At 38.0% G+C, this 280,860-nt stretch overlaps 3 protein-coding genes and 3 long non-coding RNA genes across 8 annotated transcripts; 4 read left to right on the top strand and 2 right to left on the bottom strand.

The window, feature by feature from the left end:
* The first annotated feature begins 392 nt into the window (after positions 1-392).
* Positions 393-10,340, top strand: cep15 (centrosomal protein 15). Of its 3 annotated transcripts, XR_003935385.1 has the most exons (5): positions 393-499; positions 2,131-2,254; positions 3,326-3,394; positions 4,197-4,428; positions 9,888-10,340. XR_003935385.1 is itself a non-coding variant. In XM_030133653.1 (4 exons), exons 1-4 carry the CDS (start codon positions 447-449, stop codon positions 4,368-4,370), a joined length of 420 nt encoding a protein of 139 aa, XP_029989513.1. In that variant the 5' UTR covers positions 393-446; the 3' UTR covers positions 4,371-4,688. The 3 variants fall into 3 exon arrangements, 2 of the variants coding, with proteins under 2 accessions (XP_029989513.1, XP_029989515.1); XM_030133653.1 differs by lacking the exon at positions 9,888-10,340 and having other exon boundaries at positions 4,197-4,688; XM_030133655.1 differs by lacking the exon at positions 9,888-10,340 and having other exon boundaries at positions 398-499; positions 2,136-2,254; positions 4,197-4,688.
* A 16,040-nt stretch (positions 10,341-26,380) lies between these two features.
* Positions 26,381-31,674, bottom strand: fezf2 (FEZ family zinc finger 2). The gene is made up of 4 exons (XM_030133647.1): positions 30,440-31,674; positions 29,829-29,963; positions 29,620-29,752; positions 26,381-27,414 (listed from the first exon to the last, which is right to left on the bottom strand). Exons 1-4 carry the CDS (start codon positions 31,289-31,291, stop codon positions 27,164-27,166), a joined length of 1,371 nt encoding a protein of 456 aa, XP_029989507.1. The 5' UTR covers positions 31,292-31,674; the 3' UTR covers positions 26,381-27,163.
* A 7,413-nt stretch (positions 31,675-39,087) lies between these two features.
* Positions 39,088-51,893, top strand: LOC115419048 (uncharacterized). The gene is made up of 4 exons (XR_003935390.1): positions 39,088-39,227; positions 39,524-39,617; positions 39,747-39,801; positions 51,781-51,893. It is a non-coding gene; the product is annotated as an uncharacterized LOC115419048 (long non-coding RNA).
* Positions 51,894-57,411: 5,518 nt separating this feature from the next.
* On the bottom strand, positions 57,412-272,898 carry cadpsa (Ca2+-dependent activator protein for secretion a). Its single transcript, XM_030133642.1, has 33 exons — positions 272,328-272,898; positions 224,693-224,806; positions 221,717-222,049; positions 192,047-192,127; positions 190,766-191,002; positions 188,727-188,848; positions 187,686-187,797; positions 187,464-187,603; positions 182,957-183,023; positions 166,446-166,554; positions 164,397-164,609; positions 164,045-164,056; positions 159,132-159,268; positions 158,065-158,252; positions 157,212-157,379; positions 147,137-147,238; positions 146,999-147,062; positions 146,018-146,141; positions 139,797-139,823; positions 136,709-136,815; positions 127,788-127,796; positions 121,628-121,784; positions 116,290-116,431; positions 111,783-111,908; positions 107,524-107,679; positions 105,452-105,599; positions 103,728-103,742; positions 101,274-101,348; positions 101,039-101,122; positions 100,194-100,226; positions 98,288-98,395; positions 59,596-59,700; positions 57,412-58,407 (listed from the first exon to the last, which is right to left on the bottom strand). The coding sequence occupies exons 1-33, from the start codon at positions 272,733-272,735 to the stop codon at positions 58,243-58,245; spliced, it is 4,188 nt and encodes a 1,395-aa protein (XP_029989502.1). The 5' UTR covers positions 272,736-272,898; the 3' UTR covers positions 57,412-58,242.
* Positions 80,389-88,304, top strand: LOC115419050 (uncharacterized). Its single transcript, XR_003935392.1, has 3 exons — positions 80,389-80,413; positions 84,308-84,312; positions 88,226-88,304. It is a non-coding gene; the product is annotated as an uncharacterized LOC115419050 (long non-coding RNA).
* LOC115419049 (uncharacterized) lies at positions 161,406-175,296 on the top strand. The gene is made up of 3 exons (XR_003935391.1): positions 161,406-161,528; positions 163,338-163,339; positions 175,284-175,296. It is a non-coding gene; the product is annotated as an uncharacterized LOC115419049 (long non-coding RNA).
* Positions 272,899-280,860: the final 7,962 nt, after the last annotated feature.

Here is a 280,860-nt window from a genome sequence, read left to right as displayed (position 1 = left end):
CTGTTTGTAGAAATCCAACATGTAAATAAATGATAAAAACATACCTGGTCCTACAGTTGTAGAAGTGAGACTATAATAACAGTGACCCCATGAGTCTGAAGCCCTTTATAAAATAATAAGAAGAAGAATAGGTGACAAAGTCGATAAAGAACGTAAAAAGAAAGACTTTTATAACCAGGTGTTTTCGTTAAGAGAATATTAACTCTGGTCCACTCGTAGTTCACCATTTTTTTTTCATTTTTTCTTTTTTCTTTTTTATTTATTTATTTATTTTTACTAAAAACAGCTGATTTATATAAGACATACGACAACATATTAGAGCCCTTAGCTCGCTCACACCGGATCTTCACATTTATTTTCTGTCCAAACTTCCGGTTGTTTGTGTGAAACTTTGTAGCTTGACGCCACATCTCTGAGACGGAAGAAAAGCAGCACAGTCAGTCCAAATGTCCAAGTCTGCGTCCGAAGAGATGGAATTAATCGAGAAACACGAGGAAATGTGAGTCTGTTTTCTGGGACTTGGTAAAGTATTACCGGGTTGGGTTTTCTAACGGGGTCAGATGAAGGGTTAGCTCAAAGTTAGCTTGTTTTAACTAGTTACCTTAGTTCCTACTGTCCCTACGCTAACTAGTACGCAGACTGACTGGATACAATCCACATTAATATCATTTTAAACCTGTACGAGCTCCTGTCATTGACATTTTACGCTTGGTTTCCTTTTAATACATTCAATACCAGCGGCATTAGTTTAAGGATAAAGTCCCCTACACTCAGCAGCTTTTAATTTGGAGGAGATGTAAATCGACTTCCGGTTGATGACGGCGGTTTAGCTAGATATATGTGGGGTTTAACGGACATCTGTGTGTTAAAATATGTATAATAACCAGCAAACTTATTGTATAAGGCGTGAAATTACCAATGAGTGAAGTATTGTTTTATTTGCACATTGACTTAAACCTTCTCAGACTCGACTTCTCTGTAAGTTATCAGAGATTTTAGCTGTTTAGGTTCTCTTTATATAATTTGTGCAGGTTTTAACATGTTTTAAGGTTCTCTGCAAAAAGGAGACTTCAGCCCTTCTCCGTTTACATGTTAATTCATTTCTAGCTTTTTTCGGGTTTCTATGTAAAATGTACAGACTTTTCAGGGGTTTTTTTTTGGTTGTTTATGAGTTGTAACGTTGACAAATGTTGTCATTTTTTCCTGTGGAGTTCTTCAAAATAAGAGCCCACAGACTCAGATCAGGCAGTAACAGCCTGTTTCATTAAATTGTCACTAGTAACACTAGTACACATTTCAGTAAGAGCTAAACTTAGTTTATTTTATTTCAGTAAACACATCAGAGACAAAAAAAAAAAAAAAAAAAAAAAAAAAAGAATCTTGTAAGATTTCAGGATGTTTGCTAAATCCAAGGCAAATAACGTACAGTAATAATTGTTGGAAACAATTAAAAAGGGCCTCGTTTGTATTTATGTTGTGAAGTAAAACACTAACATTTCAGTATATGCTTAATCTTTACTTTTATTTTGATGTTGATTTTGTCACTGAATCTCTTTTAAATACAGTTAGCACAAAGAACAGTCTTAAAACATGGCTTTGTGTTGTCTTCATCTGAGTAAAAACTAATATTCCACAAATTTTTTTCTGTAAATAAAATGAATAAAATTATGCCTAAATCACAAAGTCAGAGACTTTTTCATCTTGTTTTGTCTTTTTACACATTTTTAAAACCCAAAATAAGTTCTTTAAAAACATAAATCACAGCTTCAGTTTTGACTCAGGATTAGGATCAGCCTTTAAACTTCAGAAAAAAATTTATTTGACATTTATTGTGATAATTCTTGATAATGAGTGATATGGAAATGATTGTCATAACAGATTCTGAGCTGTTGTATATTAAATAAAAAAGGAACTAATGCTCAGTTGTAATTTTGGTTCAAAATGATTTTGACAAAGTCTTCAAACGTTATAAATGCTTTCATTCTCGTCTCCTTCGTTTGCTGATGCATCCTGTCTGTATCCGGTTCACAGACTCATAGATAAGGTTCTAAACTGTGGTCTGTGTGAGTTCATACTGGTTTTACTGGTGCAGGATGTGGCTGAGCGCCCGTCTCATCTTCTCTGGGTCAGTTTAGGGAGGAGGTCATTGGTGCTACAGCAGATGGACCAACGCTACCATCAGATCAAAGTCCAGAAGAAACAGCGTCTGAAGGAGCGAGAGGACGCTCGGATCAGGAACGACGCACTGATGCAGGTGAGGAAGGAGACGATGAAGCCTGGTTCTGGTTCTGGTTCTGGTTCTCAGAGTCAGGGATCCTTCAGTAACATCCATGAGCTGACGTAAATCACTGTTTAATTATGGTTTGATTAATTATGGTTTGATCAATTATAATATGAATAATCTGATCTAGTAGGATCTCCTACATATGGTTATCCTCACATCGTAATTATCTAACTCATACACAAATGGACAAAAGTATGTGGACTTGTTGAATTCAGGTGTGTCTTTTCTAACAGGGGTCTGGGATACAAAACAGTATCAAACAAAACAACAATAAAACAAGATCAAACAGAGAGGGCTCAGGGTCTGTCACTGGTAGCAGGGTTTTTATTACCTCGCCCCCCGAAGGGGAGGCAAGGGGTATTGTTTTTGGTTTGTTTGTTTGTTTGTTTGTTTGTTTGTTAACACTCTAGCAGCAACTGTTGGTTGAATTCATACCAAATTGGGTTTATAGATTCCCAGTGGCCCAGAATAGATCTGATTACATTTTGGGAAAAGGAGGTCAAAGTTGAAATTTTTTATGAATTTTTAAAATCTTTTTTTTTTCTTTCTCCCATTTACTTATAATGGGCGAAATTTTAAATGTCTATAAAACATACATTTTCTTTCAATTTACTACAAACTTGGCACATATTTAGAGGCAATTGATATGCTGACATCAGCACATGCATACACATGATGACATCAGCTGTTTATAATGTGATGATTTTTAGTGGATGGGTCAGAATTTAAAAAAAAATCATACAAAAATGAACAATTTTTGAATTCTGACCTAAAACAAATTGTAAAAAAAATAATATGACTTTTAATAACATCCAAAGTAGGGTGTGCATAATATACTCACCTGGATACTGGAGGGTTACAGCTCTACTCAGACGCTGAATGATGTTGGATATTATCTAGTTTCTTAACGTCTCTGTGTTGGTTCTTATTCCTGCAGCCGTTTCACGACATAAACCTGAAATAGACATAAGAACATCCGACCAGTGGGAGTAAATCAACAAACTGTTGTTTATTTAGACTTATTTATCACTATGTTTTTAGCACTTACAGAAGCTGGAAGCTGGTCTGAGAGCAGGTCGACTGCCTGATCCGACTCTACAGGCTCTGGAGGTAAAAGACGGTTCAGAACTGAAACCTGTGCTGATCCAAACCACTCTGTGTATGTCGCAGTTTGTAATTTTGGTTTTGAAATTAAAACATGAAAAACAGAAAACAACTTGCATTTCATTTTAAAATTGGTAAATGTTATGAACCCTCTGGAGTCTTACAGTATTTTGGCTGTTTTTGAAGACTTTACGTCTCCAATGTGCTCCAATAAAGCAGCATTTTTCAGACGCACAAAACAAAATCCAACTACACTCACACTAATTATGCACTCAAAAAACACTAAATACATTTTAAAAAATTCAATGAAAAACAGAAAACGGCCTGTATTACTTTTTTCTTTTTAAAGTCAGTGAACAAAAAACAAAGTACAGGTTGTTTTCTGTTTTTCATTTTTAAATTTCAAAATGGAAATTGGAAACCGCAACGTACACGAACCCAAAACCAGCACCAACACTGACACTGACACCCACAGATGATCCGGTTTTATTGGCTCGTGGATTCCAGATGATGTTTCCTTTAATCACCAGTGACATAAACATGATCATCTTTTATTATCAGGTTTTTCTTTTATTTATACAAATCAACAGGAAACAGAGAAAAGTCAAGTTATTTTCACATCAATAAAAGATGAACCTGAATCCACTCCAACTAATAAACAAATAACTGTTTTTAATGATACTGTTTAATATAGTGTTGACATTTATCATTTAGTCTCTGAATACAATTTATATCCTAGGGTCTGAACTGGGTTGTAGTCTTAGAGTCTGACCCAGGTGGTAATTGTAGGCCTGCTGTTCTGTTCCAGACCCGGTACTGGGCCTCTGTGGAGGAGTCCGTTCCAGCCTGGGAGCTCTTCCTCCAGGGTAAAGGTCCTCATCCCATCGACAGTCCTGGTTCTGGACCTGGGGGGGTCAAGCAGGCCCCCAGTAAAGACCATGGTCGGCCTCCTCGGCCCAGACCTGGCCCAGTCCGACGCTGATGCTGCCACTGTTACACCTTTCAAACTGGTCTGGGTCTGTCCACCAGAACCAGAGAAGGTGAGCTGTAGACTTTGACCTCTGACCTGCTAACTCATACTGAACACTGGTTTTTACTACAGACTTGAACGCATCATCTTTATGAAGCGTCTGCTGTCTCCTTCACGTGTACGCTTCCATGTGTTTCCATCATGTGACATGACATCGGAACCAGAAACCTGGATCAGACATAAACATGTAACATCCTGGTTTCTCCAGAACAGAACCAGGATCAGACCTTATCTGGGTTTCTGAAATCAGGACACATTCACATGTGGAAACAAATTGTGGGATTTTTCAGAGACGTTTGATAGTTCATCCATGTTCTGCTTTAAACCGCGATGACATCACTTGGATGTAAAGACAGCGTGGGTGAGTGCAAGAACCATTTATGTCCATGTTTTTATCCATTCAACCTTCATCCAGGGTCACAGGTGTGTTCTTCTGCTTCTGTTAAATGATATTAAACTGCTGTTGATGTTAAACTGGGACATGAGCAGGACTGGAACAGAACACTTCACAGATTTTATAATCATTGATTTACATAATAAACATTCATCTATATCACGGGTATCAAACATGCGGCCCATGGGCCAAAAGCGTCCCTCCAAGGGTTCCAATCTGACACATGGGATGAATTTACAAAGTATAAAATTATACTGAAGATATGAACAATAAAAGATGTTAAAATCAATTTGGTTTAGGTTCCACGTTCAGACCAATATTATCTCAAGTCAAATAATAACATAATAACCTATATATAGTGACAACTCCAAATTTTCCTCACGGTTTAATGCGAAAAAATTACATTTCATCATGAAAGTATTTACATTTAAAAACTATCTTTTCACAACAAATAATATTGTTGAAATTGCACTTACTTCACATTGTATGTGGTTTTTCATATTATTATTATGTAAATTTACTTGATTCACCCTAAAACACAGAGAAAAATGTTGCTAATTATTCATAGGTTATGATGTTATTAATTGACTTGAGATCATATTGGTCTGAATGTGGAACCTGAACTAAAATGTTCGATTTGTGATGGTTCTAATGGTTGTAGTTCAGCCCTTTAGACGCTGGTTTAATATTTAACTGTTCCAGTGTTTGTCCAGTGATCAGAACTCTAATAATGAGCCAACGCCATGTGGGATTTTATATTTATTAAGAGTTCAACTTTTCCAGTGGGACGGTTCAAAGTCCCTGTGTGTGGATGTTCATATCAGACCAGCTGTACCGCTGTGTGTCTGACCACCTGGGGGCGCCAGTGTTAAACATTAGAGTCACAGATGAACATGTCTGAGTCTGAACCCTGAACAGTTTAACGTCACATCTTATTCTTCAGTAGAAACCGTGATAAACAACAGAAATACACTTTACATTTACACAGTTTGACTCTTTCTCAGCAGATTCTTTATGTTTTAGATGATTTTGTTCCATTTTCCAGCTGATCTGTGACCTAAATTTAAAACCATATCATTTACTCTGTAATTCCAACCAGCTCTAATTAAAGTTCAATCACATTTTCAGTCATGTTAATACTGTCTATTAATCGGATTTCTTCAGTGGTTCAGTGAACATTACAATACACTATGATGCATAAATACATAAAGATGTTAATACTAAGACTGTGTTCAGGCAGTGAAATACTTTGATATTAGTACAAATACTTTGACATAAACACCAGCTTCTGGCTGATTTCTTTGTTTTTTGAAACAAATCCCTTTTTTAACAAAAACAAAAATTACAAATGGAGTAAAACAGTTTTCTTTTCAGCTCTTTAGCTCCTTCATTCATTTAACCCTCTGGTGTCCGACCCACAGACGTCCCTCTAATCACCTAAAGCACATATGCTCAGCATCATAGTAATGTCAAAATGTTTTTCATCCAGTTTTTTTTTTTACTTTAATATTTTTTTGTATTTCATCAACTTGAGCTGTAAACAAAAATACTAAATGCTCAATAACTGTCATATTTTTTACCCATTAAATGACATATTTTAATGGGAACAAACCAAATTTTTGATGCAAAAAAGAAAATCCATATTCTACATAAAAATTGGATTTTTTTATTTATTTATTTTTTTCATCCTGTCATATGTCAATTATTAGCACCAACACTGGTTAATGTTCATTATTGTTTTTTGTGCTAGGTCAAATGTTATATGCTAAAATGTGTGCTTTTTGCACTCACTTGGAAGAAGGGTGTTAGTGAAGGAATTTCACCCATAAAGACCCAGAGCTACTTTTGTGGCGGGTCCAAAATAGTTTTTTCTCTATATTTTATTTAACTTTTCTTAATTGATAGATCACCATTTACTCTAATATTATCCTCTGCATTTGTGGTCTTTCAGTGAAAGTCATGTATTTTCCTGTATTTATTTTACTGATCATGTAGATGTTCAGAAAAGCTCAGGTTAAAGTTGAGGAATATTATATCAGAAATAGAGAAAAGTCAAGAAAAATGACTTTTTCAGCAAAGTATATCAATAACTGAATGTAAACATCAGTGTGTCCACCCACTGTCATTGATCCAACTCCATGGGTTTTACTGGTGAATCAATGTTGTAGAAGACTATGGTGTTTCCACGGTAACTATGGAGCCTCTGAATGTCCAAATGGGTCATATCTGATGACAATGAAAAAATGACAAACTGCATTTTACACCAATTATTGACATGGATTGTTAGGATTAGTGGATCAGAAGTTATTAAACATGTAGATCAGTCGATGCTTTTCGTCACCAGTGGATGTTTGGGTCTTTATGGGTTAACATTATTTATAATGTGATGATTTTAGTGGATGGGTCAGAATTTAAAAAAAAAAATCATAGAAAAATGAACAACTTTTAAATACTGACCTAAAACAAATTGTGAAAAATAATATGACCTTTAATAACTTGAAGTGCAAAGCGTGCATAATATGTTCACCTGGATACCAGGGGGTTAAAACAGTTTCAGAATAAACAGTAAACATGTTTACATGACCTGTGTTTGATTCCTGACATAATGTGATTAATAATCTGTAAAAACCTTCTACATTCATTGATGAGATTTATTCCTGGTCTTTATTCAGAATCATCTTCATCCTGTTACTTTTTCCACTTTAAAACCTCTGAAGTGCATTTGAAAATGATCATTTTAACAAACACTTTATTGGTTTTTATATTATGTGGGCTTTTTTTATTTTTTTACTTGTTGGATTTTATTTCCACCTAAACAATCATCACTAACACTGTTTTCTAAAGACGATCGCAGAGATTTATGGGAATAAACACGACAAAACTAATAAAATAGGCTGATTCCTTAAAATGCTGATGTTTAACATGAGTCCCAGGTTTATATTTAAGGGTTTTGATAGTCACTGCTCTGGTCCAAAGGGTCTTATTTTATATTTATTATTAAGTAGAGATGCTGAAATTACAGTTTTTTTCATGTAGTAGAAGAAAAGATGTATTTAAAAAAAAAAAAAAAAAGACTAATCAAACTTCTGAATTCAAGTAAAGTAGCACATACTCTGAAATGTATTAATATTAAAACCATAATTCCTGCATTCCATGTTAAGTATTTATGTAATAGTTGATTTAAAATAAGTATTAAACCACAAAATTAATAAACAGGTGTGTTTTTATTCTGTTAAATCACGGTTTAATCTTCATGTAGTTTTGTTTTTCTATTTTATTCTGATGTGTTTGTCTTTTATTTTTATTGTTTTATCTGTTTTGGTTAAAATCAGCTTTATGTTGTGAAGATGAAAAATAGAAAAAATAGAAAAGTTCATATGAATTCAACTAAAATGAACCTGTTTTCAAATGTGAAGACAAATGTTCAGATATTGGAAATGAAAGGCAGCGGAAAGACAGAAAAGTAGATACTCAGGAAAAATAAGGAAGTGCAGGATTGAGTCGGTCTGGGACCTGGTCTGGGATCTGGGACCTGGTCTGGTCTTGAGGAACCTGTGGATGTTCAGGTCCTGGACTTTTTCAGCTGCTGTTTTCAGTTTGAGTCTGTGTGACCTGGTCGTTGTCCAGGTCTGGGTCTTGTCCAGCTGTGATAATGGTCTAGGTCAGGTCATGGTCTGGGTCTGGTCCAGTCTTGGTCTGGGACCTTGTCTGTTCTGTGGTGTGGTCTGGAGTCTGTTCAGGTCCAGTTGTGACCCTGGTCTTTGTCAGGTCCTGTTTTCAGTCGTAGTCTTTGTGATCTGGTCGTGGTCTGGGTCTGGTCCAGTCATGGTCTGGGACCTGGTTTGGGGGGTGTTCAGGTCCAGCTGTGACCCTGGTCTGGGTCCGATCCTGGTTTCAGACTGATGTGCTCTGACTGGCTCCATTCAGGGGGTCAAAGGTCACCTCAACAGCCCCCGGTGTGTGGACTTCAGGGGGTAATGATGTGGACTCGGGCCCCATCCTCCTCCTCACTTCCAGGGTGGATGAAGACCCTCCTCTGCCCCCGTTCCCTGTTACCTCGTCGGTCCGTCCCCCCCCCCCTTAACCTCTAATGGTGTGTGATCAGACCTGTGCCGTCCTGACGCGGAGTGGCGTCTTGACAAACGCAGTCATCCGGACGCTGTGGTTGAAGGGGCTGGTGGTTGGCAGCTGCCCCGGCTCCTCAGCTGGGGCCCCGGCGCTGTGGCCCCCAGGCAGGGTGGAGGGGGTGGTTGTGGGGGGGGTAACTACCCACCGGCCACCAGTGACTGACGGACTGGACCGAGCAGGACGGGGGTTAGCACTGAGAGGTCAAGGACAGGATTTAAGGAGAGGAATGGTGGGGGGATTAGGGCGGTGCACCCAATCATGGGTGACAGGACCAGCCGGGTAGGAGTTAGGGGGAGTTGTGGGGATGGGTTTGGGGGGGTGGGGGTGGGGGGGCAGATGAAGATGCAATGTAGCAAATTATCTAAAAGGGTTTTGAAGAGCACGATCTGGAGCCCTTCCAAATGACTAGCCCTGCATCATGGACCCTAATGGTCGACCCCCCCACAACCCCCCCAAGGCGCTGGACTGGAGTCAGCGCCGCTGCTGTCACTGACCAGACCTCAGCTCACCCTGCCAGCCTCTGACGGCGGCGGCGGCCCGACCCTCCTCTGTCTGCTGGCATGGTGTGGACTTCAGTAGGATTATGCAACGTTCAGGCCATTGATGCCATGGAGACGCTGCAGATAATTGGCTGAGCCGGAGCCGCGCAAATGGTTAAGTGTCGACTCCAGTTGATTGGATAATGGGTAATTGCACGCTGCATTTCATTCAGTGATATGCTGCGGGTGTAGCAGGGGCGAGGAAGTGAAGTGAAGGGGAGGGGAAAAGAATGGAGCAGGGAAAATATTTTGGCGTGCGGCGTTTTCGCAGCCTGTTATTTCACACTTCGACTCGGTTGCATTTGTTTGGGTCTGGAGCCTGGAGAGTTCTCAGATTCAACTGCCATCCACATTTCAATTGCAAATCACCTCATGTTTTATTGTTCCATTTTTCATTTTGTGCCTCAGTGTGAGAACGTCCGTGAAGGAGGCTCCAAGCAGAGACCCACCAAACTGTTTATTTCACCCACGACTCCAACAAAACCTGGACCGCAACGGCAGCTGGTCCCAACATCTGGACCCTCTGAAGGCCCCAACATCCACCAGGTTCAAGGGTCACAGTTACAGCCACGGCTTTAATATGCATCACTTTGAGCAGGTCCAATCCACCATCTTTACCCAGTTTTAGACCAGTTTATCCCCCTGGTATCGGATCCATAGAGGTCCTTTAACCACCTAAAGCCCATAATACGCATATGAGTCGTACTAATGTCAAAATGTTTTTCATAGTTTGTTCTTTAACTTTTTTTTTTTTTTTTACTTTTTTTTGTATTTCATCAACTTGACTCATAAACAAAAATACCAAATAATCATTAAGTGTCATATTTTAACCCTTTAAATGCCTTGTTTGTGATGTAAATAAACCATGTTTTTTTATGCAAAAAACAAACTTTTTCCCCCAATATTCTACATAAAAATTGGATTAGTTATTTTTGATTTTTTCATCCTGTCATGTCAGGGATCAACACCAACATTGGTTAATATTCATTATAATTTTTGTGCTAGGTCAAATGTTATAATGCTAAAATGTGTCAGTGTGCATTTTGTACTCACTTGGTAGAAGGATGTTAGTGTAGGAATTTAACATTGTTTACGATGGAATGATTTTAGTGGATGGATCAGAATTTTAAAAGTCCTAATGAAACAAATGATGACCAAAATGAACAACTTTTGAATTCTGACCTAAAACAAATTGTGAAAAATAACATGACCTTTAATAACATGAAGTACAAAGTGTGCCTAAGATGCTCACCTGGATACTGGAAGGTTAAGACTTGGATATCCAAATATATTTGACCACTTTTATCTTGTCTTTCACCCATTCATGTGTTCTTTCCTCATTCAGACTTGGCTTAATGCATCCAAAACGGAATTAAGATATTTAATTATATATTTATTTTATTATGTTTGAGCATTGTCTGTACGTTAAAGTGTTTGGAAACCTAAACACAACAATAACCGTCTGTCTATTTCAGGGTCTTATGTACATAATAGTAAAAATCAGGAAGTATTGAAGATGAGGCTTTAATCCAAATTCTAAATATTGTTACATTTGTAAACTTTCTGATATTGTGTTAGATTTGGGCGCAAGTATATTTTGCATTTAGGCCTAAAGTCACTAGTAGCTAGCTAGCTATCTGTGTAGCTGTTTAGCTCCGCCTCCCTGTCCCTGGCTGCACGTCAGCAGTGATTTAGAACATAACCACTGTGAAACAATCAGAACATAATGATTTATTTCTCTGAGGTCACAGCTCTGTTCTGGCTAACACTGCTAACTCTTAATTTATTTCACTTTATTCGACCATCGCAGGTAACATGACCACAATGGTGGAAAAACAACAGGGACTAGGAATCATTTATTTTCTACCTTTGCACCAAAACAGTTTCGGTCATTGTAAACATCAGTGTTTATTCTTAAACATGTTGTTTGTGTTGGAATGAGCGTTTGTCCCTCAGTCCACCAGAGGGCGCCGCTTTGCATTAACAAACTGGACAAATACTATGAAGAAGAAGACGGTCCATTATAAACATATTGATGACAGAGGAGGTTTTATTACCTCCGCCAAGGAGGTTATGTTTTTGCCAGGGTTTGTCTGTCTGTTTGTCTGTCCGTTAGTGTGCAACATAACTCCAAAAGTTATGGACAGATTTTTATGAAATTTTCAGGGTTTGTTGGAAATGGGATAAGGAAGAAATGATTAAATTTTGGTGGTGATCGGGGGTGGGGGGGCCACTGATCAGCCTTGGCGGAGGTCTGCGCTCTCCGAGTGCTTCTAGTTATTGTTGATGTTGAAGGGTTCATTGTGGTACATGTCATTAGTTTCTCTTTGAAAAGTTCCAACATTTCTGTAAATTTCTGGCTTCAAATGTCAACACTGCCCTCTGTGATTGTCAGTGGTACTGCAACATGGTGCAGAAAAACTGTTTATCATTATGAAAAGGTGTGAAAAGGTGTATGTAAAGGTTTATTTTAACATATTTGTGTATATTCTAATGAACGATCAGGATTAATCAATCAATCAAATACTATTTATATAGCATCCCATCATCAGTGAACATTAAACAGATGTTTGTTTATTTAACATGCATGTGACCTGCAGCAACCGATCAGTGGATTAAACAGTCGATACGTCATGTTTCGTGCTAATGTGTTCGAAGATGATCATGGTGATTAAGAGGCGTTTGCTGACCTGGGGGTCTGGGGGCGGAGCCTGTTGGGGCTTGGTTGTATCTGTGGTGATGGTGGGATGTCACCACCACTTAGAGCATCATCTGCAGCTCTTTGTTCCTTCACTCAGCGCTGACTGTTGTCATGTTGTCTCATTAACTACACAGCTTTGTGTCGTCCGCTAAGACGAACCAACATTGGCCTTAAGGTGGCTCCCCTAGACCCCCCTGGACCCCCTGGATCCCCCTGGATCCCCCTGGATCCCCATGACCCCAGACCACATCCACACACCTCATTCACTCCTTCTGTAAAACATTCAAACCAAGGCAGCTCCAGGAGCCCATGTGAAAATACTGTTCAACTTAAATATACTTGAGCTCCATTTTTTTTTTTTTTTTTTTTTTTAATTCCTGGTAGCGCCGTCCCAGTGGGGGGATTGGTCTCACTGAATTCCACTTCACTCACTGTATTGATTGTGCTTCCACGGATGTCTTTCTGCCACCGCCTGGTAAAGTTGGAATATGCGGTGCTATTCATATCGACTGGTGGACTAAGTGGGCATCTTAAAGCACACGTATGAAATGTGTGTTTGTGTACTTACGCCTTTTGTTAATATTGATCTTTCCTCTGCACGGATCCACATATGAAGCAGCAGCTCGTATCTGCCTCTTAATGAAGTCCTTCATTGGACTGTAATCAGTTTAGCATCACAGACACCAGTCAAACCAACGCATAAATTGGTTTTTGACAGAAGAAAAAAACCCACGTTTTCCTCTGTTTGAGCTGTAACAATAGAAGCAGCTTTAACTCAGTGTATATTCACTATTTTTATTCATGCTTTATTCATAAAAATAAAATTAGATACATTATGTGAATATGACATTAATATTCATACATGTTATGATTATGAAAAAGAAGTGGAACGTTTAGTGGATTTAATGGGATGTAATTACAGAAGTGGATTATAATATTTCTAATTATGTTTTTATTACAGTATAATTATGTACAAAAATTAACCTTATTATGTTTTTGTTCTTGTGCAATGACTGTTTTATGTCTACACATGGAACAGGTCATTTCCACAGTCCATAGGTCATTTGTTGTTTAGAAAACCTTTATTTAATTCTAGGTACAGACCAGCATGTTTCGACTCATGGCTTCATCGGGGAATATAGAACTAACTGTATTTAAATAAAATTTAAAAAGCATGAAAACAAGTGGTGCCAGGCATAACAAACCCTGCCCCTTGCATGTATTTCACCCATTATAAGTAAATGGGGGAGGGGGGATTTAAAAATTTCATAAAAAATGTAAACTTTGACCTACTTTTCCCAAAATGTAATGACATCTATTCTGGGTCACTGGCAATCTATAAGCCCAATTTGATATGAATTCAACCAATAGCTTTGCTGCTAGAGTGTTAACAAATAAACAAACTGAACCAAAAACAATGGGCGGGGTAAAAATACACAGAAATAACCAGTCGGCCATGTTTCTAGACGAGCTTCTGTTTCATATCTGGTGAAATTGGTGTTAATGTCCTTTAAAATCCCCTGTTACGATGTTATTATCATGAGTGTGGATCCGACTCATCTGCCATGTTTCAGTGGATGTGAATGAAACAGGATTCAGTTGATTGTAATTTGCAGTTTCGCCACTAGATATCACTAAATGTCACACACCTGAACCTGTAAAAATGAACACAGAAACTTCCCTCATTAATTTCTGCTGCTATTTAACCATAGCAGTTGTTTCTGTTTGATTTACTCATTTTAACATTGAATCAATTAAATCACTGAAAGTTAATACATAACACAAATACTTAATAACTGTCATAATTTAACCCTTTAAATGACATATTTCTAATGTAAACAAATCAATATTTTTTGATGCAAAACATACAAAAAAATTTTTTTCTTCAATTTTCTGCATAATAATTGTAGTAGTTACTTTTTGGGGTTTTTTTTTTTCATCCTGGCATGTGTCAGTGATTGACACCAACATTGGTTAATATACATTATTATTTTTTGTGCTAAGTCAAATGTTAAATGCTAAATGTGTCAGTGTGCATTTTGTACTCACTTGGTAGAGGGGTGTTAATGTAGGAATTTAACATCATTTACAATGTGATGATTTTGGTGGATGGGTCACAATTTAAGAAATCATGCAGAAATTACCAACTTTTGAATTCTGACCAAAAAAAAAACAAAAAAGAGAAAAATAATATGATTTTTTTGTGTGTGTATAAGATGCTCACTCACATACCAGGAGGTTAATGTCACCTCTTGTTCAGATATTATTCTAATATCTAAAATCAACCACAAAAATGACTGTGTTCACATGTTAAGATAATGTACGTGATTGAAAAGCTCTGTGAGCCTGTAGAACTCTGTAAAATGGATATAAATGTATGTTCAAATTTAGTTTTGGTTAAAATATGTTGAGTCTATAGTCTAGATCAGTGACACTCCAAGTGTGGTCCACGAGAGGATGTCATAAAAATGTCAGATTTATTTCAGTGTTTCTCAAATCCCCATCATCTAACTTCCAAAACAAAGTTACGAGTACAGATAATTGTTTTCTAAATTAAAAGTGAGTCAAATGTAGCTTAAGTAAGCCTAAGAGTCAAGTTTTATTGAATTGTCTATGCAAACCCACGTTTTGCGTCACCGTCTCTATAGTTAGTTTACCTAGGTTGCCTATTGTCATATCAAAGACCTCTTGTAACTTTGTTAATTGTGGTAGAAATGAAGTAGAATAGCTAACTGATAAGAAACGAAGAGTGAAATGAAAAAAGGAAGAGGGATTTGAATAGTTCTAAAATATGACAATGGATCGGTGACTGAAGAGAAAAGCTGGAGAAATGACAACCAATGTTAGCAACAAGGTGCAAAGACATTCTGTTAGCATCGAGCTGTTAGCACCATTTGTAATATACTGCAGACTTCATTTGTAATATACAAAATATAATAATATTCTAATATAGGCTATTTAAAAAGTTTTTTTTTTTAGGATGGGAGTGGGAAACTTCCAGCTGGTTTGGTGGTCCGTGATTTTTTTTTTTTTAAATGATAAAGTGGTCCTTGGTGTGAAAAAGTTTGAGAACCCTTGGTCTAGATGAACTATTGCATCTTCAGACTGATCTCAGGAAATCGCGTTGTATGTCATGCCACTTCTTAGGGCATTTGGCGTGCTGTATGTACGCATTTTCATCCTTGCATGTGTTATTCAACGCCATTTGATTGCGTGTCAATTTACGCCAAGATCTCTGGTTTACATATAACCGCTATAACCGCTAATCGTATGGTATTTGACATGGTGTGAACATATACTCGGAAAGCTTATAATGCGTACAGATAACACGGCAATTAAAAGTGGCATGTATATTTACGCAATTTATGATATCATGTTGTCATGTTTGTCTGGTGACTGGACTAACCTGATTCCAGACGCTGAATGTATGGATCAGTTCTCCACCATCTTGTTCCATTTCCATGTCCATTCAGTCTTTGGGAGTTTTTTAATTGACCGTTCTGTCGTTAACACTCTGGTCTGAAGTGAAGGCGTGGAAGTCGTTTCCCAACAGGACCAGGTCAGGTCAGAGGGATTTGTCCTGACCTGGTCCTGCTGTGTTACCGGACATCCCCAAACCCACAGATCCCCCCCGACCCCCAAGAGCAGCCAGAGCGTGATGAACCCACCACCCATTAATGTGTGTGTAATGAGCCAGTGGCAGATTTCCATATTCTGTCTCTTCTGTTTGTTTGTCTGTTTGTTTCTCACACAGCAGATGGGATTGACCGATCATCACATCTCTACATATTTGTGTTGGATGTGATCAGCCACTTCTGTTCCCGTCACCTCCAATATAATAATTGTAATAGGCCATGTTTACACTCCGAAGCTTTGGCCCAGATCCATGTTCACATTTTCAGTTCAGTCCTGACGACGAGATCTGTAATTAACCCATTAAGACGCAGAGCTACTTTTGTTTTAGTTCCCAGATTAAATTTTCTCTCTATTTAACCTTTCTTGGGTGATTTATATCCATTTACTATAATATTATTCTCTGTATTTTGCGGTTTTCACAGTGAATCATGTATTTCTGTATATTTAATTTAACTGTTCATGAAAACTCAGAGTAAATTCAAAGTTTGTTGTATCAAAACAGAAAACTGAAGAAAAAGTGACTTTTTCATCAAAGATATCAACTGAACATAAAAAGAGTCTCCGATTTCTGTCATTGATCAAATTACATGGGTTTATTATTTTTTCTACATTTTTTGTTCAGTTTGTGGCTTATTTTGCTCTTGAGCCTTCTTATTCTCTTGGTTTATTATTCATTTTTGTTCATCTTATTGATCTCTTTGGCTGTTTTTGTTCATCTTGTTGCTTATATTTTGCTGTTTTACTTTATTTTAGTAAATGTTTTGCTTATTTTTTCCCACATTATTATTTTGTAGGGTTTTTTTTTTTTTATTAATTTTGGTTAATTTATTTATTAATATATATAAAACCTAGTGTCTCCATCCATTGTCATTCATCCAACTCCATGGGTTTTACTGGTGAATCAGTATTGTAGAAGATGACAGTGTTTCCACGGTAACTACGGAGCCTCTGAGCATCCAAATGGACCATATCTGATGATCATGAAAAGATGACAAACTGCCTTTTACATCACGCATTTACATGGATTGATAGGATTAGTGGATCAACAGGGATCAAACAGTTTAGATCGGTAGATAGTTTTGATTGCTGGTCGATATATGGGTTAACCAATCAGTCAAATATGAGTCAGATTCGATCCATATCTGTTGAAGAAACAGGTTTGGATCATATGTTTCGTGTTACTATGACATTGTTCTTGTGTCTGTTTTCAACCTTGAGGAAAAATGGGAGTTAGGGTTAATATTCTGGAAATAGTTATTGATTTATATCAATCTGGAAGTGAATTAATGAGCGATTAGTAAGATGCCGTTCATACACACCAGATAAATGTGAAAGAGTTAAAGCAGGGATGAACCGATACCAACATCAGTGTTACTTCCTGTTTCCTTATTCAGTTTTTTGTTTTTTATCCGATTAAATTCAATTAAATCTACTGATCTAAAATGTTCAATAAATGTGATATAACCACTGTGAAACAACCAAAAAAATATTTATTATTTCTATAATTTCATAGCTGACGTTTCAGTCTCTTCTACCTTCAGTGTTTTACAGTTTACTTGAGTGGAGCCAGGTTTATTAAAGGATAAATACAAAGATTAAATACCTGTTGATCCACTGAACCTATCAGTACATTTAAATAATAATTAGTGTCAAATGTCAGTTTGTTGGAATTGTAATCTGTGTGCTTTGTGTTTCCACTTCAAAAATATGTGAAATGTCTTCATAACAATGTGAGTCTCCACCTCCGGTCCAGTAGGTGGCGGTAAAAAGAAGTTTAAGGCCAAACAAGTGCGATGATGCCATAAACTGCGACTGACATAACACGCCAGGATGGACGACCCTGCTGGTGTTCTTTTGTTCTTTGTGTTTTACAACATTGCAAATAAAACCATGTGATCTGCAGATGCCACTGGATTAAATATGGAGAGTGAACGGAAGTATGCAGCACTTACAGTGTGTTTCACCAATCAGCATTCGTCAGCACAAAGCCCCACCCCTCAAGAATTCTGGGTAATCTGAAAAGTCCCACCATCCTGCAGGAACTAATATTTTGATGAAATCTGGACAAAAAAGATGAAAGTGCATCCTTAGTACAATCCTTCTTTACTCTAATGAATAAATACCGAGATGGATGTAGATAGTGGAGCAGTAGGGTCACATCTGACTGAATCTGACCCCAGATCAGAATCTACAGCTGTCGATCACATATTTAACCCCAGACTGTCTGAAAATGTCTACTGAAACCTCCACAGACGGCAGTATATTTATTTATTTAACCTTTATTTGACCAGGAACCAGTTCTTCTGACCAATGATAATCTGAGGTATGTCTTGTGTTATTCATCTCCTTAATTTAAGACCTACATCATCTACTGATTTAAAATGTTCAATAAGTGTAACATAACTGCTGTGAACAAAAAATAATCAACTACTTCTGTGATTTCATAGCCTGAATTTCAGTCTCTTCTACCTTCAGTGTTTTTCAGTTTACTTAAGTGGTGTCAGGTTTATTAACCCTTTAACCCCTATCATGTCTGTGGTTAGCGTTCTGAACGTATGATTTATTTTGAATATTCAAAAAAATTCAACCGTTTGCTCAAGAGGAAAACTTTCAAGACACATTGAGAGAACAGACTTCTTTAACAGTTTCCTTGTGTTTTTTTGTTTTTACTGTTGTTTCCAGTGTTGTGATGATTTTCCTTTATTTTTTTTTACTTTGCTATTGCCAGACTTTCACCCTTGTAACTGCTTTTTGGAGTTCAACCAGGTGTCAAAAAGCAGCATTCATTTATATATATTAAAAAAAAGCAGCCCAAAACACAAACTACTGGGCCCAAATTCAAGCTATTTAGTAAAAAACTGTCAAACTTTGTCTTATTTTCCTTCAGACAGCCTTGAATTACTCAACGTTCACAACAGTTTTGTGGAAGTTCTAACTGCGGTAGGTGTGAATTTGTCGGTACTTCTGTAAAGATGTGTGAAATGCTCTCCTCAGTCCACACTGTTAGGAGAATCCTCAGACCTGGTTTGGTCTGAAGAGGCCGAGGTTCCCCTCAGCTCCTCGCCCTAGAGTGTTCTGATAGATGGAGGTCAGGGAGTGAAGAGTGACAACAGATCTGCGCTGAGAGCTCCTTCCCTGCTCCATTCCCATCAGCCCATGCAGCCCTTTCCCCTCCCAGCCACAAAGCTCCTTCCCTGGGCCGCCATGCCCTTGACATGCCAAGGCGGGCGGGATGCAGGAACATCCCAGGGACAAGCGGCTCGTTCTGTCTTTAAGACGTTCTGATGGGGTTTTGGTGGAGAAAGGCTCAGGGTTGACTTTGTAAAAGAATCTAAATGAGGTGCGAGTGAATGCGGCGGCTGTTCCATTTTAATCGCTGTGTTCGGCGTCTTCGTCTTGAGTGCCTCATTTCCATGCATCACACACCAGATTCCTCGGCGCTCCACATAATCGCCGATGGTTTCCAGCCAGAGCGGGGGTCGGACGGTGGCTGACGGTGTTTTCTGCAGCGTACATGGACTGCGCGCTTGGTGTTGATCAGAAATGCAACATGATTTCATTCCTGTGTTTTCAACAGAACATGTGAACGTCTCCAGGGCCTATTGTAGTCGATCTGAGCTCCGTCCTTTCAGTCGCTTCTCATTTAAAGCAGGAATAGAGCCAAAGAGTGAAGAGAAGCCACTGCTCATTAACCCCTCAGTACTTTACAATGAGTCCTGCAGGCTCATTGTGCCAAAGGGCCAGTGCTTCCCTAACGAGGCCTGGGGGGGGGTTGGGGGGGGGGGCAGGGGTGTCGGACCGGCCTCTAAGAATCACAAGCTCAATATTTGCTTTTGAGTGGCAACAACTCACTACACTCAGACTCACCGAGAAAAGGAAAGGAATACGTTTGGAAAACACATCGAAGCCTATTCTTCGATGGAACATAGAGTTTGTGCTGAGAGTTGGTCGTTTTCTGCCGTTATGACTCTTATTTCTACGCTAACAGTAGATGTAGAGAAGCAGAGGACTAACAAGAAAGACGAAAACTGAGGAAGTGATTGAAAAAGTTACTACATCAGTCATTCCTAAATATTTGGAGGTCATGAATGTTTCTCCAGAACCAAACTTTACAAAAATCCATCCTGAATCTTCTGTAAATATCTGCATTTTCACTGTTTCATCATCAAATCAGTGAAGTAACATCCAAACGTCAACCACAGAAACAGGTGATTCTAATGTTGACGAGTAATGTTTCCTACACGTGGATCAATGACCAACACAAACTAAAACATAAAACACATCTTTTTCTTCCATCGTTTTCATCTTCAGTCTTTAACGTTGTTTAGTCCAGCAGCTTATGTTGGTTCATCTGGTCACGTCTTTTATGTTTTTACCTCATTTCATCTCTTACGTAGTTTGGATCTAGTTGTGTCTTCTGTGGTTTCACATGGTGGTTGACATCCCGAATTCAGAAAATCAGTGATATTGTGTGGTTAAAGGTTCCGGTCAGGTTTAATAGCTCCGGTCTAATTTAATGGTTACATTTTGGTTTAATGGTTCCGGTCTGGTTAAATGGTTCCGGTCTGGTTCAACAGTTCCAGTCATTTTTAACAGTTATGGTCTGGTTCAACGGTTCTGGGCATGTTTAATAGTTACAGTCTATTTTAATGGTTCCGGTCTGGTTTAATGGGTCTGTTCTGGTTTGACAGTTCCAGTCTTGTTTAACAGTTCGAGTTGGGTTTAACAGTTCTGGTCTACTTTAACGGTTTTGATCTGGTTTAAGGTTCTGGTTTGGTTTAATGCTTCCGGTCTACTTTAATGGTTCCAGTCTGGTTTAACGGTTCCGGTCTGGTTTAATGGTTCTGTTCTGGTTTAAGGTTCCGGTTTGGTTTGGTTTAACGGTTCCGGTCTACTTTAATGGCTCCAGTCTGGTTTAACAGTTCCGGCCTGGTTTAATGGTTCTGTTCTGGTTTAAGGTTCCGGTTTGGTTTGGTTTAACGGTTCCGGTCTACTTTAATGGTTCCAGTCTGGTTTAACAGTTCCGGCCTGGTTTAATGGTTCTGTTCTGGTTTAAGGTTCCGGTTTGGTTTGGTTTAACGGTTCCGGTCTACTTTAATGGCTCCAGTCTGGTTTAACAGTTCCGGCCTGGTTTAATGGTTCTGTTCTGGTTTAAGGTTCTGGTTTGGTTTAACGGTTCCGGTCTACTTTAATGGTTCCAGTCTAGTTTAACAGTTCCAGTCTGGAATAATGGTTCTGTTCTGGTTTAAGGTTCCAGTCGGGTTTTCCGGTTCTGGTCTGCTTTAACAGTTCCAGTCTGGTATAATGGTTCTGTTCTGGTTTAAGGTTCCAGTCTGGTTTTCCAGTTCTGGTCTACTTGAACAGTTCCATTCTGGTTTAACAGTTCTGGTCTGGTTTTCCGGTTCTGGTCTGGTTCAATGGTTCCGGTCCTCTCTGCAGGTGTGTACTCTTTACATTTATGGATTTTCATGCTGATGCTTCAACAGTTTTACACCAAACTCAGACTTTATTCTCTTGTATAATTATCTATAAACAGTCAGACATCACATGAGTAAATACTGGAGTCATTCATGGGTGTAATTACGTGCTGGGGTTTCATGTCGTCATGCCTGTTGGGTTTCAGTTACTTGTTGACAAAGAACTGACCCTGAATGTTTCAGTGGAGTTTCTTTAACTTTTATTGAATTTCTCTCCTGTGAAATTTGGTTAATGTGTTTTTTGTGTCCATTGTTCCAACAGAAGTCCTCATTGTTTGGATCCTGTGTTTGTGTCCAACCTGTAGTAGGTGATGCTCTCAGATGTTGTGGGAACCTCCATCACCCCCAAACCCCCCCCCCCCCTCTCTCTCCATCTTCATCTAAACACTGAGAGCTGCTAACGCGGGGACGCTTTAATTGGAATTTCATGTGGGCTAAACTGAGGGGAAACTGATGTAAGTTAACATTTGGTAGACTTAATTGGTCCTTTTCACTGGCAGCTCCTCGACGGGTCCTTGTGATGCTTCCCGCTAATCTCCATTTACCATCAATTCAGCATCCGCACAAAACCTCCGCTTTTCTTCTCTTCCTGTCTCAGACCTGCTCCTTTGTCGCCCGTAAATTGCCTGAATCCCCGGTGAGGGGGCCGGGGGGGGGGGTGAGGGTTTAGGGGTGGAGAGTGTGTGTGTGTGTGTGTGTGTGTTGGGGGGGGGGGGGGGGGGCAGAGAAAGAGATGTCCTCATGTTGGTGACAGCTGATTACCGCGCGCGCCCCCGCCCCTCACTCTAATCCCCTCCGCCGTGAACGCGCCTTCGTTAAAGCCCCCGCTCGTCAATTAACGTGTTTGTGGATGTGGAGGCCGTTGCTCAGATGCTGCAGAGCTGGAGAAAAGGCCAACATCTGACCAACAGCCACAGCCACTGGTGTCCGGGCCATCTGAGGGTTCTGTCTGGGTTTGGTCCCATCCATAAACTGAGCCTGTCAGCCTGTTGAACCCAAAATATGGATTGGACTTCCTTTGTCTCTGCGCACTTTGATTACATTTACATTAGATGGAACTTTATTACCCTACCCCCAAAGGGGAGGCAAGGGCTATTGTTATTAGGTACAGTTTTGTTTGTTTGTTAACACTAGCAGCAAAACTATTGTTTGAAGAATACCAAATTGGGTTTATAGATTGCCAGTGACCAGTGATCTGATTACATTTTGGGAAAAGTAGGTCCAAGTTCCAATTTTTTTTTAAATAAATTTTTGAAGTATTTTTCTCCCCATTTATTTACAATGGGTGATATTTTAAATGTCTGTAGCACCAAAAGTATTGGTTGAATTCATACCAAATTGAGTTTATAGATTGCCAGTGACCCTGAAGCGATCTAATTACATTTTGGGAAAGGCAGGTCAAAGTTCCAGATTTTTATAATTTGTTTTTAAATGTGTGTGTTTCGTGTGTGTCCCGTCCCCCCGTTCCCACCCACCCCCCCACCCCCCATCTACTTAAAATGGGATAATTTACATATGTCTATAAAAACATCAGTTCAGTTTCAATTTACTTTAAACTAGACACATATATAGAGGGAACTGCTGACATCAGCACATGCATAGACATGATGACATCAACCGAATCGATGCCAAAATAAGCTACAAAACTTTGGAGGGGTGGGGTTTGTTGTGCCTGGCACCACTGGTTAAATTATTTTTATGTTTAAATTAGGTTCCAGTAGCAGCACAACAGGGTATGTACACATATACACAAATAAAATGGTAACCATATCTATAAGCACAGTCGTGAAAAACAGGCAACTGCACATTAGAAATAGTACAAATAAATAATAAAAGTAGTCGTAGTAATAATGATAATAAGAAGTGGTACCAGGCACAACAAACCCTGCCCCTCACATGTATTTCGCCCATTATAAGTAAATGGGAAGATTTAAAAAAATAAAAAAATAAATCATAAAAATTTTAACTTTGACCTGCCTTACAAAAACTTTAATAACATCTATTTTGTGTCACTGACAATCTATAAACCCAATTTGGTATGAATTGAACCAGCACTTTTGCTGCTAAAGTGTTTACAAACAAAGAAATAAACCAAACCAAAAACAATACCCCTTTCCTCTCCTTTGGGGGCTGGGGTATTAACAATAGCTAGCACATTGACCCGTGGGGATCCACAGGTTCTAGATGTGGTAGTTTTTATGCCAGTGGTTCTCAACCGTTTTTGGCTCATGACCCCATTTTAACTTCACAAATTTATGGCAACCCCAGATATTCAAAATGGAGACTTTTTTTTTTTTTTTTTGCTAAAATTAGTTTGATTTTGATCATGCAATAGTTGGCTATACTATGTTGCAAATAAATGTTAATTTTGGTTGACATTTAGTCTATATATTATTATGGACAGAGGCCAAAAAGCCAGGTGTAGATTACTGCACAAAGTGAGAATTTGATTTTCCTCGGTCAGGATATGTACAGTCAGTCCAGCTTAGATTTACAAGGCTGACAATTAATTCTGAACAAACAATAACTCAAACTATGAATTATGAAAGAGCTGCAGCATCTGAAACCGACCACAATGAACATTTGAAAGATAAACAGAACCACAGTGCTTCAGTTTCAGCTTCAGAGTTTGTCATGTCTTTTATGGATTGTGATTGTCTCTGTCAACTCACCATATATTTTTTATTAGTAAGTTTTAATTTTTATTTTTATCAATTACTAGAAATTTCAGGCGACCCCACATGAGGTCCTGACCCCCAGGCTGAAGAACACAGTTTTCCGCTGTTGCGTATTTGTGCATGCAGTACCACATTTGTCCAGCAGTCGCCACCAAAGCACTCTGGCCATAGCGATATGATTGTAAGGCTATTGTATGACAAAATTATTAATATCTCCCAAAATATTGGTCCTATCAACTTGTCATTTTTGCTAGTCTATTCCTTGACCAAAAATACATGAGTATGTCAAATTGCAGCAGTCAACTCTTTCTGGAATATGTGTGAGTCCTGAGACTCACACACACACGCAGAGGCCTTGACTTTTATAATATAGATGAATAAATACGTTTACGACTTCAGCAGTTGTAGCCTTTTGCATTGTCGACCCAAATTTTACAGTCATGTCCAGAGGTTAAATGCTGTATTTTGTGGTTAAAAGCCTTGTCTTGTCCTGTCTGTCCCTAGTGATTCATCACCATTTAGGCCTATTCTAATATTATCCTCTGTATTTTGCTTTTTTTTTTCTGTGAAAATCAAGTATTATTCTATATTTAATTCACTAATAATCATGTACTTTACTTATCAAGCTGATATTAAAGTTGAGGGTTATTAGATCAAAAACAGCAGAAGCTGAAGAAAAAGTGTCTTTTTCAGTCCAATCTCTCCTTAACTGAACATAAACCCAGTGTATCCATCCACTGGCATTGATCCAACTCCAGGGGTTTTACTGGTGAATCAGTGTTGTAGAAGATGACAGTGTTTCCACATTCACTATAGCCTCTGAGCGTCCAAATGGGTCATATCTGATGGCCATGAAAAGATGAATAACATAATATTAATATAATGAAAATGACAGATAGTTTAATCCAGTTTTTTCAGTCTGTCAGTGTCAGTAGAGGTTGGAACCAGTGGTGTACCTCAGGGGTCTGAACTGGGTTTTCTGACTTTGTGGCTCAAAAGAGAATGATCACTACTGGATGTACTCAGATTTATTTGATGTTCACTTCTGATTCATTTATTTATTCAACACTTTCAATACTCTGGTTTTAGAGGTGTATCTCAGTAAGACGTGATGTTTGGATCACGGATGGTATCAGACTGATGGTCTTTCTCCTGTTCCATCATCCCTTTAACCCTGTATGCGGTGGGGGTCTGGTACGGTCCTGGTCCCTAACATGTTCAGGTCTTTTAACTGGAGCTCCAGAACCGCGGCCCACACTCCCTCAGGTTGCTCCATTAAAGTTGATAAGTCGGTGCGTTTTCCTCCGTGCGTGCATGCGCGTCTGCTCTGGTTCGTCTGGTGCGCCCGGCCCCGCCAGGCTGCGCTCCGCGTCGGCCTGGGCCGGAGGGGCTCGGCGCTAATTGGCTGTTAATAGAAAGAGCGCCATTTGGGAGCACGGATCTGCCGCTGCTGTGAATGTGCGCAGGGATAATATTGTTCCAGGAGCCGTGCGGAGAATAACTGGAGCTCCATTAACGGCGGAGGCCCAGATGAGGAGCTGCGGCCTGAGTGCTCCATTATCTCCTGTTCTGATGAGCGGCTCCGGATGCGAGCAGACCCCCCCCTCCGGCAGCACCGCCGCCCCCCGAGGCCGGTTAGCTGCTTAATGTAATTCTCTTTCAAGGGCCCATGTTATCTCTGATCATTTGCGCATTTACGCAGAGTCAAGTGTAAATGTTGGATTATTAAGATCGTGTCTGTCAATAAATGGTGAAGCAGAGTGGCTGCCCCCCCCCCCCCCCCTTCACACTCCCAAATCTAAAAAAAAAAATAATAACAGACACCACCACCCCCACCTCGCCCAAGTGAAAAAAAAAAAAAAAAAACCCAACCCAGATACAACAATGACCCACATGCGCAGAAACACCTTGATCATCTGAGGCCTTTAAGGTCAAACCAGTTCATATCAGTGATCAATACACTACAGACTGATCAGAAACCAATTAAAGGTCCAGCACCAGAACACCAGACCCACATACAGGTCACTAAAATAAAAACATGACAACAAATGAAACCACATCTGCTGAGTTTGTCTAAAACGCTCTGGTTTCTATTATAAATGGTTTTTTTTATGTCCAGGATTTCTGTATAAAATGTGTTTAATATCATTTATCTATTGTCTTCTTTGACCTGTTAGTGAATGCATTATGTAAAAAGACAGATTTTTAAAAATATATATTTTTACCTAGAAATTAATCTGTACTTCATTTAAAATCCTGTTTTTGCCCATTCTTCCTTTAAATTTTTCTGTATTCGTTTCTATCATTTATTCTTTTCTTTACATTTGTTTTGTTTTTTTTTTTCATTATCAGCAGATGTTTTCTTTTCTAATCTCCGTCATGTTTTCTCAGAAACATAATCAGACCAAACATGATCAAACTGATTTTATTTTGAAATTCCTTCAAAAAATGGAAACTTGTGTCTCAAACATTCATTTTCCTTATAAGTTATAACTTATTTATTCACATTAACGTTTTCATCTGTGAAATACACAACATGGAGAAGTTCATTAAATAACACTTTGTATTTCATATCCTATTATTTACACAGTCTGTCTCAAGAGGAACCGGAAGAAGTTCTACAGAATCTGGTCCTGGGTTGGACCAGGACCGGTCTGAGCTCTGAGTCTCTGCAGGATGTCCTGAAGGGGGTCGGTTCAAGTCTGTCCTTGAGTCTGGGTCCAATGAAGGACCTACTCCAGTCTAGGTCCAGCTGTCTGAGGTGCATGTCCTTGGGTCTGCAGGTCTCTGAGGTGCATGTCTTCAGGTCTGCAGGTCTCTGAGGTCCAGGTCCTCAGGTCTGCAGGTCTCCAAGGTCCAGGTCCTCAGGTCTGCAGGTCTTTGAGGTCCAGGTTCTCGAGTCTGCAGGTCTCTGAGGTCCAGGTTTTCGGGTCTAAAGGTTTCTGATGTCCAGGTTCTTGGGTCTGCAGGTCTCTGAGGTCCAGGTCCTCAGGTCTGCAGGTCTTTTAGGTCCAGGTCCTCGGGTCTAAAGGTCTCTGATGTCCAGGTTCTTGGGTCTGCAGGTCTCTGAGGTCTAGGTCCTCAAATCTGCAGGTCTCTGTAGGTCTCTGAGATCCAGGTCTTCAGCTCTGCAGGTCTCTGGTGGTCTCTGCAGGTCTTGGCGGTCTCTGCAGGTCCAGACGGTCCAGGTCTTCAGCTCTGGTGGTCTCTGGTGGTCTCTGTGGTGGCGCTGAAGCCATTGTCGTGCAGTTTGCGTATGTGTTTCTTCAGGTCGAAGTTGCGGCAGAAGCCTTTCCCACAGGTGTTACAGGTGAAGGGCTTCTTGTCGTTGTGCGTGTGCATGTGGAAGGTCAGGTTATAAACCTGGTGGAACGCCTTATTACAGATGGAACACTTGTACTGCTTCTCTCCGCTGTGCGTCAGCTTGTGGTTCTTGTAGTTTCCTGAAAAAAACAAAACAGAAACATCCGGAACAGTTGAACATGGTTTAATTCAATATGGGTCCTAATTGATTATTTCTTTGATTAATCAATTGTTTTAGAAACAGAGGAGATTCTTTCTTGGTCTGAGCTTCATCTCATAATAACAACAAGTGAAGAAAACCGGAGAAGATTCACATTTAAGAGGATAAAAAAAAATCCTCAAATTAAGATAAAAATTTAATAATTGACGACTAATCGATTAATTGCTGCAGTTCTAGATGAAATCTGATATAATCCTAATTTTCACTATTAATTCATTTTAAAATTTTGTCTTTGGTTTTAAAATGTCAGATTATATATATATATATATATATGTGTGTGTGTGTGTGTGTGTGTGTGTATATATATATATATATATATATATATATATATATATATATATATATATGACAAAACATGAGATCAGTTTTTTCTGAGATGAAACTATAAAATATTCAAGAAACTGGAACTTTTTTAGACTCCATGTGATTAATTGATTATGACAATAATTAAATGGATTTTTTTTCTGCTGCTCTGCATCTGATCAGAGCTGAAATTATTTTCATCATTAATTAATTAATTAATAAATAAAACATTTGAAAAGGATGAAAAAAACAAAGTATGTAAAACAATAAATTATCATAATTATTTAACTGATAAATAGAATAATTCAGTTATTAAGATTCACTAAAACATGAACATTTGTCCAATTTTCAGACCAAAAAAGGTATGTTTTCCCCATTTTGAATGTAGTGGGGTTGTTTTTTTTTTGTTTTGTTTGTTTGTTTTTGTTTTTTTATTAATCTGTTCGTTGTTCAAACAGTAAAACCAGACAAACAGAAGCTGAATTCCTCCTGAAACTGGACTGAATTAAAGCTGAACTTTAACGCGTTAAATGCATTAAAATAATGTTCAAAGTCCATTAAACGTCTGTTGTTATTTCGCGGGTGTTCGCAGGTTTTGACCGCAGTCTGTGGATCTACGGAGGCCTCTTCCTCCTCTTCCTCCTCCTCTTCCTCCGTGACCAGTCTTCATTAATCAGCCTTTTATGAGTCGGAGTCAAGAAGTTGTCAAACTCTGTCAGAATCAAGTCCAACAAAAAAGGAGGAGAAATAAAAGCCTTCGGGTTCGTCCGGGGCGGTCCGGGGTCCGGGGTCTGGAACAGCTGACCCAGAGCAAATTCAGCCCGACTCCGACCAGAATTAGTCCGAGAGGTGTCACGTCCTATTTCCACTGCGCGCCTCACGCTCCTCGGTGGCCCAGCAATTATCCCCGTCCGATACGAGGATGAGGAGGATGAAGATGAGTATGAAGATGAGGATGAGGATGAGGAGGAGCCGCAGCATATGGCGCAGATGAACCGCGGTCCCTTCAGCAGCTGCGGATTCCTTCACAGCGACCGCGCGTCTCCGTGCGTCTGGACGCAGCTCTAGAGGAATCCACGGATGAGTGAAGGCCCGGACCATCTTCATCATCATCATCCTCATCTGTTCATATCCAGACCCAGATCAACAGAGAAACCACTCCGACCGGAGCCTCGGCCCAGTTCGGACCCAGCGTTTCTGCGCAAAGTCTCCCATTTTAGCGCAGATGTTTGAACGCACGCGGTGACGGCGAAGGAAAAGCGGAATTTAAATGTTCAAATTCAGTCACAAACACAAACAATCTGTTTATAGTTGTTTAAAAAAAGAAAAGAAAAAGTGACATTTAATCTGTTCCAGTTCAGTAAATTCAGTCATTTTCAATATAAATGAATCATTAATATTAATTATTTTTTTCATGCCATTAATCTATGTTATTGGAAAAATGACATTTTTGTTGTCATTAATTTAATTTAATTTCAGGTGATTTTTATTCCTCATTTACACAAGAATAAACCAAGTATGGACTTTTCTCTAGTTTCATTGATGAATAATATATAATAATAATATTAATAACCGAGCTGTAAAAGGCCTGATGTTAAAAAAAATAAAGTTAATTAAATTATCACATAAAATAATAAATGAGGATCAGGTGAATTAATGAAACTTTAGGATGAAAAGACATTTTAATAGTAAATATGAAGGTCGGAATTACACCTCCCGTGGGTCGTGGGTTATTCTGTTTTTCTTGACAGTTTTTCATGTGAACTCATTAAATCTCTATCTGAGACCAGACCCAGATCCGGACCCTGGAGGTAGTTCTTACCTTTCTGGTGGAATCCTTTCCCGCAAAACTCGCAGACGAACGGCTTGTATCCTGCGTGGATCCGGACGTGCGTGTTGAGCGTGGAGCTTCTGTTGAACGCCTTCCCGCACTGGTTGCATTTATGAGGCTTTTCCTGAATCAACGAAGAAGAAAAATGAGTGGAAGTTTTCCGGATGAACCGGACTGGGGTCCATGGATGCGCGTCTCACCTGCGTGTGGATGATCTTGTGTCTGCACAGTGTACTGGCCTGGCGGAAGCCTTTCCCGCACACTTTACACACGAAGGGCCGCGCGCCCGTGTGCACCGGCATGTGTCTGGTCAGGTTATAATGAGCGTTAAAAACCTGCGGAGGGAACGGACACAAACACACCAACACACACAGAGGATTAAACAGACATTGAGTCTCAGCATCTGGATTCATCTGAACATTTATTTAAACATTTGTTTGAATAAAAAATACTCAGAAAATCCACGTCTTTTTTATTTTTGCGCATTAATGTTTTCTTTTCCCAAACTGCTGCCAAAGTCTATTATTTCAACCTGAGTGAAATAAATAAAAAATACTTAATTTTTCTACTTAAATAGAATAAATCTCCGGGTCTGTGGATTCAGTAGAAGTGGATTTATTTATTGAACATGTGCGTAAAACGTGTCCGTGTTTTTCTAAGTTTTAGTCTCAGATTCTCTTCAGGTTTTCGATCTGTAAAACTTTCTGAACCTGCTCTGAGTCATTTTTTCATTGAAAATATTTTTCATTCGTTTTTTTTTTTTCTTTTTAATTTTTTCTTTTTCTTTTTTTTTTTTTTTTTTTTTTTTTACCTTTCCACACACTTCACACGTAAAGTTTTTGGGTTTTCCGTCCGCACCTCCGCCGCCTCCTCCGCCGCCGCTCATCTTTCCGTGCGCTTTGACGCTGCTCTTCTCTGCGCTCAGGCCGTGGTTCTCCTTCACTATCTGGTCCAACTGACCCGGCAGATGTTCCTTGTGCGGGTACTGGGGTGTGGGCAGCTTGTCGGCGGCGGCGGCGGCCCCCACCACCACCCCGGCAGCGGCGGCGGCGGCGGCGGCCAGCTTGGCGTTCTCCAGCAGCAGCAGTCTGTGGTGCGCCGCCGACAGGGAGGCCTGCGTCTGCGCGCTGGACGAGAACCAGTGTCCGGCGGCCAGCTGCAGCGAGTCCGAGTGCTGGTAGGCCGAGTCCAGGTAGTTCAGGTAGTACAAGGACCCGCCGCCGCCGCCACCGCCGTTGCCCGGCACCGACACGGCCTGGTGGATGACCTGCGGTTTGACCACCCCGCCCCGGCCCCCGGAGGTCAGCAGCGGCTGCTTCAGGAGGCCCGGCTCCGCTTTACCTCCACCGCACACACCGCAGCTCCCTTTGGCGCACGGCGCGGCTGCGGACCCGCAAAAAGTGCCCCTGAAACTGGCTCTCCACAACTCCGAGTAGTTCATGAGCGCCTTGGCCTGGAAGTCGTAGCTGAAGGGCTGCAGTGGGATCATGCAGGGGATCGGGGCGCACAGTCCCAGCAGCTTCTTGCCCTCTTCGGTCCCTTTGGGCTCCGAGCTCTTGGACATGATCCGGTCTATGGAGAAGGCCAGGGTCTTGGGCGCCGCGGCGGACGGCCCCGTCCTTCCGCAGGACATGACGGTCTCCAGGGAGGCGGAGGTGGCCATGGTGCGGCGGTCCGGTGCAGGTGCGGGTGCGGGTGCGTGTGCAGGTGGACTGGATGTGAGCAGCTCCGGTGTGAGTCCGAGCCGCTCCGTCAGCTCCCGGCCCCCGCGCCTCCTTTCAGTGTGCGGAGCTTCCAGCGGAACAGACAGGAGGACACATCAGTTTAATAAGCACCTTACTGTCACAGTGTCACGCATTTGCATTCGAATGGCCGCGCCCCCCCCCACAACAAAAGCATCCAGGGGTGATGGATTAATGCTCATTAACTAGTGCACACAGAATTACCAGGACATTACAGAGCCGAGAGGAGGAGAAGGAGAAGGAGGAGAAGGAGGAGAGGAGTGACAGACGCAGGAGTTCACAGGAGGAAGTTGTGTGGGTGCAGTTGGAGTTTTACCTCTTTAATGGTCAGAGGGTGGAGGAGGCACCGAGTCACGTGGTGCAGAGCCCGCCCCTCCGCGCGCCGGAGTGGGTGGGTGGATGGATGGATGGATGGATGGATGGATGGATGGATGGATGGATGATGGATGGATGGAGTTGAACTTTTAGACTCAGTATAAACTGTTCATTCTATTACGTGTTGAAATAAACATACATTCAATAAACTCCTGGTTCAGGTTAAAATTTATGTCGTTTTCATCTTTTTTTTTTTTTTTTTTTTTTTTTTTTTTTTACGTCTTTAACACATTGTTTTTCTCTGCATCCTTTTAGTCTGTTAAATTTTATATTCTTATATCTTGTTACAAATTTTCAACACCTTTTACGTCATTTTCATTTTCCTTCATTTTCTGATGCTTTTATGTTTTAACGTCTTTAACATAATTTCTGTATTTTTCATCTTTTTTCCTTTCCCGTTTTTAAGTCTTCTTTTTACATCTTACTATGACTTTTCTGTTACATCTTTTGTATCATTTTCATCTCTTTATTCCTTTTAATTTTCCTCATTTGTTATCAAAACTTTTCTATCTTGTTTCATCTTTTGCATCATGTTCTTTTTACACTATTTCCATCTGATTCCATTTCCTTCTGTTGTTCATTAATGTAAATGTTAAATATTGTGATGATGCAAAATAAAATCATCAGAATTTTATTTCACCTCAGACTCATTAAAACTAAAACTTGCTTTAAAAAATATTGTATGAATTATATTCTATAAAAATGATGTTCTAAAAATAATAATATCATCAATGATCACATGTACATATTTGTGTTATAAATCTGTGTAAAAGGAATAATAAACTGAAGAGAAATCCAACATGGAAACACTGAGGTGGGTTTTGGTTCTGGTTTGGGTTTCTGGTTTTGGGTTCTGGTTTTGGTCCTGGTTTTGGTTTCTGATTTTGGTTTCTGGTTCTGGTCTTGGTTTTGTTTTCTGGTTCTGGCTCTGATTCTGGTCCTGGTTTTGCTTTCTGGTTCTGGTCTCTGGTTTTGATCCTGGTTCTGGCTCGGGTTTTGGTCCTGGTTCTGGTTTTGGGTTTTGGTTTCTGGTTGTACTTTTTGGTTCTGGCTTTGCTCTCTGGTTCTGGTCACTGGTTTTGATCCTGGTTCTGGCTCTGGTTTTGGTCCTAGTTTTGGTTTCTGTTTCTGGTTTTGGTCCTGGTTTTGGTTTCTGGTTCTAGTTTTTGGTTCTGGCTTTGCTTTTTAGTTCTGATCTCTGGTTTTGCTCCTGGTTTCTGGTTCTAGTTTCTGGTTCTGGCTCTGGTTTTGGTTCTGGTTTGGTTTCTGGTTCTGGTCCTGATTTTGGTTTCTGGTTCTAGTCTTTGGTTCTGGCTTTGCTTTCTGGTTCTGATCTCTGGTTTTGATCCTGGTTCTAGCTCTGGTTCTGGTTTTGGTTTCTCGTTCTTGTTTTTGGTTCTGGCTTTGCTCTCTGGTTCTGGTCTCTTATTTTCTTATTCTTTGCAGAAATTGGACCAGGTCCAGTTTCCACCTGTTTTAGAAACTGAAAAAAAAAAAAAAAAAGAACCAGAAAGAGGATGAAGAGGAGGGGGAGGTTCTATCCTTTTCTCCTCTAAAACTCCACATGAACCTGGTTTTTGTTTATCTTCTCGGATCGAGACTCGGATTAAAGTCAGAGAAGAAGAAAAGGCTGATCCTGGACTCGGACCAATCAGCCGACAGCATTCCTCCTCTGAAGAAGTGGGCGGGGTTTACAGATCCACATGAGCATCCGCATCTTTTCATGGTCCGCGGGCCTTTTTTTTAACCTCTGAGAGGAAGAAGAGTTCAGACAGCGGGTCACGGGGTCGGTTCTTTGGACCAGCCACAGCTCGGCATGGGTACGCATGCACTAATGTTCAATTAAACGGGTAATTAAATGCGCAAAAGAGCAAAAAGGCGCAGAAAAAACCCCACAAATGTCAGAGGATGCTCAATAATTCACCAAATTCCTCCAAATTATAAAGATATTTAAAGATATGTAATGAAGCATTTGTTGGTTTTTCCCATTTTTTATTCTGTTTGTTGCGATGAAACATCTGTAATTAAATCTCATTCAGTCTTTAATAAAATCCACATGTAAACAGTGAACACATCCAGTGACATTAGTAATGTCACTGAATTCCATTAAATCTGACTAAAACCACAACAAAAACTACATCTGATAATATGTCAAACAGGATAATTAATGTTAATTAAATGGAAAAAGTCACATTTTTATTGAACAGCTGTGACATGAATACATTAAATATTAAATATGAACGACAAAGAACAGAGACAAACAGAAACATCTGGAACATAAAGACAGAACAACGCCCTTTAAAGGGTTCGAACCGTTTAAACAGAGGAAATAAAATACAAATAAAAACAGTCCAAGCATCAACATGTTGACAGTGAATAAAAACATATTAAACTGAAACTAATCAAACACTACGGACCGGTCCGCCCTGGACCTGGACCCTGAACCCAGACCACGACCCAGACCAAGGTCCAACCTGAACCCAGACCATGAACACAGACCCTGGACCTGGACCCTGAACCCAGACCGTGACCCAGACCAAGGTCCACCCTGAACCCAGACCCAGAACCCAGACCCTGAACCCAGCCCCAGGTCCACCTTAAACCCAGATAATGAACCCAGACCATGAACACAGACCCTGAACCCAGACCCAGGTCTGCCCTGAACCCAGGCCGTGAACCGAGACCCAGGTCCACCATGAACCCAGACCCTGAACCCAGACCATGAACACAGACCCTGAATCCAGACCCAGGTCCACCCTGAACCCAGACCAAGGTCCAACCTGAACCCAGACCATGAACTCAGACCATGAACAAAGACCCAGGTCCACCCTGAACCCAGACCCTGAACTCAGACCTTGAACCCAGATCAGGTTCCACCTCAGACCCATGTCTACCTCTGACCCAGGTCCACCTCAGACCCACATCCACCTCAGACCCAAGTCCACCTCAGACCCGGGTCCTGTCCTCTGCTGGTCCTGTTATCCTCCAGCGGCTGCTGCTGTGGTGTGTTTTGTTTCCTCTCTGTTGGAGCTTTAACTCCTCCACTCAAATGGAAATGACTCTAATACTCTGATGTGACTTTATTCAGATACAACGGCCTCGTCCACACAGTAAACATTGATCCTTTTGCTGAAACCCAGGTTCCTCCATTCACCCGACGGCGATTAACAGCATTGATTTAAGGGGCTGATGGTGGTGGTGGTCTGGAGCCGAGGGGGGTCAGAGGGGCTGGCCTTTACCACCACTACCAGGGTTAACTTAACCAGGTTCACTGTTAACCAGGTTAACTCCTAACCAGGTTAACTGTTAACTGGCCCCTGTAGTCCAGTCTTCATTCTAGCCCTCACATGTTCTTTCCTGTTTGGTTCATGTCAGTGGACGTTTTGCTCATAAATGTCCATCCATCCATTATCTGCTGTTTATTATGCTGGTCACGGGGGTAACAGTCTAAGCAGGGATGCCCAGACTTCCCTCTCCCCAGACACCTCCTCCAGCTCTTCTGGGGGGACCCCGAGGCATTTCCAGGCCAGCTGAGAGACATAGTCTCTCCAGCATGTCCTAGGTCTTCTCTGAGGTCTCCTCCCAGCAGGACATGCCAGGAACACCTCCCCAGGGAGGCGTCCAGGAGGCATTCAAAACAGATGCCCGAGCCACCTCAGCTGGCCCCTCTCGATGTGGAGGAGCAGCGGCTCTACTCCAAGCTCCTCCCTGGTGACCGAGCTCCTCACCCTATCCCTAAGGGTGTGCCCAGCCACCCTACGGAGGAACTAATTTCAACCGCTTGTATCCAGGATCTTGTCCTTTCGGTCCTGACCCAAAGCTCATGACCATAGGTGAGAGTAGGAACGGAGATTGACCAGTAAATCGAGAGTGTTGCCTCTCGGCTCAGCTCCTTCTTCACTAAAACCGACTGATACAACGACTGCATCACTGCAGACGCTGCACCATTCCATCTGTCAATCTCATGCTCCATCCTTCCCTCACTCGTGAACAAGACCCCAAGATACTTAAACTCCTCCACTTGGGGCAAAGACCCAGAGAGGGCAACCACCTTTTTCCAGTCGAGAACCATGGCCTCGGATTTGGAGGTGCTGATCCTCATCCCACTCGCTTCACACTCGGCTGCAAACCGCCCTAGTGCATGCTGAAGGTCCAGGTTCGATGAGGCCAACAGGACAACGTCATCTGCAAAAAGCAGAGATGAAATCCTGTGGTCCCCAAACTGGACCCCTCCAGCCCCTGGCTGCGCCCAGAAATTCTGCCCATAAAAATTATGAACAGAACCGGTGACAAAGGGCAGCCCTGCCGGAGTCCAACATGCACCTGGAACAGGTCTGACTTACTGCCAGCAATGCAAACCAGGCTCCTGCTTCAGTCATACAAGGACCAGACTCCCCTTAGAAGAGGGTCCCAGACCCCATACTCCCGAAGCACCCCCCCACAGGATACCACGAGGGACCCGGTCGAACGCCTTCTCCAAATCCACAAAACACATGTGGACTGGTTGGGCAAACTCCCATGAACCCTCGAGCACCCGATGGAGGGTATAGAGCTGGTCCAGTGTTACGCAACCGGGACGAAAACCGCATTGTTCCTCCTGGATCCAAGGTTCGACTATTGGTCGGATCCTCTTCTCTAGTACCGTGGAATAGACTTTCCCTGGGAGGCTGAGGAGTGTGATCCCCTGTAGTTGGAGCACATCCTCCGGTTCCAGGAGAGCTTCTCATAAATGTCTTTTCTGTCTAATTTCTCCTCATGGTTTTTCTACATTAGTCCAGACCTTCTGAACCCAGACCAGGATATGAGATGTTTTACTGTCTGGGTTCATATTACAGTAAAGATCTGAACACAACATAAAGGTTTTGTTCAATACATGAATAGTATTTGTCATAGTTTGTTCTTTTTATCAGACTTAACGACATACAAAAGTATGCAGTGAGTTTTAAATGTTTCATTGTTTTCTGTTTTATTTTAATAGAGACTGAAAAATAGGTTTTATACCCATTACATCCATGTAACAACATAGATAGATAGATAGATAGATAGATAGATAGATAGATAGATAGATAGATAGATAGATAGATAGATAGATAGATAGATAGATAGATAGATAGATAGATAGATAGATAGATAGATAGATAGATAGATAGATAGATAGATAGATGCTCCTTAAATACAAGACAAACTGCATTTTTATAATAATGTCAAACAAACCTGACTGGGATTTATGTTCATCTTCCTCCTTCAGATGTAAAATCATCTACAGACACATTAGTGTGGATCAGAACCACATGGGCCACATGGACCACCAGAACTACTAGAACCACATGGACCTCGTGGACCACATGGACCACCTGAACCACATGGGCCACCCAAACCACCAGAACCTCAAGGACCACCAGAACCACATGTGCCATCTGAACCACATTGACCACATAAACCAGCAGAACCATCTGATCCACCAGAATCTCCAGAACCACCTGATCCACATGGACCCGGTCTCCGGTGTCCATCCTTGTCCAGCCTCGGCCTCAGATCCAGTTTCCGTAGAACCCGACCTCCGGCGTCTCCAGCTGATGCGGTACCAGTCTGATCACATGACCATCTGTATCCTCACACGTCTGCAAACAGGAAATCACAGACAGTTGTCCTCACACTCTCCTCCTGTGGTGACATGTTTCACTGACGTTAAACCTGAGGAAATGAGACCAGAACGTGTGACGAGGAGGGAATTCTCCCACGGAATGTGTTCATTTCATATCAGCCGTCGTACGTCGGATTCCACCTTAAGAATGGTAACACCTTAAGGATGTGAGGAGGATGTAGAACTGAACCTGCATCAACATCTTCAAACTGTTTGACAACATGATCTCTGAAGTATCGGATTTATTTAATTACCCGTATCCGCCCACAGAGACTCACACTAATCACCCAAAGTGCGTAATCTGCACAGTTACTGGAGAAATGTCAGTTTGGTTTTAAGGTTTTTACATTTTTTTGGAATTTCATCAACTTGAGCCATAAACAAAAAATACCAAATACTCTATAACTGTCATATTTTTAACCCTTGAAATGTCATGTTTGTATTTGAAAAAACCCTATTTTTTTAATGCAAAAAACACAAATTTCTTTTTTCCTTTTTTTCAATATTCTACATATAAACTGCATTAGGTTTTTTTTTTTTTAATTTTATTTTTTCATCCTGACATATGTCAGTGACTAACACCAATATTGGGTAATATACGTGGGAGTTATTTTCATCACCACTGTTGATCAACATCTCAGGTAGGAAACGTTCTGATAAAGGAAACAGATTAAAGTTTCACGTTAGTGACAGATGTTTGATTATGTGTTTTTATTGTCTTTATAGACCAATTCGGTGTCAGTAAACAGTGATGACGTATTTTGTGGGCGGGGCCTAACTGGTGGCAGAAAGTGACAGTTGTGGTGTCAACAGTACATGGAAGCTGGTGTCAGGAGCGTGAAAATCAGAAGAGAAACAGAGTAATGGAAGATACAGATGCCTTCTCCAATTATTTTAATGGTCTGTTAACCAGAGACAAGGTGTCTTCCAAAGGTAAGTTGACCGTTAGCAGAAGGGTGAGCTTTCCTTATCCATACTCACTGTTGGATCAGTGGGCGGAGCCAACCAAATGGCCCAAGCTACAGTGGACGGATATCTGTTTATATCTGGCTGAAAAACCCAGTGTTTACATTTAAGAAAAGCTCAAGACAAACAAATCCCTCCATGTCTAGAACTTTGTTGCCCCAAATATTTCCAGGGCGGCCATGGTTCAGGAGGTAGAGTGGGTCATTCAATAACCAAAGGGATGACGGTTCAAATCCCTCTCTGTCCTAGTGCTGTTGTGTCCTTAGGCAAGACACTTCACCCACCTTCCCTCCAGCTAAAGACACTGGTGTATGAATGCGTGTGAATGTTTGGTGGTGGTGGGAGGGGCCGTTGGTGCAGATTGGCATCCACAATTCCATCAGCCTGCCCCAGGGCATCTGTGGATACATATGTAGTTTACCAGCACCAGAGTGAGAATGTAAGAGTGGATGAATAATAGATCCATTGTGCATGCTTTGAGTATGTATTAATAGAGAAACGCGAGACAAATCTAATCCATTATTATTATTTTAAGGGTAGGAATACCGTGGTAGCTCGCACAGTTAACAGGAGAAAAATCACACATGCAGCCATGGCAACGTTGGACGAGAACTCTGTGAGCCTGTGTCCCTTTTTATGAGTGAACATCCTGTTTGACCCTTTAGTTTAAGGCACAAAGAACACACAACAGGTTGGAATATTGAACAAACGCTGTACTTTGTGTTCATGTCCAGGATATTGAATACCCAAATTTGTCTAATGGGGATTATGAAGACCAACGTACTGCCTAGTCAGCAACAAGGACATAAAATGCAGGTTTACAAAACGTGGACCAACTCTGTCCTGACAGCCAACTGCACTTGCATGGTTGGGTAAGTGTTGTTTCATGTACATACTGATGTGAAATGGACACTGCAGTGCCCAGAGTTCCAGATGATTCCATCTGTCCAATCCGTCTGTTTAATGGCTTCAACCATAAGTGTCTACAGTTTCACTCAAAGGGTGTCTTCAACCACAGTATTTGATAAAAGTGAAGGTTGCTTTTTTTTTTAGCATTTCTACTCTGACAACCTACAGCACAACAAGGCATTCCCCCCCCTCTTTTCTCTCTATTCTCTCCAATCTCTCCATTTATCTCCATTGATATACAGTGTTTTTCTGCCACCAGATTGTGTGTGGAACTGCGGTGAAGTAGACGGTGACGTCGACTCTGAAGTGGTCTATACTCAGAGTCAATAACCGGGACACATCTGCCAACGAATGTGAGTTTATTGGAGTAATTTGATATAACAATTAAAGTAAGTACACAAGTAAATATATTGTATAAAATACATCTATTCTTTTAGATGTTTTCTGCAAAAAAATTACTTTTTGGTTGGTCTGTCCCACAGCTGTGGACCCAGAGCTCAGAAGTATGAGGAGTACCTGAATGCAGCGTGGTCTGAGGTAGGACTGGTTTCCTGTCATTGTGACAATAACATGAATGACCTTTGACCCCTAATGTGTACAACAATGAGCAGCCCAGCCCAGATTAGATTAGATTAGATTAGATTAGATTTAACTTTATTGCTTCCTCAGGAAATTGAGATTCCAATAATATCACACTGAAATGTTAAAGAAAAATTTTAATAACAATAACTATAAAAACAGTGGTGAAAAAAAGTCATTTGCACAGTTAGAAAGTATGAGTGGATACAACAAATAACAAAGTAGTCATAATAATACATATTAATAAAAGTAATTTTTGATATATATACACACACACACATACATGTATATACATATATATATATATATATATATATATATATATATATATATATATATATATATATATATATATATATATATATTTGTTTAATTATCACAGGATAAAAGTCATAATGAAGTGATTACAGTAACAGTAGTTGTAACAACAATATCTATATTATAAAAGCCAAGTGGCCTCTTTGTGTGTGTGTGAGTGTGTGTGTGTGTATGTTTCTCGGTATTCACACAAAATCCGTACAGAGCTGACTGCTGCAGTTTGACACACTTATGCATTTTTGGTCAAGGAACAGACTAGCGAGAACAGCAAGTTGATAGGGCCAATATTTTGGGAGATATTATTAATTTGGAATACAATAGCCTTACACGTACAAATACACAACAGCGTAAAAACTGCCACATGTAGAACACCGCTAGTATAAGTAATAAGAACTATAAGTATATACTTAATGATAATAATGATAGTAATAATAATATGCAATAAGACAAATAAATTGAATACATTTAAATGGAAAATCGCAACAAAGAAACACTGTTTATCTTAAACATCCCAGTCCCTCAGAGTAAAGTGGTTTGTAAAGTACAGATTCAGTCACTTTAACACAACTCATCAATGTTCCATCACAATCCAACTAATTCTAACGACTACAGGTGCAAAAATATTTTAACAGTTCGTCACATCACAGAGCTGGTCTTCCTGCTTCACAGTAAACAGTTAACACTCCACGTCCACCCGTCTGGGTCATCCCACTGTGTTTCTGTTGTGGAGGAACAAAGTTAGCGGCGTGGCCGATGGAAGGCGTCGCGTCGAGGCGATGTGTGGCGACTGTTTGACTGGACTCCTGCGTGAGTCCTTTTGTCAGCCCCAGTTTCTGTCCTCAAGCACCGTGGACGTTTTTTTCCAGCCTGTCATGTCTTCTTCACCTGGCGTCCTGCTCACCCCCCTCCACACACACACACACACACACACCCCCACCTTCTGCTGCCATGTGGCCTGTCACACGCCTCGCCACTGCCACCGTCACGCCACAAAACTGCCTCCTTCGACTGAAAGGAAACACTGAGTGACGGAGGAGTTTTATGTGCAATTCAGCAACATAGAAGTGGAAGAAAAAAAGTACAGAAATGGAGTAAAGATCAGCGTGGTGTGTTCAGGGACGTCACCTTAACCCAGGACTACTTCCACTGTCCATCCACTGTCACTGATCCAACTACATCAGTTTATTATTTTCTTCAATTTCACTCATTTTGTGTCATATTTTGTTGTTTTTGCTTATGTTTTTGAAAATTTTTTGTTGCTTTTATTTATTTTAATTATTACTTTGGCTGTTGTTCATTTTCTTCTCCATGTTATTTATTATTTTGTTAATTTTCTTACTTGTTTTTGTTAATTTTTATAAATTTTACTTCCTTTTTGGTTCATTTTGTTGCCTATTTTATAATTTCTTTCTTCACTTTTTTTTCAGTTTGTGGCTTATTTTCTTCATGTTACTTATTACTTATTACTTTGAGATTCTGCTGAATGAAATGTGCTTTTTAAATGCAATTTATTATTATTATTATATTATTATTATTATTATTATTATTATTATTATTATTATTATTATTATTATTATTATTATTATTATCATTATTAATTTTGTTGATTAATTTTTAATTTTTTTCCCCTTTTAATCAGTGCTTTGGGTGTCTTAGTTAATTTTGTTGCTTATTTTATTCTTTTGACTTCATTTTGGCTTATTATTTTCTTCTTTTTTCACATTATTTCTTATTTTATGTTTTTTTAAAATTGTAATTAATTTTTGTTCATTTCATTTCACATATATAAACCCGGTGTGTCCATCCCCTGTCATTGATCCAACTCCACGGGTTTTACTGGTGAATCAGTGTTGTCGAAGATGACGATGTTACCACGGTAACTACAGAGCCTCTGAGTGTTCTTTTTTAATTATTGACAGGTATTGATAAGTTTACTGGATCAGAGATCTTTGTGGTAAAACATGGTCGTTTGTGTTGATTTCATTTGGTTACAGGACTATGAAAAAACTTTGCTTGTGTGATGAATTGTGTTTTATTATCACCACTACAGTTTAGTTTCGTGGGGCCAGTTGATCATGTACAAATATACCTTGTAGCTGTTTGTTTTTTCTACTCCTATAATGTGGCATCTCATGTAGATGCTTATTTTAACAGTGGCTAAAGTAACACTGTGTTTTACAATGTTGACATACTGCGTCAGCTGATAGTTTACATTATAGCTCTTTTAGCTTAGGTCTGTTAGCTTAGCTCGGTTAGCTTTGTTCTTTTAGGTTAGGTCTGTTAGTGTAGGCCTGTTTTAGATGGAAAACAGCCACAGTAAAACCACTAAAGATCTGTTTGAATCCATTAAACAAGGTCAGAACCATCACAGTTTTGTCTGAATTGTGGATCAACAAAAGGCAACTTAGCAATGATAAGAACATCCCATAATAACGTTCTACGTTCATAAGCCTCCATTCTGCACATTTACAGCTCAGTCCAGTGGAGAAAACAATGACTCTAGTTTTATCACTTCTTTTCTTAGACTTTATTCTTCGTGTCATAACATCACAACTTTTAATTCTTATAACTAACAGTAATTTCAGGTTCTTTTTGATCATTTTATAAATAGAAATGAAGGACTTTTTAGTCACCATCGTAGGATAGCATGGACGTTCACCACTAGATGCCACTAAATACCACTTGTTAAATCGTAGAACGTAGTGTTGAAATGTTGTGGCAGGAAGGGCAGGTTTCTGTCGCAGACCAGGACCTCCCTTCAGACCCAGTGTCCTTTTGCTCGGCATCATGGGAAACGCAGATAGACTTCCACAGCTGGTTCCCAGGATTCCCCCCTGTGGGCGAACGTAGCAGCCAAATGACCTCACGTTCCAGAAATGTCGTCAAAACACAGAAACAGTGGCTGTGTTTTCAGTGGGTTGTTGAGTGGTGATAACACAGGTCGGTTCAATAAAGCAACCACTTGAGCAACCTGCGCCTCCGCTCACTTCAGGCCTCTATTTCCTCAGCAGAATGTCAGCACACATTTTCAACAACCCCCCCGCTTTAACATTCATCCCCTCGGCCACTTTTACGCTCCAGCCCCTTTTTCTTCTTCCAATCATCCCTGTGCTTGTCTATTTTTGGGCCCCTCTCCTTCACTGGGGGCTGGAGGAGAGGCCCACAGCTCGGTAGGTTCAAGGGGTGGGTGGTTTAGGGGGGGTGTGTGTGGGGGGGTGCTTTGATGCCCCCCGCCTCCTTGAGTGCTGATGTGGAGTTGAATGCATCACAAAGACAAAGAACTGAACATCCAAACCTGATGACTGTAAAGGTGGAAACGTCAAAAACATGTTTATTGGATTTGAAGGTTGTCCACCATGTCCACAGATTGGACAACAAACTATGGACAATATTATCCACCATGTCCACAGGTTGGACAACTATGGACAGTACCAGATGTTGGTCATGGTTGGAGTTGGTGCGTTGTTCCTACATATTTGGTCAAATGAAGGTCAGATGGACAGACTTTTGTCTCATGGTGTTTGTTGGACCCTGTGGAGCAGAAACGTCTCCGACAGACGTCTTCATTTGTCAGAATCAGTGATGGATGAATGTGAATGTGACGCTGAGGGCGTTCGGTCCTCGTTTGATTTTGACCCGTTTCATTCCATTTGTGCATCAGTGGAGGGTTTGTATGTCGCTGGGTACAGGTGTGTGTAGGTGTGTGTTTGTCTGTGTGGTTGTGTGTCTGTCGGTATGGTTGTGTTGCAGCCAGCGGTCGTGCGGTGAGTCAGTGTCGTTGCTCAGCAGTCCCAGGGCAGTGTCCGTCCACCGCCGTAAACCTGGGACAAGTCACAAAAACACATTCCTGAATATTAAAGTCCAAACCTGCCGCTGTTTGTCAGAAGACAGGAAGATGATTCAGCCTGTCCTCGTCCATTTAGGTCCAAAACCCGAACCTCCACCGGCTCAAGGCAAAAACAAACCATCTTTTTTTTTTTTCCTTTATTTAACCAGGTTTGTCCCTTTGAGATGGGAAATGTCTTTTTCAGTGGAGACCTGACCAAGACAGCAGCGATAGTCACATAATAATCTGGTTCTAAAACACAGAACTTTACAGCCAGCATCCAATCCAGTCCAGTCCAATCAAATCCAATCCAGTCCTGTCCAATTCAGTCCAATCCAGTCCAATCCAGTCCAGTCCAGTCCAGTCTAGTCCAGTCCAATTCAGTCCAGTCCAATTCAGCCCAGTCCAATTCAGTCCAGTCCAGTCCAATTCAGTCCAGTCCAATCCAATCCAGTCCAATTCAATTCAGTTCAATTCAATTCAATTCAGTTCAATTCACTTTGATTCTATATATGTAAACATAGAAAACTAGAACTGCAGCTACTGATTATTTTTGTAATCGATTAATTTATTAACTATTTTATTTGATTCCATTAATCGGTTATTTGATTCGATGAAATGTGAAAAAAAATCACAAACAACATGTGCTTTATTCCAGAACCAGCTGAAACAACAACCACAAAAAGTATAAAAGTAAAAGGATATACAAAAAAATCTATATAGAAATAACAATGACAATAACAACAGAATAAAAGTATATATATAAATATCTATAGATCTAAACCCCACCAAACCAGCCCAGTTCCATCTATAACCAGTCTGTCAGGTCAGTCTTCAACACATTTGGATCCAACTGACTTAGACCAACTGAACATGGAACTAACATCCAACTGTGGGCTGATCCTGGCGTCATGTGCGTTACAATAAGCGTCTGTGTGAAACACAACAGTGGAACCAATGTTTAACAGCAAAGGAATTAAGGAAACAAATCGATTCAGGAAAATTGGAATTGAATAATTATTTTAATTGATTTGAGTTGATTAATTGACTAATAATTTCAGTTCTAATCACAACAAAACATGTCCCTCTACACTGGAGTTTTATGCTGAAACTGACTGAGAACTTGAAAACAGTGGCTTTTATTTATATTTATTGCAACAATAAAATACATTTTATTTCTTTTCCTTTCATCTTTGTCGTCCTGGTCACCATCTTCGTCTTCCTTCTAATGGTCCATATTTTGATGGTTTATAACATGTCAATGGTTACAGATATCGATCTAGTTCTTATTGATCACTGATAGAAGTCATATATGGACTTTGATTGAATGAGTTGAGTTCTCCTCCAGTTACACTACCACCCTCTTTTATTTGGAGATTGATCTCCTGCATCCTAACCACAGGACTCAAACACAGAGACAGAACCTGACAGCCTCACACATTCAACTGGTATTGATTCACATAGAACAGGACGCTGACATACAGGGACAGCATTGACAATATTTTAGTTTTGAAATGAAATTTGGGACAAAAACCCATTGTTCATGTTTGTTGTGTGAATATGTGGAGAATGTCCTGAACCCTGGTCTGAGTCTGAGTCTAAACCCACGCACTTAAAAGGGGCAAATATGAGCATGTGCACAGTCAAATATGTGCAGGAGGGAGGATTAACGCCAACATCCATCTAATAATAACGGCGGTGGCCTCAGCAGCCCCCGTTTACGGCCGTGATACTGTTGATCCCCATATGGGCCGGTTCTGGATCCCACCGTGAACCGGGACACACCGTCCTCATGTATGAGTCAATCTGGCCTCGGGCCTCCGCTGGGGGGGGGGGGGGGGCTTTAAACTGTAAGCTACTCTTTTCATGGAAAAGATCTAAAATTAATCAGTGAGCATGTCGTCCCCTCTTAAGGCCGTGATAAGAAGGTTTCGGTGTGTGTGTGTGTGTGTGTGTGTGTGTGGCATAAGAGGCTTTGGGGGCTGAGTTTATTAAACGGATCTGACATCTACCTGCCCTCTCAAATGGCGGGCAATTTTAACACTTCTGACACGCAAACAGAAACAACTGACGCTGTTTAAAGCAGGGACGACAAACTCATATGTCACCAATAACTAGCATAACCAGTAACTAGTATTACCAATAACTAGTATTACCAATAACTCATCTATTACCAAAAACTCATCTATCACCAATACCTCAACTATTACCAGTAACTCATCTATCACCAATAATTAGGGGTGTGCAATATGACGATATTAGATCGTGATGGATTAGAATGTATCGATGATCTGACAAAGCAGGGAGATGGTGGAATGGTCTGTAATCTGATGCTGTCAGAGCCACAGAGTATTCAACGGCTCTGGATGGAGTTATTTGCTGATGCACAGACGCATCACGTCGGTTCACGTCCACGTCATGTGGATGTCATGTTGTGTAGTGGGAGTCGTGGCTGACAGTGAAATGGGCAAGTTGCTTCCTAAAAAGAACCTCACTTCCATCGTATGGAATTGGTTTGGCTTTTCCCCAAACAACAAAGCACAAACGACAGTAATTTGTAAAGTTTGCACAGACACAGTTTACACATCGTATGGCAACACTATGAACCTGTTCAATCACCTGAAGGGGCAAACTGAACTAGAAGACCAGCCACATCGCAGCCAGAGGCATCAGGTAGAATTACACAAACACAAACAACTTTAACATAAGCGTTTAGTAAAGACACTGTTTATGAGAAGAGTAGTAAACGGTGGACAGAGGGAACGGAAGCACTGACCCCTGGGAAAAGATATGCAAATTAGTCTCAAAGATCAATGTAAAAAATCGTGACAAAATCAAGATTGGGATTTTATTTTTAAAAAATCTGGTATTTTTGCCATATCGCCCACGCCTACCAGTAACTCATCCATTACCAATAACGTATCTATTATCAATAACTCATCTATTACTAATATTTCATCTGTTTAACTTCACTGTTGCACCTTTATTGTCTATTTATTGTCTACTCATCCCCTGCTGTTTATAGTTCTATTCTATATTTTATGTTTATAGTTCTATTCTATATTCTGTGTTTATAGTTCTATTCTATATTTTATGTTTATAGTTCTATTCTATATTATGTGTTTATAGTTCTATTCTATATTCTGTGTTTATAGTTCTATTCTATATTCTGTGTTTATAGTTCTATTCTATATTTTATGTTTATAGTTCTATTCTATATTCTGTTTTTATAGTTCTATTCTATATTCTATGTTTATAGTTCTATTCTATATTCTGTGTTTATAGTTCTATTCTATATTCTATGTTTATAGTTCTATTCTATATTTTATGTTTATAGTTCTATTCTATATATTATGTTTATAGTTCTATTCTATATTTTATGTTTATAGTTCTATTCTATATTCTGTGTTTATAGTTCTATTCTATATTTTATGTTTATAGTTCTATTCTATATTCTGTGTTTATAGTTCTATTCTATATTTTATGTTTATAGTTCTATTCTATATTCTGTGTTTATAGTTCTATTCTATATTTTATGTTTATAGTTCTATTCTATATTCTATGTTTATAGTTCTATTCTATATTCTATGTTTACAGTTCTATTCTATATTCTATGTTTATAGTTCTATTCTATATTTTATGTTTTTGGTTCTTTTCTGTTGTATTTTTGTTTTGTTTTTTTTGTATTTTTCCTACTATGTTCATTTTGCACTGTGGGGTCTTAGAGTTTTGTCATTTCAGTTTTCTGTATGTGATGTACATATGGAAGAACTGACAATAAAGCTGACTTTGACCTTTGACCTTAGACTAGCTCAGGTTCCACATTCAGCCCATTTAGAACAGACAGAACCAGTAAAATAATAACACAACAACCTAAAAATAATGACAAATATTATACTATTCTCTATTTTTTACAGTGAAACAAAGTACAATTACATTATGGAAATGTTATCATATCCAAACTATCTTTACAAAAATGTGAACGTGAACAACTATGATTTTTTTCAGAAGAAGTATACTTTTACCAATGTTCTGCCTCAGTTTATCATTTCTACATGTTCACTATAACTCACAGATCACAGTGGATCTACAAATACACCAAACATTTAATAACAGGCATAAAATACTTCAAATTCAGTTTACTTCTGTTAACATGTTTCATGTTGGTCATATTTGTTCAAGTCATTCATATTTTTTGTTAAAGGATAGTTTATAAATGGAAAGATTTGCATGTAATTGTTATTTTTTTGTTTTTTTTTTACTCTAAAACATAGAGTTGTCATTATTTACACGTTATTCTGTTGTTATTTTACTGGTTCTGATCCACTTTACGTCATATTGGTCTGAATGTGGAACCTGAACTACAATCATTTTGACACCAGTGATCATTAATATCTTCGGTGTGATTTTTGCATTCATCCTGTGGGAGGGCTTGGACTCGTTTTTTGGGCCATGGGCCGTATGTTTGACACCACTGGGTCACAGTAAAGGAAGCCCAGTCATAGATGCAAACAAACCCTGTTTCCATTCCTTCTGGTTCGTCCTCTCATCTTTTCATTTCCCTGTTGTTATTATTATCCACGTGCATCCTGTCGACAGCGACTTGATGGACTCGACACGTGGGAAGGGTTTGTTTGGGACTTCCCGCCGTACGGTGGCGGTGCTAACGTTCGACGCCAGCTCTCACTGTGATGGTCAGTTGGAGACTGTCTTTATTTGGATACAGTTATCATTTCCCATTTCCCCACTTGATTGGAGCTTAAAAGCCAAAGCAGCTCAGATCGTGCCGGCGTAAATCTCCAGGCCCATTAATCCACGGCGGCGGCGTGGAGTCACTGGAGTCCAGAGAGAAATAGGGAAATGAAATGAATGATCGGGGGCCGAGGCCGCGCCGCCACGCCGCTGATTGGACGTTCAAATAGGTGTTCTGCTCTGAGCGTTAGCGCCCGATTATTGTCACATGTAAAGGAAATGAAGACGGAATTGCCTCCGCAGAGACAATAATGTCCAAAGGACGTGAAAACACGTCCCTTGTCCAGGTTGATCCACCAACTCTGAGTTTATTACATGGACAAAAACACTGGACCCAAAATGGCATCATGTTGAATTTTCATATCAGATGATGACAAATGACAGTAAATGTTAAAGCATCGTTTCTCTGCTTTATCTGTTTCCCTCAAAATATCAGCAAATTTCACTGAATGTTCAGAAAACACACAAATATAAAAGTAGATTCATGAGTATTTTCATCCATATGTTGTGAATATAAGTTCATGAACCTTAAAACAGCATCATATAAACATTTGAACAAAGTCTAAAACTATATTTCATCATTATCAAGCTTCTGTTTCTCAATATTTAATCATCAATAACTTCAACTCCCATGGTATCTATTATAAATATTATCAAACTCGTGCTTTGACCCATGGTTCTAGCTCCTCTCATCCAGTTCATTCCTTTCCTTTCTCGGTAAATTCCACTGGCATTTTCAGTTGAATAACCTCTCAGCTGGGATGTCTGTTTCTGCACATGAAATGTGACACCATGGCAACATGGCTCTATTGTTTATCTGTTGCTAGGTAACCCACTTCATTGATGATTCTGGGCATAGCAACATGATTGTAAGGCTACTGTATCCCAAAATTACTAATATCTCCAAAAATATTGGTCCTATCAACTTTTTGTTTACACTAGTCTGTTCCTTGACCAAACATACATCAGCATGACAAACTGCAGCAGTCAGCTCTTTACGGATTTAGTGTGACAATCAAGACACACACACAGAGTCCACTTCCCTTTTAAAATATTGGCTGAATCAAGAAAATATAACACGTTTAATGTAAAGCTGTTTATTCAAATACACTGACGATGATATAAAACACATATTTTGTGTCTAAAATTAATTACAGCATATTATTCTATATTAACAAGAATTGTGACTATGTACATTTATGTATGTATGTATGTTTGTGTTTTACAGAAATGGCAAAAAACTTCTCAAATTGTGCAAATTTTGTTTAGGCACTCATTGTGTTTTTTTTTTTTTTTTTTTTGCCAACAGGTAAATGCACACAGATGAAATGGAAACACCATTTTTAAATCAATTATGGTGTAGTGAACATGAACTTGTCAATGATCAGATGTTTATGTCGTTTGGATTTGATCAATATTCATAAACGGTTCAGGAGTTATGGTGTTTAAAGGGTTGATGATGACACCATGGAGACAGGATTTCACCAGAACAGATGATAATGCTGTAATTCATATAAATTTGAAGAAAAACACAGTATATTTATAACGAGTCTCAGACACAGATCAACCTGAACCAACTTCATCTATACTATTTATTGCAGGGTTTTTCTGCGCTGTCTTTTCTAGAAAAGCACTCATAGAGCGTAGACCTCTGCCAAGGCAGATCAGTGGGCCCCTGTGCCCCTGTGCCCCCACCCCAATCACCACCAAAATTTAATCATTTGTTCCTTGTGCCAGTATCAACATTTCCTGAAATTTTCATCCAAATCCATCCATAACTTTTTGAGTTATCTTGCACACAAACAGACAAATAGACAAACCAACACCAACAAAAACATAACCGGTGGAGGTAATAATGTTAAATTCCTACACGAACACCCTTCTACCAAGTGAGTACAAAATGCACACTGACACATTTAGAATTTAACATCTGACCTAGCACAAAAAATAATAATGTATATTAACCAATGTTGGTGTTAATCACTGACATATGAAAGGATGAAAAAATAAAAAACAACTAATCCAACACTCCATTTTTTGTATTTTTTGCATCAAAAATCTGGTTTGTTTCAGTACAAACATGGCATTTAAAGGGTTAAAAATAGGACATTTATCCTCTTCTGTTTGCATCGTACTTTTTCACACATTTACTGTTAAAAATGCACCACATTCTGTACTTTCTAGTGATTTTAAAACATTTTCAGTCACATCTTCAGAAAATAAATGAACGAAGAAATGAATAAATTTCTTATTTTTGCACAAATTGAAAGTGTGCATAAAAGTAAGTAAAGCTCATGGGTAAGTAAAGCTCATGAAGCTCCTTCATCGTCATCTGTAATTCAATAATGATCTAATATAAAATGTGACTTTTACTGAATGAACAGGCCTCGTCTGTTTCAGATTTGGCTTCACCTCTTCAGATCTCCTCAAATCTTGTTTTTCCTCTTTTCTTCTAAGAAGGATTTGTTTCCCCCAGTATGAATAATTCGATATCCCGTCTCCTTTTAATTTGGGACTATATTATATCTAATCCTCCTGCGTCTTATCGTCCTCATTTGATTTTACTGATTTGATCTCTGCTGATTCTTTCAATCTCCTTCTGGATGTAATATCATCTCTGGAGATGATGATGTCTTAATCCACAGCCTTAATCTCACACTCTCTTTCTTTCTTAAGAAAAGGAGGAGGAGGAGGTGTGTGTGTGTGTGTGTGTGTGTGTGTGGGGGGGGGGGTCACAGTCCCGAATTAACAAATATGTATTTTTACAGTCGGAAGAGGAACGTCCCAGACTGATGTCAGAACCCAGATCTATATGAACTGTTTCCCAATGAGGCGCCATGTTCATATAAAATACATAATAATAAAAATAATAAACACTGAAGCATAAATAAGAAAATAAAAACAAACTATTATCTATGATAATGAGGATCAGTCACACGGTAGAAATAAATGTTCAATGCATCAAAATGTATTAAAAAAGAAGCATTTCCATCTTAAATCCATTTAATCTTATTTCTTCTGCTTTTTATTATTATTATCAGAGGTGGAGGACTACTATTACCTGGCTGTAGTGATCTACTGGAAATCCAACACTGAGGCTGTGGACATGAAGGGGATGAGGAGCAGCATCAAAACCAACACCAAAAAACACTGGGCCGAACACAAAATAAATATGACTTATTGCTGAAATATAAAACACAATAAATACATTCATATAATAAGATCGACACTCCTAGTTTTATTGTCAATCATCTTGTTTAATCTTCGGTAACATTTTACGAACATTTCTATTTTATATTTTTCAAAATGACTTTATTTGACTAATTAAGTCACTATGTTTTGTTGATGAAAGGTTCATTTATTCATTAATGACCTATTTATTTTTCTTATCAATGAAAAAGGACACTTTTCAGTTTATATTTTGCACACAAAATTTACTTATAAAAATGTGTTTTTTATGTATTACAGTTAAATATATGTTGTTTGTTTACAAAATTTTGAAAATAAAAAGACATCTTTGGCATAGGAACAAATTTTGCCTAAAAATATATGGCTATTGGCTAAAAATATATATTCCACTGTAAAAACTTTGAGAACCATTAATATACAACCTATATGAAACCCACAGATGGTTTGGTTTTACTTTTAGTTTTACTTTTAGTTTTCGTATAAACCTTTCATTTAATTGACAGTAACAGAAATAACGGAGGCGAGTCGATTGCGTCACAATGACTTTTATTTAAATGTTCTTGGCTGTGGTGGGTTCGTCTAGAAGGCAGAAGCATGAGGAACCCACCGGAGACTTCACACATGGAGCAAAAACACCTTGGGGTGGGGGTGGGGGGTTGAATACCGGGGACATGCAGTACCGGCTCACAGCTCTAGGGGGACAGATCAGAAAACAACAGGTAACAGAGGCAGCCCCGTCACCCACACAACAACCCCGTTACAGATGGAAAACACCGTCAGTGACTCAAACAGAGCAGCTTTGAACGTCTGAAACAGTGGAACAGCATCAGTGACCAAGCACAACTACATGTGTATTGCCTTCAAAGTGAATATTAAAGAAAACAGAGAAAGGAAAGACGAGTCAGAGGCGTCAGGTTGAGTCGCCGCCGCTTTGACGCTGACTGAGTGACAACATCACGTTCTTTGTAAAAGGATAAATGCAACACTCTCACTGTCAGATGGAAGAACTGGTGGCTTTTACACGAGCGACAGCGTGGACGATGGAGACGCTCAAACATTCCAATATTTTCCTTGAACAGACTCTGCAATAGATCCATCTGTGCATCGACGGCTACATTTGAGGTTTTCTGTTCTACAGTAGAACCTCACAGCACCAGTCCACCAAAGTACCAGACATTCACTTCATTTGGTTTTATAATTGGTGTTTTCAGTATTGAAACTGTACTTTTCTGTTTTAAAAACCTTAAAAAAAGATTTTGGGGTGGGTTTTGGGGCTGGAACAGATTCAATATATTCCAATTCGTTTCTGTGGGGAAAACTGATTCGTAAAATGAGTAAATCACAAAATGAGCTCGGTCATAGACAGCGTTGGATTTAGGTCCAAGCTAAATAATCTAGTTTAGGGTCTCACCATCTGCAGGGGCCTCAAAAAAAATCCAGATTTTTTTTTTGACTCAGTGTATTGTGTCTTAAAATTACAACTTTTCAAATGAATCATCTCTAATTGCACTACTAGATAGATGAATTAATTATAAGGGATGTGTAATATTTAGTATCAATGCTGTCTATAGATAATTCGTGGAATTATAGTGGATATAACTGTGTTTAACCCTAAACCTAAAATGGTCCGCCTGGACTTATTTTCTTACTTTGATCATAAAAAGGTCAAAAAATATGCTGTGAGTAAGTCCTTTTGTCTATTTTTACTGAATCAAATCATCTTTCAACACCAGATTCATTTCATTTTCCCTCATGTGGAACTAATATGACCACTGTTTCTATGTCTGATGGAAAATAATAATTCAGGAGAATTATTTTCACACCTAAAGAGAATAAAAAATGAACTGAGACCAACTATGTTTAAAGAAAAATTATCTGTTCTTATCATCATGTGCATAGAAAACCATACATTGCGTAACATAACTTTTAATGACACAATCAATGATTTTGCTTTTACAAAATCAAGACTGAAAATGTTCGAAGATGTAACTTCGAGGAGTCTCTAATGTAATTGTTGTGATTTTGCAACACAATCTTTATTATTGAACATTATTAAAAAAAATTAAAAGGCAATATATGTTAACTTTTCCATATAATTCAAAGGTATATATATATATATGTATATATATATATATATATATATATATATATATATATATATATATATATACAGGGTGGGGAAGCAAAATTTACAATGAACATTTAGTTGTTTTTTCTCAGCAGGCACAACGTCAATTGTTTTGAAACCAAACATATATTGATGTCATAATCATACCTAACACTATTATCCATACCTTTTCAGAAACTTTTGCCCATATGAGTAATCAGGAAAGCAAACGTCAAAGAGTGTGTGATTTGCTGAATGCACTCGTCACACCAAAGGAGATTTCAAAAATAGTTGGAGTGTCCATAAAGACTGTTTATAATGTAAAGAAGAGAATGACTATGAGCAAAACTATTACGAGAAAGTCTGGAAGATAATATTAAAGAAGAATGGGAGAAGTTGTCACCCCAATATTTGAGGAACACTTGCGCAAGTTTCAGGAAGTGTGTGAAGGCAGTTATTGAGAAAGAAGGAGGACACATAGAATAAAAACATTTTCTATTATGTAAATTTTCTTGTGGCAAATAAATTCTCATGACTTTCAATAAACTAATTGGTCATACACTGTCTTTCAATCCCTGCCTCAAAATATTGTAAATTTTGCTTCCCCACCCTGTATAAAAGCTTTCTGAGACCAGCTGGTGTCATTTAAAGGGCAGAGGTGCTTTATATAACTTATGGGCCCCCCAGGTCTATATCCGGCCCTGGTCATAGAACGTATTAAACTCGTACTGTGAGGTTCTGCTGTATTTTGTCTGATATTCTTGTTCTTTTGTGATTCCTCTGACTTCACAGTTGACGCAAATACAGTTTTTTTTTTAATTAAACACATGCATTCAGAACTTTTATTACTGAAATTAGGTTCAACATTTTATTGGTTATATTAAATATGTCTTGGCTTCTTCTGGAATTTAATAAATCATTAAATTAGATTCACATTTGTGATGTTACTTTGATAAATGAGTATATTTGGACACGTTTTATGGTTTGGGCTTCAGGATCATCCCTTATATCACCTTTAGAGGTCTGATTTGGGATTCTACCAGTTGATCTAGTAATAGTTTGGAACAGAATAACCTCCCATATTAAGCATTTAATCTAAATTAATATTAAATAAATATCAAGGTGGATGACTAGTGGACTAAAAATCTAAGGTAAAGCAATAAATTTCTAAATAAATAAGAACATATATAAATAAATCTTAATAATTGAGCATTAAACTGAAAGTATTTTATTGATAAATGCAGAACTGAACATCTCAGTCAGTCAAAAAATAAATTCAGTTTGGAGCTATTTTTATCTTTTAAGCCATGGTCATATATTTCCATTTGGCCGACTAATGTAAACTATTAACTCCAGTTTGTAAAACTGATTAATCAGTTGAATCGTGTTGATCAACCTCAAATTTAGATCAAGGGAAATTGATTGTATTATTGTTAAAAAAAAACTGTTAAAAACATCCACAGTCGTGAATCTGGTTCATGTATTTAAACCTATTTACTTAAAGTTTGCGTAATGTTTAAAGACACCAATTAGCGTTAGCTGACTGACCTTATAATATAACAAATTAATGCAATCATGCTGGATGTTCTAATAGCAGTAACTGGTAAACTTTGTGAAATATTTGCATCATAGAATCCTCTGAGGGTCAAAGTATCCATGAGGAAAAAATGTTTTATTCAATAAACAAAAGCTAAATAAAAGCAAACTGCTAAAATAATGAAATCAGCTCCAGACCAAACCTGGCTTTTGTACGAGGCCATGAGCGATTAATTTCTACAGTAAAGTTAAATGTTTTAACATGAGCCTCTAGTGGCTGTTTGGGGAAATGCAGTTTTATGGAACTTCTACATGTTACCACCTGGATTTTCATTGTGACACGCATCTGTATTTTATACAAATTCATTAAATTCCATCACCTTAGACTATGTTCAGACAGCAGGTCTTTTTTGGTGAAATCCGATTTTTTTGTGTGCTTGTTCATATTACACATTAAATGCGACTTCTATCAGTTTTGAGTATGAACTAAGTGTGACCCTGAAATGACCCATATGCACAAAAGAGGTCCTGATGTAATATGTGACCATGCAGGAACACACTGGGTTTACAGAAGTGTGTTTTTCCTACCGCGTCTTCTCCTGGGATGCAGAATTGTGACATTTATTGCATTTCATAAAAGTCAGATAAATGCCACCTGGTCATTCAGACTGAAGTCGCATTGCAAAATATCAGGTATGTATTGGATTTAGGACCACATATGAAAGTGGCCTGGGTGGGATTTGAAAAAATCTGATTTGTGCTGTTCAAAGTGTCTTTAACAGATCAGATACAGGTCACATATGGGCAAAAAAAAAATCGGATTTGGGCCACATTTGCCTGCAGTCTGAACGTAGCCTTAGTGTCTGATTATATTTCTGAGTGAGCTCTTAAACAGGATCCAGCTCATGCCATTAAAACATTCGACCAGATGAGAAATGATACACAACTGTTACAAAGACAGTCACATCATTAGCCTTGTTCGTTTATCATCATCCATATTGCTTCAAACATTAATAAACACATTTCTAGACTTTTGGATCAGACAGTTTGATCTTTGACCATCAGATAATCAGCTGATCATGCCCAAGTTTCAGGTTTTAACCCTTTCATGCCTGGTGTTCAGTCCAGTGTTCATCTTTTCTACAGCTGTTCTCTTACATATATTATTATATTCATAGTATATTCATGGGTTTGGTTGTTTTAGTTCCATAGCAGCCAACACAGTGGACTCCATGCATCAGTGTCTGTATTTACACTGTAATTCATACCATTACTGTAACTTTACAGTTCTGGATAAACCTGATCTGCACTAACAGGTTTTAGTGGAAATCAATGGAGAACTGATATTAGAGTGGAATTAACAGTTGATGTTTTTTTTTTAACAAAAACTTTTTTTTTGCATATTATCTCCATAAAGTAACAAGTAGTATTAGAATATGTTAAATTTGTGAGAAAACATCAGATTAACAGTATTAAAAATGTTAAATGTTAGGTTTCACACAATTTATCATTTTGTTAAATATATATTTATTTGCTTCTTTCTTTTGACTATGGGCCATCAGCAATACGTTTACACACTGTAAATTTTTTACATGTTTTTATACATGTCCATATTTTTGTACACATAGATGTTATGATCTGTGTGTATGTCTTGTTCTGTTTTTATTGTTGCGTGCCGCCTTTTTTGGCATCATGGGGAGCAGTACTCTAATTCTTATCTTATCTTACTTTATCTTGTCTTAAAGTTAAACTCATGGTGTCCAGCTGAGTGGACATTTATGGAACTCCATGAAAAATAGATTAACAAATTTCAGTCGCATTGTTTTTGTCAGGTCTAAAGACAAATAAAAACACACAGGGAAAAAATATCTTGACTAAAGTTTCCATAATTCATGCATTAAAGGGTTAAAATATTTTAGACTTTTACTCCAATGTTCCCGTACAAAGTCTGTAGACGTAGGTTTACATCACAGGACTTACGATGGAATAGTTTTATTTCCTTAAAGACGAAGCTCATACAGATGGATATAATTTATTTGATGCCTGTGCTACGCGGCGGGTTTTCCTTTCCATTTGTGCTTCTCTGAAGGTGTTTTCACACCTGAATGTTAAAAACCAACCTTTTATTTGACTTTTCATCTGGTTTGTTTTTTGCTGTAATTTTCTTCCTTTCTTTCGTCCTCGTCTTCTACATGGTGACGTCTGACATTAGCATGTTGATAATTCACTTACTTTTTGTTTTCCACATCATTAATCGGCTGTTGGTCCAGAGGTCTTTCCATAGGTGTTTCCAGACTGAGGTCGGCTGGACGGTTCACACCTGAACATTAGGTTTGAATCAAATGGAAAGTCTGGACCAAACAAGGCAGGTGTGAAAAAGTCCTAAAACCGGTGTTTTGGATCTGTTATCTTTACATAATTAAACTAAGTGTCTTAATGTTGGTAGAAACCAATAAGTGCATGATCAGAGAATGTTCTGTCGATACACTCACATGGACTGACTGGACCGGAACTTTTACAGGAACAAAAAACTAAACGTGGAAATAACGGACAGATGTGGGCGGAGTTTAGGTGGGTGGGGTTTGACCCGACAGAAAGGCTGCGTGGGTTCTCCGCCGTCGGCTCTCTGACAAGCTCTGACATTGGTTTGGTTTGGCGTCTGGGGGCGGAGTCAGTCCTCTTCGTCGCTGTCCTTCATGCTGATTCCCTGCATCCCCCCCTCCCTCACTGATGCCGTGGCCTCCTCCAGTGTCAGCCGGTTCCTCACCGTCTCGTACATCTTACTGTTCAACGTCGAGTCCAGAACCCCCTGAAGGCGGAAGTCGCGGTACTTTTTCTACAGATTTGAAAAAAAAAAAAAAAAAAAAAAAAAAAAAAAAAAAGCACAAACAAAAGGCCACAGTCACATGTTTGTCTCTGACAGATCTGGAGGCATGTGGTGGTTTTGGCTGATCCCGGGTCAGATTATTCCTTCTGCTTTAACACCGCGTCAGTCGACATACGACACATATGGTGCATATGGTGAACCGGTCTGAGGCGGATGTGGAACGACTCATTAACAAAGCATGTGTGAAGGTGAACCGATAGAATCTGTCAACGCTCCCACTGTGACACATTAGGATTCATAATCAACCATCAACGCCAAGAAAAAAACGGGTCAATCCACTGTTTCCACTGGGTTTAAATGTACCTATACAGGATTATTACCTAAATACTCACACCAATTACATCATTAACTTTTTATCGGGCAAGTGACTATTTGTAGTAATTTCAAAAAACATTAAATATGGGTCCAATCCTGTGTCTCAGAGAGGTCATGCTGGTTTAATAAAATCATACAGTGATTCAGACAGATTTTATTGACATGTTGAAGCTGTAAATAGTGAATATGAGTGATTTTTTTCAGTTTATGACCTTATAACAGTTGTTTTAATGCACGTGTTTACTTTTTAGCAAGTGCAGCACGGATGTTTTATGGAAGAGGAGGGAGACTGTTGTCATGGCAACTGTCGAGGCAGTAGATGACAATGTCCAATAACACACTAAGGTTGAAATGTTGAATTTCAGAGTATTTCAATGAGTGCCCTATAAAGGGTTAAAGTACTAATACTCACTACATGACTGCATCATCTGTGCTGATGCAGCTTCATATCATCCCCTACAACCAGTTTACAACCATCTATGCTAGGTTAAATCTCCTGGTTTTATATTATATTAAATTGTTGTATAAACAGTGGGTTCATGGTTCCAGCTGCACCTTCACAAGAACATTCTGATAGAATGAACCGTTAGAATCTGTCAACGCTGCCACTGTGACATCGTTAGGATTCATAATCAACCATCAACGCCAAGAAAAAAACAGGTCATTCCACTGTTTCAACAAGGTTTAAATGTACAAAATACATGAATAATGGAATCACATTGGAAAAAAATGTGTTCAGAACCTGTAAAGTTGTACATATTAATGCAAATCTAAGTTGGAATAACACCGTGTGTGTGTTTAGCAGTTGGTGTAAAAGTCTACCTTGACCACTCTGATGAGGATCTTCAGCTGATAGACGTGGAGCTGCAGGTCCATCCGGTCCGTCAGCCACGTTCCTACCAGGTTCATGGTGCTGGTGTACCATTGCTGCAACACACAGAAAAACAACCATCTGATACTAGAACCAATAGAATTAACCCTTAAACACCCAAACATCCACCTTTAACCTAAACCATCTACTGATGTAACTGTTTCATACTTGTTGATCCACTCATCCTATCAATACATGGAAATATTTTTCTCTTGTCATTAGTGCAAAAAAAAAAAAAAAGGTCCTCATTGTAGTTGAGAAGGACTGACCATCTAAAGAAATACAGGGGTGAGTATATACTGTCTCGACCAGTTTGAATCTCGGATGAGCCCCCACATTTTAACAACCCGGTTCAAATACAGGACAATACCTGCTGATCCACTAATCCTATCAATCCATGTCAATAATTGGTGTAAAATACAGTTTATCATCTTTTCATGGTCATCAGATATGACCCATTTGGATGTTCAGAGGCTCCGCAGTTACCGTGGAAACACCATCATCTTCTACAACATTGATTCACCAGTAAAACCCATGAAGTTGGATCAATGACAGTGGATGGAGACACTGGGGTTTTTGGATTACATATTAAATATTAGAATAAAGTATACTAGAAAATGAACAAAAACAAAGTAATCAATAAACTGAACAAACTGAATAAAACATTTATCAGACTAATAAGCAGCATGAACAAAATGAGCCACAAATTGAATGAAATTGAAGAAAAAATAATAAACCCACGGAGTTGGATTAATGACAGTGGATGGAGATGCCTGGTTTTAAAATCAGTGTTTAATATCTTTGCTGAAAAAGTCACCTTTTCTTCAATTTTCTCTGTTTTGATATAATAACCCTTAACTTTAATCTGAGCTTTAAAGAACATGATTAACATGATTAAACAGTTTTAGTCTGTTTAATGCATCTCTTAGTTTGGCTTTTACTATATTTTAGTCTTGTTTAACCATCTTTAAGTCTGGTTTAACTATCAAGTCTACACAATCAACAGATTAAAAATAGGAAATTTTTTTATATTTATAAATAAATAAATACATATATACACCAAATATACATATTAAAACACTCAGCACCAATATGTATTAGACAGATATTATCAGTATGATAAGCACTGTGGTTCTGGTTCTGCCTACACAGCGTCTTATCATCTGGGTCTCCATCAGACCAGGATCCCGTCCCGTGGGCCCTGGTCCTATTTAAATCCGGACCCTGGGGACCAAGCGTCAGTTAATGGGGTCCTAATGACTGGTGATGTCGAGATGTTTTACGCCGTCCTTCGGTGACGGAGCTGACGGCGTCTCAGGCAGATCTTTTACCGTCATGTTCTGACTTTGTCTTTCTGTCTTTATGAACGACTCGACTAGACTGGAGACGTATTCAAACACTTCAACACAGTCACTGATCCTGTCGTCCATTTATGTGTTCCCTAATCACACTAATCAGACTGGATTTAAAGGTTACACTACAGCCAAAGTGATCAAAAATGAAAAATAAATCAACAAAATATTTAGTTATGTGAACAAACTAAACCACAAACAGAACAAACGTGAAGAAACAATAATAAGTTAGGCAACAAAATCAACCAAAACAAAAAAATTTAAAAAAGAACAAAATAAGGGTGTAGACACTTGCTTTATGTTCAGTTAATGATATATTTTCACTGAAGAAAGACACTTTTTTTTTCAATTTTCTCTGTTTTGACAAAGTATCTTTGAATTTACTCTGAGCTTTAATAAACATTGACATGATCAGTGAATTAAATATAGAAAATACAGGATTTTATCTGAAAAATACAGAAGATAATATAAAAATGGTGATAAATCAGTAAAGAAATGTTGAATGTAGAGAAAATATAGTTGTAGGTGTTTACGGGCTGTTTTTTTTTTTTTGTTTTTTTTTTTTTTTTACAGGTGATTCACACTTCAGACATGTCAGAATATTCACAGATTATTAACAAAATACTAACATGGATGGAGAGTGGTTTCATTTTTTGGATGATATTAAACGCATAAGAATGGGATGGATGCTCTGAGCTATTAAATAAGCTATACATTTTTTTTTTTTTTACTTAATAAGGCACTCAGAATGTACATCAATAAGATATTTAAAAGAGATTTGAACTGTGAACTAGAACACACTGAAAAACAACAAGGATTTGAATTTGAGCCCAGTAGGTTTTGTCCTGGGCTCTTTTTTTTCTAAATCAGTTCACCTGCTTTTTGGCACCTGGCCGAACTCCATAAAGAAGTTATACTGTCAAAATTTGGTAAAAACACAGAAAAAAAAAAAAAAATCACCACAACACTGGAAACAACAGTAAAAGCAAATAACAAGGAAAACTGTGTAAAAAAAAAAAAAAAAAGCCCAAATCATCTATTTTTATAGTGAGTCGGTCTCCCTCACTGCTCTGTGTTTTAACCCCCATTCCACAGGCGGAGGGTGAACTGAGCATGCTCAGATGTCTATGGAAAGAACAAGGTCTATTCTATCAGGACGTTTTAAAAATTTTCCAAGTGAGTAAACGGTTGAATGTCTTTGAATATTTCAAATAAATCATACATTCAGATCGCTCACCACAGACACGTCAGGGGTTAAAGGTTTAAGTTCCTGCTGTGACTCATGGCTGTTCACAGGTCCATTCTATTAACTGGACCTGGTCCAAGCCTGGCCCCGCCCTGTCCAGGTGTTAGCCCCTCCCTCTGTGGTCGTCCTCTGCCGGGCGCTCTGGGCCGAGGGGCTGCAGATGTTCGTCTGTGGGCGTGGGCTGGTGTCCGTCTAATTGATGAATAATGACGAGAACAGGCTGATACTAATAGAAGACGACTGACTCTGAGCAGACGGGGGCACAGAGACGGGGGCTGGAGGGGGGGGGCTCTGTTGGTTTAGGGTGGATGGGACGCCGACGGCACCGTTCTGAGACTAACAAGATCAATTTTATCTCCTTGAAAGTAAATGTTATGATTAGATGTGAGTCGTGTTCCAGTCAGTGTCGTCTATTAGTAGCTGTGTTTAATCCTCTGAAGTTGAAGGTGCTTCAAGACGCCCGTTGGCCGTGGACTTATCAGACGTATCTGGACCTGAAGCTCAACCTCCAACAGAACCATCTACTATTCATCTGACATTCATTCTATCAGATGATGATTTTAACCATCTTTAAGACTAATTTCACCCAGTTTTAGTCTGTCTAAACCACAGGTGTCAAACATGCAGCCCGGGGGCCAAAACTGGCCCGCCAAAGGGTCCCGTCCGGCCCGTAGGATGAATTTAAGAAATGCAAAAATTACACTGAAGATATTAACAGTCAATCCTTTTAGTTTAGGGGCCATAAAAAGCCCTACTTTAATCTCAAGTGGGTCAGATTGGTAAAATACTACCATAAAAACCTACAAATAATGACAATTCAAAATTTTTCCTGTTTTAGTGTAAAAAAGTGAAATTACATGAAAATGTGTAAATTTACAAACTAGCCTTTCACAAAAAATATGAAAAACCAGAAATGTCCTAAGAGAAGTAAGTGCAATTTGACTAATATTCTGCCATTTACTAAAATATTTTGCAAATTTGCCGATCTATTGTGATCTGTAAGTTGTAATGCACATTTACAAACGATAAGCAGAGGCAGAATATAGTTAAAATTGCAGTTATTTTTCTTAATAAATTTCAGTTTTTTTCATGGTTGTTCATGTTATTACCATTTTTAAGAGGACAGTTTATAAATGTAAACATTTCCATAATGTAATTTTACTTTTTTCACTATAAAACACATTGAAATGTTTGGAGTTGTCATTATTTATATATTATTATGTTATTATTTTATTGGTCCAGCCCACTTCAGATCAGATTGGGAGGATGTGTCCCTGAACTAAAATGAGTTTGACACTCCTGGTCTTAACCATCTCTTAGTTTGGTTTTACAATCTTTTAGACTTGTTTTGCCAATGTTTAGTTGTTTAAACCATCTCTTAGTTTGGTTTTACTGTACTTTAGTTTAGATGTGTCCATTACTAAGGAACAAGGTCAGTCTGGATGCATCAGACCACATGACCTTTTTTCATTGAAACACAGTCCAGTCTTTATGTTCTCTACAAACACATGGTTGTTTATTAAATAAGAACCTCCTCATGAATCAGTTAAAGGGTTAAAGAACAAAATCTAACATTTGGATGTAGATGTTTATATTCTCCTAGCTCTGAGAGTCCCTGTATTTGTAGAGAGTTTAGGTTTAGTTCAGGTTTAGATTAGGTTTGATTTACATTTAGTTTAGACTTAGTTCAGGTTTAATTTAGGTTTAGTTCAGGTTTAGTTTAAGTTTAATTTAGGTTTAGTCTAGCTCTCAGGATTCTCCACTAGCTTTTACTTGACTACCTAAATCAATGCCACTGTTTAGAAGAAGGAGACAGATGTGGAACTGGACAAACACTGGACTAGTCAGGTCCAGTCATACAGGATGTCCCTAAAATCTGGACACATCCACAAAAACAGGAATATTATCAAATAACATCTTCAATACGATTTGTGATGCAAAGGTTGATGTGCTTTGTAAGATTCACGAGAACTCGATGCAATAACTCCACATTCTTTATGCGTTCAATTCAGTCTGTTCCATCTGTGGGTTTCATTGAGTAAACCTACTTTAGCAAAGGCCAGAAAAAGACCTCATGGACTACGTTCAGACAGCAGGTCTTAATGCATAATTTAGATTTTTTTGGTGAAATCCAATTTTTTGTGCTTGTTCATATTACACATTAAATGCGACTTCTATCAGTTTTGAGTATGAACTGAACTGAATGCGACCCTGAAGTGACCCGCATGCGCAAAAGAGGTCCTGATGTAATACGTGACCATGTGGGCGGAAGTAAACAGTGGAATGCAGAATTGTGACATTTGTCGCATTTCAATGACGTAAAGATCAGATAAATGCAACCTGGCCATTCAGACTGAAGTCGCTTTGCAAAATATCAGATACGTATCAGATTTAGGACCACATATGAAAGTGGCCTGGGTCGGATTTGAAAAAAATCAGATTTGTGCTGTTCAAACTGTCTTTAACAGATTGCACCTTGTCCTCCAGTCTAGTGAGGGACATTGTCATTCAGTGAATCTCTTATCACCACAGTGAAATGGGTAAAAAAATTACAGTTACTGAGATGTCCAATGTGTCCTATGTCTCCTATGTCCTATGTCCTATGTCCTGTGTGTCCTGTGTGTCCAGTGTGTCCAGTGTGTCCAGACTTTAGGGACACCCCCTGTCATTTGAGTTTGTTAAGTATGTTTTATCATTGTTAGATTTGACAAACTGCTCGACTTGACTCCAAACTGTGTTCTGTGGGACCCGGTATCGCTTCAGGACCAGGACCAGGACCAGGTCTGTTCCAGACCTGCTGAGGCCATTGGAGACAGGAAGTGTCGGTGTAGGTGGGTCTGGGCGTCCGTCGGTGCCGGCGTTGGGGTGAATCATTGCGGCGCCCCGGTGCCAGCAGCGTCCTATCTGTCGCTGTGTGCCTGTGAAGGCTTCGGCGTGGCAGCAGGCCTGTGATCTCGCCCCGAGCACGACCCCCCACCGAGAGGCCAGGCCTGGAGCGACTGATCCGCCCGCTTTCCCATCATCCTCTGCTCTTTCACTTCTCCTTTAGGCTTTTGCACCGCGACTCCCAACTCCCATCTGCAGTCTTTTCTGTAGCAGCAGCCACTTTGTGTCCTGTTTTCTTTACTCCTGATCGTTTTATACAAAAAGAGTCTTGACAGTTATGTCACAGTCCCGTCGCTGCCATGACGGGCATTTTGGAGGTCTGTCAGGGACAGACTGCATGTGATTCTCAGCAACATTAAGATCTTTTTGATACTAGTTTTAATGTAATACCACTTGTTTGTGGGGAAAAAGGAAAGTGACCGTGGAGGATATGAACAGATCATTTACAACATGGAGTAATATGGAAAATGAATTAGTAAAAATAAATATGGTTTAGATTAACTCGCCTTATTATCCCTGTGGGGAAATTTACTTTAATACACACCATGTATTATACGTTATTATTATTGTTGTTATTATTATTATTTTTATTGCAGCTTGTTTTGAACTTTTCCATTTTTTTTTTGTATTTCATCAACTTGAGATATAAACATAAATACCAAATACTCAATAACTGTCATATTTTTAACCCTTTAAATGCCATGTTTGTGATGTAAACCATATTTTTTGATGCAAAAAACACAATAAACCTTTTTTCCCCCAGTATTCTACATAAAAATTAGTTATTATTATTTTTTATTTATTTATTTTTTTCATCCTGTCATATGTCAGTGATTAACACCAGTTGGTTAATATACATTATTATTTTTTGTGCTAGGTCAGATGTTAAATGCTAAATGTGTCAGTGTGTATTTTATACTCACTTGGTAGAAGGGTGTTAGTGTAGGAATTTAACATTGTTACAATGTGATGATTTTAGTGGATGGGTCAGAATTTAAAAAATCATGTAAAAATGAGCAACTTTTGAATTCTGACCTAAAAGAATTTGTAAAAAAATCAATTACCTTTAATAATATGAAGTGTAAAGTGTGCATAATATGCCCACCTGGGTACCAGAAGGTTAAACAGGACGTTTCATACTAAGTCTCAGTAATAATGACATGCAGTAAAACCTCCTGTTTATCTGAAGTTCTGAGTTCATTAACATGGATCTAATAAAGGACATGAACACAGACAGTGCTATGATGCTAAGTTAATTCTAATGTTGTAATGTTACAGATATTTACATGAACAAGAAAACATCCAAAGTCCAGGAGGAGGATGTGAAGCCCAACTCAGACTTAGTGTTAACATTTCTGATCTTCATGGTCTGTTCTTCTACGTTACTTGTTTCATTGTGACTCAATAATGTTGTGAATGAGTCATTGTCAAGTATGAATGAAAGTGTTGTTTCATGCTGGATTCTTATTGGTTGTTTAGTCGATGTAGACTTCACATTATGAGATGTTCAGACTTTTTACACTTTTTAGAATCAAATCCTATGGCGTAGATCTGAGATAAGGCAGTGCTGCGTCACTGTTCATGACCTTTGATCTCCATGGGCTGGAGGTGAAAGTGTCCAAACAGCGACCATATACCATGAACAGTAGATGTAAATTTAGAGGTTATTCTGTTATTATTATTACTATTCTGTCCCACTTTAGATCATATTGGTCTAAATGTGGAACCTGAACTAAAATAATTGTTAACATCTTCAGTGTAATTTTTGCGTTTGACAAATTCATCTCAGGGGCTGGACTGGACTCTTTGGTGAGCTGGTTTTGTCCCACAGGCTGTATGTTTGACATCTACGATGTAAAAAAGTGTTAATATTGAGGCTTCCATCCTCAGACCGGTCCTGATGCAGATGCTTCATGTGAAGAGCCTTATCCTCCAGGTGCCTCCAGCTTTAATCCCACAGATGGGCCAGGCCTCCACATAACATGCACAGTCAGGAGCGCAGATGTTTCCCAGCTTTAACAGCAGACCATGAACTACACACGAAATAAGGAGTCACAGATACATGTGACCGAGGCCGACACTGTGGAAACTGGAATGAAGAAACTACAAACGAGGAATCATTGTTTCTCAGCAGCCGATTGGACATGAGCTACTGTGAAGGCGCTGTGTCCGGCAGAGTTGTCGTGGTCTTTGTCATGGGCGTCTTTGTTGTCATCTTCGTTGTCTTTGTCATTGTCTTTGTTGCTGTCATCTTTGTCATGTTTGTTGCCGTCATCTTCGTTGCCTTTGTCGTTGTCTTTATCGTCTTTGTTGTTTTCTTTGTCTTCATTAGCAATTTCTTCAATCATCTTCTCTGATGAAACTACTGGTCAGATTTATTTCTAATTTTATCTGTATCTTGTTTGAGACAATGTCTACAAAGTTTGTTCACAGTTTTGAAAAACTGTGATTTTTTTTATTTTTTAAATATCAAAACTGTTCCTTTCCTTCTAATGGTCCATATTTTGATGGTTTATAATATGCAAATAGTTACACATATCAGTCTAGTTCCTATTGATCACTGATAGAAGTCATATATGGACTTGGACTGAATGAGTTGAGTTCTCCTCCAGTGAAAGAAAAACCCACTTCTGTTGGGAGATTGATCTCCTACATCCAGACCACAGGACTCGAACATAGAGACAGAACCTGACAACTTCATAAATTCAACTGGAGATTGATTCAAATAGAACAGAACGCTGACATACAGGGACACTGGAACTGGTTTGCATTATGTACAAAACTCATCATTGTATTTCCTGCTGGGTCTGATCTGTCTGTGGCTGATCTTGTGGCTTTTCTTTTGTTTCTTTGACATCCGTCCGGTTTCTCCTGGTGCTTCGGTTGGTTCTTCTGCCCTGACTTTACCCCTCGTCTTCTCCAAATGGTACTCTAACACCATCTCTGCAGCGATCTTTCACCTTCTCTGACACACAACGATCAGAGCTCTTCAAAAGCGGCTCTGCCTTCGTCACACACTCATGAAAAGACAAGTCTTCGCTCTAGAACTCTGACGCTGTGACGCTGTGATGAAGTGGCGGTGGCAGCATCCACATGTTTGTGAAGTTTAAAGCCACTTCAGCGATGTCTGATCTCGTCAAATGAACAGTGACGAACCCTCATGCTTTGTTCATCTTGGCAGAAACCAACAAAAGAAAATCATCAGAACAGACGAATTAGCCCGGGCTGTTTTTTTTTTTTGGGCTGCGTGGGGATCAGCGGGGGGCTAGCGCTCGCTAACAGCCAAAACAAGCGTAATATGGCTCTGAATACATAATCCCATAACGCGACAGGGATCAAATCTGTGACATTCTAATGAGTTCCATCTGAACCCAGGGCTTCGTTCCTTCCACCAGCTTCGATCTGTGTGCGTTGACACCCAATGACACGTGGTGACATTTACCTATACACCAGGGTAGCAAACGTACGGCCCATGGGCCAAAACCAGCCACTAGAGAGTCCAGTCCCCCCATGGGATGAAAAAATGACACTGAAGACATTAAATACCTCTTTAGTTTAGGACATTCAGACCAATATGATCTAAAGTAGTTCAGACCAGCAAAATAATAACATAACAACCTATAAATAATGACAAATACAAATGTTTCTCTTTGTTTTAGTGTAAAAAAGTTAAATTATATGAATATATTTACATTTACAAACTATACTGTTACAAAAATGTGGATAACCTGAACAAATATGAACAATCTGAAATGTCTTCATATAAATCAGTATAACTGTGTCAATATTCTGTTTGTTACTAAATGTTTTGTGTATTTGTAGATCCACTGTGATCTGTAAGTTATAATGTACATGTGGAAATGATAAACTGAGGCAGAATATTGTTAAAATTACACTAATTTTTCTTTCAGGTTTTTCATGTTATTGTCATTTGTTGTGGAAGGACAGCTTGTAAATGTAAGTGGTTTTATAATGTAACTTGACTTTTTTGCACTAAAACAAATGGACTAAAAGTTGGAGTTCTCACTATTTATAGGTTATTATATTATTATTTTATTGTTTTAGTTGGGGTTAAATTGGGGTGAATTTGGACCCACAATGCCAGGAAACACACACTCACACTCACAAACATACATATACATGCCGGTCCACCCCCCAACCCCCCCTTTGGGAGACAGCTCGACCTCCTGCCCCCATCTGACACCACCCCAGCATCCCTCCACCCTCTACCACACACACACACACACACAAACCACAAACGTCGCCTTGAAGCTGGCATTCACACCCAGGTCTTCACATGGCACTTGGCGGGGGGGTTGCTACCAGCAGGATTTGATGCAATAAGTGGCACACCTCACCCCTTCCACCCCTTCCACCCCTACCACCCCTCTGCTCCCCCAGCCCTACCCACCTCCTCACCTTTTTCATGACCCTTTTGCATATATAATGTACGGCCTCGTTACAAAACGTAAACCAACAGTGAACAGTAAGGCTGGAGTCTATCTGCCCCCCCACCCCCCCACCCTCAATAATACCCCACATGTCATCACATAACTTCTTCTTCAGTCTGAGAGCTTTGGATGACAAGTAGAAACATGCACCACAACACATAAAACACAGCAGGTTAACCCTTAAAGACCCAAATGTCCACCTTCAGCCTAAACCATCTACTGATGGAACTGTTTAATACCTGTTCATCCACTAATCCTATATATACATGTCAATAATCGGTGTAAAATACAGTTTTACCTCATTTATTGATAGGATAAAATGTCCAAAAACATGTAAAGTGAGAATAGAATTAGCAAAATACTTGAAAAATAAGGAAAACCTTAACTGGAAAAACCTTAAAATATGGCATAAAAGTGAACAAATACTTCAAAATTGATTAGAAAATCATCAAAATACTTGAAAAGTTAGGAGAATTTATTATTTCATACCATCCAGAACCCTGTATTAAATGTGTTAACCATCAAAAACCTAAACCATTTACTGATGTAGCTGTTTAATACCTGTCAATCCACTAATCCTATCAATACATGTAAATAATTGGTGTAAAATGCAGCATGAAAAGTCATCTCTTCATGGTCATCAGATATGACCCATTTGGATGTTCAGAGGCTCTGTAGTTACCGTGAAAACACAGTCATCTTCTACAACATTGATTCACCAGGAAAACACATGGAGTTGGATCAATGACAGTGGATGGACACACTGGGGTTTATTAAATAGTAAATAAAATGAACAAAAAATTTACAAAATAATAAGCAAAATAAATAATGACCTAAATGAAGTAAAAATAAATAAATAAATAAATAAATAAATAAAATGAGCAAGAAAATGAACAAAAACAGCCAAAGTAATCAATAAATTGAACAAAATTAATAAAAAAATTATCAAAAATAATAAGCAGGTCCAGGATCAGAACTCAATAAACTACAGAGAAAAAGACTTTTTTATATTGTATTTTCAGGTAATATTATCACAGTGTAAATGGTTCTAATTACTGGGTTTAATTGGATTTATTTTGTTCACAACATCATCTTAAATTCTTGCATTAATGCACTAATTAAATGTATTAATGTTGGACTTAATTTTTCTGATGTGTTTATTATTATTTCTCAGTATACAGTATGTAGAAGTATGGTTTCTGAGGTATTGTTTTGAAGTGGTTAAAGAACTATAAACTTAACAAACCTAAATATGTACAAATAAATCAGCATAAATCGCTAGCATGTGGGGTACCTCAAGGGTCAGTTTTAGGTTCTCAATTGTTTATTATGTATATAAAAAATGTGTTAAATTTGTCTTTTTTGCAGATGACACCAATATTTTTTGTTCTTATGTGGAATTGCAGCAGCTTTTGGAGGTGAGTAAAAAGTACATTAAATTAATTCCTTACTTTGATCGAAGATACAAAGTCTGATGGCAATCACACATTAACTATGTCCAGGGGACGTTGGAACAAAGCAAAACAAGGCTTATCCTCAATCAGAAAAAACTATAATGTTACAATAAACTTCTGTTTTTTTGAGTTACAGTGTTGAACTGTGGAGAATGTTGAACATGTTTGAAATAAAATATATAAATATATATATTTCTCTCTATAGAATTAGACTTGAACTGTGGCTTCTTAAATGGACATGGATCCCAATCCCTGGGATGGAAATGGCCTTTTTTGTGCATTTTACTCTAATACAAACATAGTTAACAGCAGTAAAGTGCGTTAAAGTCACAGTTTAGCTTTGATAGAATGCATATTTTATCATGTGCTACTTATCACACAAGAGAAATGAGATGAAAAAGAAAAAAATTCTGGCAAAACTGCTAAAATTTCACAGGTTGCAGCTTCTCAAAGGTGGTGAAACACATATGAAAATACTGGAAACAAGTTTTAGAAACAGCTGGATGTGATTTCATTAGAACATAGAATCGAAGAGAGTAGATCATACATGGACCGATGCAGTGTTGGGCTAACACTGTAAAGTCTCCTCAGACTCAGATATAAATTCTATATAAACTGGTTGTTTTGTCTGTGAACCTGCTATGAATTGTTTTCTGCAAATGATGAAGAATCGGTGACAGCAGGAGTTGATGTTGATGATTAAACGTGCAGTCGTGGTTTCAACTGGAGGTGAATATTAAAGTGAATATCTGAATTTAGTGGCTGCATCTGTCTGGCACCAACAGTAAATACATAACTGTATGGGGTAACGGGGTTGTTTATGAATATGCATTACACTGACAGGTTCACAGGAGGTGGAGGTCTGCTGTTACCACCACCGAACACCACAAATCAACCAATCACACGTGTCTCTGGTAACATGTTAGTTTGTGTTTGGACGATAAATCCCTCACACTGGAACCACACCGTTACTTTCACCGTTATTTAGTATTTTATAGTAGGGGTATAGGGCTGATCCATCATTCAAATACATTCATTGAATTACAGCTCGTTCTATGTGAGATGTTGAAAACAACCTCATCACCAACATCACCATTCGCTAAGCCCCTCCCACAAATGACTATTGTCCAATCAAATTAGAGAAGATGTGGAACTAGATTAAAAAAAAAAAAGTGGAAGACAAACACAAACTCCAATGTTTGATTCAAAGGTCAGATGCTAACAACATTAGCCAGCATTGCTGTTGCGTCTTTATTGGATCCAATGCACAGATCAATGACCTGAAGCTTTAAACAAACAGGAAAGTGGGATAATGTTAGTGTAGCCTCTTAAGCCTAGTTCCATCTGCGTTGCTGTGGTAACACTATGTGACACTTGTACCAATATACACATTCTATACGTCCACGCAACTAGAAGATCATCAGCTAAAAAGCTCAACAAAACCAGAACACAACTCAAACAACACACAATTTTCTTCTTCTTTTTTTTCCCGGTAATTTTTGTTCATTTTCTTAAAGATTTTATACACATTTTTTATTATCGCCCTGTTTTGATAATTTTTTGTCATTTATTGATTATTTTGTTTATTTTCTTGATGGTTTTACTATTTTTTTTTTTTAAACTGACGTTGTTGATTACTTTGTCCATTTTTTTTTCTTGGTGATTTTGTTCATTTTTATGATTATTTTTGATCAATTGTGCTTATTTCCTTGATCATTTTATTAATTTTCCTCAGTGATTTTATTCATTTTCTGCTTTAGGTTTATTTTTGATCAGTTTCTTGTTATTTTCCATCTTGTAAACATTTTTTTGGTTAATTTTCTTAATATGCAATTGTCCATTTTTGTTAATATGGCCAGCAATTTTGGACATTTTTATCAATTATATTGATTTTTTTCCCCCTTCATTTTCTCAATGATTTTGTTCAATTTCTTTATTACCTTCATGTTTTGTTTAAACAATAAGCCCTCAACTAGTCAAATGTGTAAACCAGTCTAACAGTCTGAGACCAGCATATGTCAAGAATAATTTAATAAAACAGACCAATGAGACAAACTCTGCAGCGCTAAAATAAGAGTGCTATGCTAACGGTGCTAAGCTAACACTAAGCAGATCCAACAGTACAAGGATTATTTCTACCGATAAAACTCACTGAATGACACAAAGACCAAAAATAAAAGGAACATTATGAAGAGATGATGATGATGATGATGAACATTATCATATCTTTGCTGTTTTCTGATCATAACTTGGTTTTATATGAATGAATCTTTGGCTATCAATGCTAATCCATTGGTCTGTGTTGCACTGAAATGACTCAGACTGAAAATAATGGACCAGGGTTTAACAGAATAAACAAGTTTAGATAAACGAGCCAAAAACCTACGAAGAGCATCAAACAAACAGCTACTGTTGATCAAACCAGGCCTGAAATGAGATATATGATGGTATCCATGGTACCAACAGGAAAGGGGTGTGGTCAGCAGCAGTTAACTTGCAATTAAAGCAACAGATACTAAGACCAGGAGGTTGTAGACCTACAGATGGTATGAAGATCTGTGAGGTTTAGAGCTGAAACTTAAAATATGCACCAGACATTAACCTCCCCTTTAATTTCAGCATTTTATTCATGTTAATCATTGACACGTTATTGAATTCATTCACTTATTTGTAGGTCTGTAAACTATTTATGATAACCTAAAGTTGTGGCCAAAGGCTACACAAATCTGGTTTTCCAAAGATTTGCTGCATCAGGTTTTGGTTTTATCTCCACCAGGAGGTATTGTGATCACTTTGCTTTGTGTGTTTGTTTGTTTGCATGTTTATTTGTTTGTTAGCAACTTTACGGGAAAACTATTATAACCATCTTTACCAAATTTTACCCACAGATAGGCCTAGGCCCTGGGACGAACCCGTTAAATTTTGGGCCAAGTAGGCCAAAGTTCAAGGTCACAGCAAGGTCACAAAATCTACAATTTTCCTATCTCTCATCATTGAGCAATTTTCGAAAATTCATAAAAAATTCAAAATGACTCTGATTAGCCTCCAATTTGATGCACCCATAGCTTATAACAATATCTTGTATCTGGCACACAATTGCCCACATCCACTGTGGAATGTGGACTCTGTGGACATTTAAATTTAACATTGAAAATCCCATTCACGACACATTTTTCATTATAACTCAACAAATATTGATTGGAATTTAATATAATTTGACATACACATGACTGGTACCAAGCTTCGACTTCTTCTGCTGTATGGAACAACCTTGAAACTGTTTTATTTAAAAAGAAATAGTCGATCCACACATGCACAGTGTTTGGGGTGCGTGGTGAAGGTTTGCATTCTCTTAACACTTGTTTTTGTTTTTTTCCATGTGTTTCTGCAGTTTTGTTGACGAACAATTAAGCACATTTTATTTGATGTTTCAAACCTTTTTATTGGCAAATAAGTCTTATATGTGCAATGAGTCGATTTGTGTCACTGCTAAAATTTTCAATTACCATATATGTTAACTTGTCATGTACTTCAACATGTAATATAATAGATTAGATCAGATTACATTACATTAGATTATATCAGATTAGATCCAATTGAATTATATCAGATTAGATTAGATTGCATTATATTATATCAAATTAGATTATTTTAGATTGGATTATATCAGATTAGATTAGGTTAGATTGGATCATGTTAGATTAGATTACATTAGAGTATATCAGATTAGATTGGATTATAACAGATTATATTAGATTAGATCAGATTAGTTTACATTAGATTATATTAAATTAGATTAGATTAAATCAGATAAAATTAGATTAGACCAGATCAGATTCGATTAACTAGACTAGATTTGATCAGATTATATTAAATTTGATTAGACTAGATTCGATCAGATCAGATTAGATTTAACTGATCCCACAGCGGAAAAATTCACTGGTCAAAGCAGCAACAGAATAAAGTGTAAGTAAAAATGTGCTGCGTAAAGACAAACCCTATAACAAACAATATAAAAAATAATTGTAGTGAGGCTACATAAATATTTACATAAGAGTAAAATTATATTACAGTTATACAGAATGATATATAATAATTTGATAAACAGACTGTTGTGTGTTCTGACAGAATGTGATGTTGAACTGCGTCACATTCATTTGTACACATGTAAAAGTGTCTCATTATTCATGTGGTTAAAGTGCTTAAAGATTAAAGACAACACATGCATATATATGTACAGGGAAAAGCCCCCAGAGCCCAGTGGTCTGTGGGGTCAGGGGCCCTCCTTTGTGGGGCCTTTGTGCTGCTGAGAGGCAGGAATGTTGGATGTGAGGAGGGGTCTGACAGCGGGGGGCCGACGGGGATTACAAGGAACCCGCTACTCTGCCTCTTTCTGCCTCTGGGACACTTGATTCACTTCATTCAGTCGATTCAGTCGGGTTGTACTCGGTTTAATCCAGGTTTGAACACATGAGGCCCACATCTCCTCACAGATGTTGAATCCAGGTGTGAACGGAGCTGAAACTGGACTATTTGACCTTTGGAGGTTAAAGGTCAGACTCAGGGCTGTTTATTGAGTCTTGAGATAATTGTGTTTAATGATTGTTGCAATAAAAGTAAAACTGAATTTCAATACTATTAAGTATTTATTCTGCAACATTCACCTTGAAAACCACTCATGATTAACTTTATAGAAATTATTTGCTCTAAATTAAGAGTAGAATAGAGATCATTTTTCAGATGTCTTAAAACTGACAGATCTGTTTTTTAAATAGACTTTTTCCCCCATTGTGAGACACTATAATACAATAACCAAGCAAACAAGAAATGAAGAAATAGACGATAGTAAATGATCAATAACATGATCACATGACGGCAAATAAAGAATAGAAAGAGAATAAAAGAAAAAAAATGAAGATAAATTCAGTGACAACATTAATAACAGTGATAATAAACAGAACTAATGCTCATCCACATACACACTCCCATAAATATTGTACTTTTTAGACTGTTTTAATGATTTATGTGAATGATATAAATTAGACACTGGTGAATCTACATCTGTTTCTACTTGGTTTAAAGAATCTCATGCAGAACAGACTCAAAGTTGAGACAGTGTTTAGCCAAGTGACTGGAAATTTTACATTTGGGAATAAAACTGTCAACAGCAACATCAGACTTTATTATTTTTTTTGCACTTGAGCTGAGATGATGCATCACCTCGACATGGACTGAAAAAGTCTGTGATTAACAAACTCATTGTCAAACTTTAATGGTAACAAGGACGAGGTTGAAAAGACTGAGAGAAGGTTCAAACTGTGCAGAGATTCAGAAAAGTAGAAGGTGAAGCGTTGGATGTTGATTGTGTTGTGAATTAAATGATGTTTAGAAGCCGAGGCTGACAGAGTGTTGAATTAACATGTAAATGAGTGGATTTACAGCATCAGGAATCCACTGAGTCAGCAGAGAACAGGCTGAAATCAACCCATGACTGCATCTGTGGAGGGTTTAAGGAGCCTCATCACCTGCAAAACCATCTTTAACCATCCGGTATCTGGGTGAGTATATTATGCTCACTTTACACTTCATGGTATTAAAGGTCATATTGTTATTATTATTATTATCATCATTATTTTTCACAATTTGTTTTAAGTCAGAATTCAAAAGTTGTTCATTTTTGTCAGATTTTTAAAATTCTGACCCATCCACTAAAATCATCAGATTGTAAAAAATGTTAAATTCCTACACAAACACCCTTCTACTAAGTGAGTACAAAATGCACACTAACACATTTAGCATTTAACATTTGACCTAGTACAAAAAATGATAATGTATATGAACCTATGGTGTTAATCATTGAAATATGACAGGATGAAAAAAAATTAACTAATCCAATTATTATGTAGAATATTGGAAAAAAAAAACTTTTTTGTGTTTTTTGAATCAAAAATATTCTTTATTTACATTTCAAACAGGTCATTTAAAGGGTTAAAAATATGGCAGTTATTGAGCATTTGGTAGTTTTGTTTATGGATCAAGTTGATGAAATAAAAAAAGTAAAAAAATAAACTGTATGAAAAACATTCTGACATTATTAGACGTATTGTGCAAATTATGCTCATTAGGTGAATAGAAGAACATCCATGGGTGGGAAACCAGAGGGATAACCTTCCTAACCTGCACTCATTAGACTTTTATATCCTAAATCTGGAAAAACTTACAACATCTCATTGAATGTTGACAGGATACAGGTTTTTGGTTGAGATTATACATATTTGTGGTTTCCAGAACATAAACGGACCAAACCAATGTAAGAGGCCTGTTCCAGAGGATTCAGGGTCATGTTTGTCAGATGTTTAGGGTATAATATCCACAGACATGTAGAGGTTGTGTTTCACCCTGACCCTGACCCACGGTGAACTTTAGAGGACTCAGAGTCCCTCATTAGAGCCGGTGGTTACTCATCCATCATTAAACAGTATAAAGAGGAAAAGGCCTAACTACATAATATCGTTAGCCTTGTAGCATCATCACCAAAGTCACATTTTTGTGATTTTTAAAAATCCATATCGTGAATAATATGTCTGTCATTTTATTTTCAGAGCAGAACTGAAACATCAAACAACAAACAAATTTGATAAATTTCATTAGCTATATGTTGAAGTGGAACCTTTTGCTACATAGAAACATGTCCTTAGATTCATAACATAATTGCCCAAGTCATATTTTTTTCTGGTCATAGCCAATGATGCAAAATGAATCAGCAGTTTTAGGAGAGTAAAGTTACACTTATATCACAATTTGGCCAAAAATATGACTTTGGTAATTATGCTACGAGGATAACGATATGCGATTATTATGATATTCAAATTTTTTGGGATGCATCCAAGTTTCTTGGGGTGAATAAAATCCTCTGAACAGGTTTTGATGAGGTTAACAGGAGCCTTTTCACTATCATTTTGACATGAATAAATGAATGATTAAAATAAATAAATAAATTTAAAAAAACACACTTCTGAAAAATTAAACAGCAGTATTAGAAGAGTTAAGTAACACAGATATTACAATTTGGCCAAAAACATGACTTAGGTAATTATGCTACGAGGCTAACGATGTGTTTGGCACTCCAGTAGAAAAAAGCAGCAATCCCCTCCTTTGTAATAAAAATGCTAAAACCCGCCTTTGTGGACCATTATTTAGCACCGGTCAGATCTCCTGTTGGACGGTGGTGGATGGGACTCTGTTGAAGTTTCCTTCATACAGACTGGATTGGACTCTGTTTTGTTATTGCTTCTACTGAGGCCATTTGTGATTGTGTTGGAGAGGGAGAGCGTGTCCTGCTGAGACCCAGCTGTGTCTGCAATTAACAGGAGGCTTGGAATGATGATTGCTGGTGCGGTAACACTAATGCCAAGTGACAGGCTTCGTTGTGAAGGAGAAGGCCGGCTGCTGCGTGCCATAAAGCAACACTACTTTTTCTTTCAAACTCTCATGTTAACACCAGTATGCACACATAGCCTCCACAGTAAATGCACACAGGATAAGGTCAGCCGAGGGGGTCTTTAAATCTGACTGCAAGACATTATGCACTTTGGACAAAGAGCTGCTCTAATCCTACCTGCTCTGCTTTTCAGAGCCCACCGCTGGCCTATTCTAGTCCTGTTCAGCCGCTCAGCAGAGAGGGCCCATTGATGACGACACTCAATTACCATAGTAACTCAGTCAGTAGGTAGGAACCCCCCCGAGTCCATCCACTACTAAATCTGAACCCCAGCAGCAGCAGCAGCAGCAGCAGCAGCAGCTTCACATCCCGCCAGCTCCGACTTCACCTTGTAACCCAACAGCAGGACACTAAGCTTGACCCTTGACAAACAAATGGAGCTTTTCACAGGAGGCTAATGGGCGCCGGCGTCCTCACGTCATCCCCAAGGACATGGACACACGGTGGTCAAATCCCAATTAGTTTGGAGTGGACCCGTTCACAAACTCTTATTATTTAACTTCAGCTTTTCAAGAATGCGAGTATACAGGCTAAAGCATGGTGACATGTTTTAATAAGTTGAGTTGGATGTAACATTGGTTTAAAAAGAACAACCCACTGAGTTGGAAAGGAAATGGATCCTGAAACCTCTGCAGCTGTGATTTTCATTCATATGGTGATTTAATTTAAACCTAAACTTCAACTATTTTTTGCTCCAATATCAATCAGGAAACAGTAACAAAAAAACAAAACAAACAAACAAAAAAAAACACAACATCATGCTAACCTGAACAAACCAGAACATATATAACTATTCTAAAAGGGCTTCCTGTACAATACTGTAAATAAAGACTTCTGATTGTGTTTACACATTTCAGGGCATTGATATAAAGTGAAACAGTTATATAAAGTGTAGCAGTGATGTGAAGTGGAACAGTGATTTAAGTGTAACAGTTATTTAAGTGTTCTACAGTGGTTTGAAAAGTGGGTGTAGTCCAACAACATAAGTTAGCCTTGTAGCATCATCACCTAAGTCACATTTTTGGCCAAATTGCGATTTTAAAAAAAATCCATATGGTGAATAATATGTCTGTCATTTTATTTTCAGAGTAGAACTGAAACATAATGTAATATTTCTACATCAGATCTGATACATTTCATCAGCTATATGTTGAAGGACCCTGCATAGTCTTAAAAGTCTTCAATTTCCAAATCTACATTTAAGACTTTAAAAGTATTTAAAAGGTATTAAATTTGATATGGTAGGTCTTACGTTATGTTGCTATGTTGTTCGCTGTATTGTGTTTAAATGGGTCTGTTAAATGTCCAAGCTGCAAAGAAAGTTATATTAGTTGATTCAGTTCTACCTGTTCCAACCCGACAATTTATACTGAAATTAGGAACCAGTTATCACTAACTTTGCAGCATTAATACATTTTCCTAAATGCTAGGAGTCAGGAATTTTTGCCAGTATGGCCATGAAATAGATTGTGAAATAGGCATTACATTCTGATTTAGTAGTCTTAAAAGGTCTTGAAAAGTCTTAGATTTAACTTGTATAAACCTGCAGGAACCCAGTATTTAGACAATAATTTAAGTGGCATTGGTCTATTAACATCGGTTGTGTAAAATTTGAGTTGCCTACATTAAATACAATGTGTGCAAACATTCTATTATTTCTGAAAGTCACCTATAGGAGACAAACCAGTAATCTAATATTATAAACATTTCTTCCAGTTGCTGACTACATCTTCATATCATTAGCCTCAGAGCATAACTGCCATGTCATATTTTTGGCCAAAAAAATCTGCAGATTTTCAGCAGGAGATCAGCAGAACTGACTCGGTTTCCATCTTGGAAAACCAATCAGCTTTTAAAACTAGTTCCAGTGTCCCTGTATGTCAGCGTTCTGTTCTATGTGAATCAATCCCCAGTTGAATATGTGAGGTTGTCAGGTTCTGTCTCTATGTTTGAGTCCTGTGGTCTGGATGCAGAAGATCAATCTGCCAATAGAAGTGGGTGGTACTTTCACCGGCGGAGAACTCAACTAATTCAATCCAAGTCCATATATGACTTCTAACAGTGATCAATAGGAACTATATTGATATCTGTAACCATTTACATGTTATAAACTGTCAAACTATGGACCATTAGATGGAAAGGAACATTTAGAATATTTCAAAAATTCATCAAAAATCTAAATTTCTCAAAACTGTGAACAATTTCCATAGACATTGTCCCAAATAAGATACATAAATAATTTGACATAAATCTGACCAGTAGTTTTGTTGGAGAAGATATTTGAAGAAATTGCTAACGACAACAACAAAGATGCCGATGCCGGACATGGTCAATATGCAAACCTGAGATGGTCCAGGTGGTCTCCCAGGTCTTGTCCTATCTCCTATACTCCTATAGGTCTGAGTTCAATGGGGTAAACATTCTATTGGTTGTTTGTTTGGTCCTTGAACATCACTGAGTACATGATGATACATTAAAAGCATTGGGAGTAAAGTTGGTTTGTTGGAACATGTGCACACAAGTAACTAGAACGATGAAAAACACATCAACAGACATGGTTCTACGTCAAATCTTGACTTTTCCAGAGTGTAGTTGGAGCTCGGAGGTCGCTGTTCATCATATCTAATGTAAATATGAGATGGGAGGAGGTTGATAAAATCCTGCTTGTCCAGGCTGAGTACATCCAAGAAAGACTCCAGTCCACTTCTATTCATGGCTGTTACAACTGGATTTAGTCAGTAATTTTAACGTTTTTCCCAACGTCAGTGTGTTTAACACATAAAGACCTAGAGCTACTTTTATGTCAGTTCCCAAAGGAATTTTTCTCTATATTTGACCTTTTTCAGTGATTTATCACCATTTATTCTAATATTATCTTCTATATTTTCCATATTTTCAGTGAAAAATAGGAATTTTCTATATTTAATTTGCTGATCATGTAGATGTTCATTAAAGCTCAGAGTAAATTCAAAGGTTATTATATCAAAACAGAAAAAAAGACGAAAAAGTGACTTTTTCAGCAAAGATATCAGTAACTGAACATAAACACAGTGTGTTCATCCACTGTCATTGATTCAACTCCATGGGTTTATTATTTTTTCTTCAATTTCATTCAGTTTGGGGCTTATTATGTTCTTGTCGCTTATTTTTGTAAATTTTTTTATTCATTTTGTTCATATACTTGGCTGCATTTGACTGTTTTTGTTCTTCTTCTGGCATTTTTTTCCAGGTAACTTATTATTTTGTACAGTTTTTGTTCATTTCATTTATTATTCAATATATAATCAAAAAACCCAGCGGGTCCATCCACTGTCACTAACCTAACTCCATGGGTTTTACTGGTGAATCAAGGTTGTAGAAGATAACGGTGTTTCCACGATAACTACAGAGCCTCTGAACGTCCAAATGGGTCATATCTGATGACCATGAAAGGATGAATAACTGTATTTTACACCAATTATTGACATGTATTGATTAGTGGATCAACAGGTATTAAACAGTTTAGATCAGCAGATGGTTTTGGTCTGTTGTGGATGTTCTCTAAGGGTTAAACTGACTCATACTGAATCGTTGCCACTGTTATAACATTAAAAACGGTATCTTGGGCTTGTCTGGTTTTCGTCTAAATGCATCCAAAGAGAAGCTGAAATAAACCCAGAAAACCCTGAGTATTTTTCATATGTCATCCTCCCCTTTGTTGTCCCTTTGTGAAGCTGTTGGTGTGTTTGAGGTGGAAGAAGAAGCCGAGTGCTTTTCAAAGCACGACTCAAGGAAAGTTTCAGGCTCAATGAGCTTCCAGGTCTCAAACTGTTCCGATTGTACCCGCGGCACAAAAGGCGAACCACAGCCGACCATTGACCAAAGGCTGAGCACAGTCGTTGTCGGCAGAAAAACCGGCTCGGTGGGCATTTTACTCCGTTAACCCTTTACCGGACAAGTGGCCATTTTTAATCATTTGTACAAATATTAAATATGGGGCCAATCCCATGCCTTAGTGACCTCAAGAAGTGTGATGGTTTTTATAACAATATACAGTGATTCAGAGAGATTTTACAGACATTTTGTCTGTTTACGACCTTTTAACTGTTGTTTTATTTCATGTGTTTACTTTTTACCAAGTGCTGCTGGGATATTTTATGGCAGGAAGATGAGGAGGTAGATGACAATGTCCAATAACTAAGGTTTCAACTAAGGTTGAAATTTTGAATTTCATAGTATTTCAATGAGTGTCCTATAAAGGGTTAAGGAGGAACTGAAGGTTGGCAGCGCGGCATTCTTGGGAGAAAGGTAAATGTTTATGTGTATATCAGGCCTTCGTCTCAGTGCAAGAGGGAACAGGCGAATAAAAACACAGCGGTTTGGAGGAGGGATGGGTGGATGTTTGAGGGGTGGGGGTGGGGGGTTAGGGGGGGCATGTTGTGAGGAACTAAACAGTTGGAATTACGGTCAGCGACCAGTCATTGAGTAAACACACAATGAGCGACAGAAAAGCTCTGTGGTGGACAATAAAAAAAGAAAAAAAGCCGCCAGCTTCAGGCCCTGAGAAAAGTGAGCCATTCTACTGACAAAGAGCCGCTTAGGGCTGGATGGAGGGAAGGAAAAGGAGGCTAAAACACTTGTGGGCTCAGGGAACTCTATAGGGGGAGCGAAAATGGAATAAGCCAGCAAGCACTTGAGGGTCCCACCGAGCACCTGAATGGGCCGGAGGGGTGGAGCGCCAGGGGGGGGGTCCGGGGAAGGTGAATGGCCTTCTTTTTGGGTCCAATTTGTCTCTTTTCAGCGGGCTCGCCCTGCTCCGGCTCTGACAGATGTACAGAAAGGGAGCGGCGCTGGGCCACTCGTCCACATAGGCCCGCGAGCAGCTGTCACTTTTGTCCGACAAGTTAATCAAACAAATGCCACCGGACCTCCACCGCCCTTTTAACAAGTGCGGAGGTTTGGAAGGGGGGACGGTGAAAAGGGTGATAGAGACCCCAGAGATGACATGCATGTCCCGGATCGATCCACCTCCGCCAGCCCTCATCGATAATCCGCCAAAGACCCACAAAGGAGGAGTCTCCATTAAACTTGCATTTCCCTTGTCTGGGGATGACGGTGGCTTTAGTGTCTTTAGCCGTTTCCTGCAGCAACACGGCACTGGGAATGCTCATAGAGGATTTAAAACCCAAAGAAACCAAGCAGGGAAACAAAATGCTCTCTCTCAGTAATTATGAAGGACTTTAAGCTGCTTACAGACTTCATTAAACACAAGTGAAACCTTTTCAGAGCATGTTTTGAACAGTCTCACACAGTCACTCTGTCTTAGGTTGGTCTTTTTTATTATCAGGACCTTCAGCTATGGCCATTACTTTCCTCCCTACTGCTCATGTAATCCTTTTACAGTTACTTTACGTCGAGTTGAAGGAGATTACCAACGGTATGAAAAACAATGCAAGATGGATGTTGTGGTCGGCAAAAAGAAACACCCATTCTGTGGAGGGATTTTACATCCACTGAGTGGACCCGTTGAATCCAGGTGTTTCTGTTCTAACAGGGGTCTGAGATATAAAACAATAATAATGTCATAATATAGTTTTATATTGGGATAAATATCATTGCATTGGTTCTGGTCCATTACTATGATTTTAAATGCTCTACCTCTATATTTCTAAAATATTTTTCATGCTTTGACTATAAATAATTTTCTACCACAACTAACCATCAGAGGTACAACATTTACAATCAGAGTTATGGATGGAACATGGATGGAATAGAAAAATCAATGTTGAGAGAGATGAAGTCAAAACCATCTCTGAGGCATTTTGGAAGCAAAGATAACGATTTAAACCAAACTAACTAATGCAATGATATTTATCCCAATATAAAACTATATTATGACATTTGTCATTATTGTTTTGTATCCCAGACCCCGGTTAGAAAAGAAACACCTGAATTCAACGGGCCCACATACTTTTGTCGATATAGTGGATGTTCAGAACGTATTAAATGTATTCAACTTGTTCAACTGCAGTGTTGAGCTGATAAAGTGTCTGTTTTCATGTAGATTTTGTCAAAGCATTTAATGCAAAAGCCACTGAATAAAAGGAGCTGGAAGTATCAGGGCTTTTCTCTGGGATTTGAGCCGTTACAGATGTGGCCTGTCTGATCTCGGGCGGCGAGGGGGCGGGGTCAAACTGCAAAAGCCCGGCCGTCCATTGTCATGAGCAAAGAGCTAAGAACCATGAAGAAAAAAAGACATAAAGACTGTGTGAGTTCAGAGGAATTCAGTGTTTTAGTGGCGTTTTAGAAGCCGTCCAAAGTTCAAAAAGCTTGACTGAACAAACGGTTCTTTAAAAATCTGCATTTATCTTCAGACTTTGGTCAAGAAACACCTCATGTGTCCATATGTGTGACGTTCAGATATTTTAGTAAATATCAGGGATTATCTGGGACATTCAGACGGTAATTAGGACGTACTAGGACTCACACTGACGATAAAACAATCTGATTCTAATGTTATAAAACTAAAGGTGGGATTTTCTGAAGAATGTACCTGTATTATTTGAGACCCTACATGAACTGAATTTATGTTCAAATATTAAATGTACAAATAAAAATCCAACTCCAGTCTCTGCATTTCCAACTACTTCATTTCCTAATAATATATTTTCCTGAAATACTACAGGGTGGGGAAGCAAAATTTACAATATTTTGAGGCAGGAATTGAAAGACAGTGTATGACCAATTAGTTTACTGAAAGTCATGAGAATTTATTTGCCACAAGAAAATTTACATAATAGAAAATGTTTTTATTCTATGTGTCCTCCTTCTTTCTCAATAACTGCCTTCACACACTTCCTGAAACTTGTGCAAGTGTTCCTCAAATATTGGGGTGACAACTTCTCCCATTCTTCTTTAATAGTGTCTTCCAGACTTTCTCGTAATAGTTTTGCACATAGTCATTCTCTTCTTTCCATTATAAACAGTCTTTATGGACACTCCAACTATTTTTGAAATCTCCTTTGGTGTGACGAGTGCATTCAGCAAATCACACACTCTTTGACGTTTGCTTTCCTGATTACTCATATGGGTAAAAGTTTCTGAAAAGGTATGGATAATAGTGTTAGGTATGATTATGACATCAATATATGTTTGATTTCAAAACAACTGACGTAGTGCCTGCTGAGAAAAAACAACTAAATGTTCATTGTAAATTTTGCTTCCCCACCCTGTACATAAATAATTCTAATAAAAACATTCTAACTAATAATTTTCTTTATTCCTGAAATATTGGATTGTTTTGTCGTTTTTATTTAACATTACTAAAGGTGAGTGGAAATATCACAGAAAAAAAAATGTTTGTAACTGAAAGCAGCAGGTTAAAGATGCAAAAAAAAAACCTCCAATAAAATTGGACAAAAATAAAAAACAGCAAATATTTAACCTGTCAAAAGCTGCAGCTACAGTCTATCAACCATCATTTCAGGGGTTTTTTTACATGTGAATTTTGGGAAATGATTCAAACTGTTGTGATGCTAGTGACACCAGGGACACAAATCCCTCACATGACTTTCATTAACTACATTTTTACACTGATTTACATTGATTTCATTTTATGTCTCAATTCTTTTTCCATCATTCATCCTTTTTTTTTGGTTTTTTTTTTTTGGTTTTTTTTTGTTTTTTTACATGATATATGTTTTTAATCCATCCACCATCTAATACAGAGGATAATATTAGAATAAATGGTTATAAATGACTTAAGAAAGGTTAAATAGAGAGAAAAATTCATTTGGGAACTGTCATAAAAGTAGCACTGGGTCTTTAAGGGTTAAGATATGATATTAGTTTTGATTAATTATTATGTATTATTAGTACACTGGTCCTAGGAGACATTTTTTGCTCCTTGTATGTTGTATTTTCAACATGTTTGAATGACAATAAAGGAATCTGAATCTGAATCTAAATGTCAATCTAAAGCTGATTCTGAGTCTAAAGCTGAATATTAATCTGAGTCTGAATCTAAATCTGAATGTAATTGTGAATCTGAGTCTGAATCTAAATCTAAGTCTGAATCTAAATCTGAATTTAAATATGAATCTGAGTCTGAATGTGAATCTTGTCTTTAATCCATCCTCAGTGCTACATGTGACAGGCGGAGGGACTTCAGTTTGCGTGTTGCCTGATCTTGTGTTGATTAAATTGTTCACTTGCTGTGGCGTTGGGGTGGGTTCGTGACCGGAGCCTGTAAAGTGGTGCAGATCTGCCGGACAGCCAAGTGGTCCGATGGCGGCAGTGGTTCTATCCCCCACCCTCACCGACTCCCACCACCACCACCTTTCCACCAGCACCACGGTGGACGCACAACAACAACGACAACAACGGCGCCAAATCCCCCAATCTGCAGCTCGCCGTGACCCTTGGCCTCGCTCTGTAGTCGGGAAGCGAGACGGGAGGAGCAGCGGCGATTAAAAAGCGCTTTAACTTTCGTCACACAGAAGTGCAATTTCGCCACGCCTGTGAATCTGATAGCTACCCAAGGTCAACGGAAATACTTCAAATCAATCAATGAGCGGCGCTGCTAATCCCCTCCGGCCGAGCCAGATTAAGTGTATAATTGACCTGTGTAATCCTTGTATCTGCAACTCTGGCTCTGGGACGGAAAGGGGCGGAGACTCCAGACTTAAAGACTCCGGGCGCCGTCCTCCTCTGTCCTTTTCTGCTGGCTCCGCCCTCGTTGGCATGTTTGTTGGTGGCGTATCAGTGCAGCACTGGATTTGGCTCAGGCAAAGACAGAGGCTTTTTTAATCAATGATCCCGGGCTTCGCCGTGTTAAACCCCCCCCCCTCACCCCCACCCCCCAGTATCATTTAAGCACATCTGTTTTAATCTGGGCCTCTTCAGCCACTCTTTCAAGAACTAAACCAGAGGGGAGAGGGAGGGAGGGGGGGTGGGGGTGGGGTGGGGGTGGGGTGGGGGGGATGACCAAATTGATGCCTCCCAAACAGATCAACACAAAAAGTACTGCAAAAAAGAAAAAGTACTGCACTGGTAACAACTGTATGTATCAGTAGTTGCTTTTCCATTGGACATATGTGCAAAACTTTACCAATATTTACTAAATGTTGAAAAAACAGAAGTGTATAATGTTGGTTTCTCCATTAAATCACAAATGCCATGATTTATTTATTTATTATGGTGAAATGTCACGAGAAGTCATTCCATAAACATATCGACAAACATAAATATCTGTGGTTTTGAGTCTAGAATGCTCATTCCCCCTCTATCCTGTACTAAATTAAAAAAGGTTGGGTTTCCCCGTGTGTCCACACATACCACGTCATGTTCGTTTTTAAACTCTTTATGTTCGCTTGTTGTAACACACGTCAACATCTGTTTTTTTGTTCACATGACTCTGGTTGCGCAAAAAGGTCTTTCCATTGCAGTTTTGCGCGATATACCAATTATGCTATGCCCAAAAAACCACCTCTTGCATGCGCAAAAACCTTTCACTGAAAAACCGAGAGTTCTGGTGAAATTGTCATTCTTCCATTAGGCAACTTTTTATGCACAAGTTATATTCACACAATTTGAGGGTCAATGGAAAACCGACAAGTATTAGACTTATAACTATGACATGAATGAACTAAAATAAGTTACTAATCAAAATGTCATGATAAATGGCTTCCATTAAAATGTCCCTGCATGTCAGCGTCCTGTTCTATGTGAATCAGTCTCCAGTTGAATGTATGAGGTTGTCAGGTTCTGTCCTATGTTAGAGTCCTATGGTCTGGATGAAGGAGATCAATCTCCCAATGAGAACTCAACTAATCCAAGTCCATATATGACTTCTATCAGTGATCAATAGGAACTAGATTAATATCTGTAACCATTTACATGTTATAAACCATCAAAATATGGACCATTAGAAGGAAAGGAACAATTCGAATATTTCAAAGATTTGTCAAAATTTAAAAAATCTAAATTTCTTTGAACAGACTTTGTAGAAATTTGAAAAGAATCCGACCATTAGTTTCAGAGAAGATGTTCATATTTGTTCAGTTCGTAGATGTAAACAGTCTTTTTTTTTTTTTTTTTTTTTTTTTTTTAACACTACAACAAACAGAAACGTGTATTTGTCATTATTTATAGGTTATTCTGTTCTTATTTTACTGGTCTTATCCACTTTAGATCAGATTGGTCTGAATGTCCTGAACTAAAATGACTTTAACCACATTGATTGTTAATACCCTCAGTGTCATTTTTTATCCAGTGGGAGGGATCGGACTCTTCGGCGGCCGGTTTTGGCCCACGGGCCATATGTTTGACACCCATGTTTTAGACCTGAACCCAGATCCAACATCAGCCTCTGGGACTGATTTCCACACCGGTTTAATCCCAACACCTGCCTCTGTCAGAGCAGAAAACACAATATTAAAATATCTCTATGATTGGATTGGTGTCAGGGTTTTGATTTGGAAGAAAATCTGATTTAAGGAGCTAAAAAGTACCGCGTTTAATACTTTGAACAGGGTCAAAAACAAGAGGAAAAATGCTTTTTTTTTTCCATTCAATGGGACAACCGGGTCAAATATCAATTAAAAATGTCTTGGTCTGACGGGAACCCCTACTGTCAATCTATGTCACAACATGAGTATTAGCACTTATTAATACGTCTCAGATTATGGGCTGTTCCTTGAGACGCTGCAGTTTGTTTAACATTAGGTCACATATGGGACGAGTGCCGTCCACGCGTCCAACCACTAGTGTTGACACATATTTATGAATTCAAAGAGGACTAATCTCCTTATATTAGAAGGCGTCTTGGGATATATTTATGGCATAACCCCATTAATGTGACATTTAACCTTGTAAACTCGACTGCAGGGGTGTCAAACATACGGCCAGTGGGACAAAACCGGTCGTCGTAAGAGTCCAATCCCTCCCATGAAATGCAAAAATGACACTGAAGACATTAACAATCAATGATGTTAAAGTCATTTTAGTTCAGGACATTCAGACCAGTATGATCTAAAGTGCATCAGACCAGTAAAATAAGAACAGAATAACCTATAAATAAGGATAAATACAAATGTTTCTCTTTGTTTTAGTGTGAAAAAAAAAAAAAAAAGGATAATGTTTACATCTACAAACTGAAAAAATATGAACAACCTGAAATGTCTACGAGACGTTCAATTTTAACATCTTTTTTTTTTCATGTTTCTCAAGTTTTTCTTTTTGTTTTGTTATTTCTGTTTATTTCATTCATGTTTCTCCAATTTTTGTTCATTTCTGCTCTTGTTATGGCTTAATTTGATCCTATTAGTTGGCTTTTTTGGTTCTTTTCTGTTTGTTTTGTTCATGTTTCTCAAATTTTTATTCATTTTTGTGCATGTTATTGCTTCATTTAATCATGTTTGTTTGCTTTTTTTTGGGGGGGGGGGGGTTGTTTATTTCTGGTCATTTTGTTCATGTTTCTCAACTTTTTCTTCCTTTTTGCACCAGTTTTGTTCATGTTATTTATATGTTTGTTTGTTTTTTCTTTCTTTGTTTTGTTCATGTTTCTCAAATTTTTGTTCATTTTTGCTCGTTATGGCTTAATTTGATCTTATTAGTTGGCTTTTTATGGTTCATTTCTGTTTGTTTTGCTCATGTTTCTCAAAGTTTTGTTAGTTTTTGTGCATGTTATTACTTCATTTAATCATGTTTGTTGGCTTTTTTTTTTGGTATTTCTGTTCATTTAGTTCATGTTTCTCAACTTTTTCTTCCTTTTTGCAGTTTTGTTGATGCTATTTATATGTTTGTTTTTTCTTTCTTTGTTTTATTCATGTTTCTCTAATTTTTGTTAGTATTTGTGCATGTTATGGCTTAATTTGATCCTATTTGTTGGCTTTTTGTAATTTTTTTGTTCATTTCTGTAAATATTTTTGTAATTTTTTTGTTCATTTCTGTTAATATTTCTACGTTATTCTTTATTTTGTTCACATTGTTTTTTTTCCTTTGTTTTGTTCATGTTTCTCAAATTGTTGATAATATTTTTTGCCTGTTATTGCTTAATTTGATCACATTTGTTGGCTTTTTGTGATTTTTTTTGTTCATTTCTGTTCATTTTGTTCATGTTATTGTTTATTTTGTTCACGTTTGTTGTTTTTTTTGTTATTTTTTTCTGTTCGTTGTGATTATGTTTGTCATATTTCTCAGAATGACTAAATGTTTTGTGCATTTGTAGATCCACTGTATCTATAAATTATAATGTACATGTGTAAATGACAGGCAGAATACCGTTCACGTTCACAGATCACGCTGCCGCTGTTCATCTCAGATTCACAGAAATGTGTGAAATGAAACATGGACTTAATGTGATTTCATGTGTAATCTCTTTATTTCACGTCATCGTCCACTGAAAAGTTTTAATCTCATCAAACGGAATAAAAAACATTTCCCACCAACATCAGAAAACGTCACAATTGGATTATGTAAAGGATGGTGAAAATGGAAATTGTTTTCGAAGCAGCTTTGTTGTCATCTTTGTTTATTATTATTTTTGGCAAAAAAACACCAGCGTTAGCATCAGAATAAATCAACTTTTGACCTTTAAACACCTACAACTATTTTTCAAATTAGTTTTTCTTTATATTTAACCTTTCTTCAGTGATTTATCATCATTTATTCTAATATTATCATCTGTATTCTTCATTTTTCAGTGTAAATCCTGTATTTTCTAGATTTCCTTCACTGATCATGTAGCTCTTCATGAAAGTTCAGATTAAATTCAAGTTATTATATCAAAACAGAGAAAACTGAAGAAAAAGTGACTCTTTCAGTCAAATACATCATTATAAATTCTATTTATTATCTTATTTGTTTATGTTCGTTATGCTGCGCGTTTCGTTTATTACCTCCGCCAGGAGGTATTGTGATCACTTTGCTTGGTGTGCTTGCATGCGTGCGTGTGTGTTTGTTTGTTTGTTTGTTAGCAAGATAACTCAAAAAGTTATGGACGGATTTTTAGGAAATTTTCAGGAAATGTTGATACTGACACAAGGAAGAAATGATTAAATTTTGGTGCTGACTGGGGGGGGGGGGTCTGCACTCTCCGAGTGCTTTTCTTGTTTTTCTAGATTTTGTTGCCCATTCTATATTTTTTTCCTTTAATTTCATTCAGTTTGTGGCTTATTTTGTTGTTGTCGCTTATTATCTTTGTAAGTTTTTTTTATTCATTTTGTTCATTTTATTGATCATTTTGACTGTTTTTATACATCTTGTTGCGATCACTTTGCTTTGTGTGTTTGCATGTTTGTTTGTTTGTGGATTTTCATGAAATTTTCAGGAAATGTTGATACTGGCACAAGGAACAAATGATGAAATTTTGATGGTGGCGGTGGTGGGGGGGGCAGATCTTTCTTGGCGGAGGTCTGCACTTTTCTTGTTTTTTAAAAATTCTTTTTTACTTATTTTTTTTGGCTTTTTTTCATGTTGTTTAGGATTTTGTTAAGTTTTTTTTTATTTTTTTATCCATTTTGTTCATTTCATTAATTACTTTGGCTGCTTTTGTTAATTTTCTTGCTTAATTCCTCCATGTTATTTACTATTTTGTAGAATTTCTTTCTCTTTGTTAATTTTATTTATTACTTTATTAATGTTTTTTTTTAAAATATTTTAATGTTTTTCAATTGCTGTCAGTTTGTGGCTTATTTTCCTCATGTTACTTATTATTTTATCAATTCTTCTTTTTTTTTTGGATTCAGTACTTTGGTTGTTTTTGTTCATTTTGTTGCTTATGTTATTCTTTTTTATTCCATTTTAGTCTATTGCTTCTTTTTTCATGTTGCTAATTATTTTGTATGTTTTTTAAATTCATTTTTGCTCATTTTATTTAATATACATAAACCATCCACTGTCATTGATCAAACTCCAGTGGAACATCAAATGAGAAGAACAACACTGATGCCTTCATCCTTAAATCTGACCCCATCCCAGACTTCTCCATCCAATACACATTCATTGTACAGAAGGAACCAAACCCACCAATCAGCCTTCCAGTAGAATCTGTCCACAACAGGACGCTTCTATTGTGATGATGGAGTTGACACACGTTGTAATCCTCACCAGGGGAAACGGACACAACACATAAATGAAGTCAGCGGCGAGGGGGGCGGGGCCTCTCACAAAGCAAAGATTAGGGGGAGTTCATTCTGACCTTCTTTTAAGAAATGAGACCCCCTCCCCACTCAGAGTGGGGGTCTGAGCCCTGGTGGCCTGTAACGATGTAAGGATGGTGTGGACATTGTCTTAAGTGGACGGCGTTAATTCAGTCAGCTCGGGGTTAAACACTTAGAATGAGTCACAGATTAACATGAGCTCACACCTACAAAACACTCACAGCTAGGAATTATGGGTAAAAAAAAGGGGTGTTGGACTGTGAATGAAGATGTTTACACATAATCAGGTGAATCTGACGCAAAAAAAAATAAAATAAAATTGACATGATATGAACGTGTCTGAAGTAAATATACACGGATGTATGATGTCATCAGGAGGAAGTAATGAAGATGTAGAAGTAGAAGAAGTAGAAGTAAAGGAAAGAAGTATAAGCCATAGAAGTAGAAGAAGCAAAGGATATAGAATTATAAGATATAGAAGTAAAGGACATAGAAGTCGAAGACATAGAAGAGGATGTACAAGTAAAAGACATAGAAGTAGAAAATGCAGAAATAGAAGAAGTAGAAGTATAGGATATAGAATTATAAGATGTAGAAGTAAAGGCTATAGAATTATAAGATGTAGAAGTAAAGGACATAGAAGTAGAAAATGCAGAAATAGAAGTATAGGATATAGAATTATAAGATGTAGAAGTAAAGGCAATAGAATTATAAGATGTAGAAGTAAAGGACATAAAAGTAGAAGGCGTAGAAGAAGAGGATGTACAAGTAAAAGACAAAGAAGTAGAAAATGTAGAAGTAGAAGAAGTAGAAGTAAAGGACAGAAGTATAAGCCATAGAAGTAGAAGAAGCAAAGGATATAGAATTATAAGATGTAGAACTAAAGGACATAGAAGTAAAAGACATAGAAGAAGAGGATGTACAAGTAAAAGACAGAAGTAGAAAATGTAGAAGTAGAAGAAGTAGAAGTATAGGATATAGAATTATAAGATGTAGAAGTAAAGGACATAGAAGTAGAAGACATAGAAGAAGAGGATGTACAAGTAAAGGACGTAGAAGTAGAAAATGCAGAAGAAGTAGAAGTATAGGATATAGAGTTATGAGATGTAGAAGTAAAGGATGTAGAATTATAGGATGTAGAAGCAAAGGACATAGAAGTAGAAGACGCAGAAGAGGATGTACAAGTAAAAGACATAGAAGTAGAAAATGTAGAAGCAGAAGAAGTAGAAGAAGTAGATGTAAAGGATATAAAATTATAAGTAGATGTACAAGTAAAAGACATAGAGGTAGAAGATGTAGAAGTAAAGGATGTAGAAGTAGAAGATGTAGAAGTAGAGGACAAGTATATATTTGTAATATTGATCATTCTCCTGCTCCTTTTCCTTATGCTTCCACAGACCAACTGTAACACTAGTTCCTCTGGGTTTAAAGGGCACCTGTAGTGAATGTTCATTTGTATCTATTTCTATAGATCACGTATAATCTGAGCGGATCCATCAGGTAATTTCCACTATGTTTCCTCCTTCACGACCTGTTCCAGCACCGGTGCTGACCCAGACAGGTTGTATTGTCCCATTACCTGCAGCAGACACCAGTCTAAGATGACACATTATCAACCAGTGCTGGGTTGGATCTCTAGAACAGTGGTGGAGTGGAAAGGTTACGACTGAACAAACAACAAACACCAACACGTACTTTAACTCAGTCTGTCTCACTGACTGATACTGGTTTACTGGTACTCATCACCCAGAATCAACCAATCCATAGGTTCTGACCCCGCCCATAATTCACATAACATAAAGGTCCAGTTTGGTGTATTTATGGGGATTTTTACTAAATTTGGTTATAACTGATGCACAAAGCGCAGTTAATGTGGTAAACATGACCAGTACAGGTTCACTTTAATAAAGGATTCTGAATCTGAAACATGTTAAACGTAGTAAAAAACATGAGGATAAAAACACATCACTACTTTCATCCGATGAAAACAAAAGATAAAAAAAGTGAAATGATGGAGAGACAAGAAAAGCACAACAGAGACACGTCCACAGACCTCGAAGACGCCTCAGGCAGACCTGATGTGGACTGACACCAGAGAGAGGAGAGGAGGAGATGAGGAGAGGAGAGGAGGAGGAGGAGGAGGAGAGGAGAGGAGAGGAGGAGGAAGAGGAGAGGAGGAGGAGAGGAGGTGACAAGGAGGAGGGGAGAAGAGAGGAAAGGAGAGGAGAGGAGGAGATGAGGAGAGGAGGAGAGGAAGCGACAAGGAGAAGAGGAGAGGAGAGGAAAGGAGAGGAGAGGAGAGGAGGAGATGAGGAGAGGAAGAGATGAGAGGAAGAGGAGAGGAGGAGGAGAGAAGAGGAGAGGAGGAGATGAGGAGAGGAGGAGAAGAGGAGGAGGAGGAGATGAGGAAAAAAGCAGATGAGGAGAAGAGATGAGGAGAGGAGAGGAGAGGAGAGGAGAGGAGAGGAGAGGAGAGGAGAGGAGAGGAGAGGAGAGGAGCGGAGAGGAGAGGAGAGGAGAGGAGAGGAGAGGAGGAGATGAGGAGGAGGAGAGGAAGAGGAGAGGAGGAGAAGAGGAGAAGGAGGAGAGGAGGAGGAGGAGATGAGGAAAAAAGGAGATGAGGAGAGGAGAGGAGAGGAGAGGAGGAGATGAGGAGGAGGAGGAGAGGAGAGGAAGAGGAGAGGAGAGGCGAGGAGGAGAAGAGGAGGAGGAGGAGAGGAGGAGGATGAAGAGATGAGGAGTGGGGTTGAGTAGACAAGGAGATAAGGGGATGAGGAGAGGAAGAGAGGAGGAGAGAAGAGGAGAGGAGATGAGAAAAGGAGGACATGAGGAAAAAAGGAGATGAGGAGACGAGGTTGATATCGAAGGATTCATTGTCGTAAATATGTCGGTATTTTCTCTTAGAAAAGTTCCAACATTTATGGAAATTAAAGGCTTCTAATCTCAACACTGCCCCCTATGGATCCTGTTGGTACTGCAGCGTATTCTCCATTTGGTCTGAATTCATATGAAAATACAGATGAAATGAACACAGGATGGATGGATGACGCCGTGAATTTAAATATGAGGATCTAACGGAGAATATATGGACCTTAATACAACTTCAAACCATCCTAAAGGTGGTTCTGTTGGGTCCAGACGCTGACCAGTCGAGGTTGAACTGGACCGTCCTAACCGAACCATGTGGATTTGAAAGAACCTTGTGTCTGAGTTTGAAAAATCGCACAAATCCAACATAATGAACCGAACAAAGGAAGTGATCTGGTTCAGATTCTGTGTCAAGAAAACATGTTTGTGCAGCTGCGAAACAAAAGAAAAGCAGGAGTTAAAGATTAACGGCTGAAATCTTGGACATTATCTTCACTGCATCGTAGGGAGTCTGTATTTATCCCAAGGCCTAAGCCAGATCCTGCCGGATCCCCTCAGCATCACTTTACAGAATCAGTGAGGATCTAGACCAGGGCCCACATTCAGCCCAATGGGATCTGAAACGGACTGGACCAGAACAGAATAACCTATAAATGATCACAAACCTGAACGTTTCTCTGTGTCTTTGGCTGAAAAAAGTCAAATTACATTGTTTACATCTACAAACAACCTGAAATTAAAATAAATAAATAAATAATAAAAAAAAAAAATCAATATTATAATTTTGAGAAATTTTAACAGAATTACAGGGAGAAAAACAACAAAAAAACCAACAAATATGAACAAAATAAAGAATAACAAGAACAAAACTTGTAAAAAATTAATAAATATTTAAAGAACATGAACAAAAACAAACAAAAACAAACAAAAAGTCAACAAATATGATCAAATTAAGCAATAACAAGCACAAAAATTAACAAAAATTGTGAAACATTAGAGAATGATGTTAAAATTGAACGTCTCCTAGACTTTTCAACTTGTTCATATTTGTTCAGTTTGTAGATGTAAACATTGTCATTTATTTGACACTAAAACAAAGAGAAAACATTTGTATTTGTCATTATTTATAAGTCATTCTGTTATTATTTTACTGGTCTGATCCACTTTAGCTCATACTGGTCTGAATGTCTTGGACTAATATGATTTTAACATCACTGACTGTTAATATCTTCAGTGTCATTTTCTTCCCGTGGGAGGGATCGGACTGTTAGGGCGGCCGGTTTTGGCCCGTGGGACAAATGTTTGATACCTCTGATCTAAACTCTGCAGGACACCTCCAGAACTCTGGGTTAGTGATCGGTTCTGCGCCTCAGACTGGAGGAAAAATCTTTACTGTTTCAGACTCTGAGCTTCCAGTTTCCAGAAAAGCACTGATTTGACCCCGTTGACCCCCGGTGGTGGACAGATAAACGGTGCAGCGCGTCGGCGGTGGACGGTTTCCTGTAAACACGGAGCTAAGCCGTCGGACAAACTGATCTTTTGTGCTTCTTTTTCAATTGATTAACTGTTGTTTGCTAACTCAGAGAGAGAGCGGAGGATAATCCCCTCCAGATCAGCGGTCAGTGAACACACCACGACACAGAGTCAACAGATGTGTAATGAGCAGCTCGTCCAATCAGATGCCAGCGCTTGGTTTGAGGACAAGAAATCACCCAGTTAAACTGAAGATGAGGTTGACGGACAGTTTGGGTGATGGTCTTATTGGAGTTAAAGTCAGATTCGCAAAGACAGTAAAGTCATAAAACACTGTGATCATAATCAATTAATCGACTCAAATCGCTTAAAAAATTATACATTTATAATTCTCCTGGATCAAAGCTATGTTTCCTTCTCCCCCCAGTTTCCCGCCCATAGAGGTCCTTTAACCACCTAAAACGCATAATCTGCACACTGTCGTAGTAATTACCTCCGCCAAGGAGGTTATGTTTTTGCCAGGGTTTGTTTGTCTGTCTGTCTGTTTGTCTGTCTGTTAGTGTGCAACATAACTCAAAAAGTTATGGACAGATTTTGATGAAATTTTCAGGGTTTGTTGGAAATGGGATAAGGAAGAAATGATTAAATTTTGGTGGTGATCGGGGGTGGGGGGGCCCACGGGGGGGGGGCCACTGATCAGCCTTGGCGGAGGTCTGCGCTCTCCGAGTGCTTCTAGTATTGGAATGTTTTTCAAAGTTTGTTTTTAACTTTTTATTTTTATTTTACATTTTTTTGTATTTCATCAACTTGAGCCATAAACAAAAACACCAAATATTCAATAACTGTCATATTTTAACCCTTAAAATTACATGCTTGTAATGGAAACAAACCCTATTTTTTAATGCAAAAAACACAATCAAAAAACTGTTTCCCTAATATTACAATATTCTACATAATAATTATATTAGTTCCTTTTCATTTTTTCATCATGGCATATGTCAGTGATGAACTAGAGTAAAAAACAGGTTTAGCTCAGATGACATGCAGATGTAAACGTGGTCATATGACCTGAGTTGACTGTAAACCCATGTACACACACTAGAGGTGTGTTGTATGTGTGTGTGTTCTTCACCAACGTCCATGTGTGTGTGTGTGTGTTGCTGTGTGTGTTCTCCAGTGTGTGACTGTATCACACACACTCCCGTTCACACTCAGGTGCATTGACCAAATGATCCCCTTTAATCCACAGATGAAACGCTGTTATTACTCACGTCAAATAACCGCTCCACGTACACCTCCTCATTGACCTTCTCCCTCAGCATGTCCTGGGAGTGACGCACGAATGTCACGTAACCGTCGGCAACGTCCATCCCAGGCTTCTGCAGTAAACGCAAGAAACCGCAACAGGGTTAGGATGATGTCATAGACCTGAAGTCCCACACCCCATCACGGTCTGTGGTCAATGGAGGCACATGAATGTGACACCGTTTACACACATGATGTTTATCAAGTTAAAAAATCCTTTTACATGACAATACAAAAACAGTTTGTGGAGAAGAAACATCTGGTTTATTAAAAAACGACCAACGACTCGGTTCATTTGAAGGTGTTCTTCTAGATCCAGGTCTAAACCTGTCAACGAGGTTTCTGGTCTGGTTTAATGGTTCCAGGTCATTTGTTCCAGAGACCTGGATATGTGGACACCGTGCATCCAAGATGGATGCACGGCATCCATCTTAGTCAAACGGCGTCCGTATTGGACACTTGGCGTCCATCTTGGACACATTAATGTCTGATCAGGAAAATGGTCCTTTTAACCTTTTGGTTTTTTCTCCAACTCCTGTTCGTCCCAAAAGTCGCACAAAGAACTTATTGCTAAGTGCTACTAAATGAGTTCACACATCTGCGACAATGTTTCCGATGTGTAAATGAGTGTCTTTTCTCTCATTTTGTACATTAAGGACATAATTAGCGCTGGACGGGGAAGTGCGACCTCTGCCAGGGAACGCCACACATTCACTGACAAGGCATTAATTTGATGTGCGACGCGTCGCTGAGGCCGAAGTGTTGGCAGTTAATACAGATCTGATGCAGACACACACACGCCACCACCGCCCGTGTGTTGTCCAACACGGACGGCGCCACGCGTGTCCACATGCATATGAATGGACATCCCATGTGGAAACCCACCAACACCATCTGGATTCCACCGACACACACGGTCAAATATTTGTACATGAAACACAAACAACAACAGCGTCGGCGTAAGCGTTGGCGTTAGCGTCAGCGAAGCCAGAAAAACCAGACTCACATTCACAGTTTAACCAGATTATCCACAGAATTCATTCAGTTTAATTAAATTAAATTAATGTCTTAGTTTGCTGAGTCTGTGTTAAATCTGACAGTTTAATACTTTCATTTGAAATTGTACATAATTCCTATTGATGCTGTTTTCTTTATTTTAGGTCGAAGGTCACAGCTTTTTCATAGATGAACAGATACGTGTTTACTGCAGGTTAATACAATATTCATCATTCAGTTGGAATAAATACATACATGTTTTTCATTTTTTTATGAAGTGATTTGGGATAATGTGATTCATTCCTGATAAACTTCATTGACCTGATGTCTGACATATTTCAGTTCTGCTTATTAAGTAAATATGTGTATGGCCAATGGACTTTAATGACTTACTAATATTATTTTTGCATAGTTTTTTTTTTGCACTATCTTTATGAATTGATGGTTTTTTTTTGTCTTGTTGCTGCTTTAATCAGTGAATTTCCCCGTTGTGGGATCAATAAACTTTCATCGATTCTAATTTATAAATCGGAATAAAAAGAGGAACGTGTCTGAAAACAAAAATGATTCCAAATTTATGGAAACAGTGCAGATCGATCACAGCAGAAGAAGTGGTTCAGCACAGACTAAGTTTAGTAAAGGAAGTTTAGTAAAGGCCAAAAATAACAACCACTATCTGACAATTAGGAGCAATGATAATAATCAGTGATGGGATATTTCTGATATTACATATATGTTATATACATATTAAATATATGTTACATATGTTATATACATACTACATATATATTATATATGTCATATACATAATTACATATATATTATATATGTTATTTGTTATATGGGTAGAACTCAGATGGAGAACCTGGAACTTACAGGAACGTCCACGTACTTCGAGGCAGCTTTCACCTGGAAACAGAAAAGAAATAAACAAACACATGAGAGAAAAGAAAAGAAACAAAATCCACCTGGAGAAGAAGAATGTATTTTATTGCTGCAAAAAACATAAATAAGAGTCATTGTTTCTTGTTTTTTTTGTCGTTCATAATCTGATTTGACAAGTAGTTGTTACAGTAGTCGGTGATGTGTCGACTATTGAAACAGTTGTCAGTTTCAGCTCTAGTTTCAGTTTCATTGGAGTTAAACTAACAGCTGTGTATTTTAAAGGTTATTGTTAAAATTGTACTTCTTGGTGATGATCGTCCATCAAACAGGAGATGTTTTATGAAGTTTTCAGTTAGTTTTAGGGCAAAACTCCAGTGTAGAGGCACGTGGTTTGTTGTGATTAGAACTGAAATGATTAATCAATTAATCAACTCAAATCAATTAATATCGAATAATTATTCAGTTCCAGTTTTCATGAATAGATTTGTTTCCTTAGTTTCTCTGCTGTTAAATATTGGTTCTATATAAATATTTTTTATATACTTTTATACTGTTGTTGTACTTGCTGTTATTTCTATATTGATATTTTTTTATATATACTTTTTATACTGTTATTGTTTTTGTTATTTCTATATGGATATTTTTTATATATACTTTTACTTTTATAGTTTTTGTGGTTGTTGTTTCAGCTGGTTCTGGAATAAAGGACATGTTTTTCATTTTTTCACATTTTTCCTTTTTTTCACTGATTCAAATAATGGAACCGAATGAAATGATCAATAGATGAATTGATTCCATAGATAATGGATAGGTGCAGCCCTAGATAGGATACTTACTGTGAAAGATAGGAAGGAAGAGAAGAGCGTTCCTTCATCGTATCTGGAGATTTTGGCTAAAACACTCTCTAATATGACCACGAACTGAAACACACACACAGTTCAACAGTACAAATATCAAACTCACAGCCATAGTTTACCGTCCATACTGCTGTTGAATCCAACACTGACTCCACTTCACTATGTGTCATGTGATTAAACTGTGTGTAAATCTGTGTTTTGTCCTGTTTCCTACCTTGGCCACCAGCAGCGTTGTCATCTCCTTCACCGTCTCCTCAATCAGGTTGTCGATCTGGGAATGATACTGTCTCTAAACATAAAAAAACCCCAAAAAACACATGTGTTACTTTACTCAGTCACACCTAACGCACAGAAACACCACGGAGATGAAACATCGCACATGTTCACGACATCTCCAGACAAATTAACGACAAAAACAGAGAGAAAACTGTCGACGTGAGGATTCAGACTGAACATATGTGAAGGTTAGAAGAAACTTTAATAATAATGTCAGTAATTATTCAAATAAATCTAGAATTATCTTGGTCCTGAGTGAAAGCTGAAGAAACAGACAAAATGATGTAAACGACAAAAACACACACACCTGTAGTGTCTGATTCTATGATTTGGTTCATTTTCTTAATTTTAATGTGGTGAAAGTCAATGTACCCCCCCCCCCCCAAAAAAAAAAACAAAAACAAAAAACAAAGAATAAAATAAGCAACAAAATGGACAACAACCAAAGTAATCAATAAAATGTACAAACATTAATAATAAAACAACAAAATAATATGTAACATGAACAAAATAAGCCCCAAGCTGAATGAAATTGAAGAAACATTATTTAACAAAATGGGCAACAAAATGAAAAACACACACCTGTAGTGTCTGATTCTATGATTTGGTTCATTTTCTTAATTTTAATGTGGTAAAACGCAATATACGCACCCCCCCCCCCCCCCCCCCCAAAAAAAAAAAAGAATAAAATAAGCGACAAAATGAACAAAAACAACCAAAGTAATCAATAAAATGTACAAAAATGAATAATAAATCAACAAAATACTGTATGTAACATGAACAAAATAAGTCACAAACTGAATGAAATCGAAGAAATATAATAATAATAATAAAATAGATTTTAAAGGTATAATTTTATACAGAAAACAGAAAAATAAACCATTCTATTCCTCCAATATTCTGACTTTTTTGCTCCAACTACAGTTTTTATTCAGAATATTCTGGTGTTTTCTTCAATATATTAATGCAAATTTTTGGAATTTAAAAAGTTAATGAATAAATGTTTTTTTCCTCATAATACTGCAACAGCTTTCTCAAATTATCAGAATAAAATATGAAGATTTTAATGGTTAAATGTCATATTATTATATAACATTGTAACATTATTCAGAATCAAATAATAGAACATAATTACATAATAAAACATTTTCTTTAAAATGCACATTATTTTATTTTTCAAACATTCATAATATATTATTTGATTCTCATGACATAACTCATTTCTCATATTATTAACTATATATTTTTTAGTTTTTTTTGTCCTTATTGTGGTTGTAAAACTTTAACATTTAACATTATGACTGATTTTATAAAATATTTATACTATGTACATTAAACAAAAATATTACAACTGATTTTATTCTTATATTCCATTCTTTGAATCTTTTTGTTAAATATCACAAACTATGTTCTATAATTTGAGATTATCCTCAATATTTGACCTTATTTTATTCACATGACTTTATTAATGTTTTCAAAATATTACAGCCTATTTATTTAACATTTTTATTCCTTTCTTGAAACTTTTCACATTCATTTTCACCGCGTCATGTCTTTGTCCTTTACAAACTATGACTTCTAATAATATTAGAATGTTTTTTTAATATATTCCAGCTTCATTCTCATAATGTAATGCTGTTATTTTTAATACTGCTGCTTTTAACATTATGAACATTATTTTAACATTGAAATATTACAGCTTTACTCTTCACATTTTATTGAAATATTACAATTATATTCAGAAAATATTGTTTTTCTTGATATATTACAGTTTTTTAATTTTATTTTTTAAAATTATGAACATCTATTTGACATTTTCACTCTTTTCTTGAAAGATTTCACTTTCACCATGTCACAACTTTGTCCTTTATAAATCACAATTTCCAATATTATGATGTTTTTAAAAAATATATATTCCAGCTTCATTCTCATAATGTAATATATAATATAATATGTATGACAATTTAATGTCAGTGAAGTTTTCAGGACTTTAGGTGCTGGATCTGTTGACATTCATTCATAATAAACAGTTTTTTGTGTATTTTGTGTAATTCTACAGTATTTTATTGTCGAGTCTTGCTTCTCATTCGTCCCTCTGAACGAGCGCTGTCATGGAAACGACGAGGAATTCTTTTGTTTTGTCTCGTAGCACTGAAGGAACAGTGAAGGACTTCGTAATAATTAATTCATCGTCAGTAATTGGTATCAGTCTCAAGATTCTGTGAAAGATGAGATGTCTCACTTGGAGCCCATGTATATTCAATACTATCTACACATATGCTAATGACATCCAAACAATTCAAGTGGAGGACGACGGAGGGAAAACTGATGACTAATTATACATTTGGGAATCGGAGGGTGAGATTTCAATTGAATCTGAAGACACACTTACCCAGTCTCTAACAAACTTTCACAAGACGGAGACAACGAAAAGAAAAGCAGCAGAAAAAAAAGAAAAAGAAAAAGGAAAAGGAGGTGACATGACACAGAGAATTATGTAAATAATGCAAAAGAAAAGAAGGAAAACTGTACAGAATCAAAGCGACACAGACGCTCGATGGATTCTGACTGAAGCGTCTGTTGGTGTGAATTCCACTGATGATATATTTCAACTTAACGAGTCAGAAATGAATAAATAAACAGATCTGCTTCCATCCTTATCTGAACATATAAAGACCCCAGACTCAAACATTTCTGGTGTGAAAATACGAATAAAGACGTTTGAGTTTGTCTTCACACCGACTCAGATCTCACTTCATGAGTTTCCCAAGAAACTACTGGCCCTGAACGCCTCGTTCCTCTGGTGGAAGGAACATATAGAAGCAGAAAACTTTAACCATGATGTTCTTGGTAGTTCTTCTCAGTTCAACTAGACTGGTTCAGCTCTTTTGAAAACGCTGACGAAACGTTTTCAAAACAGCTAATCTAGTCCAGTTGAACCGAGAAGAACTACCGAGACGAACTAACGAGAAGAATGATGACCTAGGCAAATGAGAACCTACACAGACATCTTTAACCACGATGTAAAAGTATAAACAGGACAGTGGAAAAAGTCTTATTCCACCTTTAGTTTGGCTGTTTTAACCCTTTCATGCATGAGTTATGAGAATTTTAGTCAAGTGTTTTTATTCCTCTTTAGGCCTGAAAAAAAAGAAACAAGCAATTGAAATTTTTTTTAACCTCATGTCATATTTCACCAACATTTATGTAGAATGACAATAAATGTGTCTCATTTTGCTAAATTCTTGTTTCCTGGGACACAAGGAAAGGAGTCAAGGAGGTATGAATTAGGATAAGAGAATAATGATGTATATCTCATATTTAACCCCCCCCCCCCCCCCCCCCCCCCCAAAAAGTGGAGGCAAGGAGTATTGTTTTTTGTTTGGTTTGGTTTGTTTGTTTAACACTTTAGCAGCAAAACTTTTGGTTAAATTCATACCAAATTGGGGTTTATAGATTGTCAGTGATCCAGAATAGATCTGATTACATTTTGGGAACAGTAGGTCAAAGTTCAATTTTTTTTAAATGAATTTATAAAATCTTTTTTTCCCCATTTACTTATAAAGGGGATACATTTCAAATGTCTGTAGCAGCAAAACTATTGGTTGAATTCATACCAAACTGGGTTTATAGATAGCCAGTTACCCAGAATAGAGGTGATTATATATTGGAAAAAGTAGGTTAAGGTAGGTAGGTTTTTTTTAAAGAATTTTTAAATTCTTTTTTTTTTTTCTCATTTACCTATAATGGCTGAAATTTGTCTATGTCTATGCTGACATCAGCACATGCATAGACATGATGATATCAGCTGGGTCGATGCCAAAATAAGCTACAATACGTGTGAGGGGTGGGGTCAGTTGTGCCTGGAACCACTTGCTACTGTTTTTTAATGACGTGGAGGGTGAGGTTTTAAACTCTTCAACTCTGGTCACATAAACTAGAGTTTAACAAAAAAAAAAAAAAAAGCCAACCTAAAACAGCATCTACACGAGGATCAGAGACTAAAACATGGAGGAAAATGTTCAGAATAAGTGAATTAATGTTCGTAATAAAACTGTCATTTTAGTGACCACTCTGATGAGCTGGCTTCTGACCCGGTTCCCTCCCGGTTCCTACCTCCTGGCCCAGGTCCATGGCACACAGCTTGGCTGACTGGACCTTGGCATCCACCATGACGTTAAACATGGTGCAGATGGATTGTGGGACGCGGAAGTCTGTCCCTCTGCTGCTCCTCTGAAGCTTGGCCTCAAAAGCCGCCCGAGTCCTGAAGCAAAGAACAAGAGGAACAAATGAAGAACACAAACACACAAGAACCTCTACAAGAACAACACAAACACACAAGAACATCTACTGTACAATTCCATGTTCTCCAGGTTCATGGGTTGGCCTGGGCCTGGAACCAGAAGAACTAGAGGACCCAGAAGAACCAAAGGAAGCAGAGGAACCAGAGGAGCCAGAGAAAGCAGAAGAACCAGAAGAAGGACAACAACCAGAGGAACCAAAGGAAACAGAGGAACCAGAAGAACCAAAGGAAGCAGAAGAACCAGAGGAACCAGAGGAAGCAGGAGAACCAGAAGAAGGACAAGTACCAGAGGAACCAAAGGAAACAGAAGAACCAGAAGAAGGACAAGAACCAGAGGAACCAAAGGAAACAGAAGAACCAAAGGAAGCAGGAGAACCAGTAGAACCAAAGGAAGCAGAAGAACCAGTAGAACCAAAGGAAGCAGGAGAACCGGTGGAAGAAGAACCAGAAGAAGGAGAAAAACCAAGGAAACAGAAGAACCAGAGGAATCAGAAGGACCAAAAGAAGCCAACCCCCCCCCCCCCCCCCCCCCCCCCCCCCAGCAGAACCAAAGGAAGGAGATGAACCAGAAGTTCCAGAGAAACAACCATGACTGGATCCCCTCACATGGAGTTTACTTCTTCAGTCTGGTTGAAATCATTCTGATCTGAGATTCCTAGTGTTTACATTGACTCTGATGGACTCTGATGGACCAGGATGGACCTACAACATGGTCCTTCTGATTGGATTAAATGTTTCTCTTTCTATTTGAATGTTCCTTCTGATCAGTGGTTTTGATCTGATTGGACTGTTATGACATGAAGGTCCATGTGGACGAGCAGCAGAACCAGACCCTGACATACCTAAAGTCCTCCACTGGGGGGCAGTACTCATCTCCAACCCAGACCACTCCACCCTTCTCCAGCTGAGAACCAGTTTCCTGGAGGTTCTAAACCTCCTTCATCTGACAGCTGGACCTGAGGTTCTTCAGCCTCTATCTGTACAAAAACTCCATCTTCATCCACATCAGTTCTATTTTTTCGTCCTAAAGTATCACATCATCTTTAACCCTCCAGTATCCAGGTGAGCATACTATGCACACTTTACACTTCCTGTTATTAAAGGTCTGGGGCACCGCAGTTATGGGCCCCATCAAAGGTTAATGTTGTAGGCCCTTCATAAAATAAAAGTATCTGTAAATTTGTTGTGTACCAAGTGAGTGCAAAATGCTCACTGACACATTTTAGCAATTAATATTTGACCTAGCACAAAAAATAATAATCTATTATATTAATCAATGTTGGTGTTAATCATTGACATATGAAAAGATGAAAAAAAAACCTAAAACAATAATATATATATATTTAGAATATAATATATAATATATAAAATTTTTATGTAGAATATTGGGGAAAAAATGTTTTTTGTGTTTTATACATCAAAAATATGGTTTGTTTACGTTATAAACATGGCATTTAAAGGGTTAAAAACATGACAGTTATTGAGTATTTGGTATTTTTGTTTATCGCTCAAAGTGATGAAATACATTAAAAAAAAGCCAAAAAAAAGTTAAAAACTAGAAGCACTCGGAGAGCGCAGACCTCCGCAAAGGCCCCCTGTGCCCCCCCCCGATCACCACCAAAATATAATCATTTGTTCCTTGTGCCAGTATCAAAATTTCCTGACATTTTCATCCAAATCTGTCCATAACTTTTTGAGTTATCTTGCACACAGACAGACAGACAAACCAACGCTGACAAAAACATAACCTCCTTGGTGGAGGTAACAAACTATGGAAAACATTCTGATATGTGCTTTAGGTGATTAGAAGGACCTCTGTGGGTGGGATACTGAAGGGTTAATCTAAACACTGATCGCTGATTTGTTGAAATTGTTGTGTTTTTACCGTTTGATGCAGGATTCTATCATGTCGCTGGACATCAGCTTCAGCCGGGTCTCCAGGTGTTTGCCGAACTCCTCCTCGGGCCAGTGCAGGTCCCTGATGAACGTCTGAAGGGCATCCAACTTCCAGAAGAGGTCCTCGGATGTCCCCGAGCCGTTACTGCAGAGGTCAGAGGTCAGCAGATTAGAAACAGTAGGACGACACATTCTTACAGAGCGAGTTCAAGCTGGAGCAGTTGGATCAGGAGAACATGAGGATGGAGTTCTGGGAAGGTTTTACATTAGTCAGGTTAGAGTTATAGACGATGGTACATCAGTGGATGAAAACACAGTTGAGGTGTTTTTTCCATCACAGGTTGATGGTTCCCACTCCTTCCAAGAAATCATGCACTGGCACATTCTTACAGCCATGGGACTTTTGGAATTTTTTTTTTTGGTGAGGCGCAGTATGCAAGTCAGTTTTTGGATGTGCTATAACCACATATCACCACTAGGATACACCAAAGGACATGCACCACTATTTTAAAAATATTAAGCCAATAAAACCTTTTGTATCATATGTGTTACGCCAGGTTCTGAGACCTCTATCTTAACGAGATCAGTACTGTCCTTAAAAACCTGTTGTATATGACCCAATACATGTTTTCTGCCCACTGGTGGATTATCATCCCACTGCAGCCAGTGCAAGGGCTGTTTTTTTGCCTTTTTAAAATATGGCCGCTATCATTAATTCATCCACAGACATTTGAAGAAAAGTCTTTGGTAATTTTCAAAAAGTTACGTCAAGAAGAACATTTACATTGTTATTATTATTATTATTATTTTAGACAAGTACTTTATGTACTGAAACAATCTATAATTACTTGATAATTGATTATTTATAGTTCAGTTAAATTGTAATAAAAATGTGTGTATCATATTTGATACTATGGGTAAATAAGGTGCTATATAAAAACTCCCAGTGTATCAAATGTGGGACAAAAATATCTAGTAAATAAAATGATATTGCAAAATGTTTTGTTTGGATATTGTTAAAAGGTCTAATAAACATCTAATTTCCCAAAAAATAGAATTTTGTGGCTATAGGGTCAGGTTTTACAGGGTTAATTTAAACTGAAAAAAAAGTAGAGATTAGCCTCTGGGTTAAATTAAATGGAATCTTATCACTGCTGATGCCAGGATTCAAACCTGAGTCAGTCATGTTACCCACTGAGCTGTGCAGGTGCTGGTATATATAATACTAGTATTACCTACAGATATATATATTTAATATATAATGGACATACATCATTTTGTCTTGGTCATTTTAAAAGTAGCTCAGTGTTCACAAGTTGAAAAAGTGTGTTCACCCCTGGTTTAGACGATACTCTGTGATATTGCATTTGCGAGGAAGGTCTTGATTGTTTTCAGGATGTGATGTTTATGCCTGTGGGTGGGGCTAGGGTGCAAATTTCTGCAGTATAGACAGTCCACCGCTGCCTGTATGTTCTGGACAACTTGTGAATTTAATCATTTTTCCAGCAGTAAACTAAGGCCATGCAAGTTTTCCAGGATGTATGGGAACCTTCATGTTGTTACTGTAAAGGGGACGGAGGGAGGGGGGTAAACATCTGGGAAAGACCATCAGGACCAGGATTTTTTAGGACTGAGGACTGGATCTGCTGGTGATGGACTCAAACAGAAAAGTATGAAGCCAAGTGACGTCATTAATTGGTTTACGGTTGGTCATTTTAAAACCTTGCGTTTACAGGTTTTGTCTGTTAAAATCTTGCTTTTTTATTAAGACATACCAGTGTTTTTCAGTTTATCCATAAATATAATATTTAGCAGGATAGCTGACGCACCATGACTGAATTAATGCTAACATTAAAGCTAATGTGGCAAAGTTAGGCTAACAGCCCTGTTTGTACCTGATAAGTTCTATGTATGAGTGAAAATAAAACTTCCTCTATCAGTATTTTAGGGCCTTTATGGCATTTTCTGTATTTTCCTAATAAATGCCAAGCTTAGCCATTTGAGGCATCATCCTGTTGTGAACCAGCAGACAGGACTGGGAAAAGATCAGACACAATGGCCTGGACCAGGGTGACGGTTAGGGTTAGGGTGACAGGGATTAACATGTGGATTTCTTCGTCCATCGGTCATAACCATCCATGTCTGACATTGTCGGGAACGTGGCTCTGACCATGAAAAAACCCCGATTCTAAATATAGAGTACTATCTGACCAGGTCTAAACCCGGTCCAAACCAGGTCTGAACCAGTTCTGAACCAGGTCTGAACCTGGTCTGAATGAGATCTGAACCTGGTCAAAACCCGGTCTGAGCCCGATCTGAACCAGGTCTGAATCCAGTCTGAACCAGATCCGAACCTAGTCTGAACCCGATCTGAACCAGGTCTGAACCCGGGCCTTGTCTCACATACGTCACTAGCTGGTGTTTTTTCGAAGTCTCCGAATCCCAGATGAGGGAATCGTGTGGATGTGGCGGCGATGGCGGCGTCACACTCTGCAGGAAGCTGCAGCGCACGCCGGAGCGTTGACACCTCGATCCCTGTCGATGGCGCCGGCGGTTCTGAACTTTTAAAGTGCTATGGATGAAGTGTTAAGTGTATATTGAGATATGCAGAGAGTTTTTAATGACTTGCAGACACAAACGTATTAATAGAAAAACCTCCGCACGCAGAATATTAAACATATACGAGATGAGGAAAACTGTCAAACAACTCGAAAATTAGACAAAAACACAAAAAAAACTACGTTTGGAGAAGATTCTAATCAATTAACTTCACTCTACAGTGAGCAATCACAGTTTCCTTTATCTGTATTCACATACATAAAAATATTCTAAATTATTCACTGTTTCATAATATTTTATTTAAAAAATTAATGAACTGGATTAGTTGTTTAACTGTGGCCATTATGATAAAACAAAGAAATAAAGAATAAAGCTGTAATATTTAAGAGTAAAAGAAAAGTCAGACTATGTGAAATGTCATATTGTCAACATTTTAAAGGTATAATTTTTATTTTTCTGTATGAAGTTCTTTCAGTGTCAAATAACGTACAGAAAAATAAACCATTCTATTCTTCTAATATTATGACTTTTTTGCTCCAAATATTAGTTTTTATTCAGAAATTCTGGCATTTTCTCATATATATATATATATATATATATATATATATATATATATATATATATATATGTATAATTTTTATGATTCAATAAGTTAATGAATAAATGTTTTTTTTTCTCATATTTACAGTTTTCTCAAATAATCAGAATAAAGTCATATTTTAAGATCAAATGTCACATTATTATATAACATTAAACCAGAATCAAATAACAGAACAAAACATTAAACCTGTTTCTCTAAAACTCACATTTTTTATTTTCATAATATTCATTATATATTATTTAATTCTCATGACATTATAACTCACTTCTCATATTAACCTTATTCTTGATATTTTTGTCCTTATTGTGGTCATAAAACTTTAACATTTAAGGTCATGACTCATTTTATAAAATACTTATATTATCAAATTATTACAACTGATTCCATTCTTATACTTTGACTCTTTTTGTTCAATATTACAACTATGTTCTATAATTTGAGATTATGCTCAATATTTTTTACTTTATTTTATTCTCATGACATTATTAATCTTCTCAAAATATTACTTCATTTTACATTTTTACTCTTTTCTTGAAACTTTTCACCTTCATTTTCAAGATTGTCACGTCGTTGTCCTTTATAACCTATGATTTTTAATATTAAGATTTTTTTTTCATATATTCCATGTTGAAATACTAAAATATTACATCTTTATTCCTCATATTTTTTTTAAATATTGCACTTCACCCAGAATATATTGTTGCTTTTCTTGATATATTACAGCTCTTTGAAATATTACTTCATTCTTCACTCTTTTCTCAAAAACGTGACTTTATATCTCTTATATGTCTTTAAATATAATTTTTCCTCTTCCAATGTGTCAAACTTTTCCTGATTTTTATCTTTAAATTTAGTCATAATGATCTTTTTACAGCGACTTTAATACAACATTTGCCTTATTATTATCACCAGCTTAGTTTATTTGCTCATTGTTTGTTTTTTCTGTTATATTTTTCAGTATCATAATTATTTGTGAATATAAATGTACGTATTTCTGTCCTATTAACTGTCCTGTACTTATTCATCTGATGCCACGTTCTCGCCAACAACACAGCATGAGGCCTGTGGCGGTGGTGGCAGATACACACTCGGAGTCAGAGGTGGGCGTCATCCAGGTGGGCGGGGCAAAGCCAGGTATGGGTGGAGCGAAGTTAACGGTGGTCCCTGATAGGTTGGGGACTTTGGGCATTTGGAGGCCAACGCCCGTTAACGTCCTGCAGAGACAAACACAGCCACAGCGTCCACATCAACAAGACACGGTGATTTGTCAGTTGTTTGCTGTTGCTGCCGTGGCCATTTAGGATCCAAGGTGAAAGACGACCTTTGACCTCATGTTGGATTGCATGGTGGATAACGGAACATGAGGTAAAACAACAATTATTACATGACATAGTTTAGTCCAGGATGAAAGTTACCATCACCTCAAAACAGGGTCAAAGGTCATAGGTCACAGGTTAGAGGTCCTTTTTAACCCTTTCATGCATAGTGCTCACTACAGTGGACAGCTATTCTACAGCTTTTCTCTCATATTTTCATGGATTTTGTTGTTTTAGTTCCATATCAGTGAACACAGTGGACACCTATGCATCATCCCATACACTGTAATTCATACCATTACTGTAACTTTGCTCTACTAGATAAACGTGATCTGCACTAACATGCCTGAGTGTAAGAAAAAATTGGTAATTGGGATTAGACTGTGATTAACTTTTCTTTTCTTTTTTTTTTTTAAGTTTTTGAGGTTTTTTGCATATCATCTCCATAAAGTGAGTAATAACTAGTGTTAGAGTATGTTAAAATGTGACAAAACATCAGATTAGCTGCATTAAAAATGTTTTTATTTCATAGTTCTCACACAGTATATCAATAAATTCATGTTTCTTTGCTTCTAAAATTAAATGCATGATGTCCAGCTGAGTGGACATTTTTGTAACTCCATGAAAAATAAGTTAATAAAAAAATTCCATCGCTTTTTTTTTTTCCATGCCTAAAGAGGAATAAAAACACTCAGGAAAAAAAAAAAAAATCTTGATTATGGTTCTCATAATTCATGCATGAAAGGGTTAATTTCATTTTATTTCTTTTTATTAAGAAAAAACAAAGGTTGGAGGTCAAAGGTCAGTGGTCTTTTTTTTCTTTCTGACATTTTTTTTTGTAATAAAAAAAAAATATATATATATATATATATATATATATATATTTCATTAAAAAATGGTCACTGCGACCTCACCTGATACCTTTACATTTCATATCAACTGATCAGCTCAGTAAATTTGGTCATTTTTCATCTTTGTGTGTCTTATGTTTCCTTTTGTTTAATCTTTTATTATTATTTTTTATGAGGTTTGTATCTTTTATTTCACTTTCATCTCATGTCATCATCTCTTGTCATTGTTTTTCATTGTTTCTTATTCATTTCTGTCCAGTTGTGTCTTTTATTTCATTTTCCTTTTGCTGAATCTTTTACATTATTCTCATTTTCTTACGTCTTATGTTTCATCCATTGTTTCATTTTGTTGTAATTTTTTGCATCATTTTCATCTGATTTTGTCTTGTTTCATCTTTTATCTTTGATGTAATGTGTGTGAGGTTTGTATCTTTTATTTAGTTTTTTTAATGTTCAACTTCAGTGTTGTTGCATCTTTTGCGTCTTTCATATTGTTTTGTGTTTTCTTGCTTCTTTGTTTCGTTGTGTTTTTTTATACAATGACAAAGTATTGAATTGAATTGATATCAGTTTTCTCTGGTTGTGTTATTTTCATTTTGTTGTATTTTTGGTGTCCTGTTTTGTCTTTACATCCTTTTTATGTATTGCGTCTTTAATATTTCCATTTTGTTGAATCTTTTACATTATTTTTGTCTTGTTTTGTCAATAGTTTCATCGTTTGTTGTGTCTTTTATGTCATTTTCATCCTGTTGTGTCTTGTTGCGTCCTATGTTTTGTCTCATGTCTTTTGTTTAGTTGCGTTTTTTAAAATAACTTTAATTTTGTTGTGTCTTTGCGTGACATTTTTGTTTCTTTTAAATTATTTTTCTCTTGTTGCTTTCTTGTCCAGTCGTGTCTTTTATTTCCTTTTCATTTTGTTGTATCTTTTCTTGAGTCATTTTTCTCTTTCCCTTTTCATCTTTCTACATCGTTCTCATCAATAAAAAACATATTAGACATAAAGCTATAATAGCATTAAGATGAATCTGTAAATACAGAGTTAGACTGATGTTCACAATCCATTTATCTGCAGTAAATTCACCTGTAGGAACAAAAGTAAAACCAGTTAAAACAGACAAAAGGAAACAGTCCTGGTCCTGAATGAGTCCACATTGAGGTCGGATCTAAACCACACCATAAAGAGAAAGAGGATGGATCATATTATTATTTCACCTGGAATAAAGAGTCGTTAGGATTAAAAACCTGTTTTCCATAGTGTCAGGGCACAGACAGAAGCAGCAGAAGTTACAGAAAACAGAAATTTCATCCATACATTCACATTAAAAACAGACGAAAAACACTAAACTAAGAACATAAATATAAAACACCCTAACCTGAACCTGAGCCTTAACCCTGATCCAAACCCAAAGTATAACAACAATGTTCCCTAAAAGCATATCAAGCAGAATTTGATTCAGTCAGTTAGAAAAACATCTACATCCACATTTATCCTTTTCCCATTCATTTAATAAAGCTTTGTATTTATTTATTTACTTATTCATTCACTTATTTATTTATTTATAATGTATATGATCATCTGCTTTCACAGACTCTAAACAACAACAAACACATTTAATAAACGAGACCAAACATGGATATCACCACTACAGTCGACAGATGTTTAATGAACAGTGGCAGCATTTCCTCTGTGTTTGTCCTGGAGGGAAATGGAATGAAAATGAACACATGGGCTCTGGAGGCTCCGAACGCACGGGAAAGACCACGTCAGTTAGTTCACATAATGAACCTGTTACCGACGCTGTGGAAAGCCTCGTGAACTGGTTCAGATCCACATGTTGATGGACAAACTGGAGCCTTTTTTACACATCGACACAAATACAGTTCCACTGGATTCAACAGACAAACCTCAGATGGACAAATTTTGAGGACAGACATGGACAAACTATTGTCTTCTACATCAGGGGTGTCAAACATAAGGTCCACGGGCCAAAACTGGCCCACAAATGGTACAATGTGGCCTACAGGATAAATTTGCAAATTTAAAAAATTACACTGAAAATAGTTAAGGTGTTCAGGGTCCACATACAGACCAATGTGATTTCAAGTAAAATCTGTATTATAAAAGGGAAGTAGACTCTGTCTGTGTGTGTGTCACACAAAATCTGGAAAGAGCTGACTGCTACAGTTTGGCAAACTTATGTATTTTTGGTCAAGGAAGAGACTAGTGAAAATGGCAAGTTGATAGAACCAAAATATTAGTAATTTTGTAAAACAATAGCCTTACAATCACATTGCCATGCCCAGAATCATAGAATCGTAGAAATGAAGTGGGTTACCTAGCAACGGATAAACAATAGGGCAACGTTGCCATGGTGTCAAATTTCATGTGCAGAAACAGACATGCCAGCTGAGAGGTTATTCAACTGAAAATGCCAGTGGAATTTACCAAGAAAATAAAGGAATGAACTGGATCAGAGGATCAAGAACCCTGTGGTTCCCCAAAGGGTCAACATCCTAGTAATAACATAAAAACCTATAAATAACGCCAAATAAAACTTTTCTCCTTGGTTAACATGGAAAAAGTAAAATTACATTATGCAATATTTACATTTACAAACTATCCTGTCACAACAAAATGTGAACTACATTCTAAAGAATATGTGCAATTTGACCAATATTCTGCCCGTTAACCCTGTAAAACCTGACCCTTATATACCTGCAGCATCAAATTTGATACACATGTTTTTAACACATTTTAACTGGAATGTAAAGAATAAATTATGACGTAACTATGTATTGTTTCAGTACACGAAGTAGTTATTTTAAAAATGAAAAGCAATATAAATGTTCTTCTTAATGTAACTTTTTAAAAATTACCAAAGACTTTAATGCAAAAACTGTTAGGACGATTTAACAATAGTGGCCATATTGAAAAGGCAAAAAAAAGCGCCCTTCCACTGGCTGTAGTGGGATAATAAACCACCAGGGGGCAGAAAACCCATACTGAGTCAAATGCAGCAGGTTTTTAGGGAAAGCATTGATCTTGTTGGTAAGATAGAGGTCTCAGAACCTGGTGTAGCTAATATGATACAAATGGTGTTAAAGGGTTAATAACAATCTGAGACATAATGTTAAAATTGCACTTATTTTTTTTAAAGGATATTTCAGGCTGCACATGGCTGTTCAGATATTTCACATTTTCATAATGTAATTTAACTTTGAGACTAAAGCAAAAAAAAAAAAAGTGAAAAAAATGATTATTTATAGGTTATTATTTTACTGTTTTAGATCCCATTGGGCTGAATGTGGACCCTGAACTAATATGGGTTTGTCATCCTTGCTCTATTTTATTCTGTAGTGGTGCGAGCTGACCACCTCCTTAAAGCCTGACGATGCATTCGGGGGCCGTGGGACAAACAGGCACTTACTTGACGGGTTCCCAGGATTCCCGCTCGAAACCTCTGTGGATGGACTGAGCGATGGATGACTCCATCAGGTCCACGTATCGGACCACCAGGGGGGCGTACAGGTCCTGGAGGTGTTTGTGGAACTTCCCGTTGCACAGGTTATCTGCAGGAAATAAATTGCATGCGTTTAATAAACAACCTGAAATCTAACACATCATTCCAACACAACAGAGGTGGTTTTACAGCGTCACGGACCAGATGTGGTTCAGGGAGCACAGCGTCAACTACCTCCGCTAGTTTAGTCCAGCGGAACTGCATTAAACTGACTTTAATAAATGAGTAGCTTAATGACTCATGATGCATTGCTCTCCCTGTGCATTTCTTTTTAAACATTTACACAAAATGACTGAAGATTTACTAAGTTAAAAGATAACTCACTTTATTATTATATTATGTTATATATTCAGTCTCTGCATTTTACCCATAATACACACAGCATCTAGCATTAGCAATTGCAACTAGCATTAGCACCACTATGAAATATGAACTTTAACTCTTTTAAACTTTTTTTTTTTTTTTTTACATAAGGAAATAAAGGTTAAAGGTTAACTTTCCTTATTATCCCCATAGAAAAATTCAGTCTCTGCATTTTATCCATAATACACAGCATATAGAATTAGCATTAGTACTACTATGAAATATGAACTTTAGCTGTTTTAACAATTTTTTTAAACCTATGTTTTTAAAAGTTAATGGTTCATTTGCCTTATTATCGCCATAGGAAAATTTGGTCTCTGCATTTTACCCATAATACACACAGCATCTAGCATTAGCATTATGACGAAATATGAACTTTATCTGTTTTAACCATTTTTTTAACCTATATTTTTAAAGGTTAAAGGTTAATTTGCCTTATTATCACCACAGGGAAATTTAGTCTCTGCATTTTACCCATAGTACACACAGCATTTAGCATTAGCATTACTGTGAAATATGAACTTTATCTGTTTAAACATTTTTAAAACATTTTTAATTTAAGTTTATACAGGTCAAAGGTTAACTTGCCTTATTATCCCCATGGAGAAATTCAGTCTCTGCATTTTATCAATAATACACAGCACATAGCATTAGCAATTAGCATTAGCACTACAATGAAATACACATTTTAAATAAAATGTTTGAAACTTTTTTTTTTTTTTTTTTTTTTTTACAACAGTTTAACATAAAATAAAATAAGATAATCCTCTATTAATCCCTCAACAGGTTGTGTCCACAGTGATTCTGTTTGTGCGTCGTCGTGGTTGGAGGCGGGTCGAACAGCGCCCAAAGACACCATGGCCGCCGGTCCAACAGCATCATTAGAGCCGCCACTGCCACTGTCTAATGCCGCCTCTTCATTAGCAGGTATGACAACACGTCCACTGGAGTAAAAAGGTCAGCGCGTCCGGGGGCATTTTCTAAATGTTCTAAATCCAACCCATGGAACACACACATTTGGCCCGGTCTCCTCCTCCGGCGCCAAACTGGTAAAAAGGCAGCACTGACAAAGACCACAGGAGATAAAATGGACGCCAGTGTGTGTTAATGCGATGCCGTCGGCTCCACGCAGCGCCGCGCCTTTTCCTCCGCGCCCTCGCTTTGTTTTTCTCTCTCCCTCTGAGCATGTGTGTGTCTGTGTGTGTCTGTGTTTGTGTGTCAGAGTCAAGGTCGATGATACACAGTAGGTGCGATGTTTGTTGTGTTCCCTGATTGCCGCTCGTCCAATTAGCCACTTGAGCGGCTGCTGTCCACTTGGACGTGTCGTGTCCAGGAGTGTGTTGTTAGGGCTCGTCACCGCCCGGATACCGCTGCTCTAGACCTCATTAACTGGTCCAATGGCAGTGCGGCGCCGGCGCCGGTCTGAGGCTAAGGCTATTTACTGCTCTATAAGTGCACCGCTGTGGGGCGACTCAGAGGACGACCTTCTGTGGAAAACACGCAAAACACACAAACACACAAAACACACAAAGCACACCACTGTGGCAGCTTCAGTCTGAGTTGTGTTTTTGTTATGTTCTGCTTTTATTGTGTTGTGTTGTATTTTTGATGTGTTTCTGTTGTGTTGAGTTTTTGTTGTGCTGTGTTTTTGTTGTGTTGTATTTTTGTTGTGTTATGTTTTTGTTGTGTTGTGTTTTTGTTTTGTGTTTTGTTGTGTTTTTGTTGTGCTGTATTGTATTTTTGTTGTGTTTTTGTTGTAATATAGTCATGTTGTGTTTTTATTGTGTTGTTGTTGTGTCACATTGTGCTCTGTTGTGTTGTGTTTTTGTTGTGCTGTGTTGTATTTTTGTTGTATTATAGCCGTGTTGTGTTTTATTATCTCCACCAGGAGGTATTGTGATCACTTTGCTTTGTGTGTTTGTTTGTTTGTGTGTTTGTTTGTTAGCAAATTTACGGGAAAACTATTCCAACCATCTTTACCGAATTTTACCCACAGGTAGGCCTAGGCCCTGGGACAAACCCATTAAATAGTCGATCCACACATGCACACCGTTTGGGGTGCTTGGCGGAGGTTTGCATTCTCTGAACACTTGTTGTGTTGTTGTTGTGTTGCGCTGTTTGTTTTGTTATGTTTTTGTTGTGCTGAGCTCTATTTTTTTGTGTTGCGGTTTGTTCTGCTTTTGTTATGTTATATTTTTGTTGTGCTGTGTTGAATTTTTGTTGTGTTGTGCTTTGTTGTGTTGTATTGTATTTGTGTTGTGTTGTGCTGGTGCTGTGGTTTTAAGGCCTGATCATTCTAAAAACAGCTGTTCTTAGAATGATCAAACTAATTACATGTTATGAATAAATCCTATATATTTTAGATTTTTCTAAGTGTGTTGGTCTGTGTGTTCGTTGACTAAACCTCAGTTTTAACCTCATTTCCGTTGTATTTTTACTGCTGTGACGGTTGCTCCTTCCGTTAACCGGTGTCGTTGCGTTCACTGCTATGCGCCTTCATGTTCCATTTTCACACTGAAAACGATGCGTAACAAAGGGAAGGGGACGGATGTGAACATAATAAGCTTGGCGGTCGCCTCCGTTCAATGGCGGATGAGTGAAGCGCCCTCCGCCTTCTCCTTGACTCCCAGTCGACGCTCTGAAAGCGAAGGCGTTTCCTGGGGTCAATTAGCACCAGCAGAGTGGAGTGGATCCTTTTCAGCACTGCGGACAGCTCCAGGACAAACCCACGCCTTCATTAGAGACATGACTGACCTGCAGCAACGCTGGCCCCGCCCACCGTCAGGTCCACAGACCAATCAATGGAGCTGCCACGCCACTCACAGTCCTCACTCCATCAGGCCCTGTGGGTCTAATGGAGACCAGATCCAGGTCTACACAAGACCAGGTCCAGGTCTAATGGTGACAGGGTCCAGGTCTACAGGAGACCACGGCCAGGTCTAAAAGAGACCAGGCCCAGGTCTGAAGGAGACCAAGTACAGGTCTACAGGAGACCAGGTCCAGGCCTAATGGTGACAGGGTCCAGGTCTACAGGAGACCAGGTCCAAAAGAAGACCAGTTCAAGGTCTAAAGCAGACCAGGTCCAGGTCTTATCGAGACCAAGTACAGGTCTAAAGGAGACCAAGTCCAGGTCTGAAGGAGACCAGTTCCATGTCTGAAGGAGACCAGTTCCAGGTCTAAAAGGAGAGCAGGTCCAGGTCTGAGGGAGACAGGGTCCAGGTTGACAGGTGACTAGGTCCAGGTCTGAAGGAAACCAGGTCCAGATCTGAAGGAAACCAGGTCCAGTTTTGTCCACTTTGTGCAAATATCTGTGTACCAGAGAACCAACCTTATGGATGTTGAACTGGACTAGAAACACTGCAGGTTTATGTCTGTTATAATCTTTAAAGTTATTTTTAGAAACTTTTCATTTTTTTTCTGTCCAAAACAAAACTGTTTCTTTACAATCCTGAACTGGAGTTCACACATTATTGAAGGTACTTGTCTGTTAAAAAAAAAAAAAAGAAAAGAAAGAGAAAGAAAAAGTAAGTAAATTGTTAAACTGTTTTGTAACGTGCGTCTGCAGCGTATTTTTAGTGCTTTCACTTCATGAAAGGTGAAAAATCTGTTATATGAGTGTTTTTCAGCAGAACCTTCAATGAAATGTTCTAATATTATTACTCCTGTGCTTCATAAAATCGAGATAGTTTAGTTTTATATTTTCTTTGTTTTGTTTTTTTTTGTTGTTTTTTTTAAACATTTTTAACCCTTAAAGACCCAAACATCCACGTTCAACCTAAACCATCTACTGATGGAACTGTTTAATACCTGTTGATCCACTAATCCTATCAATACATGTAAATAATTGGTGTAAAATACAGTTATTCATCTTTTCATGTTCATCAGATATGACCCATTTGGACGTTTAGAGCCTCCATGGTGAACGTGGACATACTATCATCTTCTACAACACTGATTCACCAGGAAAACCCATGGAGTTGGATCAATGACAGGATGAAGATGCTTGTTTGTTTTTTCTTTATATATTAAAGAGTAAATAAAATGGATAAAAAAATTACAAAACCATAAGCAAAATAACTGACTAAAATTAAATAAAAAAGAAAACAATAAGCAAGAAAATGAACAAAACTAACCAAAATAATCAATAACATGAACACAATCAATAAAAATAATTGACAAAAATAATAAGCGATAACAACAAAATAAGCCACAAACTGACTGAAATTGAAGACAAAATAATAAACCCATGGAGCTGGATCAGTGACACTGGGTTTATGTTCACTTAACGAGAGTTTGGACTGAAAAAGTAACTTTTTCTTCAGTTTTTTGTGTTTTTGATATGATAATCTTTGAGTTTACTCTGAGTTTCAATGAAGATCTACATGATCAGTGAATTAAATATAGGAAAATACATGATTTACACTGAAAAAAACTCAAAACACAGAGGATAATATAACAATAAACGGTGATACCATTACCATTACCAGCTAGGAGCAGCGGCCCGATGTCCCTAATTATCGATCTCAATTTTGTTTGATGTACTCTGTGCTGTCAAATGACAATAAAGGCAATTCCGATTCTAAATCACTTAAGAAAACTTAAAAATGGAGAAAAATTAATTTGGGAATTGCCACTAAATTAGCATTGGGTTTTTACAGGTTAATATTTGTGTGCTGGATTTCAGCTGCTGCTTTTGTGTCTAAACTGAAAATAATGGATGTAAAAACACAATAAAGCCTAGATTTGTCCTCTTAACCTGAACATCTGTGATCTCCGTCCCCGGTGTCGTTCGTTTTCCAAACCTCAATGGTTCTCCAGAGCCCCCACACCACCCATCGAATATATTACATCGAAACCCCCCCCCACACACACACACACTCACAGTCTATCCTCAGGAAGTCATTGAGCAGCTGGAACAGTGGGAAGCTGTCCCAGCTGTCAGGGGGCTGGACCTCCAGAGCGGCATCCATGTCGGCCGAGTACAGGCACAGGAAGGTCTCGGCGTGTTCCACCATCAGGTCGGACCACCATGCGAAGGCCTTCGGATGGAGGGGGGAAGAGGAAGGGGGCAACAGGGGAAAAAGAACCAAATCAGAAAAATAATGTACATGAAAGTAGATCTGAACTGGTTTAAAGGGTTTTCCATCTGAATATGGTTTACCCAAAAACAACCCGGGTCCAGACAAATACAAGGCCTTCTCAAAACCTTAAGGATTCAACTCCTCTTCTGACAGAATAATCACACATCTGAGTGCCTGACGTACTAAAAAAGAGCTCCAGTGTCCCTGTATGTCAGCATCCTGTTCTATCTGAATCAATCCCCAGTTAAATGTGTGAGGTTGTCAGGTTCTGTCTCTATGTTCTAGTCCTGTGGTCTGGATGCAGGAGATCAATCTCCCAATAGAAGTGGGTGGTACTTTCACTGGAGGAGAACTCAACTCATTCAATCCAAGTCCATGTATGACTTCTATCAGTGATCAATAGGAACTAGATTGAGATCTGTAACCATTTATATGTTATAAACCATCAAAATATGGACCACTGGAAGGAAAGGAACATTTATAATATTTCAAAAAAATTTGTTAGAATTCAAAAAATCTGAATTTCTTGAAACTGTGATTAAACTTTGTAGACATTATCTCAAAGAAGAAATAAAACAAATAAATTATGAAATGAATCCGACCAATAGTTTCATCAGAGAAGATGATTGATCAGTCAATGAGCCCGTTTACATGACCATAAAAATCCAATAACTGTTATAATCAGATCATTGTAATAATCAGATCTGATGCATTTACATGCACTTAAGAAATGCAATAATCCATAAACCCTGGTTCAGATGTTTCAGTCCATTATTGGATTTATTTCAGAGCTCATACGTACATAGTGATGAAGAATATAACTTCCTATTATTGTTTTCTACGTAACTTCTATTTTCTACAATTTTAATTATTTTTCCACATGTTCAGATGTAACATAACTAAATAAATCAGATTGACCTGTATACATGCAGGAAGACATGGGAGTATTTGAGACAAATCCAGGTGTGTTAATCTGATTCATTATAATCAGATTACTACTGTTGTCTGATCAAACAGATCAGATTATGCTGTTTATATGATCAATAATAATCTGATAACTTCACAAATTACATACTGATCCGAGTATTAGTGTGAATGTATACAGGGTCAGTGTCATCAGTGTACCTCTGTAGACCTACATCTGAAAATACATTAATGTAAACATATAAATGATGGGGCCCAAGATGGTACCCTGAGGGATCCCAACACAGATTTCTGACCACTAATAATCTTATAACTCCAGAAATCGGATAATGATCATAGTATTAGTGTGGATGTAAACGGGACCAAACTGCAGTATGTGACTCATATCGACCACATTCATGAAAATGGAATAAAACTTGATTAAAAAGGTGACTTTTACACACAGTCAACTGAGACAATCAGGATGAAACTCTGAGGGTTAATAACTCTACAGTCGAGGGTTTGAATCTCATTTACTCCTGAAAACGCTCTCAGCTCTGCTCTCTCACTTTCCACCATATGAAATCAAGTTGTTGCTTTAACGACTTCACCGCAGGATCTCCGGGGAAGGATTCTTCACAAGTGGAAGCAGAAAAAACAGCGCTTAGGCACGAAAAAAAAAAAAAAAAAAAAGAAAGAAAAAATCACAGGCTTTTCTGTTGGCCCACAGAGGAAACAGCAGCAGCTCCTTAACAGGCTTGGCAGGGAGCTCCTTAAACACTCACCCACAGCTCCTTCAGCCAGCCAATCAGACGGAGGAGGATACGAGCCGCACGCCGCTTGCATCGCCGCCATCGTACAGACGCAGAGCGGCGACTGTTACCGGGCCCAGATCCTCTCATGCACATCAAAAACACTCGCCTCCTTCATGCTGTGGTCGGTAAGAGGAACCCTGGGGATCCCTGGTGTTTGCTCATTCACATCAAGCTGTCAACACTGTAATGTGAATGTACCCATGAGCCCACGGTGGCGGTGGGAGGGGTCATGCACTGGCCATGGGAGCGCCGAGCGTTGGATAGTTGGCAAGAAAGTAAACACAGTGTGTGTCTCTCATGTGATCATCACTTTAACACAGACTTTAATGAGGGATTAGACTCAACGCAGAGAGATAAAGATGTTCAGTGAGTTGTTAACGGCAACGCAGCATCAGATCATTCAGCTTTAATTAGTTTCATATGAACAAAACAAAGATGGCAACGGTGAAAAACAGGTGGTTATTAACTCTGTAGGATCAACACTGAGGTCTCTGATGGGTATATGTCCATCTAATAAAACACTGCCAGTGTTTTATTTTTACATTGTACACAGTCGGTTATATTACATGCTTTAACACTGAGATTTACAGTTACAGTTGTGAAGATAAAAACTACATAAAATACTTAATAAAATGAAAATGTGCATATAATTCAACATCATGTTGATGACGGAAGAGGCAGTAAATGTAGATTTTCTGAATGTTCAGAAAAAAAAAAAAAAAATTTGTAAATCTGGGTCTTGAGGAGATATGAAAGTGCTTTTTTTTGGCTTTTGAGCTGAAAAGGTTTGGGAATATTCTTAAAACATAGTTCAACTATTCAGACTTTTATGTCTGTGTAGGTTTTCATTTGCCCAGGTCATCGTTCTTGGTGGTTCTTCTCGGTTCAACTGAACTGGTTTGGCTCTTTTGGAAACAGTTTCATCTCTCATCCAAGAGGCTTCAAACATTTACTTTTTTAACATACAACAGAAGCTGGATCAAATGGAATCAGATCTGTGATCCAAATAGATGTGACATTGATGGAAAAAAAAAATAGAGGATTTAATTATTGGATTGCTTTTATCTCAACCATAACCATTTTCTCAGTTGTTGCATTTATTCATGGTCAAACTATAGTAAATCTCCAGTTGCCATCTTTGCTTCAGCAGCTCTGACTACTGTTAGCATGAATGATAAATTCAGCATTTGTCGTGATAATAATCGGTGTAAAAGTCTTGAAAATGTGACATTGATCACATTAGTGACACACAATGGGGCTTCGTAAAGGGATGAGCAGTAACCAGCATCAGATCCACCTTCATTCAAACTGATGGATCCTCCAATGATGCTAACCGTTAGTGTTCACGGTGCGATCCGACCAAACCTGAGGCACTTTTTACCAGTTGAGTCTAATGCTGGTTAACGTGGTCAACTCGTGCTCGAATGCTCTGAGCAGCGGTTTATGTGTTTGACTGAAATGCGGAGGAGGTGATCATGTGATCACGCTGAGCATGCCTCGCATTTACTCCATTATCTGCATTCAGGATCCAATGGAGAGGGATGGGATTCTGTACAGGAGAAGGAAGTTTGACAACCTTCCTCAAGCTGATTGACTGAGCTCAGTAACAACACATGGAAACACAGCTGAGCAGATTATTACTTCACTGATCAAACAAAACGCTGACAGGTTAAAGGTGAAGACGCTGCTTATCTCAGTACCATGGCTACGATTACACAGAATGTGAACATTTAGCCCACAAAGATGTTGAAGAAGATCATGTGTTTAAGGCAGGTCTGAAGGACCTTCCAAACCTACTTAAAGTGGTCTAAATAAGGACAACCAGGTCTCAGTCCAAACCAGTATCTGTAGAGTCCAATCCCTCCCACTGACCTTCCAGGACTTAAAGCCTCTTTATGGGTATATGGGCGCCTCAACCAAAGGCCCACGATCTTTGAATACTGTTTATCACTGTGTTGAGGTTTGTTCCAGGATGCACTCGTCTAAATAATCATTGAGATCTGTTTGCCAAAGCTGATTGGCCTCCTTTGAGAATATGGAGCCAAACCCATCAGATGATTCTGATTTATAAGGCTCTACTTGGTCTGGTTCCTTCATACCTGTGCTGTCTAATACAGAGCCATTATGTCTTGCATTCCTGTGACCTTTATGACCTGGTTGTTCCTCATGTTTGGACTGATCTGAGGAAAAGAGGATTCAGTTCTGCTGCGCGATCTGCATGGAATATTCTTCAAAGTGAACTGAAAATATTGAAATTTATTTCTCTGGAAGTTTTTTGCATTAAAGAAATACTACTAATAAAAAAAAATCTAACTGTTTACAATCTTCTAAACTATTGGTTATTATAATTATTGTTTGAAATCTGTATTTTACCTCGTATTTATTTTTGTGACATATGTTGCTGACCTCTTGGCCAGGTCACCCTTGCAAATGAGATCTTAATCTCAGTGGGTCTTACCTGATTAAATAAACGTTAAATGAAAAAAATAAATAGAAATAAAAAGCTTCTGCTGCTAACATCTTGATGAGAGAGACCACAGCCCACCAGTAGAGGTCTGGTGGGTCCAGGTCTTGGGTTACAGCTGGTGGATCTACACAGTTATAGGTGAGTGGTAACAACAAAAAGTCAAAAACAGTGATTTAGATCGTTGGATTATGACTGTACCTCAAGGTCATCATGTGGTCTTTCAGCCAAAATGATCAGCTCTACCAGGAACATAACATCACCACCACCTTCCTAACAGTGTGTAGGTCCACCTTTTGATGCCAAAACAGGTCTGAGCTGAGGCGTGGACTCCACAGTCCTCTGAGGGGATGTTGTGGTATCTGGTACCAGTACGTCATCAGCAGCTCCTTTAGGTCCTGTAAGGTACAAGATGTAGTCTTCATGGGTTGGACTTGTTTGTCCAGCACATCTTCCAGATGCTGGATTGGATTGAGGTCTGGTTCTCCTTCCTTAGACCACTGTGGGTACAGGACCATCCAATAAAATCTGATGTTTTGGTGATGTTCGGACCCTGCCATCACCATTACAAGGGATTCTTCCTGTACCTGCTGTACATTTTTCTTCTTCCAAAGCATCAACTTCGAGAAGTAAACATTCACTCACTGTCTAATAGATCCCACCCACGGACAGAAACCATGGTAATGAGATAATCATCACCATCATAACTTCACCTGTCAGTGTGAGAATGTTCTGGCTGATCAGTGTAAACCAGAAATCATAGATGATTTGGGTAAAATCTGACAAAACAGGGCACAGGGTGATGCTTTTCACAACTGTCACCTTGTTTTCTCACTGCGTTAAATGAGTTCGACATGTCAAACATGGCGTCGAAGTGCTTGTCTCTGTTCCTCATCACCATGGCGGCAAAACGGGTGCTAGGTTAGACGCTAACAAGCACCGTCACAAGCACTGGATTAGCGATGACCACAAACTGAAAGGGATTCTGGGTCATAGTTGAAAAGGGGAGGGTTAATGATTGTCACACCCAGACCTCAACCAGAATCTACTTATTCTACATATCTGTGAAAAAACATGGCTACTTCCTGTTATTGGTATCTCAGGGGAATTTTCTGTGATTTACGTAAAATAATAATATCTTTGGCTTTAATTCTTATTAAATATTTGTTAAGATCACATTAGCTTCACTGAGTGTCTATTTAACGAGCAAAAGGGGACTATTTTATTTAATTGGCAGGTGTTAAAGCCATTTTTTTCCTACCCATTAAAGTTAAATTCATTTAAACTCTAACGGAAATGTCTTTTCCCAGTCATAATGATTACAGTTCTTCCTAAGTATATTCTAGCAAGTTTTATTTTGAAACATTTTGGATGTTTTATTTTTATTTTAGGACATATGTTAATTAAAACTAAAATTATGCAAATGAGTGAAACAGTACAAACTGCATCTTTGAAAACTGACTGTAAACACTAGAGGTATAAATCTTTACAAAATAAATAAAAGGATGAACTAATTTAACAACAAAAAAAAAAAAAAACAGGTGAAACTTCTCTAAAACTCAAGATAATACTTTATTTAAATTCCAGAAAACGAGTCTGAAATGCCAGTGACAGGAAGTGGCCACATTTACACACATGGATGGAACATTTGTGGTTGGGATCAGGAAGCAACAATGATCCTATAAAACAACAGTGGTTTGTTTCAGGACATGCACGGGACTTACAGTAGGTTAGGAAGGGGAAGGAGATGGGACTAACATCACTTAAACAATCACATACCTCTTTTCCCTGTTCAAACATTCCCCCGAAAACCACATAAACCATTGAAATAAAAAGCAGAGAAGGAATACGTCAATGTGGATTTGGCCTGAACAGGAAGTGAGAACATTGTGAAACCATCATGTAACAAAACAACACTAAGAGCAGCAGAAATGGACACTCAGGTCCACAAGTATTTGGACACAAACTTTGCTTCAGGACAGGGTTGAAGTGTGGACTTTGAGCTTTAATTCAAGGCGTTACACTCAAATATTGCATTATCATTGGCTCTGTTTTTGTTTCATTTGTAAAACCTACACACCTTTAGTTAATTCACTCAAAATAGGACATTCACACAAGAGCAGCTGTTTGGACATGACTGCTACAAAACTGAGAAATATAAACCCTCGTAAACTGAAATAAAAGAAGTAAGATGAGCAAAATAAGCAGCAAAATTAACTAAATAATCAACATGAATAAAACTCCTGTGTCTTTCTCCTAAATGGACCAAACTGATCCTGATGGTGGACGAAGAACCTCGTTTAGCTCCAGATATTACAAATTAACTCTTTAATCTCTGCATTTTTGGGGGAAATACTGCAAAAGTTGGATGTAACAGGGTCCAACCAACGAATCGTACAATCGTCTCCATGAACATGTAGTTATGATCATGAATATTTGGACCCACAAACACCAGCTGAAGGTGTCTGAGCTAAAAACACCTGGAAAAACATCTGCATGAGAAAACTCAGCATCTGGTGACGTTCACGTGTTCAGACAAATGATTAAAACCAATCATATGTATAATGATCTGAGTTTGTTCAGTTACTTCTGAGCCTCTGAAAATGGACGTACTAGGGTACAAATGGTTGTAATTCCTACATATTTAACCCTTTAAGGACCCTAGATTTCTTTATGTTGTATTTGCAATAAAAGTGTCATAAAATGTCTTTTTTTTTGCCAATTCTTTAACACATTTTTTCAGAAGAATTTAACTTTCATTATCTGTCCATTAATTATTTTTATTATATGTAATAAATGCTTAAAACAGAGTGTAATAGTAAAAAAATTAAAAGAAAAGACTTGAATTTTTATCCTATTTATTATGAAAAACTACTGTAAATGTTCATAATGAAACTTAATGAGTTTATAAAAATAAACTTTCCACTATTTTCCCTGTTTATACACTTGAGTCTGGCTAGATCATTGTGTGTCCATGTTCTTATTCTTATTTTTGGTTCTAGTCATTTTGATCCTGTGTGATAGTCTGTGTTCACTTTCTGTGTAGTTGTAGACAGAGCCCTTCATTTCACCGATAACATCCATCATCTGATTTAAATACAGACACCTCATTTCTGTATGCCCTGGATAGATCTGCATATAGATTTACATACATATAGAAATATACAGACATTTTATAGAATATTTAAAGATAAAATACAACTATCAATAAACTATATGAACCACAAAAACACAGATAAAACAGTGAAAAAAAGGCAAAACTTGACAAAACATGGTAAAACACACTAGTAGAACACTCCAAAACAGCACTATCACTATTATATACAATTATTTACAGAATTCATCACTAAAACTTCACTAAAACGCTGCTGAAAGTAATAAAAATCTTCCATGTCTCTCTCACCGACTGCACTCTGCTGCTCCAAGCACCACCCACATCCACCCCTCCCCCTCAGCCAATTCAGACCTCTACTTTAATGTGTTATAGACCAATAGAAAGAACCCAATCTCAGATAAAAGAGGACGGTTGGCTTTTGTAAATAGCTCATTTTTTAAAAAACACAATCGTCTACAGAGGGTTAATGTGAGAATCAAGTTAAAAACCTTGAATCGAAGCTGAAAGTCCACACTATTGCATGTGGATTGATTCATTTCAGATCCACAGAGGTGAAACTACGACACTAGTGTCACCGTCCACATGCGTTAACTGTGTTGTGTTGTCTGTTTCGTCTGAGTTTGTGTTTTCCAGATGAGACGCTACGGTGTCGTGATGCGAATAAACCTGTAGTTTTGTGTCAGCGACTGCCCACCGAGCAGAGAAGATACAGTACGATGATTGAACGGAACAGGCCGTCACCGCTGCAGGACGTTCTGTTTACCATTAACAACGGGAACGTACACAAAACCTGCAGACGCGCCGTCGGGGGGAATAAAAATCAACTTCAATTCAGCGTCGACGGTGAAACGAATCTTCTGCTCAGAGAGGGGTTTGGTCATTTAGATTCTGGTTTTAACATCTCTACTGGAGATACAGGAAAAAAGATGAGCCCAAACGCCTCCAAATGGGATTTCTGAGGCATCTGAAACTCCAAATAAACTCTAACGTACAGTCAATAGTAAACGCCACATTTAATGCTTTATGTGTTATTCCATTAACTGGAACAGAACCTATATTTACTGCAGTTTTCACTTATAATCCATGAAGAAACTGGTCAAAAAGAACTGCTTTACACCTGATATTTAACACACCTGTGATTGTGACAGATAATTACAGGTATGGACCTGAGTTAAATGGTTTAATTTAACCCATAAAGACCCAGAGCTACTTTTATGTCAGTTCACAATTTATTTTTTTTTTTCACTCTATTTAACCTTTATTAAGTGATTTATCTACATTTATTATAATATTATTTTCTGTATTTTGCATTTTTTCAGTGTAAATCTTTTATTTTCCTATATTTAATTCACTGATCGTGTAAATTTTTCATTAAAGCTTGGAGTAAATTCAAAGGTTATTATATCAAAAAAGAGAAAACTGAAGAAAAAGTGACTTTTCCAGTCAAATATATCATTAGCTGAACATAAACCAAGTGTGTCCATTGACTGTCATTGATCCAACTCCATGGGTTTTACTGGTGAATCAATGTTTTTAAAATTTTCATCCATTTTGTTAATTTTATTAATTATTTCGGCTGTTTTTCTTCATTTTGTTGCTTATTTTCTCCATTTTATGTATTTTGTAGATTTTCTTTCTCTTTGTTCATGTTGTTAATTTTATTAATTATTTTACGTTTTTTTTTTTTTTCATTTTGTTGTCTTTTTTTTAAAAAAGAAATTTGTTCAGTTTGTGGCTTATTCTCTTCATGTTACTTATTATTTTGTTTTTTTAAATTCATTTTTGTTCATTTGGTTGCTTATTTTATTCTTTATTTCACTTCATTTTATTCTATTACTTGCTTCTTTTTTCATGCTATTTATTATATTGTATGTTTTTTTATTATTTGTTTTTGTTCATTTGATTTAATATATAAAAAACGTGTTTTTCCATCCACTGTCATTGATCCAACTCCATGGGTTTTACTGGTGAATCAATGTTGTAGAAGATGATGGTGTTTCCACAGTAACTACGGAGCCTCTGAACGTCCAAGTGGGTCATATCTGATGACCATGAAAAGATAAATAACTGCATTTACACCAATTATTTACATGTATTGATAGGATTAGTGGATCAAATGGTATTAAACAGTTACATTAGTAGATGGTTTAGGTCGATGGTGGATGTTTGGGTCTTCAAGGGTTAACTTAACAACCAATGGGTCAAAGGTCACCCATGTTAGAGTTAAATACAGACAATAGAAGAATGAAGCCAAATAATGAGAAAAGTGGACTTAAACTGACTATATAATGGCAGTAATTCTTCAGTGTGTTTTATTTTATGTCCATTATGTTCACGTTAAAGACACATTTCCACTGCTCTTCCAACAGAAAACTGATTCTGGTTCAGACTGTTTAATCCTAACTATAGTTTAAGAAGGTAATATTTCCCAGAAAACAATGGATGTTAGAGTTAAACCTTTGTAACATGTGAATCAAGTAAAAACCATGATTCATATATTTTTTTAAAAAAGTAAATTAAAAAAAAAATGCAATGAAGAGCTCATGAATAAAAACTTAATGCCATGTCCAAACTAATCTGGATATTTTCACTTACACTTGTTTTTTCATCCATGTCAGTGATGGTTTTTGTCACTAGAAGAGTTTTTATTGTTTGTTTTTTGGGAGGACCATCCAGAAATGATTAAACAACAGGGTTTTTTAAATTTACATTTTTTGCATTAACTTATACCAGGTTTAATTCAACTCATGCCAGATGTTTCTGTTTGTGCTTCTGGTCATGGGGTCAGAGGTCGAACTAAATAGTGACTTTAACCTTTACAACACATTACAATGTATTTTCTTGTTGTATGTGAAGAAAAGAGAACGAGAAATTAATATGTACAAATATTTAACCCTGAAAACCAACACAGATACATTACATGGTATTAGTAGATCTGATGTGTTGGTTAAATCTATTTCGATAAAATTCATGACAGACTGAAGCTTCTGCACACGCTCCGTCCAACATCAACATAAACCACGGTTTGTAGAAAATAGAAGAAAAGTGATATTTTGTGAAATGGTTATGTTGAAAGAATGATGAGATCAGTCCAGTTTAGAAAAATATCTGTGTTAGTGTGGACATGACATGAATATTAACCCTCCAGTATCCAGGGGCCTCATGTACAAGGACTTGCGTGGATTTCATACTGAAACCTGCCGTAAGCCCAAATCCAGAAAAGTCCGAACGCACAAAAAAATCCAGATGTATAAAACTGTGCGTACGCCCGAATCCAAGTACATTTCCTTTATACATCCCAATCAGCGTGGAATTGAGCGCATATGTTGGAGTACCTGACTCCTCCCTCTCCACGCCCACATTTAAATATGCAAATCAGTATAAACAGGGTCTGCAGGTGGGATTCCCTCTGGGATTCCCCTGTCTGCAGGATCAGATGATGACGTCAAGGTGGACGCGAAGCGGAGGCCGAAACAGGCGGAAGGAGAAAAGAGACGAACTCAGACTGTTTGAGGAAAGAGTCGCCGATATTTTGGGTGACACTTTCCTTACAGGGCTGATGCGGATCACCCCCAAGATAAATATATATTTAGTATTTGTGTATTTCACACATTAGTTCATTCTACGGGTCATGCAACAGTCTGATCACAGCCAAACAGGATAAAGGTTCATGCGTGATCATGTCAGGATATAGGAAATCAAAGACTTTGACTCATGTTTAATCACTCAAATTATTATTTTCCAACAATGAGACAGAAGACGGTCAGACCCAGTATCATCCTCCTGTCACAGAGGCTCCTGTTGACTCCCCAGTGTTAGCTGGTCCTCCGGTCCGCCACAGCCCACTGCTGATGTCCATCAGACCGGCATGGGTCTGTACTGACCCGAGTCACATTAGGACATCGTGAGGACAATCGGCGGAGTCAATGAGCGACTGGACCGACTAATAAATGTTCTCACAGACATGAACACTATATTTATCAACCAATGAATTTTATGTCCTTGTCTCTTTGCTGTTGCTGAATGTCCATCCGGGCAGGATTGGCATTGATGGATACAGGGTCTAATTGGTTCTGGTTCTGTTGGTGGATGTGCTGCTCTGACAGTAGGATGACGTGCCGGTGTGTTCATTGTTCTTCTGTGTATCTCCGATGTGCTCATCAATCAGAGGAATGACCTTTTTCACATTATTAACAGTTTCTCAGTGTCACCTCTAAGTGTCGCCAATGGTTCCAAAGCACTAGAAACGTGCGTACGCCAGCTATGGACTTGGCGTGGAGGACCGCACATTTCCACGGTCATTTCAGTCTTTGTACATCTGAACGTGAGCGTGGAAAAGGGTGTACGCTAGGTTTTTGTGCGTACGCACGCTTTATACATGAGGCCCCAGGTGAGCAGATTATGTACACTTTACACTTCATGTTATAAAATGTCATATTGTTTTAGGTCAGAATTAATACATTTTATCACCGCTTTTATCAAGACTTACTATGAAGTGGGTGGGCCAGGTGGTCTGTGTGTGTGTGTGTGTGTGTGTGTGTATTTGTATTAGGTCAGAATTCAAAAGTTCATGTAGGAGATACAGGGATATGAAAATGGAAGTTTTGATCTTAACCTTCCAGTATCCATGTGAGCATATTATGCACACTTTGCGCTTCATGTTATAAATGGTCATATTATTTTTCATAATTTGTTTTGGGTCAGAATTCTAAAGTTGTTCATTTTTGTCCAATTTTTTAAATTCTGACCCATCCACTATAATTATCACATTGTAAATCATGTTAAATTCCTACACTAACACCCTTCTACAAAGTGAGTACAAAATGCACACTGACACATTTAGCATTTAACATTTGACCTAGCACAGAAAATACTAATGTATATTAACCAATGTTGGTGTCAATCACTGACATATGACAGTATGGAAAAAAAAATAGCAAATCCAATTTTTATGTAGAAAATTGAAAGAAATAAGCTTTTTGTGTTTTTTACATCCAAAATATGGATTGTTTACATTACAAATATGGGTTAGAAAAAAAGGGTTAAAAATATGACAGTTATTGAGTATTTGTTTTTTGTTTTTTCGTGTATGGCTCAAGTTGAAGAAATACAAAAATATGTTAAAATAAATAAATAAATATATATATATATATATATATATATATATATATATATATATATATATATATATATATATGTACACACACACACACAGGGTGGGGAAGGAAAATTTAAAATGAACATTTAGTTGTTTTTTCTCAGCAGGCACTACGTCAATTGTTTTGAAACCAAACATATATTGATGTCATAATCATACCTAACACTATTATTCATACCTTTTCACAAACTTTTGCCCATATGAGTAATCAGGAAAGCAAACGTCAAAGAGCAAAGAGTGTGTGATTTGCTGAATGCACTTGTCACACCAAAGGAAATTTAAACAATAGTTGGAGTGTCCATAAAGACTGTTTATAATGTAAAGAAGAGAATGACTATGAGCAAAACTATTATGAGAAAGTCTGGAAGATACTATTAAAGAAGAATGGGAGAAGTTGTCACCCGAATATTTGAGGAACACTTGCACAAGTTTCAGGAAGCGTGTGAAGGCAGTTATTGAGAAAGAAGGAGGACACATAGAATAAAAACATTTTCTATTATGTAAATTTTCTTGTAGCAAATAAATTGTCATGACTTTCAATAAACTAATTGGTCATACACTGTCTTTCAATCCCTGCCTCAAAATATTGTAAATGTTGCTTCCCCACCCTGTATATATATATATATATATATATATATATATATATTTTTTTTTTTTTTTTTTTTTTTTGTTTGTTTTTTTTTTGTTTTTTTTTTTGTTTTGTTTTGTTTTGTTTTGTTTTTTTGTTTTGTTTTGTTTTTGTTGTGTTTTGTTTTGTTTTGTTTGTTTTTGGGTTTTTTTGTTTTTGGTTTTTTTTTGGTTTTTTTTGTTATTAAAAACTGTATGAAAAGTTCACAAACAATCCAGTGGTGCTTTCCACCTTTAAGATTTGGTTTCAGTTTAGGTGCCACTTTAAATTTTTGTCGACCTCCACCTTCATACCTATAACTAAAAATCATCTATTCCCCCCTTCACTTATGGACTCCACTTTTATGATTTGGCAGAACCAAGGCATTAAATGTTTCAAAGACCTCTATAAAGATGGTATCTTTTCTACATATTCTGATCTGATGTTAGATTTCAATTTACCAGCTAACCATTTGTTTCGATATTTCCAACTACGACACTGTGCCTCCACTCTTTTTACAGGTTTCCCTTCTCTTCCAGCCAAACAACCATGGGACGATCTTCTAACTTTGAAACCCAAAGAGAAATCTCTCATATCAAAAATTTACACACAGTTAATTTCATTTGATGATGATTTGATGACTAAAGCTCGAATTTCTTGGGAAGGTGAATTAGGCTTAAACCTCACAGACCAGCTATGGGATAAAGCTATCCTTAGTATACGGTCCAGCACACCATGTGCTAGATTACAACTTATTCAGTTTAAAGTGTTGCATAGAATCCATTTATCAAAATCTCGACTCTCTGCAATCTATCCAAATATTGTGGACCAATGTGACAAGTGTCAAGGATCTCCCTGCAACTTAACCCATATGTTCTTTTCCTGTCCCAAGTTACTGAAATTTTGGGGTGATTACTTTATGATCATGACTAATATTCTTAGGAAAAATATCAATATTCACCCTTTTATAGCGATATTTGGGCTCCCTGTTGACTCCTGTCTTAACCAAATAGAGTCTGATATAATAGCTTTTACATCCCTCCTTGCAAGACGACGTATCTTATTTTTGTGGAAGTCTCCTAAACCCCCGTCTATTTCATGTTGGCTTAGAGATGTTATGTTTTTTCTTAAATTAGAAAAGATTAGACTCTCACTACAAGGCTCCTCAACTAAATTCTTTAATAAATGGCAATCTTTTTTAGATTACTTTCAGTCTTTACAAACGTTGCCTTCAGATTGATCTCTCACACCTCCACCCTACTCTGTTTTATTATTGTTTAGGTATTGTTGTTTTTTTTTGTTGTAATTTGTTCTGTCTACTAATTATTGTCACATTTGATACATCTACGTAGGTAATGTCTAATATTTAAAAGTAAACACAGGTATCTACAAGCTATGATTTTTTTTTTTTTCTTTTATTTCCATTAGCTCAATTAATATTCTTGTACACCACAGATTTGATACTGCTTGTACTTATTTGATTTTCTACTGCTCAGAGACTGTTGTGATGTTCTTGTTTCTGCTGTTGCCCCTTCTCGGAGGGCCTTGGGGTTGGATTGGAAATGGGGAAAAATGATATAAAAAGGCAATGTATAATGAATGCATTGTATTTATGATCCTTTGTATACTCTGTTACATTGCTCATAAAAAGATAAATAAAAAAATAAAAAAAAATAAAAAACTGTATGAAAAACATTCTGACATTACTACGGTGTTGCGCAGATAACGTGCTGTTGGTGTTAGGAAGGACCTCTATGGGTGGGATACCGGAGGGTTAAAAACCTGTAGGATACAGATGGGACCTTCAGACCAGGACTGACCTCGGCGTGATGCTCCTCGTTCTGCTGAAGGACCTCGATGACCAGCTCCGCCAGACGGATGGTGTCCTCCAGTTTTTTGGCGGGGGTGACTAACCGGCCTACATTCTCTGAAGCACAAAGGTACAAACGTCAGCGAGTGCAGTTCCTTTCTGTCCTGTCTGATCAGTATCTGCAGTTTCCTGTCTCCAACAAACAGCTGGTGTTGCTACGGTTACATGCAGCCTATGAACTAACTGTCATGTCCAAAGCTGTCGTCTGCTCTGACTAAAACTGTTCAACATGCACAATATCCTGCTCATTCCAACAACTGAAGCTAAAGGATGAAGTCACTCACAAATTCTGGATAAAGCTGTCGCGTCCTTAGTCGAGTCTAAAGGTTCGGCCTAAATCACTGGGACAATCTCAGGGTCATATAACAAACATTGGCATAAAATATCATGTGTCATAATTAGGGCTGGGTATCAGACCTCAGTAGGACTCAGGAAAACACTGAGATGTTCCGGATTTTAATCAGAACTACATAACATGCTGTTTTTTACTCGAGTCAGGTGTTCGATACGTTACCCAGCCCTAGTTATTGTCCATTTATTGGTTGGTGCACAGCGTTAGTGGGATCAGCTGTGACCCCATGATGACCCGGGCTGGAGTGAATGTTCATCCAGATGATCATGGGCGTGATGAGGGATGTAAACGACATGTCGACACCGAACACTCATCATGCAGTAATGCAGTGGGTATGTCACACTGATCTCTGCAGGATCGGACTTACACTTCCACACATGGATCTGCAATGAACTACTATGAACCCAGATGGAGGAACACCTGAGATCTGACATGACTTGAGTTTATATCAGCCCTACAGATTTAGACCGGAGCATCTACATCATATGTAGTTAAACATATTTTAGTCTCAGAGGGCAATGAAGAAGAAGCATCCGACTAGAACCGAACACCTCCATGCAGCACAGAACTTATTGTGTTCATCAATTAAAAGCAAACAAACATCCACAGATAAGGATTTGCATGTGTGACGTATGGGTTCAGACTTATTTAATAAAGCAGTTTATTGAAAAAATAAACTAATTGCTAAAAGTTTACAAGGCTGAGATCCAACTCGAAATCTTTGGTCCTACAGGGTCGACGGTTCAACAGAATTTGCTAAAGGTGAAGTTATATTAACTGTTAGCGACACATTTGTTTTTATGTGAAGGCTATTGCATGGATCCACTTGTAGCATTAGCTAAACCCCCTTTAAAGACTGGTTTCGTTTCTGTATTGTTTGATGCTCTAATGTTTATTAAAGTGGTTTGACTCGTCCAACAGGCCTTTAACCAACTGTTGAATCGTTTCAGTCTGAAGTGTCAGAACATCTGCCCATTGTTCAGGAAGGTTTAGGAATCAACAAATCACAGCTGAGATACTAAGGCTCATCCTCCTTAGTGTCTTCAGGAAATTGATGGTTTCTTTACAGACGTCATCCATAAATGACCAGTTGAAGAACCTGTATGTGGAATGAAACTCAACATTTTGGGAAATGTGCTGGGAAACCTGCTCTAGAGAGGACAACAGAAATAGTACACACATCCCTGAGCTCTATCTTTACTGTAAATTAAAGTCATAAAAGTTTACAAGGCTGAGATCCAACTCTTAATCTTTGGTCCTACAGGGTCGACTGTTCTACAGAAGTTACTAAAGGTCAAGTTGTATTAACTGTTAGCGACATGTTTGTGTTTACATGATGGCTATCCCACTTGTAGCATTAGCTAAACCCCCTTTAAAGACTGGTTTTATTTCTGTACTGTTTGATGCTCTAATAGTTGTTAAAGTGGTAGAACTTGTTCAACAGGCCTTTAGACGAATTGGCGTTAAGTGCAGTTGCGAAAACATCAGTGTCTGCATTGTTGGTCCAGTTCATATTATCTGACTGGTGCTAAAACACTGTCATACATGAGCAGGAGCTCTGTGATGGTTTGGACACAGTGGGCTGATGGAGATTCTCTACTGGAGTTTAAGTCATGCTAACATGCCTGAGTGTCTCCTCAGAATGGACCTTCAGTTCTGCTTTTATTGGTCCGGGTCATCCTGTATGTCAAGGTTTGGGACAAACTCTGGGACTGTGAAAGACACTTCTAAAATGGAACTTGCTGACTTTAGTTTCCAGTCAGTTTTACATCAGCTCAGAATGCTTGAGCGACCCTGCTGAGTTTTTGATTGATGGTACTTCCCTTGCAAACTACTTTAGAAATAAGTTCATGTTTTGTTGCTTGTTCTGCGCCAGAGTTAGAAAATCTAACATGATTTTCCATCAGACTCTGATGTGATCTAAGGTCTTTTGGAAATGGAATGCTGACGTTTTAAAGCCACTTTGTGTAGAATTTACATTGAGCTTCAGTTTGTCAAACACAATAACAGAAGGTGATTTTCTGACTTGAATTGTTCACAAATATTCCACACATCGTGACCTTAAACCCATGAGTTTTAGTGGCTTTGTTAAAGACAAAGCAATAGGTTAAAGGCATGGAATGTCACCTGCATGCACACAGTGTTTTCTACCATGCGTGAATGTTGGGTTACTCATCAGCAAAAGTGATTTTCACTGGTAAAGTGTGAATGATCTGAAAAGTGTCTGTTTGTCATCTCACTGCTTCTCATCATTTGTCCTGAAGCTAAAGTAGGACCAACATTTGAAGTTTGAAGACCCTTTTGGTTGTTCCACTAAAAATATTCCAATTCAGGAACACGTTGACAAGGCCAGGTCAAAGAGACTCTGAATTAATGTAGGAAAACATCTTTCAAGTGCTTGTTTTTTGCCAAAATACTGCAACACCTCCTTGAAATTGCAGACATTTTTGCTGGTTGAATACATCTAACTTCTGTGTGAGCAGTGAAAAACACACCCGGGTGGGAATCACACCAATGCCAACACAACGCTCCTGGAACATTTCCTGCAACGTCGCTTTGACCTCGTTCAGGAACATATCGAGGAGGTTGTGACGGGGTCTGTGGTGGGATGGTTTAAGGGAGGACTGGATGTTTTCTGGTTAAACATGAGCTCATAGCAGATGTTAGATATACAGTACAACGTCACCTGGATCCGTCAGGTTTTTATTCTCCACTAAGTGAGAGTTAAAGGATATAAAAATAAAGGTTGCAAGGACGGAGAAGAGGTAAGAGAAAGAAGGAATGTTTAAGGTAGAAGGAGAGAGAAGAGACGGAACATTTAATAAATTGTAGAAGTCAGTTCTAAGTAAGAACAACAAGCACAACAGAAAAGGTGAGTGTCCTCGCCGTGACCAAGTGGAAATCTGAAAACCAGGTCAAAGTCAAGTTCACGTCAGGAATCTGCATCCTCGATTTCCTCACCTGAATCCAAAGCACTGACACCTGAATGAGTTTCCCTTAAAACCAGTAGAGGATGTTGACGTCTTTGACTAAAATCACAGAACATGATCCTAAACACTGAGGAGGATTTACACACAAGCAAAGTAAAAATGCATTCAAGTCGCAGACAGACAGACAGACAGAAAACAGTCCGAAAGACAGAGCCAACACCAGGACGTCGCAGACTGAAACCACAGATCCAAACACAGCAAACGACTGGAGGGATGTGAGGGCGAGCTGGTCGAGGTGGCGGTTCATGCTGGTTGGAGGAGGTTCAACAGGTGCAGAGGTGGGGAATGAGGAAGGTACTCACGAATGGTTAAATCCATCACTTGAGACGCCAAGCAGAAGACAGGATGCTCATACATCTCTCTCTTTTTCCCTACAGAGAAAGAGGGAGGATACCGAGGCATGCGAGAGGGCGGGGTCAGAGTTCATCAGGGTTTGACCAATATGACGTTTTCTTCACATCGCATTCGTATGTTCATCAATAATTTGACCAGGTGGGTCAAAGTATTGGGCCCAAGGTGCAATATGTACCACCAAGGAATCTAAAGTTTGGATGAGTTAAGGTTCAAGAACATAAGACCTAACAAGAAATAATCTTGTTTTTGACTTTAAATGTTGGTTAAAATAGAACCTGAACTGCATATATGTCAACATGTCTCAAATGTTACCTGGTGGATGTTGATAGGATTTATTCAACTGTCATTTACAGCTTTTCTACTTGTAATATTGAGATAAAAAATGGAACCATCCTCCGTCAACCTAGATACAGTTCGTATTAAGTCAGTGTCAACATTTCTGAACCAAAAATGCGGTTTGCATCAACCTCTTTAAGGGTTTTACAGCTTATGATGCTTTTGGTGACTCAGAATATCAGCATCACGAGGTTTTATGATCTAGTTAAATGAACTGACAGCTCTAAATTAAGAGTTACAAGAACGTCCCTTAACACAGAATAAAACCAAAGGACTTTCATTGCAAGCAAGTTGTCAAAAATGAATAATCTAAAGTTTTGTTAGGTGACCTTTGACCTTTGGCCACCAAATCCAAAACCAAAAAGTGAACTTTGATGTCACATTTTAAGACACTTTGTCAAACTGCTTCCCAGATACCAGTCCATGATGTAACACAGAACAGCTTATACACAGAAAAAGTGTCATATGTGGGGACATTAACTGCAGTCATGGAGCCGCTGTCTACATCTCGAAGAACCTGATCCTTCAATGACTGATCAAACTGACCCTTCACTCATTCAATTCATTTGCTGTGAAATGTGTTTTTAAGTTCAGAAATGTTGAGATTATTTACAGTTTGGGAGTACTTTTATGATTACTTTTTCTTGTCCTAAGTAAACATTGTCAGTTGTGACTTTAATTACTCCACATTCATTAATAATAATCCATAAAGCACCTTTGGTCGTCAATTTACTGGCGTCGGCATCAGACGACCAACCCACATCTTATTTTACTGACAAACCAAAGAAATTAAAACATCATATCAGTCCAACCTCAGAGGTCATGTTCCCTGGTTCTGGTTCTGTTTGAGCTTGGTGAGGGTTTTTACGGCAGAAGAACAGGGACAAGGTGGTTCGGTGGATCCATGAGTGAGAGTTTGGGCTTTAGGGTCGACGTTGGATTAACCATTCGTTGAAGCGTTTCAGTCTGAAGTGTAAGAGCCTTTGCCCACTGGTCAGGAAAGTTTAGGAATCAACAAATCACAGGTGAGATACTAAGGCTCATCCTCCTTAGTGTCTTCAGGGAGGTGATGGTTTCTTTACAGACATCGTCCATAATTGACTGGTTTAAGAAGCTAAATGTTGAATGAAACTCCACATTTTGGGAAATGCGCTGCGAAACCTGCTCTAGAGAGGACAACAGAAATACATACACCCCTGTGCCCTAACTTTATAGCTTGGTGTCCACTGGATCACCCATTGGTTCACGGTCATCTTCAACCATCACCATCTTGGTTTTATGGAGCCACAAGTGACTCTTGGGAAACAGGTTGGAGCAAAGAAGATGCAGGGGGTAATGAATCAAAGTGAATGTTTTATTCAATAAACATAATCTGCAAAAGTCTAACTGAAGCAGGTTACCGATCAATCAAACCAAAACATTAGACAACATTAGACAACATTATTCTTAAAATCTTATTGATATTAACCTTCATGGTGATTCATGGGACTTGTCATCCCAAATGCATGTATTAGACTCGAAATATACAGTATATATATATATATATATATATATATATATATATATATATATATACACACGCCTGCCTTTCCTTTTTGTGTGTGTCATCAGCAAAATTAATTCACTTCATGACTCCTACTGTCTATATGAATGTAAAAAATAGTTCCAATCCCTAGTTGAATGTGTGAGGTTGTCAGGTTCTCTCCCTATGTTAGTCCTGTGGTCTGGATGCAGGAGATCAATCTCCCAGTAGAAGTGGGTGGTACTTTCACTGGAGGAGAACTCAACTCATTCAATCAGTCCATATATGACTTCTGTCAGTGATCAGTAGGAACTAGATTAATATCTGTAACCATTTGTATATTATAAACCATCAAAATATGAACCATTAGAGGGAAAGGGACATTTTAATATTTCAAAAATTTGTAAAAAGAAAATGCAAAAATCCGAATTGAACGTTCCTACAGATCCTCTCGAGCATATTTCCCAAAATGTGTGTGTCCTTCATAAATTTAGAGAAGGAGTGTAAAGGTGCAGATTAATTAGATCATTCTGTAAAAGGTTTGGTTCTCCGCAGCAGAAAGATGTAATGTTTGCAGGATCGTCTGTGATGCCTATTAAAGAAAATGTGGTCCATGCAACAGGAAAAGTCAAAAACACTGAACTGCCACCAGAGGCAGCGTCACCATGGCTCGTTCATTGGCCTTCCTGTTTCCAAAGATCAGCTGATGAGAGACAGCGAAAGCCAATGAACAAGGAGAAGAAAGGAGTGAAGAATGGAGGTCAAAAAGGAGGAGGGGGAGGAGGAAGAGGAGGAGGAGGACCAGAGAAGCTGAGGTCGAGGTCAGAGGTTGGTGGAGAATTGAATGCATTTTTACTTCCTTTACATGTTTCTGATCAACAGCTGAAGGTAAAGCAAAGCACACATTTTTCACCCATAAAACGCCATAACCCATAAAACGCCAACAATGGTAAGAGAAACCAGAGGCTTTATCTGCAGCTGTGAAGGAAAACGTAAGAGTTAGAGTCTCATTCTTTTACATAGAAACAACAGGAATATTCTGATATTACAGGGGTGTCAAACATATGGCACGTGGGCCAAAACAGGGTTCTACATTCAGTAAAATAACATTATAATAATCATAATAACCTATACAGAATGATGATAATTGCACTTATTTTTCTTAAGAAATTTCAGGTTGTTCATGTTATTCATATTTTTTTTAAAGGTTAGTTTGTAGATGTAAACATTTTTGTAATGTAATTTTACCTTTTTCACGCTAAAACACAGAGAAAAGTTTGTATTTGTCATTATTTATGGTAGGGCTGCACGATTCTGGCAAAAGTGTGAATCACGATTCTTTTACGGAGAATTGAGATCACGATTCTCTGGCATGATTTTTTTCACAAAATGTTTACTGCACTGCTGCCAAGGAAAATGGATTCTTGTACCTCTGATTTGCATCTTTCATATCACTCTGCAAGTAGTCCGTGTGTGCAAATGCACGGTTTGGCGGGGGGTGGCACGTGCATGTGTTTCGGCCGGTTACCTGCGCACATCGGTTTCTGTCCTACTTATACTATGGGGGTACGGGGCGGTGCGGTGCGGTCTGTGCCCCCTGCAGAAGTGAAAGTGAAACTTAATGTTCATTTACTTTTTTCCTACCCTCCTATCCTGGCCTATTATATATTATACATATGTATAATACACAACGGTAATGATTTTTTTTTTCTGTATGAAATGTTTGGTGGGGCGGCATGGATAAACCTTACCAGCGGAAACGCTACACTTACGGTTCCGGTTGCTAAGCGACATCAGCTGATCTGTGAAAGTTTGCAGCGCAAATAAACTTCCCAGCCGGCACAATGGAATATTTTTAATATATAATTTTTAGAGAGGGTGAGACTTTTGATTCTTGGTTAAAGGCCGTGTTATCCTCACCGGCAAAAAAAAGAAAAGGAGAAGAAGAACAGTAGCACAGAAGTCAGAGAAGTGAAAATGAAAACACACTTGGATGTGGACGACAGAAAAGAAGACCGACATGAGATAAACACCACCGAATGCGAAGCTTCATTGTTAACAAGTTCAGGTGGGTGACTCTTACCACTACCACTGGGGTTTTCATCCATTTCACTGTCTTTACCGCAGACGTTCCTCCGCTGTAATTCACTCTTTCCTCACTCAAGTCCAGCCGACAGCAGCAGGCTCACATGTTGTAAAGATGGTTTACCATTGGTTGAGGGAAGAAGCGGTGGTGATTCTGCGATTGTGGACATTTGTTTGTAATGCAGCCCATGAAATAAAATGATTAAAAATCGTCCGTGTGTAGAAATGAGATCGCATACATGTGTGAATCGAGATCGCAATCTTTTAACAATTAATTGTGCAGCCCTAATTTATAGGTTATTCTGTTATTGTTTTACTGGTCTGATTCACTTTAGATCATGTTGGTCTGAATGTGGACCCTGAACTAACATGAGTTTGACACCCCTGTGATATTACATCTAGAACATACAATACTGATTACATAGTTTATATCATTTAATTTGAGTGAAACAAATGCATTTTTACATAAATCATACTGTTATCATCCTTAATTTGACTCTTTTATTCCACTTACAGTGATTATTGCCTCATTCTGTGGTTGTTTAATATTTAATAAAGCGCTGCAGAGCTGATGTATGAAAGTTAGCATCACTGTTGTTCCTTCAACAAACCACAAGTTTTTCCATTACATTATAAAGTTAGAAAGTAAACTCTGCTGAGAAAAAAGGAAATGAGTTTGGTAATGCTTTATGTCCCCAAAACTCATTTAGCCATATTAGAAAATTAGACAATGCCCTTTTAAGACAAATAAAAGACCTCAAAATTCACGATAAAGGTACGAAGACACAACCACCACCTTCGTTCTGTCATCTAAAGCAGGTTTCTATCACTGATTTCTGCAGCGCTCTACATGCTTTAACCCTTCGGTATCCGGGTGAGCATATCATGCACACTTTGCACTTCATGTTGTTAAAGGTTATATTTTATTTCACAATTCGTTTTAGGTCAGAATTCAAAAGTTGTTCATTTTTACATGATTTTTAAAATTCTGATCCATCCACTTAAATCATCACATTGTAAACAATGTTAAATTCCTATACTAACACCCTTCTACCAAGTGAGTGCAAAATGCACACTGACACCAATGATGGTATTAATCACTGACACATGCCAGGATGAAAAAAAAAAAACTGATACTATTTTTTGCATCAGAAATATGGCTTGTTTACATTACAAACATAGCATGCATAGTATAGGGTTACAAATATGACACTTATTGAGTATTTGGTATTTTTGTTTATGGCTTGAGTTGATGAAACACACAAAAAAAAAATATTGTAAAAATAAATAAATAAATAAATAAAAACTTTAAAAAAGTAAAAAACAAACTGTATGAAAAACATTCTGACATCAGTACGACACTGTACAGATTATGCGCTGTAGGTGATTAAAGGACCTCTATGGCTTGGATACCGGAGGGTTAATTAAATTAACTTCACTGGTTCCATTTTTGTTGGCCTCTGGAATCAGAAACACTCACACACAGTAAACTGTAACACTGTTCCACTCGTATTGTTGCCGTATTGACGTCCACATCCAGACGACCATCGTACACCGACACAAACCAGAACCCTGACCCCACCCCCATTGGCGTCGGCGCGGCGACGGGGCTGGACATACCTTCCAGTTTGGCGTATTCCGACAGACGCTGGTAGTTGACCAGCGCCGCCTGCTCCAGACACTTTCGGATCACGGCTTTGACCTCATCCTGTGGAACCGGGGTGACGATGTCTTTCATCAGGACCTGAACGGACACACCGAGTGGACAGAGATTAGATTTACAGAACATGTTCTACTCAAGTCATGAGCACTTAGCGTCTGCTTTCAACAGCTACACTACCTCTACAGTAGGGGTGTTAAACATGCAGCCTGCGGGCCAAAACTGGCTGCCAAAGGCTCCAGTCTGGCCTCTGGGATAAAAATTATGCCGAAGACTTTTACCAATCAGTGATGTCAAAACCATGTTAGTTCAGGTTCCACATTTAGACCAATAGGATCTAAAGCGGATCAGACCAGCAAAATAAGAACAGAGTAACCTATAAATAATGACAACTACAAACTTTTTTGGAACCTTATTTATCAGCGACAGAGGTGATTATTGACACAATCTGGACTCTAATTGGTGGTTGACATTTGACTTTGATCAAATCAGTGTCATTTTAAAGGTGTGGGAGACTTTTGTGAACAATTTTTCATCAAATCTGGTAAATCTCAGTCATAGCCTAAGTATCACGAATCTGTAAGTCTTTCTGTGATTACTCTGCAGGGAGGTTCGTGCAGCTGCCTGTAGCGACACAGGCATGTTGCAACAATGCATGTTGCGACAAAAAATCCCGAAGATGCCCGAGTTCCCTCCCGGCTCTGAATGTAAACACATGGTTTTGTTTATGGTGGATGGCACTTGGAAATTGTTCACCATGATGCAAGAGATTCAGGTGAGTAATCACAGAAAGACACACAGATTCGTGATACTTAGGCTATGACTGAGGTTTTACAGATTTGATGAAAAATTGGTCACGAAACTCTCCTGCACCTTTAATCTTTGAAGAGTCAGATGAGGACGTGACTCAGTCCATTTGGAAGGAGACATGAACATCTTACCCGCTCCAGCAGCGACAGTGTGGCCTTCAGTGCCCCCTCTGGTCGTCCGAAGGGAAAGCAGTACCTGTGGAGAACCAAAGTCCATCAGCGTTTGGATCGGACCAGCGTTGTCATGGCGGCACCGAATGCAACACTCACCTGAAATGCGTGATCTGATTTTCCAGAAGAACTCGTAGTCGCTCCTTGATCTCCTCGAATCGCTCCTTCTCCTCCACCGTCACCGTCCCGATGCCATCGGGTCTGGAAGCAAAAAGACAGAGACGATCCACATGAACGGAGGGACATTCAGGGACGTTAGGACAGAATTAAGCAGAGTCCCAAAAGAAACTACTGTCTTCAGCTCTGAACCCCAAACCTTCTGGAAACCAATAAAACCAGGATAAGTACTGCACTGCTGCTACTGGATGTAGATTTTTATTCATTCATTCATTCATTCATTCATTCATTCATTCCAGGGGTGTCAAACATACGACCCATGGGCCAAAACCAGCCTCCAAAGAGTCCAATCCCTCCCATTGGATGAATTTATGAAATGCAAAAATTACCCTGAAGGTATTAACAATCAATGGTGTCAAAATAATGAAATAATGTGATGGAAACAGGTGATTTTAATCCTGTTTTGGTCCAAACGCAGCATCAAGAAAGAGCTAGACCACAGGTGTCAAACATACGGCCCATGGGCCAGAACCGGTCCCCAGGAGAGTCCGATCCCTCCCATGGGATGAATTAGTGAAATGCAAAAAGATATTAAGATAGATATTAACGACACATAAGAAGATATTAACAATATATGGTTTTAAAATAATTTTAGTTCATGTTCCACATACAGTAAAATAAACAATGTATGTAAAATGTAAAATAAACAAATAAACAAATAAACAAAACAAACAAACCTATAAACAATGACAAGTGCAAATGTTCTTTTTTAGTGTAAAAAAGTAAAATTACATGAAAATATTTTCATTTATAAACTATACCAAAAATGTGAATAAACTGAACAAATATGAACAACCTGAAATGTCTTAATATAAATCAGTGTAACTGGACCAAGATTCTGTCTGTTATTAAATGTTTTGTGTATTTGTAGATCCACTGTGATCTGTAAGTTATAATGTACATGTGGAAATGATAAACTGAGGCAAAATACCGTTAAAATTGCACTGATTTTTCTAAATAAATTTCAGGTTGTTCATGTTATTCATATTTTTAACCCATAAAGACCCAAACATTCACTGGTGACCAAAACTATCTACTGATATAAACTGTTTAATACTTTTTGATCCACTAATCCTATCAATACATGTGAATAATTGGTGTAAAATACAGTTATTCATCTTTTCATGGTCATCAGAAATGACCCATTTGGACGTTCAGAGGCTCCGTAGTCACTGTGGAAACACAGTCATCTTCTACAACATTGATTCACCAGTAAAACCCATGGAGTTGGATCAATGACAGTGGATGGGCACACTGGGTTTATGTTCAGTAATTAATATATTTAGTGAAAAACACACTTTTTCTTCAGTTTTTGATACAAAGTTTTGCCATAATAACCTTTGAATTTACTGAGTTTTCATGAACATCCACATTAAATACAGGAAAATACATCATTTACAGTGAAAAATGCAAAATGCAGAGGGTAATATTATAATAAATGGTGCTAAATCACTGAAGAAAGGTTAAATAGAGAGAAAAATCCATTTGGGAACTACCAGAAAAGTAACACTTTATGAGTTAAAGAAACTTTGTAAATGTAAACATTTTCATTATGTAATTTTACCTTTTTTCAATGTCATAGTTTCACTGGTTTGATCCATTTCAGATCATATTGGGCTGAATGTGGAACTTGAACTAAAATGCTTTATACCAATTATTTATTCTATTTCTATTCTTATGTCTTTTTTAAAAAATTGAAGACTCTGGTGCTAAAAATACTGAAGTCACATTTTTGGACAATTCAAGTTGAGCATATAAACATGTTGTATTTGTTTACTTAAGTCCACCCTATAAATATTTTTAATGAACTTTTTTGTAACTTCAGTACTTTTTTCAGTTGCATGGCGTTTAATACCAAGGTGAAAGAGGACTGGTATCTCAGTTATCTGTACGTCCTGTACATGTAGTGAAATGACAAAAAAAATCTTTGCATCTTTGAATTGAATCTTGAATAACACAGAGGATACTGGTCCTGACCTCAGATCCAGAACCACGATGGAAGTCGTTTTGTGGCAACTTCCTTTTAACATTTCCTAAGTGATTTATCACTGTTTACTATAATATTATCCTCTAAAATGTTTCAGCATAAATCCTGTATTTTCTATATTTAATTCACTGATCATGTAAATGTTTATTAAAGCTCAAAGTAAATTCAAAGGTTTATATCAAAAACAGAGAAAACTGAGAAAACTGAAGAAAAGAGACTTTTTCAGTCAAATCTATTATTAACTGAACATAAAATCTAATGTCTACAACCTTATTTTGTATTTATTTATTTATCATCTTGTTGCCTATTTTATTATTTTTAATCCAGTTTAGTTCATTTTGTGGCTTATTTGGTTCATGTTACTTATTCTTTTTTTGACTTATTTTTAATTTTTGCTTATTTCATTGATCACTTTGGCTGATTTTGTTGTTTATTTTATTCTTTTTTACTTCACTCTAGTCTTTTTTTTTGCATACATATACTTACGCAACATTAAAATGAAGAAAATAAACCATAAATGCGTTGACTCATAGAATCAGACACTACAGGTGTCTGTGTTTTTCCTCATTTACATCGTTTTTCATCTTTTGAGTAAAAGAAAAAAAAAGAAAAAGTGAGTTTTTCAGTCAAATTTATTTTTATTGACATGACATAAACCCAGTGTGTCCATTCACTGTCATTATACATATTTATATGTTTATAATTTCAGCTGCTAAGGGGTTATTGTTTAAGCGTTTTTGTTTTTGTTTCTCCATTTCTATAAATAAACTGTTGTATCTCTGTGTATTAATGTCATATATAAAATAAACATAAAATAAATATTATATAAATACACCTGCTGTTGTAACAGAGTTCAATCCCCTCCAACCGTTTGATAGAAACATGTTGTTGTTGTTGTTTGTTGACTTGGTCCATGTTGTGTCGTTGATGCACATTCCGATTCTACGACTCATTAGAAATATTATGGGATGTGGTGTTTCTGGTGTATGTTTTCAGTTCACACTCGGCCTCTGAGACTCTGGCGCTGGTGCTGGCGTCGGTGTGTGCGTGGCGTTTATCGGTTGTGACATGTCGGGGTCTGGGTGGAGTGTGAGCAGAATGCATGTGACAGAGGAGGCGCTGGACTGGTCGCCATGACAACACGATTAGAACCAGGAGACATGACACTCTCCCAGACCCGCCCCCCTTTGATATGTCACTCCAGTGGACAGTGAGAAACCCTCTGTGTGTATGTGTGTGTGTGTGTGTGTATGTGCGTCTTGGGGGGGGGGGCACGAGCACCGTCCTGGATTGCACACTGGACCCATTTGATCAACATCATGTGATCCAGACTAAATATTTAAGCAGAAGGAGTCAGTCAAGACCACCTGTAGACCTGGACCAGGAGACCAGGACCACCTGTAGACCTAGACAAGGAGACCAGGACTGCCTGCAGAGCTAGACCAGGACCACCTGTGGCCCTAGACCACCTGTAGACCTGGACCAGGAGACCAAGACCACCTGCAGACCTAGACAAGGAGACCAGGACTTCCTGTAGACCTAGACCAGGACCACCTGTAGACCTGGACCAGGACACCAGGTCCACCTGTAGATCTGAACTAGGAGACCAGGTCTCCAGGTCAGGATGTCTGTCAGAATCTTATTCATACAGTTTGTTTTTACATTTTTAACATTTTTTTTATTTCACCAACTTGATCCATAAACATAAATACCAAATAGTCAATAACTGTCATATTTTTAACCCTTTAAATGCCATGTTTATAATAAAAACAAACCATATTTTTAGATGCAAAAAACACATTTTTTTTTTCAATATTCTACGTAAAAATTGTGTTAGTTTTTTTTTTTAATCCTGTCATATGTCAATGATTAACGCCAACATTGGTTAATATACATTATTATTTTTTGTGCTAGGTCAAATATTAAAAGCTAAAATGTGTCTGTGTGCATTTTGTACTCACTAGGTAGAAGGGTGTTAGTGTAGGAATTTAACATTATTTACAATGTGATGATTTTAGTGGATGGGTCAGAATGTTAAAAATCAGACAAAAATGAACAACTTTTGAATTCTGACCTTAAACAAATGATGAAAAACAATATGACCTTTAATATCATGAAGTGTAAAGTGTGCATAAAATGTTCTCCTGAATACTGGAAGGACCATTAAGAGGTTTTATTGTACAGATTTTATTCTCCAGTGGCTGATGTTTTATTTGTCATTTTCTCTGTTAATCATCACAATGTTCTAGATGTAAAATGGAAAAAGGATGAACCCGGTGAAAGCTCGTCACCTCTGTGGTGCAGGAGGAAACTGTCAGACTAATTAAATCCTGCAGGGTTTGGGTTTTTTTTAATGGGATGCGTGTTGTTTCTTGGCAGCTTCCTCATGTTTTGCTTGACCTGTCGACCTCTCAGCTCCGATGAACGACGCAACTAAATGAGCGTCGGTGACAGACGACGGCGACGAGCCAACAACACTCCCACATCTGCCTCCGTATGTGACCAGACAACGAGGAACGCCGCCGTAACTGGGGACGATGCCTGCTGATTCAGTGGACTCTGAGCTGAATGAACGCTTTTATGAATATTAACCATTAATTATGAATCAGTTGTATCCACTGGTTCAGATTTTTAACAATGAAAACATATCTGTGTTTGACATTTATAAGTAAATCTGAAATAAAGACATACATAAACTCAAAATCAATATGATTCATCAAACTGGAAGTTGTTTTAATCTTAATATTTCAGTTTAGAAGTTTAATATCAATATATTCAACTATAAATCACATCCGAGATAATCATAGTAATCACTATAATCATTGAATTCAGACATTATTCCTGAAACATTAGGACTATTGGGATTTTTTTGGGAGAAATTAGGCCTTTTCTCTTAAAATTCTGACACTTTTTCAGACTATTAGGACTTTTTCTCAAAATGTTATGATTTTTCTTGTGATTTAACCTGGAAATTTTCCATCTCAATTCTTGTAAAATTTTGACTTTTTTCTGGAAAAACATATTATAATCTTAATATTGCAATCATATTCTGGAACTTTTATTTGACCTTTTATCAAAATTTATTCTGATAAAATTAGGACATTTTTCTCAAAACAGTCAGACTTTTTCTCTTTAAATATCAGATTTATTCTTGAGAAATTAGGATTTTATTTTATTTTATTTATTTTTTTGCAGAGTATGAAGTTTTAAAAAATTATCAATCTTTTTTCAATGATATTGTGACTTTTTCCTGAAAATGCTTCAACTTTTATTGATCGTGATTTTTCTCTAAAATATTAAAATCTAATCCCGCAAAATGTTAACTTTTGCCCCGAAGTATTACAACTTATTTGCATTAAATATTATGACTTTATTCTGGGAATATGTTTTACCAGAGATTTTTTAAAGATTGTAAAGAATATCAGTGAAAATAAGGCTAAAACAACATGATTTAACCTTTATTAATAATAAGACTTTTTTCCCTTAAGAATTTTTTCTTTCTTTTTTTTTTTTACAACTTCTTGAAATACTTTGATTTATACTTATGTTTCTCATAATATTTCTGACTTTATTCCAACAATATTTTTGACCTTTTTCCTGAAATATCTCAACTATTTTAACTCAACTATTTTCTTTAAATATTGCAATTTCAGTCTCATAAAGGCTTAACCTTATTCTCAGTATACATTGTGACTTTTTTCTTGATATATCATGCCTTTATTCTTGTAATATTTTGACTTTTTCCAAAAATATTACACCTTTAACAGTGTAAATTTGTCTTCAAATTTCTCAACTTTATTCTCATAAAGGTTTGATTTTATTCAGCATTTAAGAAAAATGTGGGTTTTTTTGAAATATTAAGACTTCTCTTGAAATATCAGATACTTTTCATCATTAACTTCTTCCTAAAACTCCTTTATTGTATCTTATTTATGGATTTACGTGGATAAGTATTAGATAGTCAAGTTTTTCAACCTGTTCTGTGAAAACAATCAATCTAATTAAATTTTTCTCTGACATTAAGGTCTTATGTTGACCCTCCTGCGAAAGGTCAGAGGTCACTATTTTCTTTAGATTTTGCAATTTCAGTTTCATAAAGGCTTAACCTTATTCTCATTATATTTTGACATTTTTTCCTCATATATTATGACTTTATTCTTGTAATAGTTTCACCATTCTTGAAATATCCGATCCTTAAAACTATTTTATTGTATCTTATTTATGGTTTTTCGTGGATAAGTATTAGATTGTCGTGTTTTTCATCCTGTTCTGTAAAAATATTAACCTTATATTAATGAACCTAATTTAGTTTTGATCTTATGTTGACCCTCCTGTTAAAGGTCAAAGGTCACGGTCAGCCCTACTGGACCAGTCTACATGCGTTTACAGTACATGTTCATGGTCGGACCAGCTGTCGTGCCTCCAGGTCCAGTCATGACAGGTTGACAGGTTGTCATGGTGATGGCCGAGCCTGTAAACAGTACACCTCGCCCTCGCCGTGCTGGCCCCTCCCCCTCCCCCTCTGACTCCGACCCCCCCACCCCCCACCCTCTAATAGCTGCTGGCCTGGAGCTGTTGCTGCACAGACTTGGACTCAGTTGCCCGGTCGTCTCCTAAAGTGTCAGAATTTGACTTCTGTCCAGATAAATGTCCACTTCTTTTAGATTCACAGCTCGTGATGAAACGGCTTCAAAAACACTCAGTGCCATCCTCCTCTGAGTCTAGTTTATCCAGAACGCCGTCGCTCATTTTATCACAACTGTCTTATTGTGCATTTACATGTGGATGTTTTTATTAAAACGTGAATAATTCCATGATAGTTATACTTTATACGCCTTTTACTCAATAACTGCACATATATCAGACTGTTCATCTGTCAGTTTTGCACATTTAACATACCATTTACCTCTGACAATTTGCACAATTACTCATCCATTGCACATTTCTATAAATATATCCCAGAGCAGTTTATATATCATTCATATATAAAGTACTTAGTAATACTAGTTTATATTTTTATTTATTTTTATAGTTTTTATAGTTCATAGTTTATGCTTATTCTCTTTGGATGCCATTCTTCAATGCCACTTTGTTTTGTTTGTTTTAATTTTCTAGTTAAAGCAGCATAAGACTTCCATCACAACTGTTTTTTTCAAATGTGTCAAACCCCAGTGATAGCCTAATTATCACAAATCCATTAGTCTTTTTATGTTTACGCACCTGAATCACTTCCCTCATGATGAACAACATCGAAGATGACTCCATCATAAACACAGTCCACTTGTTTACATAAAAAAACAAATGTCACTCAGGCCTTTTTGGAAATTTTGTGGGAATGGCAACCAAGCGAAAGAGGTTTCTCACAGATTCGGCAAGAAAACGAGCCAGATCACTACAGCATAAAATTATCCAGTCCACTTGAGTTGTTTTACAGAATGAGTATAGTTGGTGGATGGAGGTAAAGGCACACATTTGGGTTCAGCACTCAGAAGGTCCAAGTGACGTTTGGGTTTGTTATGTAAACATGCGGACTGTGTTTATGATGGAGTCATCTCCAAAGTTGTTCACCATGAGGGAAGGGATTCAGGTGCGTAAACACGGAAAGACTAATGGATTAGTGATAAGGGTACCACTGGGGTTTGAAAACATTTGAAAAAAAATTGTGACGAAAGTCAAACGCTACTTTAAATTGTTCTATTTTTATACATCTTAAATTCTCTTGTTCATTCAGTGTGGACGACAAAGGAAGATTTTCAATGTACAAGGAAACCTGTTTATTTACTGAACATGACAATAAAAGGCTTTGAATCTCTTTGAATCTTTGTTCGATGAATGTATGAAAAAGTGCAGAAACAAACATCTGACCCCAAATACATGTTCTCCTTTGCAGGGGTGTCAAACTCATGTTAGTTCAGGCTCCACATTCAGCCCAATAAGATCTCAAGTGGATCAGAACCAGTAAAATAGGAACAGAATAACCTATAAATTATAACAACTACAAGCTTTGTCTCTTTGTTTTAGTGCAAAAAAACATTTAATTATAAAAAAAAAAATTTACATTTAAAAACTAAACTTTCACAACAATGATTAACACCAACATTGGTTAATATACATTATTATTTTTTGTGCTGGGTCAAATGTTAAATGCTAAATGTGTCTGTGTGAATTTTGTATTCACTTGGTAGAAGGGTGATAGTATGGGAATTTAACATTGTTTATAATGTGAAGATTTTAGTGGATGGATCAGAATTTTAAAAAATCATACAAAAATGAGCAACTTTTGAAATCTGACCTAAAATACATTGTGAAAAATTATATGACCTTTGATAACATGAAGTGTAAAGTGTGCATAATACGCTCACCTGGATACCAGAAGGCTTTTTTTTTTTTCTTTTTTATGACTTCTTCTTTAAATACTTTCTAATAATTCTGACTTTATTCTAATAATATTTTGACCCTTTTCCTGAAATATCACAACTATTTTAACTCAACTGTGTTCTTTATATTTTGCCATTTCAGTCTCGTAAAGGCTTAACCTTATTCTTACTATATTATGACTTTATTCTTGTAATATTTGGATTTTTTCAGAAAATATTACACCCTGAACACTGAGTTTTAAATGGGCGTCTTCAGCCGCAGATGAGCAGTTTACAGGCGGTGGCGTACAGATCAGTGATGTCATTTCCTGGAGGTTCAGTGCCATTCTTAGCATCTCGGTGACACATGGTCCATGAAACCTCCACCTCCGTCTCCGTCCCAGTGTGCGTCCAGTTTTCTAAGTTGCAGTATTTACATCGGCTCTAATCTGCTGTGATGTGTTCGGACATCAAATCTGTCAACATCACAGTCAGCCATCTGCGGATGAAGAGTAACAAAGATAGACGAGGGCCACTCCGGCGCTGAGGGCAAAGGTCACAGAGGGCTGTCTGCGAGTCCCATCCCCCCACCCCCCCATCCCCATCCATCCATCTACATGTCCATCAATCCGTCCGCCGTCCCCCTCCGTCCTGCTGACAAACTGGGTGAGGACTGAGGCCTTTTCTGATCCGCCTGGACAGATGGACGACACTCGCTCCAAGAAAAGACAAAATAAAGACACGGACGGATGAGAAAAAGGACGAATGTGACGATGACACCAGGACAGAGTTGGGTTTAAAGTCTTTTTGCTGCTGAGTTCAGCCCAGTTTACTGCAGATATCCGCGGGTTTCACTGAGGATTAAAGCTGCAGAGTTTGACGGTTTGACAGGAAATCCAATAATTCCCTCTCAGCATATTGATATTGAAATGATCTGACAAGAAACAAGAGTTCTACAGCCTTCTCTGGACTCCGTTCTCAGACAGGTAGGGGTTAAATATAACATTGAGAGGCCTAATGACCAACTACTATTGATTGATCAATTGTTTTTGTTTAGAAAATATCACAACATGGTGATAAAGTGTTGAAAAGATGCCCTCATGTGTCCGGATTTAGTCCAAAACCCAAAGATACTCAGTTTAAACTCCCAAAAAAAAAAAAAAATTCCAATTTAAGAAGCTGGAATCACAGAAAATTAATTTTTTTATGAAGAAGAAGAAGAAGAAGAAGAAGAAGAAGAAGAAGAAGAAGGAGAAGGAGGAGGAGGAGGAGGAGGAGGCAAATAACCGCCTTCATTTCAGAGAAAGTGAAAACTGTCTCCTGAAGGTGACAGAACCTTCACAACATCCAAGATTATGGATCCAGACCTGGTCCACAAACGGTTCACCTCCTGGGGGACTGAGATCTGCTGCAGTTACAGACCTTCAACCATAGCTATGAGGATCTGTTCGGATGTTTCCAGATTCTTCACTTCCGACTGTCTTATCTAACCCACATGATCCATCATGAAAACAAAGATGGAACATTAACATCAGGAGGCTGCGTTCTGATCAGACTGTAGGTGTTTAATAATGTAAAGAACTGTTAGATAAAAACCACTCTCTGAACCTCCAGGTGTTTCAGAGCAGGCTTCACCTTTGACCCCAGGTCTTACCTTCTGGATCCAGAGAACAGTGGAGACCTGAAGTCCCTCTTCTTCATGAACTCAATGATTCGTAGTTCTTTCCTGGTTTGGGCGGGGGATTCAGGGGGGGAGGCGAACAGGGCTCGCTCCAGTTCGGCCTCAGAAATTGGCCAGTTTAACAACTCGGACACACGTTGACTGGGGGGGGGGGGGGTGGCGTTTGGAGTGAGGGGTCAGTACAGTGTCAAAGTGAAGGAAGTAAAGAAGTGACAGAGGTGAAGAAAGGAGGGAAAAGAGAAACGTGAGCATGCAAACAACAAAAAATGACAAAGAAAGAACATGCAAACAGGCAAATTAAAGCAGAAGTGGATCATGAAGGGGGGGATCGGAACCGGAACCGGAACCAGAACCAGAACCAGAACCAGAACCTGATCTAAAACTACTCTCTAACTGTCCATTTTTACTGGGTCCAAAGTCTGGGTTGAGTTTGGGCTTGAATTCATCTGTTTTAACATCAGTGATAAACAAAACAAATGCAAAAAAATAAAAGTAAAACCTTAAGATTAATCAGCTATTAGCATCTGTTAGCATCCGTTAGCTACTGCAGAATACAGACCTATGAGGTCTACAAGTCCAAACCACAGAACCAGAACCAAGACAAGGACCAGAACCAGGACAAGGACAGTGATGGTGTGAAGGGGCTTGTATGAACCATCAGTGCTCGCCTACTGTTTCACCTCCCTGCTATTCTTTTTTTTTTTTTTTTTTTTTTTTAACCATTGAACCATTGTACAAAGTCAAAGACCCAGGACTGGATCAGACCAGACTAAACTGGACTGGACCGAAAGTGACCGGACAAGACTGGACTGGACTGGTTTCATACCTGTTTCCGTGGACATGGGAGGCACAGAAGGCGAAGCTGTAGTGAAGGAGGGTGGGGTCGATCATGGCGCCGTTCTCCGCCCTCTCCAGGAGGTCGCTCAGGTAGCACAGGTGTCGGTGGCAACCACGGACGCCGTAACGAGCACAGTACTCATCCAACACAAACACCTGACCCGGACTGAACCAGCCCTGAAACGCACAATGAGACGTACAGACACAATGAGATACAATGAGACACATAGGCTACGGTCAGACTGCAGGCCAATGTGGCCCAAATCTGATTTTTTTGCCCATATGTGACCTGTATCCAATCTGTTAAAGACAGTTTGAACAGCACAAATCTGATTTTTTCAGATCCAGTCCAGGCCACTTTCAGATGTGGTCCTAAATCCAATACGTATCTGATATTTTCTAATGAGACTTCAGTCTGAACAGCCAGGTCGCATTTATCCAACCTTTACGTTATTGAAATGCAACAAACGTCACAATTCTCTGTCCCAGGAGGAGCAATGGTGAGAAAACCATATTTACTTCTGTAAACACAGCGCGTGCCTATGTGGTCACTTATTATGTCAGGACCTCTTTTATGCATGCGGGTCACTTTACAGTCGCATTCAGTTCATACTCAAAACTGATAGAAGTCGCATTTAATGTGTAATATGAACGAGCCCACAAAATAATTAGAGTTCACCAAAAAATACAAATTGTGCATTAAGACCTGTTTTCTGAATGTAGCCATAAACATACAAAGACAAACAAAGACAGTCAGAGCGTTGTGTTGTAGATATTTTTCAGTATATATAAAATATTACATATGAGAGTTTGTGAATAAGGTTTTAGGATCTAGAGATACTTACAGAAAACAAGCTGCATTAGTTCAGTAATAACATGATAATAATGTGTTAATACTTGATAATAAAGAACTAACAGTCACATCAATACCACAGGACTTCGCAGGCTTTAACAGTAATATTAAACCAAATCATCCTGTTTCTGAGTCTGACTCTATGAAGCCTGTGGGTAAACTGAAGCTGAAGCTCTTGTGCAGGTGTTGTAGGTGTTTCGTACCAGGCAGGAGTAGGAGTCATTGAGTCTGTGGTCCAATGTGAGGCGCTGGACCAGCTCAAACAGCGAAGCGTGGTCAAAGTTACAGGGGTTAGCAGAAATAAACTCATCCATGCCGTGTTTCTGGGCTCGATCAGCGTCTGTGCACATGACAAATCAACCAATGAGGAAACTGACAGACAGACGACAGTCAATAGAAGAGGAGATGTAAAAGGGTGTTAATAAAATGTAGTAAAATGTGCCCACAATAAAGCAAATCTGCATTTGACCAACGACAACAGCCAATTCATGATTTGAGCTGAATGGGAAAAAACACACTCAGCTCCAACTGTGTTTATATTTTTGTATGTTTTGATTCGTTTGTGCAGGATTTAACTCCACTGTGGGCGCGTCATGAACAGGCAGGTAAAGGTGAGGCAGATCTGGAGGTTAGAGGTTAGTTCTGGTCTCAGGCCCACATTTATGTTCATTCAGGTCCAAACCTTCATCACGTCCTAAACCAGAGGAGTCAGCGGATCGACCTCTGAGGGACGCCAGGTTTGGTGATACAATATCTCAAATTAGGATCATGACAAAGTAAATATCAATGATAAACTTTCAATATCCTTACTCATTATGAACAGATCAAACAACCAAACAGTAAAGATTTGACCATAGGGTTATATCAGAAATGAGTTTTGACCAATGGCCTGATTTCCCATCCCAAGTCGTCTTTGTCTTCATCATCTTCGTTAGCTATTTCTTCAAACATCTCCTTCTCTGAAACTACTGATTGGATTCATTTAATTCATTTATGTATCTTCCTTGGGACAATGTCTACGAAGTTTCCTCACAGTTTTGAGAAATTTTGATTTTTGAATTATTTTTACAAATTTTTGAGGTATTAAAAATGTTCCTTTCCTTCTAATGGTCCATATTTTGATGGTTTATAACATGTAAATAGTTACAGATATCAATCTAGTTCCTATTGATCACTGATAGAAGTCATATGTGAACTCTGATTGAATGAGTTGAGTTCTCCTCCAGTGAAAGTACCATCCACTTCTACTGGGAGACTGATCCCCTACATCCAGACCACAGGACTCTAACATAAGAGACAGAACCTGACAACCTCACACATTCAACTGGGGATTGATTCACAAAGAACAGGACGCTGACATACAGGGTACTGGTAATATTTTTTGATAAATAGTGGGTTTTTATGCTGGTTTCGTTTTCTTTTGTGTTGGGTTCTAATTCTTCTTGGATCAGGTTTATATATGGTATTAACTCTGTTGAGGTTAAACTCGTATCATGGTCATCTTTGCGGTTTCAGGTGGACGTCAGTTCACCACTAGAGCCACTCGTCACGTCACCCCATTCCAACCTGACGTCTGAAGACACTGATGAAGGTTACACCAACCACCGACCCTGGGATTTGTCAGCCAACGACCTCTTCACTGCCGAGCGAAGGCACCCCAGCTGTCAATCACCGACAGACAAAGACCCCGGCGCCGGAAGCCGATCGCGTCCCCTCAACAAGTCCCACCCACCTCCCCCAAAAATCTAAAAAGGTGACATTGTGGTCCCCCTTCGGTGAGTGGCGGTGGGCTGTCAGGTCGGCTTGATGTGACTGAGAGGGAATGGAGGCGGAGGGTGGACAGTAACATGCACTGACATTAGTCACCCCGGTCCGTCTGGGCTGGGGAGGGACCACCCTGACAATGATTGACAGCTGCTATTCATGTATGGATCCACAGGAGGGTCTGGGCCGGGGTCTGCGCCCATGGTCAATAATACTCCAAATGATCAGTACCATATTAACATTCAATAAACAAACATAATATTATTATTTTTTATATAAAATGAATGTGTTTAATTGCAAAATAATATAATTTTAAGACAATATTTCCAACTATCAAACTCCTAAATCTGCATTGGTTCATAGTTTTTGCACCATTGTGTAGAATTTCCATCTTTTCCTTTAATAAAGATACTTTTATGACAGCTCCCAAATGAATTCTTATCTCTAGTAAGCCTTGTTTAAGTGATTTATCACCGTTTATTCTCATATTATCCTCTGTATTTTGCATTTTTTCAGTGTAAATCAGCTATTTTCTTATATTTAATTCACTGATTCATAAAAGCTCAGATTAAACTTAATGGTTATTTAATCAGAAACAGAGAAAACTGAACAAGTAAAATCAGTAAAATCTATCAATAAGTGTCTCCATCCACTGTCATTCATCAAACTCCATGGGTTTGTGGGATTCACATATTAAGATGATTTTTAAATCAACAAATTATGCAACAAAAATGATCAAAATACCTGTTAAATAAATTAAAATAAAGGAAGTATTAAATCAAAATTGAACAGAATAAGCATTAATTGAACAAAAATCAAAAAGAATAAACAACAAAGTACGAGTACAGTATTGAAGTATTTGTACTCCCTAACCTCTGGTATTACTGCAGTTTCCTGAAACAACATCTTTCCTGCTGTGAGTTGAATCAGTAATAACATGATTAAAAAATAATAATCATTAAAAAAAATCCTAATTTAAGCAGGTACAGAAACAACAGTAAATCAGCATTGCTTGTACTCAACGGCAGAAAAGGTCACATGACATGGCTCGACGAATTAGAGAATGATACACTGTCACTGAAAGTGTGTCGTAATTGGAAAAAAAATCTGTTTTTGTGTTTTTTGTATCAAAAAATATGGGTTATTTCCATTACAAACAGAACATTTAAAGGGTTATAATATGACACTTATTGAGTATTTGACATTTTTGTTCATGAAATATAAGAAAAAAAGTAAAAAAAAAAAAAAAAGTTAAAAAGCTAAAAACAAACCGTCTGTAAAACATTCTGACATTACTACCCCACTGCACAGATTACGTGGTTTAAGTGAGTAAAGGACCTCTAGGGGCCGATACCAGAGGATTCAAGTCTGTCAACGGCAGACAGAAATTCCAATCGTTCTCGTTCGACTGTAGCTGAAAATCTGCTGTTGTTTTATTCTATTTGATCAAATACGACAAAACAAATTAAACTGTCAGTCACCGTAACAAGAACGAGGGTAAACTGTGAAGCTCACGTCACCTCAGAGCCGTTGAAAACCTCCTCCTTAATTCCTCTTTGTTGTTACAGTGTTTTAATGTGGTCTATTTTGATGTGGGTCGGCGGTGGCGGTGGCGTGATGATGTTATATTATTCATTGCACTGATCCAGGTGTGAACTGGCATGTAGTTATTTGGTAACATTGACTGATTGCTGCCTGATTTAATTGTGCAGCATCCACACTGTATTATTCATGGCCTGGCACTCTTAACGTGGTAATTACCAGCTGCTGGGACTCAGTGGGGCTGCAGGGGTTGTGTCAAAAACAGCTCCCTCACTAAATTCACTTATACAAATACACGTTAAGCGCCGCTGTTCGCCGACAACAAGCAGGAGGCTTTTTTTTTTACCAGCTCTGCCCCCACTGCATTCTGGGTCGGATAGACTGTCGTCGTCACTTTTACACCTGTGTAACGTAAAAGAAAAGGAATTTAATGTGGAAATTGTTAAAAGAGCAAAGTCGTCTACCAAATATAGTTTGCATAATTTTTTTGGTATTTTGTTTGTAAATTTTATGACTAGATGAATGGAAATAGAAACCAAACATTCAGAATATCTGCAAAAAAGACGACTTTTCCCCATCTGATGCATTGTTTGTCCAGTTAACAACATATTTTGCTGAAAAAGTCCCTTTTTCTTCAGTTTTCTGTTTTGATATAATAACCTTTGAATTTAAAAGAACATCTACATAATCAGCAAAGAAAATGTTGAAAAATACCTGATTTTTGCTAAAAAATTAAATAAAATTCTTTTAGATCAAGGATGTCCAACTCATTTCAGTTCAGGTTCCATATTCAGATCAATATGATCTAAAGTGCTTTTATGTTTTATTGTTTTATTGTGATTGATTTTATATCTGTACAGCACTTTGACTGAAAGCGCTTTACAAATAAATTATTATTATTATTATTATTATTATTAAAGTGGATTAGACCACTAAAATGAGAACAGTGAAAAAAGTAAAATTACATTATGAAAATGTTTACTTCTACAAAGTTTCCTTAAAATGTGGATAATATGAACAAATATGAAAAACTGACAAACAGTTTTAACAATATTCTCAGTTTATCATTTCCACATGTACATTATAACTTCAGATCACAGCAGATGTATAAACACACAAAACATTTAATAACAGGCCGAATATTAGTACAATTACACTGATTTATATTAAGACATTTAAGGTTCATACTGTATTTATTCAAGTTATTTATATTTTTTTGTTAAATAATAGTTTGTAAATGTAAACATTTTTGTGTAATTTTACTTTTTTTACACTAAAACAAGACAAGCATTTGCAGTTGTCATTATTTCTGTTACTCTGTTATTATTTTACTGGTCTGATCCACTTTAGATCATATTCATCTGAATGTGGAACCTGAACTAAAATGGTTTGAACATCCTTGATTGTTAATATCTTCAGTGTAATTTTTGTATTTCATTAATCTATTAATTTGGTGGATGGGATTGGACCCTTTGGTAGGTGGGATTGGACCCTATGGTGGGTGGGATTGGACTCTTTGGTGAATGGGATTGGACCCTTTGGTAGGTGGGATTGGACACTATGGTAGGTGGGATTGGACCCTTTGGTGAGTGGGATTGGACCCTTTGGTGAGTGGGACTGGACCCTTTGGTGGGCCAGTTTTGGCCTGCAGGCTGTATGTTTGACACCCCAGGTCTAAATGCTGTCAGTTCTACATGCAGGTCACCTTATAGTTTGTCCATTCATGGGCTGAAAGATCTGAGTAAAAGGAAGAGCAATGGAAGAGCAAAAAAGAAGCAGGAGGAAGAAAACGGGCGAGGGAAGCACTTACCCTTTAATCCAGCTACAGATGAAACGGTCAAGGTTTAGAAGAAGACGAAGAGGAAGAAGGAACAAACAAACAGAAACATAAAGACACACAGCAAAGCCACCAGCACTGAACACTACAGCAGATCTACGACGTAGAGCCAACAGCAGTGAAAGATGATAACCAAGACCACAAACCAGACACACAATGGCTGAGCAACAGAAACTACCATCACCAACCAAAGACCAGATGCATCAGCCGAGAAATCAGGAAGTTCTACATGTTCACAGGAGATCATATCAACTTACAAGAGTCTGAATTAATGACTTAATGAATCAACACACTGAATGTTTGGACCTTCATGACGTGAACCTACAGAACTGGGATATGGGTGCGTCCAGTTGCGGTGCCGTGCCCCCCCTGGAGTTCAGCTTCTGGACCTGGGTGGGAGGGACTGGTTTGTGGGACTGGCCCGTGGCCCGGTACATGGCCTGGACCCACAGGATCCGGTCCTGCTCATCATCGCTGGCAAAGATCACAGTGTCTCCCTCTTTCACAGCATTGAAGAATGTCCGACCACCGTCCAAACCTGCAGGACACGCCACGAGGAACAGGAAAACCCAACGTTAAGGAAATCTGTGACAGGGTCTGAATGTTTGGTGTTTGGCTGTTATCAACGTGGTGATCATATATAGACAAAAAGGTGGAGCTGGAGAAGATAAAAATAGTTCCAGTGTCCCTGTATGTCAGTGTCCTGTTCTATGTGAATCAATACCAGTTGAATTTGTGAGGTTGTCAGGTTCTGTTTTATATTCTAGTCCTGTGGTCTGGATGAAGGAGATCAATCTGCCAATAGAAGTGGGTGGTACTTTCACTGGAGGAGAACTCAACTCATTCAATTAAAGTCCATATATGACTTCAATCAGTGATCAATATGAACTAGATTGATATCTGTAACCATTTACACGTTATAAACCATCAAAATATGGACCATTATAAGGAAAGGAACATTTTTAGTATTTCAAAAATTTGTCAAAAATCAGAAATCTAAATTTGTCAAAATTGTTAACAAACTTTGTAGACATTGTCCCAAAGAAGATACATATAAAATTAAAAATTAATCCGACCAGTAGTTTCAGAGAAGATTGTTGAAAGGTAGACACTGGTGACCTTGAGTTTGACCCATCAAGGTCAATCAAGGTCAAAAGTCATGGACCCAAATGAAAGTCCATATGGGACTTCCTATCAGTAGTCAATTGTAACTATATTGACATCTCTTACTGAGAACTGTTATATATTCAAGAGAGTCAAGAAATCATATTCAGAAAACATATATGAAGAATCTAATCTAGTCTTAATAGTTCTGGTTTTCATCCATGAGCATCTGCACAGATAAATGGTTGTTTTATTCCACAGCTTCTGCATCTGTGACTCCTGTTGGTTTTCTGTCTGACCTCAGAGCAGTTACTGCAGTTTCGATGCTCAACATCACACAGAAAAAAGAGCAAACGCTAAAATGAGTTGGCAGATGTGCCACCTTTTAATTTTCTGTTAACGGGAAACAAGCATCTGAGGTTTGATGTACTTATTGATCCCACTGTTGTTCTGCTTGGAGGATCATAGTGAAACTAATCAGTGAACTGGTGAAAAGGTGGAGTCTCTGAACACACTGAATCAGAAAACAGCAGCTGCATCCACCTACAACAGAGACATCCAATTCATGTTAGTTCAGGTTCCACATTCAAACTAATCTGATCTAAAGTGGATCAGACCAGTAAAATAAGAACAGCATAACCTATGAATAAAGACAAATATCAAATATTTCTCTTTGTTTTACTGCAAAAAAAGTAAAATTAAATTAGGAAAATGTTTCTATTTTCAAACTATTCTTCCTCGAAAAATGTGAAAAATATGAACCTGAAATTTCTTAAGAAAAATCAGTGCAGTTTTAACAATATTCTGCCTCGGTTTATTGTTTATACATGTACCTACAGATCACAGTGGATCTACAAATACACAAGACAGAATATTGGTACAACTACACTGATTTTTCTTGAGAAATTTTAAGTTTGTAGGTTTTTTGTGTTATTTTTTGTTAAAGGAAAGTTTGCAAATGTAAAAATTTTCATAATGTAATTCAATTTTTTGCAATGTTTCATACTAAAACAAATAAAGTGGTATCACATTGGGCTAAATGTGGATCCTGAACATCCTTAACTGTTAATATCCTCAGGGTAATTTTTACAAATTCATCCATTGGGCCACATTGGACCCTTTGGTGGGCTGGTTTTGGCCCAGGGTCCGTATGTTTGATACCCTTGACCTATTAACGCCAGATTATCATGTCAGCGCTGCTTCACAATATATGTAATGAAGTCTTGTTCAGTGACCTGGTTGATGTCCTGTGTGATGGTACTGTTCTTACCTGGTTGTGGGTCAGTGTAGTCTACAGTGTAACCATCCAACTGCAGCAGCTCCACTGGCTCCGCCTTCTTCTCTCTGTAGCTGCACATGGCAAAGGTGTACTGACTCACCTGAACCAATCAGAGACAGAGGAAACATGCAGTCATCAGATACACAACCATGGACACGTAGAACCATTAAGAACAACAAAACATTTATCCCTCTGGTTTCCCACCCAGCGGTCCTTCTAACTACCATATATATACTACACATAAAAACTGATTAGTTATTTGTTTTATCTTTTCATCCTGTCATATGTTAATGATTAACACCAACATTGGTTAATATACATTATTATTTTTTGTGCAAGGGCAACTGTTAAATGCTAAAATGTGTCAATGTGCATTTTGTACTCACTTGGTAGAAGAGCGTTAGTGTAGGAATTTAACATTTATAATGTGCTGATTTTAGTGGATGGGTCAGAATTTGAAAAATTATGCAAATTATACAGGTGAAAAGGATTACAAATTAAATATTAACAATAATGGGAGTAAAAATAGTGGGAAAAAGTAAAAAAAATAATTAATAAAAAAAAAAACATCCCATCTGTTGGATCCAACCTCTGAAAACTGCATAGTATCAGAGCAAAAACTGCAAAAAGAAGCTAATCCTTAACCTGAGCATGAATAATAGATAAACAGAAATATATAACATCTAAAAAATATCAAAGCCCATGAACAAACTGAAATACAGTAATGAGATATCTGTGAGAGGTCACTGCCAAACCCTTCCATTTCTTACTTAGTGTTAGGCCTAAGTGACAAATGATTAAAAATAAGTGTGCAGGTAAGGAAGTGAAACAGTAAACACAAGCGACCAGAGGGGGCACTACCAAAACATATGCACATGTGTACCAACTGCTTTTAAGAGCACTAGAAGTAGTTTTTCTACTTTCAATGAAATATAAATCTGAAATTCTTATCATCAATGTTTAGAATAAAGATGTGTGTGTAATTTGGGATTAGAGACATATGGGTTAAATTCTATACGATATGTTTATACATAAATGAAAACCTCCAGTTTGTGCAGGTAAATCGTCCTGAATCTTACAGACTGGACTTAAACTGTCTGAGTTTTTTTCGTATAAATGGTCCTTGTGTTAGTGAATCAAAGGCCCCCACCATCTCATATTTCATGGTGGGGCTGGTATGTGAGCATGGCGGCTGTCATGTCAAGCTCGCCGTATTGTTGTGTGGTGACATTAGCATCGCTGTAGCTTCAGCTCTTGCAGTTGCTGTAGCTATCACTGTAGCTTTAGCTGTACTTGTAGCTCTAACTGTAGCTGTAGTTGTAGTTGTAGCTATAGTTGTAGTTGTAGCTTTAGCTGTAGTTGTAGCTGTAGCTTTCGCTGTAGTTGGAGCTGTAGTTTTAGCTATAGCTGTAGTTGTAGCTGTAACTTTAGCTGTAGTTGTAGTTTTAGATTTAGTTGTAGCTTTAGCTCCAGTTGTAGTTGTAGCTGTAGCTTTTGCTGTAGTTTTAGCTGTGGCTGTAGTTGTAGCTGTAACTTTAGCTGTAGTTGTAGTTTTAGTTTTAGTTGTAGCTTTAGCTCCAGTTGTAGTTGTAGCTGTAGCTTTTGCTGTAGTTGTAGCTGTAGTTGTAACTGTAGCTGTAGTTGTAGCTGTAACTTTAGCTGTAGTTGTAGCTGTAGCTTTCGCTGTAGTTGTAGTTGTAGCTGTAGTTTTAGCTGTCGCTGTAACTTTAGCTGTAGTTGTAGTTTTAGTTGTAGCTTTAGCTCCAGTTGTAGTTGTAGCTGTAGCTTTTGCTGTAGTTGTAGCTGTAGTTGTAACTGTAGCTGTAACTTTAGCTGTAGTTGTAGCTGTAGTTTTAGCTGTGGCTGTAGTTGTAGCTGTAGTTTTAGTTGCAGCTGTAGTTGTAGCTTTAGCTTTAGTTGTAGATGTAGTTTTAGCTGTAGTTGTAGCTTTAGCTGTTGTTGCAGCTTTGGCTGTAGCTGTAGTTGTAACTGTAGTTGTAACTGTAGCTGTAGTTGTAGCTGTAGCTTTAGCTGTAGTTGTAACTGTAGCTGTAGTTGTAGTTGTAACTGTAGTTGTAGTTGTAGCTGTAGTTGTAACTGTAGTCGTAGCTGTAGTTGTAGCTGTAACTTTAGCTGTAGTTGTAGCTGTAGCTTTAGCTGTAGTTGTAACTGTAGTTGTAGTTGTAACTGTAGCTTTAGCTGTAGTTGTAGCTGTAGTTGTAACTGTAGTTGTAGCTGTAGCTGTAGCTGCTGCTGTAGCTGTAGTTGTAACTGTAGTTGTAGTTGTAGCTGTAGCTGTAGTTGTAACTGTAGTTGTAGCTGTAGTTGTAACTGTAGCTGCTGCTGTAGCTGCCAGTCATTTCAGCCTGTCTTAACCAATCAGCAGCCGGGGCCGATCGGCCGCTGTCGCCACCTCCGCCGCTGTAAGTGGCAGCTCTCAGTGCGGATGCAGCTGCATTCGGTGTGTGTGTGCGTGACAAATGAGATTCCTCACAACGGCGCTGATGAGACCCCGGGCCACGTGGAAGACGGAGGGAACCGGACCGACTCTCCAGCAGCTCCCTGGCCTCCAGGACTCAACCAACTCCCCCCACCCCCACCTCCGACCCCCCACCCACCCCGAACACACCGGCTTCTCCTCTGCCGGTGCCCATCTCCTCTGTGAGCTGTCAGTCAAGCAGAGCGACGGCGGGTAAACGAGAAGGGGGAGGCTTCAGTCCGTTACGCTCACATCATTACAGGAAACACATGGACACCAACCATGCACATGATTTGCTGGATGTGGCATTTGTGTTCTCAAACAAAGTTCACCAGCCAAAAGCAAAAAAGTTGGATGCAAACATGTCGACATGAGCTCAGTGAAGTTTTTAATTAGACCCAAAAATACAATTACAGATGATTAGAAATGTTTACCGTTAAATCTGAAAGCAAACGCCGTAGATAACACCTAATGAAAACCAGAACCCTCTGACGACTATGATCCACTTAGATCCATTATAAAACTCAGTCCATATCAGTGGAACCTGTATCCACCCAGGTTCTGAGGTTTAACCCTTCATACATATTGATCGATTCACAACAATAACACAACAATCTTTGTGCACACTTATTTAATATATATCCCCATAATATCTTATTTACTGGATTCATAGTGTTTTATCTATGTGTTTTAAATGTAATTTCATTTAGCAGTGCATCTATGATGTAATGTTTTACCAATAAAGACCCAAACAGTGACTGGCAAACAAAACCATCCACTGATGTAAATGTTTAATACTAGTTGATCCATTAATCCTATCAATACATGGAAATAATTGGTGTAAAATACAGTTTCTCATCTTTTCATGGTCATCAGATATGGCCCATTTGGACATTCAGAAGCTCTGTAGTCCCTAGGAAACACTGTCATCTTCTACAACATTGATTCACTAGTAAAACCCATGGAGTTGGATCAGTGACAGTGGATGGATACACTGGGTTTATGTTCAGTTAATGATATCTTTGTTGAAAATGTCACTGTTTTTTCAGTTTTCTGTGTTTCTGATATAAAAACCCTCAACTTAATCTGAGCTTTAATGAACATCTACATAATCAGTAAATTAAATACTTGAAAATACACAATTTTCACTGAAAAAATGCAAAATAAAGAAGATAATATACAATAAATGTTGTAAATCACTTAAGAAAGATTAAATATTGAGGAAAATTCATTTGGGTACTGACACAAAAGTAGCTCTGGGTCTTTATGGGTTAAATAACAAAAAAAAAAAAAAAAAAAAAATCAGAATCTGAATTCTTAAAAATCGTAAGTCTATTTTCCTGTATTCTTGAATAACAAAACATAATTAGAGAAAGAATCACCTGGATAGTGATGGAAGCTAATGGGACTAATTAATATAGTTGAGGTTGTATTTTACCCACAAACTAAAATAGGAAATGTTTATATATATATATATATATATATATATATATATATATATATATATATATATATATATATATATATCATGTTATGATCCAGTCAGTCCAAAAGCATTAGTTCAGATAGCTTTCAATAAACATTAAAAATGTCCTCCTTTATACCTTTATATGCGACTTTGTATTGGGAGGAGGCTGTCCTGACTTCTAACATCTAAATTTCAATGGATGACAATATCATTTAAATGACTTTTTACGTTCTTCAAAAGTGTGTTTATTTATGTATCTTTTTGATTTATTTTAAAGGGAAGTTGAAATATTAAAATTGATTTTGTGTTTTTTTTTAATTCAAGAAATATACGTCTAAAAAGCTGTCCTGTGTTTTCATGTCACTACCGAAACATGAGTTATAGTCCATAGGGTGAGTCTGTTTTCAGCCACATACACCAAATATTCACCAGATGGTGAGTACAGAAGTAGGACCGATTTTAAGTAATTGCGTTGCAAATTCTGAAAATCATAATGCTTTTTTAAGACTGTCACTACCAAACACATAATTTCTGCAAATAAATAAATGTTTTTGTTTTTATTGATCAATATTATGTTTTTATGTAGGGACACCTTCTCAAATCTGTGATTAGTAGACATTGTTAACCTAGCATTGCTGAGTTTTGTTAAAAAAAGCTAAAATTGTCACTACCAAAACAGTCACAACTGTACCATAATGGCTGTTGGTATGCTGCCTCTTGGCCAGGTCGTTATTGTAAATGAGAATCAGTTCTCAACTAACTTACCATCGTTAAATAAAGGTTAAATAAAGAAATAAATGAAAGTATTGCTCAAGGTGAAGTACACCAGTTATTGTTCACACATAGTAACTTTAGTTGTGGAAAGTTCACACACTCTGATGCCTTCTTTACCAGTTTTATCTTTAATTTGTAACTCCACTCAAATGTTTGTATTGAATGTTTTTAGTTATGACCCTTTTTTATCCATCCAAATAAATGGACATAGACGTTAGATCCACTGGTCATGTAATTACTACTACTGTATTATAATGAATTGACAATAAGGTTAAAGTCTCATTCCTTGTCTTAAACGTACATATCTGAAATTCATCTGCATTTGACCCATCCTCTGGGGAGCAGTGGGCTAAACCTGTCATGTACTTGGACTGAATTTACCCCACCATTCCAAACCTTGATGGTGAATGCCCAGCAGGTAGGTATTGGGTCCAATTTTTGTAATTAATTTCAAACATAAATTATGTTAAAATTTAGAAAAAAATAGTTAAGTTACAATAATATAACCTTTCAATCTAAAAATTATGGTCACTACCGCATCAGTATAGTCACTGCCGAAACACAGGTTATTTTGTCAAAAACAAAAATGTTTGACACCAACCAACATTTTATGATAAAGATTGTCTAGGTGTACGTCTAATTTCAACTATCAAAGATTCTGAGGGCCATATAATCACATTTGTAATTGTTACAAAGAAAGATGACACGCAGATTTTAACGAATCTAAAAAAAAAAAAAATCAACATTATTATTATTTATTTTTTTTTTTTTCAATATTAATTTAAATCTGTTTTGCTGTGAAAACCTTATAAATTAATTTTAGAAAAATAGTCTGTACAGGGGCTGGTGAAGTAAACTATGCAAAGTTAAAACAATGATTTTTATTCTGAATGGAAGTCTACATTTTGGTGGTGACAAATTGGGGAAAGTAAATTAATTAACACATAAATTTGACAAAACAAATGAACACTGAGTGTACCTTTAACAAATATGTATCCCTTAGATATAGTATAACAGATATATGGCAAAAGTTTTTATGAAATAGCGCACATACAGGGTGGGGAAGCAAAATTTACAATATTTTGAGGCAGGGATTGAAAGACAGTGTATGACCAATTAGTTTATTGAAAGTCATGAGAATTTATTTGCCACAAGAAAATTTACATAATAGAAAATGTTTTTATTCTGTGTCCTCCTTCTTTCTCAATAACTGCCTTCACACGCTTCCTGAAACTTGCGCAAGTGTTCCTCAAATATTCGGGTGACAACTTCTCCCATTCTTCTTTAATAGTATCTTCCAGACTTTCTCGTAATAGTTTTGCTCATAGTCATTCTCTTCTTTACATTATAAACAGTCTTTATGGACACTCCAACTATTTTTGAAATCTCCTTTGGTGTGACGAGTGCATTCAGCAAATCACACACTCTTTGACGTTTGCTTTCCTGATTACTCATATGGGCAAAAGTTTCTGAAAAGGTATGGATAATAGTGTTAGGTATGATTATGACATCAATATATGTTTGGTTTCAAAACAACTGACATAGTGCCTGCTGAGAAAAAACAACTAAATGTTCATTGTAAATTTTGCTTCCCCACCCTGTATTTTTAAAATTCCAACTCTGAATCTGAACCACTTCTGTAGAACAGCATATATATATATATATATATATATATATATATATATATATATATATATATATATACATACATACATACATACATACACACATACATGCATACATATATACATACATATATGTAAGGGTAGAGACTGCGATCTGGTAGGATCGGCGATTCTACCAGTAGAGACTCCGATCGTAGTCTCTACTGGTAGAAACTCCGATCCTGCCAGTAGAAGGGTTAGGGTTAGGGGTTAGGGTTAGGGTTCGGATTGGAGTTTCTACCAGTAGAGGCTCTGATTGGAGTTTCTACCGGTAGAGACTACGATCAGAGTCTCTACTGGTAGAATCGCCGATCCTACCAGATTGCAGTCTCTACCCTGACATATATATGCTCATGGTATAATTGCCACAGTCATATATCAAATTGTGCTAACATGAAGTAGCAGTGTTAATAGACTATAACCACATAATTATAATTACACGTGACAATATTTCTGTACTCTTATTTTTCTACATTTCTTTTAATTAAATTACCCCCGGGAATAAATAAAGTTTTCTGAATCTGAATTATTTATCAGTACTGTCTATATTGTTTAATACAAATTGCTGCTCAAATTGTTTAATATAGTGTTTTACAGAAAGATAGATAGATAGATAGATAGATAGATAGATAGATAGATAGATAGATAGATAGATAGATAGATAGATAGATAGATAGATAGATAGATAGATAGATAGATAGATAGATAGATAGATAGATAGATAGATAGATAGATAGATAGATAGATAGAGTTTTTGTTGGTTATGTTTTCAGCGGGGCTTGTTTGTTTGACTGTTAGCAAGATAACTCAAAAAGTTCTAGATGGATTTTGATGAAATTTTCTGGAAATGTTGATACTGGCAGAAGAAACAAATGATTACATTTTGTTGGTGATTGGGGGGGGGGGGGGGGGGGGGGGGGGGGGCTGATCGGCCTTGGAGGAGGTATGTGCTCTCCGAGCGCTTTTCTAGTTTATTACGTCCACCATGGAACGGTGGAGGTTATGTTTTCATCAGGGTTTGTCTGTCTGTCTGTCTGTCTGTTTGTCTCTCTGTCTATTAGCAAGATAACTCAAAAAGTTATGGATGAATTTGGATGAAATTTTCAGGAAACGTTGATACTGGCACAAGGAACAAATTATTACATTTTGGTGGTGATCGGGGGTGGGGGTGAGGGGGTTTGATGAAATTTTCAGGAAATGTTGATACTGGCACGGGGAACAAATGATTACATTTTGGTGGTGACTGGGGGGGAGGGGGCTGATCCGATTGCTTTTCTAGTTTATTTATTTGCTAGTATTATTAATTTCTTTCCTGCTACTTTAATTATACTTAAATGGAGCGACTGTAACACACAGCAACTAACCCTGGGATTAATACAGTATTTGGATTCAATGTGTGACTTGTAGACAGAAGATAAATATAAGCACCAAATTTTAATAAGTTAAGTATAAAAGTCTCTATGGACATACTGTCGGGTGGTGAAGTCTATGAACTGACATGAACTGAACTGAAATGAAAAAACTGGGATTGAATGAACTGAAACTGAACTCAGACAGATGTGTGATTAGTTTGAGCACGAAGACGAGGCTTTAGCAGATCTGTAATCAGCCTGGACGCCCAGAGGAGGGTCATATGAGGACAGAGGAGGAGGAGGAGGAAGAGGAGGAGGAAGAGACGAAGGAGGAAGAGGAGGAAGAGGAAGAGGAGAAAGGGGGAGAAGAGGAGGAGGAGGAAGAGGAGGAGGAGAAGGAAGAGGAAGAGGAGGGGAAGGAGGAAGAGAAAGAGGAGAAAGGGGGAGAAGAGGAGGAGGAGGAAGAGGAGGAGGAGAAGGAAGAGGAAGAGGAGGGGAAGGAGGAGGAGGAGGAAGAAGAGGAGGAAGAGGAGGAGACAGAAGAAGAGGAAGAAGCGGAGGAGGAAGAAGAGGAGAAGGAAGAGGAGGAAGAGACAAAGGAGGAAAAGGAGGAAGAGAAGGAAGAGGAAGAGGAGAAAGGGGGAGAAGAGGAGGAGGAGAAGGAAGAGGAGGCAGAGGAGGAGGAGAAAGAAGAAGAGGACGAAGTGGAGGAGGAAGAGGAGGAAAAGGAGGAGGAAAAGGAGGAGGAAAAGGAGGAGGAAGAGTCACCAAAATGTGGAGTCACATGACCACCCTGAAGCAGACACATGTACAGAACCATGCAGAACATTAGTGAATCCACTGAACTGGACCACACAGACCTTCAGTTAAACTCGGTCCAGTTTATTTCAATACGTTCTGGTATCGAACAAAATGGGACAAATCCACCATATGTTATTGAACAACACTTTTACAGACTCAGTTTATCACATGAACGGGTTTAGACGAGAACTTCACTGAACCTTTATGGTTCAGTTTGAACTCACAGAGTTGGTTTAAGGAAGAGATTCAGGGTTAGAAAAAAAGGACTTATTAATATTAACAATGAATCAGGAAGAAAATAAGGAAAGGAGGGAGGGAGATTATATGTGTAATTATTTTTATAATTCCAAACAGTAATAAACGTTAGTTAATGTTTTTTTAAATATTCATTATTGTTTATTAAACATTAATTGTTTATTAAACATTAGTTTTTGTTTATTACTGGATTCAATAATATTCAGCCTTTAGTTACTAAAGAGTTTTTATGGTTTTATGTCTATTGTTCTTTTATCATTTTTATTTCCATTTAAACTTATAACAACATAATTCATGATTTTATCTGTGACATAAATTCACCTTATTTGTTCACAGATGTAAATAATGTTTACATTAACTCTATACAGTCACCTGTTATTTCAGGACACATTAGTTACAATTCAATTAACTGTTAATTAATGGTTAGTTAATTAATGCTTATTAATCCCAAAGCTAATGTTTATTAGCTTGAATAATTCATATTTTGTTGTTTTGATCCTTATTAGTTTATTCTTTCATAAATCAGTTCATTGTGACCTCCTGTTGCTGTTTTTATTGTTGTTTGTTTTCGTTTTTCTGGCTGTTTTTTCATCTGCTTCCTTTTGTTCTTGATTTGTGTTGAATCTTTGGGGGTTATTCTTATTTTTGTTTGTGGATGTTTTTCAGGTTGGCTGTTTCATTTTGAGTTAAATGATGATTATCTTCATGATCTGTGGTTTTAGTTTGAGTCCAATCCTTCAACTGGGTCTAAGTCTAAACCATCCACGTGTCCATTTAACTCCTTCTGGTCTGGACTCGGTGGTGTTTGGTCGAGGCCAGAGCGGCGGCGGATGGAGTGGAGGTTGATCGTGCACAGACTCAGTCAAAACAAACACACATGAGTGCGTCTATTGGCCGGTGTTTGTCACTTGTTATATATTTAGCTGCGAGCGTCGATGCTCTGGAGTCGACGGCTTGTGTAGCTGCGAGTGTTCGTCCAGCGCGTGTTCACTCCACTTTGTCAATCGTCTGTCAACATGTAGCTCTGAGACATGTCCTGTTCAACGCAGCAGGGACAGCCCCCCCCCTCCGCCCCCCCAACACCAGCCGCAGCACCAGACCCACCTCCCATCACAGAGCCACCAGGAAATGGCTCCTACCCCCCACACCACCACACCCCACCCCCCCCTCCTGACAAAAGCCTGCCTGGCTCTCCATCATCCCCCTGACAGCCCAGGGAAGAAAGACAGCTTTAACGCATCGCATCAGGACTCTGCAGGACCACGACAGAGGGGGGCCACGTGGACCAGATCCAGGTGGACAAGATCCACATGGACCAGATCTGAAGTGAACTGGTTCCACATAGACCAGATCCACATGGACCAGGTCTGAGGTGAGCTGGATTCATGTGGACCAGATCCACATAGACCAGGTCTGATGTGCACTGGACCCATGTGGACTCAATCTGAGGAGAACCATATCCACATGGACCAGGTCTGAGGTGAACTGGATCCATGTGGACCTGGTCAGAAGAGAAACAGATCCATGTGGACCAGATAAACATAGACCAGGCCTGACGTAAACTGGATCCATGTGGATCCAGTCTGAGGTGAAATGGATTCATGTGGCCCAGATCCACATGGACCAGATCTGAGTTGAACTGGATCCATGTGAACCAAGTCTGACGTGGACTCACCTGGATCCACATGGAGCAGGTTCTGGTTCCTTTATATTTTTCATGTGTTTTCATCTTTTCTGATCTAATTATTTTTTTCTTTTTGTTCTTTTCCTTCATTTATACATTAAACGTCATCCTCTTATAAATATGTCACAAAAAAAACACAAAAAACCTGTAATTAATTAAATGACAAGATCTGATGTTATAAACACTGTAGGAATAATTAATAATCAAAAAGAGAAACTAAAAACATAATGATAGAAAATCACAATAATCACTAATAATTAAATCAATTCCTTATCAGAGACGTGAATATCAATGAGGATTTATAGGAAATAAAAAGTAAAATACAAAAGATAAATAAGAATATTGAAACGGATTTAATATTATATCATCATTATTTATATTAAAATAATCAATATTCTGAATCGGCTTTATATTAATGTAATAATAAACTTTGTTTTGTTCTTTCAGTTATGTTTCAGTTAATTCTACAATCACTTAAATGGATTTAATTTTTATTTCTATCATATAAAACTGTTTTAAAAAATCCAGTAAATTTTCAGTCATTTCACAAACAGCGTTGTGTCCAGACCATTGACTTCATAATCACTGAATTCTTAATATGAACTAATTTAGAAAAACAGTAACAGGAAGTGGGTTATATAGGACACACCCACTTCAACCTGTGATTTTATCGCAAAAATAAAAGAAATTGTCCATTTTCCATCAAATCCGCTCGATAAACTTGGATCTAATTCCTCTTTTTATTTCCTAAAAAGCACAATATGAGGTTTTAGTGGCGATAAACGAGCTCGGATATTATGATTAACATTTTCCTTCAGTGATATCATACCGGTGGGAGGGGCCAAATATGTGATTGACAGCTGTAAAATCCAACCTCTGTTCAACTGTAAACACAATATTTTGGCTTCTCTTTTCCACAGAAACATAAAACATCTCATCATTTTGAGGGTTTTTTTTTTTCCACTTATTAATGTAGTCATTTGATTTACTGTGTATTTCCACCTCCTGCAGCTTTAACCCTCCCACTGCGATGAATAACTGAATATAGATCGAGTTTATCAACCAATAACCTAAAAAATTTAATTATCATACAGTAAAATACTGCAACTAATTGTTCATCATTATTCAGCGCTAATTATTCATGCATTTCCTTCTATATGTAGTCGATACACATTCTTATAACACATATATACACAATATTTCTACAATATTTTATTATTTCTGTTGTGATATTTATGTATTTCTGTGTAAATAAAACCTATAATTACAACTATATTGAATTTTACCTGTATTATAATCAATTCAACTTTTATTTATGGGCATTTATAAAAGAAATAAGATGTAAATATGATTTATATTACAAAAAAATGAATCTATATATAATGTAGAAGCATCCTCTGACATTAGTAAACAGGTGGTTAATCCATTGTTAATGTGTCAATTAACTGTGTATGGAGAAAATAACAGACTATTTCTCCCAACAAATAAAACTATAATGTATGTTATTGAAAATGAAACCTAATTCCACTTCATATTTAATCAAATCTGACCCTTTAGTCTATATTTTGATGTTTTAGTCTTTTATTTTTGTGCATTTTGGTTTACTTTATTGAAATTAATTACGTTTTATGCTGAAAACAACTGTCTTTACAATATTGGAGTTTTTATTGATATATATGCTAGAAGAAGGCAACACATTGTAATAATAATCTTCAGTTAAGAATCAATAAATAAAGTAAATCACTGGAAAATTGGAGGAAGATGTTGAGGTTTTTTGATGTAAAAAAGGATTTATTAATAATATAAGTATGTTTTCAAAGCACCAGCAGGCTGTGAATTTGATGCAGTACATGAGTATGTTTTGTATTATAAGGCTAGTTGTTATATTTACAAATACAATATAAAATGTAAATATAAATGCTGTAAATCTCCTACGGCCCTGTGTGCATCTGAAGTGACCCCCTGCAGGGCCACATTTCAACAAACGCAGCCTTCAGTTCCACCGATTGGAACAAACTGAGCATGTCACGATTCAACAGAAAACTATTAAAATCCAAAAACACTAGTTATTATAGTTTATTATAAATGATCTTCCTCAAATAAACTGAGTTAAATATGACATAGATGAATGTAAAAGTAATGACTAATGCGCTGTTTATCAAATGTTTTCAGTCTATATGATAAAATGTTATTAGAAATATACATATACACGAATACATTTTAATTATTATTTTCCCCTTTTTATTAATTATTAATTTTCTTGATGATTCTTTTAATTGTGCTCATTATTTTAGTCATTTTTGTTCATTTTGTGGATACTTTTCCTTTTTTTAGTACTTCATTAATTTTCATTTTGTTCATTTTGTGAATCTTTCTACTTTTACTCTGGAGAGTTTTATTCTTTATCGTAGACCAGTAAAATCAGGTTGAGTCATATAATGAAAAAATAAGTTAAAAAAAATAAAATGCAGATTCTCAGATGTGAATTATTTTCTGGTTTTGTTAAATTCAATATATTTGTGTTGTGGACCAAATTAATAAACCAAACCTTTAATAACTGACATTTCAATAATGACTAATTAACACTTTACAACCTGACGGGTCATCGCTGACACACCCTGTGCATTTGCAGTTTGGATGGCTCTAACTCTTTCACTGTTAGTGTAATTGGAAAATTTCCAACGGTTTCTGAAACCAGAGACGTTGAACTTCATAGGTTTTACTGTGTCATTACGGTAATTTCACTCACGCCTGTACTAGAAGCTGAAGAATAATCAGTTTTAGCAGAATTATAACAGTAAATTGTAAATGATTGCTACATTTTGAAAGATCTGGAAAAAGTGCTCTAGAAAAATGGGCAAATGGAGTCACTCACAGCATTCTAACCTTTTAGTTAGTCAAAATAAGAAAAAAGTCCAGGCGGACCATTTTGGGCTTAGGGTTTAAAGGCTTAAAGCCACACATGCATGTTAATATTCCTGTCATGAACATTTCCATTTGGACATTATAAAATGTCTGTGCATTTTTGCAGAATACGATATTATCCTGATTTTACGTGGACTCTTTTACAGAACATACATTTGCAGATTTTACCTCCACATTCACACCACTTTCACGTCACATGACGTAGGAAAACCAAAGAAGAAGAACACAATATGACCTGACAGTGATGTTCCAACATCACCTGGTCCACAGTACTAAAAGCTAATGCTAATGTTAAAGCGGATCTAAACCAGGGCTGTCCGACTCATTTTAGTTCAGGTTCCACATTCAGACCAATATGATCTGAAGTGGATCAGACGAGTAAAATAACAATATAATAACCTCCTCAGTGCAAAACTCATAACCCATGCACCTTTTTTCTTAATCTTACCTTATAAATATCTTATATTACCTGCATCCTATATTGCTTGTAAAAATCCTAAATTACCTGCACATATTCCATATTACCTTGTATATACCCTGTATTGCTTGTATACATCCTATATTGTCTGTATATATCCTGTATTGTCTGTATATATCCTATATTGTCTGTACATACCCTGTATTGCCTGTATATATCCTATATCGCCTGTATATACCCCAAATTTCCTGTACATACTCTATATTCCCTGTACATACTCTATATTGCCTGTACATACTCTATATTGCCTGTACATACTCTATATTGCCTGTATATATCCTATATTGTCTGTATATACCCTGTATTGCCTGTATATATCCTATATTGTCTGCATGTACCCTGTATTGCCTGTATATATCCTATATTGCCTGTATATACCCCAAATTTCCTGTACATACTCTATATAGCCTGTATATACCCTATATTGCCTGTATATACCCTGTCTTGCATGTATATATCCTATATTGCCTGTATACATCCTGTATTACCTGTATACACCCTATATGACCTGTATATACCATATATTTCCTGTATATATCCTATATTGCCAGTATATATCCTGTATTGCCTGTATATATCATATATTGCCAGTATATATCCTGTATTGCCTGTATATATCATATATTGCCAGTATATATCGTGTATTACCTGTATATATCCTATATTACCTGTATATTACTTGTATACCCTGTATATATTCTATATTGCCTGTATATATATATATATATATATATATATATATATATATATATATATATATATATGTTCTATATTGCCTGTATATATCATATATTACCTGTATTTATCATATTACCTGTGTATATTCAATATTACCTGTATATATCCTATATTGCCTGTATATATCCTATACTGCCTGTATAAATCTTGTATTGCCTGTATATATCCTGTATTACCTGTATTTGTCATATTACCTGTATATATCCTACATTACCTGTATATATCCTATATTGCTAGTATATATCCTATATTACCTGTATATATCCTAATAATAATGGATTAGATTTATATAGCGTTTTTCTATGAACGCATACTCAAAGCACGTACAGAGGATCCATTATTCATTCACTCTCACATTCTCCCTCTGGTGGTGGTAAACTACATTTGTATCCACAGCTGCCCTGGGGGTGACTGACGGAAGCGTGGCTGCCAGTCTGCACCTACAACCCCTCCGACCACCACCAAACATTTGCACACATTCATATACCAGTGTGAGTAGCAGCACTGGAGGCAAGGGGGGTGAAGTGTCTTACCTAGGACGCAATAGCACATGGACAGGGATTCGAACTGCCAACACTTCAGTTATTGGACAACCCGCTCTACCATCTGAGCCATGGCCGCCCCAAATATCCTATATCCTATATTGCCTGTATATATCCAATATTAACTGTATTTATCATATTACCTGAATATATTCCATATTGCTGGTATATATCCTATATTGCCAATATATACCGTATTACCTGTATATATCCTATATTGCTAGTATATATCATGTTACCTGTATATATTCTATATTACCTGTATATATCCTATACTGCCAGTATATATCACATTACCTGTATACATTCTATATTACCTGTATGTATTTTATATATATATATATATATATATATATATATATATAATATGTAATATCTAATCTTGTACCTTTTGTACACTGCCTACATTTTTCAGTATTGTGTGTATCTTTTACTCAGTCCTTTTTTTGCACTAATTGTTTTTGCTGCTAAACTGATTTTCATTAAGATCTAGTCTGTTCTATTCTACTTCATAACGTTCTATTCTATTCTATTCTATTCTATTCTATTCTATTAAGAGAACTGCAAACTTTTCGCTATGTTTAAGTGTAAAAAAGTACAAACTATACAGTAAAATAATGTGAATTACCTGAACAAACTGAACTGTCTTAAGAAAAAGAAGTATAATTCTATGACTATTCTGTCTCAGTTTATCATTTCCACATGTACATTATAACTTACAGATCACATGGATCTACACATACACATATTCAATAACTGACATCTGGAACTGAAATAGATATCATTTAACCCTCTGTTGACACCTGTTGTAAATCTGCCTCAGTAGTGGATGATGTTCACAGATCAGTTTTAACATCCTGTTTCTGTAATATTATTAATTTCATGACAGTTTACAGCTTTTTGGATCATTTTTGTTTTGTTTGGATTGGTGACTAGAATAAATGATGAATAATAGCATCAATAATCAATATTCAAATTAACAGTGTCCACTTAATTTAGCATCTGCTTGACGACAACACAAATAATGATATGTCATTGTAAATAAATGTAGGCAGTAAAGGGTTATTTTTATTTTTATTATTACTTTATGATCAATACAACTTCACTGTCATTGTTTTCCTGTGTCATTTTTACATCCTTTGGGCCGGATTGGACTGTTTGGTGGGCCGGTTTTGGTCCGTGAGCCATAGTTTGACACCCCTGATCAACATCAACCATAGAAACAGGTTTTCTGTTCGCTTTCTGTTTCATCTAAATGTGTTTGTTGTGTTTTTCTGTGTTTTATTTAATGCTCTATTAAATGTGTCTGTGTTTGTGCCTCATAAATAAACTCGTTTCTCACCTGAACGAGGACAAAGAACCTCTTCTTCCATCTCTTCCACACATTCTTACCGATGGCCCACAGGTACCTGCAGAAGAACAGACCAGAACCTTCAGGTCAAACTGATGTTCATTTAACTGTACAGGACAGAGGAACCTCACACTAAAGCCTCTGCTGCCCTCTGCTGTTGGATGGAGGTATTGCACCTCTACACTGAACCATCTCACTGTTGTTTTTTTCTGTTTCAAAGTTTAACTGAAGAATAACTGTAAACATTTCAGAAGTTCATAAGACTTTTATCATCAAATCAACTACATGTACATCCTGTCATAACATATAATCTATGTAATATTATAATATATAATCCTGTCCATCCTCATCACAAATATCAACAAGTGCATCAGAGCCTTATTTTATTAGTTAGCCTCTTGTTGTGTCTTGTTGTGTTGCTGTGTCGTTCAGTTGTTGTGTCATTGTGTTGTTTTGTTGTGTCGTTGTCATCCTTCAGGCCGGTTGCCATGATGGTCCTGTTGTTCTGACGTGTTACCACCAGTAGAAGGACGTTGAAGGGCTTCTGTAGTAAAAGAACATCTGAGGGTGAGGACCCGCTGCTGGGGGCTGAGCTGAGGGAGGTGGAGCCTCCGGAGCCCCCTCCCCCTGCCTTTCCCCCTGGCCCCACCCACAGCATCCTCCTCCTGTCGGACCCAATAAACCACCAACCACAGTGGGGAGTTTTGGGGAGTGTGTGTGTGTCGGGGGGGGGGGGGTTCAGATGTGAACATATGGACAAGAGAGGAGGATGAGGATGGAGACAGACCACTGTGTGTCCCACTGAGAAGAAGATTTACAGATGATTGTATATTTTGTTTTTATGGACTTTCTTGATTTTTTTTTTTTTTTTTTGCTAAAATATGTCAAATAGAAAATGTTAGTCGATTAAAGACGACTGTAATAAAAGTAAAAGAACTGATTGGACTCAGTTTTATCGTGATGTAAAATAATATAATAACTAGAAAGAGCGCAGACCTCCACCAAGGCAGATCACCCCCCCCCCCCCCCCCGAGGTTTGTCTGTCTGTTTGGTTGGTTGTCTGTCTGTCTGTGTGCAAGATAACTCAAAAAGTTATGGACGGATTTAGATGAAAATTTCAGGAAATGTTGATACTGGCACAAGGAACAAATGATTAAATTTTGGTGGTGATCAGGGGTGGGGGGGTGAGGGGGCCACGGGGGCCCACTGATCTGCCTTGGCGGAGGTCTGCGCTCTCCGAGTGCTTTTCTAGAAAAGAGAGCAGCAGATCGACGCCGACAAAAACGCAGACAAAAACATAACCTCCTTGGCGGAGGTAATTAATAATTTGAACTTCATAAAAAGAGGAAATGGAGTACACCAAGTCAGGGGAAGTCACCATCATTAGAGACTGGAATGGAATGGAGATCAGGCCCAGCCCTGTTCATGTGGGGGCCCTAAGCAAGACAAGTTGGGGGGGCCCCTCCCACCATACCATACATCCATCAACACAAAATAATTTCACTCTGAATTACATCACTAATTCATGACAAAAGCTCACCGGCTATACATACCACTGTGTTATATTTGAACTCAGTGACAGTAAAACATTATAGACTGTAGTAAATATTGACTGACTCTGGTGCAGGAGGTGGGGTTTGTATCCTGGTCAGGGTGTCCCCAGGTTCTGATGCACTCACCACCTGTCAGAGAGGCCATAAGGGGCTGGTGCAACACAGCTGGTGAAGTGGCAGGTGGCAGGCACATCTAAGAGGACTAGCCATAAAAGGGTTAAAATCCCACTAGTTGTCTTACTCTGGGGCGCTGTTGGGTGTGTGTGTGTGTGTGTGGGGGGGGGGGGGGGGGGGGTAAACATGACATATTCATGGGGCCCATACAGCAGTGGAGTAGGTCTGGAGAGTTAGAAGAATAGTAAAGCATCTTCAGTTTCAGTTTCACTTTGCACCACTCCGACAATCAAGGGCTGCTAACCCCAGCCCCCCCCAGCTCCTATGATCATGGATCATGGATTAATATTTCTAATATTAATTATTTACTGGACTGACTAAAATGCATTTGGCATAGCGTAGTGTTTATTGGATATAAACAGTTGAAAGGGTATTGACAATGACTCAGGACATCATGGAGGCACTGCATTTGGTTGTAGCCGAACACTAAAAAGACAGAGCTCAAACACTACCAGTTACCATGAAGCATTTGTTTTCATTATGTGTTCAAAAAATTATTTCACATTACCTTGAGAGAGTTGTTTCTGTACTTCTTCAGGTTTTTCTTCTTATGTTTATCGGCACCCAACGGTTATAGTCGTTTGGACATGGTGAAACTGCACCAACAAACTGACTAACCACGTCATCCTGGGTCACCAGGTTTTCATTACAATCACTGCTTGGCGCTATACCTGTAGTAGTCCTGCCTTCCAGGCAATGCATAACTCCTTTTTTTCCAACCTTCTACCAGTGAAAATGCACTGGAATGGTAGTCAAACCCGTGACTGCCCACCCGTGAACTCGTACTAGATCGCTATACTCCCAGTGGGCTCTACACACAGCCCCACTACTTCCTAAACTTAAGGCAGCTCCTTCTTTTCCTGTCTTTCATTATTGGACACACTGATTAATCCAGGTGTGTCTGACCACAGTAGTCACAAGAAGAAGTAGCAGACACACCTGGAGTAATCAGTGTGTCCAATAATGAAAGACAGGAAATAAAGGAGCAACTTAAAGTTCAGGAAGTAATACGGCTGTGCATGGAGCCTGTTCTGAGCTCTAATGTCATGTAGCCTGTGAAACAACAATGGCGGTCCCCATGGATGCGGTGTTTATGCAAATTGTTTATTAAAACAAGGTATTGCTCTAACATTATGTATCTGCAAATGTCATGCATAATCAGTAGCTACTCTAGCGTTACCTAGTTTTCAGTTCATTGAGGACAAGAATAAATTGATACCAAATACGTATCCAAATATACAGATAACATAAAAGGTATAACAGCTTCTCTTGCCTTATGCGCCATTTTTACGTCTGTTTCCCTCACATAAGGGTAATAAACAGACATGACTGACGAGTCCTGACATGCAACCCTCTATAAGAAGAAGCAACTCAATGACAAATTCAAACTAAAGCCTGTTTGTAAATGTGAGGAGGAGAAAGTACAGATTTAAGTATTATGAACATGTAGGAAGTAAAATAAAGAACATGTGTGCTGAAGTACAGTCATGACGTACTTGTACTTGGTTTAAATGCACTTGTACTATAAGCCAGTGGAGGGTTCAAAGAAAACCCAACAGTAGTATTAATTAAATATTAAGTATTTATAGGAAAATGAAAACATTCTACTCTGATGTGCATAAAAATACAATAACTGCCTGACTGTTGCAGAGCACAGGAATAAACCAGTTTTAAATCTGTTCTTTTGTTTCAATGCTTGTGACCATGGTGGTGGTTTATTTTTATTTTAAGTACAGTTTTAAGAAAATAACGCTCCTTCTACAAACTGAAAAATTCAAGTTTTCTCAAGTGTCATATTCAGTTAATGGGATGTCAATCACGTCAAAAGCATTTTACTGCTGTTGTAGTAGTAAAACTCAACCACCAGGCGGAGGCAGAGCTCTATTTTATATGGATTTTTTTTTTTTTTTTTTTTAAACAACTTCAGGTTCCAGAGGAATAATTTAATTTACAAACTCATGGAGTTCGATCAGTGACAGTGGATCAACACACTGGGTTTATATGTGTTAAATAATAAATGACCAAAAACAACAACAAACAACAAACTGTACAAAAATGAATAAAAAACCTGCAAAAAAAATAATGTGAAGAAATAGGAAACATGAACAAAAATTAAGTTAAAAAAAAATAGAATAAGCAACAAAATGAAATTAAAAAGAAATATAGTCAAAGCAATCAATAAAATGAACAAAAATGAATGATAAATCAACAAAATAATAGTAATATGAAAAAAATAAGCCAAAACTGAACAAAATGTAAGATAAAAACCATACAATAGGCAAAAAAAAAAACAAAAAGAAAGATGAATAAAAATGAATGAGAAAATTCACAAAGTAATAAATAACATGGTGAAACTGAGCAACAAAATCCTTTTAAAAAAAATTAAACACAATAAGAAACAACAGCAAAATAAGTCACGAATTGAATGAAATTGAAGAAAAAAATTATAAACCCATGGAGTTTAATAAACAACAGTGGATGGACACACTGGGTTTATGTCTGATGATGAAAAAAGCCTTTTTTCCTCTGTTTTGATATAATAACCTTTGAAATTACTTAATATTTAAATGAACATCTACATGATCAGTGAATTAAATATAAGAAAATACAGGATTTACACTAAAAAATATAAAATACAGAAGATAGTATTTGAATAAACAGAGATAAATCACATGTTAAATGTTAAATGTAGAGGTTAGTTCATGTGGACATTTCCATATAAATAGTCGTTTGTCTTCCACTGAGGTGTCCATGTGTCAATGTCCACTTACCCACAATGCTTCATGTTCTGGGGTTTGTCCATGCGAATGGCCAGTTTGATGCGGAGGTCGCTGTCGCCGCAGCCTTTGGACACCGTCATCTTATGGAGCTCTGACTGTTTGGGGCTGTTGGGGGTGGGGTGGAGGACCACCTGAGGGACAGAAGGACATCGACATCAGTGTGGGCGGGGCTTATGACATGACAACACTGATGTTAAAGCGTTGGACACTGACCCGTCCCAGCTCCTTGTCCTCCAGTGCCAACACCCCGGTGGACTCAGTGAACAGCTTCACCTTCACAGCAGGTAACGGCTGGGTGGTGGTAAAGTCCCCCTGGGTCCCCCACCTATGGGGGGGGACAGACACGCACAGAGACGCACACGTGCACACAGAAACGCACAGACACACAACACGTACACAAAGACACAAGTACACAGAGACATGCACACATGCGCACAGACATGCAAAAGTAGAGAGAAGGACACGCGCAGATGCACATAAAGACACACAAACAGACACGCACATACACATGCACAGTCATGCAAAAGTACGGTACACACGAAAATACACAGAAAATATACAAACGTATGTGCCGACACACAACAATACACAGAGAGACACAAAAGTATACAAAAACACACGAGTACACAATAAGACACAAAAGTACACAAAGAGACACAACAATACACAGACACACAAAAATACACACAAAAGTACACAAAAAAAACAAAGTACTCAGAGACACACAGCAAAACAAAAAAACACAAAAAAATACATACAAACACACAAAAATACACACAGGGACACAAAAAATACACAAAAGTATGCACACACACAACAATACACACAAAATATACAGTAAAATACACAAAGGTACGTACAGACACACAATGCACAGAGACACAGAAAAATACACAGACACACAATGCACAGTGACACACAACAATGCACAAAAAACCACACAGATACACAAAGACACACAGCAACACAAAAAAATACACAATACACAGATACAGAAAAATACACAAAAACATGCAGACACACAACAAAACAGAGACACACAAAAAACACACACAACACAAAAAACACACAAGAATATTGTTAATATTGTTATTGTTGCTGTTTTTGTCATGTTGTTATTATTGTTGTTGTTATTCTTATATTGTTGTTGGTATTATAATTGTGTTGCTATTGTTGTTTTTGTTACAGTTATCACGGTTGTTTATTTATTATTGTGGTTGTTGTAATTGTTTGATGTTGTTATTGTGTACATACATGGGCTTGGACGCCTCTGCCTGGTCCGTCTGTAGTTTGTGTCCCCCCTCCACCTCCATGGTGCAGTAGACGATCCTGTTGGGGGCCAAAGACTTCAGTCCCTGGACCTCCACGATGACCACCTGAAAAACACCACAAACACACAACATGAACCCCTAAAACCCTGGAACTGTTTTTTCATTAAGTCAGTACCAGGTGTTTTGGATCATACAGACCAAGTGGATCCATCAAAACAACAACTATGGACAGTATTATCCATGGTGTCCACAGGTTGGACAACTATGGACAGTATCAGCCACGGCATCCACAGGTTGGACAACTATGGACAGAGCCAGACGCTGGACACAGTTGGAGTCCGTTTACATTGGTCCTAGATGTAGGACCACATATAAAAGTGGCCTGGGTCAGATTTGTGCTGTTCAAACTGTCTTTAACAGATCAGATACAGATCATATATGGGCCACATTTGCCTGCAGTCTGAACGCAGCCTCAGAAACAGTCGTAGTAGGATCCAATAAAGCATCTTAAAGGTCAACATGTTAAATCGTGGTGCTGTTTGGATGTCATCCTGTGCTTTGGGTTTTATCTTCATATGTTTATAAGGTGCACTGTTATAGTGACTGATTTCTATTCTTACATTCTGTCATTTCCTACGTTCACCTGTCAGTGGAATCCATCTCATCCATTTAAAAAACCAACCAGTCGACTGTCATGTGATGAACCTGAATCCTGTTTCTAGACTGCGGCTGGAGCTGGAGCTGCCGTAACTAAAGGACACGTTCATTGTACAGTGGGTTTCTCCACCCCACCCACAGTGTTTTTTTTTTTATCCACTCAGACAGATGGAAAAGTGCCTCATTTCTGTGCGAGCCAACAGAGGCAGTAAAATAATCCGTTATGCTTCGTGGATTCCTGTGGAGGATACACTCAGATACAGGTCATTTCAACCTCAGAGACTTGACAGTGTCTCCTCCTTTTCTACAGATATGAACCTGCCCGTCAACCACTGAACAGGTTTTCAGAGTGAGGGGGGGCCTAAACCAGCCCATCAAAGGGTCCTATCCAACCCTTGGGATGAATTTGTGAAATGCAAAAATTACATCAAACATATTGACAATCAAAGGTTTTAAAATAATTTTAGCTCAGGTTCCACATTCAAACCAATATAATCTAAAGTGGATTAGACCAGTAAAATAATAACACAATAACCTATAAATAATGACAATGGAAAATTTGTCTCTTTGTTTTAGAGCAAAAAAAGCAAAATTACATTACAATGTTTACATTTACAAACTATCTTTTCACAAAAATGTGAAAAATGTGAACAAATACAAACAACATGAAATGTCTTAAAAGACTTACAATTGTACCAATATTTTGCCTGTTATTAAATGTTTTATGAATTCGTAGATCCACTGTGATCTGTAATTTGTACTGCATATGTGTAAATGATAAATTGAGGCATAATTTTATTAAAATTGAAAGTATTTTTCTTAAGACATATAAGGTTGTTCATGTCATTTTTAAGGAAACATTGTAGATGTAAACATTTTCATAATGCAATAGTACTTTTTTCGCTGTTGTTATTTTACTGGTTCAGCCCACTTCAGATCATATTGGGCTGAATGTGGAACCCAGAATAAAATGAGTTTGACACCCCTGCTCTAGGTGTAATATTTAAGACACTGTAGTTAATCCAACTAACGCAAATGTTAGTAGAACATGAAGTCCATCGTAAGTTAGAAATCATGTTCTTTTGTTCTATTATTCAGCCCTAGTGGATGGTTTCAAGCCCATAGGATGCTTAAAAAGAGAGACGATTAGGAAGTAATTCTTTTATTTATTGTTTTTAAATTGATGTATTGTTAATTTTTTTGTTAATGTAATATCCTGTGAGATGCCGTTAACACAGATGCTGTAATAATGAAAAAGAAACTATATTAAACTGAAATAATAAACAAAAGACAATGGAAGATGTCCTATACATGAGTTCTGTCAGCCATGTCAGTATAATTAAATTCTCAGTAGTGTCCACTAACCTCCAGTGTAAAGGACAACACCACGTCTGACTTGGACAGCGTGTTCTCGTCCTCCTGACCCATGTCCATGATGGATGTGTTGTGGCCTCGTTTCAGCTTCTGTAATTTGAACTCTCCTCCTTTGGACACGGGCATGCTCTCCAGGTTGGCCATGAGGAGGTTTACCGACGACCTCAGCTCCTCGATGAACATGGCCTCCATCTCTCTGGATGCGAACCTCGGGAACCTGCCACCGAGCTATGACAGAACAAACCAGATGTCAATGGAGGAGAGGCACTAAAAATCCTAAAAAAAACTCTGATAAGTTTGTGAGGGAAAGCAGTTCATCATCAGCGTAAAGGTTGATGTTTGAACCTTTGAGTCATGTTGAACAGAACATTCAGGGAGAACTGTCCTTCCACCATATCCACATATAAGGTAAGATCAGGGGGTGGGTCTTCAGCCAATCACAGGTGTTAGAGACCGGTAAAGGGTGGAGATTTAATCTAGATCAGGGGTGTCAAACATACGGCCCATGGGCCAAAACCGACCCTCCAAAGAGTCCAATCTTGCCTGTGGGATGAATTTGTGAAATGTAAAAATTACACTGAAGATATTAACGCTTTAAGCACCAAAGTTGCAATACTGCAATAAGTGACAAAACTGTATGAAACAGACAAAATTAAATTTTAAAAAAATTTGTGGTGCCTAAAGGGTTAACAATCAGTGGTGTTAAAATCAATTTAGCTGGGGTTCCACATTTAGACCAATATAATCTCAGGTGGGTCAGACCAGGAAAATACTATTTAGTGTAAGCAGTCAAATTACATGAGAATGTTTACATTTACAAATTATCCCTTAAAAAATGTGAATAACATGAACAACCTGAAATGTATATTAATATAAATCAGTGTAATTGTACCAATATTCTGCCTGTTATTAAATGTTTGGTGTATTTGTAGATCCACTGTGATCTGTAAGTTATAATGCACATGTGGAAATGATAAGCTGAGACAAAATATTGTTAAAATTGCACTTATTTTTCTTAAGACATTTCAGGTTGCTCATGTTGTTCACACTTTTTAAAGGGTAGTTTGTAGATGTAAACACTTTCATAACGTAATTTTCCTTTTTTAACATTAAACGAGAGACAAAACTTTGGAGTTGACATTATTTAAGGGCTATTATTCTATTATTTTACTGGTCTGATCCACTTCAGATCATATTGGGCTGAATGTGGGACCTAACGTCCGTGTTTTACTGTAGATCTGCACTTCATCCATTCATTTTTCAGTTACTCACCCGGGCGATCTGGTCGGCCATCTGCAGCCGTCCGTCCAGTTCCCTCCTGATCTGAGCTGCCTGTTCATCAGGGTTATCCAGCTGTACAAACACACAAATACACACATCATCTCACAAGTGCAACACATATTTATGACTTTGACAACTGGAACAGAACTACAGAGGAAGGTACTATATTAAAAAGCTCAGATTCTAAACCAGAGGTGCCAAAACTGGCCCACCAATGGTTTCAATTTGGCCCATGGGATGGATTTGCAAAGTGCAAAAATTAAACTGAAGACGTTAAAAGTCAAGTGTGTCAAACTCATTTTAGCCCAATTTGATCTCAAGTGGGCCAGACCAGCAAAATAATAATGGAATAACCTATCAATAATGACAACTACAAATTCCAAACTCAAAATGTTTGCAATATTCTGCCTGTTACCATGTGCCTTTATAGATAGACTGCACATGTATAAATGATAAGTTGAGGCATAATATTGTTAAATTGCACGTATTTTTCTTCAGAAATGTCAGGTTGTTGATCTGTTATTCATACATTTTTGTTAAAGGAGATGTAGGATTTGTAAATATAAACATTTTCATAATTCAATTTGACTATTTTGCACCAAAATATGAGAAAAAATTTAGAATTGTCATTATTTATAGGCTATTATTCTATTACTTTACTGGTCTGTATGAGATAATACTGGGCTGTATGTGGAACCTGAACAAAAATGAGTCTGACACCCCTGTTCTAAACCTCTAAGGCTCATCCTGTGCACACAAAACCTTTAACAAACCAAGGTTAAAAACATTGAAATTGTCCTCATGGAAGTAAAGTGATTCTTTCTGCACAGAAACGCCATCATCGTGCATCATTCAGTGGCTGCTGTGAGGACCTCTGGCGCCGACTTCATTTTCTCACTGCAGAAAAAGATTTCACACGGAGCGTAAAGTCATTTCAGTCTGTGTTTCTCTAATGGAAAAACCACATGCTTCATCCTGCTGCTTCAGGAACTGAGGCATTTCTTATTCTAACTGAAGAACTCAGCTATAAAAAAAAACAAACTAAACAAACAAAAAATCTGTATTACCTGTGTTTTAAGGTGATTTTTGTGAAGTAACTGTTGAAAATGGACAATAATGATGAGGATGAAATCAGTGTGTTTGTCTCATCTATAGGATTTGCAGACAATGTTAAAACTGATTGTGGATTTTACCAAATAGTCCAAAATTAAATTCTTCTATAATTTCAACACATTTTCAGTCAAAAAGCAAAAATCCATTAACACCCCTACATCCTCTGCAAACCAAGGGAAACCCCTGTTCACTGAAGCAGAAGAAAACCAAAGCACTAGTAGATCAATATTCTCATCCTCTGTTCTGGTGATTTTTCAACAGAAGAAGATGCTTTTTTTTATTTGTTGCAGGGACATTTTATGCATGTGTGCTTTCAACATGTACCAAACTTCAATGCACTGAAAGGATGAAAGAGAAAAGCTGTAAAAAGTCAGGTTCAACAACCTCAGTTGAAGATATTACATACTATCTGTTCAATATTTAACTCTTTTAGTCGTCTTGTTTTCTTAGATGTCATCATTTCAAAAGGAGATAATTGAGGAAAAACAAAACTAGTCATTTGTCGTGTGGGATTTTCTTTGATACTGACTACGTAGGTTTGATTCAGTACTCTTAGTGGCTGGAGATAAGATAAGATAAGATAAGATAAGATAAGATAGTCTCAGTCTGGATTAAACTGAACCACAGCTCTGTTCATGTACAACACAGGGGTTCACAAAGTGTGTGTGTGTGTGTATGTATGTGTGTGTGTGTGTGTGTGTGTGTGTGTGTGTGTGTGTGTGGTGGGGGGGGGGGGGGGGTTTCCAGCGAGAGGTCACAAGATAATTTTCAGAAACCTTTTGATGTGATCCCTGAGATGGTTTCAACTGATTAAGGGTAATGTTATTGCATATGTACTTTGAAGGAAGGATATCAACATTAAGAGTTTCTAGATGCGTAGGAAGTGCTGTAGCTTTGACAGAGCAAAGGTTGTTAGTGTAACATTCATTAATACGGTCTACAGGTTTGACTAATGGCATCACATTATTAAAACTAAAAATCAACATAAAAAGGCCAATAAACATTGTAAAACAGACACATTAACCTAAATAAACATTAACATAACCTCCCCCTTGAACCTCTGCACATAAAATAGAACACAATGAGTAAAATGTCAAGTACCCACAATGCAATACGGCAAGTATGTTTCAGTCACTTCGGGGAGAGTGGGGATCACCAGTTTAAAAGTTTGGGAACCCCTGATGTACAGCATGAAAACATCATCTCGATTGTTTGGAATTTCAAACTAAATACAGGAAGTTATGAAAGGCTGCCATCATCAAAAAGAAAACAAAAAAGAAACTAAAGATGGAAGGCATTAAAAATGAATGGAACTGAAAACATTGAACGCCGCTAGACTATAAATCAGCTAATGAACAAAAAGATTTATCGCATGATCATCTATTAGATAATCATTCATCCATCTATTCATCAAAATAGTTGGATTATTCCAGATTTATAGGTTTAAGTATGAAATAATATGTTTTCAAATGTGACACAATATGAGGCTTCATTCTAAGCACCTCCATAATTCATCCACATATGAGTTGAGTCCGATCCACTTATTTCTAACTCAACTGACAGAGCAGCTTCCAGGAGAAAACACTGTCTGACTTCACAAGATGCAAAAAGAAAAGACAGGAAACACATTACATGTCCCGTCACAGTGGGACGTTAATTATGTCCAATGCTGCAGAAGATGATGGCATCGAAGAAGAGTCTAATCCACTCTGGAAACTGCCGTGTGAAAGGATGAATAATAAACTGTGACAAAGGTAAAAACCAGAGCTTTATAAAGTTATCTGAACTGTATAAATCTTCCATTAAAGGAACCCTTCACTGATTCTTTTTCTCCTCTGAAGGCCACTTGTTGGTCTAATGGCGGTGAAGACGAGCCTCTGGGGGCGCATTACTGCCGCCATCTGTCAATACTTCCCCGTTCCAGTTGGTTAAGAGTCACCCGGCGTCTCAGCGAGGCCAGCGACGGGGAATCAATCTGATAACTATGTGGAAGTCATCTGCCGCCCTCCCCCCGGACATGCCGATCGATACGGGCTCTGCAGCGCCGGTGCCCACTAGACCAGGCCGAGGCTGAGGCCAGCGGCGACTCTAGAGATATACGGCAAAACACGGGGAATCCGAGCTTTAAGGTTAGTCTGGAGTAAAAGGGGTGGAGTCACAAAGCAGTGCCGCACGTCAACAATGCGAAGTAGAAAAATGTGTTTTATTAAATGTTTGGTTTTTCTGTTGCTGTTTTTGTTTCTTTTTTTCACTAGTTTGCTACAGGTTACTTTGATTTTAGACCATTCTGTTTTTCAATTCACTGATGTTCTTCTGTCATTGTTGTCATCAGCTGGGTTTTCATTCCAGTTTTCCGCAAAATAAAATTAATATTTCTACAATTTTGACAAAGTGCTACTTGTAGGTGTTTCCATTGAAGAGTGTTTGGCTTCTGATGTGTTCTAGTAAAGTCCAGTCTCATGTAATTCTCGTAAAATACTGTATAGTTGTCGTAAGACGCTGGTTTAAGGAACATGGAGACATTGAGTTTGATGCCAAACCGGCGTAGCCACTGTAGTGTCGGTTCATCCACTGCTATTGCAGAGACTGTCTAAAACACAAGAAAAAGGAAATATATAATCATCCCAAGGCAAAGTCCTTATTTATGGCAGTGGCCACGCAGAATGGATTGGACCCGGACAATGTTTAATGAACTGTGGAATGTTACTGAACCCCTTGTGACACCAGACTTGTCCTGCTCTGGGGAAGCAGGTCGTCCACTAAAGCCAGTGTCTGTTGCCCTGAACAAACTAGAACCACCTGTTCTGAGTACAGGGTCATAGGGGAGACATTTGGCCTGAGCAAAACCACTGCGACCAGATCAAGAAAATGATGAAAAAAATGTGTTTCTTTTGCGCTTTACCTCTATATAGAAATGTCTCAGAAACCACCTCATGAGAGCATAAAAACTTTTTGTGATCTTTGACAGTTTTTGCAACAATTCAGTGTTTCCATTACCACTTTTGTATTGTGCAGTTTGCATTTTGCTCATTTCAGAGGGTATTGGAAACCCAGCTACTGTTCTGTTTTCACCTGCTGTTTCTTTCTGTTTCAGGATCCGTACAATAACAAAATCCAACCAACAGGGGGAATTGATCTAAAGTTCAAAATCCTCTTAGATCAAAACTGTCAAGCAATTCGTGGCACCAGTTCACTCATACTGGAGAACAAATTGCTGAATAGAACAGGTTAAAAAAAAAGGGGTGGGGGGGTGTTTAGAGCAGAAGAACTAGAGCATTCTGTTGCTTTCCTCCATCTAAAATGACAAAAATGTATGAATGAATGAATAATTCTGTCTCATCAGTCCACGTTTGTGTCCAACTCCCAGATCTGATTTAGTGAAGTTACCATATTTGGTTCCTTGCCCATAAGTGGTGAAAAAAAAAACATCATTCCTTACATTAGTACCATTGCTTTTTGGTACCTAACAAAGCAGGTCCACTCACTGTTCATGCAGAGGTGGACCTTACAGACCCTGTAGACCACATTGAACCTGAGATTGTGGACTCACTGTCCTCACTGGAACTGTTGCTGTCTATGTCTTGTAATGCGTGCAGAAATGACCAATAAAGGGTTAACACATACTGTATGGGATGATTATAGGAACATCAAAGCCAACTGAAAACCCATTATTGATTTACAACTTAATAGTATGATGGACATCATCATATTCTGATGCATATGTTGAACAGATGATCAACGTCAGAATAACAAATAACTTCAGCAGTAAAACTGTTCACAAAAAATACAATTAAGTTCCATCGAGGAGAAGACAAGTTTATATCAGCATCGCCACAAATACTTCATTTCTCTGCTTCAGGAGCAACTTCACAATCAAATCCAGACTGTTCTAAGCATTTATCGCATATAATCATGAAAATTAATGGACAGATCTTGAAAGTTAAGTTCTTCCTGAAAAAGGTGCAAAAGAATTGATCAAATAAAAGACATCTTGTGACATTTTTATTGCAGAAATAACATAAATAACTCTAGGCAGTCTCTTATAATGGGAGTCCTTCAGTCCATGTTGTGTTGCAGAGCCTTATTCAGGTTTTAAAAAAATCATGGGAAGGAATGCTTCTCGGACCAAAAAAAGAGCTTGTTCGAGATGCTCTTTGGAAAAAGGGATTCAAAAAGTAGATATCAACTCAAAGAAAAATCCAAGGCACTGTCTTTAAACATTAAAATGCCTTTATTTACATGGCACGGTCATATCTAGACCCAAAAACACTTCAACGCGTTTCGGCTTCAAGCCTTCATCAGGAAGTCAAACAGGAGCCTGGAAAGCTGTTGGTTCCTATATAGTAGGATTGACCAATAGGGATTTGCCAACTGGGCATGAGGGTAATGGCCTGTAGAGGGTGTCCACATGTCAACGGCCAGCAGATGGTGTCACTGCAGGTCAAATAGAAATATTTCCAAATATACATTGATAAAAAACAGTGCAAAATTTACATATCCCTATTAAATTAAGATCAAAGCAGTATAAAGTCTTTAAAACAAGAAACAAGTAATACATTACAGGAAAACAGAAAAGTCCAACTTTTCAGTCAGTCCAGGGGGTACAGTGGCTTGGAGTTTAAAAATCCAGAAAGCTTCCCGTTGGTTCAGTGTCTTTTGTCTGTCCCCCTTTCTTAAGGAGGATGTTATGTGTAGCTTGTAATATGGCTGGGTTGCTGTTGTGGAATTCCAGGTAATGTTTTGCCATTGGGTAGTTTATGTTTCCAGTTCTTATTGCATATTTGTGTTCTGACAGTCTGTCCTGTAATCGTCTTTTTGTCCTGCCGATGTAGGACACTTTGCAGGTTAGACATTCCAGTCTGTAGACGATGAATGTTGTTTTACAGTTGATAAAATGATTGATTGTGTATTGTTTATGATGTAGAGTCCATGAAAGTTTTGGTCTATATGACATTTGTACAGTGATTGCAGTGGCTGCATTTGTAGCTCCCTTTAGGTTTCTGACCCAGCCATGATGGTGGAGTGCGGGGTTGGAGATGGCTGCGGACCACTTTGTCCTGCAGTGTAGGACATCTCCTCAAGGTGATGAGTGGAGGCTGTGGAAATATCTGTTTGAGTTGTTCGTCGCTCTGAATGATGTCCCAGTTTTTATTAATTATTCTTTTAACTTGGTCTGTTTCTGTACTGTATGTGGTGACAAATACTGTTCTGTTTGGTGTTTGTTTAGGGCAGGGGTCAGCAACCCTGGTTCTAGAGAGCCACTATCCTGCATGTTTTAGATCACAGGTGTCAAACTCCGGTCCTCGAGGGCTGGTATCCTGCATGTTTTAGATGTTTCCCTCTTCCAGCACACCTGATGGTCATTATCAGGCTTCTGCAGAGCTTGATGATGGGCTTGCCATTTGAATCAGGTGTGTTGGAAGAGGGAAACATCTAAAACATGCAGAATAGTGGCTCTCTAGGATCAGGCTTGCTGACCCCTGGTTTAGGGGGATTCCTTTCTAGTAAAGCCTGTCTGTCCAGATGTTTAGCTCTTGTGTAAGCTTCTTGTAATGTGGCATTCTTGTAGCCCCTTGCCTGAAAACATGCAAACATCTCCCCTGATTTACTCACAAAATCAGCATCTCGGATTCGCTGCACCCTCTGAAACTGGCCATAAGGGATATTTTCTTTAAGCCAATTGAGATGAAAGCTATTGGCATGTAGAACAGTGTTTCTGTCAGTGGGTTTTCCGAAAATGGATGTGTGTAACATCCCTAAATTGTCTTTATAAATAGTGAGGTCCAGGAAATTGATACTATCTTTACTGTAGTCCAATGACAACTTAATGTTTGGGTTAATGTTATTAAGGAAGACATGGAAAGCTTTAAGTTCTGCCTCTGATCCTGACCAAAACAAGCATACGTCATCAACGTAACGTCCCCACCAGACAATGTGCTTTAAAAAGCTGTTCTTTTCCTGATTAAACACAAAATTCTTTTCTGAGCTACTCTTATGTTCACAGTTGCCTTTTTGCTTGAATTTCCTAATTCTAAATGTACATGTGCACTGTTAGGCTTTTTTTTCTCTTTACATTATGATTAAGAATGCTGCCTTGTGTGTATACATATAAATGTATTTATGCACCCCCTTCTTCTTTTTTTTTTTTTTGTTGTCTTATTTCCTAAAGGTGTAGTTGGCTAGATGTATGGGCTTGTTGATGTCATTTTTACTGTCCAATTTTTTATTTATTATTTTCCTTCTTTAAAAAAAGACAACGGTGTACTGGGTGTGGTTGATGTCATGTATAATATTTTGTATGACTGTTCTGAATAAACATTTGAATTAAAAAAAAAAAAAAGTCTTCTTCCCATTTACCTAAGTAAAGTCCTGCCTAAGATGGGGAATAGCAAGTACCCATCGCACATACTTTTGTCTGTCTGAAAACCTTATCCAGAAAAATGAATATATTGTTGTTCAAAGTCCATTCTGTAAGAGTCAATAGAAAATCATTAGGTGGCCTTTCAGACTCAGGGCGGTTTTTTAGGTAATGTTTAAGTGCTTCCAGCCCTTGTGTATGTTCTATGGTTGTATACAGTGATTCAAAATCCAAAGTAGCTAACAGTGACTCTGTGCCAATATTGTCCAGGTCTTTGATTTTTTTGAGAACATCAGTGGTGTCTTGAATATAAGCAGGAAGTGAAAGTAAAAAAGGTTTGATAAAATAATCAATATATTTAGACGCTGGCTCAGTAAGGCTATCATTGCCTGATATAACAGGTCTACCTGGAGGTTTGGTCATATCCTTGTGAATTTTGGGAGGCATATAAAAGGTTTATTCAGGTTTGTTCCAAATTAAAACAGTCGTCACCATGGCATGTTAAAATAAAGGGTTAAACAGAGCTGTCTTTTTCAACACAGAATAACCAAATCCTTTTACGCTGTCAGGCTGTCCTTCTGGGAAACCATTTGTACCGAGTCGGCGCCGCTTGAATGGTGGCGGTGACTCAGATCTCAGCGTGGTTTCAACACCGCAGAGGCTCAGCTGCATTTACCAAACCTCTGCTCCAGGCTTCAACACAAACATGTTCTGGTAGAAACCATGTCCACGTCAGGACTCAGACCCAGTCCTGGTCCAGGTCTGTTTCCAGGTTCTCTATCACCTGCCAGTCCTCCAGTGATTCCCTTTCACTGACCACGCTTGGATCAGCGCCGTCGCAAACACACACTGGGTTTTCATCTGAACCCATAAAGACTGCTTTTGTTTCAGTTCCCAAATGAACTTTTCTCTAGATTTAACTTTTCTTCAGGGATTTATCACCATTTATTCTAATATTACCCTCTATATTTCGCATCTTTCAGTGTAAATCATGTATTTTCTTATATTTAATTCACTGATCATGTAGATGTTCATTAAAGCTCAGAGTAAATTCAAAGATTATTATATCAGAAACAGAGAAAACTGAAGAAAAAATGTCTTCTTCAGTCCAGTCTTTCATTAACTGAACATAAACGCAGCGTGTCCATCCACTGTCATTGATCCAACTCCGTGGTTTTTTTTGGGTTTTTTTTGTTTTTTTTCAAATTCATTTAGTTTGTGGCTTATTTTGTTCTTGTTGCTTTTTTTTTTACTTTTTTTTTTTTTTTTAATTAATTTGGTTCATTTTCTTATTTATTTTATTCTTTTTATACTTTATTCCAGTCATTATTTTTGTTTATTTTTTCATGGTGTTTATTCATTTATTTATTTAATTTGGAAATTTTGCATTAAGTTTTTAAAATTTTATTTACAATTTAAGATAAATTATCAAAGATCTAAGTGTGTCCATCCACTGCCATTGATCAAACTCCATGGGTTTATTTGTTTATTTATTTATTTTCAATTTCATTCAGTCTGTGGCTTAATTTGTTCTTTTTTTATTATTATTATTAATTTTGTTCATTTCATTGATTACTTTGGCTTTTTTTGTTCATTTTCTTGCTTTTTTCTTTTTTTTAGACTTCATTTTTGTCAATTTTTTGCTTATTTTTTACATGTTATTAAAGTTTGTACATCTTTTACTTTTTTTCATATTATAATGACAATGCTCTGAATATAAAAATAGCAAATACCTGAAGACTAAAGCTGAAGATCTACCACATAGAACACGATGGAATTTCCTTATTTTAATAAAACATGTATAGAATTAAACACCTTTAAAGAACCAGAGGTTGTTGAAACATAAAAATCTGGGTCTCAGTGAAATGTTCTGTGTTCTGTCATCTTTATAAACCTGGAGGTCAGAGGTCACTGTCTATCTCCTCTGGACCACAGATGGGCCCGGGTCTGGAAACCTGGTCTCAGGTGGTAAAGGTCTGATCTCTGTGCAAAGACGTTCATTGAATCCTTTAGAAGCAGAACAGAGGAAAAATAAACCGACTGAGTCACAAAATAAAACCACTGACATCCAACCAGACCAGCACCAACACCAGGTACAAGACCAGGACCAAGATCAGGACCAGCACTGAAACCAGGGACAAGACCAGAACGGAGACCATGAACAAGACCAGGACCAAGACCAGGACCAATACCAGAGACAAGACCAGGACCAGGACCGAGACCAAGGACAGGGACAGGGACAGGACCAAGACCAGGACCAAAACTAGGGACAAAACTAGGGCCAAGACCAGGACAAAAACCACTGATGTCCATCACAGACATTATGTGTCAAATACCTAGACCAGGACTGAGATCAGGACTGAGACCAGGAACATGATCAGGGCCAAGACCAGGTCTGAGACTAGGACAAAATCAGGACAGAAACCAGGACAAAAACTATTGATATCCATCACACTAATTATGTGTCAAATACCTGGACCGCAGCTGAAACCAGGACAAAAACCTGGACAGAGACCAGGGACAAGACTAGCACCAAGACCAGGACAAATTATGTTTGTGTTGGACCAGAGGAGAATCCATCTGGTCCAGTATTTACACCATCAGAAGAGGGTCGTCCAAGGAACAGCTCCATCTCAAGAAATACCAACACCAGAACCGAGACCAGGACCATGATCAGGGCCAAGACCAGGACCAAGACCATGATTGTGGATTTTACAATATTTTACAGGATAACATTATACTATTATCATTAACATTATACAGCTCTAACCTATGGGTTTGTAGCATTAATGTGACTAGTGCCTGTCGCTAGGCTAATCTGTACGTTTTCTCTGAAACTACAGATAAAATAACCACAGTTTTAGGAAATATACACAGTTTAGGAAATATAGACAGAGGAAAGAGTTTTAAAATCAGTTTTTGTAAGATATAACAATGTGCACATGAGAAATATCCTCATTAATGTGGACGAGGCCTCAGATTGTGACTATAGTTACGTTTTAATGACGTTTTGTGCACTTATTCATATAACCACTAGAGATCAGCCAACAACTGGAGGAGGCACCTAAACAGTAGACGTTTAATCCGCTTTAAGAAACGAGCAGTTTTGTTTCCTGCTGAGGCCGATGGAGTCTTCAGTTCAGTTTAATAAAGTCTGATTTATGTATTTAAAACCATTTGGATCCAGTTTCTACATGAGAACTCAGAGATTCAACCCAACGTTAATAGAATCTGACTTCCACTGATGTAAAAATGTGATTAAATGAAGACCCTGAGGGCTTCCGTCCTCACCCCCCATCCCCTATCCACTCTCCCCCTCACCCATCCTCCACCCCCACCCGTTGCCTCATTGATTCAACCCCGTCCATATCTCCTGTGGATGGATTAACAGGCCCGAACCCTGATGGTGATTAAAGAAAAGCAATCACCCTCCCTCAGTTCAGATAAGGCCACAGCGGTCGGCACGGTGACAGGAGCGGAGGGGATGGCCGAACCACCAATGGCTGCTGGTGTGTACGGTCACCATGGCAACCACACACACAGAGCGATGAAGGGCAGCGGGGAGCGTTTGTGCATATTTGTGTGTGAACGGCGCCGGCGTTGACCACGACGTTGGATGTTTTCCCAGTGTGCACAACCACCGCGGTGAAGCTTAACCACAGAGACACACTTCAAAGCACCCGGGGCCTCCGTTGGACCACAGTACCACTGTCTTTGATGGAGGATGTTCAGTCCCACCCCCGTCATTTGCGTTATAAGAGCAGAAACATGTGGTGAATGATTATCAGCTTAGACTCAAAATGACTAAATGACTAAATTAGAGCAAATACAGAGAGTAAAGCGTGGAAAATGGAAGTTATATCTGTCACAGCTCTACGCTGTCAACCAGTGTTTCCTCTGGTTTTATATTTAGAGACTAATTTCCACATGTTCACCTTCGCTGTGGAGATAATGCACTGCAGCCGGCGATTAGTCTGAGGACGGATAAAAAATAGAACAGAATGATTTGAATCCACTGTCAGTGTTTATACATAGCATCTGTGTTGACCTTTAACCCTCAAAGAACAAAACCTTCGACTGATGTAGACTGTTTAACCTTCCAGTGTCCAGATGAGCATATTACACACACTTTACACATTTTATGTTGTATTAGTAGATCTGCTGTGGTGGTAAAATCTATTTAAATAAAATTCATGACAGACTGAAGCTTCTGCATGCGCTCCTTCCAACATCAACATCAACCAAAGTTTGTAGAAAATAGAAGAAAAGAGATATTTTGTAAAATGGTCATGTTGACAGAATGAAGAGATGAATCCAGTTTAGAAAAATATCTGTTAGTGTGGACATGACATGAATATTAACCCTCTGGTATCCAGGTGAGCAGATTATGCACACTTTACACTTCATGTTATTAAAAGTCATATTATTTTACACAAGTTGTTTGAGGCCAGAATTAAAAAGTTGTTAATTAATCGTTGTTAATTAGTTGTATATAGCTATAATAGTTGTGTATAGTAGTAAAAGCTGTATATAGTTATATATACAGGGTGGGGAAGCAAAATTTACAATGAACATTTAGTTGTTTTTTCTCAGCAGGCACTACGTCAATTGTCTTGAAACCAAACATATATTGATGTCATAATCATACCTAACTCTATTATCCATACCTTTTCAGAAACTTTTGCCCATATGAGTAATCAGGAAAGCAAACGTCAAAGAGTGTGTGATTTGCCGAATGCACTCGTCACACCAAAGGAGATTTCAAAAATAGTTGGAGTGTCCATAAAGACTGTTTATAATGTAAAGAAGAGAATGACTATGAGCAAAACTATTACGAGAAAGTCTGGAAGATACTATTAAAGAAGAATGGGAGAAGTTGTCACCCCAATATTTGAGGAACACTTGCGCAAGTTTCAGGAAGCGTGTGAAGGCAGTTATTGAGAAAGAAGGAGGACACATAGAATAAAAACATTTTCTATTATGTACATTTTCTTGTGGCAAATAAATTCTCATGACTTTCAATAAACTAATTGGTCATACACTGTCTTTCAATCCCTGCCTCAAAATATTGTAAATTTTGCTTCCCCACCCTGTAGTAGTAATAGTTGTATATAGTTATATATAGTTGTAATGGTTGTATATAGTAGTAAAAGTTGTATATAGTTATATAAAGTCGTAATAGTTGTATATAGTTATATAAAGTTGTAGTAGTTGTATATAGTAGTCAAAGTTGAATATAGTAATATATTGTTGTAATAATTGTATATTGTTGTAATACTTGTATATAGTTATATATAGTTGTAATAACTGTATATAGTTGTAATAGTTGTATATAGTTGTAATAGTTGTATAGTTATATATAGTTGTAATAGTTGTATATTGTAGTAATATTTGTATATAGATATAAACAGTTGTAGTAGTTGTATATAGTTATATATAGTTGTAATAGTTGTATATGGTAGTAAAAGTTATATATGGTTGTAATAATTGTATATAGTCGTAATAGTTGTATATAGTTATATATAGTTGTAAACTGTAGTGATATTTGTATATAAACAGTTCTGATAGTTGTATATAGTTGTAGTAGTTGTACATAATTATATATAGTTGTAATAGTTGTATATAGTTGTAGTAGTTGTATATAGTTATATACAGTTGTAATAGTTGTATATAGTTGTAAAAGTTGTAATTGTTGTATATAGTTGTAGCAGTTGTATATAATTATATATAGTTGTAATAGTTGTAATAGTAGTATATAGTTGTATATAATTGTAGTAATTGTATATAGTTATATACAGTTGTAATAGTTGTATATAGTTGTAGTAGTTGTATATAGTTATATATAGTTGTAATAGTTGTATATAGTTTTGTTTGTTGTATATGTGTGTGTGTGTGTGTGTGTGTGTGTGTGTGTGTGTGTGTGTGTGTGTGTGCGTGTGTGTGTGTGCGTGTGTGTGTGTGCGGGTGAGTGGGTGGGGGGCGGTACTGATTTTTAAACTGACATGTAAAGCACTTTGTGCTACAGTTTTTCATGTATGAAAAGTGCTATATAAATAAAGATTATTATTATTATTATTATAAATGCGTCATTAACATGTTTGTTCATATTGAGACATCAGATTGTTTTTTATAGTTGTATATAATTTTCCGTAAAAAATGCCTGACGCGTCGGCTGCATTTTCATGTAAATGGTTGTATTTAAATTTATTATTTGCTAAATTATTTTTTTTGAAGTTTTCCATTTCTATGTCCATTCTAAGTTATAAACATAACATGCTCGCACTTGAAAACCCTCGGCCTGACTTATCAGTCGCACTACTGCCATCCAGTGGCCTGACTTATCAGTGCACGCCAAAGTTTTTGCACATACAAACAGACAGACGGACGGACGATGAACTGATGACAATGCCCATGTGACTGAGGGTAAAAATGGTTTGTTCAACATGTTTTTGGTGAAAAACAATAAAAAAAAAATAACTTTCACTGTTTTTGTATGATTTTAAGTTATGATTTGACGCTGTATAAATAAAATTTGATTGATTGGTTGGTTGATTGATACAGCATGTCAAATGATACAAATAACTGTAAAGTGACACAGGTGAGGTTGGGCTGGAAAAAAATGACACCAAATAAGGCAACGGAAACAGTTTATCTCAATACAAAAGCACTGAGAGGCAGCCCAAATCCACTCAGACTCTTAAGGGTTGATTTTTGTTTAACTGATCCACGTCTGTTGAACTGTTGTGACGGAGCTTTAGAACTCTGTCTTCATGTAACGTCATTAATCAGACCTGAGTGAACCTCACATTTACAGGACTATGACCCCGTATCTGATGTTAAACTGAGTTCTAATCCCGTTAGTCGCTTGGTTAATGTCATTGATGGTTTCCCTGCGTATCCACGGTGACGGTGGGATCCACCTCGGCCCTAATGGCTCAAACCCATCTGATAAAAAGGAAACCAACGCCCACTCCGTTCCCTCACTATGCATCCGCTGCGTCGGCCTCCAATTCAATTTATCTCCCAGCCCCAGCCGTCATTACCGCCAAAGGCACATTCATCAAAGCAGCCTCAGCGCACTGGTGTCCTGGCGTCCTGACCTACCGCTCTTTGAACGACGGCGGCTTCGTTACTGAACCATTGTGTCATTGTCTGTCGGAGGCGTCACTGACCCAAACCTGAGTCGATGTTCCAGGACAAACATTGCCAGGTGTGAACGACTTACTGCACAACCCTTCCCCTTCCCCTGCCCACCCATCGCCATAGCAACTCATATGAACATCGCTGTGTACACTTTCATCCTAAAACATAAACTCATCATTAAAAAACAAAACAGTGATCAGAGGCTGAAAAACACCTAAGAAACACAAAACCAGGCTGAGTTTTTATCCACATGATGAGTTCAGGAATGTATGGAGCAACTCAGCAATATTTTGAAAAACATAGAACTAGTTTATGTTAAAGGTCTTTAATGCATCATCGCATACAAGAATCCCCAAACTATTTCTATTTTTAATTTTATTACAGTATTAAAGTGATTTCACATCATATTTGTTCTGTTTTCCTCTCAACATGTCCTGTTTTTGTCTCATTTTGGTCCAGTTTTTGATCTTATTATCATCTCATTTTTGCCTCTTTTTGCCATGCTTTTGTCTCTTTTATATCTCCTTTTTTTCCTGCTTTTCCATCTTGTGTTTTGTCACTTGAACACTGCAGTGGCACAGGCTACAGATTTACTTTTTGTCAGTGATACTCGTTAGTTTAACCCTTATGCCCTCCTCAAATTTACTACCCTATGGTTCCCATCGTCATAATATAATATAATATAATATAATATAATATAATATAATATAATATAATATAATACAATATAATATAATATAATATAATATAATATAATATAATATAATATAATACAATATAATATAATATAATATAATATAATATAATACAATATAATATAATATAATATAATATAATACAGTATTATATATGATATGATATTTAATATAACAAATTTCACACATCAGCCTTCAACGGGAAAATGGTTGAACCTGATGGAGTACAGTCAAAATGTCAAATATAACTAGTTTTCTTCTAAATAAAATGTTGAGATTAGAGAATATATGGTTATATAGTATAATGGCAGTGGGATTAAAAATGTGATTATAATGGAAGTCAACGAGGCACTTTTGAACATGAGGGAAACCAGAGGGAGTATCTGACACTACAGATAAAAAATACTAATGCCATCAAATCACTTTAGTTGTTAATCTTCGACAAATGCAAGACTCTAATCAGCACCAATGTCCCATTCCCCTCCTATTTATAATATGGAAATTATAATTTTTGGGGGTATTTTTTGCAATAAATTAATAATTAATCATTCAAATAATTAAACTGGCATTGAAAGGGTTAAAATCATGAACATTGTTGAATGTTTGGAAGTTTTGGACAGGGCTGAAATTGTTTAAGGGATTCATGGGGGGAAAAAAGAAAAAAAATAAAAATAAAATATTGATGTATGATAATTTTACAGCAATTTTTTGTGTATGTACATTGTATGTACATGTAAGACAATAGATTTAAAAAAATATATATAACTAAAAAGAAAAGTTATTGCCAAATTTCATGCCAAAAGCTGTAACACAAACAAAATGATCAACAACTGAATGAATGAATGAATGAATGAATGAATGAATGAATGAATGAATAAATAAATAAATAAATAAATAAATAAAAAGTTTCATGTGGTTCATAGCTGTCATGTCCTTCTCTGTCCTGATGTCCATGAACTCCTCATGGATGTTCATCACCATCTCATCCCATTTACTACCCTCTAATGAAACAACCAGCTGCAGAAAACTACAGTTAATATTAAAGATTGTTCACAAAAACAGAAGAAACAAAAGGGGCAGGAGCCTGAAAACTAACCACATCCTGAGTCGGATTCAACTGGTGGGTCGTGTCCCAAAAGTGGGTCATGGACTCTTCCACACAGGTCATGAAGTACACGGTTGAAAATCAGCATTTGAGTTGCTTTTTATTCTTGTTAATAAACCTGATATCAGACAGTATATGCTAACACTTTAAATGTACAAACACACTAGTAACAGCTAACTGAGCTAATTAGTGGCTAGCAGACAGACCATAGAATTCAATACATATTAATGCTAACATTAGCTAATGCTTAAGTTCCTCTGGTTATTGAATGAATCTGCAGTAAACGTCGAGGACAGAGGAAATGCAACACTGAGTGTTAAGGTGTTCCTCGTCTGTGTCTGAGTTTTAAGGTGGTCATTTTAAGGTGGTCATTGTCTGTCTCTAATTGAGTTTTAAGGTGGTTGTCGTCTGTGTCTGACTGAGTTTTAAGGTGGTTTATGTCTGACTGCGTTTCAAGGGGCTCCTCATCTGTGTCTGAGTTTTAAGGTGGTGGTCGTCTGTGTCTGAGTTTTAAGGTGGTGGTCGTCTGTGTCTGAGTTTTAAGGTGGTCTGTGTCTGACTGAGTTTAAAGGTGGTCGTCATCTGTGTCTGAGTTTTATGCTAGTGGTCGTCTGTGTCTGAGTTTTAAGGTGGTCTGTGTCTGACTGAGTTTTAAGATAGTGGTCATCGTCTGTGTCTGAGTTTTAAGGTGGTCTGTGTCTGACTGAGTTTAAAGGTGGTCGTCATCTGTGTCTGAGTTTTAAGGTGGTCTGTGTCTGAGTTTTTTGCTAGTGGTCGTCTGTGTCTGAGTTTTAAGGTGGTCTGTGTCTGACTGAGTTTTAAGCTAGTGGTCGTCGTCTGTGTCTGAGTTTTAAGGTGGTCGTCGTCTGTGTCTGAGTTTTTTAGGTGTTGGTCGTCTGTGTCTGAGTTTTAAGGTGGTCATCATCTGTGTTTCAATGTACAGGTTGAAATCCTTCTGCATCTCAGGTCTTTACAATGATAAACGCTGTCTTCTTCCACATCTGGCTCATTCTGTGTGGGTTTGACACCCGTCCGTTGACTAATGAGGCCTTCGCTGCTGCTTTAAAACACGCTGGGAGGCGGAGTCATCTGTCTGGACGCTTCTTCAAAAGCATCTGTGAGAGAAACCACAGGAGGCCGGAGATGGCAGCAGGGAGCCAATCCCATTTCATCTGCGGCGACTGTCGGATCGCGGACGGGCTGGCCTCTCTGTGCACGAACCGGGCGTCACGCCAACATGTGTGTCTGTCAAAGGATGCTGCATTTACTGTGGGGATTGAAGTTGATGGCATGGATTAAAGGATTACGGCGTACAGTATGTCAGCGTCGGGTTTGATGCCTGCTCAAATACGGTGCATGTGTCAGACGCAGAAAGCAAAGGCCTTTCCATACGGTGGAACGTCCTATTTGGAATGTGAAGCTTTAACCCTGAGGAGTCCCTGAACGCACCATCGCGTCCCAAATCACACACCGATTTAAGACGCTGTATCAGCAGACAGAGTCATGCTCAGTCTTTACATGTCAAACTATTAAGTCAGTGGTTTTAAAAAAGTAAAACCAGACTCATGATACACAATAAAAGCTGAATTTACACCAATATTATCATCACATTTGGTTCAGGAAGAGACGATAAAAACTGGTCCAAGATGGAAAAGTGAAACTACATCAACCAATCAGATGTGTGTCATCATGTGACACCTGATTATTTTTGTAAATAGCTGTATATAGTTTTCCTAAAAAATGCTTGAGGCATTGGCTGCATTTTCATGTAAATAGTTGTATTTAACTTTATTATTTGCAATTTTTTTTCCAGTTTTCAATTTATATGTTCATTCTAAGTTATAAAAGTGGTTCATTCAACATGTTTTTGATGAAAAACAGTAAAGAATTGAACTTTTTCCTACAGCGATTTAATATTTTTTGTGTGATTTTAGGTTCAATGTGTTAATAAAACATGTCAAATGGAAAAAAAATAACGGTACAGTCACACAGGTGAAGTTGGACTGAACAAAATGAAACCAAATAAAGAGAAGTAAACAGTTTTATAATGAGAAATATAAAAGGCAGAAGTATTCAGAATCAGCCTGTTCAAGGTTTTAACCTACTGCTGTGACATGGAAGCAAATGCCTGCTTTGGTTCTGTTGGGTTTTAATTGGCAGTTATTAGCCTCAGTGCAGCTCACGCATGGAGAAGCCAATGTTTACTGTGAGCACTGATAAATGGAAAACAAAGGGCTCATTTAGTGGAGGTTCTTTTGGTTTTTTTACAGCGTCTGGGCCTCCCATCCCGTCTGCTTCTCTGGATAAACACTTCCTGTCCTCCCTCCTCCTCACATTTACATCCACTCATCTTCAGCCTCTCCTCTGTTCACCATGCTTTTATTTCCTCTAGGTTTTGGAATTGTTCAGTCTGTCCAAGGACACTTTACACATTATGAAGCCATTATTCACTCCAATCCCACACAAACCTACAACTAAACCACAGATTTAACAACATCTATAACTGAACTGAGCACTATCAACATTCTGTTACTTGGTCATGACATCATCTAGAGCTGCAGATATTGATTAATCTACTGATTATTTCCTTTGAATTGATTAACTCATAAAGACCCACAGCTACTTTTGCATCAATTTCTAAATGATTTTTTCTCTAGATTTAACCTTTCTGAAGTGATTTATCACCATTTATTATAATATCATCCTCTGTGGTTTGCATGAAAATCATGTATTTTCCTATATTTAATTCACTGATCATGTAGATGTTCATAAAAACTCAGAATTAAGTTGAGGGTTATTATATCAGAAACAGAGAAAACTGAGGAAAAAGTGACTTTTTCAACAAATCTCATTAATCGAACATAAAACCAGTTACTCCATCCACTGTCATTGATCCAGCTCCATGGGTTTATTATTTTTTCTTCAATTTCTCTCAGTTTGTGACTTATGTTCTTTTTTTATTCATTTTGTTCAATATATTGATTACTTTGGTTGTTTTTGTTCATTTTCTTGCTTATTTTATTCATTTTTACTTATTTCAGTCATCATTTTTGCTTATTTTTCATGTTACTTATTATTTTGGAAATGTTTTGTTCATTTCATTTACTATTTAAAAACCCCTGTGTGTCCATCCACTGTCATTGATCCAACTCCATGGATTTAACTGGTGAATCAATGTTGTAGAAGATGACAGTGTTACCATGGTAACTACGGAGCCTCTGAACGTCCAAACGGGTCGTATCTGATGACCATGAAAAGATGACAAACTATATTTTACAACAATTATTTACATGGATTGATAGGATTAATGGATCAACAGGTATTAAACATTTATATCAGTAGATGTCATGTGTGATTCTCTTTCTTTTGTCCTATATTTGAACCAGGTTGTTAAAATGTGGGGGCTCATCCAGGATTCATACTAGTTGAGGCAGTAAATACTCACTCTTGTTTTTCTTTAGATTGCTGGTCCTCCTCAGCTACAATGAGGACCATATCCTCTTGCCAGCAAAGACAAGAGAAAACTATTTACATATATTGATAGGATTAATGAATCAGCAGGTATTAAACATTTTTTTCAGTTGATTGTTTTGGTTGAGAATGGATGTTTGGGTCTTTAAGGGTTAAATCAGGGCTGTCAAACTCAGCCCAATTTGATCTCAAGTGGATCAGACCACTAAAATAATAATATAATAACCTATAAATAATGACAACTCCATTCTTTTCTTTATGTTATAAAGTGAAAAAAGTAATATTACATGATGAAAATGTCAACATCTACAAAGTATCCTTAAAAAAAGTGAGTTACATGAATAAACATGACTTCCCTTGTCTCTGTTTCTAACCCTAACAGATGGACATGATGAGGCATCAACAGGACAACACATGGATCCATCATCAGGGTTTGATTCTCATGAAGGACATGAACTTTCATAGTTTTTACATCATCACTCACAATATCAGCTTCCACATCAGACCAGTTCAGAACCATCAACTGCGTGTTCGTGCCATATCTACACCCTCACAGTGTGTAAACTACAGTGGGAAATGAGTCCATCATCTGACATATATTCACTACACAACACAAATGACCACGGACCCTTAACTCAAAATCTATGAATGCATCACAGAATCACCAAAAATTCTGTGATGGGTCCACAGAAGTGATACCAATGTAAGTCAGTGACAGGCATCAGCTGTGGCCCACGCATGGATCCAGTAGCCACTGTTACACAGAGATCCTGGAAAAAAGGTGAGATGGTGATCCCACCTTTTTTCCACCACTAACCCATTTCCACAGCCAAACCAAATGAGTAACAGAGGTGAGACAGGCTGGACTTTTACACAGTAACCCTGCGTTCTGGAATCAAAGGGGTGGGGACACAGCACAGCATATAGTGTGACATATAACTTGCATGTCGGAAATACCCCAAGCATAGCGCTGTTGCTAACCACTCCATAGTCTTTCACCATTCCACAAATGTTAGCATGGATAGAGTCCTCCGCCTGAAGTGACAACACCTCACGGATCTCAGAGTCTCCCCAGTTTGACATCTTTCTGGTTGCATTGATATGTTTGTTTACTGTACACAGCCCACGCTCATTTTTAAATCCCCCCATTGCGGGAGTTGCACATGCAATACATCATCAAAACAACACCTTGGTTGCAGAACCAGAGGTGTTCCTTTTACATAGCGTTCCTGAATTATGATTCCACCTTTATCAGGGCTCTGTTACTACCTCCACAGGCGTTACAGAGCCTTGACAGAGATGGGACCAAATGATCCCACCATTTCATTTACACAGATGTCGTTCCAGAATAAAGGTGAAATATTCTCACAACAGAAGTGCTGTGGAAAAGAGGCTCCTGTCTCAACAGACCATGCCGATTTGTAGGTCTATTGTTGTTATTTTCATCAACATCATCCTTTCTAGAAACTGAAATTTTTCTTGACCATGTCTTCCAGGGCGATTTTCATCATGCCTTTAATGTTGACCATATGGTCTATTGATTACAGTCTGTTGCATATTCTATCTGACATCCTGTGATGGACCACGGCATTTAAGAGTTCTTTCGTTTGCTCATTTGGAAACTTAATCTCTTCTTGAGTTAGGCTGCAATAGCAATTTAATTGTAGGCCTAACCTAGTATTTTGTCTCAGACTCTTCCAATTTAATATTGATTTATTGAGTCTTTATCTTTTTTTTTTTTTGTCAGTGACTTTGACACTGTAACAAAGTTGACAATTAGACTTTCTAATCTATAGTATAAAAGCCAAGTGGCCTCTATGTGTATGGGTGTGTGCGTGTGTGTATGTGTGTCTGGGGATCCACAAAAAACCTGCAAAGAGCTGACTGCTGCAGTTTGTCACACTTATGTATTTTTGGCCAAGGAACAGACTAGCGAAAACAGCAAGTTGATAGGACCAATATTTTGGGAGATATTAGTAATTTTGGAATACAATACCCTTACAATCACATTGCTATGCCCAGAACGCTTTGGTGGTGACTGCTGGACAAATGTAGTACAGCAAGCATGAATACATAACAGCATAAAAACTACCACATGTAGAACCCGTGGATCCCCACAGGTCAACACACTATTAGTCTTATATTAGTCTCAAAGACTACTGTTTAGAGTTTCTGATTGAGGCCCATTAACCAGAACTGACAATCTGTGTGTCACCCATGAAATGGCCACAGTGGTCCGATCACAGGTTTCAGTTATTGGCTCAAAATTATACACCTACAACCAATATCGGAATAAATGTTAGACCTACAATGAAAGGACAAAATATCAGGTTAGGCCTACTATCAAATTGCTATCGTGGCCTAACTCAAGAAGAGTTTAAGTTTCCAAATGAGCAAATGAAAGAGCTCTTTAATTCTGTTGTCCCGTCACTACAACACACAGTGACTGATCCCGCTGTAAACATCCAGAAGCAGCTTTTAAAAAAACAAAACAAAAAAAATCAAATAACTATTTATCTTTAAGAATTTTGAGTCAATTAAACAAAAAATGATCGGCCGTTGCTTCACTGATGATTATTATACGGCTTCAGTGTCAGGTTTTCTCTGTTAACTTTGTATGTTATTTGTGATGTTATGAGACAGGGAGGTGATGTGTAATGTGGGTTCATATATAACAGCTGCGGTAAAAATAGACCCTCTGCCTCTGTCATGTTTCAGCTGACGGGTGATAAAATCCACAGCTCTGAGTCCACACGTCCACATGAACACACCAAAACCCCCCTGGGTGAACCTATAACTCATTAATTCAGAGCCTTTACTCCACCAATGATGACCCCATGACACGAGGAGCTTCCATTCTGACATGGAAGATAGTTTCAGAGCTGAGTTACGAGATGAAGAACAAGCATTGGTACAGTTGGGAAAGTCCCGGGCATATGCATGTGTATTTCCATTTTCCATGTATAGATTTTGTTTACTGCTTTGACCCCTTTAGTTTGGTATTAATAATGTCAGTTTGGCCATTTTTGCCACTAATTTACTGAAAACATCATCATGTTAAATATATAACATTACACACAATTGTATGACCTTATATTAAGATGTGATACCAATTTTGATGACACAGTGTTCATTTATTTAGAATATATACTGTTTTTCCAGTTTCCTGAAAAATAACTGTTTTGGACATAAGAGATTTCAGTCCAACAGCAACAATATAGTTGTAATAGCTGTAATAGTTGTGTATAATTGTATATAGTTGTAATAGTTGTATATAATTGTATATAGCTGTAATAGTTGTATATAGTTGTAATAGTTGTATATAATTGTATATAATTGTATATAGTTGTAATAGTTGTATATAGTTGGAAATAGTTATAATAGTTGAATATAATTGAAAATAGTTCTAATAGTTGGCCTAACTCTGCCTTTGAGCAGCTGTCAATCAATGTCATCACTCGAAGAGACCACGCCCTTAATAATGTAAATACGGTAACACGTCTGCATTAACATCTGTCCTCAGATGTCACACATATGAGATGGTGGTAAAATGTCTCCAGATGTTTCACTCCTGATCAGAACCGACTGAAACAGCACACACTATTGTCATGTTCAATGTTTCAGTGTAAATTTAATCCACTCTCCTGTTTTAAGGTGAATGTTTCCATTCACACAAGGAATGAATGAATGAATAAATGAATGAATGAATGAATGAATTTAATTTTTGGTTTGGTTTGTACTAGGGGTGTGCCACAAAATTGATCCATATAAAAATTGCGATTCCCATTTACTACGATTCAGAATCGATTAAAATGTCCCAAAATCAATTTTAAAAAATACAACAAATCCACCGGCACTCAGCCTCCATTTTGTACGCGAGAAGTCCTTACGTCATCCCACAGCTGGTTCTGGAACATACACATGCACGGTAAGCACCAAAACAAAGAGGAAACTAATGGAGGAGATAGTGTTAGCGGCTAGTGCGATTAACGCGATTAGCAGCTAGTGCATTGACACACCATCAAATGGTGTTAAATAACACACGAAAGGATGAAAATGAATATGTATAGCACACCAAATGCAATAAACTAGCATCGCATACAATGTCATTTCATGAGATCAGTCTGTCAGCAGGCATCACCCAGAGCTTAAGGACACAGTGACAGTCAGCCACCAGCAGCAAACCAACACACACTGCTGTGCCTCACCAAACTCCCTGCCAAGCATGGATAAATGTTTAAAACTTAATAAATGTGAAAAGACATTTTAGTGTCTGCATTTGTCATTATGTCTTGCAAAGCAGACTGGGGTAGATCATGAGGATCCTTTGCACACCTATAGATTGAAGCAGAAATCATTATGAATAAAATCGTTTTGAATCAAAAATCGTTTTGAATCAAAAATCGTTTTGAATCAAAAATCGATTTTGAATCGAATCGTAGCCCCAAAAATCAGAATCGAATCGAATCGTGAGATAATAAAAGATTCCCACCCTTAGTTTGCACATCAATCATTGCACTTAGTACAGTAAGTATAAGAAACATAAAAACCAAAAAAGGAATAGGCTAGAAGCAAAATCTTATTTTTTGCCTATCCTTTTTACTTCACAATCCACATACATAAAATATCCAGATGATCCATTCTGATCACGTCCTTCCAAAGTATTTCAGATGCTTCCGACCATCTCTGAATGAAACATGAACTGGATGTCCAACACATTTCCAGGCACTTATTCATTTATTTATTTATTCAAAAGCATGTTGTAGTTTTTAGTCTTTACTAGTCACATGTTACAGCACTTCTCTTAAAGATGCACACTTAAGGATGGATGGATGGATGGATGGACGGATGGACGGATGGATGATTTTATGAGAATCTCATGTACAAATGACCTTCCTGATGGAAGTGCACTGATGTTAACAGATCAGACCTGGGGCTGAAGCATGTGATCAGATGTTGATGCAGGTCTGAAGAAGATACAGAAAAGTCAAAAACATTGACATGAGTTAAAATCAGTAAAACAGCTCAGATTGATTGACTTTATATCATTTCATTCCAGTGAAATAGACACAGTTATAAAATAGTGCATAGATTTGACAATGGAAATGCTTCTACTACTGTGCATTTAACTACATGGCTTTGCAGCTGCATCTGAGCCATATAACTATCAGGAAAACCCTGAAAAGGTTTGTTTCATCCCCTTCTGCATAAAGTTTGAAGAAGGGACGGTAGGGCACCCCGAATGCATCGTGCATGTTCAACCACTTTTCTCAATGTATCCCCAAAACCACTTCCTATAATGCGCAATAATCCCACAATGTGAAATTATGTGCAATAAGTCGTGCAATAATCTTCTGTCCTGCAATAACAATACAACACTTATTGAATATTTATCCAAATATAAAGGCACTAATTTTATACACACTTGGTTCATAGATATAAATACTATCACATACTGTTAATACTGTAAATATGCATCTATTCATATTTTATCCATTTTTTTCCCTTTATTGGGCAAGTGACTATTTTTGGTCATACATTACAAGACAGTTACAGCAACAGTTACAGCGAGGACAGTGAGGCAGCAATCTCAGGTCCAATGTGGTCTACAGGGTCTGTAAGGTCCACCTCTGCATGAACAGTGAGTGTACCTGCTTTGTTCCGTACCATGAAGTCATGGTACTAATGTAAAATAATGATGTTCAAAGGGATAAAGTGGATGTTAGCAGGACTGGATCAGCACTTATGGTGGTCTAATGTTCTAAAAGTCATGTTCTAATGTTCTAAAATACATGTTCCTTTCACCGTACATGTGTGTTTTTCTTGTATTTTTTATATTTACTTTATTTACTTTTGTTTGGTTTTTTTTGCCACTTACTGGTAAGGAACCACATATGGTAACTTCTTAGACCTTAATTTTCTACATAACAATAACACATTTTGAAAAATGTTACAAAAGTAAAAAATAAAGTCTTATGCCCTCCAATAACACACTAAGGGTGGAATTTAGAATTTCAGAGTATTTCTATCAGTAAACTATAAAGGGTTAATATTGTTGCACTGACTGGAGTAGCACAATGACAATAAAGGCTATTCTATTCTATTCTATTCTATTCTATTCTATTCTATACCAGGGTTCAGATTCTCAGTCCGCAGTTTAGTTTCAGGCAGAAACACTGGTTTTGCAGTTATGAGAAGGATGTGGTTTGGGTTAAATCTTTTTTCCGAAGCATTTGCAGTTTTTAAATAATTAGTCGTATGGCTATGGAAGAACAATCTGAGGTTAAAACCCTAAAATCCAAAAAAGTCAAGTGTGAAAATCAACAGAAGCAAACAGAAAAACTTTCAGTCTCCAGTCGCCGTCATTCAGATCCAACTATACTAGATCACCACTGAGTCATTCAGACAATAACTATCAAATCATCTAATTTTCCTGCTTTTCTGGGGTTTATTCTGCTAAATATGCTATTCTAACACTATGGGGATTAAAGTTACGTCAAACCACATCATGAAACCACCTGAAAATAACCCTGGAGTGGAATTTATTCTCACTCCACTCGTACGACTGTTTCCACAGACTGAGTAGTTCTGACAAAATTACCTCGATGTGTCAAGTGGGTGGATCAGGTTTTAGAAACAATGAACGGCAAACGAAAGCATCGCACAGAGAAATACAGTCTGACTGTTGAAGAAACCGACGGAGTGAACAGCTGGTGTCGATTAGAGACAATGAACAGGAATCCCATCACACCCAGAGCCACGTTTCATCCATGTTTAATGAATGTAAATGAGCTGAACGAGGTTTTACTGTCGAATATTCACCATGACATGGATATGAACGGCAGCATTAACGCGGTGGTCGATGTGATGTGACGAACTGAAAGACCCATTAAACCAGATTTATAGAAGCTCAGAAAAATTAGACAAAACAACATGTAGCTGTTTTTATGCACATATAAAAAACACCAAAATATACCCACGTTCAACTTCATCAGGAAAAAAACTGTGAAAGGCTGTAACCCTTTAAGGACTCCCATTACAACAAGCCTAGATTTATTTATGTTGTTTTTTGCAATAAAAGTGTCTTTTTTGCCAATTCTTATGCACCTTTTTTCATGAAGAACTTAACTTTCAATATCTGTTCATTAATTATCATTATTATATGTAATAAATGATTAAAACAGTGTGTTATAGTAAAAAAAAAAAAAAGAACTTGACTTTTTATTATATTTATTATGAAAAACAACTGTAAATGTTCATAATGTAATTTTATGACATTATATAAATAAACGTTCCACTATTTTTCATGTGTTCATACATTTGTGTTTGTCTAGATCATTCTGTGTCCACGTTCTTCTTCTTATTTTTGGTTCTTTCTAGTTTGATCCTGTGTGATAGTCTGTGTTCACTTTCTGTCTAGTTGTAAACAGAACCCCTCATTTCGCTGACAAAAACATCCATCATCTGATTCAAATACAGACACTGCATCTGTTTATGCCCTGGATAGATCCGCATATAGATTTACATATATATACAAATATACAGATATTTATATAATATTTACAGATAAAATACAGCTATCAATCAACTATACAAACTTCGAAAATGCAGATAAAAACAGGAAGAACACAACAACAACATGGTAAAACACACTAGTAAAACACTCCAGAACAGCACTATCACTATTATATTCTTTTATTTACAACAATTCATCACTAAAACACCACTAACAACTCTCTAAAACACTGATAAAAGAAATAAAAATCTTCCATGTCTCTCTCACTGACTGCACTTTGCTGCTCTAAGCCCCGCCCACTTCCTCCCCTCCCCCTCAGCCAATGCAGACCTCTACCCTAATGTGCTATATATAGAGATAGAAAGAAGAGAATAGAAAAGAAAGAATAGAAATAGAAAGAATAGAAAGAACCCAATCTCAGATAGAAGATGACAGTTGGATTTAGTCAGTAGTAGAAACGGTTCAGAAGTTGGTCATTTGAATGACAGTGGATGAAAATTGTGCCACCAGGGACACAATCGTCCTAAAAGGGTTAATTTCTCATAATGGCATGTTTTAATCAGAGCTCTTATTGAACAACAAATGCTTTTGGTTAATGTGATCCTTTCTAAATTTGCACTGAAAACACTACTGAACTTATGTTTTATTACTCTTGAATTTTATTTGATTGTATATAACCAGATATTACATTTATAACATATGGCAATTGTGGTTAGTTCGGTCTTTATTGTTTTAACTATGTCTCTGCTGCTCTCTCTCTCGCTCTCTCTCTCTCTGTCTCTCTCTTTATATATATATATATATATATATATATATATATATATATATATATATATATATATATATAAATGAAGAGAGAGAGAGAGAGAGAGATGAAAATGAGAAAAAGAAGGTTTATTTGTTTTTTTTTAGACTCTGGTTTATGGTGTGCACATGAAAAATGCAAAATACTGTTTGCCTCACATCCAGAGGTAGAACATGTATGAACAGTAGAATTATGACAACATAAAGCCCCAAACATATGACAATAATTTCCTTCCTCATTCATCCAGGGTTGGAATAAAAGCTGCATTGTGTGTCTTTTCTCCATTGCTGTACCTATAGACCCGCCTCCAGCTGCACACGCCTGGACACAAGTGTTATTAGCTCATCAATCTGCCTTCACGGCGGCGGAGGTATTACCACCATTAGCCTGAGCATATATGAGGATATGAGGGCGTTCAGACCCAGAGGCTCCTCCTGCCTCAGTAACAGCATCCACGTCCAAAGGAAACCACAGAACAACACACCGTCATTTACAGACACATGGACCGGGACTAATGCTGCCTTCAGGAGCCATCGGGAAGATGAGCCTTTCAACTAGTGCAGGGGTGTCAAACACAGGCTGCCAAAGAGTCCCATCCCTCCCATGGGATGAATTTGTGAAACGCAAAAATTACACTGAAGATATTAACAATCAAGGATGTTAAAATCATTTTAGTTCAAGTTCCACATTCAGACCAATTCAATCTCAATCTTGTTTTAGTGTAGAACAGTAAAATTACATGAATTTTTTTTCACTTACAAGCTATTGTTGCAGAAAAAATGTGAATAACCTGAACAAATATGAACTACACAAAATGTTGAAATGAATGAAAAGAAACAACAAAAGCTCAACATGTTGAAGTTTAAAACTAAAATCTTCTACTGGACTCTTATGTCTCCTTCATCTGGACTCAAAGTCACATCAGAATCCATCCTTCTACACCAGCGGTGTCAAACCTGTGGCCCATGGGCCAAAACAGGTCCACCGAGGAGTAAAATCAGGCCCATGGGATGTTGAATTACAAAAATTACACAAAAGAAATTAACAGTCAAAGATGTCACTCCATTTGGCCACGTTGTTTCAATCATAAAGTTAAATACTATACTTTTCAATTCCAGATGCCTGTTGCTAAATACTTTGTGTTCAGGGTTGTTTAGGTAAGGCACATTTTTTGTGAAAGGATAGTTTGTAAATGTCAACATTTCCGTGTAATTTACTTTTTTGCACTAAAACATAGAGACAAATTTGAAGTTCACATTATTTACAGGTTATAATGTTATTATTTTACTGTCTGGCCCCTGTTCAAGACCCCCATTCCACACACATAAACATAGGTCATCAAACTTTACCAATACAACCAGGTACATAAACCCTGGTGTTCCTCAGGGCTCTGTATTGGAGCCTCTTCCGTATTTGCTGCTACATAATGGCTACATTTCACCCATGAGCACTGACCTGGCAGGCATTGTAGAGGAGCTGGTGCTCAAACTTCTTGATGCCAAGGATCTGCTGGAACATCTCGTAGAGCTGGTCTTTGCTGAGGATGAGCTCGGAGGCGGCGCTAGCGGTCATCCTCTGCTGGTGCTTCCTGGGATCCTCCTCTCCTCGGTAAATGGTGTCAAACTTAGCTATCCACGAGCTCAGCACCGTCTCTTTGCTCAAACCATCTATCTCGGGGAGGCTTCGGACTCGCTTCTCAATGTGCTTCTTAAAAACCTCCCGTGAGTCGCTGGCCGAGCAGCCGCCACTCTGGACCATCCGGCAAACACGATCACTCTTCAGGAAGACCTGCAGGAACGACAGGGACGGAGTTAAAGAATAGAACGGAAGATATTTTATTCATCACCTTAGAGGAAATCCAAGGTGTCCAGCAGGTCACATAAAAGTCTGCCCAGTAAAATAAAATAAGAGTGTTTCAGATTTACCTCCTAAACTCTTTATGTCTTATGCAAATTAGATACGCCAAAAAATATTTTTTTGTGTTTTTTGGATAAAAGACAATGGTTTGTTTACATTACAAACATGGTATTTTAAGGGTTAAAAAATATGATAGTTATTGAGTATTTGGTATTTTTGTATAACATGAACAACCTGAAATTTCATAAGAAAAATAAATGTAATTTTAACAATATTCTGCCTCAGTTTATCATTTACACATGTGCATTATAACTTACAGATCATAGTGGATCTACAAATACACAAAACATTTAATAACAGGCAGAACATTGGTACAATTACATTTATTTTTCTTAAGGCATTTTATGTCGTTCATATTTGTTCAGGTTATTCACATTTTTTGGTGAAAGGATAGTTTGTAAATGTAAATATTTCTATGTATTTTTAGTTTTTTAGACAAAAACCAGAGATAAATTTGTAGTTGTCATTATTTTTCGGTTATTCTGTTATTATTTGTGCACTTTATGGATAAGCTTTTGCACTGGCTGGGGACTGAGGAGTGATGCCAACTGTCTGGTGGTCCAACAACATCTTGTTGTCTTTTATGGAAATGACAATAAATTGAAACTGTATTATTTTATTGGTCTGATCCACTTTAGATCATATTGGTCTGAATGTAGAACCTGAACTAAAATGATTTTAACATTATTGATTGTTAATATGTTCAGTGTAATTTTTGCATTTCACGGGAGGGATTGGAGTCTTTGGCGGCCGGTTTTGGCCCACAGGCCGTATGTTTGACAGCCCTGCTCTAATGTATAATCACATAATGATGATGTGAAATGTCCTTGTGGTTAATGACCCGACTGCATTTAGAAACATCATATGTTACCGTAAACATTCGATTAAACCTGTGGCCTGTTCAGGGTTTTGTCCAAAACCATGAGTCCACACTGAGCTGAAGTCTGGGTTCAGGTGCAGATGCTGACCGCCACTTCCTTATCGGTGAATGTGACAACGCTGTGAGAACAGCATGATATTTAACAGATGAAGCTGGCGGTGCAGGTTATCCAATTCAATTAAAACCTAAAGCCGCAAGCAGAGCTTTAGCTTCAGGCACAAAGAGACAGAAATAGAACAACGGACACAAAGGGTCGCTGAGGGACGGGCGGGCGGACGGACGCCATCATGTCAGCGGCGGCGGGTCACGGGGGGGTTCACCACACGTCAGTCACCACCGTAAACTGCCACTCAAATACCGGCAAATAACAGCCTTGACTCAGCGGGGGTCCAATCACACCGGCCTGGAAGTGTTTACGTCATGAACTAAACGTGTGGTCCTTCTCCTTCTGATTGGTCCAGATTAGTCGACTCAAGTCCATTCACTTCCACCGAATCAGGATAAAAAAGGAAAACAAGCAGATTCTCATAGACAGAAATGGACAAATAAATGCTTGTGGATCAGAGCTGTCACTAGTCGCTTTTCCATTGCCCCTCAAATTGCACAAATAGAACTTGCGCATAAAAAATTGCCTAATGGAAAAATGACAATTTCGCCAAAACTCGTTTTTCAATGAAAAGTTTTTGCGCTTGCAAGAGGTGGTTTTTTGGGCGTAGTGAAATTGGTACATCACAAAAAACTGCAATGGAAAGACCTTTTTGTGCAACCAGAGTCACGTGAACAAAAAAAAAAAATACGGATGTTGATGGATTTTACAACAAGCGAAGAAGAAGAGATTTAAAACAAACATGAAGGAAAAAAACACGAGGAAACCCTGTCATTTTTTAATTTAGTATGGGAGAGAGGGGTAACGAGTATTCCAGATTCAAAACAACAGATATGTATGTTTATCACTATGTTTATGGAATGACTTCTCCTGACATCTCGCAAAAGTTTTGTGCATATGTCCAATGCAAAAGTGACTAGTGTCAGATGAATAAATGGAATGAACTATATCATCCTGTCTTCTGTTAACTGTACACCTCCACTGGAGGAGTTGAATGTTTAATTTGTGCTCATACAACGTGTGAAGATGAGGAGTTTACTGCCAGATAACTTCAAAATATAAAGAATTAATAATATTTGTTCCATTTGTCTAAAGAAACAGAACAGTATCCCACACATACAGGTCCATCCTAATCACCGAATATCACGTAATCTGTGCAGTGCCGTAGTAATATCCTTTTTTATTTTTCATACACTTTGAAACTTTTTTATTTTATTTTTTTTATTTCATCAACTTGAGCCATAAACAAAAATACCAAATACTCAATAACTATCATATTTTTAACCCTTTAACGCCACATTTGTAATGGAAACAAACCATATTTTTTAATGCCAAAAAAACATGAAAAAAAAAGTCAATATTCTACATAAAAATCTTATATGATATTTATTCATTTTGTCATCCTGACAAATGTCAATAATTAACACCAACATTGCTTAATATACATTATTATTTTTTGTATTAGGTCAAATGTTAAATGCTGAAATGTGTCAGTGTGCATTTTGTACTCACATGGAGTCCCACCCACCTCATAGTAACTCTGCACAGCGTTGATAAAAGCCTCGTCGGCCACGATTTGCGTCTCCCCATTGAGGAACGACTGGAACCGTTCTTTAACTGTCTGCAGCTGCTGTTTACTGATCTGAGAACACACAAAGAACAGACACTATTATAGAACACAGAACATAGGAACCGACACTATTATAGAACACAGAACAAAAGAACAGACACTATTATAGAACACAGAACATACAAAGAACAGACACTATTATAGAACATAGGAACCGACACTATTATAGAACACAGAACAAAAGAACAGACACTGTTATAGAACATAAGAACAGACACTATTATAAAACATAAGAACAGACACTATTATAGAACATAAGAACAGACACTATTATAGAACATAGAACACACAAAGAACAGACACTATTATAGAACATAAGAACAGACACTATTATAAAACATAAGAACAGACACTATTATAGAACATAAGAACAGACACTATTATAGAACATAGAACACACAAAGAACAGACACTATTATAGAACAAAAGAACAGACACTATTATAGAACATAAGAACAGACACTATTATAAAACATAAGAACAGACACTATTATAGAACATAAGAACAGACACTATTATAGAATATAGAACACACAAAGAACAGACACTATTATAGAACATAAGAACAGACACGATTATAAAACATGAGAACAAACACTATTATAGAACATAAGAACAGACACTATTATAGAACATATTAACAGACACTATTATAGAACATATTAACAGACACTATTATAGAACATAAGAACAGACACTATTATAAAACATAAGAACAGACACTATTATAGAACATATTAACAGACACTATTATAGAACATATTAACAGACAGTATTATAAAACATAAGAACAGACACTACTATCGAACATAAAAACAGACACTATTATAGAACATAAGAACAGACACTATTATAAAACATAGAACACACAAAGAACAGACACTATTATAGAACACAACATAGGAACAGACACTATTATAAAGCAAAAGAACAAACACTACTACAGAACATAGAACATAAGAACATCCACTGTTATAGAACATACAACATAAGAACAGACACTATTATAGAACATACAACATAAGAACAGACATTGTTATAGAACATACAACATAAGAACAGACACTGTTATAGAACATACAACATAAGAACAGACACTATTATAGAACATAGAACATAAGAACAGACACTATTATAGAACATAGAACATAAGAACAGACACTATTATAGAAGATAAGACCAGACACTATTATAGAACATAGAACGTAAGAACAGACAATACTACAGAACATACAACATAAGAACAGACACTATTATAGAACATACAACATAAGAACAGACACTGTTATAGAACATACAACATAAGAACAGACACTATAACAGAACACAGAACATGAGAAAGGACACTGTTATAGAACATAGAACATAAGAACAGGCATTATTATAGAACATGAAACATAAGAACTGACAGATTATTATGATGCTTATGTTTGACCATTTATCGATCTGCTAATGCTAAAGCTAATGCTAACACCTGTTGGTGATTCAGGCTGAGGCTGGTGGGTTCTAACCTACTGACTGTTAGTTTCCTCCAGAGTAAAAGGTGAAAATGTCTAAGCCTGATTCATTAAGACACATGTTAGAGTTCATGTAACATGGACAGAAAACACCAGAAACACCCACAGTTCCAGGAGACAGACGGCATTTTCACACATATTTGAAGCATGTCCTGATTTTAAACAAACACTCCATGAATCTGAATCCTCACATTTCCTCCCAAAATGCTGCTGATGGTTTTTATTTTAAATATTTTCTTTTACAGATGCACCTATTTGTACTGGTTGTGTTTTAGATGCTATTTATCTTGTTATTGTGTATCTGTTTTTATCAGTTATAGTCTATTTTAGATTATATATTCTTATTTTTACTAGTTGTTTTTTTCATATCTTGTATTTTTACCTATATCTATGTACAGCACGTTGCATTGTTTTAAAATGTGAAACAGACTTGACTTTTGACCCTTCACATTAAAGTTATGAGCAGGGATTTAATAGTTTGACAAAGTACACCACTCTATCCATCATTATTCGTGATGCTTTTCATCCACTGACCAACTGATTCTAAAAACCATCTGTCACATGTTCTATATATTAATGTAACTAATCACACATATTATTAACTCTTATTCTTATTCCTTTCAATCCCCTTTATTGTAGTTACTATAATGAAAGGAACGTCCCTTCTGCCAAACGACTCCGCAGCCATTGGTCGGCTGCAGTCCGCCGCCATGGTAACCGTTACCATGGCCACATCAGCAGAGGGAGCGGGATGAGATTACAGCTTCTTAATGAGGGTCAAAGTTCACATTTCAGATGAACTACAGCAGCACCGGCCGTGTACGACTGTTTATTCAGAGCTTGAGTAAATATTGGAAAAGAGGAGGTCAGATGGAAATGGAGAAGACGAAGAAGAAACCCACCTCAGCAGGAGGAAGATTAAAGAGAACATATTCTACAAACAGGACACACAACATTAAAGCACTCACTGTTTGTTTTCTAATGATGCAAATGTCAAATCACTTCTATACAATGAATAATTAATAACCTGTGAAGTCTCATGTATGTCATAAACATCTGAATAATTATCAGATTTTGGGGTGTGTTAAGGTTTTTCTGCAGAAATAAAGGAAAATACAAATGCAGTTTTCTACAACTTTTAACCTTCTGGTATCCACCCACAGACGCTCTCACTGATCACCAATCAGTAATCGCCTATATATGTCATAATAATGTCAAAGATTTTTTCCATACAGTTTGTTTTGAACTTTTTTTTTTTTTTTTTTTTTTACATTTTTCTTGATTTCATCAACCATTGAACCATCCATCCATCCATTCTCTTCCGCTTATCCGGGGCCGGGTCGCGGGGGTAACAGTCTAAGCAGGGATGCCCAGACTTCCCTCTCCCCAGACACCTCCTCCAGCTCTTCTGGGGGGCTCCCGAGGCGTTCCCAGGCCAGCCGAGAGACATAGTCTCTCCAACGTGTCCTGGGTCTTCCCCGAGGTCTCCTCCCGGTGGGACATGCCCGGAACACCTCCTCAGGGAGGCGTCCAGGAGGCATCCGAAACAGATGCCCGAGCCACCTCAGCTGGCCCCTCTCGACGCGGAGGAGCAGCGGCTCTACTCCGAGCTCCTCCCTGGTGACTGAGCTCCTCACCCTATCCCTAAGGGTGCGCCCAGCCACCCGACGGAGGAAACTCATTTCGACCGCTTGTATCCGGGATCTTGTCCTTTCGGTCATGACCCAAAGCTCATGACCATAGGTGAGGGTAGGAACGTAGATTGACCGGTAAATCGAGAGCTTCGCCTCTCGGCTCAGCTCCTTCTTTACCACAACCGACCGGTACAGCGACCGCATCACTGCAGACGCTGCACCGATCCGTCTGTCAATCTCACGCTCCATCCTTCCCTCACTCGTGAACAAGACCCCGAGATACTTAAACTCCTCCACTTGGGGCAAAGACTCCCCACCGACCCGGAGAGGGCAAACCACCTTTTTCCGGTCGAGAACCATGGCCTCGGATTTGGAGGTGCTGATCCTCATCCCGCTCACTTCACACTCGGCTGCAAACCGCCCCAGTGCACGCTGACGGTCCAGGTTCGATGAGGCCAACAGGACAACATCATCCGCAAAAAGCAGAGATGAAATCCTGTGGTCCCCAAACCGGACCCCCTCCGGCCCCTGGCTGCGCCTAGAAATTTTGTCCATAAAAATTATGAACAGAACCGGTGACAAAGGGCAGCCCTGCCGGAGTCCAACATGCACCTGGAACAGGTCTGACTTACTGCCGGCAATGCAAACCAGGCTCCTGCTTCGGTCATACAAGGACCGGACTGCCCTTAGCAAAGGGCCCCGGACCCCATACTCCCAAAGCACCCCCCACAAGATACCACGAGGGACACGGTCGAACGCCTTCTCCAGATCCACAAAACACATGTGGACTGGTTGGGCGAACTCCCATGAACCCTCGAGCACCCGATGGAGAGTATAGAGCTGGTCCAGTGTTCCACGACCAGGACGAAAACCGCATTGTTCCTCCTGGATCCGAGGTTCGACTATCGGTCGGATCCTCCTCTCCAGTACCCTGGAATAGACTTTCCCCGGGAGGCTGAGGAGTGTGATCCCCCTATAGTTGGAGCACATCCTCCGGTCCCCTTTCTTAAAAAGGGGAACCACCACCCCGGTCTGCCAATCCAGAGGTACTGTCCCCGACCGCCACGCGATGTTACAGAGACGTGTCAACCAAGACAGTCCCTGCACATCCAGAGACTTAAGGTACTCAGGGCGAATCTCATCCACCCCCGGTGCCCTGCCACCGAGGAGCTTGCCAACCACCTCGGTGACTTCAGCTTGGGTGATGGACGAGTCCACCTCTGAGACCTCAGCCTCTGCTTCTTCTATGGAAGACGTGGCAGTGGGATTGAGGAGATCCTCGAAGTATTCCTTCCACCGCCCGACAACATCCCCAGTCGAGGTCAGCAGCTCCCCACTTCCACTGTAAACAGTGTTGGTGGCGCACTGCTTTCCCCTCCTGAGGCGCCGGATGGTTTGCCAGAATTTCCTCGAGGCTGACCGATAGTCCTCCTCCATGGCCTCCCCAAACTCCACCCAGACCCGAGTTTTTGCCTCCACAACCGCCTGGGATGCAGCACGCTTGGCCTTCCGGTACCCATCAGCTGCCTCGGGAGTCCCACAGGCCAACAAGGCCCGATAAGACTCCTTCTTCAGCTTGACGGCATCCCTTACTTCCGGGGTCCACCACCGGGTTCGGGGATTGCCACCACGACAGGCACCGGAGACCTTGCGACCACAGCTCCAAGCAGCCGCTTCGACAATGGAGGTGGAGAACATGGTCCACTCGGACTCAATGTCCCCAGCCTCCCCCGGGATCTGGGAGAAGCTCTCCCGGAAGTGGGAGTTGAAAACCACACTGACATTGGGTTCCGCCAGACGTTCCCAACAGACCCTCACAACACGTTTGGGCCTGCCGAGTCGGTCCGGTTTCCTCCTTCGCCAGCGGATCCAACTCACCACCAGGTGGTGATCGGTTGACAGCTCTGCCCCTCTCTTCACCCGAGTGTCCAAAACACGCGGCCGGAGGTCTGATGATACGACAATGAAGTCGATCATCGACCTCCGGCCTAGGGTGTCCTGGTGCCAAGTGCACTTATGGACATCCCTGTGTTCGAACATAGTGTTTGTTATGGACAAACTGTCACTAGCACAGAAGTCCAATAACAAAACACCACTCAGGTTCAGATCAGGGAGGCCGTTCCTCCCCATCACCCCCCTCCAGGTCTCACTGTCGTTGCCCACTTGGGCATTGAAGTCGCCCAGGAGAACAATGGAGTCCCCAGTCAGAGCACCATCCAGCACCCCTCCCAGAGACTCCAAGAAGGCCGGGTACTCTGCACTGCTGTTCGGCCCGTAGGCCGAAACAACAGTGAGGCACCTGTCCCCGACCCGAAGGCGTAGGGACGCGACCCTCTCGTTCACCGGGGTGAACTCCAACACATGGCGGCTGAGCTGAGGGGCTATGAGTAAGCCCACACCAGCCCGCCGCCTCTCACACCGCAGGCAACGCCAGAGAAGTGGAGAGTCCAGCCCCTTTCGAGGGGTTGGGTTCCAGAGCCCAAGCTATGTGTGGAGGTGAGCCCGACTATATCTAGACGGTATCTCTCAACCTCCCTCACAAGCTCTGGCTCCTTCCCCCCCAGCGAAGTGACATTCCATGTCCCAAGAGCTAGACTCTGTGTCCGGGGATCGGGTTGTCGGGCTCCCTGCCTTCGACTGTCACCCAATCCACACTGCACCCGGCCCCTATGATTCCCTCGATGGGTGGTGAGTCCGTCGGAGGGTGGGCCCACGTCGCTCTTTCGGGCTGGGCCCGGCCGGACCCCGTGGGCATAGGCCTGACCACCAGGCGCTCGCATACGAGCCCCAACCCCAGGCCTGGCTCCAGGGTGGGGCCCCGGCTGCGCCGTACCGGGCGACGTCACGTACTTTAGATGTTTCTTTTTCATAGGGGCCTCTAAACTGCTCTTAGTCTGACCCGTCACCCAGGACCTGTTTGCCTTGGGAGACCCTCACCAAAATACGATACACGGGCAGCACCAGAAACAGTTAAATTGTGCCACAATATATAAGCTATGACATGTATTTTTTTGTTTGTTTTTGTTTCACCTCTATAAACACACAGATATATCATGGGTTATTAAGAGCAATAAATTGATAATCACAGTGTCACCATATCGAGATACCATCGTGATTGTGAGCCATGTATCGCGTATGGTATTGTATCGTGAGCTACCCTGAGATTCCCAGTCCTATTGTTTACAATGTGATGACTTTGGTGGAATTTTTAAAAATCACGTAAAAATGAACAAATTTTAAATTCTGAACTAAAACAAATTGTGAAAAATAAAATGACCTTTAGTAACATGAAGAGTAAAGTGTGCATTATATGCTCACCTGGATACCAGAAGGTTAACATCAAAACTTCCATTTTCATATCCCTATATCTCGTACTTTGTATATGTTTAAGTGGGTGGTACTTTCGCTGAAGGAGAACGCAATTCATTCAGTCAAAGCCCATATATGACTTCTATCAGTGATCAATAGGAACTAGACTGATATCTGTAACCATTTCCATGTTATAAACGATCAAAATATGGACCATTAAAAGGAAAGGAACATTTATAATATTTAAAAAAAAAAAAAAAACAGTCAAAAATTCCACAATCTTCACAATAGCTCAGTGAGCAATAATTTGCCTTTTCTTCTTGTGCAATTTTAGAAGAAACCGAAACATATATTGCTGTCAAATGGACAGATACAGGAATTCTCTCCCGCCACATGCATTTCTCCTCATTTCATTGTATACACAATGACAATAAAGGCTATTCTATTCTATTCTATTCTATTCTATCCTATTCTCTGTACAGTAAACTCACCTCTGGCTGATGTTTAAACCCAGTCTTAAACCATATTTCCATTATACTCTTTACTGTTAATTATGCACCTTCATCCCACTGTAAAGTTAAATTTCACTTGCACATTACAGTTTTTTATTTCCTGTGTGCTTGTATGCAATGCAAGCCACAGGGGACTATTGTTCATCATATTTATTATTATTATGACTTATTATACAAAAAACTTTGAAAAAAAAAAATGCAGCCCCGAGTGTTGGAAATAGACCAAAACTCTGTGTGTTCCCCAGGTCTGTCTGCCGCTCATGATCATTTTAGTTTCCACCTAGCATTTATGGTTTCCCCATGATTAGTAGTTTTCTGGAGCTGTTCCAGAGCTTGTCAGAGGCAAAAATCAGCTTCTTTGTGTCTGTGTCTAAGGACATGTTCACACGGCATACTCTGGACCCCAAAGTCCGCTTAATTCTATCCATGTGAATGCAACCATTCTGTGCCCGAGTCCAGTTGAGAAGGAAGTCCTGGTTCCAGACTGCCCATACTCCAGCACTGCAGTGTGAATGCAATCCGTGCCCGAGTCCGGGAGTGACCTAATCACCACTCGGACAACGGAAGTGGGTTAAGCACCATGAAACCATAGACGGCGCTCCTGTTGTCTCCTGAAAAAGCCTCGGATCTGCGTGGCATGAGCTCGCCTTATCAACCAAACCACTCTGTGATATATCAGGGACAACGGAGGCCACTCTGCTTCTCTTTGCCTCAAACAGGATAACAGATAGGTAAGGATTTGTCTTCTTCTGACATCCACGTTTGTAGGATAGTAACAGAATTCCTTCCACACTGCCACCTACTGTTTCGGCCCAGCACAGCATCACAGAACATCAGCCAATGAGAGCAGAGTGTTGCGGTATGTCAGCCAATGAGAGAGCAGCCTCCCAGAATGCCAGCCAATGGGAGTGCAGTGTCACAGAATGCCAGCCAATGAGAGCGGAGCGTCACAGAGAGAACATCAGCCAATTAGAGTGTGTTTTTGTCTTTACTCATTTTTCCACTTATGTCCATTTTTTCCTTTATTTTGTACATTTTTTACTCATTTGTATTCACTTAGTTAATTATCCATCTATATATCTGACATTTTTTGCACATCTATCTATCTATCTATCTATCTATCTATCTATCTATCTATCTATCTATCTATCTATCTATCTGAGGAGAGTTGATGAATGATTTCATGATAAGTTTCATAAAGTTATTATGGAAACATGTTTTAGTCATGATATATGATGATACATAACTGCATAATAGATATAAAAACAAAAAATGATATATAGAACTGCATAAAAATATCCTATATGCAGTGCTGCAGCTCACAGTGGTGTATGAATGTTCAGTGGTGGGAGGGGCCATAGGTCTGAATTGGCAGCCACGCTTCTGTCAGTCTGCCCCAGGGCAGCTGTGGATACATACGTAGTTTACCACCACCAGAGTGTGAATGAGTGAGTGACTGAATAATATGAGTATGCGTTCATAGAAAAGCGCTATATAAATCTAATCCATTGTTATTATTATTATTATTATTGTTATTATTATTATTATTATTATTATTATTATTATTATTATTATTATTAATAGTAATAATAATAATAATAATAATAATAATAATAATAATAATTTATCATAAATGACATCCAAAATGAAAATCCATTTAAATCCATACTTTAGAAATGACCTACAGATACAATGACCAATAATAAATCCCAAAAACAGAGCATATTACTGCCATTCAGTGTGTAGAATAAATAAATAAATAAATTATATACATATATATATATATATATATATGTAAGGAGTAGAAGAATATGCTGATCCACAGTATTAAATGTTAGATGTTACCAAGGTCCAGGAATAACATTAATCCTTTAAGTCAAAACTAACTAAAGGTCACATTTCCGCGACTATAAAAAGCTCCCAAAATGTCAATGTAGTGAATCTGAAAAATTAAAGTATAACTACATTCACATTCTGACACATTCTTCATTTTTACATGAAGAGCTGAACAGTTTTTAATGAAGTTATTGATCCTTATAGTAAAAAAAAACACACATCATGATGTTTTTGTGATGATCTTTGGTGGAATTATTTTTGCAGGTGAAGCCTCGTACTCTGACGTTTGATGGATGTTATTCTGCATTTATTCAGTTTATATTGAACTTTGAAAAGGACATGATACTTGAAGCTCTTTTCATTTTTCATTAAAAGAAAAGATGATGTCATTTTAACGTCTGAACAAGGTCGCTGACACCACAGAGGCTTCTGTGGAAAATACATCAGATATTAAGAATGATTTTTCAACGTCCCTGATGGAAATCATCAAAAGGCCTTTAGAGCAAGAAGAAATTATCACCAAATATGACCAAAATGTCACCAATATATGACCAAAATGTAAGATGAATAAGTCTCAAATATAGGTTTAAAACAAAGTAAAACACAATTTAGTGACATTTGTGCACCAGTCATGGAACAGTTTATATGGAATGAACATGGACACAAACATACTGTAAATCTGTAGGTTATTAAAAATAACATCGTTATTACTCATCATTATTAATTATTAATCATCGCTGTTTGACGTAGAGACAGTGGTCATGTTTCCATGAAATATCAATTGAATTTGAAGCAAAAGCTAAAACAGAAGAGGTGAATTAAAGCTGCAGTATGTAGGATTGTGGCCAAAACTGGTACTGCAATTACATTCAAAATACTGTAGAACGTGGTATCCTCTCCTCCTCCCCCGAGGCTAGGGGTTGCCAGATCCCGCATGAGCATCCACTACTAGCGTTTCCTCTAATCCTTGCCACCACACCATAAATTTCATACAAAAAAATCATCACCAGACTTACTCTACATAAGTCTAATATATAACAGGCCAGAACAAACGTCCTGCACAGTCAAATGAAAATTTGCGAAGATTCAGGAGCTCTACCCCCCCCCCCACCACCACCACCGAACCACGGACGCCAAACTACCGAAACCCCCACCACCACCACCGAACCACGGACACCGGACTACCGAGCCCCCCCCCCCGACCGAACCACGGACGCCGAACTACCGAACCCCCCACACACACACACACTTTCCGGACTACTGATCCCCCCCACACACACCGAACCACAGACACCGAACTACCGACCGAACCCCCCGACCGAACCACGGACACCGAGCTACCGACCCCACCCCCCACCCCCGACCGAACCACGATTACACACCGCTAAATGAACAGGTCACTTCCACAGAAAACACTGAACTACAAGGAGCTACCATGGCAAGAGACAAGTCCTACACCGGTACCTGGTCTGTTCACCAGTCCCGGACCGGCAGTCTCTTCACCGGGGCCAGGAGAAGAGACTGCTGCCCGGCCCCGGAAGAAGGGACCAGGTGAAGAGGCCGCGACCCTGGCTCTGAGTGGCTCTTACCGGTGGTCAGACTAAGGCAGGGCCAGCGTCGGTCTCCAAATCCTTCTTCTCTTTCAGCCGTCTCCATGTTTCTAAATCATCTCCTATACATCTCCTTGTTTTATTTCTCACTTTGTCACGATGTATTTGGGAATAATAAGAGTCCTTTTAGGTTTAATAACGTCAGACATTTGTGATCAGAAATGTTCCAGCTGCAGCCCACGGGGATCTGGCAACCTGGATGCTGAAAGGCTTCTGACTCTGTGATTAGCAGACAGGTGATGGGCGGGGCATCAGACCAAAACACACAATGTCAACATAAACATCATTTCAGGGCTGACACTGAGCTTTTCAACTGCACATATTCTGGCTGGACTACTACTGTCAGTGAGATCAGTATTTGAAATGAACATGATTCCTTAATGTCTGGTGACAGTCAAGGCAATTTTACAGTTACTTAGAACATAATTCCTACATACTGCAGCTTTAATAGGTCTGTAAAACAAGCAACACTGTGCCTTCGTTTATTCTCCATGAGGAGAAAACGACAACGCCAAACATATGCCTTTGGTCTGGGCATGATGTGTCACATCCATTTTCTGCAGCCAAAACGTAAGAAAAAATATACAAAGGGTCTCTGCAGGCAAATGAGCTGCCAATTACCCCGTCAATCAAACCCTGACATCACAGACTTCTATTGGCCCTAAAGGGGGCGGGTCCAAATCAAACCAATGAGACCAATGAATTCTGAGAAAATGTAATTGGCTCAGTATTTTTACAGAGAAGTTGAATGTAATTCTATAGGAGCAGCCCCTAGTGGTGGTCAGCAGTATTACAGGTCCATATACGTCTTTCCTCTGTGGTTTGTCCATGACATGAAAACTGACTCCACATCAAACTCAACTCGTTTCCTGATTTAGCTTTTGTCTTTAGTCAGTGAGCGGCCATTAGCATAGCCGTTACCTTATGATACTTCCTGTTATTTGACTCATCTAATGGCTTCCCCATCATTAAATATTCAGACTGGATGGCTGGTACATGTTTCTATAGGCTTTGTAATGTCAACTTACTGTATATTGAGTGCCTGAGTAATAGAATTACACACAAATAAATGGACTTTGTTTTCAGCAGAAGCATCTCATCCTCAGGGGAAGAAGCTCTGGGACTAATACTCTGTTTTCTTATAAAACAGTTCCAGTCCAGTCGTGCATGTTAAGAGGCATCTGTTGTACCGCAATGCTCTGCTAACGCTACCACTCCAGGGGAAAAGATGGAGGAGAGAAATCAGAAAGAAGGAAAAGATTCCAGCGCTGCCTGGATAACTGTCTACAGACACCGTACAGGTAGATAGACATAAAGATAGATAATAGATAGACAATAAAGGCAATAATATAATAAATGAAAACAAAAAAATCCTGAAATAGGACACGGAATGAAGAAAAATGAACAAAATATGCAAAAGAATGACTTACAATGAACAAAAAAGAAAAAAATGAACAAGACTGAGTAAAAAAAGGAACAAAACTATTATATGGATTATATGGATTATATGGGTGTCCCAACAGCTGAATTACTTCTTAACAGTCAACAGCTGCTTTAACGTCTTTCAGTCAGGTTTTAGACCACATCACAGCACTGAGACAGCTCTGCTCAAAGTATTTAATGACATTCGCTTAAACACAGATCATGGCAGATCTTCAGTTTTAGTGTTACTGGACCTCAGTGCTGCATTTGACACAGTCGACCATGATATATTACTTGATCGACTGGAAAATTGGGTGGGACTATCTGGCACAGTTCTTGATTGGTTTGCATCCTACTTAAAGGGCAGGGATTATTTTGTGTCAATAGGTAACTTTAAATCTGAGCAGACCAAAATTGCATGTGGAGTCCCCCAAGGCTCCATCCTGGGGCCCCTTCTGTTCAACATCTACATGCTTCCACTGGCTCAGATCATAGAAAAAAACAAAATAGATTACCATAACTATGCAGATGACACACAGCTCTACATTTCAATGTCCCCAGGTGACCATAGCCCCATACAAGCACTGGGTAAATGCATGGAGCAAATATCTGAATGGATGGGCCATAACTTTCTTCAGTTAAACAGAGAAAAAACTGAGGTAGTCATTTTTGGACCCAAGGAGGAGCGTCTTAAAATCAGCATACAGCTCCAGTCACTTCAGTTAAAAACCTCAGACCAGGCCAGGAATTTGGGTGTTGTCATGGATTCAGAACTAAATTTTAAAAACCACATACAAACAATTACAAAGTCAGCTTACTATCACCTAAAGAACATTTCTAGGATTAAAGGACTGATGTCGCAGCAGGACCTTGAAAAACTTGTCCGTGCATTTATCTTTAGTCGAGTTGACTACTGTAGCAGTATCTTCTGTGGTCTGCCTAAAAAGTCTATTCAACGACTGCAACTGATCCAGAATGCTGCTGCTCGAGTCCTCACTAAGACCAAGAGAGTGGACCACATCAGCCCAGTTCTGAGGTCTCTACACTGGCTCCCTGTCTCTCAGAGAATACACTTCAAAATTATCTTACTAGCATATAAAGCACTGAATGGTTTAGGCCCAAAATACATTAGAGACCTTCTAGTCCAGTATGAACCATCCAGACCACTCAGGTCATCTGGTGCAGGTCTGCTCTGTGTTCCCAAAGTCAGAACTAAACATGGAGAATCAGCGTTCAGTTTCTATGCTCCATATATCTGGAACAAATTACCAGAAAATATCAGGTCTGCTGAGAGTCTGAGTTCTTTTAAGTCCAGGTTAAAGACTCACCTGTTCACTGCTGCCTTTGACTAAAAGCCTTTTGACTTTTTAAATTTTATATTCTCTTTGAAACTCTGCACTGCAACTTTTACTTTAATATACGTGTGTTTTTATTTTTATTTTATTTTATTCTGTTTTTTTTATTTTTTTATTTTATGTGTAGTTTTCTTACTTGCTGTTTTTAATCACCTTTTATATGTTTCTTTTATAATGTTTTAAATGTGTTTCTTTTTGTTTCTTTTATTTCAGTGTCCTGTGTGAAGCACCTTGAATTGCCTTGTTGCTGAAATGTGCTATACAAATAAACTTGCCTTGCCTATAATAAAATGAACAGAAATGAACAAAAAGGAAAAAATAATATAGACAGACAGACAGACAGACAGACAGACAGAGACAGACAGATAGACAGACAGACAGACAGACAGATAGATAGATAGATAGATAGATAGATAGATAGATAGATAGATAGATAGATAGATAGATAGATAGATAGATAGATAGATAGATAGATAGATAGATAGATAGATAGATAGATAGATAGAAATGTCAGTCATAGATGGATATTTAACAAAATGAATAAAAATGAGTAAAACATTTATGAAATAAGGGGGAAAAAATGACAAAAATGTACAAACATAAGCCTCAAATCAATTAAAGAAAAAAAAAACAAGCAGCAAAATTAGTGAAAAATTTGACAAAATTAACAAGTCAAGAAAATAGATGAAAATAAACATAAATAAGTAGCAAAATGAACAAAAAGAAAAGATAGATAAATAGATTAAATACAGGAAAACACCTGATTTTCAGGGAAAAAGCAAAATACAGAGGATAATATAGTAATAAATGGTAGTAAATCACTTAAGGTTAAAAAGAGAAAAGTGTATTTAGGAACTGCCATAAAAGTAGCTCTGGGTCTTTATGGGTTAAATGGTATTGTATTATCTACACTGAATCTTAAAAAGACTATTACGTAAGATTTTTGGGTTATTATCACTTTTTTCTGAATGATCAGGAGAGAAAACGTTGATGGTCAAGGGATGAAATGATGTTAGTGAAATCAAAGCTGTGAAACATGGTAATCAACCATTTCCTGAATGTTTATCAGCGGTTACAGACTAAACCACAGATAAATATGTCTTTGCACGACTATACGGGAAGGTTCTGAGTGAACGAGACACAGATTCTATGGTGTGGTTCTGACCCACATCTACATCAGACCTGCATTAAACCTTCAGCAAATCATCTGAAGCCTTTTCTGTTCCATCACATTTCCACATAAATAAACATGTTGTAAAATGTGTGGAGGCGTCGACAGATGAACCAGCTCTGGTTTCAGACCAGGTTTCAGAACCATTCGAACATTTACCACCAATAACAGAGACACAAAGAATCCAACCACAAACATTTATATACATATCAGATTTCTTTTTTTTCCTCTTTATGTTTCATGTTTCACTCTTGTATATTTATCCACTTATCTTCTCTTCACTTGTTTGTTGTATTTTGTTGCTGTTAACTGTGAAATTTCCCCATGGTGGATTAAGCCTTTAACCCCTGACGTCTGTGGTGAGCCTTCTGAAAGTATGATTTATTTTAAATATTCATAAAAATTCAGCTGTTTGCTCAATAAGAAAAATTTCAAAAGGTGCTGATAGAACAGACCTTGTTCTTTCCATAGACATCTGAGCATGCTCAGTTCACTCCCCGCCACCTGTGGAATGGGGGGCAAAACACAGAGCAGTGAGTGAGACCGACTCACTATAAAAATAGATAATTTGGGCGTTTTTTTTTTTTGGTTTGGTTTGGGGTTTTTTACACTGTTTTCCTTGTGGTTTTTGTTTTTACTGTTGTTTCCAGTGTTGCAGTGATTTTCCTTTATTTTGTTACTGTGTTTTTACTGAGTTTTGACAATGTAAATGCTTTTTGGAGTTCAACCAGGTGTTAAAAAGCAGCTGGACTGATTTAGAAAAAAAGAGCCCAAAACTAAAACTACTGGGCCCAAATTCAAATCCTTGCTGTTATTCAGTGTGTTCCAGTTCACAGTTCATGTTCAACATCCTAAATCTCTTATTGATGTACATTCAGAGTGCCTTATTTAGTAAAACCCTGTCAAACTTCAATTCCTCTCTTTGTCTTTTTGTGTTATTCCACTCGATTTTTGATCCTAAAACACACAGTAAAACAAAACCACTGAAGAAAAGGAACACAAGCACATACTCACAGCAGCTTTTACTACACTGAAACAGACAATTCACAGCAGCACCTTTACCTGGAATCATGGCTCAGGGGGTAAAGGGTTAATAAAGTCAGAGCTTATCTTATCTAATGTCTGTAAAGTCATTAGGATGTGTTATAGTCGTCCTGGAGGGTTCACGTCTTCCCTCCATCATTCCTGTATTAATTCATTGTAGACTGTTAATTAATGAACAGTGTTCCAACATGTGGATCCAGGTTGTTCTGTGGTTCTATGTATTTCTGTAATGACCTCTCAGCAGGAAGTCGAACCAACTGACATGACGCGTCACCATGTGAGTATTGAACCATGCCATTAGAGCGCCACCATGAAGTAGAACCAGGTGTCAAACAGTGAAGATCAGCGAAGGCACACAATACATGGACACTGAAGAGTCAACAAGTTCTACACAAATATTTAAAGAGTTCCTTTAAAAGCAGATTGACTCAGTGTGGACTGAGGTTCACACTCATCTGGTTTTTTCTAACAGCATCTGCAGTGAAGAATGTGTTCATAAAGGTTACAACATTCAGACGTTTAAGGGAAATGCAGCTGAAACCAGGCGGTTCTGTCAGAGAACACACTACAGAAACACAATGACACACAACAGACACACAATGACACACAACAGACACACAATGACACACGGCACACAACAGAAACACAATGGCACACCACAGACACACAATGATACACAACAGACACACAATGACACACAACGGACATACAATGACACACAACAGATACACGACACACAATGACACACAACAGACATACAATGATGCACAACCGGCACACAACAAACACACAGTGACACACAACGACACACAATGACACTCAACAGACACATAATGACACACAATAGACATACAATGACACACAACAGACACACAACAGACATACAATGACACACAGCAGACATACAATAGACATACAATGACACAACAGACACACAACAGACATACAATAGACACACAACAGATACACAACACACAATGACACACAACAGACATACAATGATGCACAACCGGCACACAACAAAGACACAATGACACACAGCGACACACAATGACACACAACAGACATACAATGACACACAACAGACACAACAGATATACAATGACACACAACAGACATACAATAGACATACAATGACACAACAGACACACAACAGACATACAACAGGCACACAACAGATACACAACACACAATGACACACAACAGACATACAATGATGCACAACCGGCACACAACAAACACACAATGACACACAATGACACTCAACAGACACATAATGACACACAACAGACATACAATGACACACAACAGACACAACAGATATACAATGACACAACAGACATACAATAGACATACAATGACACAACAGACACACAACAGACATACAATAGACACACAACAGATACACAACACACAATGACACACAACAGACATACAATGACACACAACAGACACACAACAGACATACAATGACACACAACAGACATACAACAGACATACAATGACACACAACAGACATACAATAGACATACAATGACACAAAACAGACACACAACAGACATACAATGACACACAACAGACATACATCAGACACACAATCTACCACTAAAACCTTGCCAAAAGTAATACTAATCTTCCACATCTCTCTCACCGACTGCACTCTACTGCTCTACGCCCCTCCCACTTCGACCCCTCCCCCTCAGCCAATGCAGTCCCCAACCCTAATGTGTTATAGACCTATAGAAAGAACCCAATCTCAGCTCAAAGATGACGGCTGGATTGTGTAAATACTCAGTGGTTTGAATGACAGTGGAGGTAAAACTGTGGTTCCAAAGAAACAGTCGCCTAATGGGTGTAACGTGACGATTCACACTCATGACATTTGTGTTGGAGTCTGTGACTGATGGTACCCTGTGGCAAAAAAAAAAAAAAAACAGTTTTAAGTGGTAAAAAAATGCGTGGTTGTTCATGCCTCAGCTGTCTTGGTCCTGGACGTCAACTTCCTGGTGACAGAAAAACCCAAATCAAACGTCGACAACATCAGGATGATTAAGAACCGTCACAGCTAAAACTGTACACCATGATGGAAACTGGAGCAAAAAGGACTGATCGACTGGTTTCTCTGATGCCAACCCACAGATCAGAGTCAAACCAGGATGGTCTGGATCCAGACTCTGGTGTGACTGTCAAATTGTTGTGGAATCTAAACCCTCATTATTTTATTTTAGGATTACCGCCTCTGCCTCACTGTTCCATGCTCCTCACACAAGAACAGAATGGTTTTCAGGGAAAAATATGGGGTTATTTGTACATAATATGGAGCTGAAGGACCTGGTTTCATGGATTCATTCAAATATCAGTTCCTGTCTGGGTCTCCACAGATCTGTTCTATGGCGTTCAAACCTGTATCTGCATGTGGATTAGTGATCAAGATCAGGAAAAACCCATGTGACCATAGGTTAACCTGTAAAGACCCCAATAGCAACTGGTGACCAAAACCATCTGCTGACCTAAAATGTTGAATAACTTCTGATCCACTAATCCTATCAATACATGTAAATAATTGGTGTAAAATGCAGTTTGTCATCTTTTCATGGTCATCAGATATGACCCATTTGGATGTTCAGAGACTCCGCAGTGAACGTGGAAACACCATCATCTTCTACAACACTGATTAACCAGTAAAACCCATGGAGTTTGATCAATGACAGTGGTTGTAGACACTTGTTTTTACATTCAGTTGTTGAATATTTGCTGAAAAAGTCACTTTTTCTTCAGTTTCCTCTGTTTCTGATACAATAATCCTCACATTTAATCTGAGTTTTTATGAACATCTGCATCATCAGCAAATTAAAGACAGTTAAATACCTGATTTTCATTGAAAGAATGCAAAACACAGAGGGTTATAATATAAATGATGATAAATCACTTAAGAAAGGTTAAAGAGAGAGAAAAAAATCATTTGGGAAGTGACATAAAAGTAGCACTGGGTCTTTATGGGTTAAAATAGGCTGGACCACACCAGCGCAAAGCTCCGCCTAGTGCAAAAAAAACCATCAATGAAACATCAACAAACTATCCTTTCACAAAAAATATGTGAATAACCTGAAAAAAATAACATTTCATAAGAAAAATAAGTGCAATTTTAACATTTTGCCTTAATTTAACCCTTTCATGCATAGTGGTCACTACAGTGGACAGCTGTTCAAAGGGGTTCTCTTGAATAATCATGGATTTTGTTGTTTTAGTTCCATATCAGCCAACACAGTAGACGCTTATACTTCATCCCATACACTGAAATTCATACCATTAGTGTAACTGTGCTGTTCTAGATAAACCTGATCTGCAGTAACATGTTTGAGTGTAAAAAAAAAAAAAAAAAAATGCTAATGTTATTAGACTGTAAAAGATAGTGGTTTTTTTTTTTTTTTTTTAAACAAAAAGGTTTGTTTTTTTTTTTTTTTTGCATATTAGCTCCATGCAGGTATGCTAAAATGTGCGAAAACATCAGATTAGCAGCATTTTAATTTCAGAGTTTTCACATAGTATATCAGTAAATACATGTTTCTTTGCTTCTAAAATTAAACACATGGTGTCCAGCTGAGTGGACATTTTTGTAACTCCATGAAAAATATGTTCATAAAAAATCAGTCAAATTGTTTATTTTTATACCTGAGGAGGTATAAAAAATCTTGATTAAGGTTCTCATAATTCATGCATGAAAGGGTTAAGGTGTCCACATACTTTTGTCCATATAACCTATAAGATTCTGCATATACTGTTAAATATTGATAATGATGATGTTCCTATTGTGTTTCCATGCTTTTCTTCCAGTCCTCCAGCCCGACCATCTCACACCTCCTTCTTTAAGTCCCATCTCAGTGTTTATTTTCAGTGTTGACGAATCAGTGCGGGCAACGCTCATATGTTCGAATCAGTTTCCGCTCAGAGCCGAGTCGTCGGTATAATTAGAAACGCTTTAATTGCCGCGGCTCCGTCGACCCGTTTGGCAGAACCAATGTGCTTGATGAACAGAGCGTGATGAGGCGTTGGACTTCCATTATTGTGAACATGGATCTGCAGATGAGTCACTAACACTCGCCGTTTCAGACTTTACCTCCACAGATTCACGTAGGCGTAAAAACACAAACCCGTTTTGTTCTTGAGTTGTTGGTGTTCTTAAAAACAGTCCCAGTGGATAAATACAGATAGAGTGAAAATACATCCCATTGTCCTGCAGATTCTCTGATCGGAATGAATAAAAAAAAAAAAAAACAAGTATTAACCCTGGAAAAGCTGACCTGTTAAAACTAGACACAAAATTCAAACTTTTTGGAATTGAGATGTTTATTAGACCTTTTAACCATATCCAAACAAAATATTTTGCCATATCATTTTATTTATGACATATTTTTGCGTCACATTTGATACATTAGGAGTTTTTATAAAGAACCTCATATACCTGCAGTATCAAATATGATACAAATTTTTTTAACACAATTTAACTGTACTATAAAGAATCAATTATCAAGTAACTATGCATTGTTTAAGTGCATTAAGTACTCTTTAAATAATTTATTAACTTGCAAAACTATTCCAAACATGTGTTCTGTTCAGAGCAGTGAAGGTGAAGCATTTTTGAGATGCACAAAACAAAACCCAATGACACTACAGACTCACACTGCACTACACACTAATTGTACATTCAAAAAACACTAAATATAATCAAATCTATTAAATCTCTGCTCTCTCCCTGCTTGCAAGAAACTCCATTAGGAGCCCGTTTTGACCGTCTCTTCCTGCACTGAACGTGCACCAAATGTAATGACACTATCACTGAAAAATTCTGTTTTTATTGTGTCTCATTGGTTTGGTTTTACTTGTTCTTTCAACACGATTGACCTCACAGGATTAGTTTAACATCTGATCTTTTCACACAAACTGAAACAGAGATTCATCTGCCAAACACAAGCTCTGCCATCTTTGGAGCTAATAGAGTCACCTGATGCAATGGAAACAATGCTACAATGCAATCAGTAGGAGAACTATTTTATCAGGAAAGATTATGAGGAAATTGTGTTTATAAAATGTAATGAGTAACAGCATAAATTGTAAAAATGTAGTGAAGTACAAAGTACATGTAATGTTGTAAAATCTAAAGTATCCATTATCCTATACTATAAAAGGGAAGTGGACTCTGTGTGTGTGTTTGTGTCAGTGTTATAAGTTTTGGATTTGTCATTATAGTTTTATTTAGTTTTGACTTTTTTTTTTTCTCTAATTCAGTTAGTTTTAATTAGTTTTTAGAGCAGGCTAGCTACTTTTTATTAGTTTTCACTATTTTCTAAATGCTTACTTTTAGTTTAGTTTTAGTTTTTTTATATCTTTTATCTTCTTCGCCATCGTATTTGCATAAATCCCGTACAGGACTCTGCTGTTTTCTCCCAACTTTAGTCTCCATGTTTCCAGGTAGAGTGGGGACGAGAAGACGACTCTAAACCACAAGTGACGAGAAGTGACGGACTCTTAAATATCATGTGGTGCCGCTAGCTAAAATTACTTGAACGAAATAAATTGATTTCATATCAATCCGACATTGCCAAAGACGAAAACTGGGAATTTTATCCATTATTCTTATACGTTTTAGTTAGTTTTGTAAACACACAATACAGTTTCAGTTAGTTATCGTTTTTTCTTTTAATTATAGTTTTTATTTATTTCAGTTAATGTAAATGTTTTTACAATTCTAGTTTTCGTCATTCCGTTAGTTTTCATTAACAATAATAACCTTGGTGTGTGTGTGTCTCAGGATTCAGACAAAATCTTTTACAGAGCTGACTGGTGCAGTTTGTCATACTTACAGGGTGGGGAAGCAAAATTTACAATGAACATTTAGTTGTTTTTTCTCAGCAGGCACTATGTCAATTGTTTTGAAACCAAACATATATTGATGTCATAATCATACCTAACAGTATTATCCATACCTTTTCAGAAAGTTTTGCCCAGATGACTAATCAGGAAAGCAAACGTCAAAGAGTGTGTGATTTGCTGAATGCACTCGTCACACCAAAGGAGATTTCAAAAATAGTTGGAGTGTCCATAAAGACTGTTTATAATGGAAAGAAGAGAATGACTATGAGCAAAACTATTACGAGAAAGTCTGGAAGATACTATTAAAGAAGAATGGGAGAAGTTGTCACCCCAATATTTGAGGAACACTTGCGCAAGTTTCAGGAAGCGTGTGAAGGCAGTTATTGAGAAAGAAGGAGGACACATAGAATAAAAACATTTTCTATTATGTAAATTTTCTTGTGGCAAATAAATTCTCATGACTTTCAATAAACTAATTGGTCATACACTGTCTTTCAATCCCTGCCTCAAAATATTGTAAATTTTGTTTCCCCACCCTATACATATTTGTGGTCAAGGAATAGACTAGTGAAAACAGCAAATTGATGGGACCAATATTTTGGGAGATATTAGTAATTTTGTAATAAAGTAGCCTTACAATAACCTTGCCCCGAATCATAGAATTGAAATGGGTTACCTAGCAACAGATAAACTCTCTCTCTCTCTCTCTCTCTCTCTCTCTCTCTCTCTCTCTCTCTCTCTCTCTCTCTTTCTCTCTCTCTCATTACACGTTACATTATACTGGTTTTATAGGGTTAACCCGGTTAACCCATAAACACCAAAATTAATTTTCCTCTATATTAACCTTTCTGAATTGACTCATCACCATTTATTAGATTACCTTCTGGATTTTACATTTTTCAGTGTTAATCATGTATTTTCCTATATTTAATGCTTTACTGGGCAAGTGACTATTTTTGTTCATTTCCGCAAACATTAAATATGGGGCCAATCCCTTGCTTCAGTTTGGTCTTGTTGGTTTTTATAAAACTGTACAGTGATAAAGACAAATTTTAGAGACATGTCGAAGCTGTAAATAGTGAATATGAGTGAGGAAAGAGACTGTTGTCACGGGAACCAACAAGGAGGTAGATGACGATGTCAAATAACACACAAAGGTTGAAATGAAAAATTCCGAAGTATTTCAATGAGTGCCCGATAAAGGGTTAATTTCCTATACTTAATTTAGATGTTGATGGAAACTCAAAGCTGAAGAAAACTGAAGAAAAAGTGACATTTTTCAGTCAAATCTATCATTAACTGAACATGAACGAATGTGTCCAACCTTACTTTGTTCATTTTTATTTATTTGTTGCCTGTTTTATAATTTATTCTTCAATTTTGTTCAGTTTGTGGGTTATTTTGTTCATGTATTATTCATTTTTGTGTGTTTTATAGATCACTTTGGCTTTTTTTTGTTCATTGTGTTGATAATTTTATGAAAATAAAACATACTCAACAGCATCTGGAACCATGAGCTTCAACATCATCATCATCATCATCATCATCATCATCAGAGCATGTGATGAGAAAACAAATAAAAGTACAACCAGTCAGAGTTAATATGATCATTTGGACCAAGTTTTAGGTGAATTATTATTATTATTATTATTATTATTATTATTATTATTATTATTATTACAGACTGTTGGATCCAGAGCTACTGCTTCATCACCACATGCGCATCTCCATGTCATAACACGTGATATATGTCAGTGACATCACTATATGTTAACATATGTTGCTATGACAACCAGCCATGCTGTCAAAACAGAGTAGAGTGAAGTGGAGTCTGATACAGTCAGTAGAACAGCGGTGTTAGGAGAACATATGGAATCAGAACATGAAGAACACACATCTGAACAGGGGCGTGGTCTAACAGGACATCACATGACTGTCACATTTGAACAGGGGTGTGGTCTGACAGGATGTCACATGACCATCACATGACCATCATATCTGAACCATGAGCACATTCACACATGACCTCACACACAGATCGGATGGTGACATAACATCAAATGGACGAGTAATCCCAGATTACACACAGTAAAACAACAACACAACACACACGTATAAAACAAGTCATGTCCACATGTCAGACACACACACACACACACACACTCACTCATCAGTAGAGCTGTTGATCAACACATTCACATTCACACGAACACAACAACACAACAGACATACACATAACAACACAACCATAGACTCACACTCATCAGCAGATTCACACATTCACACAAGGCTTTCACATCAACACACATGTCCACAACAACACAACAACACACCCACACCACAGCACAGACCAGGCCACATGTTCACAACAACACACACATTCCACCCACAATCTGCATCAAAATGATAAACTTAACATGTTTCAGTATTTAGCGCTAAGTTGGATGTCTTCATTTTGTTTTGTCTGGTTTTGAGGTCTAGTTTTGAGGTCTGGTCTTGAGGTCTAGTTTTGAGGTCTGGTCTTGAGGTCTGGTCTTGAGGTCTAGTTTTGAGGTCTGGTTTTGTGGTCTAGTTTTGAGGTCTAGTTTTGAGGTCTGGTTTTGAGGTCTGGTTTTGTGGTCTAGTTTTGAGGTCTAGTTTTGAGGTCTGGTCTTGAGGTCTGGTTTTGAGGTCTGGTTTTGAGGTCTGGTTTTGTGGTCTGGTTTTGAGGTCTGGTTTTGAGGTCTGGTTTTGTGGTCTGGTTTTGTGAGTCTAGTTTTGAGGTCTGGTTTTGTGGTCTGGTTTTGTGAGTCTAGCCCTGTTCTCATGGTGGTTCAGCATGGACAGACCTCCCACACCTCCCACTCCACACTGGACCATATCATCTGCTCAAACACAAACATCTGATCCCATACACTGGTAATGGTAGAACGTCTGGATCTGCATCCTTCAGATCCTGGGTTTTAGGTGGATGTCACTATAATCCACATCAGGGATTAAACCACAGATCAACCAGGAAACAGAAAACGGCCTGGATACGTGATGACCTCGGCTAAATGTTCAACCAAAGCAGCTTTAACAGCAGATGGACCAGTCCACATCTGGAGAACCATCTGAGCCCATGAGACCTGGACCTGGTCCTCCTGTCTGTCCTCCTCTTCTCCTCTATTCACGCTCCAGTAAATCCATGTTACTGACTCTCCTTCTTCCCTGGAGTCTCTGTGTTTTATGTCCTCACAGGGTTTCCCTGGATCATCTGTGGTCCTGCTCCTTCTCTCTGCTCCTCCTCCTGTCTGACCCCCTTCCCTCCTCCTCCTCCTCCTGTCTGTCCTCCTCTCTCCTCCTCCTCTTCCTGTCTGTCCTCCTCTCTGCTCCTCCTCCTGTCTGTCCTCCTCTCTGCTCCCCCCTCCTATCTGACCTCCTCTCTCCTCCTCCTGTCTCTCCTCCTCTCTCCTCTTCCTCCTCCTCCTGTCTGTCCTCTTCTATCCCCCTCCTGTCTGTCCTCCATCCTCCTCCTGTCTGTCCTCCTCTCTGCTCCTCCTCCTGTCTGACCTCTCTCCTCCTCCTCTCTCCTCCTCCTTCTCCTGTCTGACCTCCTCTCTCCTACTCCTCCTGTCTGACCTCCTCCTCCTCCTTTCTCCTCCTCCTCCTCCTGTCTGTCCTACTCTCTGCTCCTCCTCCTGTCTGTCCTCCTCTCTCCTCCTCCTCCTCTCTGTCCTCCTCTCTCCTCCTCCTTCTCCTGTCTGTCCTCCTCTTTCCTCCTCCTCCTGTCTGTCCTCCTCTCTTCTCTTCCTCCTCCTGTCTGACCTCCTCTCTCCTCCTTGTCCTGTCTGAGCTCCTCCTCCTCCTTCTGTCTGTCCTCCTCTTGGCTCCTCCTCCTCTCTCCTCCTCCTCCTCTCAGACCTCCTCTCTGCTCCTCCATCTCCTTCTACTGGACCGTCTCCTTCTACACCTGTGTTTGTTAAAACATCACGTCCTCCTCAGAGTCCAGATGCCGTGGACCAATGGCAGCGAGCGTCTCCAGGCCCCGCCCCCTCTGATGAGACCTATTATACCCAGAGTCTGGGTCCATTAGAGCGGTACAGTGACTCACCCCAGCCTAATTACCCAGCGCTCATCACCGCCGTCTACGAGGACGGCGGACGCTGTGAACGTGTTGTGTGTCTGTGTGGGTGTGTGTTTGTACATGAACACAACAGGCTTTTATCATCATTAACAGCCTACACGCCGTCCTCATGAATTATGCAGACACTATTCAACTGTTTCCACACTCGTCTCTGAACCTTTGATGACTTACACTGAAGCGCCGTTTCCTGTTTTCCCCGTTTCTACGGATACGACAACAGAGAGACAAGGTTTAAGTCTGAATATAACTTTATGTAGAAAAAGCTTGGATTTCTCTCAGTTTATGGTTTAATTTGTTTCTTGTTTCACCTAAAAAACACAGTGACGACAATGTTTAAAACAGTATCTTTTACAGTGTGCTTGTTACTCTGCGCCCCCGAAGGGGAGGCAAGGGGTATTGTTTTTGATTGGTTTGTTTCTTTGCTTGTTTGTTTGTTTGTTTGTTTGTTAACACTTTAGCAACAAAACTATTGGTTGAATTCATACCGAATTGGGTTTATAGATTGCTGGTGACCCAGAGTAGATGTGTTTACATTTTGCGAGAAGTACGTCAAAGTTACATTTATTTATGAATTTTAAAAATATTTTTTCCCCATTTACTTATAAGGGCCAAAATGTGTCTATGTTGACATCGGTACATGTATAGACATGATGACATCAGCTGGATCGATGCAAAAATAAGCTACAATAAATGCAGGGGGGTTTGTTTTTTTTGTCTTATTTTGCTTTTCCTCTTAATGCATCATTTTTATTTCTTTCATTTTGTTGCATTTTTTCCAATCATTTATGTCGTATTGAAGATTTCATACTTATTACTTTTCTCTAATTATTGCATTTTTTTTTTTGGTCATGTAGTATGTTTTATGTTGTTGGATCTTTTTCGTCTTGTTGTGTCACTTTTGTTGTGCTTTTTCTTGTTGCATCTGTATAACGTTCTCACAACATCATTTTTCTTCTGTATTTTCATCATATTTCATTTTTCTTTTAGTTGCATGATTTTTGTTCTTGTGTCTGACTTAATTTCACTTTTCTACAAAAAAAATTAGATTTTTTTTTTTCTTTTTTTTTCCTGGCATGTGTCAATGATTAACAGTAACGTTGGTTAATATAAATTATTATTATTTTTTGTGCTAGGTCAAATGTTAAATGCTAAAATGTGTCAGTGTGCATTTTGTACTCACTGGGTAGAAGGGTGTTGGTATAGGAATTTAGAATTATTTACAATGCGTTGATTTTAGTCGATGGGTCAGAATTAAAAAAAAAAAAAAAAAAAAAAAAAAAAGGCAAAAACGAAGAACTTTTTCATTCCTTAATTCAAATTGCAAAAAAAATAATATGACCTTTTATAACACAAAGTGCAAAGTGTGCATAATACGCTCTTCTGGATATTGGAAGGTTGACAACACGATGAGTTCCTTCAGGTTTATTTTGGATCTGTTTTACATCTTTTATTTTTCCACCAAACCTCAGATACTGTCCATACTCTGGTTGTTACAAAGCTGTTGTTGATCCACTAGGTAAATTCCAAACCTTTTTTGTCTACACAAACACCTGTGTTCCTCCTGTGGGTTCTGTGGTTTTTCTTCAGGTTCTTAATTTTCTGAAGGTGTTGAATGTGGCCTTCACCTGCTGTTTCCACACCTTCCAACACCAGTTTACTGAAAACACTCACCTGCAGCTCATTAACACCATTAACAGTGGTTTCAACATCAGAAGAAAATAAATTGACACTTGATAGTCCACTCACAATTAATAACAGAAGCTATAAGTGCCATGAATAGTGGTAAAGCACTTGGACCAGATGGGCTGCCAGTAGAATTTTATAAAAAGTTTAAAAATAAGTTAATACAGCCACTACTCAATATGTTCAGAGAATCTTTTGAACTGGGTGTTCTTCCTGCATCATTAAGATTGGCTACAATTACTCTTATTTTAAAACCTAACAAACCTCCAACACAGTGCTCATCATATAGGGGAATTAGTCTCATGGGATGCGATTTGAAAATATTATGCAAGGTGCTCTCCAAAAAACTAGAAAAATATATGCCAAATTTAATCATTGACGACCAATAAGGTTTTATTAAAAAAAAGACAAGGTTACCACAATATCAGACGAGTTTTAAATATACTATTTGAGAAACATGATGCAAAAGATACAGCAATGCTGGCAGTGGATGCATGTGAAGCATCTGACAGAATAGAATGGAATTATCTTTTAAAACTACTTCCAAGATTTGGATTAGGAGAAACATTTATTCAGTGGATTAGACTGTTATATATAAATCCTACTGCACAAATTCTCCCCAATAATAATATTTCAAAACCCTTTAATCTACAGTGTTCAGCTAGACAAGGATGTCCATTGTCCCCATTACTGTTCACTTTAGCTTTGGAACCTTTGGCCGTTGCAGTAAGAAACCAAGAGGGAATATCAGGTGTCAGTACTGGAGGACTAAATCATCTTATTTCATTGTTTGCAGATGATATAATATTTTTTCTGACAGATCTTAAAAATGCCCTTCCCAACTTGATGAGTTTAATTGATGAGTTTGGTGAATTCTCTGGCTATAAAATTAATAACACAAAATCTGAACTTGTGTTTCTGAATGAAAAAGACAGGAAAAATCCCACTGTAAACACTGAATGTACAATTGCCCCAGATGGTTTTAAATATTTAGGCATCAAAATCACTCCAGATATAAACAAAATAGTTTCTACAAACTACAACCCCCTGGTAGAAGAAGTCACAGCAGTGTTAAATCGATGGTTAATTTACCCATATACATGATAGGGTGAATAAATATTATAAAGATAACAATTTTGCCTAAATTTTTATATTACTTTCAGACAATTCCCCTGCCATTACCACCTTCTTTCTTTGATAACTTAAACAAAGTATTTAGTCAATTCATTTGGAATAATAGAAAGGCTAGACTGCATCTTAAATTACTATACATGCCCTATGACAGAGGAGGCCTTCAAATTCCAAATTTAAATGGTACTACATGGCAGCACAACTAACATCAGCTTCACACTACTTTTACACAAAATCACCCCCAGCCTGGGTACACATTGAGCAACAGTCTATTCCAGATTTACCGATATGTAATTATCTTTATTCCGCAGATTTACATAAACTGAAAAAACAAGCAAAAAACCCCTTCTTGAACAATACTATTATTACATGGCACACAGCGCACAAACATGTGGGAGAACATGTAAATATGTCCCAGTTTACACCTTTATGGAATAATGACCAGTTTATACTGGGCAGAAAAGATGGAGGATTTAAATTATGGAAAATTAAGGGTATTCAGGCAATTAAAGATCTGTATAGCGATGGAAAATTGCTTACATTCAGTGATCTGTCTGAAAAATATAAAATTCCACCAAAGCATTTTTACAAATATTTACAGGTAAAAAGCTTTTTGTCATCTAGGTCTAAAGAAATTATGTGTACACCTAAATTATCATTAATTGAGCAAATGGGAAAACAGGGAGAGAAAGGCCTATTATCTAAATATTATAATCTGTTTTGGTCAAATTGGAAAGATTCAGCAATAGGTATATTGACAGCATGGAGAAATGATATACAAGAAGACATAGATGAAACAGACTGGAACGAGGCTTGATTGAAGGCCCAAAAACAAAGTATAAATACACGACTTAAGTTACTACAATATAAATGGTTAACAAGGGTTTATATAACCCCTGAAAAACTCCATTATATGTCCAATCATATTCCTGACACATGTACTAAATGCCAAGATAATGAAGGAACTCGTATTCACTGTCTATGGGAATGTTCAAAGATACAAAGGTTCTGGAAGGAGGTCATCAATTGTATGTATGAGGTGTTTAACATTAAGATTCCATTTTGTTCTAAACTTTGGATAGCTACTGGGAATATATCCTGAGGATTTCAAACATATTAAGAAACAAACTAAAGTGTTGGACTTTGGACTGTTACATGCCAGGAGAGTAATCACTTTGAACTGAAGAGCATGGAAGCTCTGATAGTGCATCGGTCTGGAAAGACAGACTTATATTACCAAAGGAAAACTGGAGGAATTTGTACAGTTATGGGAACCTTATATGAACATCATGATATCTGAAAAATAGGGACATGTCATTCAAATTGTCATTGTTTAATTTTATTTATTTATTTTTTTATTATCATGACTGCTGTATTTTAATATTTTTATCATTAATGTTATTATTACTATTATTAATATTTTTTTTCTACATATATGTACACAGTTTCATAAGAATATATGTATGTTATATATGTGTGTGTGTGTGTGTGTGTGTATACATATATATATATACATATATATATATATATATATATATATATATATATATATATATATATATATATATATATATATATATATATATATATATACATATATATCGTTTGGTGCAAGTCTACGTGGTGTGAATGGGTGTGTGTATGAGTGATTATGTTATTTTGATTCATGTTTGCTATGTAAAACTTAAACACCAGTAAAAATATTGTGAAAAAAACAACAGTGGTTTCAACACCAACATTCAGTCATCTTAGTAACGTCAAGTTTAACCTTATTTTAGCCATAACAGCATAAATAATATGAAAATCACTGAATAAACATATACAACCTAGGAGATATAGCAATATGAAAATGGAGGTTCTGATGTTAACCTTCTATTATCCAGGTGAGCATATTATAGCCTATCCAGCCATCTGGTTTTTTCAGTGTATTCAATACTGAGAAAACAGTCTGGAACTGGGCCAATCACTGTGAAATATGCACTATCTATTCTATACCGACCAATCACAAGTTTGGGGAGCAGGTGTTTCACAATGTGTCATACACACCAACTTCTTTTTGTCACAAGTCAAAGTCAGTTCCAAGTCTGCAAATCTCTTTACAAATGCTGTGGATTGTTTACTTGATTCAAAAATAAGGACTGAATAACAGATTAAACCCTGTATTCTCAAGTTTCTCTGACAAAAGTGTCACGTCCATCTTATCTGTGATTGGTTTACTCTGTGCCTGCCCGCCTTCATATTTGGATTCAAGCTCCAAGATTCCAGACGGATTTCTCATTGAGAAAGACAGATGGCTGGTCAGGCTAAGCATATTAGGCACCCTTTGCACTCCATGTTATAAAAGGTCATATTATTTTTCACAATTTGTTTTAGGTCACAATTCAAAAGTTATTCATTTTTTATTCAGTTTTTAAATTCTGACCCATCCACTAAAATCATCACATTGTAAACAATGTTAAATTCCTACATTAACACCCTTCTACCAAGTGAGTACAAAATGCACCCTGACACATTTGAGCATTTAACCCTAACACAAAAAATAATAGTGTACATTAACCAATGTTGGTGTTAATCATTGACATATGTCAGGATGAAAAAAAAAAGAATAAAATTTTATAACGTATATTTTATTGTATCTTTTTGTATCTTTTTTCTTTATTTTTTACAAATATGGTTTGTTTACATTACAAAAATTGCATTAAAAGGGTTTAAAAAATATGACAGTTACTGAGTATTTGGTATTTTTGATTATGGTTCAAGTTGATGAAATACAAAAAAAAAGATAAGATATGTCTTTATTAGTCCCACAAGGGGAAATTCCAGGTTTACAGCAGCAAAGTATAAGCACCCAAGAGCAAAGAAGTGCAAAAACAAGATAAACACAAAAAAAATTGGAAAAAAGTTCTAAACAAACTACATGAAAAACATTCTGACATTATTATGACACTGCACAGATTATGTGCTTTTGGTGATTAGTGGCAGCCTCTGTGGGCGGGACACCAGAGGGTTAAGGGAATCAGAAAAACATCGACCATTTTTGTAAATATCCAACTGGTCATGTGTAAGAAAAATTAAAATCCTCATCTGTCTTGTTTCTTCACTCGGAGCCAAAAATCTATAAACCAGAAAGAGAATGATGTGACGTTTCAGCTAATAATTATCAGTATTGATTGACAGGTGGGTTTGTGTCCAGATCTACATAGATGCTGCTTCACAACGCCTCCACGCTCCAACGGCGACCACAGCGCCGATGGTTTATAAAAGCAAAACGGGTGCAGAGAGGAGTGGATTCATCAGAGGCTTCATTGTGGAGCAGAAAACAACCGACAGATGGTCTGATTGTGTTGAAGCGTCAAGTGTCTCACCTGGGCCTACGAACCCCCCTGGGCCGATGAACCCCCCCCGGGCCTACGAATCCCCCCCCCGGGCCCGATTAGGACGAGAAGCAACACAAATAAAAAACAAAGCAGAACAAGACGGCGTTTCACTGCACACCTTCAGCCGACCAGAAATACTCACTGAAGAGCAGACAGAGATGAATAAATATATACCTTAATGGATGGTAAACATCACAGGTGTCAAACATCATCTCTCAGACAGAACTACACGAAACTATGAATAGAGCAGTAAAAGAAAAGAGCGGACTGAGCTTTATCCTAAATCTGCTCTGTGATTGGATGGAGGTACTAAGTTATGGCACAGAAACATCTTAGACACAGCAAAACCAGAGGAAAACAGAAAATCCAGCAAGATGGAGGGGTCCCTAAATGCACCATCACACTCTGACAGATGATTGAGATGATTCTTTCTGTACCAGTATTATGTTTTCTGCATAATTCATTTAAAATACACCAGCTATTGATGACAGATGAGGCTGAGAGGTCAAAATTTCTGTAGATATTAATCTTGATGAGGTACTAAACCCTCCTCCTGGACATCAGCGCTGACCAGTGAAATGATCTTTGGTCCAGCTCATCCATCGTCCAAACAGCATTAAAAAGCTGCTCAGCCGTCTGCAGATACTCATATCACACACATCTCACAAAGGTTGAAAATGGACCTTGATAAGAAACGAGATTAGACATGATCGATCTGTAGCTGCTGCAGAAAGTCGACATGACTGACAGGGCTGATGGTGAGAACCTGGAGAAACGACGGCACATTTGTTCTGAGCTGATACGAAGACGATCACTGTAAAAAGACTCAAAGAAACAGCTCTTTTTGGTTCAATTCCAATCTGTTTTTTTTTAATACATTTTATCATCAACCCAACCCCGGGCCTGTGATGCTTGATGCTGAATGGACTGTTTGATTGGTTCTTCAGCTGCCATAATGTTAAAATGTGGTTATGATCAGGCTCTAAAACGTGGTTAGAGGAAGGGCATAAATTATAATATTCAAGTCAAGCTGTTTTTATTCACTACAATAAACAACTGTCGACCAGATGGATGACGTGAGAACCTTTCAACACCCCACGAAGCCTGGATGCATTATGCATAAGCCCTGCCCCCACCATGTTTATTCTATGATCCAAACTTAAAGCTCAAAATACACATCCAATATGTTTTTCCCAAATGTGATTTCTTTTAGATTTATAGATAGAGTTATAAAGTAACAGTCAATCACATCAAATTGATCCTGTATGATCAACAGGCAAAGGGGGTTTGCTTAAAAATTAAACCAATGCCTAAGTATGTTAAAGCTGTAATACCCCATATGGCCACTGGGGGCTTCAAAAGGTCCTGGCATTGACTTGTAATACCCCATATGGCCACTGGGGGCTTCAAAAGGTCCTGGCATTGACTTGCATTGAACTTCCCTCTAAAAATACGAAGTCAGTAATGTTTTCCAGGACTCATTCTGGTCTCATCTGTTTTATTTGCATACTCTAAACAGTGATCTAAACAGTCCATCTGTAATTTTTTCTTCCATCAATCAGACGTCAGGTCCAGTAGAAGTGTTGGTATCTGCTCAGAGTTTGATGGATGCATCTGTACCTGAGTTTCGGTTTATTTCCTAAAACACATTCTCCCCAACAAACACCTCCGAAATAGTCCACAGGTTCCAGAAACAAAATGCAAAATGATGTTTACTGTTAGGGCTGCACGATATTGGAAAAAACTGACATTGCAATTTTATTTACCTTGCGATATATATTGCAGTATGAAAAAATACTTAGGAGGATATAATAGCTGTGTGGTGCTGACGTAAATGGTCAAACAAATTAGTTGTGTTACCTCTTGTGTCAACAGGTGCAAGGCACTATCAACACAGAACACGTGTTTCAATATCATCCCTCTTGTAGCTGAAACAATGGACTCTATGCACAGCGTCACTACTTCCTGAACTTCAGGTGGGTCCTTTATTTCCTGTCTTTCATTATTGGACACACTGATTAATCCAAATGTGCCTGCTACTTCTTATTGTGACTACTAATTAATTAGGCACACCTAGATTAATCAGTGTGTCCAATAATGAAAGACAGGAAATAAAGGACCCACCTGAAATTCAGGAAGTAGTGGGGCTGTGCATAGAGTCCATTCCAGATAACTGATGTTGCTTTTGTTTTTGGCACCAAGTCTTCATTTTCGGTGATTTTCTCTTGTTCATTGCTTATTTTTCAATGTTGTTACCAGCGACTTGCTCCATGTGCAGAGGCATGGTCTGCTTCGACAAACTGATTAAGAACTATTGTGATTGGTGGGTCTTTATGCGCAGTGTGTGTCAAGTACCCAGGTTGAAATTAGATGAGAACATGTTGAGTTCATTTGCCTCCTACATTGCAGGACCTGTGATGTAACTATTGCGCACATGTACATTGCGATGACGATGCTCAAATGATATATTGTGCAGCTCTATTTACTGTATTACCAAGTCCATAAGTTAGCATTTAGCATTAGCTCCCCTCTGACCCATCAGGCTGTAGTTCCTCCCCTTTTGTCCAAATATGGTCACTTCTGGCTCCAAAAAGCCAACATGGCCATATCACAAACTACTGCCTCATAACAGAACAGAAACCTCTATCACTGATCATGTACAGTCTACAGTTGTTAGTTTATCTGTTCCTGTACCGTTCCACTTCCTTCACTGTCACTTATTCATTACACCTGTAGTTTCTTTTCTGCAAAGTTCCCCCAACTCCCCTGGTCATCCCTCCCGTGGCCATCCTCCCCCTGGTCATCCCCCCCGTGGTCATCCCTCCCCCCTGTCATTCCCCCCTAGTCATCCTTCTCTCGGTAATCCCTCCCCCCAGTCATCCCTCCCCTGGTCATCCTTCCGGCTGCTGATTGATTGACAGTGATCGTTTCCTCCAGCCATCGGAGGAAACGCTTCAGCCACTGATGGATGAAATTAGACGGAAGTGAAAGAAATGAGGTGCAATGATCTGCTCTGGACTGGAAGTTAAATTTAGTCACTTCACCCGGTGTTGTCCAGCCTGTGGTTTAGGAGCAATCAATAGGACAGACCTGAGAAAATGAATCTTTTATTAGAATGAAATCAGAGTGGTTCAGTGTAACCTGAAGGACTGAAGCAAAACAACACTGAAGAAACCATTAGAAAAGTCTGTACAACCCAGAAGAAAAGGAGGAACTCAAGCAACACTCCTTCTACACTGGACAGAAATGACATCACAACATTCTAACTCTTCTGTTTGATGAGCTGAGCATCATCACAACATCTGACCATGAATGTCACCACCATAAAAAGAATAAAACTAAACTACAAAACAGAATATTATAATGGTGCTGTTGGCTTTACTTCAGTCTGACATGTTTTAGGATCTGATTAAAATGTAATAAAGCCAGTAACATTTTGGCAATAATGTATGAAGTTATTACGTTATAGAGGGTATGCACATACGTCACTCCCCCCCAGGCCACGCCCCTTTAAATCAGACTGAGTGGCAAAAACCAACCTGCTCAACATGACGGAGTATAGCAGTAAACACAGCGAGACCGGGAAAATGTGGAATATGAAATTAAATTAAATTAAGGACAATTGGACTGGACATGGATCTGTACGAGCTACCAAAGAACAAGGCGTCCATGAACATTGACACGTGGACAGAAATCGCACATCCTGACATCCAGGGTGTAGGGGATCATCACTATTTTTACCTGAAACAAATATACATGGTTTCATCATCACTCACAACCAGGGTCCAAAACTAGGGCTCAGAACCAGCTGATCCAAAGTCCATTTACAGTAGACTGTGTACTGACCCCAGTGAATATATGCATTATCTACTGGTACTGAGGAGATTTATGTAGAATCAGTATCAGATACTTTATACAACAAAGATACTACTGCTGTGGACCAGCAGGGTACGACTGTATTTCAGTAAATTAGGATATTTTTCCCACCTGTTTTTAAATTATGACATTATTCTTGTCATTATGGCTTTATTGTCAGAATATGACAACTTTAATCTCATAAACAAATGACATTTTTTTAAATTATGAGGTTTTTTTTTTTTTATAACTACGACTTTATTCTCATAACATTGTGATTCTTTTTGTATTCGACTTTATTCTCATAAAATTACAGGTTTTATATGGATATTTTATGACTTTATTCTCATAGTGACAAGTGTTTTTATTTTCTCATGTGGCCCTAATACGCTGTTGTAGTTTTATTCTGCAGTTCCCCTGTATTTGAAAAACTGGGTTAGCCTCAGTTTCAGTTAGTTTACTAATGATGTAGGAGCACAGGGTTCATAATCACAAAATGAAGGCAAAAACCATGAAAGATCTGATCATGAAACCAAGAGCTTCGCTAAGAAGTAATGTTAGCCAAAACAATGCGTAATTTAAGGTCTGATTTGACCCAAAAATACAGCATAAATGAATGTTACCTGACACCAAACAGGATCCACAGATGTAGGTTTGGTTTCCTGGATTTGTGGACCCATCTACTTGTCTTTTCTTTGTCTTTCGGTGCCTGTAAAACGATAGCTCTGACTGCTTTTCAAACCTGTTCATACAATCAATCGCACAACAGCTCTTCTCCATTTTTTTTTAATGAAATATTGTTCTTAAGTTTAGACTGTACTGAAGCCAACGCTGCTACTCTACTCCCTCTTTCTTCCACTCAGTGGGCGGAACCGCGGTGACTTCTGCCAGCGGTGATGTCACATGCATACCCTCTATGCATGTGGCCCCGCCCCCAAGAATTCCAGGGAATCTGAAAAGTCCAATCCCCCCAACATGAGAAAATTTTCAAGAGAAGTTTGGGGTCGAGGGAAAATTTTTTACCAGGGTAAAAAACATTGGCTACTGGTGAAATTATTCTCTGGTGGCACAGTATGCAAGTCAGATTTCAGCTGCACTATAACCACATATCACCACTAGGATACACCAAAGCACATACACCACTATTTTAAAACATGAATTGAAATTTAAATTAAAATAAACAGTATGTTTTCGGTCATTTATTTTTTTATATGTAAATTTTGCCCGTCCATCCTTCAAACGTGTACATTTTTCTACGACTCTATTGTCAAAGTCAGGCATGTCCATGACAAATGTCTTTTCCACTGATGATATGGACAATGCATTTAGACTGGGGGAGTCCAATATGTCGATCGCAATCGACTGGTAGATCACGAAGGCAGAACAGTTGTTACCGCTCCTGCCAGGATTCAAACCCGGTCTCATCAAACTCAGTAAAGTTACCAACGAATTGGTCTGCAGATGGTTGAGGTCTATGAGTAGGAACTTCCTGACTTAGAGTGACCTCAGGGTCAACACTTCTATCTAATGAATAAACCTCAAGCTCATGTAAAGTCAACCTCCAAATGATGAATCCACACATACCTGTAACTAAATATACTTTTTTTATGTTTCAGCTGTTATTTTCCACCTGAGAAGCTGAACTTTACCCATCGACCACCATCACAGATTAATGGATCCATCTCTACCAGAAGGTTCATGATGACCTGACAAGCCAAAACAAGACCATCTCAGAAGAGAGATGCCAAAAATTATGATGGAGACACATAAATGTAGCTGAGTCTGATACAAGACCTTGTAAAACCATCAGAGTATGTGTTTCATGTGGTGCCTTCTCTGTTCTCCTGTGATTATTCCCTGGTTCTGTCAAAGAAATCTACTGGAAAATGTTCCTGCTGTATCTGTCATCTCATCATCCATCTTTCAGTGAATACCTCTGCTGCTGAATCTGCACCCAAACATTTAGAAAACTTTCATTTAACATCTACAGCCTCCATCATTCACACAAAACTAAGACAATCACAGGATGTAACAGGATGAGCAGGTGTTCGAATCTGTGCTTTTAGTGATGAATGACTCTGTTTTTACCTCTAGTCTGACTCAGCTTTCCTTCCTCCTGTGTCACCTGAATGAATTCAGTGTGGGAGAAAAATGATAAATTGTGATAAAGGTGAACACAGTGGGGGGGGGCTCCGAGGCCTGATGATGGGAAACTCAGATGTCGTTACTGAAACTGAAACTGTGATTCCCCGTCGACCTTGGCGTCTCCAAACCTCCACAGGCTGAACAGGATCTGTTTCAACTCTTAACTCGCTTCCAATTAAACTCCCGCTCCAATGTGCCAATGCGCATGCAGTATGTTGCCATGGTTACAATCTTGCATGCTCACACAGATCGTTGGGTGAATCCTGCTGCTGACTGGCTCTGGACCGAGACCAACGGGTCCAATCGATGGGTCCAGCACCAGATGGACAGGCTGATGGACAACCTGCTTTTCCTGCTTGCACCTCAGTAGCACACACCAACTCACTGGCTCCGCCCCCATACACCGCCTCACTGGCTCCACCCAGAGCCCTCTAAAGAGAGTTATGACATGCTTTGATGTCGCCGCTCCGGTGATCACATGGTTCATGTAAGCCTGAATAGGTCCAAACAAACCAAGCGCTCCCATGTTATTTAATGGGAGAAACAGCAGTGAGCATGGTAAATCTCCAAATAAACCACGTACAACCATTGTGTCACTACTGTATGTATTGCTGTGTGTGTTATACTTTTGAGTAGTGGGGTTGAACACTGAAAGGAGTGCATTTATTACTTTGAAAACTTACATTTTGGGGGGAAAGGTTCATGTCAGCTTGGGTAGGCTGCTTACATGTGTGGTGCTAACTTTACAAGTTCATTCATTCTGCAATTGTACTGTACTCATAAGGAGAGAGACAATTTATCATTTTTAAGTTTTACTATTATAGGGCTGAGGTACAAGCAAAAAACAGTGGTTCGCTGTGAACACTGTGTGTCTGCCAAACTCTGCTCTGATAACACACACAATACGATGTTAACCGGGGAGAGCATAGCAGCTAACATAGCATGTTAGCGTTAGCACAGACGCTAAAGTCATTAGAAAAACTCAACATTAGCAAACTCAACAGAATTCTTATAGGATGAGTCAGATCTTACAAACACCAAGTGATAGAAGTTTTGCTTCCTTTAACTCATGAATAATAACTTTAATGAACTTTTATTGGCAGAGCTCAGCTCTACAGCAACTCTCCTCCTAATTAGCACGTTACCTCAGCTGACAAACTGAACCCAACACCACCAGGTTTGGCAAAACAACTAAAATAAAACCCACTGATAACAAAATTTGTACTAGTGTTACCTTATCGTAAAAACTCCATAATTTGTGGTTATAATGATTAAATCTCAACAGCTGGACAAGTCAGCTAGTGTACTATAGAGCTACAGATGAAAATCTAACATAACAGTTGTTTAAGATATACATTTAACCCTAACCCTTACCAAAGACAACTGAATTTACAACATGAATGTCCGATAATACAGGAAATACACTCGATAATTTGAAAGATGACGATATCTTATTATCTTACCTCTGGAGTTGCTAGATCAGCTGCAATAGAAATGAATGTGCTCCATCGGAGTTACATTCACTGTTTGGAACTATCGGCTCCTCCATGACCCAGAAGAAGGTGCATATTTCTTTGACAACGGGAGTCTATGGAAGTGTTGCGACTATGATATATATTGAGGACTCTTGCTCCACCAACAAAGGCCTATAGTTGCTTCACTAATTGCTCATTTATGTTCTTTTCTTCTTTTTCAATTCTTTTTAATTTTTTTTTTTTAATTTTATTTTATATTCAAATTTTCCATTATTTTTATATAGATTTGTTCTATTTTAAACTAGAATTTCTCAATCTTTTTTTTTTTTTTTTTTTACAGATTTTGTACTCACATTTTTCAATTTATTTATTTTTTTATTTTGTATTTTTTACTGATTTTTTTGTTTTGTACTAAAATTTGTACAAAAAAATAACACCTGACAATGCGAAATCTGTGTTCCCAAATGTTGAAATGTGTTCATGTGCATGATGGCGACCCACTGGACAGAAGAACATTCTTTTTCAAGATTAAAACTTGTACAAAGTAAATAAAAAAATAAATTTTCAAAATTAGTTTCATAGCCCAATGGGCAGCATGGTTTGAACTGTCTTTGACTTATGTTCATGGAAAATGACATCCTGAAGACCGCTGACTTCAATCCAGTAATAATTCCTGTGAGTGGTTGTGGTAGGGGTCCCAGTTTACTGCTCTGCCCAGGGGCCCATTATGAAGTTATGACGGCCCTGTTACAACACACTCAGTTTAGTTGATCTGACACGTAAGAGTTTTTATGGTTGTTTCACATATGAAATGTTTCCAAACTTTGGACCATTTGTTTCTCATAGCTTTGTTTCAGTGTTATCTACCACTGCCCCTTCTGTTACCGATCATTTATGCACATGTGCAGTCAGTGCATCAAAGATTTGAAAAAAGTCAGATGTCTCACTCTGAGCTCCTTCAACTGACTATAGTCAAACGTGGTTTATTATGGGATTGGATACACACGATGATGTCACTAATGACCTGTTGTTGCAGCCTTAGTTTCTATGTGAAAACAGTGTGTGTTTCAGTTGTAAATGACATTTGAATTTTGTTAATTTAGTTTAATATATTTTGAGGCTCCTCACTGTACTTCAAAAAGACACAAACGCTAAAAAACTGAAGCAGCAGAACTTGTGTCACCTTTGACCCTGTCTGTTAGGGGATCGGACTCAGTGATTCCACTAAATTATCTGTATGATTATCAGTGGTGATCATACTTCATTCTACAGTTCAGTGTAAAACATCCTCAGGTTTAGTTCAACAGTTCAGTACAGGAGGGAAAGCCCCTCGCCCCCGCCACCACCGCCGAGCTTGTTTCATCATCGTCCCTGGAGTCGATTCTCCAAAGGACAATGTCGTGGAAAACAGCGAAACATGCTGACACTGAAACAACAAGGCCTTCGGTGAAGTGACATCTCCACCCACTGAATCACATGGCACGTAAACAAGTAACATTGAACTGAGTCTGACTGGAACCACAGCGCCACCTTTGGCTCAACCTTATTTCTACATATTAACCCTCTGGTTTCCTCCCATAAAGGTCCTTCTAAACCTAAAGCACATAATCTGCACAGTGTGATAACAAAACATTACACTGTGTGTAGTGTTAAGAAAAATTAAAGTTTGTTTTTAACTTTTTCTTTTTACTCTTTTTTTTTGTTTTTCATGAACTTGATCCATAAACAAAAATACCAAATACTCAATTACTGTTAAATTATAACCCTTTAAATGACATGTTTGTAATGTAAACAAACCATTTTTTGATGAAAAAAAAAAACATTAAAAACTTTTTTTTCAATGAACTACATAAAAATGTGATTTTTTTAAAATTATGTTTTCATCTTGTCATATGTCAATGATTCAAAGTAACTTTGGTTAATATATATAATTATTTTTTGTGCTAGGTCAAATGTTAAATGCTAAATGTGTCAGTGTGCATTTTGTACTCATTTGGTAGAAGGGTGTTAGTCTAGGAATTTAACATTGTTTACAATGTACTGATTTTAGTGGATGGGTCATAATTTTAAAAATCATACAAAAGTTAACAACTTTTCAATTCTGACCTAAAACAAATTGTGAAAAACAATATGACCTTCAATAACATTAAGTGCAAAGTGTGCATAATATGCTCACCAGGATGCCAGAAGATCAAATAATGTGTTTATTTCACAATAGAAAACACTGATTATTTAACTCAGGAGTCTGGGATAACGAAGGTTTTCTAAAGTGAAATAAACAGCAGCAAGTGATTTAATGCTGCAGAATATAAACTGTCCGAAGTCACAGAAATTAAAATGTAGTCATTAAATAAATAAATAAATAAATGCAACAGACTGACTTGGATTAAACATATTTCATTCATTTAGATAAAACATTACTAATACCAACTAAGGTTTAATAATGAAAAGGTGCAAAAACTGATTTATTTTACTTCACTGACAGCAACTGATTTTGTTGCTTTAAGTTAATATTAACAAGTTTAATGAGACCACGATGATTAAAATGTTTCTGCTGGAGCGGTATTAATTCTTCTGAACTACTGGCAACAACTGAAAAATGGTGACAAAATGATGCTTAACATTATTCCATTAATTTAGATCTAAAAATTAAATGAAATGTGTAATCAGTAAATGTAATTATGTTTGGGAAATATTTGCTAATTTTTTACTTCATTTGGTTTTTATTAAATATTGAGGCTGCATTAAGAAAATTTAGCTAATTTCATAAAAAATACATTATATTTAATATTCACTTATATGAAATGAACTCAGTAACTCGTGCATATGTTTTACAGAGCTTGATTAAAGTTCCGTTTAATATAAATTAGGGAATATAAAATGTGTCTATGAAACACTGAAAAGGGATTTTACTTCAGGTTTAAGGTAGAATTTAGTTTTTATTGAGAGGAGTATACTAAAATAAGAGGAGATTTATTGGAATTATTGTTCTAGAATCCAGACTTCTCAGAAAAAACCTGAACTTCAAGTGACAGAAAACCTAAAAAAAAAAACAGAGTCACGTACTTTAACTGTGTCTCAGAGGATTCATTTACCCATTGTCTAAATGTAGAGTTGATGTATTAATGCTTCTGTGTATCTGTGAACCGTTACAGGTAAATGCTGCACTTTCCTCTGACCTTGTGACAGACGTGGAAAACGACAGTAACCATAGCAACCGCACATGTCAAACAGGATCGAGTCAATCCACGCTAACGTTCATCACACGTTTGAGTAAATAAACAGAAGAAGGTTCAGTTTCTTCACAGACACTGAATCCAAGTCACTTCCTGGAAGCATCCTCACCGGCTGGAGGCGGTCACCATGGTAACCGGCCCACCTCACCTCTACCGGCTTTAATACTACTGTCGCCCTGGCTGCTTTGCATTATGGGATAATTGTGCAGGAGATGCAGGAGAATTCACTGGTCTGATTCTTAAAAAAACATCACCTGCTGGTGAACATGACAAAAATGATAAAAGGTTTTTAATTTATTTGCAAAACTTACTAAAATGAATAAATCACTAAAACCAGTGGCATTTTCTTTAGTAAACCAAGCTAAATGTTAAAAAAGAAAAACCATAAATAAATTACATACTGCTTTTGTTTATGTAAAGAAAAAAAAATTATGTCAGAAATGCACTGATGATACTTTTATACTTACGTGATTAAAAATGTATTGAATTAATTTACTATTATGAGCTCATTACACTATTTGTCTAAATCTACTGAATAATGAAGTTTGACTCAAACTGAAATAAATAAGATTCAAATAAGTGATTAAAATCTTAATTAATTTTTGTAAATTATTTAAGAAATCTAACGTTGTTTTGAGCAACTATTTAACAATGTACTTTAATTCTGAAGTTGGTTTTATATTAAATATTTAAGCTTGTTACATACATTTTAAAACACATTATAATTAGTATTTTACAACTTTAAATCTAACTTACTTCAACTTCTGTTTCTATATATTGTAAACTATATAGGACGGTTTAGACTCCGCCTCCGCTCTGCTCAGCGAATGAGGGAGAGAGCAGCAATGGTCAAACGAGGAATACAATGAATGAGGAGAGCGAGTAGTTTAGCAAGAAAAAAGAAATAGAGAAATAAAATGTGTTTGGCAGCAATTATGCTCTGAATCACACAATGACACAATGATAATATCATAAAACATGTTTAACGCAGCAAAACAAGACAAAAATAACAAGGAAAAACTAGAAAATATAGGCTGAGAATAAAATGTAATGACTGATACGAGAATTATTTTACAAAAAGGTTTCATACTTTGTCTTTAATGGAGTGATATTTTGCTTTTTTAAATGGAATTATGCATTTTCAAACATTTCCCTGTGGGCTACATAAACTGTAAATGCTATGCTTGGGTCTCAATTCATCATTAATTTAACCCCACAAGTCCATCCTCAACCCTATTTTTGAGTAATGACACCAGAAAGGTCGTTTTGAGCGCTGGCCTTTTAAATGCAAATGAGCCACTTCAGGCCCCGCCCCCTCCAGATTGTTGGCTGTGGTGCTTGGTCCCATTGAACCGACAACTGAATATTTTAGGTAATGGGCTTGAAGTTTGGACATATTTTCAGTATGGACTACAACCACCGCTGCTGATAAACAATTATGTTGCACTATGAGAAAAGTTCGTCGGAAGTCTTGACCTTATATGTGCAAATGTCGTGACGTAACTAGTTACAGACGCAACAAATAAAGCAGGAATTGAAATGGGTTGTAGAAATCCACTCAATTTTTGCCAGAATGAATATAAAGATAGCTTTGCAGCACCTGGAGGGTTCAAATTCAAACTTTTTGAACTAAATACACAAATAAATGAACCAAAGACTAAAAAAAGTGGGTTTAGCAAAATATGACCCCCTTAAAGCTGCAGGATCTGAAATCACTGTCCAAACCAGAAAAAATAAATAAATATACATGAATCTGATGCTGTTAAACAGTATGTGATTGGTCATTACAGCTGTCAATCATATATTTAACCCCTTCTTGTCTGGGAGCGCCTGTGATTAGACAGAGTCCAGAGGAGGGGGTAGGACTCTAGTTTCCTCTCAGACATTAGCTCTCTGATATTAGTTTTTCTGGTATTTTGGTATAGTTTTTTTTTTCTTTTTTCATCCTGGCATGTGTTAATGATTTGTTAATATATATTATTCTTTTTTGGGTTAGGTTAAATGTTAAATGCTAAATGTGTCAGTTTGCATTTTGTACTCACTTGGTAGAAGGGTGTTAATGTAGGAATTTAACATTGTTTATAATGTGATGATTGTAGTGGATGGGTCAAAATTTTAAAAATCAGACAAAAATGACCAGCTTTTGAATTCTGACCTAAAACAAATTGTGAAAAATAATATGACCTTTTATAACATGAAGTGCAAAGGGTGCCTAATATGCTCACCTGGATAAAGGAGGGTTAAAGTCATACTCAGCACTAAAACATCTAATGAAATGCATTAATACAGATAATAACGCACATAAAAAAATAATAAAATCAGCAAATATGTAAATATCTGGACGTTGGTGATGAAAACAGCTCCACCCACTACTTCCTGCCTTCTACTGTCGTGATTCATGGGATTTGTATTAAAAAGAAAAAACTAAAAGGGGTTCAGTCCATCTGTCCTTCAGTCAGAGTCTATTAAACGTCATTATTTTTTTGTTGGGTTGAACCGTTTTATCACCATATTCTGAACCTAAGACATAAAAGCAGCAACTCCACTGGTTCATCCAACACACTTTAAGAGTACTTCAGGGCTTCATTTCACCCTGGGAAAAGATGCTATGACCATTGTATTGTCCATTGTTTCCAATATGCTGATTTTTGTTTAAAATAATATGACCTTTTCTAACTTGAAGTGCGTAATATGCTCCCCTGAATACCGGAAAGTTAAATACAATTTGGTGAATTATGGGAAAATGACACAAAACACAGTCGAATACAACAGATTTTAGTAACCAGAGCTCATATTCCTAACGGTGTGCTAAACTTTTTTTTTTTTTTTTTTTTAAATCTCAGCGTCTCATCTTTCTGTTGTTGCAGTACCTGAACCCACCACTAGGACCCCCCCCCCTCTGAGCCAATCCCTCCACATCCACCAATAATCAGATAATGATCAGAAAACAAACAAGCAGAGGAGGATCTGGACACAGACCGAGGTAATAAGAGCTGAGCTGGAAGAGGGGTTTAGGGGTTTGGGGGTTTGGAGGGGCGGGGGGGGGGGGCAACCGGAGGTTTGTCTATGAACAGGAGATAAAACAGAAAACAGATGGAATGATGAAGATTCTACATGTGACAAGTGTTAAATGAACAATATCAACAAAGTGTTAAAGGGTCAATGATGTTTTCAATCATTGATAATCACATGAAAAGGAATACGTGGTTCTGGTTTTGTTGCCTTTCGTAAGTCTCGACTGTTCATTTCTGTTGATTTGCTGAAATTTATGTTCCTTTTTAGTCAGTATTTTTTTGTTCTTTTTTGTTATTTCATTCATGATTTTATTCATTCATATTTTAGTTTTTGTTCATTTCATTGAATATAGCAATTTTTGGTTCTTTTTGATTATTTTATTAATAATTTTGTCAATTTTTTCTTCATTATTTTGGCAAAATTTGGTTGATTTTTGGTCATTGTCATTTTTGATTGCTTTTATTATTTTATTGATTTTGCTTACTTTTAGTGAATTAATGTACATTATATTCAATATTTTGTATATTTTTGTTCTTTTTAATCAACTTATTAAGTACCTTGTTCACTTTGTTTATTATTTTGTTGCTAACTTTTACGCTTTGGTCATTTCTGTTCAAATATTTTGTTCATTTTTGTTGTCAGTCATGTTTTTCTATTTTTTAGTTAACAGTTTATACCGACAGATTGACATAGACCATGTTTATGCTAACTGCCCTGTCTTGTAGACTTTATCTTGGACATTTTTTTGCACCTTATATTACATATATAAACTGTTTGCACTGAAAAAGGAGAAGCTCTCCAATCGCGTTGTACATTCAGTATAATGACAATAAACGGCACTCTATTCTATTTATACAACAGAACAAAAATGACTTCTTCTTCTTCTTCTTATGTGTTAAAGTGATTGGTGTGAACCAGAACCAACTGATTTCATGTCTCTGATGGTGTAAAGTTCCATCACAATAAAAGGATGAGGTTTCAGTTTCTAACATAAGGTTTAACCATAGGACTAGAAGGGTTTTAGAGTCTGAACCTGGACACCTGTTGAACTGAACACCTTATTCAAATCTAATTAACCAACCTGAATCAGTGAAAACGTGAACCTGGAAACATGGAACTGAATATCCAACTCCTCATGTCCAGGTTTGTCTTCAGTCTTTACTTTAACCCTTTCATGCATGAATTATGAGAGCCTTAATCAAGATTGTTTTTCTTGAGTGTTTTTATTCCTCTTTAGGCATGAAAAAAAAGTGATTGAAATGTTTTTATGAACCTATTTATCATGGAGTTACAAAAATGTCCACTAGGCTGAACACCATTTGTTTAACTTTTGAAGCAAAGAAACATGTATTTACTGTCATACTGTGTGAAAACTATAAAAAAAAAAAAAAAATTTAAATGCTGCTAATCTGCTGCTAATGTGTTTTCTCACATTTTAACATACTATAATACTAGCTATTACTCAGATAATATGCAAAAAAAAAAAACCAAAAAACCTTTTTGTTTTAAAAGAAACTCTTCATTACAGTCTAATTGATTTACACTCAAATATGTTAGTGCAGATCAGGTTCATCAAGAACAGGAAAGTTACAGTAATAGTATGAATTTCAGTGTATGGGATGCTACATGAGTATCCACTGTGTTGGTTGATATGGAACTAAAACAACAAAATCCATGAATATACAAGAGAACAGCTGTAGAATAACTGTCCACTGTAGTGACCACTATGCATGAAAGGGTTAAATCTATTTGTAATTTGTTATTTCCCTCAAACTTCTGCAGATACTGATGGTTCGTAAGTATCCAACCTGTTGAGGATGAATCTGTATAAACCAGATGCAGGAGAGGAAGTCCCCCACCACCACCACCACCACCACCACCACACAAACACACATCACCACCACTGCCCGCCCCCCCAGCAGATGAAACCTACGCCCATGTTCCACAGACATCATGTGGACATTTATCCTGTTAATGATGGTTCTGCCTCATGTCAACCCCCGCTGGACCCTGATGTGGTCCAGACCCGGTGATGTGGCCCAGACCTGGTCCACGGTCCGGTTTCATCCCCTGCATCATGTCGACATGAAGCAACAGTTGGTGCCATGTTTCCAAACCTGTTGGACGCGTTAACCCTGGTTAAACCCGGTTAAAACCCGCTCAAACCCGGGTCCGGGCCCAGACCTGCACCGGTTCCGTCCTGGTTCGGTCCCGGTTCGCCGGTTCTTACCTTCTGCTGTCTCCGGGCCATGTCCGTGGGCTGTTTGGCGTTGAACGGATACGCGATGCAGCGCATGACGAACACGTAGAGCTGGAGCCTCTTCTTCCTCTCCTCCTCCTCCCGCTGCATCTTCTCCAGGTCCTCCTTCTCCTTGTCGCTCCCCACCGACGGGCTGTGGCTGGAGGGGCGTCCTCCGCCGCCGCCGCCGCCACCGGCGCCGCCGGAGCCGCTCCCTCGGCCCCGCGGCTGGAGCCCTCCGCCGCCGCCTCCGCCGCCGCCGCCGTGAGCGTCGGCCGCGCGGCCCGGGGACAGCCGCGCTCCGCCGCCGCCGCCGAGGCTCCGCGGAGCCGCCGCCTCTTTGCGCTCCACCTCCAGCATCTCCTCACCTTCCTCCTCACTGGAAGACGGATCCAACATGTTGGAGAAGAGGAAGGAGAACTGCAAAAGTAGGAGAAAGACGCTTCAGGAGGAGAACCGGAGGGGAGCCGGAAACCGGACTGAGGAGATCCACACACTGTTTCTCCTCAAAAGCAGAAAAAAACTGATATCGAGTTGGAATAAAGGAGTCGAGTCTCCGGCGTCCGAGGCTTTGAACTCCGCCAGGAGCAGCATCACACTGGGATTTATCCAGGGGGTGGGGGGGTGGGGGAGCAGGGGGAGGGGGAGGGGTCCATCCACGGTGCACAGGAGGAGGAAGAGGAGGAGGAGCCACCTGCAGGAGGAGGAGCAGAAGGAGGAAGAGGATGAGGAAGAGGAGTAGAAGGAGGAGGAGGAGCAGGAGGAAGAAAAGGATGAGGAAGAGGAGTAGAAGGAAGAGGAGGAGCAGGAGGAAGAAAAGGATGAGGAAGAGGAGTAGAAGGAAGAGGAGGAGGAAGAGGAGTAGAAAGAAGAGGAGGAAGAAGAGGATGAGGAAGAGGAGGAGAAAGAAGAGGAGGGGGAGGAGGAGCTGTCCGCGGTGCTGAATTTGACCCGCGGCAGCTCTGGGATCAGTTTGGACAAAGGTTGAACCACCTGATGAATTCTGATGTCTGGTCAGGACCGGTTAGGACCCGGTTTGGACCTGCTTCTGACCCGGTTCGGACCTGAACCCAGAGGCGATGTAACAGTCAGACATGTGATAAACCTGTTGATCAGAGGTTTTACATTGAGTGATCGATCATTGATTCATGTCATGATTCATGTTTAACGTCTGTTTTTTTTTTTTTTGTTTTTTTTTTTGTTTTTTTTTGTTTGTTTTTTTTTGGTTCAAAGTTATTAAAGGATTGAAACATGAAACAAACATGAAATAAGAGCAACACGCAGAAGATCAAGGAGAAAAACAATAGAATAAACGGACACATTCTCTGGTTTATTGATTTTCTTCTTCATTTCCTTGTTTATTGTTGAGTTCAGTCTGACTTATTCAACCACACTTAATAATATAAAGGCAGTTTTCTGAACATGACACGGAAAATTTCACTTCACTAAAGATTAAACCTTCTCAGCTATAACACTGAACTAAAACTCAAGGCAAAAGTAAATCTATATTTTGATTGATCCCAATAAAACAGTTACTTAAAACAAAAGCGACTTTATCTGATTAAATAGAGTCTGATTCAACATGTGAATCAAAGTATTTACATCAACTAAAAAACTGAGAATATGTTAAAGTCACAAAGTGAGCATTAAATATCCGCAGAGGAACAGACCATGTGACTGTGTCTGAGCAAAAAGCCTTCTGGGAAAAATACCTACAACTCAGACTTTAATTAACTCTGTGAAAACATTGAGGTATTAACCCTTAAAGACCTGAACATCCACCATCGACCAAAAAACGAGAGAGAGAGAGAGAGAGAGAGAGAGAGAGAGAGAGAGAGAGAGATAGATAGATAGATAGATAGATAGATAGATAGATAGATAGATAGATAGATAGATAGATAGATAGATAGAAAATAACAAAATAAAGGAGCAGCAAAATTAGTGACAAATTGAACAAAATGAGACAAAATTAATAAAAAGTGAACAAAATAGTTTAAAAATGGACAATAATAAACATAAGTACAAAATGTACAAAAAAAACAGATTGATTAAATATAGGAAAATATCTGATTTTCACTGGAATTTTTTTTTTTTTAAATACAGAGGACAGTATTATAATGAATGGAAATAAATCACTTTAAAAAGGTTAAAAATAGAAAAAAAATTCATTTGGGAACTTTGTGGAATCTGAAAGAGCTGTGGGGGAGCATAGACCACCTAATCCATCAGAATCATCTGTCAGAGGATGGAAGTGGATGGACTAGGGTTAAATACTGAGGTGGATGAAGATGATTGGAGGCAGGTGTAGGTCATCAGCCACTCCCACTCACACACCTGCAGGGAGAGAAACACTAAAGGAGGAGGAAAGAGAGGAAACAGCTACACAGGAAACAGACCATCACAGTGTGCATGGATCAGAACCAGAATCAGAGTCAGAATCACAGTCAGAGTCAGAATCAGAGTAGAATCAGAGTCAGAGTCAGAATTAGAATCAGAGTCAGAAGCAGAATCAGAATCAGTCAGAATCAGAGTAGAATCAGAGTCAGAAGCAGAGTCAGAATCAGAGGAGAAGCAGAGTCAGAATCAGTCAGTCAGAGTCAAAATCAGAGTCAGAGTCACATTCAGAGTAGAATCAGAGTCAGAGTCTGAATCAGAGTGAGAATCAGAATCAGTCAGAATCAGAGGCAGAATCAGAATCCTTTATTAATCCCGGGGGAAATTATTGTGTGTTACAGTCACTCTATTCAAGTAGAATAAAAAGTAGCAGGAAAGAAATTATCAATACAACAAAACTAAAAATATGAAAAAAAAAAAAAAAAAAAAAAAAAAAAAAAATAAATATATATATATATATATATATATATATATATATATATATATATATATATATATATATATATATATATACACACACACACACACACACAGTGGGGCAAAAAAGTATTTAGTCAGCCACTGATTTTGCAAGTTCTCCTACTTAGAAAGATGAGAGAGGTCTGTAATTTTCATCAGTGGTACACTTCAACTATGAGAGACAAAATGAGAAAAAAAAATCCAGGAAATCACATCGTAGGATTTTTAAAGAATTTATTTATAAATTACAGTGGAAAATAAGTGTTTGGTCAATAACAAAAGTTCAACTCAATACTTTGTATCATAACCTTTGTTGGCAATGACAGAGGTCAAACATTTCCTGTAAGTCTTCACCAGGTTTGCACACACTGTAGCTGGTATTGTGGCCCATTCCTCCATGCAGATCTCCTCTAGAGCAGTGATGTTTTGGGGCTGTCGCTGGGCAACATGGACTTTCAACTCCCTCCACAAATTTTCTATGGGGTTGAGGTCTGGAGACTGGCTAGGCCACTCCAGGACTTTGAAATGCTTTTTACGGAGCCACTCCTTCGTTGGCTGAGCGGTCTTTTTTGGGATCATCGTCACGCTGGAAGACCCAGCCATGTTCCATCTTCAATGCTCTCACTGTTGGAAGGAGGTTTTGGCTTAAAATCTCATGATACATGGCCCCGTTCATTCTTCCCTTAACACAGATCAGTCTTCCTGTCCCCTTTGCAGAAAAACAGCCCCAAAGCATGAGGTTTCCACCCCCATGCTTCACAGTAGGTATGGTGTTCTTGGGATGCAACTCAGCATTCTTCTTCCTCCAAACATGTCGAGTTGAGTTTTTAATGAAAAGTTCTATTTTGGTTTCATCTGACCACATGATATTCTCCCAGTCCTCCTCTGGATCATCCATATGCTCTCTGGCAAACTTCAGATGGGTCTGGACATGTACTGGCTTAAGCAGGGGGACACACCTAGCACTGCAGGATTTGAGTCCCTCTCGGCGTACTGTGTTACTGATGGTAGCCTTTGTTACTTTGGTCCCAGCTCTCTGCAGGTCATTCATCAGGTCCCTGCGTGTAGTTCTGGGATTTTTGCACACCATTCTCATGATCATTTTGACCCCACGGGATGAGATCTTGCGTGGGGTCCTAGATTGAGGGAGATTATCAATGGTCTTGTATGTTTTCTTACAGTTGCTCCCACAGTTGATTTATTCACACCAGCCTGCTTGCCTATTGTAGATTCACTCTTCCCAGCCTGATGCAGGTCTACAATTTTCTTCCTGGTGTCCTTGGACAGCTCTTTGGTCTTGGCCATGGTTGAGTTTGGAGTCTGACTGTTTGAGGCTGTGGACAGGTGTCTGTTATACAGATAACCAGTTCAAACAGGTGCTATTAATACAGGTAACAAGTGGAGGACAGAAGAGCTTCTTAAAGAAGAAGTTACAGGTCTGTGAGAGCCAGAAATCTGGCTTGTTTGTGGGTGACCAAATACTTATTTTCCACCATAATTTACAAATAAATTCTTTAAAAATCCTACAATATGATTTCCTGGATTTTTTTTCTCAGTTTGTCTCTCATAGTTGAAGTGTACCACTGATGAAAATTACAGACCTCTCTCATCTTTCTAAGTAGGAGAACTTGCAAAATCAGTGGCTGACTAAATACTTTTTTGCCCCACTGCATGTGTGTGTGTGTGATATGTGTAGAGGCAGTGTTCAGGATGTGTTTTTCGTCCTTCTCAGTGTCTCCATTCTGGTATTTTTTCTACTTCTTCTATGATTTCTGGTATTTGTGTGTTTTGCTGTGTTACACACATAAATATGTTGTTAAAATGGTTCCGATTTGGTGCAGATTAATGGACCTGTTGCCCTTGAGGCAGAAACAATTATTGACAGCCATCTGCTCTGCACATTAAAAAGGCTAATCCACCTTTAATCTGCTGCTCATTATGACTTTGTATTTTTATACATCATCACTCGTTTATAATGAGTCTATTATTCTGTTTTATTTCTCTCCTGATCCAGTGAATGGTTGATGTGAACCCAGTAAGACGTCAGATAGATCCAACTGGTCTGGTTTAATGGAGGGATGAAGACCGGATCGACAAAACCCTGTTTGAACAGAAGAACCAGCACTGGGTCAAATGAGGTTAGTGGGTTTAATTGGTTATTTTAACCAGTTTCATTAGAAAAAACTACAAAGACTAAGATACTGTATTTGTTTAAGTGATTTTAAAGAAGAGGACAGAGTCGAGACCAGAGTAGAGGTCTGGACCGATCTCGACCCAAGGCCTCGACCTGGATGACTGGGCTTCAGAACCTTCCTAGAAGGCCGTGGGGGAGTTACCAGTATCAGGTCCAGACAGAGGAGGGCACTAAAGAATATGGATGGACATATGCTGAGTTTACTGACAGTTCTGCTCCAATTCTAAACTCTAAGTGAATTATTATTGATTAACATTAATTTAACCAGAAATAAGACTCAATGAGATTAAAAACCTCTTTGTCCAGAGTGTCGTGGCCAAGACAGCAGCGGCAGAAGTTACTGAAAATACAAATTTCATCCATACATCCACATTAAAAACATTCATCCATTCATTCATCTTCTGAACCACTTTATCCTCCAGAAGGTCTTGAGGGCAGAGCCTATCCCAGCTACCTGTGGGTGAAGGTGAGGTTCACCCCGGACAAGTCGCCAGTTCATCACAGGTCTGACATATAGAGATGAACAGCCAATCAGTCTCACATTCACACATATGGGCAATTTAGATCTCCTGCAGGTTCTATTCAGTGGAACCAGGACATTTAAAAGGTTTATTTCTCAGTTCTGACTTTAGGATCCAGATCAAATTTACTGACGTCCTCCTGGTCCTGAAAATGCTGCAGAAGTTTAGAGAGGTACATTTACAGGACAGAACAGAACAGAACAGAATAGAATAGAATAGAATAGAATAGATTCTTTATTGTCACTGTTACTGTTCATCAGTTCTGTTCTGTTTAGTAGCAGATTCTTACAGTGTAAAAATGAAGACTGTATATAAAAACTAGGGATGCATCGATACCACTTTTTTCCAGACCAAGTACAAGCACAAGTACTTACATTTGGGTACTTGCCAATACTGAGTACCAATACAAATACTTAATAATCCCATTCCAGTTCTTAGTTCCTTTTGTAAATGTGCTTTATTGTCGTTGTCATTAGTCTGACTGGAACAAGGTGCTGCTACTGACATTTAATGTGTTGGAATGAGTGTTTCTCAGTTAATCCACCAGGGGGCGCCGCTCTGAATTAACCATACTGGACAAATACCACGAAGAAAGGTAAAGTTTTTTTGAAAAGAATAAAGTCAGTAATAACAAACATGGAGACGACAGAGGTAACACTAATGTGATACTAATGTTTCAGCATTTTCGCTAAGGTTTAAAAGCTTGGCTTCAGGAGGTTGAGAAAAGATAAATGAGCAATAAGTTTTGTTCTCACTTCCACTGGCAGCGGTCCGTACCGCTCTGTACCCCCATAGTATTATAAGTAGGATGGAAACCGGCCCAGCCCTGGGTAGTTGTCATAAATATGTCAGTAGTTTGTCACTAACTCACACAGTCGCTCTTTGAACAGATCCTCTACCTCCACGGTTCCTGCTGGTATTCTCCGTCTGGGTACACATCCATGAGCACCTGGAAAACGGATGGAATGTACGCAGAGGACAGACAGAACGCTGTGTCCGTATCTGTCTGTGTTTTTAACGTTACTTGCAGTCAGCATTACTTTTATCACTGTCATTTATTTTGAAAAATCTCCACACTCTTCACACTCCCAACACATTATTCCACCACCGCGCACCTGCTGCACTGAACTGTGAATGGCACGTGGCCATAAGTGGTAATCTGTGCAGTTGTATCGGATTACTTTTACGAGTACAAGTACACACACTGAGTATCGGAGCCGATGCCCGATACTGGTATCAGATCGGTGCATCCCTAATAAGAACTATCACACAAACATATACTGAAAATATATAATAAAAAATACTGACAATGTACAAAACTACTACAAAACTACTATATATATATATATATATATATATATATATATATATATATATATATATATATATATATATATATATATATATATATTATTGTGTGTGTGTGTGCATATATATATATATATATATATACACACACACACACACACACACACACACAAGATAATAAGGGATAATGGATATATACAAGATAATAAAGGATGTATACAAGGGGAAAAAATATGAAAAGGTCAAATGACCTTAAATGCAGTTGAAATGCACATAAACAAAAGTAAAAAGATGATAAATATACAAACACAGGAGTCATAAAGAAATGTGATGTCAAAAGTAACACAGAATATCAATATTAATGAAAAAGAGAAATTAAATAAGAGTTGGAGCAGGAACAGCTTCTCATCCCTCAACAGAACCCAGATGACTGATGATGGGGAAAGCGTGATGGGGCATCAGTGAGGCCCACCAGGGGGTCTGGGGGGGCCTTCACAGTGGGGGTTGAGATAAGCTGGGATGGTGTGAATCTCCCGGCGTCTTGGCAGCAGGTGAACGAAGGCGGCAGCGGCGACTCCATGTGTTCCTGACCCCATGTCGTCCACACTCCCCGGGCTGGTGTTTTTACCCCCCAGGCCTCAGGAATCTGCTCCAACTGATCCCAAAACAGCAGAATATTTACAAAGACAACCATGCTTTTATATCATTCATGCATCAGCACACTGCTGGAGAGTGACTCGCATTTTAATGGCTTAACATACTCGAAAACACACAAAAATATGTGTCAGAAAAGTGGAAAAATTTGCATCATATGAGTCTTGGGAATGGTTGTGACAAAATGGGCTGGTAGTAGCCCCTAAAAAATACCAAAAAAAAAAAAAAGCCCTTAAACCCAACAGGAAGTCCATCATTATGGGTCAGACAAAAGATAAGATGAGATGAGATGAGATGAGATGAGATGAGATGAGATGAGATGAGATGAGATGAGATAAGATAAGATAAGATAAGGTAAAATAAGATAAGGTAAGGTAAAATAAGATAAGATAAGATAAGATAAGATAAGATAAGATAAGATAAGATAAGATAAGATAAGATAAGATAAGATAAGATAAGATGACCCTTTATTACTCTCATGTTGGTGAAATGTCCTGTGTTTCATCAGCAAAAACAAGAACAATATTAATGCAAAAAAACCCAAAACCAAATCTATGTATTACAAATGCAAAAGATAGAGGTAAGAGAAGTAAAATATCAAAAAATGGAAGACTGTCAATAAAACAACAGCAAATTTCCATAACAAGTATAAATACTCAGAGAGTATATGTAGAAAATATGTACAACACATATAATGCATTAATGTAAATATTTTTAGACATCTATTGTAAACCATAATGACTGTAATCATGGTCATCATCTTCTTAATGCTGTGACTAATGTGATGACTTGTGTTGCCATGGTGACATTGTAAATACTGATGCTTGGGCAGAAACAGAAACAACCGTAATGCAAAAATCACATCCATGCAGTTCCATTTACACACAGTGAAGATTAACCCAATAGAAAGTCTGCAAACCTGAGGGAAAAACATTAATATCTGTTCCTGGAAATAGTAGACGTGATGACGTCAATGGCACAGAAAATGGTAGAA

The sequence above is a fragment of the Sphaeramia orbicularis genome, chromosome 5 (genome assembly GCF_902148855.1).
Source record: "Sphaeramia orbicularis chromosome 5, fSphaOr1.1, whole genome shotgun sequence".
Lineage (NCBI taxonomy): Eukaryota > Metazoa > Chordata > Actinopteri > Kurtiformes > Apogonidae > Sphaeramia > Sphaeramia orbicularis.
Note: the sequence above shows the minus strand (reverse complement) of the source record. Positions and strands in the feature narration are given on the sequence as shown.

Coding starts and splice junctions, on each gene's coding strand:
- cep15 (XM_030133653.1), top strand. CDS start 447: ATGTCCAAGTCTGCGTCCGAAGAGATGGAATTAATCGAGAAACACGAG. Junction 500..2,130: donor ATCGAGAAACACGAGGAAAT/GTGAGTCTGTTT, acceptor TCTCTGGGTCAG/TTTAGGGAGGAGGTCATTGG. Junction 3,395..4,196: donor CGACTCTACAGGCTCTGGAG/GTAAAAGACGGT, acceptor GTTCTGTTCCAG/ACCCGGTACTGGGCCTCTGT.
- fezf2 (XM_030133647.1), bottom strand. CDS start 31,291: ATGGCCACCTCCGCCTCCCTGGAGACCGTCATGTCCTGCGGAAGGACG. Junction 29,753..29,828: donor ACAAGATCATCCACACGCAG/GTGAGACGCGCA, acceptor TCGTTGATTCAG/GAAAAGCCTCATAAATGCAA. Junction 27,415..29,619: donor GAAAGGATTCCACCAGAAAG/GTAAGAACTACC, acceptor TGTTTTTTTCAG/GAAACTACAAGAACCACAAG.
- cadpsa (XM_030133642.1), bottom strand. CDS start 272,735: ATGTTGGATCCGTCTTCCAGTGAGGAGGAAGGTGAGGAGATGCTGGAG. Junction 166,555..182,956: donor GGTTCTTTGTCCTCGTTCAG/GTGAGAAACGAG, acceptor TGATTGGTTCAG/GTGAGTCAGTACACCTTTGC. Junction 107,680..111,782: donor ACGCCCACCTCTGACTCCGA/GTGTGTATCTGC, acceptor TGACCTCTGCAG/TAACGGCTCGGGGACATCCG.